This window comes from Callithrix jacchus, chromosome 7 (genome assembly GCF_049354715.1).
Source record: "Callithrix jacchus isolate 240 chromosome 7, calJac240_pri, whole genome shotgun sequence".
NCBI classification, from domain to species: Eukaryota; Metazoa; Chordata; class Mammalia; order Primates; family Cebidae; genus Callithrix; species Callithrix jacchus.
In genome coordinates this window covers 93725108-93948556 of record NC_133508.1, presented here as the reverse complement: position 1 = coordinate 93948556, position 223449 = coordinate 93725108, and the positions used below count along the sequence as shown (strand labels likewise).

Genomic DNA, 223449 nt, shown 5'->3' with positions numbered 1-223449 from the left:
GTAGGTAAATATATAGATGATGGATAGATACACAGTCAATAATTGAATGCCTACTACGTGGCAGGCATTTCCTATGTCTTATTTAATTTTCATAGCAGGGATATTAGATGGAAATTATTAATTCCGTTTTGCAGATGAAGAAACGGAGGCCCAGAGAAAGTAAGTAAGTTGCCCAAGGTTGTAAAGCTATCTCAATATCCTTGAGAATATTTAAATTCTCTCATTAGCAGGACTGTCCAGTAGTAATTACTGATCTCAAAATTAGGGGAAATTTTAATGAATTACTTGTATGCTTAAGAAAATGTGTTTCTGATTTAAATGCGCAGATTTTTTTAAAGTCGCCAAATTGTTATCATCTTCTTTTTCTCAGAGATTTTAGTAAACTTGACAGAGTAAATGTGGATTCTGGGTCCTGGGAAGCCCTGGAGTCTGTGATTTCTGTGTCTCTCTTTCTCCTACCTCTTTTCATTTTGACTCTTGGGTCCTTTTGGCCTCAGTTCTAGCCTACTTGGAAAACCACACTTTCTCCTTGCTCCACAATAGTCCAGCATGACTGGCATTGCATAACGCTTTCACAAGATTTGGAGGATAATGGGGGGTGTTCTATCTGAACACCCCAGGGCCAGCTCAGGATGGCATATCTGGAAGCCATCTCTTTCTACGAACTTCCCATCCTTTCCCATCCATAGTCAAAGTTCCTGACACAGATCCACAGAGTCCCCTGGGAAATGTAGCTCAGGTTCCCCACTCCTCCCACAGCTTTTCTCATGAGGAGATGACCTCCCTACAACAGTGTTCTCCACTGGGAGTGATTTTGTGCTCAGGGAATATTTGGCAATGTTCAGAGATATTTATGTTCACAACTTAAGAGTTTTTGCATAATCAAAAAAGAGGGAAACCTTCCCAAATCATTTTATGAGACCAACATCATCCTGATACCAAAACCCGGCAGAGACCCAACAAGAAAAGAAAACTTCAGGCCAATATCCATGATGAACATAGATGCAAAAATCTTAAATAAAATATTAGCAAGCCGATTGCAACAGCAAATCAAAAAACTTATCCATCATGATCAAGTAGGATTTATCCCGGGGATGCAAGGCTGGTTCAACATACGCAAGTCTATAAATGTAATTCACCACATAAACAGAACCAAAAACAAAAACCACATGATTATCTCAATTGACGCAGAGAAGGCATCCGACAAAATTCAGCAGCCTTTATGCTAAAAACCTTCAATAAACTCGGTATCGATGGAATGTATCTCAAAGTAATAAAAGCTATTTATGACAAACCAACAGCCAATATCATACTAAATGGGCAAAAACTGGAAGCATTCCCTTTGAAATCCAGCACTAGACAAGGATGCCCTCTCTCACCACTCCTATTCAATATAGTACTGAAAGTTCTAACCACAGAAATCAGGCAAGAAAAAGAAATAAAGGGTATTCAAATAGGAAAGGTGGAAGCCAAATTGTCTCTATTTGCAGACGACATGATAGTATAACTAGAAGACCCCATCGCCTCAGCCCGAAAACTCCTGAAACTGATAAGCAACTTCAGCAAAGTCTCAGGATATAAAATCAATGTGCAAAAATCACAAGCATTCCTCTACACCAATAATAGACTTAAGGAAAGCCAAATCAAGAATGAACTGCCATTCACAATTGCTACAAAAAGAATAAAATACCTAGGAATACAACTCACAAGGAACGTAAGGGAACTCTTCAAGGAAAACTACAAAACACTGCTCAACGAAATCAGAGAGGACACAAACAGATGGAGAAACATTCCATGTTCATGGTTAGGAAGAATTAATATCATGAAAATGGCTATACTGCCCAAAGTAATTTACAGATTCAACGCTATCCCCATCAAGCTACCATTGACTTTCTTCACAGAACTGGAAAAAACCACCATGAACTTCATATGGAACCAAAAGAGAGCCCACATAGCCAAGTCAATTCTAAGCAAAAAGAACACAGCAGGGGGCATCACACTACTGGATTTTAAACTATACTACAAGGCTACAGTAATCAAAACAGCGTGGTACTGGTACCAAAACAGAGATATAGACCAATGGAACAAAACAGAGGCATCGGAGGCAACACAACATATCTACAACCATACAATCTTTGATATACCTGACAAAAACAAGCAATGGGGAAAGGATTCCCTGTTTAATAAATGGTGTTGGGAAAACTGGCTAGCCATGTGCAGAAAGCAGAAACTGGACCCCTTCCTGACACCTTACACTTAAATTAACTCCAGATGGATTAAAGAGTTAAACATAAGACCTGGCACCATAAAAACCCTAGAAGAAAATCTAGGCAAAACCATTCAGGACATAGGAGTAGGCAAGGAATTCATGACCAAAACACCAAAAGCATTGGCAACAAAAGCCAAAATAGACAAATGGGACCTAATCAAACTCCACAGCTTCTGCACGGCAAAAGAAACAGTCACTAGAGTGAATCGGCAACCAACAGAATGGGAAAAAATTTTTGCAGTTTACACATCTGACAAAGGGCTGATATCCAGAATTTACAAAGAACTCAAACAGATTTACATGAAAAAAACAAACAAGCCCATTCAAAAATGGGCAAAGGATATGAACAGACACTTTACAAAAGAAGACATACATGAGGCCAACAATCATAAGAAAAAATGCTCATCATCACTGGTCATCAGAGAGATGCAAATCAAAACCACATTGAGATACCCTCTCATGCCAGTTAGAATGGCAATCATTAAAAAATCTGGAGACAACAGATGCTGGAGAGGATGTGGAGAAAAAGGAACACTTTTACACTGTTGGTGGGAGTGTAAATTAGTTCAACCATTGTGGAAGAAAGTGTGGCGATTCCTCAAGGCCTTAGAAATAGAAATTCCATATGACCCAGCAATGCCATTACTGGGTATATATCCAAAGGACCATAAATTGTTCTACTATAAGGACACATGCACACGAATGTTCATTGCAGCACTGTTTACAATAGCAAAGACCTGGAACCAACCCAAATGCCCATCGATGATAGACTGGATTGGGAAAATGTGGCACATATATATCATGGAATATTATGCAGCAATCAGAAATGATGAGTTCGTGTCATTTGTAGGGACATGGATGAATCTGGAGAACATCATTCTCAGCAAACTGACACAAGAACAGAAAATGAAACACCGCATATTCTCACTCATAGGTGGGTGATGAAAAATGAGAACACATGGATGCAGGGAGGGGAGTACTAAACACTGGGGTCTATTGGGGGGAAAAGGGGAGGGCCAGTGGGGAGGGGGAGCTGGGGAGGGATAGCCTAGGGAAAAATGACAAATGTGGGTGAAGGGGAGAAAGGAAGCAAAACACACTGCCATGTGTGTACCTATGCAACTGTCTTGCACGTTCTGCACATGTACCCCCAAACCTAAAATACAATAAAAAGTTAAAAAAAAAGAATTATCTATTTCAAAAGCAAAAAAAAAAAGAGTTTTTGCTACTGGCATCTAGTGGGCAAAGGCCAGGGATGCTGCCACACATCCTGCAATGCCCAGGGCAGCTCCCACAACAAGAAACTGTCTGGCCTAAAATATCATTAATACCTAGGCTGGGAAACACTGCCCCATAGAAAAGCTGGTCTGCCTTGCCCTGATCCCTGAAATATAAGCTATTGGGTCTTCCTTCCTAAAGCAGCTCCTTCTTGAAATGTCTCTCATACCTTTTCTCCTTATCCCAGCCCTCAATGGCTTTGGGACTCCTCCTTAACCTTTATCACCTCTCCCACCCCAACCCCACACGGACCCTTACATTCCACCATATTCTGCTGCCATATTTTCCCACCAAGCTTCTCTCCTTCATCCTCACTGTCTTTGATCCATGTCAGGGCCTCATCTCTCTGAAGCTCTCATAAGCCACTCCTAGTGGGCCTCCGCCTCTCCTCACTTCAACCCTCCCTCTATAGCACTGCTGGATTCATCATCACAAAAACAGTCTCTGACAACATCACTGACATGCTCAGAAGGCTGCAGTGCCCCCCCCCCATTTTCTATAAAAGTAAAAGTCCAAATTCCTTCATAAATGGGTCTCAGCCCATTTTTGCAGCATTATCAACCACAGCTCTGCAATGGTCCCCGACAGCGTGGTCTAGGTTCCCCCCACCTTCCTCATGCTTTGTTGCTGCTGTGGCTCCACTTATTCTGCGCCTTCCACCTCAACTACCTTTGTCCATCATCTCCTCACTTTCTACCAAGCATCCTCTCAAATGTCAGATCCATCATCAATCTTTCACTGGTGGTTCCATTTAAAAGGTATCTCCTTGGAAGCTAAACCTCATAAATGTGCCAGCAGCACTTCTAATTTTTGCTTCATTCTTCTAGGCGAGCAGGACGTAACTGGAGAATGAACATTTCTTTAGTGTAAGTTCTGTGTCCAATTCTTCTTTATGCTCATCCGAATCACTTAACAATAAATCTTTAACAGGAAACAGTTGTTGATTGAGTGGATAAGCAAATAAGCAATAAAAAATAGATTACATCTGGGCACAGTGGCTCACGCCTGTAATCCCAGCACTTTGGGAGGTCGAAACGGGCAGATTTTGAGGTCAGGAGATGGGGACCATCCTAGCCATCATGGTGAAACCCTGTCTCTACGAAAAATACAAAAATTAGCCAGGTGTGGTGGCACGTGCCTGTAATCCCAGTTACTTGGGAGGCTGAGGCAGGAGACTCGCTTGAACCCAGGAGGCAGAGGTTACAATGAGCCAAGATCAAGCCACTGCACTCCAGCCTGGTGACAGAGCAACACTCTGTTGCAAAAAGGAAAAAAAATAGATTACTATTTCAGAATACTTTCAGGTATATTTTCTCATTTAAGTCTCAAAATAATCTTGTGAGATAAAAATCAATATCCTATCCTGGGCAACATGGTGAAACCCCATCACCATAAAAAATTCAAAAATTAGCCAGGCATGGTTGTGTGCACTTGTAATCCTCTCTACCTGGGAGGCTGAGGTGGGAGGATCAACAGAGCTCAGGAGGCAGGGGTTGTAGTGAGCTAAGATCACACCACTGCACTCCTGCCTGAGTGACAGAGCCAGACGTATCTCAAAATATACATTTATATATATATAGTTATCCTGAAGAGAATCTTGAGAGTCAGAGAGATAGTGATTAAAGGGGAAAATGAAACTAAGATGTTTGGAATCCCAGGCCCAGTGCCTGCCACCTTATGTGTCTATTCAATCTTCACAGCAATTGTGCAAGGCCGGTAATAGTGATGCAGTTTTGAGAATGAGGATATTCTTGGATCTTGGAGATCCAAGATGGCTGATTACTAACAGTTCTGGATTGTAGCTCACAGTGAAAGTGCAGAGAACGAGAGGATGCCACACTTTCAGACAAACTTTCATCACTCATGGACCAGAAGATTCCCAGTGGAGGGGACCCACAGGTCGCCAGCGCCACTCTTGTGGCCGGCGCAGGAGTTTTGCCAGCACCTTGTCGCGGCAGCTCTTCGTGCAGTGTAAACAGGAAGAGATTCCCGGGCAGAAGAGCACCATCAGTCTTATCGCTGCTGTTTTGGCCGGCGCAGTGGGTTACTCGGATTCCAGCGCTAGGAATCAATAAACTGGGAGTCCACTCAGAAACCCAACGAGAAAGGCGGTACTTGTAAAGACGACAGATGGATAAATTTATAACAAAGGGAAGAAACCAGCCTAAAAAGGCAGAGAATACCCAAAATCAGAGCCCCTCTCCCTCTACAGGGGATTGCAGTTCCTCATCAGCAACGGAACAAGTCCTGATGGAAAAGGACTCTGTGCCATTAACAGAAGTAGGCTTCAAAGGTGGATGATAAGAAACTTCTGGGAGTTAAAATAACTTGTTCTAACCCAATGTAAAGAAACTAATAACTTTGGAAAAAGGTTTGACAAACTGCTAACAAGAATAGACAATATAGAGAGGAATATAAATGAACTAACAGAGTTGAAAAACACAACACAAAAACGTAGCAAAATATGCACAAATTTGAATAGCCGAATTGATCAAGCAGAAGAAAGGATATCAGAAGTCGAAGACCTACTTAATGAAATAAAACGAGAAGACAATAGAGAAAAAAGGATAAAAAGGAATGAGCAAACTCTCCAAGAAATGTGGGACTATGTGAAAAGACCAAATTTACGTTTGATAGGTGTACCTGAATGCAACAGAGAGAATGAATCCAAGCTGGAAAATACTCTTCAGGATATTATTCAGGAAAACTTTCCGAATCTAGCAAAGCAGGACAATATTCAACCCCAGGTAATACAGAGAACACCACAAAGATATTCCTCAAGAAGAGTAACCCCAAGGCACATAATCGTTAGATTCACCAGGGTTGAACGAAGGAGAAAATACTAAGGGCAGCCAGAGAGAAAGGTCAGGTTACCCACAAAGGGAAGCCTATTAGACTCATAGCAGATCTCTCAGCAGAAACCCTACAAGCCAGAAGAGAGTGGGGGCCGATATTCAACATCCTTAAAGAACAGAACTTTCAGCCCAGAATTTCATATCCTGCCAAACTAAGCTTCACAATTGAAGGAAAAATAAAATCTTTTATGAACAAGCAAGCACTCAGAGATTTTATTACCACCAGGCCTGCTTTACAAGAACTTCTGAAAGAAGCATTATACATAGAAAGGAACAACCAGTATTAGCCTTTCTAAAAATATACCAAAAAGTAAAGAGCATCATTATAAAGAAGAATTTACATCAACGAATGGATAAAACAGCCAGTTAACATTAAATGGCAGTAACCCTAAATTTAAATTGACTAAATCCCCCAATCAAAAGATACAGCCAAAACCTAATGGTATGCTACATCCAGACCCATTTCACATCCTAAGATACACAAAGACTTAAAACAAAGGGATGGAGAAAGATTTACCAACCAAATGGAGAGCATAAATAAACAAATAAATAAATAAATAAAAAGCAGGAGTTGCAATTCTTGCATCTGATAAAATAGATTTCAAAGTAACAAAGATATAGTGGTAAAAAGGATCAATGCAACAATAAGAGCTAATGATCCTAACACCCAGATATATAAGACTCATAAAGAGATTTAGACTCAACGAGACAGAGAATTAGTAAGGATATTCAGGACTTGAACTCAGATCTGGAACAAGTAAACTCAATAAATATTTATAGAGCTCTCCATTTTAAATACACAAAATATATATTCTCCACCTTAAATACACAAAATATTGATCAGCCATTATTAATACCCATTTTTAGAAACAAAACTACATTCCTGTTCTCTCTCCCTCTTTTTCCTCTTCTTTCTTCCTCTCCTTCACTCCTTTTTTTTTTCTTTCTGCCAAAAAAAAAAAAAGAGAGAGAGAGAGAGAATGAGGATATTGAAGTTCAGAGTGGTTAAGCAATTTGCCTGCAGTCACACAGCAGGTGAATCTTGGAGTCATGGATTTGTAATCTGTCCAACTGCAAAACTTCAGATCTTTCTGGTCTGGTGCAACTGCTAAGTGGCACATCAGGACCAAGGCCTGGGTCTTCTAGCTCCAAGTCTAATTATCTATTATGCCAGAGCAGAGAATGAATATAACTTCTAGGGAACAAAGAAAGCCAAATCATCACGGGATGAAATCAAAGGAAGAAAGCTAATAAGAAACAGGAGTGTTCAGTGGCTTTATGAGTGTGTGTGAGTATGTGTGTGCATGTGTGCATGCAGGCACTGGGTTGGGGGACGGGCATTTATCTTCTTTCAGCCCAAATGTTCTAAGATGAATGGGAAATGCCACAAAATTGTTAGGTTTGCATATGTGGATTCCACCTTAATTGTAGCATTTTGTTATCGAAGATAGATAGTTATAAAATACCATGCAGAACAGACAGTGAGATGGCAATTCATTCTGAAAACACATTGCCTGTCTTAGGGAAACACTTTTCACTATCTAAGTCAGCCTGTGAGTTATGACCTCAGAATGGAATATGTCCTGTATTGGCTCAGACTGCTCCCACAGGGTGACATTCAGATCTGTGCTCTCTGCAAAGCTTTCAGAAGCTCTGCACCACATGCACTCTGTGCTGGCCCTGCGTTTGCCCAATCCAAACAGGAGAGCTAAATTCTGCAAACCTAGTGCAAATGGAGGCAGTGTGGTGGAGTGGAAAAAACACAGCTTTAGATCAGAAAGTGCCACTAACCAGTTATTGTCTCCTAGCCTTGGTTTCGCCATCTGCAAAATGGATAAAATAATACCTAACAGGATAAAATTAAGCACTAAATGAGGATATTTCATCCAAAGATATTTAAGTATCTAAAATGAAGATATTTAAACACTACATGAAGAAATCCATTCACAACTGGGCATTTTGAGCAGCTGTTGCTGCTTTGTTCATACAATGCTCCCCCTTCTCACAATCTATTTTTCTTCCATTCATATGCATGAAAGCTTTCATTTAAGTACCAAGAAAGGATAAAGTGGAAGAAAGGAGGGATCTGGCAAAGAGACCATTGGAAGGAGGATGTGAGAAATCTGTGTCCTGGTTCCTTGGACTGATGAGCCCCTGTGGTGGGGTGATGTAACCAGCAGAAGCTGATAGAATGACTCCAGCTGTAGATCCCAGGTGGCAACATGGTAAAAGGTCCCCTTCTACCCAAGTTCCAGTACCATTATGGTAACTCAAGTGTTGAAAACGTTGAGACCAACTCAAAGTAGCAACTTCAAAGTGAATGTGGCCAATCTCACCATGGTCATAGAAGACATAAAGTTTCTCTGCAGCTGACTGATTGGTAGTCAACATGGATGGCTGGACATGCAGTTTTGCGGGTTTGTTTAATGTATCTCTCTGGGGGCTGCATATGTATGTGTATATGTGTGGGTGGGTGTGTGGGTATACTGGGTGATGATATTCTGCTCCCTCACTGGAGAAGCCTGCAAAATATTCAGTACAGTACCTAGTAAAAAGTCTGAATTAGCAAATGAGCATCTCTTGTCCACTGCCTTCTCCATCCTCCCTTCTTCACCCTTTGTAAGATTACGTGTCTATTACATCTGTTTTTCCTCCTGATTGCCTCCTCAGTCCCTGGTAGCAGCCAACAGACATTACCAGTGGTTTTCGACTAGAAATGAAGTGGGGCTGGTTTAAGTAATTGGTCTCAACCAAAGGCTTAACAACGAATGGGCTAATGCATGCCTGCTGCTCCCCACTTCATACTGAAGCTTTGTATTTGCATTTAAGGGAGCTGGATGAGAGGGAGTCAGTGTCTGGCTCATTAGAGCAAAAATTAAAGACCTTTTCCCAAATAGGTATTCAGCATTGTAAGCAGCTCTGGACAAATCTGGGTGGTCCTTTGAAAAATCTGTGTTGGAATTTGACTGCAATAAAAACAGTTAATTTTGAACCTGAGCAAATTCTCCAGGCCTCGTCCACCCATCAATTGTCTGCTTCTCTGTGATGCCTTCACTTATAGCTTGGTGCGGCATAGCACTCTCTTCCCATGATGCCGGGCCATACCACTCACTTTAAAAGACCACTGACTTGATGGTTCATCCTTCATCCTGCTTGTGATTTCTGTGAACTTCCAGAAGGCAGGACTATGCCTGGCCCAGAGTCTTTGAGAACCAGATACGTGAGAGTCAGTGAGTGAAACTAGCTCTCCATAGCCAGGCCAGCTTCATCTGCCCCTGCTGCAAGCAATAAGGGAGAATTCTGCAGGCAGAAACATTAAGCACAATCCTAAAGCCCACTAGAAGACGGTTAGCTTTGTGTGGTCACCATGAGCAGGCAATTCTAAACAATGTCCCCGGTCACATCACCTTTTCCCACTGTTTCCAGCCTTCTATTCCTTCCCAGCATCACATAGAGATGCCTGTTACTTTCTGTTCTCCTGCTAGCCCATTAGCTTTTTCAGAGTAAAGACCGTGATTTAAATCATCTCTGTATCTCCACTGCTGACAGATAGTAGGTGCATGTTTTACACAGTTATAAGAAGATTTCAGCTTTTAAGTGCAAACATAATTGGATTGAAACCTCAACACAGCCGCAAACCAGTCTTGCAACTTTGGACAAGTTGTTTTACCATTTTGCCTTCATCACTCCCCCATCTGGTGGGTTTCATGATTATTGGGTTTATAAATATTTATAAGTGTGTATATACATACAGATATATATCATATATGCACACCCAGTACCTAATTGATGTTTAGTGAGTTGACCTGAATGAGCAAGCATTTCCAGGCAAAATCATAATAAATGTTATTTTTCTTTATAAACTTCTCACCTCCCACCTGATATGGTTTAGCTCCATGTCCCCACCCAATTCTCATCTTGAATTGTACTCCCATAATTCCCACATGTTGTGGGAGGGATGTGGTGGAAGATAATTTGAATTATAGAGGCAGTCTCCCCCATACTGTTCTCGTGATAATGAATAAGTCTCACAAGATCTGATGGTTTTATCAGGGGTTTCCACTTTTGCATCTTCCTCATTTTTCTCTTGCCGCCACCATGTAAGAAGTGCCTTTCACCTCCCACCATGATTCTGAGGCCTCCCAAGCCATGTGGAACTGTAAGTTCAGTTAAACCTCTTTTTCTTCCCAGTCTCAGGTATGTCTTTATCAGCAGTGTGGAAACAGACTAATGCAGTAGAGTGGGGCGTTGCTGAAAATATACCTGAAAATGTGGAAATGACTTTGGAACTGGGTAACAGGCAGAGGTTGGAACCGTTTGGAGGGCCCAGAAAGAAATAGGAAAATGTGGGAATGTTTGGAACTTCCTAGAGACTTGTTGAATGGCTTTCACTAAAAGCCTGATAGCAATGTGGACAATAAGGTCCAACCAAGGGGGTCTCGGACAGAAGTGAGAAACTCATTGAGAACTGGAGTAAAGGTGACCCTTGTTATGTTTTAGCAAAGAGACTGGAAGTATTTGGCCCCTACCCTAGGGGTTATGGAACTTTAAACTTGAGAGAGATGATTTAGGGTATCTAGCAGAAGAAATTTCTAAGCAGCAAAGCATTGAAGAGGTGACTTAGGTGATGTTAAAGGCATTCCGTTTTATAAGGGAAGCAGAGCATAAAAGTTTAGAAAATTTGCAGCCTGATGATGTGATAGAAAAGAAAAACCCATTTTTCTAGAGAGAAATTCAAGACAGCTGCAGACATTTGCAAAAGTAAGGAGGACTTGAATGTTGATCCCTAAAACAGTGAGGAAAATGTCTCCAGGGTGTGTCAGAGGTCTTCATGGCAGCCCCTCCCACCATAGGCCCAAAAACCTAGGAGAAAATGGTTTTCTGGGCTGGGCCCAGGGTCTTCATGCTGTGTGTAGCCTATGGACTTGGTCTCCTGCATCCCAGCCTCTCCAGCCATAGCTGAAAGGGTCCAATGTCCAGCTCAGGCCATGGCTTCAGAGGGTGAAAGCCCCAAGCCTTGGCAGCTTCCACATGGTGTTGAGCCTGAGAGTGGCATGGAAGTCAAGAATTGGGGTTTGAGAACCTCCACCTAGATTTTAGAACATGTCTGGAAACACCTGGAAGCCCAGGCAGAAGTTTGCTGCAGGGGCAGGATGCTGGTGGAGAACCTCTGCTAGGGCAGTGCAGAAGAGAAATGTGGGGTTGGAACTCCCACGGAGTCCCTACTGGGGCACTGCCTAGTAGAGCTGTGAGAAGAGGGCAACCATCCTCTAGACCCTAGAATGGTAGATCAACCAACAGCTTGCACCATTTGCCTGGAAAAGCTATAGACACTCAATGCCAGCCTGTGAAAGCAGCCAGGAGGGAGGCTAAGCCACGGGGGCAGAGCTGCCCAAGACCATGGGAACCCATTTCTTGCATTAGTGTGACCTGGATATGAGACCTGGGGTCAAAGGAGGTCGTTTTGGAGCTTTAAGATTTGACTGCCCTGCTGGATTTTGGACCTGCATGGGCCCTGTAACCACTTTGTTTTGGCAATTTCTCCCATTTGGAATGGCCATATTTGCACAATACCTGTACCCCCATTGTATCTAGGAAGTAACTAGCTTACTTTTGATTTTACAGGCTCACAGGTGGAAAGGGACTTGCCTTGTCTCAGATGAGACTTTGGGTTAATCCTGAAATGAATTAAGACTTTGGGGGACTGTTGGGATTTTGAAATGTGAAAACATGAGATTTAGAGGGGCCAGGGTGGAATGATATGGCTCCATGTCCCCATCCAAATTTCATCTTGAATTGTACTTTTTTATAATTCCCACATGTTGTGAGAAGGACATGGTGGGAGATCATTGGAATGATGAGGGTGGTTCCCCCATACTGTTATTGTAGTAATGAATAAGTGTCACGAGATCTGATGGTTTATCAAGGGTTTCTGCTCTTGCATCTTCTTCATTTTCTCTTGCTGCCACCATGTAAGAAGTGCCTTTTTCCTCCCGCCATGATTTCAAAGTCTCCCCAGCGATGTGGAACTATAAGTCCAATTAAACCTCTTTTTCTTCCCAGTCTTGGGTATGTTTAACAGCAGCGTGAAATGGGCTAACACATCATCCTTTCTGTAATGATTCACTGTTCCAGAAATACCAACCTATGGCTACTGTGTTTGGGCTTGCTCTCAGCTGGTGCCCAAGATGCCCTCTGAAGAATCAGTAATGGGATGAGGGTCACTGAGAAACTGACATAGTAGACCAATATGTTTGCACCATTTTTCTATGTATTTTAGGCATCTTTATATTGTCAGCCCATGAGTATTTACAGTTTAAACGAGATCCTTAAAGGAACTATAGTCTTTAAGTGTCAGACCCAATAGTGACCCAGTCAGAACCTGAGCTGTGGGAGAGCTGACAAGTTTTTCACTATTATGTTATAGTCAGTGATATGATGCACATGGCAATCAGTTATTGCATTCATTCCATTGAGGCTTAGGGTTAGGCACTGTGATGGGTATTGAACACTCAGAGATGAAAAGAACACAGCCCCTGCCCAACACCATGCCGTGCCTAGGGGTGAGTGTGTCATGGAGAGCTGCAAAGGGCCAAGTTGGGAGCAATCACCAATGGCTGCTGATGTGAGGCTTAGGCTTGGAAGGAAGCAGGAAGAAGGGGATAGGAGCTTGGTTGATGCAGAAGTTGCTTTAAACAGAGAGAAGAAGAAAGAGCAAGCATCCCAGACACTGGGAACAAAATCAGCAAATCCAGGAAGGTACCAAAGAGCATGGCCATCTTGGGGCTCAACCAGCTATCTGGGGGGCTAGAACCAAGCATACCATGGGAAAGATTGGCAGAACAACAGGCAAAGCTCCATCCATGAACTTCAGGTTTTGTGAGGTTTTTTTGTTTTTGTTTTTGTGGGGTTTTTTTGTTAAGACTCAGATACGTATTTCATCACTAAGAAAACAGAGGCACAACTGAATGAATTGAAGCTCTGGAGCATCCTGATCAGACTTGTACTTTGCACTCTGGGGTCATCTTGGAGGATGCACTGAGGGGTGGGGATCGGGGACTTAGGATTGGAGGCAGAGAAACCAGCTTAGAGACTAACTCGTAGGACCTGGAACACCATGCACCTGCCATAAACCCCCTTGGGGATTCCCCAGAGGGAACTCAGAACCTCCAGAGTCAGGCACCTGGATTCTTATGCCAACCTATCAAGAACACATTGCGTGAACTTGGAACAGTCATTTGACTTCTCTGGACTTCAGTGTCCACACCCGAGGGCTAGCTCATCTCCACTGCCTCCTCCAGTGAGCAAGCTTAGGCTTATATAATCCTTATGTCAGAAATCCTTCTTAGAACTGCAGGACCAGAAAACAAATTTACACACACACACACACACACACACACACACACAGGCACACACACACATGCACACACACACACACACCATTCAAGTCTGTTTTCATACTTTTATTCAAGATTCGTCTTCCCATGAGACACTCTGGGCTGCCAGGCTGTAATTAGACTTTCTCCCAGGCTGTGTGGAGTGAGAGACAGAGCCGGATTAGCCCACTGTAAACAAATTTGGTCAGTTCTCTCCTCACCAGCCTCGTTCTGGTTGAGTGGATTTCAGCAGCTCCTGAGTGAATGTTAATGCCCCCCATGTACACAGTTGCAAGAAAAATAATAACTGTGCATTTTGGCCTCTATTTCTTGAGAATGCTCTGGGTCTCACTTTTCAAAGGTCTTTGTAATGTAGCACTAGGCAGTGGGGGATGGCATAGCAGGGAAGCCATGCAAAGAGACTAGAAAGACCTTAAGGCAGGAGGTAGGGCACCTGGGTTTCAAGGCAAGCTCAGCCACTAATTGCCTTTGTAACCTTGCAAAAGTCTTTAGCTCTCTGAGCCTTGGGTATCTCGGCTATAAAATGAGGCTAAGCACACCTGCCTCGTGGGCCTGCTGGAAAGAGTAATTGAAATAATGTACATGAGAGTCTTTGGTAACACTCTGTTGACAAGTGGCCCCGCATCAAGGGTCACAGGCTCAGCCATCCACTGCATAGGAGCAGGGAGTCAGGGCAGGTATAGTGCATCAGGAGAGCGTGGTGCAAAATTCTTGTCAGCATCAGCATTGTAGCAAACAGGAGAGGTCCAGACCAGATGCCCATGAACTGCCCTCTGTTGAAAATTGCCCTGAAATTGAATGTAGTTATTCAATCCATAAAAGAAGAGAAAGAAGAACTAACATTTATTGAGCATGTGTGCTTTTCCTGCCTTCCCTACAGTAGCTTTAGGTGGAAATTCTTATGCCCAATCCAAAAAAAGAGGAAACTGAGGCCAAAAGGAGGCAGGAAGGATAGAGGATTTTAGGCCAAGTTAACTTGACCTCCAAGTCTGCCTAGTCCCCTGTCTTTGACATTACAAGCAGATTAATGCCAGATTTAGATGAGAGACAGATGCATAATAGGTTATGAAGAAAACAAATGATGTATTTGTTGGGGGGCACTACTCATCTTTTCAGAGTGGCCTCAGGGAGGAGGGATTCCTGTCATAAATTATATGCATCATGAAGGCCGGGACTGTTTACTCACGGCGGCACCCCAGCAGCAAGCACACTGCCGGGCACAGAGCAGGCATGCAATCAATACGTATCGAATGAATGAATAGATGAGCCCTGTGAGTCTCATAATCATCCCCTTAGCTTTTTCTGGCTGATCACAAATAGTGAGAAAGGAAAAGAAAGTCATTCACGTAAATTGTCCAAGGAGTTTGCACACATTTGTTGTACCAATTGTTTCTATCTCTACCGTGGTATAACCTGGTAGTTATACTAGTTATACCACTAAAATCTCAGTGGCTGGAAACAACATTGGCTTGTTATTTCTCAGGATTCTGGAAGGTTGTTCAGCTGAGCGCTAAACTGGGGCTGGGACATGAAAGACAGCCTCTCATCGGGCAGGGTTTCTTGCCACGTGGCCTGTCATGATTCAGTAGTCTAGCTGAAGCTTATTTACAACACAGTAGATGACTCCCAAAAGAGAATTATTCTGCTTCTATCACACTTATCAGTGTCCCACTGGTGAAAGCAACTTGCGGCCAACCCCAGGATCAGTGTGGGAGGGGGCCATCCAAGGGTGTGACTATCAGGAAGTGTGGTTCCTTGAGGCCAATTGGCCACTTCAGTCTTCATGAGCAATACACAATAATGAATTCATATTTATGAAGCTCTTAAGAAAGTGCCTGCACTTAACTGGTAATACCTAAGTATTAGAAATAGCTAATTATTATTAATATCCAAGTATAGTCTATTGTTATTAAAGTTACTAACTTCCTTACTGCCACTGCTTTTATTTTATTGAATATGAAATAAGGACCCCCCCACCCACCCGCAGGCTTGGGAAGCTCTGGTGTAGCCCCCTTCTGAGCATATCACTCTGTGTTCCTGAAACTTCAGTTGTTTTTCAGTAGATGAGTTGGCATTACAAGCAGATTAATGCCAGACATAAAGTTGGATCCTTCCTTCTTCTCTTCCCTCCTCATTTCCTTTTCCTCAGCTACCCTAACCTGGGCATGTGTTTTGCTTGTTCTCAGAAGTGACACTGGAACCTAAAGGAGGATTGCTTGTTTCCACAAAACTCGATTCATTCTACAAGCCCATCATGGTCATCTCTTTCCCTTTTCCAGAGATCCATTTGAAGACGAACATGGGACTCAGTCCTGGTGGATGAGATACAGAGGAAATCTGTTGGGTAAGTGGTTGGGGAAGCTACCACTCTGGTGGAAGCAGAGATGTACAGGGAGAATCCTCATTTCCCTTCATGTTTTTGAACATAGTCATGTGAGGTCATGAAACTTGGAGGTGCCCTTTTACGTCTCTGTTATCATCACAAAAATAACATGCCTCAGGTATCCCTCTATCCCAGAGGAAAAGAGACACACGGAACAGAAGGGCCCAGCAAACCTGCATACCTTCAGCCTGAATTAGCATTGCTCGATCAAATCCAGACTCAATCAGCTGACCCACCACCTGCAATAGCCTGAAAACAGGCTGCTCAGCTGGCCACAGATCTGAGAAAGAGAGTGGTCTAAACCCCTACGTGCTGGAATAAGTGTTTGACAGCCTTACTGTATCAATAGCTCAGCCACGTGGCAAAATATTCCCCAGTCTGCTGACCACTGAGCTGTAGAATGTGACGTCTCAGCCCAGGACCACCTTGACATGGAGGGGAACATTGTAAGAACGTTCTTAAAAGAGGTCTCTTGGAGTTTGGGAACTTATAAAAACATAGAAACTGGTGCCTACTTCTCTTCTGGTTTCTGAAGGCAGGACACTTGATGGAGTAGCCCACACAAGGAGGGTTAAGAAGGGACCATGGAGTGCTATGGTTAGGACGAGGAGGTTAAAATACTAGAGCGAGTTTAGCCACATTGCTGAAAGTGACCAAAAAGCTGTAGACTTACCAATAAGATACGGGAAAGTGGATTTAGACAGAGCTTAGCTGAAGGCAGTGACTGGAAAATAAATAAAACCATATCTGATTTGTGGCCCCAGTTTGAACTGTTCAGTAAGCCTGTTCCACTTACTATTTCTCTTTGCCTAAAAAATTCAGTGCCATCTTCAAAGTGGAGATTTTATTGTGCACTCTTTCCTGTGAACCATCAATACAATTGTGGGCACTGGTCTTAATATGGCTCCTTTTCTGTTTATATTTTTTATCTTCTTGTTTTGTGCAAATAAATTGTTTATACAGGCTCTTGCAGAAGAAATCTTTCACAGGGAATTTGTATACATAATTCAGACCTTCTCATCTCCAAGCTTGTAGAAACTTCCAAAGATTGTTAGTTGAGTGTGATCAACACTGTTGTTGCTAAAATTAAAATTATTAATGGCAGCAGCTACCATTTCCTGAGCACTTTCTACATGTCTAACTCTGTGGCAATGCTCTGAATATAATTTATCCAATCGTTATGCCAGCCCATGAGGTGAACACTATCATCCCATGCTATCCCAATAATAATAAAGTAGCATCTGCCTGGCACTGCCTCTGCATCAGGCAATGAAGCAAGCTCTGTACCTGCATTGCCTCGGTGCTTTCTACAACAACTGCATGAGCTGGGATGATTATTTTCCTACTTATCAGGGTGAGAAAGCTGAGGATCCTGTGGGTGAAAGGACATTCCCAAAACCACATAGTCAAGAAGAGACAGTAGCTGGATTTGAACCCTCGTCTGCCTACTTTTCTTTTTTTTTTTTTTTGAGATGGAGTCTCACTCTGTTGCCCAGGCTGGAGTGCAGTGGCATGATCTCAGCTCACTGTAAGCTCTGCCTCCCGGGTTCAAGCAATTCTCCTGTCTCAGGCTCTTGAGTAGTTGGGACCACAGGCGCACGCCACCACACCTGGCTAATTTTTTGTATTTTGGTGGAGACGGGATTTCACTGTGTTGCCCAGGCTGGTCTCGAACTCCTGAGCTCAGGCAATCTGCCCACCTTGCCTTCCAAAGTGCTGGATTACAGGCAAAAGCCACCATGCCCGGCCTGGTCTGCCTAATTCTAAGCCCATATTACTTATATTTCATCTTTGACTCTTAGAAACAGAAACTGCATGGCCACCCACCCCTGATGCTCTTTTGGCTACAATGTAGATTCACCTAATTATCCTCTCTAGAAATTTTCTCTGCTCCAAAAGCTGGATTGCTACATGTTATTGTAATCCCATGTGGGTGAAATCTGGTGGCTTCAGAGCAAAGGTAAGCACAAAGGGAAAGGGAAACTCTCATGACTTTTGGTTAATGTGCAGCTAGCAGTTCCCTTTCCCAGCTTTTGCCTCAGAGACCAAGCTGTCGCTAGCCCTGGGGCAGAGGGTACCCCTCACTGCTGATGCTGGGGCCTGGATTGGGAAGCAGCCAACAGACATTAACAAAAGAAACAAACACACATTATTCTTTCACAAAACTTGTACAGTTTACAAATCTCTTTCATTTACTTCGAGTCTGGCATTCATGCTGTGAAATAAATATCATTATGCCAAATGTATTCTCATATTGATGACCTAGTATATGCCAGGCATTTTGTCAGGCAATTTCTAATATGGTAAATTATTTAAATCCCATGAAGACCTGTGAAGCACAGATTGTTATTCCCATTTTAAGGAAAAGGGAAGTAACATTCTGAGTAATGTAAAGACATACTCGCTGCCACCCACAAAATCAGTGGCAGAGTCTACATTGGAAGCCAGAACATCTAGTCGTAAAGCCTGTGCTCAGTCCACGCAGGAGGCTGCTACAAGACACCCGCCTGCCCATCAGACTGACTTAGCAGCTCAGCTTCTACTAAACACCACTGCTCTGATGGTTTAAGTGTGTCTGTCCCACCATTGTAAGTGGAAGCAGAGGATTTGTCTCTTTAGTGCACAGGAGTTCTGATCAGAAGAGCTTTATCTGAGGAACTGCACCCCAGGAGCCTCACTGGCATCTCAACCTGACTAAATGTCAAGATTCTGGACCTGGAGCCTGAACCTAACACCATAATGGAATGAGGCTTTGGGGGTATTGGGATGCAGTGGACATAGTTGGCATGTAGAATAAACGTAACTAATTTGAAGCCAGAAGGCACACAGTGGCATGGCAGTTTTAAAACAGGATCCTGGCCAGGCACGGTGGCTCATGCCTGTAATCCCAGCACTTTGTGAGGCTGAGGTGGGCAGATCACAAGGTCAGAAGATCGAGACCCTCCTGGCCAACATGGTGAGACCCCATCTCTACTAAAAACACAAAATTAGCTGGGCATGGTGGTGTGTACCTGTAATCCCACCTACTCGGGAGACTGAGGCAGGAGAATTGCTTGAACCAGAGAGTCGGAGGTTGCAGTGAGCCAAGAATGTGCCACTGTACTCAAGCCTGGCAATAGAATGGCTCCATCTCAAAAAAAACAAAAACAAAAACAAAACAAAACAAAACAAAAGATCCTAAAACTAATTGATATTCCTCCCCTTAATGTCCCCTACCCTTGAATTTAGGCTCTGGAACTTCTTGGCCAATTGTGGCGGAAGTAGTACTGTGCTAGTTTCCAGGTCCACACTTTAATAAATGGACAGCTTCTATTTATGTCTTTCATGACACTTCCTCTTCTAATCCAGCAACCATACTGTGAGGAAGCGCAAGCTGCTCTGTGAACAGACCAGTGTGGAAAGTGATATGTACAGGAGGCAGAGAAATACTAGGTAGAAGAAGGTGGGTCCCTGGAGAGGGTTCCCCCCTCAAGCCTGGACCCATGACCCTAAATGAGAACTTCACATCCTGGTTTTCCTGCCTGAATATTGCCTTTTTCAAAATCATGCTCATCCCCCATCCCCCTACCCTGTACCCATAAAACTCCCAAGCTCCACCCGTGAAAGAGCAGAGTAGAGAGAAGAGAAGCAGCAGCCAGATGTAGAAGAAAAGTAGCTTGACTTTAGAGGGATAGGCTGACTGGAGGACTTCACAAAAGAGGTCAGTCAGGCACAGCTGAACTCCAGGAAAAGATTATATTCCCACTCCATCCCCCTTCCAGCTTTCTTTCCCACTGAGAGCCACTTCCACCACTCAATAAAACCCTCTGCATTCCCCACCCTTCAATTCGTTCACAGACCTGATTCTTCCTGGACACCAGACAAGAACTGAGGTACCAAGAGGGCAGGACATAAAAGGCTATCACCTTGACTCTCCACTGAGATGGTAAATGCTTAGCCATTCATGAACAGCAAATGTTAAAAGAGTACTGATTGTAACATACACCCTCTGGGGCTCCAGGGGTCCAGACACCCCTTTCTGGGTAGCAGAGCTAAAAGAACATTGTAATTCACTTGAACCCTGCTGTGGGACTGCACAGAGCCTGATCCCACCAGAGAGGAGCAACTGACCTGTTCCAGCTTCGTTTGCTTGGGCTCCTGCACCCACTCACCTGTGAGCTCCCCCTCCCATGAGGGGTTCAGAGCTGCAGGCTGAGTAAATGAGCCATTCCTTCACAAGTCACACAAAGGGGTCAAGGAAAATATCCCATCTCAAAAGGAACTGACAATAAGTTTGCTAGCCATGCAAATGAGCCATCTTGAAAGAGGGTTCCCAGATGAGTCACCCAGCCAATGTTGCATAGAGAAGGAACAAGGTGTCCCCACTGAGACTTAACCTAATTGGAGCTTCATGAGCAAAATTAGAAATTGTTTTATTTTAAGTCTCTAGGTTTTGAAATGGTTCGTTACACCACAATAGATAACCACAAGAGAGGAAAATCTAACATTTGTGGAGCCTATACCATACAGCAAGGCCATTATATTGACAACCACTCTGAGTTCCATTAGTAATCCATATAAACAGATGAAGAAACTGAGGCTCCGACAGGATAAGTGAATTTCTTGAAATTTCATACCCAGTAAGTGGATCAGCATGAATCTGAATTCTGCCTGGCTGAGGACTCCAATCTCCAGCTTTATCCACTAAACCACAGGGCAGTGATACAGACTCTACTTCTCCCCAACTTCCAGCTACCTGCTAGCCTGTTTTTAGGGAGATCACGTAGGGCCTCTAAGTACAAAGCAAGCATACTGGCTCATTTTGTTCTTAGAGTGCATGATATGTATTTGGAAATAAACACGGTCAGGTGTGAATTCCAGCCACAACTCCAGGGAGTGTCTCCCTGGGGTAGGGTAGTACTGAGTCAGCTGAGCACCTTTATGGCTGTGTCTCCTTGGGCTCATTTCTTAATTTCTCTCAGCCTCAGTTTCCTCCTATGTAAGATGAGGACTTCATAGAGCTTTTGTAAGAATCTAATGAGAAAATGCTATGTAAATGACTTAACATAGCACCTACCCATAGTAAATATTCAGCAATTGAGTGTCCCTTTTATTGAGGATTTAGACTTAGAAAAGTTTTCTTGGTTCATCCCCCCATCCTCAAAAAGGAGAGCCTCGCAAGGTCCCAAGGGAGCAGATACATCCCATTCCTGAGCATCATTTATTTTTACTTTTCCCAAAAGATTTTGCTCTTTTTTGCCACCGCTCCTCCAGTCCCTCCAGACAAGGACAAGAATGAATCTCAAACACAGCTGGTAAGCTTTGCTCACAAATTCCTCCTTCACGACTGACTGAACCCTGACACTGGAAAGAAACATTCCGTTGAATCATGTAAATCCCCACTCATCTCAAAATTGGGTGCTGGAGTGCCTCAGGGAAGTGATTTTACAACCTCGCTGAATTCAGCCAAGGTAGACTCCAGTTGCTTTTGCAAGATAATTCAGCCTGCACCTGGCAACAAGACTGAGCAGGGCTCTTTCCTTTCTGACAGCAGAAATGGCCCCTTTGGCTGAAGGGAAACAGTTCTTCCCTGAGGAGGCAGGAAAAAAAGAAATCCTAAGCCACTGGCCTTCTACAGCCCTCCCCAGCTGGTGTAGGTAGATAGAGTTCAGTGACTTAGAGCTCACACCCTTACTGGAACTAAGGATCTCAGATAGTGGTGGAGGGGACTGTTGTGAGAGACGGCAACTCCAATACGAAGTCAAGGTTGCCTGCGCTTTCCCGCACCACCTCCAGGATTTCAGGCACAGGGTTATGTTATAATGGACTGAGCCATTCTTGTGTCTCCATGCAGGAAAATGCTTTCTAACAGGCCTCTGGGGAGACCTGTTATCTTTTCTTGTACCATTGCCTTTTTAAAAAATTTAATTCCAAATCTGGGTTTTGCAATAGATTATTCAACCCACAGCCAAGTGAGCTGTGTGAAGTACCTAGCCCTAGTCTCTGCTTAAAACCACCACCCTGTCTACCCAAAATGCTATGGATGCCTCGTCATAAGTGACACAATTTCTCATTTTGATTTGAAAGGTTCCTTTATATTCAAGTCATTGGGAACGCAAGTCCTAGTACAAATATTAGAAAACAGGTCAGCAGCTCCACCAGGAATCATCATCATAAAAATTACTATCAGCTTTTGAAAGCTTAGTCTCCAAGTGCTTCATAACCACTCTATCATGTATTTCTCACTTCAGCTCCTCAAAGTAGATATTACTGTCTGCATTTTATATATGCAGACACAGGTTCAGGAATCAAGTAATCTGTCCAAGGTCACAGAGCTGATATGTGGCAGGGTTAGAATTGCAGCTCTGCCAGCACTCACCAGTGCTAAGACCCCTGGGGAAAGTTCTCCTCTGATGGCTGTCCACGCTGCAGAAGGACACACTCTCCAGACTGGCTATGTGACATTGCTTGCCTTTCCCAGCCACGCTCAGCTGGAGGCCTTCAGAGACATCATCCGCAGCTCATCTTTTTCATGTCCTGGGTCAGTTCATTGCAAGCTAGAGAACTTCTCTGTCCTGACTAGCAAGAACAGTCAGCATTTGTCTTGTAGCCCCCAGCTCACACTGGTGTCCCCAGGAACCAATGACATCACCACAATCAAATATCTACTGTTTTTGCCCTGGCCATATTTCCTTTGGTGTTTGCATTCTGCTTTCAGGGCTGGAGTAGATCAGTAGAAATTTTTTTTACAGAGGACTGAGTCATGATAGAGACTCCTGGGGCAGTTCAGGAGACCAGAATCAGCAGATGTTCACAAATCATCCATAGTTTCTTCGTGAAGAGTGAAAAATGACTGACGGGGTTTTCCTCGTCAACGGGCAGAGTCCAGATGAGGCAGTCTATATGGGTTGATCTTTTCCCTCCAAAGGAAACTGCCCTGCCCACACCACAACCCTGAGCTGCCACGTTTAGCATGTGACCCTAACCACCCTGGCAGCCCCTGAAATGCACTAGGGTGGACACCTGACCAAGCACCAGTTATGATGTGACCAAATACAGAAAGTTCTGTCCTAAGAGAATACGGCCAATCACAGTTTCACTCTGGAAAACCTAACTGAAAGATATAAGGAGAATCAGCAGCAGAAAGTGAGGCTGGTTGAAGGCCCAGAGAGAGGCTATGAGTTAGAACAGAGATCCTGAAGAAACTGATGTTATGTGCAAACAGAAGTATAACAGTGTGGAAACCTGAGTTACCAGGACTCTGAGAAAGATCACAGACATTTGAGGGAGCAAATTGTTGGCAGAAAGGAAGCAGAGTGAAGCCAACCGTGAGAAAAAGCTCAGCGGTGCTAATGGCAGACCATGAGGTTTCAGAACCAGCAGGCCCCGCTGCTGAGATTTCTGCAGGTGCCCTGGATAAGGTGCCTTGACCGGGAGGGCTGGCCACACTGTGGTTCCTGTTCTCAGATTTCTGGGACATGCCCTTCTCTTTCACTGCCAAGGGCATCTTTACGGCAACACCTTCACCTAGTCCTCCCCTTTCTGGTGCTGTTCCATATAAGACTCTTTTCGTTACAACTAAGAGAACACTGCTGACAGCTGTATTCGTGCGGGGTACTTGGTTTATTGGCATTGGGTAGACTCTGCACTCAATAGAGGCTGTACTTTTTCTGTGGACAACTAGAAAACAAGGGGCTACATTTGTGGCCTGCCAATAAGCAACTGGGGAGGTTATGGTGCAGTTTTCTTAGTTTTGACTTTGGTTCCAATTTATGCTTTGTCCCCATGTTTTAAAATTTTACTTTAACTTTTGTGATTTTACATTTTATCACAAAAGTTAAAGTAAGTTCTTAGCACCTTTCTAAAATAAGATAATATGTAAACAAATATTTACAAAGAGGCAATATATATAAATCAGGGCCCTTGTGGAAAACAGAATTCACCCCAGGTGGTTGAAAAGCGGAGATTTTAATGACAAGACGTCTCAGGGAGGTGTAAATAGGGTCGAGGGAATTGACAAAAAAGAGTTGAGCACCCAGCACCCAGCACTGAGCAAGAGCAGGAAGCCATTACCACACAGAGGGTAGCAGGAACAGGGCAGGGAAAGAGTAACACCAGAGGCCTGTGGGGATGGGGCCCTGAGCAGGGTGGTGGGAGCTGCCATTGCTGGAAGGGTACCAGGGCTCGCAGAGTTTCATGTCCAAGTAGGAAGAGGGGCAGGGAAGAAATACTTTGACTTTCTTCTTATCTCACTTAGGGAACTCCTGCTGGAGCTTCCTAACCTGAACAGGCAGCAAAGAAGTCCAGGTGGTGCCGTCCCCCAGGGCACAGACAAAGGCTGAGAAAGGTGGAGGACAGGGGTGGAGGGGTGTTAAGAATAAACAGCAGAGATGAGTATGAGGTCTTAGCCTAATGCTCACAACCAGGGATCAGGCCTGGAGGATGAATGGGTGAGTAGAAGTGAGTGGTTCAAGACCAGTTCTGTGTATGGGGAGCAGGTGCTGGGCTCACTGTACTGCCTTACGGCAAACCTTGTGGTACCTGGGCTTCTTCTCTAGGGGCATCAGCTCTCTCTTGTTTCTGGAGCACTGAGCTGGCCCCCAGAGTCCTGGCGATCTGCAGAATCCCTGCAACTCACCTTCGTTCAAGCTCTATACCTTGCACCTCCAAGTTCCCCAGATACTAGCTGTCTTAGTCCATCTGGGTGGGCTATGATAACCCCAGAATATCATAGACTTGGTAGCTTAAACAACAAGCATTTTATTTCTCCCAATGCTAGAGATGGGAAGTCCAAGATCAAGGGACCAGCAGATTCGGTGACTAGTGAAAACCCACTTCCTTATTCACAGACACTGGCTTCTCATTGTAACCTCACTTGGTAGAAAGCAGTGAGGGAGTTCCCCGGGGCCCCTTTTATATGAGCACTAATCCCATTTGTAAGGGTTTCATTCTCATAACCTAAGTACCACCCAAAGGCCACGCCTCCTAATCCCCTCATATTGGGGGTTAGGATTCAACTTACGAATTTTGGGGGCACACAAACATTCAGTCATTTGCACCAGCAGAGGCTCTCAGGTTTATCAGCTCCTATTGTTCTGCTTGTCACACAGTCAGGAAAAGGTCTCCAAGTAGTTACAGCAGCTGATGGGAGCCTTGGTTTACATGCTCACATTCCCACTGCCTGCGGCTTTGTTCCCTGTGCTTGAGAAAAAGCCCTTCTCAGCTCAGTGAAGGGCCCCAGTTCTCTAGAGAACACACACCTCTGCCAACATGCTTTCTCTTTAGGGCTAGGGATTCAGTAAGCCTGCCTCCACACCCGAGTGGGTCCACCCTGACCCAGTCCTCATCCCTGCCATGGCCTCAAAGCAAAACTCATTAATCTGGGCCCACAGGCTCAGATATGTGACAACGTAGAATCCAACAACTCAGTTCAAATGTATTTGTTGCCGTCTTTAGGGAAACAAGAGACCTTATCAAAGTAGAAAGCTAATACTTATTGAGCTGGGTACTCATGTAGACTCTCTCATTCCAGCTTCATGTTCATTCTGGAAGATAGGCATTGTATCATAGAAACCAAAGACAGAAGAGGTTATTTGCCCCAAGTCTCAGTTTTACTGACTCACAGAGGTGAAATATGGGCTCTGTTTTTCTGGAGTCAAGGAATCATGCTTGTCCTATCACACGACACTGCTGCTTGGCAAGAGAGTGATGCTCACACAATTGCTTGGGAAGAACAGGAGGGCTCTTTGAAACAACAATTTTGCTTAATAAAAGAGGATCTCTCCCGGATGGAAGCAGTGGTTCACGCCTGTAATCTCAGCACTTTGGGAGGTTGAGGCAAGAGGATACATTTGCTTGAGCCCAGGAGTTTGGGGCCAGCCTGGGCAACATGGAGAAACACACACACGTACACACATACACTTTCTCTCTCTCTCTCTCTCTCTCTCTCTCTCTCTCTCTGTCTGTGTGTGTGTGTATATCTGTGTATAGTGTGTGTATATATATATATATATTACATTATATACATATATGACAATATCTTCTGTGCTTCAATATTATATTATATGCCTATAGGGTTAGAAATAGTGAAATTATACTTCCTAAAACAATTTGCTATTGCTCACTATTCAGTTGTTTGGACAGGAGTGCTCTGATTCACTTCCCTTGTGCTGTGGAAAGAATGAGAGTTACACACAGTGTCACTGCACACACACACCTTCCAGTCGCCTTCCCCAGCCCATCAAATTCCACTGCCTTCAGGGCAAATATCTCACGCCCACTAGGGCCAGAATTCGCATCCTCTGATTCGGGTTTGAAAGACAGAGATTTATACAGGATAACAATTTTTTTTTTTTTTTTTTTTTGGTGTGGTTGTCTCCCCATTTCCCATTGTCTGAATCATAGCCACGGAGTAAATTGAATCTTTTTCTAACACAGAATATATTACTCTTGAAATAGTAGGAAATGTTGATAATTGCCTTTTATTGGACTAACAAATAATTTATAAGTTGGTCCGGTTTTTTTTTTAAAAAAGTACCATAGTCTTTTATTTCTTTGGTTCTTCCTCGAGGCTAGAAGCAGCCCCTAAAAATAGCTATCTGTGCAGGGATGGGCCTAGCGCTCCCCCTGGTGGCCATGGTGCAGGATTGCGGCTTCCGTAAATGGACCTGAAGCTGCAGCCCCTGCATTTGAATTAATTCTTTCTCCCCTAAGTACACAGAGAAATTTGATTTGTTCTTCCCAGTTATGCCTGCATTACAGAGCACTTCTGCTTATAAAGTCCATCTGCTTTGAGGGTAAGTAAATGATCAGTTCCTCATATACATTATTATGTGGTGAACATTTTTCTAAAGTAACAACAGCCTCTGAGGTTCTATCAAATGTCAGGGAGGCTGGGGGTTTCTTCTTCCCTTAAGAAGATACTGAGGGAGGAAATATCAGCTGGCCTTTACATAAGCAGGGTAACCACGTATGGAGGGGATTAACCAAATACAACTGTGTATGGGGGGTGGAGGCGGAGGAGAAAAAGAAAGAGGAGCGAGAGAAACAGACAGGAGTCCATGGACTGAGACACTCAGCTTAGAATCCTAGCCCACTTACAAGCTTCACCGGGCAGGATCCTGGGATGGCCCTCCACAGGGGTAACAGAGAGATGCTCGCCCTCTTCCTCTGGACACGTAGGAAGACTGTATTTCCCAGCCTCCCTTGCAGTTGGCCATGCAACTGGGTTCTGGACAGTAGGACGTGGGCAAAAGTGATGCCATGCTTCCAGGACTTACCTCTGTAGCTTCCCTGGAGATTTTTCACATATTCTGTCTCCAAATCCACGCCAACAGACACAAAATATTCCAAAACATCATGATCACATAAGGGAGGTGAACTAAATCTATGAGTCATCACCTAAAGGACACCCACCCAGGAACGCCACCTAGTTCTCATCAGATTGTGATGTGAGCAGGAAATATATATATGGTAAAGTGCTGAGACAGAAAGACTGTTATAGCAGCCAGGGTCAATTACCCTCACTATTAAAGCAAGTCACTTAACCCCCCAGGGCCACCATTTCCTCATCTAAAGATAGGATACATACATAATCAACAAAACAATGTATGTGAAAACATTTGGTCACTATAAGGGCTGAAGAAATGCTGGTTTTAGTTACTGTGTCTCACATAAGCAGTATTTTCATGCTAGAAGAGTAGTTTTGTGGTTATCACCCAGTTTTGTAAGAAAAAAAAGACCCATCTCCAATGGGCGAACTGCAAGGGGATTTATTGGTTTCCAGAGCTGGAAACTTCAAGCCTAGATTAAGCCTTAGACCTGGTTTAATCCATCCAGCAACTCAAGCACCGCTCTACTCTGCTTGGTAAAGCTTCATTCTTAACCTGACTCCGCTGATGGTCAAAGATGGCAGTCAGCAACTCCTGCTACTATATGTTCCTAATGAGCTTTAACAGCAAGAGAAAAGCCCATCCCAGTATTTCAAGAAAAAAAAATCCTCTGATTGGACTGGTTTAGATCACATGCTCACAACTGAACCCAACCCTTTGTTGAGATGGAGAACACGTGCTGATGAACTGCCAGTCAGGTCCAACACCTGGAGCTGATGGAATCTGGTTGGCAGAGGCAGGGCAGGGGTGGTGGAGGGGGAGGAACCAGCTTTTCCTTAACTCACAGAGGGATTTAAGTGGGAGTGGGGAAAGTATGAGAGCACACATTTTTTAAAAAATAATGTTTTAAAGCTGAGGGAAAGGGGAGCAGGGATAAGTGGATGCTAGCGAGGCTACCAAAATGTGTGCTACAATTGGTATACTTTTCCCCTTCAAGTAAGAAAGAAGCTGTAGGGGTAGATGGTGAATATTATTTTGATAGCTCAAAATGTTCATTTAACCTTTCAGAAATCTGTAAGCTAACTGGACATTGTCAGTTTCAACTTGCTAACCTCTGACAAAGAGTCCCTAAAATATTCTTAGATATTGACTTCTTGAAATATGCTCAGGTATTGACTTTCTGTCTCTCTTGACAGTGCAGTGTCTTAAAAAAAAAAAAGTCTCATAAGAATAATTCACTTCCTTGCTCTTCTGTTTCCCCCCACCTTTATATCTTTGTACTTTCCTTTGATTTTGTGCAAGTGTTTTAGAAAGTGTAAGGTGCTATACAAATGAGAGGTTTTATTCTTCTCCTCTGCTCTTCATGACTAAGGTAAATTATATGATACTTAATCATAAAATAATGAGACTGATTTTTAAACAGACTACTTAGATATTCGAATGAGTGCTGCTCTTTTGAGCAGTCACCTAGAGAGGTGAACTTCACATTCCGATGAATATTTGAGCCATAGCTCAATTCGTATTAATTATACCTCAATTTTAACAAAAATCATAGTTGCTTTATCAACCGCATTATGAATCTGATTTAATTCCTAATCCCCTGTAAGGTTTCAAAAGAAAAAAAGAAGAAAACAAACCACAACTGAATCTATGTTTGCAAATCCAAAGCAAAGATTTGTCTTTTTAAATAACATATCTTATGATCTGAAGGCAATCATCCATGGAGACTTACAAAAATATTTTGGATCCAGGCATTAGAATAAATGTTGAAGAGCAAATAGCAGAGTGCATAAATTTTCCATTTGCTTAACAGAAGAAGAAGAAGCAGAAGAGTGGAGAGGAGAAGGGGACACAGGGAGGTGGCAGGGTGTCACACTCTTCCTCTGTATCCAAGATGATCTGGACCATCCTCTTTCAGCCACCCTGCAGCAGAATTCTCCCAGCCTACAGGCTAAATCTGATGTCCTCAGCACACAATTCAAAGCCAGTACAGCTGCTACACATCCTCGTCTTTCCCCCTGGGATGGCTTTCCTGACACACCCTGCACTTCTGCCAGAGCTCTCTCTGCTCCCTGAGGATGCCAGACCCATTCCAGAAGCTGTGCCCTGAGCATGCCGTTGCCTTCTGAAACGGCTTCTCTCTGCTTTCATGTCAAACTCTCATGCCTCATCAAGACCCAACTCATACTATCTCCTCCAAAAAGCTTTCTGAACCCTTTCCTTCCACAAAAAAAGGACTTCGTTGCTCTTTCTGTTTTGATCCAGGGGCTTTAAAAAAGTCAATTATGGTCCTTACTGTTTTCTTTTGTAGTATTTGTATCCCTCGTGCCTGCCATGAGAGGGGTTGCCCACAGATGCATTCTTCAGCCCTGCCCTGTTCTCCTCCATATGGCAGAACTTCTGACCCCTACAGGCTGCAGGTCTCAGGCTCCTGCATCAGCTGGCTTCTGCCTGGGCTTGGCCAATGGAAGGCACTCACAGGAGACTACTGAAGGATGAGAGGAAGGGAGAAGCCAGGTACTTCTCTCTAGAGGCCTCAGAAGGTAGAGGTGGCCATTACTCTGCCTTACCGATTCTTACGCTTCCTCTGAGCAATTCGAGCTCCTAGACCCTGATGACACCACCTCCAATTTGTCCCTGTAGCTTCATGGCTTCCAGCTGTTGCTAATCTCTGGGTATCCTCACAGCTCTTCTGGTGTAACAAATTGTCCATATTACATTTCCTGCTTCCAACGTGTAGACAGTTTCTGTTTTCCTAATTGGACCCTGGCAGATATATTAGCTCATCTCCCTGTCCAGCAGTTCCTGAAAATGGTTGGTTTAATCACATAACCAGTGAATGGGTGAATGGACAAACATGTTTACTTATCATAAATCATGTTTATATTTATACTTTCCAAGACACTTACATGGCTCTTTCCTTCTGTGGCCCCAGACAGCTTTTCTCCTGGTTGGGAAAGCTTATCCACTTTTCCTAACTGGGTTCCCCAATCCCAATCCTCTTGTTCAAGTTAACCCCTACTCAAGTCCTGCCTGGCATCTGCGGATCACTGACAGATGGTGAGATACTGGGTATGGAGTGAGATCATCACGATCAGAAGAGTTAGAGAATCCAGAAAAACTGAGAGTGTTGGCAGAGGCCCTTAGGACCATGGCAGAGGAGCCATTATCCTTCTGCTCTTCAGCTCTGATATGTGACTTTAGCCAGAGTGAGGCCAATTTACAGTTATTCCTCGAGCCCAGTGCAATTTGCAGATGACAAGAAAATGCACATTCATGGCCAAAGTGGAAGATTTGGATAACAGGCTGACTGTGGAAATGCTTCCCTGCACGTGAGGCCAGCACACGGCCGCATGATCTCCTCAATGCTGCCCAGAGCATTGTTATATTTCCATATTGGTCTGGAGGCCAAATGAATAGAAATAGGCATTTAAAGGGGATCTGGGAATGGCCAGAGGTTAATGTGCCCTCTACAGTGGAGGATGGTTCTACCTTTTTCTGACTCACACATCTCTCAAATCGCTTTGGTCCTTCTAAAGGCTTGGCTGTAAATGAGGCTGACCTGCTATTGAGAAGAAGCTTAGACCTAAAATGAGAAAAGGAAAATAATCCCACAGAATGAAATCTCACCAGAAACGTAACACGCTTACTAAGAGAACATTTATTGTAGGCTTAGCATTGAGCTGAGTAGAGAATGAGTGAGAACCAATTTCTGCCCTTGAAGGCCTCACTGCCTACTTGGCAGAAACAGGCACGGGGCAGAGGGACAAGGGCAGGGCAGTGAGCCGAGCTGGAGTCCAGAGGCTCCGCGTATGGCTCACACACAGCAGGTATGAATACATGTTCTGGATGGGGCTGACCAAAGGCAAATCCCAGCCCTCCCACTGACCAGCCTTGTGCCCTGACCTGTGTGGCCCTCATTTTCCTGCGTCTCGGATTTCTCATCTTTGAAATGGGGGGTGAGTGCTACTCACAGTTGTTGTGAAAACAAAATGAGTTTATCCATGAGAAGTTCTTCACATGTAGTCTGATCCAAGCCCACACAAGAACACTGGTGTTTGGGGCTTGTCAGGGGTGAGGAACTCGGGTAGGGATAGCACTGGGAGAAATACCTAATGTAGATGACGGGGTGATGAATGCAGCAAACCACCATGACACGTGTGTAACTATGTAACAGACCTGCACGTTCTGCACATATACCCCAGAACTTAAAGTATAATTTTTTAAAAAAAGAACACTGGTATTGTCACGACGGACAGGCTCTGACAATAGTAGTGCAGTTCCTCCAACAGCTTTGTGGGCTCTGGATTGGAGCTGGAAAGAAAGACCATGGTGAATGCCACTCGTGATGGGTCCAGCTGACAGTCGGACCTGGGGGCCCTTAGGAAGTTGCCTTTGAAGATTCTCAGAAATACCTGGGAAGGTGGGGAGTTTATGAAGGACTCACAGAAGCTACCATATGGTTAGAAACAAAGCCAGTTTTGTAGTTACAAGACCAGCCATCGGATGAATGAAGAAGGAGCTGTGAAAATACAGAATGGAGTCAGTCACCTGTCTGCTGTCATCAGAAAAGGCTCAATGCAGGAGCATCACTGGCACTGGCTCTGGAAGGGGAAGGAACATGGCACAGGTGGGTAACAGGTATGCATGGGACAATGTTCCTGGTAGAGGAAATGGGATAGGCCAACATCCCAAGGCCAGATGCAGCATGGAGAGCCCAGGAATGAAGAAATTCAGTCTAACGGGTGTAGGGAGCCCAGCGATGGGAGCCAGGACTGGAAAAGCTCCAACGGGCTTATTCTAAGGATCCTTGTATGTCCTGGGAAGGGGTTTGGACTTGCCCCTGTAGGCATTAAAGACTCAGAGGATGTTTTCCATGGTGGAGTGTCATGGTCAGATTTGTCTTGTAAAGGTCAGTTAGGTAACACTAAGAAGATTCATTTGGTGTGAGGTGGGGGATTGGAGGCAGGGGTACCCCTCCCAGAACTAAACCTACAACCCCCATAGAGGGGAATGAGAGAACCAAATTGACTGAAGAGATGTCTCTGAGGTCTAGTCACCCCCAGAGGTGAAGCTAGACTCTAATTCCCTTGATGCAAAGATTGTGCCGACTTCGTGCCAGTGACCATCCGGCACCCACTGTGGGAATGTGTGCCGAGCAGGCATGCTTGCTGACTGTTGTTGAGTAAGGCATAGTCCACTGCACATGAGAACTGAAGCATCAGTGGGAGCCAGGAAAGTCCAAGCTTTCTGCTCGGGAAAGGGGATGAGCTTGATGCTTCTCAGAGCAGGTTCGGGGGTCAGATCATTGGTTACATTATGTCCTTGTTTCGTTTGAGTTATCTATGAAACACCCAAGGGAGAAATGCAGCAGGTAATTGGTTACATGGGTCATGGTGAGTCCTCAACCCATAGAACAGAGCCTAGCCCAACACACTGAGTAGGTGTTGAATAAATATGTGTTGGATGAATGAATAAGTGCATTCAGGAATGACCGGACTTCATGACTGCCTTTGACAAAGTGGGGCCCCTTGTTATTTTATTCCCTACTTTTTTTCATAGCACTTGAGAGTATGAGCACTCATATGATTCAGCTGTTTGTTTACTGCCTTACACTCTAACTGGACTACAGGTTCTGTAGGGTGAGAAGAGTGTGAGTTATGTTCCCAACTGTGTGTCTTCATCTAACCTAGCCCATAGTGGAAATTAGGTAAGCATTTCCTAAATGAATGAAGAGTCATGGATGTGGGCATGGGCAGGATGCAGGTGGGAGCCAAGAGAAAGGAAGGGAGCAGGTGAGAAGGGTGACTACATCAAGCAGGGAGCTTCCAGGTTCTTTTGCAACACTCTTCTCTAGACCTCCCAGCTCCCTCCTCCTCCTCCACATGCCACATTCCCCAAATCCTTCCCTGATCAAATCCTTTCTCTGAGCTGCTGTTCTCTCATCTGTAAAATGGGGACCCATTATGTGCCCTGCCTTCTTTATTAGCTGGCTGTGAGCATCAAATGAGGTCATTCATTTCTACAAATGTTTATATAGGTGATTAACTGCCACAGAGATAGATGCCTTTGAATGAGTACACTGACCTCCATGCTCAGTTCTGCCTGGCTGATGTGCATGCAGATTGTTCCCCTATAGCTTGAGTAGCATCTTCTGCTCTAGGAGAGAGTGGTAAACAGGATCTCATTGACACAGGCCACCTCCCTTCCCAGGAGCCCTTCATTTTGATGACAAAGGACTCTTACCTTGCAATCTGAACAAGGGCCAAATGGCCTGTCTCATCCAGCATCCTCATTCAGAACTAGCCAACTGAGATGTGTCACATGGGGCCAAGGTGGTAGGGCCTGCCACATCTCACCTCCCTACAAGCTGTTGCACCAGCTCTTGGCAGTGTGACCACGGGGCCGCTGGCATCTCTGCAATATAGCTACATGAGGAGGAAAAATAGACATTGAAGCAGAAAAGGAGGTACTATCCTTAGGGCTGCTTTCAGGATGATAAAGGGTCAGAAACAGCAACTCCTGAGAGCAGGGTCCCTGCCTTTGCCAACACTGGGAAGTGCACACACATGCCTTAAGTCCATGCATGGGAGTGTGCAAGAGTGTGGGAGAGAAGCTATGCCTCCCAGCTCCGCATAAGGAGAAACAGGTTAAACTCTTAGGCTTTGATAGAGCCTTCCAACATGTGTGAAATGCCTACCTAAATTATCAGCTGTAAGTCACACACCAATTGCTGTGGTTTGAATGCTTGTGCCTCCTCCAGAATTCATTGTGAAACTTAAGAGAGTCATGCCTTACAAAGGAGCCAGAGAGAACTAGGCCCTTTTTAGCATTTTTAGTCCCTGCCTTCCACCAGGTAGGGACACAGTGTTTGTGTTCTCTGGAGGATGCAGTGTTCAAGGCGCCATCTTGGAAGCAGAGTCCAAGCCTTCACCAGATGTGGAGCCCTCACTAGACACAAAAACTGCAGCCATCTTGATCCCGCCTCCTCAACTGTGAGCAATAAATTTATGCTGTTTGCAAATTACCCAGTTAAGGTATTTGGTTGTAGCAGCACAAACAGACCAAGATACCGATTGACCTGTGGATTTTGCGCAGAGACCTACCACTCCTACATCCCAGTACTCTGCGCCTCTGGATATTGCATTCATGTGGTATTACTATGCCTTGAAGTCCAGACCCAAGAACAAACCCAAAGAGAGATGAGACTTCCCAGCTTGCGTCTTCTGTATAAAGACTCGCATTTCTGGGTGATGGAACATGAGAGTGGTTGACGTTGGAAAAGATTTCTCATTTCCAAGCAAGCCCCATCTTCTTCCCACAGAGGAATGGTGTTCCTTTGATCTCAACAAGACAAGCATATCAGAAAACATCTTAATAATTCATCTGAGTGATGCATACATAATGTAACTGGCGTTAGTGGGGGAAGACAGTTTCTCTACAAGAACCAAAAGGGTGGCTACATCCTACTCCAAGCACAGCACCTGGCTCAAAGCAGGTGCTGAGATTCTTATGAAAAGGCTATTAAAAGAAAAGCAACTTGTCTTGCTCATGTATGCTTAGCATCCTTCACAAAAGCTCTTACTAAGTTATTACATACTTATTAAGATGTTTACTTAGATGAGCACAAAATTGAGATGCAAGCTTCCTTCAAGGCAAAAGGGAAACCAGCTGGATTAAATATTTTTCACAAACTGGTAAAATGGAAGCAAGACCTTTCTCGAACCCACACACACCTCCAAGATAATTCTAGGCATTTTATCCTTAAATATTTTATCTTTAAATAGTTGTATATGTTATACTAATTGTCCCATGTTTCTGTCCTGATTATCTATCCCTTCCTAGCTTCCCACCTGCCCTGTCTTCTACATGGCTATTATCTTCATTTTAAATCATTCTTTTTACCTGTTTTCCTCATGGTCCACTTCCTCAACTCCTTTTGGAGCCAGCTTGGAATGGAGGACAGAGCAATGGAATTAGGGCAGGGCAGAGTTCAGATGGAGAAACAGACCTGGACTCTCTGCATGGCCAGGACATCTGCCTAAACTTTCTGAGCCTTATTTTCTTTATTCATCAACCAGAGATAGCATCTCTTATCTCACAATATTGTCATGAGAAATAGAAGAAAATATATGCAACTGTGTAGCCTGCTACACAACAGACTCTCAATAAATTTAACTTCTTTCATCTTTCCCTCTCTCCCTTTTGAAAGCAGTCGGGATATAAATTATACATAAATAAATTACATGTTGTGCTGGAAATCCTCAGAAATGATTAATCTAACCAATAGGAATTTTAATATTAATAATAGGCTACTCTAGCAGCACCAGCCTAACTCTGGCAATCAATTGTACAATCTGGCTTTGTCATCATATAACGTACACTGCTCAAAGTTTACCCTAGAAAGAGGTGAGTGCATATCATTTCCCATTTTCAGATCTCTTTTAAATGCTCCTTTTTTTTTTTTACATCAGGGTATTCTGTTTCACATCATTGCTTATGGTACAAAGTGTAAGTAATGTTTGCTAAGAAATGAAAGCCTGAGATATGATAGGAAATACTGCAAAGCTCCAAGCAGAATCTGAGATTGAAAGTAAGGTTTGGAAACATTAAGAATGTGCTAGAAATACTGATTTCTGCTGCTCAGTACCCCGAAGAATGGACGGGCACTTTTTGGAGAGTATGGCACGTCATGCCTGCAACGCAGAAGAGCAAACTGGAGCTAGGGGCTTGAAAGACTAGAAATATCTAGAAGATGTTGAGCCAAACTTCAGCCTAAGTATCTGCTAAGCTTTCTCACAGACTACTTTCAAAATTGAGTTTGGAAAAAACTGCTTCAACGAACCCTTCAAGCTCTCAGATTTTGTGAGTTTATGATTCCGCATTTCTTAAAGATTTAAATAGAAGCAAACAGAGTGCCTGTGAGCACGGGCGCTGAAGCCAGTCTTCCTGGATTGAAGTCTCTGATCTTTGTTTTTCCTGAATAGGTGACTTAACTTGTATGTGCCTCAGTTTCCTCAGCTGGAAAATCAAGATCATAATAAGGACTAAATGAAGTGATTCTTGCAAGGTCTAAAGCCAAGAAGATTCACCCTGGCTTACAGCTAGCAGGAGGTCGCCAAAGCACCTTGCATGTAGTAGGATTTCATACATTTTTTACTGAATATGAAATACTTATTCATAAGGTATAGTCATATCTATTGCAACTTAGGTCAACCCTCAAATTTCCCATCCAAAATTCTCCCCGCAATGTCTGCACTTTGTACCTCTCCCGCCTGCACCCTCCGACGTGGGCATGTATGCGTTCTCCTTACAGCAACTTAACCAAGGATCTGCCATTCATGGAATGGGGGCCCATGAGAAAACAGGGATGATTACAGGGAAATAAAACAATGCTGCCTCACTGTACATCCAAGTGCTACATGTGCACTTTGATAATGACACAGCCACCAACAATTGAGGAGGAGAGGGGAAAGAAAGAGAGGAACTGGCATTACCCGTGTTTACTCATTGCTAAGCACCCTATCAGGAGATTTTCCCGCGGCCGTGAGTCCTTTAGCCAACGCTGCAAGGCTCTTACTTACTTTTGAAGATGAGGAGCATACAACTGAGAGTGGACTTTCCCAGGACCAACAGCTAGTGGGGAAACTGAGTTTAGCACCTAGAGGATCATAAGACAGCAAGGGGTCCTCTGCCATTCCAAGAGTCATAGCTCATAAGCCTACTGGCAAAACAGTGCCCACGTCTAACGGCTACCAATGATTAGTGCCTAGGAACTGGCACTGTAACTGGCCCTGAACCAAAGCAAAATGCACAGACCTCCCAGCCCTTCCGGGAATGGGGAGTCCTGCTGCCTGACTCCACCCCCTCTGCCAGTGTAGGCTGGCTTGAAGCCACTAGGGGGAGCTCTTGCACTAGGAGCAAAGGGAATTTGACAGCCCAATCATCAGCTGGGACTGTGGGGAGGGCTCCAAGTTCTCCGGAGAGCTTTCTCCACTGTTTTATTTACAAACATATACACCTGGGAGCTTGAACCAGAGTGCTGAGGAAATGTTACAGATGACCTTTGGCCGGAGTCCCCTTTAGCTTCAGGAAGGGGCCCCTTAACCGGGTGGGAGCAGTCTGCACAGCAGTGTTGGCCAAACTGAGAGTCATGAAGTCAAGAGAGTGCCACCATTTATTTAGTTCAATGGTGTATCATGGCTCAGAGCAGAATGGAAAATATCTGCACAATTACACATAGTGAGTACTGGTTTGAGAAGTTTTTATTTTAGCCTATGTGTATGTGTGTTGAGGAAGGATGTAAAAGTCACATCCTTTTACTGCCTTTCATTCCTTTAGGTCTGTGACCTAAAAAAGGCTTTTATAAAATCCAAGCTACCAGTCCCCGGGCCAGAAGCACTGATGTAGTGTCTTGTTTGAGCCTTGAATCCTGTATTTTTGATGATCAGCCAGGTTTAGGAATCACCTGTTAGAGGAGATGGGCCTCAGGTGGGGTCTCCTCACCTGCCCTCCACCTCTTCTACCTGGTCGGGACAGGAGAAGATTTTTAAAGACTTGACAAAGCAAGAAAGTCACACCGGTTACACATAAAGCAGGGCACAGGTCACCCACTCAGCCCATCCCCAACCCCAGGAAAGCTGCAAACCCCAAAACTGGGAACTGAGGCTTGGGTTTCCATCTCCAGCTCTGTCACAAAAACAAACAAAACTAACCCCAGCAAAATAAAATACTTTAGCATCAGCCAGATCTGGGTTCCAATCCTAGTTCTTCTACTTTCTACCTGTGACCATGGGCAGGTGTTACCATCTCACTGAGCCTCCGTTTCCTCACTTTATTTTTTTTTTTGAGATGGAGTCTCACTCTGTCACCCAGGCTGGAATGCAGTGGCATGATCATCTTGACTCACTGTAACCTCCGCCTCCCGGGTTCAAGCAATTCTTCTGCCTCAGCCTCACAGGTAGCTGGGATTTCAGGCACATGCCACCACACCTGGCTAATATTTTATATATTTGGTAGGGATGGGGTTTCACCATGTTGGCCAGGCTGATCTCAAACTCCTGACCTCAAGTAATCCACCTGCTTCAGCCTCCCAAAGTGCTGGGTTTGCAAGTGTAAGCCACCACGCCCAGCCATTCTTCACCTTTTAAAATGGATAAATATCAGGCCAAAAACAGGTGCTCCTTTATATTAGCTCCCTTTCTGGCCTCCACTAAATGCCCCTGTGGGCTTAGGCAGGCGCTCCCATTGGGCTTTGGTTTCCCTGAACATGAGAAAGGGTTTGTGAAATTAAGCAGCCGTCTGCAGGGGCGGAGCTGGCTAAGGCTGTTACTAACAGAGATTACACTGTCCAGTCCGCTCAGTCTGTACTAACAGAAGCCTGCCATCCCTATTCCTGCAGCTCCCTCCTCCCAGGCACAAAGGGAAATGTGCTGAAGAGTGCGTGACTGTCAGACCAGCCTGAGGGGAAAAGCCGCTTGCTGTGAAGAGGTGGGCTTGGCAGGACTACAGACTGAGGACTCTCCCCAGCCCCCTGCAGGCTGGCCTAAGACAAGCTGGGAGGATGGAGGCTGGCCCTGGCCCAGCCCCAGGCAAGGGAGGAGCTTCCGCCTAGATGGTGCAGGTGGGGAGCCTGGGCTCAGGTGTGTCCTGTAGGAAATGATTGCTACTTGGCTGGCAGAGGCACAGGAAAGCAGACTGTTGTCCTGGGGACCCAGCTCTGGGAGGCTGGGCTCCTCTCTCCAACTCTGCCTTGGAGGAAAGCAATGGAAGAGGTAAGGCTGTCTTGGTTTTGTTGCTGGCTTTCTATGTGTCTTTTCTTGCAGGTCAAGTTTCTCCCATTTGAGAGCCCTGGGAAAAACTGCCTGTGCGTCCTGCCTCCTGGGCAGGAATAAACATGTCAGGTGTCAGTGCAGTCCTGCTCACACTGACTTTGCTCAGCGCTGGTGGGAGGGAAGAGGGGTGTGCCATGTCCTGTGTCACCTGGAGTGTGAGGAGACAGGAGGTACTGAGGAATGACAGCATGTGGCCTAGCTCTACCCGGCCAGCGGGACTCCTGACCTATTCCCAGATCTACTGTGGAAGCGCTTGCTGGCTTCTGTTTACTTGCCCTTGTGGACTATATCTGGCCTCTCCAGTGATTAGCAAGCCTTCTGGTCAGAAAGCAATGCTTGGTGCTGGGAAGCTGGCTGTGCAGTGCCTTTTTGTGGCTTGTGGCTCTAGACTGGACTCTGCTCCTTACTAACTGTGTAGTCTGGGGCAAGTGTGTTGGTTATCCTGAGGCCCCGGTCCCTCACTCATGAAAGGGAATTACTAGTGCAGTAACAAGTTTGTGAGACTATCAGAGGTGCTTGTATAAATAGAGATGACCTATGGGGAAATCCCCTGCCCCATGCCAGCATTCCCTGCCCCTCGGATGGCGGAGTGCTGTTGGCATAGTTGGAGACGTCGTGCCTGACTGACCACATCTTCCTTTTTCCTTGTCCAGTTCTCCACTGTCCTCTATTCTCGTCTTCAGTAAGTCAGTTTCTTTTGATGTGCTTATATGTGTGTTGCTTCTATAATTCCATATTAATCCATTTGGAGTCAAGCCATTTTCTCCCGTGAATCATGTGGCTTCTCACCCACGTTTGATTTTAAATAGTACAGAGGATCTGTTTCAGCTTTTGCTGGTCAGGAAAAGCTCTCCTTTGTCTCAGGGCACAGGGCATCTTTCTCTCTGTAGCAGATCAGTCCAAATAGCTGAGTTTTGGAAAGGGGTGAGCAGCGGCATGTTGGTACGACTTCATTTCCCTCCTCTGAGTTCTCCCCATCACACCCGCCTCTACTTAACAACTTTTGAGAAACTCCTCTTTGGCGGAAAAGTGCAGGCTAAATAGATGTAGCGTCCTTGTAAAAAAAAGGAAACTGACTAACATTTTTGCCATCTCTGATGGGCCAGGATCTGCACTGGCATCCATTATTTCAGGTTATATGATGACAAGACAGTGAGGTCTATGCCATTGCCCCATTTATTACAGATGAGGTAACCGACAATGTTATCACTTGCTCAGTATCACACAGCTGGCAGCAGAGCTGGGACATGAGCTTATGTGTGTCAGTAACAACTGTTGAGTGCCAAGTATAAGCCAAGCATCGCTAGCAAGGATTACAATAGGACAGCAGGAAAAGCATTAGGCAGATTAGATAAAAATGTACAAAACAGCCTGTTTGTTAGCTAATCACATTTTTATGGGATAAGCTAATACGACTATATAACGTTCACTGCTCAGAGAGAAAAAAATCAAAAGAGAAATGAGTGGTTTCTCATCTTGAAGGAAGAATTTTGTTTTGTCTTATTTTTAATTAACAAAATAATCATTTATCCAATATATATTTATTGAGCACATGTTTGTGTGGTCAGGTCCTGCGTTAGGTGCTGCAGATGCAGCAGTGAAGCAGTCGAAAATACCTGCCTTCCTAAAACTCATTCTAGTGAGAGAAGACAAGCAAATAAACATACGGATCAAATGGCAGGAAGTGCAATGTACATACACAAAGCAGGGAAGGGTCTAAGGATAATCAGGTAGGAAGAGGGGCTGCTACTTTCAATGAGATCATTTCATGAAAGGTGTCAATGGAAGGCAGCGTTTGAGCAGAAGCTTGAAAAAGTTACGGAAATTAGTGGGCTGTAGGGATACCTTAGGGAAGAACGTTCTACAGAGAAGTAATAGCAGATGTAAAGGCCCTGAGGCAGAAGCTCACTGATGTGTTCAAGGAATGGCTGGCACTGGAGAAAGTGAAGGAGAGAGTGGGGTCAGATGATACAGGGCCCTGGAGGCCATTATTGACACTTGAGCATTTCCTCTGAGCAAGATGGAGAGCCACCTGGGCATCGTGGAGAGGGCAGTGACGCAATCCAATTTACGTTTTGTCTAACTATTGTTTTGAAAATAGATACTAGGGACAGAAAAAGCAGACGCTGGCTGACCAGGTAGGACACCATTGCAGTAATTCAAGCAAGAGAGGATGGTGGCCAGAACTGTCTTAGCAATGAACTGGCTAGAAATGGTCCAACTCTGGAAATAGATTAAAGGTAGAATCAGCAGGATTTACTGATGGATTCGTCAAAAAAAAAAACAAAAAACAAAACAAAAGAAAATTGTTGATGACTCCAAATTGTAAACTTAGAACATCTGGAGGAGTGGAATCAAGGTTTACTGAGATGACTTAACACAGAGCAGGTTTGAAAGGAGATTAGGAGATGGTTTTAGATGCAGTATGTTTAGGGGGCTGTGTAGGCAGGTTTAGAGTTCAAGGAAGTGGCCCAGGCAGGAAATATCATCTTGATAACATATCTACATTATTTAGAATAGCATTGGGTGTGTAGTTGAGGTTTAGTGTATGTTACATGGGGGATTTTAAAACTTGGCCTCACATTCTCTGACATCTTCCCAAAAAGACGTGGTGCCCATGTTTCCATCCCTTGGTCAAAACCATGACTACTTTGACCAATACAGTGTGGCACATGTGACACTCTACTTTCAGAGACTGTGTCATAAGAGATCATGCTCCATCTGCCTCATGTATGGGAACATTTACTGTTGCAGCACTGAGCCCCACGTGAGTGGTCTCTACCCCGATACTTTCTTACCGTGGCAGCACTGAGCCCCACGTGAGTGGTCTCTACCCCGATACTTTCTTACCGTGGCAGCACTGAGCCCCACGTGAGTGGTCTCTACCCCGATACTTTCTTACCGTGGCAGCACTGAGCCCCACGTGAGTGGTCTCTACCCCGATACTTTCTTACCGTGGCAGCACTGAGCCCCACGTGAGTGGTCTCTACCCCGATACTTTCTTACCGTGGCAGCACTGAGCCCCACGTGAGTGGTCTCTACCCCGATACTTTCTTACCGTGGCAGCACTGAGCCCCACGTGAGTGGTCTCTACCCCGATACTTTCTTACCGTGGCAGCACTGAGCCCCACGTGAGTGGTCTCTACCCCGATACTTTCTTACCGTGGCAGCACTGAGCCCCACGTGAGTGGTCTCTACCCCGATACTTTCTTACCGTGGCAGCACTGAGCCCCACGTGAGTGGTCTCTACCCCGATACTTTCTTACCGTGGCAGCACTGAGCCCCACGTGAGTGGTCTCTACCCCGATACTTTCTTGCCGTGGCAGCACTGAGCCCCACGTGAGTGGTCTCTACCCCGATACTTTCTTGCCGTGGCAGCACTGAGCCCCACGTGAGTGGTCTCTACCCCGATACTTTCTTGCCGTGGCAGCACTGAGCCCCACGTGAGTGGTCTCTACCCCGATACTTTCTTGCCGTGGCAGCACTGAGCCCCACGTGAGTGGTCTCTACCCCGATACTTTCTTGCCGTGGCAGCACTGAGCCCCACGTGAGTGGTCTCTACCCCGATACTTTCTTGCCGTGGCAGCACTGAGCCCCACGTGAGTGGTCTCTACCCCGATACTTTCTTGCCGTGGCAGCACTGAGCCCCACGTGAGTGGTCTCTACCCCGATACTTTCTTGCCGTGGCAGCACTGAGCCCCACGTGAGTGGTCTCTACCCCGATACTTTCTTGCCGTGGCAGCACTGAGCCCCACGTGAGTGGTCTCTACCCCGATACTTTCTTGCCGTGGCAGCACTGAGCCCCACGTGAGTGGTCTCTACCCCGATACTTTCTTACCGTGGCAGCACTGAGCCCCACGTGAGTGGTCTCTACCCCGATACTTTCTTACCGTGGCAGCACTGAGCCCCACGTGAGTGGTCTCTACCCCGATACTTTCTTACCGTGGCAGCACTGAGCCCCACGTGAGTGGTCTCTACCCCGATACTTTCTTACCGTGGCAGCACTGAGCCCCACGTGAGTGGTCTCTACCCCGATACTTTCTTACCGTGGCAGCACTGAGCCCCACGTGAGTGGTCTCTACCCCGATACTTTCTTACCGTGGCAGCACTGAGCCCCACGTGAGTGGTCTCTACCCCGATACTTTCTTACCGTGGCAGCACTGAGCCCCACGTGTGTGGTCTCTACCCCGATAATTTCTTGCCGTGGCAGCACTGAGCCCCACGTGAGTGGTCTCTACCCCGATACTTTCTTGCCGTGGCAGCACTGAGCCCCACGTGAGTGGTCTCTACCCCGATACTTTCTTACCATGGCAGCACTGAGCCCCACGTGAGTGGTCTGTACCCCGATACTTTCTTACCGTGGCAGCACTGAGCCCCACGTGAGTGGTCTGTACCCCGATACTTTCTTACCGTGGCAGCACTGAGCCCCACGTGAGTGGTCTCTACCCCGATACTTTCTTACCGTGGCAGCACTGAGCCCCACGTGAGTGGTCTGTACCCTGATACTTTCTTACTGTTGCAGCACTGAGCCCCACGTGAGTGGTCTCTACCCCGATACTTTCTTACTGTGGCAGCACTGAGCCCCATGTGACTGGTCTCTACCCCAATACTTCCTTGCTGCAGACACGTCTCGCACACACTCTGGCTGACAGTTCCAGCTTAACCTAGCCTTCTAGCTATTCCTGCAAGATCCAGACCACACCAGCCACTGGTGAGAAGCAGCCAAATGACTTTTAGCAATGCCCTGTGCAACAGAAGAGCTCAGCTGAGCCTTGTCTAAATTCCTATCCCATAAAATTGTTTTTGTTTTAGGCCACTCAGTTTTGGGGTGGTTTGTTTTCATTAGAAGATATCAGGACAATTAGATATATCCTTCATTCTGCGTAGTTACCTAAAAAGTCTTTCTCTCCCCATAGACATAAGGCTCAAGGGAACCCTATAAAATTTTCCTTTATTCTATAGTTTAGACACCCAAACAGGTTAATGAGTTTTTCTTTTTCTAAATTAGAGGTATAGTCCAGTGCATGCCCTTAGTCAAGTAGATTTTCACTTAGTTACACAGTCCTTACAAGAGACAATTGTAGCATTTTTGAGCTAGGAGAGCTGGCCAGTCAGGGAGCTTACAAAATGATGCTTGAATTTTTGATGAATGAGTGTTGGAGTTACAGTTGAAGTGTACTTAAGTTTACTTTTGCCTCTTATAAGTGCTTTGCACAAGCCATGGAATTATAAAATATAGGAGGTGAGAAAGTTCTCAAATGCCAACCCGACTACAAACTCCCATTTTACAGGGAAATTTGAGTCCCAGAGGCAGAGAGTGCCAACACACTTCATAACGACTTATCCCGTGTGCCTCATTTACAGTGGCTGCTCCATGAATGTTCTTGTTCAATTTAAGGGTAAACTCTAAGTCAGATCTCCTCAGTAGACCCTACACTCAGGCCTATCTTGGAATTTCTGAGAAGGGCCCTATCTTAGATCCCATCTAGTTGTTCAGCTTTGCAGGTAAGAGTGTCAAGGAAACAGGCAATTCTCATATTTCATGAAAAGTATATTGATGGAGAAAGGCACAATCTTTGATGGAAGCACTGGGAATTGATGCTTGACCAGAGATGGGGTTCATCCTGGGTTCCTTAGAGAAGCTGGTGTCTTAGCTAAATGTCAGAGGAAGAGGAAGTGGCCTTTCATCAGGGAACACTCAAGGGACGGAAGGGGAGAAGGCAGAGGGGGCAGCAGAGGTGGAACAGCAGAGGTGGGTAATATGGCAGAGTGATAACCAGGGATACTCGGCAGCAAGGTGCTACTAGAGCAGAAAGTTTAAAACAGAGTATCCAGAGTGGAATCCCAAGAAGTAAATAGGAGCTGGATATTGAACAGCCTTCAAAGCCATATATACTTTATCCTGTAAGCCAAAAGAGCCTCTGAGGGGCTTCACCTGTAAAATGGGAGGTCCAACTAAATAGGACTGAGGTCTTGTCATGCTCTGACATTCTGGGATGGCAGTATGTTCCCAAGATCATGCATGGCTTATATTTGACAGAACCCAGGTCTAAATGTCTGTGAAACCCCACTTAGGCTTCAAGAGCAATTTTAGAGGGTTTTTCATGAATAGTTCAATTTTTGAGGAATAAGTCACAAGACAGGGTAACATCTACACAAGGGGACCTGCTGAGAGGATCTGTACCATAAGGATGTTCTGCTGTTAATGAGCTTTTTCTTGGGAGAGTAGACTGAGTCTGGGTTAAGCTCAGATCATTTAGGGTGAGGATTTTGGTGAGTTCTAGGAGAATTTCTGAGAAGGAGAAAAAAGAAAATCACACAATTAGTCACAAGTCCAAAAGACTGGGCGTATCCTGTCCATCTTTCCTGAGACGCCGCACTGCAGAGTCCTCTTGAATTGTGATGTTTAGTCCTTGACAGTGACACATGAAGTGACCTGTACTACTGGAGGGTTGATGTCCTTGCCCGCCAGTCTTATGCAGCAGTGCTGACCTTAGCATTTAGCCTGTCATTACTTTCCCATTGAGTCAAATCTTCCCTTCTCTGAACTGCACACCCACATTTCCCCTGGGTAGAAATGGTCCTAAAAGGGAAATCTGATCATGTCAGTCTGCTGCCAGATTCCCTCCAGTTGTTCCCCACTGTCCATGGAGTAGAATCCAAGCTCTGTGCCTGCCCTGTGTCCTCCGACTCTAGCCTCCTTACCGACACCACATCCCTCATGCCCCAGTTTCATAGCCTGCTGCATCGGCATGCTCATTCTCCTCTCCAGAATGCTGGACATCACCTCATTTGTGACTCAGCTCTGACATCACCTTTGTGAGAAGCCTCCCCTACCCCCTGGCCACAATTGGTCTTTCCTGGTCTTGCAAGACCCCAGGCCCTTTGATCAGACCCAGGTCTACACTATGAGATCCCAGGGAGCAAGGATTTTGTCTTGCTAACAGAGGCAGCAAAGCCTGGTGCTTAAAAGCACAGACTCTGAGCCAGTGTGACTGGTTTAAATAACTGGCTCTACTGTCTACTAGCTGTTCAGTGTTGAGCAAGTTACTTAATTTCTCTGTGTCCCAATTATCTCATTTATAAAGGAAAAATGGTACCTACATCTTTACATTCAACCAAGGTTTGAATAAATTAATTCATTTAAAGAACTTAGAACAGCTCAATGAACGCAAAGGCAGTTAATTCTATAAACAAAACTTATAGTAATAACAGGAGGACTCTTATGGGTCAGATTGTGTACCCCATCCCTCCCAAACTCATGTTGAAGTCCTAACCCCAGCGCCTCAGAATGTGACCTTGTTTGAAGACAGAGTCTTTATAGAGGTGATCAAGTGATGGGTTTTGGCTGGGTCCCCACCCAAATATCATCTTGAATTGTAGTTCCCATAATTCCCATGTGTCCTGGGAGGGACCCGACAGGAGGTAATTGAATCATGGGGGTGGATTTTTCCTGGTGCTGTTCTCATGATAGTGAATAAGTCTCATGAGATCTGATGGTTTTATAAAAGGCAGTTCCCCTGCACACACTCTCTTGCTGCTGCCATGTAAAACATGCTTTGCTCCTCCTCCTTTGCCTTCTACCATGATCATGAGGCCTGCCCAGCCATGTGGAACTGATAGTCCATCAAACCTCCTTTTCTGTATAAATTACCCAGTCTCAAGTATGTCTTTATTAGCACTGTAAGAACAGACAAATACATCAAGTTATAGTGCGGTCATGAGTAAGCTCTCATCCAGTATGACTGGTGTCCTTATAAAATGGGGGAATTTGAAGCTGGAGAGATGCACAGCGGTGAGACAATGTGAAAATACAGGGAAGACACCATGTGAACATGAACACAGCCATCTACAAGCCGAGGACAGAGGTCTGGATCAGATCCTTTCCCCACAACCCTCAGGAAAGAATCGACACTGCTGGAATCTTGATCTTGGACTTTTGCCTCGAGAACTGTAAGGCAATACATTTCTCTTGTTTAAGCCACATAGTCTGTGGGACTTGCCGTGACAGCCCTAGCAACTAATACATGAACTGTATCAGCAAATAAAGTAAGGGAATTTATGTAAATAACTGTGTGCACTACTCTTCCCCCATTGGCCTGGGAGGTGTTTTATATCATGTTGCTATTTTGACCTTTCCCAAAATGACAGCTGTGCTTAGCTCTTCAGAGAAGAAATCTGAGAAGTATTTATTACCTCTCGGCATGGAAAATGGACAGAAATGATCCTGCAACCATGGCCAGTATTTTTCCCTGATCACTGACTTCTGGGTTTTAGCTTTTCGCATCTCTAAAACCCAAAATAGCAAACCCCTGGGTAAAGTTTTAAAGATTAATCAAAATAATAGAACATTTTGTTAGGACATATTAAATACAGAGACGTTACAAATAATGTGCTTCGGAAATAATAAGTAATTTTGTATCATAATACTGGAAAGAAGTGGAGGTTTTACTTATTACCCTTCACTATGAAGAGTATTATTACTGCTAATCATCCTCCCCATTTTACAGAGAGAGTAGAATCAGTATTCAAATTCAAATGTGCCTACTTCCAGAGTCCCCATTCCTAACCACCAGTTTGGTTCTTTTTTACCATGCTGATGGTGAATGGCATATAGGACAGAAGTTTTTTTAAAAAAAAAAAAATCTTTAAACGAGAAACCTGAATTTGAGTCTACTTGGAATGACCTTGAGCAAATCACTTATCTTCTGAGTTTCAGATGTCCTGTCTCTAAGTGTGTCTAATAATAAGGATTTGATAATTTTGCTTTTAAAAAATATATATAGAATAATGTATTTGAAAGTACTATGAAAAGAATAAAATCCTAGACCAATATTCATAGTTGTTGATATAATCAAAGTTCTCCAATTGAAAATTTGTAGCAGAGCTGAAATTTGAATACAAACCACTTCCCGAGCCCTCTGTCATCCACTTTTGATGAACTAGCCAATGGCTTACCTCAAAGACAAGAGTGTGATCTTAGTCAAGAAAAAGAAAAAGAAAAAGAAAAAAACTGGTTCGGAAAGGTTTTTAACAACTGGAAAGTCGATACAGAAAAACCAAGCAGCATTATCACTTAAATTTTTAAAAGATCAGCAGGGAAGAGCCACCTTCCACACCCTTTAAAAAAATCATCCAGAAGTACATGTTGCTGCTGGGTTCTTTTTGGTGTTGTCGGTTTTAACAACAGTGCTTTTTTGTTTGTTTGTTTGTTTGTTTGTTTGGTCCATTACAAGAATCTTTTCTCCAAGTTGTGGTATGGAAGAAAGAGCACTGGATTAGGAGTCTCAAGACCTCTGTGTGACTTTGGTCCTTGCACGCATGCCTGTGTGCTGCCCTTAGGCAAATTATTTTGCCTTGATGGGTCTCAGTTTCTGTCTAAAAAACGAACAAACAGACCATTGGAAACTTTAGGCTAGGAAAGAAGTTTAAAAAGAGGAACTTGGAATGGGAGGCATGAGAGGGTGGTGCTGGTGCAAGGCTCTTCTGTCTTGTTCTGGTGGCTGTCTTGAGCCATGGTCCACCTGGAGGGAGGGCTGGCATCATCTCAACAAAGGCCTGGAGGTAATCTCTGGAATTTCACAGCTGGGTTGCCATGTGTGGTTTGTTTCAAGATTAGCCCCTGGAATTTCTAAGCAAGCACATAATTAGATAAGCTGGCAGCTAGTGCAAGGGAGTGTCAGGTGAGAAGGGAAGGAAAGAAAGGGGAAAAAAAAGTTTTAAAATGCATTTTGAGGCTAAACTACTTGATTACAATATCATGATTCTAGAGTTTCTGAAAGAGAGGAACTCTTATAGAATGTGTGCTTTAAACCTTCAGCTTCTGGGTTTGAGTCCCAATGCTACCGCTTTTTGGCTGTGTCAATTTTGGCAAGTTATTTGAGCTCTCAGATTCTCCATGGGAGTGGCTACCTGCCTGATGACATGGTTCCTCCCCTAGAGCTGCTGTGAGTTAATACATAGAGAACACTTAGAATGATGCCCAGTACATACATGTGCTCAGTGAGTGTTAGCTGTTGCTGCTGTTGATGATGATGATATCTATCGAAAGAGTTCACCATCTACTGAGAAACAGAACAGTAAATAGATACTTATAATAAAACATGGTAAATACAGTGACAGAGAAACATATAGAATATTAAGGATTGTGGAAAGATCCAAATAGGACTCCCTTCCAAAAAATGGAAAAAATAAAGCATCACCTGACATTAAAATCTTATTATTTCTTCTTGTAAATCAATCCAAAGAAAAATCTCTGTTAATGTTCCATTAAGCTGTGCGTTCCAGGCAGCAGTGCCTGGTACATTTTGCCCTTTAATTATTCTGGCTGTTTACATCAAACTGGCATCTCTCAACTAAGTAACACAGTCTGACCCGGTGCCCATGTGACCAACTGAAGGCCATCTCCATTTAGTTTCCTCGGGCCTTTTTTTAAAAGAGTCTTGCTAAAGTCCTCTTTGATATTTTTCAGATTTGCTGAGAGAAAAAGGTAGCCTCTGGGAGGGAGTGGAAACTGGGTGTGTGAATTGAGTCTAAGTCTAAACAGAGCAGAACTAAATGTTTGTAGAGTGGGTCCCATGTCCCTTGTTCTGAACTGGCATTGTTAGCCAGCCTGGGTGGAAAACAGAGGGGAGTGGGGGAGAGGGTAACTTCATAGGGCAACTTTACAGAATGACTAGAGCCAAAGGGTTCAGACTGGAGAGAAAACTCTAAGAAAACTTCATGGAATGAGTTTATGTCTGTGAGTGCAGAAGGAGGAGGCAAAATTGGAGCATTTCTATTACTGGAAACTAAAATACCACCTAACAGAACTGATACAACTTTTCCATCTGAGACCATCAGGTTAATGATTCTGAACATATTTACTGAACATATACTTTGCCACAGTCATTTCATCACTAAAAATCACCATGATCATCATGATTATCATTGTCTTCCTATTTCTCCTTCTTTCCTTCTTCCCCCTCTTCTTTCTGTTCCTTCGCCCCTTCCCCCTCCTCCTTTCTCTCCTCTCTCTTTACCCACATCACAACTATCTTCATGGAAATATCATTATTGTGGGTTTGCTTTGTGTCAGGCAACGGGCCAAGGTTAATGTCTATGGCAGTCCTGGGATGTGAAAAGCTGTATCCCCATTTCACTCACCAGGAAGTGGGAAAACAGAACTGAAATCGCTTTGTAAAGGTGACAGAGGCGGAATTCATAGAGGTAGGATTTCAACTTAAAAATCCAAAGCCCACGTTCTTAACCCTGTTGCTGCACTTGAAGTTGCTCCTAGTCTAGGGAGGAAGGGGGAAAAATGTAAAAACCAATAAGAGTGTCATAAACACTGCGGTAGAGGAGGGACGGGAGCTCTAGGAGCACAGGAGAGTGGCCACCTCTCACTGTACCCGGATGGAAGGTTTCCTCGGGGACTTGCAGCCGAGTCGAGTCACGTAAAACAAATATTTTCCAGAAATAAACATGGGGAAGAGCATTCTGGGAAGAGAGGGAAATGTGTGCAAAAGCATGGAGGCATTCATTCCTTCAGCAGATATTCGCAGTGTCTTCTCTGCTCTGGTCACTATGTTAGGAAACCCAAGGGGGAGTAAAAGAAAGAAGAGAGAATCTAGTGAAGTAGATGAGCTAGAAGAGGTAAGACTGGAGGTAGAGGGGAAAAAAGGATTCAGAGGGAGAGAGAAGAGGAAAATAACTGTTAATAATATACTCGTATTATGTTTTACCATTTACAGTACATTTCCACATGTCTAGAACGCTATGTTGGACATAGTCCGCACTGAACTAGTAATTGAATGAATGATCTCTGTAGATCTTTAAAGCTACCCATTTGCCTAGAAGTGCTGTGAGAGCAGAGAACATTTTTTCATCACTATCACCACTGAAGTCTGCAGTCTGCAGTGGGGCCACCAAGTGCACAACTCCAGTAGGTGCTGTTCATATGGTAGCCAATGTGAATGGCGAGGTAGAACTATTACATGCTAGATCTATATCTATATACATGTATGTGTGTGGTGTGTGTGTGTAACAACATAATAGATGTACAACTTGGTAGCTTGGGTTCACATCTAATATAGAGGTTAAACATTTACTGATTAAATAAGCTAATGATGAAAGGCAGGCAGGAAATCTAGACAGAGATTACCATCGTTCAGCTTCTTCTCCATGCAAGGATCCTTAGTGAAATCTCTGCTGTAAACCATCATATCCATTTCACAGATGGAGATGAAATAGAATGTGACTGCCTTAGAATACAGATCTACTCAGGGCTCTCCTAGTTAATGCTTTTCTATTATAGCACACAGTTTCTCTTTAAAGCCATCAGTGCATGGTTTCCTCCAAAGGGCCAAGGATGCTTCTTTCCTAAGAAACCAGCTGGGCTGCAGAATGTGTTGCTGGCCCCTCAGAGCTGGCAACCTCCCAAGGTGAAGGAAATTGGGAGCTGGTGCCAGGAGTCTTTGTCAGGTATTGGTGTGTAACTAATTGCTGCTGTAGACCTCTCTCACAAGAGGGTCTGGCTTTGCAAGTTCTTGGAGTAAAGAAGATCCTGAGGTTTACTGAGTGGATTAGCAGAATACATATTTAGAAAGCAGAAAGACTGTTAGGCATCAATTTGGGCTGAAAAAATTTTGTCCCAAATAAAAGGTCTTTCAAACACCCTTCAGTTGCATTTCTTGACTGCTTGCAGCCAAGAGTGGAGGTTGTGCCAGAAGGAGCTAGGGGATCGAGGTCAGAAGGTCTAGTCCTGCTATGTACTAGCTCTTTAGTCTTAGGCAAGTAACTTGACTTGACCCCTCCAGCTTTAATTTCTTCATCTGTAAAATGGAGTTCATTTTTTTCTCTAATGCTGTATAGTGGCAGAGTAAACAAAATAATGTATAAAAAGGGCCTAACCCAGTGTGATATAGTAAAACAGTCTTGACCGTCGGAATCCTCATTGTTAAATTCAAACTCACCTCTTAAAAACAATGCAAATTTTGACAACACCAGTAATAATAATGATGACAATAATAATCATAAGTAGCTAACATTTCTAGAAAATATGCTAGGTACCAGGCACTGGTATATTTAACATGGGTTGTCTGAATTAATTGGCAATACAGTAAATACTATTATTGTTGCCATATTATTGAAGAGAATGAAAGTTAGACTCAGAATCATCTAGCTGAAAGTGAAGGGGCAGTGATCCAAACACAGAGTATCTGATTCCAAAGTCCAGAGTATGGTTTTCAATCCCTAAGCTAAACGTGCTTTCTCTGTAAGCCTCAGTCTTTTTATCTATAAAATGGGAAGACCAACACTTACCTTGCTGAGTTGTTAGAAGGATCTGAGGTTCTGTCTCAGAATTGGAGATTCACTGCATCCATTGCAGTGGTGCATGCTCGGTAATTAGTGGAGTGTGGTAATGGGTGACATGGAAGTAGCGGAGGTGATAGTGAGGAGCGTGATGATAACGATTAGTACTCCATATCTTAAAAAGGACTTCCATTGCTATTATTGGGGAAATAGGGTCCTGAATAGACAGAAAACTAGACAGGAGCTGCTTTATCTTCTTTGAAAAGCAAAAACATCTAACACCTGTAAAGCCTGCCCTAATGCATTTAGAAAGATGTCTTTGATTTCTTTTACCGCTTCTTCATGCAGCTGGGACTCTAATATAGAAAACAAATCTAAGAAATTAAAATGGCCACATCGGCTGAGGAGTTTACATCATAGCTGTGGAGTAAAAGCAATAAAGTGGCTCAAAGAGGTTATTCAACCCTTCTTTTTTCAGTGTTCATTAAATTACACTTTAAATAAAACTGTCATAAACCTAGAAGACACTGAGCGACTGTTCTGTCTGCAGCAGGAGAGGGCAGCAGGGAGAGCAGGAAACCCTTTCAAATAAGGACGCTCTGTGGTCGCTTTTCCAACTCCCTTGCAGGCAGTTTCTAGTGAAGCTTCCTGTTCTTGCCCCAAGTTGCAGCGCCGAGTGAGTGTGCGGCATGTAATCAGGATGGGCTGTAATTGGGTTGTTGGAGGATTTGGTGTGTTTGCAGAGATCATAAATTCTGACTTCAGGCCCTGATCCCCAGACTGCCAACTAAGTTAAACTTGAGCCTTTTGTTGAAAGCTACATTTTGAACCTGAGGGTGTATGTGGCCCAATTTTTCCTCTGAAACCCTTACTCCGCTACAAAATGCAGTTACATGTTGCTGAAGTTTTAGTATCTTGAAGCTATATCAAGCCCATAGCACTTTTTTTTTGGAGGATTTCCTAAAAGGCATCGTAAACCCCATTTGATTGCAATGAATAGTTATCTCCCTTTGTTTTTCACTTTGGGGGTTCTCTGTGGGCCTCTGCCTTGAGCCAGGGGATCTGAACCTTGCAAAGTATCATTTTGATATTCATGATCTCCCAGTGTATTCTGTGAAGGAATTTTGGAACATAAACATGTAAATTTGTGTTGTTAAGTTTGTTTCTAGTGGCCTGTGAGACCGTTCAAGCCCCCGACCCCAGCCCCATTTCTCCTTCTCATCTCACATTTCAGCCACACTCCCCACTCCAGAGACCCACACGTGCCAGACTCTCTCAGGTTCAGGTCTTCGAAATGCCATCTCCTCTACCGTTCCTTTCAATGACAAAAACCACAATTACTTTTGCACCAACTTGTTGTAACTTCATTCCCCCTTTTGACAACCCAGTTCCTATGTGTTCTTTATGTCTGTCTCACTGTCTCCGGGAAGGTCCCTCTGTCCCCAGCCTGGTTAGGTGTTTCCTGTCCTGCCTCTGGTGCTGCCCCATCACAGCAGGGACCTCGGGTGCTGGCATTGTCTATGTGCCCACCCTTTCCATGAGACTTTGAACCCCAGGACGGCAAGGCCTGTGTCTGCCTCATGCATTTATGTTACCTGTAGTAGGCATACAACAAATGATTGTTGGATGAGCCCGAAGAAGATGAGGGAAAACACTGTCACTAAAGAAGAGGCATGTTGACTAGCATAGAGCTGATTTTAAAACATCACAAGTGTATTAGTCCATTTTCATGCTGCTGATAAAGACATACCCGAGACTGAGTAATTGATACAGGAAAAGGTGTTTAATGGCCTTCAAACACCTTTAAAGGTGTTAAAGGATTTTTTGTTTTTTGTTTTTTGTTTTCCCAAAATATGTGAGATTTGCTTTTTATTGTAGAGCACACGTATCAGGGCAAAATGCTGCACACACAACTACGGATCATATTTTGGGAAAAAAGCTGTAAAAAAAAATAAAGCTGCAACTGTGTTAATTATGCAGTCCCGACCTTAGAAATCCATGCTGGCAAAGGAGTTCTGGCCCCTGAGAGGGACTTCTTGATGGTGGCTGCTCCAGATTTCTGCAGCCTATGAGGTCTCAGGCCCAGACCTCTGTACACAAAGCCCCCAAAGTGGTGGCAGCCTGGCTGCTGGGATGGCCTCTGCTCCTGGCAAGCCTGGGTCCTGGCCTGGCTGACAAGAAGACATGCCTAATCAATCTAGATCCACAAAACCTTGCTGCATTCCGGTATCTGAGTGGGTAGAAACTACCAAATACTTTACCATTTTCTGATTATCGTTTTTTGAAAGCCTCAGCACCAACTCCCACGCCCTGAGTCGGAGGAGGCAGCAGCCCAGTCTGCAGGCCTGAGCTCTGGCACTGAATGCATTCTGCTGGCAGACAGAGTGGGCAGGCTCCTTCCTGGAAGGATGACATGAGGAGGAGGCCCAAGCTGGTCAATGGAGAAGGAAAGGGACAGGAAAAAGCCAGGAGACCAAAGGGGGAAATAAAAGTCAGAACAGAAGAAAACATAAACCCTACCACACACCACAGCAATTTTCCATACCCCAAATGCTAGACCTGGAAGGATACCAGTCCCTCTAGCTAGAAACAAGTCCTAAAATGGACCCAATGTGGCAAGTCTAACTGTTCCAAATAATCACATGCATATGCTCAAAAGGAGCAACCAGCAAAGAAGTGTGCTCTTGACGAGAGAGGTCAGGATCACTGCATTAGCTCCTCGGCAGCCCAAGGAGCTGTGGACAGAACAGGCTAGGGGGTGTGGGTGGAGGAAGCCTGGGCAGCTTAACAATAGCTTTGGGATGTCAGGGGCTACAATTCCACGTGGGTGGGGAGGCCTCACAATCATGGTGGAAGGCGAGGAGAGGCAAGTCATGACTTACATGGATGGCAGCAAGCAAAGAGAGAGAACTCATGCAGGGGAGCTCCTCTTTATAAAACCACCAAATCTCATGAGACTTACTATCATGAGAACAGCACAGAAAAGACCTGACCCCATGATTCAAATTCATCCCACTGGGCCCCTCCCACAACATGTGGGAATTCAAGGTGAGATTTTTGTGGGGACACAGCCAAACCATATCAACAGGCTTTCATGTCAGGGTTGGGTTCATCTCTTGGCTCAGCACTCATTTGCCATGTGCTCTGGCAAGCTTCAGAAAGCATTGATCCTGACTTTTGTCCTCATCTTCAGGGGGCACAGCTCAGAAGCCAATTGTAAGGATTATGGTAATTGAGACAACATACACATGCTACTATGCGCAGTGCCTGGAAATGCATTAACATAAGAAGCCAACACACCTTTCATTTTCTTTTATCTAGAATTACTCGATTTTTCCTCAGTTACTCCACCCACAAATATACAACAAATGCTTTCTAATCTGCTCAGTTTAATTCAAAATAACACGTATTGTCCATCTACTCTCTGTGTGCCTAGGCACAGTAATAGAAGCACAGGTAAAAAGAACACAATAATACAATCTGATCCACATGTTCGAGGAGGGTGTGGTAAAGAGGACACATATGCAGATCACTTTAATCAATAAAACTAGATGAGTGGAAAGACAGAGGGAAGCAGAAGGTACTAAAATGGAGCAAGCACACACGCTTGGCCCGACCTAAGAACTGGAAAAGACTGCTGGGAGGAATTGGTCACTCAGCTAAATCTCAAAAGATGAATTCATTTAGCCAGGCAAATAAAGGTGGGAAGGGCATTTCGGGGGGTGGGGGGCACACTGGAGGGGTGAGTTAGAGGCAGGAAGTGGTGGGAAATGAAGCTGAAGACATAGACAGGAAAAGATCAGAGAGAACCTTATGCATTTGGCTAAGGAATGTATAATTTATCAACAAGGTAACACGGAGCCATTGAAAGGTCTTAAACAGAGGAGTGGCATGATTGAACTTGTGCTTTATTTTTTGAGACAGAGTCTTACTCTGTCACCCATGTTGGAGTATAGGGCCACCATCTTGGCTTACTGCAACCTCTGCCTGCTGGATTCGAGCCATTCTTTCACCTCAGCTTCCCAAGTAGCTGGGATTACATGCATGCACCACCACGCCCAGCTAAATTTTTTTGTATTTTTGGTAGAGATGGAGTTTCACCATGTTGACCAGGCTGGTCTTGAACTCCTGACCTCTGATGATTTGCCCACCTCAGCTTCCCAAAGTGCTGGGATTACAGGCTTGAGCCATTACACCTGGCCTGAACCTGCACTTTAGATGCATCATTGGCATAAAATTAATTTGTAGTTCTCAAAGAAAGCCTTTTAAAAGATCATCCTCTCTGGAGGTTATTATTCCCAAAATATATTCATTCATGTCATTCGCTGTTAGTTTGGTAAGTATTTATTGAGTATTACTAGGAGTAAATTTTCATGTTTGAACCTGTGGGCCCTACAAAGGCGAGTACGTGTTCCTACCTGACCTCAAGGAGTTCATGGAATATAGGACAGATGAAGCATTTACTTGAATAATTGTAGTAGGATATGAAAAATGGTAAGGGGCATAAGACCAAGAGATTTGCAGATGAAATGCTATAAGACATATTTTCAAATGTGTTCTTTGGACCAGATGCTGAGCTGGCCACACAGTAAGCACTCAAGGTGATTCATAAAATATGCACTCCCCGGAGCTTCTGTTTCAGTGGGGCAGGCTCAGGAGTCCCCAGGATATTCCCATTCACAGCCAGGATTAAGAACCATTGCCAGAAGAGGTCTGTGGAGAGAGAGGTTTAGTTTTAAAGGGGCCACTGATGGCGGAAGCATGTAAGCCGTGCCCAGAAGGATGAGTAAAATTTGGACAGAAGATGTGCAATGGCATTCTGGCCATGCCACCATGGGTTGTAATGGGGTGCAGGAAAGCAAGACCCACACTAGAGGGAGCCCAGGAGTTCTACGTGACTGCAACATAAAGGCATGTAGTGGTGGTTTGGGACCAGATCAAGGAGGTGAAGGAATTAGCATCTTAACTGACAGATACCTGTGAAACACTACTGTTTTTTTAAAAATGGAGAGACATTTTAGAATGGAATTGTATTTTAGAGCCATCAGATCCCTGCAACATTTTTGTGTGAGGCCGGGTTGCCAGTTACAAAATGATTGCAAAAACCTAAGTAGAAGAAGACAACCAGCTGAACCAAGGAATAACTATCAGTACCGCTACCATTGATTATGCCTGGAGCTGAATAATCATCTTGCTTTTTGTTATTCTTTCTTGAAAAATCCTGAGGAAGTGGGTAGGGAAAGGTTCATGATCTCATTACTCACAATTCCAAAATCCAATGAGCTCTGAAACCCACTAATTTTTCATAACTTTTTTGGTTTCAAAAGCTTGCCTGAACCAACATGAGACAACATACGGTCTTTATTTATCTTGCATTAGATGAACATTAATATGTTTTACTGCAGGAATGGTAACATGTTTGATCACAGGATGCTGTCTCAGACTATACTAGGGTTTACGGATACAGAATTTGTAATATGTTACCTTTCTATAATTGGATGCATTTGAATTCCAAAGTAAATCTGGTCAGAAGATTTTTGTATAAGGATTTTAGATCTAAATTAGCACTGTAACTAAATCTGAGAGAATACAAGCAATATTGCAAAGAAAGAGGAAGACATGAAGACTGAGCTCTTGTGCAGAGAAAGAAATGGATGGAAAAGGTTTTTTAGAGAGGCCACCAACACACACATTTTCATGTTGATCCTAGGAAGATGATTGTTTGTGTTGATGTCAGTGTTCTATTGGAATTCTTGGAAGAAAGTTCTAATGGCTCTGTAATTGGTGATGGATGGACAGAAAGGCCCTCATGACAACGAATATAGGCAGATGCAGACAAGAAAGTGGCAAAGTGATATAATCTTGCATCCACCAAAGGATTCCCTGCACCAAAATATTTCCTCCTCTTATTGCCCTGAAAAGGCAACTGATTCTTCATTACTTCATTGAATGAAGGCTTTGAGGGCTTCTGGGAAGGATAATGGCTTTCTTCCTCCTGCTCCACTCATTTGATACTCTAGCTGCTCCAATCTGAAAATACAATGGACCTGCACACCTCCATGCTTTTGCCTATGCTGTTCCTTTAGCCTAAAATGTCTCATAGCCCTTTTCTCTACAATGGAAACTCACTCATCCTTCAATCTTACTTCCTTTGGGAAGTATTTCCTGAATGGGCCAAACCAAACTAATTCTTCACTATATTTTCATTGATACCATACACAGTACTTATACTTAGGCAACTGCTTGCACAACTACCTTCACTAAATGGGGATGAAGTGTTATGAACTGCTCCAGCCCAGCTATCAGCTGAAGATGCAATGATGGAAAGACATAGTCCTTGCATTTAAAAAGATGAGGTTTAGTGGTAGAGGCAGGCCAGTAAATAGTTATGATAAGACAGAGTATAATAAGCACCAAGACAGCAGAGGGAGGCACTTGCCCCAGATGGGAAAGAAGCCAGAAGGATTGGGAAATCAGTGCCTTTCATGAAACCTGAATGAAGTTGCCCACTGTGTCATTCTCCTGCTCACAACTTTTAGAGGCTCCCCATTGCCTATGGAATAAAATCCTAACTCCTTAACTTGGACTTCAAGTTTCTGCATGCTCCTGCTCTGTTAGACAATTCCAGCCCCTACAAATGGCAAAGTAGATAGGAGCTACCCTGGGTTTCATTCTGCTTCGGGTATAGATAAAGGGTAGGAAGAGTGATTAACCAAGGATAGAGTTCTAGGCATATTTCATGCCTTATCCACGTTCGAGTAACTATGGCGTGGGAGAGAGGCAAGAGTTAAAATGTATTCCAGAGAGTGATTCTCAAGATGGTCTATGGAATCCAATCTGGATACAGAGGGAAATGAAGATGGGAGGGGATAGTAGAGAAGCAGTGTTAAGGTCCATGAGGCTAAAGCATTGCTGGAGTTGGGGCACCAGAAAAGGCAAGTGGGTAAGATGGGATGGGTGTCCGGGAGTAGGGTACTTGAAATTGATATGCTGATATGTTGCAGATGGTTCATTTATTACTCATAGCAGGATCTAAGGTGTATCTATAGAAATTAGTGGCTCCAGTAGGGTGAAAGATGAGCATCAGATATGAGGCCAACGTGTTGGAAGGGTTATCTGCATGGATTTGGAATTTGCTTATTGCAATGAGAGTAGTAATAAAGAGGAGTGAGCCAGGTGCTAACATCTTTAATAAATAAAAGGGAGTGACCAGGAATATTGTGGAAGACATCAATGGGGAGCAGGAGGTTTGGTTTCACATGACCTTTGCAGGCGTTGGTGTTATTGAGGAAGAAAAAATCATTTGAAAGCAGCAGTGACAAGCTAAGAAAACACTTTACTCCACTTTCTGACCCAGGAGGAGAGGAGTGTGGAAGGGGAAAGCCACGTTTGGGAGAGAAGCCATGTCTTCTGGAGAGAGGTGACTCTGAGCAAAAAGGTAGAGGAAAAGTTCATAGAAGAGACTGAGGACATGAGGAAGTTTTCATACTGAAGGTTAGGGAGGTTGGGGAAGGGTGAAAAATGGGATGCAATTGGTGATACTGCAGAGGTCTGTGGGGAATAAGGCCCAGTGTTTCAGACCAGCGTGGCTTTCTCATGGTGACCAAGGTAAAGGGGAATGTAAGGCTCACTGGCCTGATGTTTTAGGGGAAGACAAGTCATTGCTAACTATTGCCTACCGCTTGGGCTGGGGGCTTAGGCAGCATAGTGGTAATGCACAGGTTATTGAGGTGAGGAAAGCATATGATGTATGAGGACCATCAAGACTCTGGGCTGCCTTTGCAGTCTGTAGTGGGCAGCGTCATGGCTGAGGGAGAGCAGATGGCATATATGGTTGCAACTAGAGGAGGAGCAGCCTCACCAAGAGCGCTGGCCAGGAGCTGGGCACTTAGGAACTTTGTAACACTTAACTGAAACCTTACGCCCCATGTGGTGAGTAGTATTGGCCCCATTTTACAGATGCAGAGAGATTTAGTAGTAGCTTGTTCAAGGTCACATATTTAATGGAGCTGGGATTCTTGCTCATACCCAACCTAGAGATTAAAAGTACTTATTTGACTTGACAGATAATGGGGGTGCAATGATTGGTTCTTTTGTCTTTACATAAGACACTTTTAACCTTTCTAACCTTAAGCTTTAACTTCAACTAACAACTACGGTGTGAGTTCAGAGGGCAGATGGGAAGATTTTAAGCACTTCTGTGTGCTGTTGTTCCTACCCCTTCACAGGAATTAATCATTGGTACCAAGAATCCAGATGGTTTCACCATTATTATAGCTTTTATAGTAGTGAAGGTTGAATTGAAGCCCTTTTATTCATGAAGGGTGGCTCCGATGCTCTACTTAGTCAACTTCGACTGCTTTCCATCTTAGATTTGACAGCTACTACTGCCTCTCTTCCTGGGCTTGTAATTCTTGGCTTTTGCTGCCTTCTCTTTGCCTTGGATTTTGAGTTTGCATATTCCTTAAGGCTCTTGGATTTGCTTACCACAGAGGAAGGTTCAGGCTTGAGATTAACCACTGCCATTGACGTTGCCATTGTTTCTCCCTGTGGAAGGCAGCAGTTAGCAATGTGCAGACATTCAGAAATGAGTTAACCTTTATTTTGCAGTTTAAAAATGTGCATAAAATAGTATCTTCTCCTTTTGGAACTTATTTTATGTATATTTTTATGACCACATTCACTTACCAAGTCACTACTAACTTACTGAGCACCTGCAGTCCTTGTCCAAGGCAGCTTACATCTACAATGAATGCCATTGAAGATGTAAGGCTGAGAGCTGTGACATAGAGAAGGTTACCTAGCAGCCTGCTGCAGCAGGGTAAACTCAGGAAAGGATGGAACAGCGTCTGTGCCATGCTTTATAAAGCAGAGATCAAGATGCGATTTGACACAATTATTATCACTTGCAAATTTGCTTTGAAAGGGTATAACACTGAGTTTTGTTATTTGGTTCTGCATTTTCCCATCATCTTTTAAATTACGTTAAATGAAAACTACCTTGAAAAATCCAAGATACATCGTCACAATGGCCATGTTATCTATAAAAATGTTAAAAGCTGTGCCAATTATATTAACTAAATGTTTTGTTCACATCAGTGTAAATAACAAAACATCTGAAAAAGTGTCTTAAAAGCCAATGCAAATTGGATTCTTAGGATTTTGTTTTGTTTCAATGGTGTGATTAGAGCTACACTTTTTTACATAATCTCTAAAGTAAATGTGACATTACAAAATTGATTACGATATTTTCATGAATTAAAAGAATTTTAAATTAGAGTTCAATTTATAAGAAAGGGATATTAGCAGAATAAATAAAAACAGTCCTGGAGTTATACAGACTTGGATTCAAATTCCTGTATCGTTCCCTAACTACGTAACCTGGGGAAAGTTATTTAACCTCTGCTACCCTACCTATAAAAAAGGGTCAGTAACAATGCCTAATTGGTGCAGTTATTGTGTAAATTAATTAAAATATCATATATAAGGGTTGTTAAAAAAGATGATGAGAATGGAAAAAAATATAGTTATCAATTTTATAAAACTAGCAAAGTGGAAAATAATCTTCCCAAGAAGAGATTACAGCATTTATGCTCACATGATCAGGTATTAGTTCGTGTCTAGAAAATTATAGCCAAAAAAGTTTCTAGACCCACCAAGCAAATTCTTGGGTTGGAGGAGTTCAGAATAGAGCTTATGGGCCCCAAAGCCAGGTTGTATGAATTTGATTCCTAGCTTTGATCTTTCCTTGCTGTATGACCTTGGACAGGTCACGTAGGCCCTGGATGCCTCACTGTTCTTGTCTGTAGCCTGAGAATATATGGGTTTAAATGAGTTAATGTATTTGAAGTGCTTAGAACAGTGTCTGGTTTATGGTAATATCATGTGTCTGCCCATTTTTGTTATTATATTATTATTTCTTAGATTTCTGTAACATAAACATTGAATAAAAGGTATCTGTTTGATGGAGTCTTTTTCCCTAGTAACTAAATACATTCATCTAAATATAACTGCCACACATAAAGAGCTGAGATTCAGACTTCCAACTATTTTACCCTGGTCTCTCCATTCGTCTGAAATAGTAATGTCTTTGTTTTTCTTGAATGCTACCTCCTTGGTTAATTTCCATATCAAAGAGATATATCCTTTCTGTTTAGAGGACACCATTGTCTTTTATCTTAGGTTGTTCCCACAATATCTCTGGGATTGTTTTGGCCTGTACTTTCCAGATGAGGTATTTGAGGCTTGCCCAGTACAGATCAGAAGTACCAAGCTATTTTCCAGGGCTATTTTTAGGGCTGTCTTTTGACATGATAGCAATGAGATCATTTGTTTCCTTAGGCATTGTAAACTACATTCACAAAGATGACGCAGGAAAAAATTTAAGTTTCTGCTGAGTTACGGTTTATGTATTACGTGAACCAGCTAACTTTTCTAAATATCTATTCATTGATTAACTCATTCACCAAAGATTTTGTGGGTCACTTCTGTCACTGCTGGGGATACCAAGATAAATAGGATACTGGCCCCATCTTAAAGATGTTCTGAAAGACTTGTGAATCAAGGATTCATTCCTTCACCACATTTTTATTGAGGCACTGGCACTATAGCAGTGGACAAATACTGAACTACAAACAAAGTCCCTACCTTCAAGAACCTACATTCTGACGGAGGGAGACAGACCCTCTGCTGGGTTTTGATAGTGCTATGAAGAAAAACAAACCAGGCTGTATTGGCCAGTGTTGTTGTTGTTGTTGCAGATAACCAAATCTGTTATTGTAAATATGAATGGAAAAGGATTTACAAAAAGCAAATCCTTTTAGGAATTTTAGGAATTCCCAGAACTGGGAAGAAGCTTAGATGCTACAGCTAAGGGAATGGGGCCGTTCCTGTGTGAACCCACTGATGCTGCTACCCATCGCACAGCACGGGAATCTCTGCCAACAGCTGTTCTCCAAAGCATATGCTCTCCCCTGAGTGACCATACCCTCAGGGGCTCATTTCTCAAGCCATGGACACCTCTGTCGGGCAGAATTCCAGCTGAAAGAGTGCCAGAGAGTGGTAGTTCCAAGCTTTCCAGGCTCTGTGCTAGGGGAAGGCTCACTAGAAAGGGTTGGATGAGTCAGTCTATACCTAAGATAAGGTAGGTAGAGAGTGAAGGGGAGATGCTGCTTTACACAGAGTGGTCATGAAAGAGGAATCAGTTAGAAATTGTCTTTAGCTGCTCACCAGGAAACTCATCAGTAGTGCCTCACCAACTCTGAAGACCAAGCCCAATGGCATTGAGACTTGGCCTCTCCTTGCTTCTCCAGGCTCACATAACTGCACACTGGGGCTTCAGTTATATGGAACTGCTGCTGCTTCCCGTATATGTCATGCTGTTTCCAAGGCTGTGCCTTCTGTGTTCATGCTCTGGACTGACTTCCTCTGTTCTTTGCTTGGCTGACTGTTTAAGCTGGGAAATCCCCTCTAGCAAACCTGCTTGGCAACCAGGTTTGCATCATAAGCCCCTTTTCTATGTTTCCTCCACAGAGTTTGTGCTGTATATTTAATAAGTCCCTGTATTATGTTAAAACAACCAATTTGTGTCTGTCTCCTTCATTTCTGAGTTCTGAAAGGTCGGATTGCCTCATTCATCTTCATAGCCCTATTATCTAGCACATAGTAGGCAATCAATAAATATTTTGAGATGACACAAGTTAAAGTTTGAACAAGCAGGAATTTGCTAGTTCAAGAAATTAGAGAGAAAGATGAGCATTGGAGGCAGCACATTCAAAATTACAGCTACATGAAAGGGCAAAACAGGTTTGGAAGAGTGTCAGCAATTTGGTGAGGCGATGTGGAAGAAAACGTGCTGGGGGAAGCACCAGTGTGATGTTGGAGCATTAAGAGGGTTGGGATTAGGGTGAGTCTTGTATGCTAATCAAGAGTTTGAGCTTATTTGAAAGCTTTGGGGATGCCAAATTGAAGGTTTTAAATCATGTAAGGGACTTGTATGATCAGATGAAGAAGTTTGTCTAACAGCTGAGTAAATGGTGGATTAGAGGGCTAAGAGTGGAAGCAGAGACCATGAATAACTCATTCCAAGCAGTAAGTGAGGAAGAATAAAAGGGGTTCATGGGCTGCTTAAGAGTACAGATCAATGGGATCCGGGGACTAACTAGGGGTGGCAGCTGAAAGATGAAACATGGTTTTAACCAGAAGGACCCCATAGCCACCTTCCAAACCATCTTCATGCAGTTTTCCTCATGTCCTCAAACCTGAACTTCCACCTATGGCTGATGAATAATCAAAAACAAAATGCATCACATCTATTTCCCTTTGGTTGTAAGGAAAATAAAATCTAAATATTAGAGCCAGAAGGGGTTTCGGAGATCAGCCAGATCAGCCTCTAATTTGATGTAAGACTGAGCTAGAGAGAAGAAATTACTTTTCTACTGTAGCTCGGAAAATCAGTGGTAGGCACTGAGTCACTATTGCATAATCCATTTATTTCTCCACATAGCACTTTGCCTCTAGTATTTTCTTGTGTAATTGCTTATTTCCTGCCTCTCCTTGACATTACAACAGAGCCCTTGGCCGTGTAAAACAATGTTTGGTCTGGATGTAGATACTTCATGAACATGTGTTGAAAGAGTAAAGAGCCAGGTATAATCAGGTTTGCTCCCCCCAAACCAGTGATCTTTGCACAGGATCTTGGTTTGGAGGTTATCAAATCCATAATTCTATCTCATAGGGCTTTGCTTACTTAATCCTACAGAGACTAAAATCTGCTAAGCAATAACATTATACAGTAGCAGTCCATGTGGCTTCAGATAGTGAAGAACTGAAAATAATCATTGTATTACTTTAAAAATATTAACCACTGACAAACTCATACCCATTAGGATGGCTATTGTAAAAACAAGTGTTGGTGAAGACGTGGAGAAACTGGAATACCTGTACACTGTTGGTGAGAATGTGAAATAGTGCAGTTGCTATGGAAAACGGAAGGGAGATTCCTCAAAAATTAAAAATAGAATTAACATATAATCCAGCAATTCCACTTCTGGGAACACACTCAAAATAATTGAACATAGGGTCCCAGTGAAATATCTGTAAACTTCTGCTTATAGAAGCATCATTCATAATCACTAAGAGATGGAAGCAACCCAACTACCCATTGATGTATGAATGAATACACAGGATGTGTTGTATATACACTATGATATATTATTTACCTTAAAAAGGAAGGAAATAAGACAGTTATAAGAAGACAAATACTTTATGATTCCTCTTATGCAGTACCTAGAATAGTCAAATTCAGAGACAGAGTGTAGAATGAGAGGGCAGAATACGGAATTGTTTAATGGATGAGGAGTTTATTTTTGCAAGATGAAAAGAGTTCAGGAGATTGGCTGCACAGCAACGTGAATCTACATAACACCGCCAAATTGTACACTTAGAAACAGTTAAGATGGCATGTTTTATGTGTATTTTACGACAATTTAAAAAATATTTATCATGGAGGTGTGTATATCAGTTATTTCATTTGATTTTTACAATAACCTTGAACTGCTGTCAGAAATATGTTTTCTTTTATAGCGAGGAAAACAAGGCCTAAGGAAGTGAAGTGAATTGCCCAAGGCACATAAATGGAAATGGCTAACAGAGTCTCACACTCAGTTCTCCTGATTTCATGCCCAGTGCTGGCTTCTGCTGCATCAGGGGAGAGAAAGTGTAGTTGAATTAACTTGTCTGCTGGGTGTGTGTGGGTGTGGGTATGGGTGTGGGTGTGGGTGTGTGTGTGAGAGAGAGAGAGAACGAAGAGATGAAAAAGGAGAGAGAGTGCATGTACTTATGCTCCCAGACACTTGCTTCATGCTTCTTGTTCAATTTCCCTCCCTTCCAAAATCTTCAGAAGGCAGGTGTGAGTCAACTGTAAATATAGTGAGAAAAGGTTGCCCAACATTTCCTAAGCCAGTGAAATCAAAAGTCACTGCCATGGAGATAGTCTGTGTACATGAAATTAAAAACCTTTAAGATAATCAGGAGAGGAACATGGCTCTTATTTTTGCAATGGCTCCACTAGACCTTATCCTACCTCTTGTGAAAGAAAAAGATGACAAAACACACTTATAAAATCTATAATGCAGGTCTGGCGCGGTGGCTCACGCCTGTAATCCTAGCACGTTGGGGGGCCAAGGCAGGTAGATCACAAGGTCAAGAGATCAAGATCATCCTGGCTAACATGGTGAAACCCTGTCTCTACTAAAAATACAAAAATTAGCTGGACGTTTGGCATGCACCTGTAGTCCCAGCTACTCGGGAGGCTGAGGCGGAAGAATCGCTTGAACCCGGGAAGTGGAGGTTGCAGTGAGCCGAGACTGTGCCACTGTGCTCCAGCCTGGCAACAGGGCAAGACTCCGTCTCAAAAAAAAAAAAATCTAATGCAGTCTAGGTGGGAGGAAGAAAGAGTAGCAGGAAGAACATGGAGCAGGAGTTAAGCCTATACTTACCTGTCCCGACTGCCAGTCAGCTCACTGTATAAACCCATCATACTCCTTCCTCTGTCCCAAAGACTGGGCTCCCATTACTACCACAATTTTCATATAGCAAATTGGAGTTGAATTTAGAGGGAGGAGCATGATCAATTCCCAAGGAGAGTTAAAAATGCAAGAGGGTTATCTGGTCTCTGATAAAGAACTTTTTATTTAGCATGGACCTACTATGTGTCAGGCACTGTAATGGACATTTCACATATAATGACTCTAATCCTTCTACTGTTTGATGACTTATTTTTATGAGGCACTTGGAGGGAAGATCAACATGTTTTCCTAGAGGAGAAAGAGTGAAGTCTTAATATGAACATAGGTCTGTCTAGTCCCAAAGTTTGTTCTTTTCTCCACTCCATAATGTTAAGTTCAACAGCCGAGATAGAAAAAGCTATGGAAGTACCAAGGAGACAGGAAAGAAGTTAGATATGTCTGCAATCCATGGGTGCAAGCTTTTTATTTAGGCTTTCATTTTAGGTTCAGAAAGTACATGCACATGCTTGTACATGGGTAAATCGTGTGTCACTGAGGTTTGGTGTATGAATGATTCCATCACCTAGGTAGTGAGCATAGGACCTGATAGGTAATTTTTCCACCTTTACCCCCACCTTGTTCCTTCACCCTCTCAGAGTCTCCTCTGGAAACAATGCCTTTTGTTTCCATCTTTATGTCCATGTGTACTCAATGGTTATTTCATACTTGTGAGAACATTCAGTATTTGGTTTTCTGTTTGTGTCCTTTGCCCAATTTTTAATGGAATTATTATTATTTTGCATATTGAATTAAGTTCCCTAGGTGAAATATTGATGGAGAAGTAGGCAGTGAATTGCAAGAAAGGTGTTGACAAGCTGATGGGGATGCGTTTGGTGAAGGAAGAACACAAAGCAAACTCCAGGTGGTAGAGAGTAGGAGGGTCTAAGAAATTAGAAATAGGGCTGTTTGGTTTAAGGGTAGTCATATTTAGCTGTGGTTGGAGATCATAATTCTGCCAACTTTTGAGCTTGTTGGGACAACATTGTGAAGAACCTTGAATTCTGTATGAAGCAGTTTGGAATTTATTTTCATAGGCAGTAGAGAGCCCTCAAAAGTTGTATCAAAGTTTGCTGTTTTTAGTACTATCTATAGGTGTTCTTTATATGCTATGAGAAAATTAAACATCCCTGGAGTGTTTAACACAGAAACAGTGTTTTCATTCTGTCTCTTATAGACAACAGCATTGCTGGCTAACATTGCCCATTAGGTAAGCAGTTGCATTATATCAACAGCTAGAGCACTTTAACACAGTGATTCAGTGAGAACTCAGGTACGGTAAGATCAGCTAATCACACTGGAATAATAAGATACTTGTTTTTTGTTTGTTTGCTTTTCATTTTTGTTTTTTGTTTTGCTTTAGGAAGGGGTAATAAACTTCAAGGAACTTCGAGCCAAATTTCAAAATCTTGATGTTCCACCTCTTCCAGGACCTATTAAATTCCCAGCAGGTGTTTCTCCAAAGGGTGACATTGGAGGCACACAGTCATCTCCAATTTTGACCAATGGAAAGCCCCTCTCATCCAGCCACAAGCAGCTTCCACCATACTGTCCCAGTAGTGAGTCCCAGCCTCTTCAACCTCAGAAGATAAAGTTGGCTCAGAAGAGTGAAATTTCAAAATGTTCTAACTTCCTAGGACCTCTAGGAAAGTCCACGGTATGTTCTGCAGTAAGTTCACAGAAAGCTTCTCTGCTGTTCGATGTGACTCAATCAAATGCTGAGATAACCACTACGGAAAAAGTAATGGTGGCCAATAGCTTCAGAAACAAACTCTGGAACTGGGAGAAGGTTTCAGCTCAGAAAAGTGAAATGTCATCAGCCCTTCTCCTTGCCAACTGTGGAAATAAGTCCTTCCATCTGGAAGGACAAAAATGCATGAGGCTTACTCCAGAGGAACCCAGGAAAAAGCTGGAAACAAAAGGAGCCCAGACTCTTCCTTATCAGAAGAACTTGGTGACCTCCCAAAAATTACTTACCATCTCTGAAGATCCCTGTTTTCTAATTTCTCAACATATCAGGAAGAGCTGGGAAAACCCACATCCTGAGAGGAGCCCAGCAAGCAGCACCTGCCAGCCTATCTATGAGTGTGAGCTTGCCAGCCAGGCTCCAGGTAACAAAAGTGATCCCCATGGGAAGGGGGCTAGGGAGGGGTTAGAAATAACAGGGTTTTTCTACTTTAAAACCTGTTATTCAGAATGGTTATGTATGTGACCTGGGCAGCATTGCTCCAAACTCTCAGCGTGATATTCTATATTCTAGCCCTACCTGCTAAATTGAAATCTTGGGTCTGGGTAAAGTGCTTAATCTTCTGGAATTACATTGTGAGATAGTTTTTGGAAAAACCTGGATTTGAATCCTACCTCTGCTTCTTACAAGCTGCACGAATTCAGGCAATCTATGTAATGTAACTTCTTAGAGCCTGAGTGTTCTCTTATAACTCAAATCTGTCACCAGTCGTATATCTTGGTAAACAACACGATTATCCTCATGATTTCTCAGGCCAAAACTTAGGAGCCATGCTCCATTTCCCTTCTCCTCCCTCATTCTTCACATTGAATCTATCAGCAAGCTCTTGGTTTTGCCACCAAGCTCTTGGATCACCTCAGTACTATGTAAGTTATAAAAAGGATAAGGACTGGCTGGGCACGGTGGCTCATGTCTGTATTCCCAACATTTTGGGAGGTCAAGGTAGGAAGATCACTTGAGGTCAGGAATTCAAGACCAGCCTGGCCTATATGGCGAAACCCCATCTCTATTAAAAATACAAAATTAGCGGGGCATGGTGGCCTGTGCCTGTAATCCTAGCTACTTGGGAGGCTGAGACAGGAGAATTGCTTGAACCTGGGTGGCAGAGGTTGTAGTGAGCTGAAATCACACCATTTCACTCCAACCTGGGCAACAGAGCAAGACCCTCTCTCAAAAAAAAAAAAAAGAGAAAAGAAAAAAAAAGATAAGGACTATCTGTTTTGCTACCATATTCCTATTACCTAGAATAAGAAGACCAGATTGAGTGAGTCCTCAAAAAAAATTTGCTGAACAATTGATTGAGTAGATGGAAGGATGGGATGTATGGATCGCCTCCTTACAACTTAGTATGGTTTCTTTTTGTACTTAGAATAGAATCCAAACTACTTGCCTCGTGGTCTTCATGGCCCTGCATGCTGGTCCCTGTTATGTGTCTTACTTATCTCCTACCTGTCTTCCCCTAGCTCTTTGCCCATAGTCAACACACTAGATTTCTTGCTGTTCCTTAAACAGACTTTGTAAAGGGCCTTTGCACTTGCCATCCCCTCTTCCTCAAAAACTTATTACTTTAAGCTTTCATAGCTGCATTGAGATCTAAGTTCAAATAAAACTTCCCAAGTTCAGCTTTCTCTATCCTCTCCATATAAAGTGTGCTGCCTCATCAGCAAGAGTTCACACTTGTCATAGTACCTTGTTTCCTTCATAGGACTAATAGATCTCTGTAATGATCTTGTTTGTTTATTTACTTGTTTATCATCAGTCTCTTGTTATTAGAATAGAAATTTATGAAGGTAGGACTGTATCTGTTCTTGTTCTCAACTCTATCCCCACCTCCTAGAACAATGCTTGGAATATAGTAAATAAATAGTTATTGATGAAGGGATGAAGAAGAAGAAAAGGCAGATGGGAAGAAAGATGTATGGGAAGAAGGGTGGATGGGAGAAAGGAAAGAAGGATGGATTATCTACCACCCTTCAGATGGAGGATAATTATCTACCATCCTTCTGAAATGGAGCTATTGAGAGAGTTAAATGAGATAATGAATGTTAACTGCTTAGCACAGTGCCTAGTAATAACTAGAAGCCCAATTAGTAAGTGATAATTAATATTCACTATGTCTTCTTCCTAATTCGATAACAAGTTTTTGACAACGTGACTTGGAATTAAAGCCTAAGAAGGGCCTGGGTTTCTGAAGCTGTAACCCCCTGTGGATGTAGCAATAAGGAAGCTTTCCCTCCCTTCCTGTTTATGGAGGAGAGCACAGGAAGTCTCCCAGGGGTATATGCAAAATGCTAGGCCACTTCTTAAATTTTAGCATGAATGGCACATGTCGTCAACGACATGCGCCAATTTAGAAATCAAAAATCAAGGCAGTTGAATTACATAAGATTTTGTGCTATTTTCAGTGTAAAGGGCAAATATGATTGTCATATATAATATTAGACTTTCTGTTGGAGTTGGATTTAAGAGTGCAGAGAATAAATATATATAAAATTGGAACTTTCCTGGAAAATTCCAGGACAGGTGCCCAGACATCACAAAATCAGCCTTGAAGCCAGTCCTAGGCTGTGAGCCCTGGAAATCCCAGATCAGTTCTTATTCCTCTTTGTAGAGCTGGTATTACGTGCATGTCATAAACGCTCGAAGAATCCTTTCAGTTAATAGTCACGGTTTCTCTCCTGTGAGGTAGGCCATGTGCTTGGTGCTGGGGGATCCGAACAACATCATCTCCACCCACAGGAACCCAAGTTTAATGGGAACAGAGACCAGTGCCTCCAATGCGCCATGGTATTGATGTACTGGTATTAACGATGTGCTACAGGGATACAAGCCAATGTTGATTTTGGCCTTGATTCCTGTGAGAAATCAAGAAAACCTTTCTAGAGAGGGGGTGTCATTGAAGCAGAGACTTAAGATAATGAATTGAAATTTGCCAAGAATGGGAATAGTGTTGTTCCAGAACTAAGAAAACATGGACAAAATTTTGGATATATGAGAGTTTTTTAAGGCTATCTAAATTAAATCTGGTGGAGAAGCCAGTGATGCATATGAAAAATATTTGTGTTTTAAGTGGGGGGAAGCAAGGCATATAATATGCCAAGCAAAGAATTTAGAAACGCAGATGGGGGCTGTGCGATATAGAAATGGCAGAGACGGAGTGACCAACGTCATGCTGCGGAAATCCTTAAAACAGCAGCATGGCAACTGATCAGGTTTAGGTATTGATCAGGGCACCCTGGCTGTTGGTGGAGAATAGATTGGAGGCGACTGAGATGGAGGCAAGGAAACCAGTTTTACCCAACAAGATATGAAATGGAAATAATCAGAACTTATATTTTTTTACTGTCTGTGTTCAGGAAAACAGCCAGATGTCAGGCACCACCACCTTCCCAAAATGAAGCCACTGCCCTCCATCGATTCTGTGGGTCCTCCTCCCCAAAAGCCTTCAAGGCCCCCCACTGTGAACCTCCAGGCCTTTCAGAGGCAGCCAGCTGCTGTTCCCAAGACTCAAAGGGAAGGTAAGGAACTGCACAGGGCCCTCCATGTGGCCAATCAAGAGTCACTTCTGTCTCCACATCTTCTCCCAGGTGACAATGACACTGCTGCTTTTCCATGAGGCTGGACATCCATCACTGCTTACTCTCATGCAGACACTATGGCAGCTTGCCCATGAAATGAAATCTCTGTGGGAATTGGCCCCTTGCTGCTCCTGGACCAGCCCACTTCCCCTGAGAGCAAAGCATTTGATCACCGGGAATCTGTCCAAGAGGAAGAAAATAAAGTTGCTGAGCAGGAAGGCATTAAACCTTTGTGTTTCCTGCAAACCTGTGTTGTCAACACAATTGGTGCAGGAGAAGTGGGGCGGGAGTGAAAAGGGAGAAAGTCAGTGTGAACTTGACCTGACATCCTTGGGGGGGGGGGGGGGGCGGGCCTTAGGCCTCTGTAATTAATTGAAAGCCTACAACCTCAAACCCTCCGATCCCTTCCAGAAACTGAAACATCCTTGGAAGTTATTTTTCTGTGCTATTTTGTGTCGTCTTCTACTATTTAAAGGAACACCTCTCATCCCTCATCACTCCCACCACAATCTGATCTTGTTGACATTTTCAATGCCTTAGCGTATGTTTGTTCTAATGAAACATGGTGAACATACACTTTGGGACAAAACGTGCTGCTGAGCTCTCATTTGCTTTACTGCGGCCATCAGCACCAGCAGACGGTAGGTACACTGAGAGAGCTAACGCAGTCTTTGTTCATTTTAACCGCTTCGGGCAACTTTACGGTTAAATTACTCCAACTTCATGACTCTCAAACTTGAGTGTATATCAAAATCAGCTAGAGGTCCTATTAAAACACAGATTGCTGGGCCCCATTCTCAGAGTTTCTGGTTCAGTTGGTCTGAGTTGGAGCCTGATAATTTGCCTTTTAACAAGTTCCCATGGGGTGCTAATGCTGCTGGTCCAGGGACCACATTTTTGAGAAGAAAATTTTATATGGGGAGATAGGCTCTTATTAGTGTATTTTACTGATATGGCCACATCCAAATCAAAGAAGGATAAGTGTGATTTCTATACACATTAACTAATTCAGGCCTCCAGTAATCTCTCTGAATGAGAGAAAATTAATCAGACGACATAGAACAAAGTGCTAAGATTTTTGTGATAAAATGGACTTTGTAGATCCCAGCTCCTGTACTCACTAGCTATTTAAGTTTGGGTGTGTTAGTCACTGAGACTCATTTTCCTTATCTATAAAATGGGAATAATTTTCTTTATCTGTAAAATGGGGATACCACTGATTTCCTAGGATTATTGTGTGGATAATGAGACATGATGCCTGGAAAGAGCTTAAATGGTGCTTGGCATACCAGGAAGTGCTCTGTAAATGTTCAGTGTTATTTCAAGGAAACATTGAGCAGTTATCTCTGTACCAGGTCCTGTGATGGAAATGAGAGATTAAGAGATAAACCCCACAGGGGTTCTGGTCTTTAAGGAGGTCAAAGTCTAATGCAAGAGATTGTACCCATAAGTAAGAAATTATACCGTAAAATGTAGGTGAGTGCTGCAATGGAGGGACAGGCATCCCCTAGTGCTGGGGTGGAGGGAAGGGATGTTTGGGGCACAGACAAGCTTCCACTCTTCACATTATCTATGGGGTCATCGCACAAGCAGCATTCACCTTAACCAGGCTGCTGCACACTCCTGTTTTTTACTCTGCCTCTTTCTCTTGCAGTGACTGTGGAAGAGGGCTCCCTATGTTCAGAGAGGTGAGTACATGTTCTTTAGTTGTGTAGGAACATATCCCATCACAGAGGTTACTTAGCCTGCCCCACAGAAGGCAATTAGCACAAGCCAAGAATCTTTATTTCTCAGAAGGGTTTTTCAGAAAGTGAATTTATAAGCAATAAACTGCAACGTTTGTTGTAAACGAAAGATTAAATAAATTGCATTTAACTATGTGCTGACGTTAAGTTGCAAAGATAGTCCTCAGAGGTACTTTTTTTTATTATACAGTTGGGTTTAGTAAATTGAAATATCAGCCTTCATAGTCATAAATCGAATTAGAGGCTAAAGAATGCTCTGGGCAGCTAGTGTGATGTTAGGAATCAGTAATGGGATAAAGAATGTTCTATTTTCGGTGCACTTCTTCCAAGAATTTTGCCATAGAAGTATCAGTTCATTAACTCACTTAACCAAATAATATCTATTGAGACCTTTGATGTGTCAGGCACTCAGCTGGCCATTTTATACAGATTTCTCATTCTGTTGCCTCAAGAGGGGTGCACAGTTGCTGCTGCCACTCACATTTTATAGCTCTAGACACTTGGGCTCAGAAAGTTTGCCACTTGCTGAGCCATGATTCCAACCTAGATGTGCCATAACTTCATTGATTATATACCTCACCTCCCTCACAAAGACGTTCCTGTTCTCAAAAAGGTTAGTCTTAGAAGGAAAGCCAAACTTAGCAACAAATAATCATATGACTTACTCCTTTATCAAATGTTTATGAAGGAAAAGTGTGGTAAGTTTTCTAATAAGGAAAGGATAAGATTTAGAGATTGCACAAGGGAGGAAGTTGTTACATTTCCTTGGGTCAGGGAAGTCTTTATAGAAGTATCAGTTCTCCATTGCTAAAGTAATGCTACATGCTAACAATAAAACTTTCATTGCATACCCTACAGCTGAGTCTGTGGGGTACAGCTGATCTAGGCTGGGGTCGGCTGGGGGTGCTCATATGTCGACTGCAGGCTATCTAGACAAGTTTGCTGACATTGGCTGAGGTGGCTCACACATTGCGGGAAGCTTACAGTTGGCTGATCTCCGATTGCATTGACTGGGATGGCTGGGCACCTTGACTTGGCACCATCTGTCTCTCCTCATCTAGCAAGCTAGTGCAGGGACACTGTTCTTACAGTTGCTGCTAAAAGCAAGACAAGCCGAATCACAAAGCATTTTGCAAGCCCTTGCTGTGTCACAGTTGCTAACATCTTATTGTTCTGAGCAAGTAATGTGGCCAAGCCCAGAACCAGAGTGGGAGGGTGCTGAAAGTTTTCTGGCATAGGGCAGGGATGCAGGAAGGAGTGAAGAATGGGGTATTAATCCACTCAACCTATCCCTGAAGAGGAAACATCTGAAATGAGTATTGAAGATGCACATTTGCAGCAGAGCATGGAAAGGGACACTGTAGGTAGAGGCAACACATCTAATTTGTGTGTATAGAAACGGAATAGAAATGGGATTGTAGAGGTAAACAGGAACCACATCTTAGAGGATCTTGTACAACAGGAAATTGATAAGACAGTCTTGTTCAACAAGGAACTGATGGCGTGGTGTTAGACACAATTTACGTGCTCTGGGAAGTCCTGGGTTAGTCGTCCCTTTGAAAGAAATAAATGACATCACAAGAAAGGTCAGTGGAGAAGTGTTCTCTGTGCATTTATGTAAAAGACAGAAAATAATCTAAATAGCTCAGGCAATGGTTTGAACCATTTACTCAATGAACATAGTCCCAGTATGATAGTTTAAAGGGAAAATCTACTCTGCTGTGCTCTCAGTCACTCTTGGTTCTTTCATATTGTGAGCATCTCAGTAGGATTAGGAGTGTAAGGTGACTGTTGTGTTTAACTAGATACTTGTTTTCCCTACTGATTGGTTCTAATCTAAGCCAACCCCTTCTCTGGCATTTAAATCAAAGAAACAGTAATCTCTTTCAACATGGAGGACAAACTTGCTGTGATGACCCATTGGTCAGTCTCCACATGGTACCTACCATCTTCCTAAGGGATTTACAGGGTCCATTTTGACTTTTCTGTACTTTCACACTGATTTCGGAACCTAACCTCCCTCTGAAATGAGGTTTCACCAAACAGTGATTATGATGTGGGTCATAGTGCTGAAACAGTGAAAGACAAAAGAGATAAAGAAGGCCCAGAAAACTTAGGGAAACTTCATGGAAGATGAATGAACTGGAACTGTATCCTCCGTAATAGGTAGGATTAGGCAGGTTTACTTATGTGTTCCCTTTTGTGAGACTATAAAGTGGTGAGGCAGGGTATTGTTCCCTGATAGAACCACTGGTTCTGACATGTAGTTGATTTGCAATATAGTTGATGGGTGGATGGTTGAATGGGCAGATGGACAAACAGACAGACCAATGGATTTTTATTCTATAACAAATACATAGAACATGTTTGAAAGCAAGGATGTTGAGAAGGATAGACAAAAGGAGACTCTAAAGAGAAGGAAATAAATAGATAAAAATATTCTAATATATACAAATAAGAGATGAGGTTGGATCCTACAATGCATTAAGTGCCATGGTAAAAAGTTTGGAGCTTATCTTGCCAATGGTGAGTTAGTCTGAACAAGTAAATGCCATAATGTGCAGTAGCTTTAGCTATAACTTCCATGGAAACTGGCACTTATTTGGGAAAAATATCTTCCATGTTCATGGTATTAGTCTTCCATTCAGATATTAGATTAGAAATAGTATATGTAGGCTCTCATTACTAGGATATGTGCTGATTTTCTGATGCAGCCAAGCCACATAGCACAAAGCTAATGAAAGCCTGGGTTTTTTTTTTTTCCTTTCTTTTTTTTTTTAATTGCATTTTAGGTTTTGGGGTACATGTGCAGAACATGCAACACAGCTGCATAGGTACACACATGGCAGTGTGTTTTGCTGCCTTCCTCCCCTTCACCCACATTTGGCATTTATCCCCAGGCTATCCCTCCCCAGCTCCCCCCCACCACTGTCCCTCCCCTATTCCCCCAATATACCCAGTGTTTAGTACTCCCTTCCCTGTGTCCATGTGTTCTCATTTTTCATCACTCACCTATGAGTGAGAATATGCGGTATTTCATTTTCTGTTCTTGTGTCAGTTTGCTGAGAATGACGTTCTCCAGATTCATCCATGTCCCTAAAAACGACACGAACTCGTCATTTTTGATTGCTGCATAATATTCCATGGTGTATATGTGCCACATTTTCCTGATCCAGTCTATCATCAGTGGGCATTTGGGTTGGTTCCAGGTCTTTGCTATTGTAAACAATGCTGCAATGAACATTCGTATGCATGTGTCCTTATAGTAGAACGATTTATGGTCCTTTGGATATATACCCAGTAATGGGATTGCTGGGTCAACTGGGATTTCTATTTCTAAGGCCTTGAGGAATCGCCACACTGTCCTCCACAATGGTTGAACTAATTTACACTCCCACCAACAGTGTAAAAGTGTTCCTATTTCTCCGCATCCTCTCCAGCATCTGTTGTCTCCAGATTTTTTAATGATCACCATTCTAAATGGTATGAGCTAGTATCTCAATGTAGTTTTGATTTGCATCTCTCTAATGACCAGTGATCATGAGCATTTTTTCATATGATTGTTGGCCTCATGTATGTCTTCTTTCATAAAGTATCTGTTCATATCCTTTGCCTGTTTTTGAATGGGCTTGTTTGTTTTTTTCCTGTAAATCTGTTTGAGTTCTTTGTAAATTCTGGATATCAGCCCTTTGTCAGATGGGTAAACTGCAAAATTTTTTTCCCATTCTGTTGGTTGCCGATTCACTCTAGTGACTGTTTCTTTTGCCGTGCAGAAGCTGTGGAGTTTGATTAGGTCCCATTTGTCTATTTTGGCTTTTGTTGCCAATGCTTTTGGTGTTCTGGTCATGAGGTCCTTGCCTACTCCTATGTCCTGAATGGTTTTGCTTAGATTTTCTTCTAGGGTTTTTATGGTGCCAGGTCTTATGTTTAAGTCTTTAATCCATCTGGAGTTAATTTAAGTGTAAGGTGTCAGGAAGCGGTCCAGTTTCTGCTTTCTACACATGGCTAGCCAGTTTTCCCAACACCATTTATTAAACAGGGAATCCTTTCCCCATTGCTTGTTTTTTTCAGGTTTATCAAAGATTGTATGGTTGTAGATGTGTTGTGTTGCCTCCACTGCCTCTGTTTTGTTCCATTGGTCTGTATCTCTGTTTTGGTACCAGTACCATGCTGTTTTGATTACTGTAGCCTTGTAGTATAGTTTGAAATCCGGTAGTGTGATGCCCCCTGCTGTGTTCTTTTTGCTTAGAATTGACTTGGCTATGTGGGCTCTCTTTTGCTTCCATATGAAGTTCATGGTGGTTTTTTCCAGTTCTGTGAAGAAAGTCAATGGTAGCTTGATGGGGATAGCATTGATTCTGTAAATTACTTTGGGCAGTATAGCCATTTTCACGATATTAATTCTTCCGAACCATGAACATGGAATGTTTCTCCATCTGTTTGTGTCCTCTCTAATTTCATTGAGCAGTGGTTTGTAGTTTTCCTTGAAGAGGTCCCTTACATTCCTTGTGAGTTGTATTCCTAGGTGTTTTATTCTTTTTGTAGCAATTGTGAATGGCAGTTCATTCTTGATTTGGCTCTCTTTAAGTCTGTTATTGTTGTATAGGAATGCTTGTGATTTTTGCACATTGATTTTATATCCTGAGACTTTGCTGACGTTGCTTATCAGTTTCAGGAGTTTTTGGGCTGAGGTGATGGGGTCTTCTAGGTATACTATCATGTCATCTGCAAATAGAGACAATTTGACTTCCTCCTTTCCTATTTGAATACCCTTTATTTCTTTTTCTTGCCTGATTGCTCTGGCTAGAACTTCCAGTACTATATTGAATAGGAGTGGTGAAAGAGGGCATCCTTGTCTAGTGCCAGATTTCAAAGGGAATGCTTCCAGTTTTTGCCCATTCAGTATGATACTGGCTGTTGGTTTGTCGTAAATAGCTTTTATTACTTTGAGATACATTCCATCGATACCGAGTTTATTGAGGGTTTTTAGCATAAAGGGCTGTTGAATTTTGTCAAAGGCCTTCTCTGTGTCAATTGAGATAATCATGTGGTTTTTGTTTTTGGTTCTGTTTATGTGGTGAATTATGTTTATAGACTTACCCAGCCTTGCATCCCCGGGATGAATCCTACTTGATCATGATGGATAAGTTTTTTGATGTGCTATTGCAATCAGCTTGCCAGTATTTTATTGAAGATTTTTGCATCTATGTTCATCATGGATATTGGCCTGAAGTTTTCTTTTCTTGTTGGGTCTCTACCGGGTTTTGGTAACAGGATGATGTTGGTCTCATAAAATGATTTGGGAAGGATTCCCTCTTTTTGGATTATTTGGAATAGTTTCAGAAGGAATGGTACCAGCTCCTCTTTGTGTGTCTGGTAGAATTCGGTGTGAACCCATCTGGACCTGGGCTTTTTTTGTGTGGTAGGCTCTTAATTGCTGCCTCGACTTCTGACCTTGTTATTGGTCTATTCATAGTTTCAGCTTCCTCCTGCTTTAGGCTTGGGAGGACACAGGAGTCCAGGAATTTATCCATTTCTTCCAGGTTTACTAGTTTATGTGCATGGAGTTGTTTGTAATATTCTCTGATGATGGTTTGAATTTCTGTGGAATCTGTGGTGATTTTCCCTTTATCATTTGTTATTGCATCTATTTGGTTGTTCTCTCTTTTCTTTTTAATCAATCTGGCTAGTGGTCTGTCTATTTTGTTGATCTTTTCAAAAAACCAGCTCTTGGATTTATTGATTTTTTTGAAGTGTTTTTCGTGTCTCTATCTCCTTCAGTTCTGCTCTGATCTTAGTTATTTCTTGTCTTCTGCTAAGTTTTGATCTTTTTGATCTTGCTCCTCTAGCTCTTTCAATTTTGATGATAGGGTGTCCATTTTGGATCTCTCCACTCTTCTCATATGGGCACTTATTGCTATATATTTTCCTCTAGAGACTGCTTTAAATGTGTCCCAGAGATTCTGGTATGTTGTGTCTTCGTTCTCATTGGTTTCGAAGAACTTCTTTATTTCTGCCTTCATTTCATTGTTTATTCAGTCAACATTCAATAGCCAGTTGTTCAGTTAACATGAAGCTGTGCAGTTCTGGGTTAGTTTCTGAATTCTGAGTTCTAACTTGATTGCACTATGGTCTGAGAGACTGTTTGTTATGATTTCAGTTGTTTTGCATTTGCTGAGGAGTGCTTTACTTCCAATTATGTGGTCAATTTTAGAGTATGTGTGATGTGGTGCTGAGAAGAATGTATATTCTGTGGACTTGGGGTGGAGAGTTCTGTAAATATCTATCAGGCTTGCTTGTTCCGGGTCTGAGTTGAAGCCCTGGATATCCTTGTTAATTTTCTGTCTGGTTGATCTGTCTAATATTGACAGTGAAGTGTTAAAGTCTCCCACTATTATTCTGTGGGAGTCTAAGTCTCTTTGTAAGTCGTTAAGAACTTGCCTTATGTATCTGGGTGCTCCTATATTGGGTCCATATATATTTAGGATCATTAGCTCTTCTTCTTGTATTGATCCTTTTACAATTCTGTAATGACCTTCTTTGTCTCTTTTTATCTTTGTTGCTTTAAAGTCTATTTTATCAGAGATGAGAATTGCAACTCCTGCTTTTTTTTTTTTTCTTGCTCTCCATTTGCTTGGTAAATCTTCCTCCATCCCTTTATTTTGAGCCTTTGTGTATCCTTGCATGTGAGATGGGTTTCCTGGATACAGCACACTGATGGGTTTTGGTTTTTTATCTAATTTGCCAGTCTGTGTCTTTTGCTTGGTGCATTTAACCCATTTACATTTAGGGTTAATATTGTTATGTGTGAATTTGATACTGCCATTTTGATGCTAGCTGGCTGTTTTGCCCATTAGTTGATGTAGATTCTTCATTTTGTTAATGCTCTTTAGCATTTAGTGTGTTTTTGGAGTGGCTGGTCTGGTTATTCCTTTCTATGTGTAGTGCCTCTTTCAGGAGCTCTTGTAAAGCAGGCCTGGTGGTGACAAAATCTCTGAGTACTTGCTTGTTCACAAAGGATTTTATTTTTCCTTCACTTCTGAAGCTCAGTTTGGCTGGATATGTAATTCTGGGTTGAAAGTTCTTTTCTTTAAGGATGTTGAATATTGGCCCCCACTCTCTTCTGGCTTGTAGAGTTTCTGCTGAGAGATCTGCTGTGAGTCTGATGGGCTTTTCTTTGTGGGTGACCTGACCTTTCTCTCTGGCTGCCCTTAGTATTTTCTCCTTTATTTCAACCCTGGTGAATCTGACGATCATGTGCCTTGGGGTTGCTCTTCTTGCAGAGTATCTTTGTGGTGTTCTCTGTATTTCCTAGATTTGAGTGTTGGCCTGCCTTGCTAGGTTGGGAAAATTTTCCTGGATAATATCCTGAAGAATATTTTCCAGCTTGGATTCATTCTCTTCATCCCCTTCTGGTGATGTAGGTTAGGTCTCTTCACATAGTCCCACATTTCTTGGAGACTTTGTTCATTCCTTTTTGCGTTTTTATCACTAATCTTGGTTTCTCGTTTTATTTCATTGAATTGATCTTCGACTTCTGATATTCTTTCTTCTGCTTGGTCAATTCAGCTGTTGAAACTTGTCCATGCTTCGCGAAGTTCTCATGTTGTGTTTTTCAGCTCCTTCAATTCATTCCTATTCCTCTCTAAGTTATCCATCCTTGTTATCATTTCCTCGAATCTTTTTTCAAGGTTCTTAGTTTCTTTGCATTGATTTAGAACATGTTATTTTAGCTCACAGAAATTTCTCATTATCCACCTTCTGAAGTCTGATTTTGTCATTTTGTCACACTCATTCTCCGTCCAGCTTTGTACCCTTGCTGGTGAGGAGTTTTGGTCCTTTGTAGGAGGCGAGGTGTTTTGGTTTCTGGTGTTTTCCTCCTTTTTGCACTAGTTTCTTCCCATCTTTGTGGATTTATCCACCTGTCGTCTCAGTAGTTGCTGACTTTTCGATTGGGTCTCTGAGTGGACGCCCAGATTGTTGATGATGAGGTATTTCTGTTACTTGGTTTTCCTTGTACCAGTCTAGCCCCTCTGCTGTACGACTGCTGAGGTCCACTCCAGTCCCTGTTTGTCTGGGGTACACCTGTAGCAGCCTCTGTGCATTCACTGAGAGCTGCAATCCTGAGTTGTTCTTACCGCACCATCTTCAAAGCCTGGGTTTTGATCCAAGCCCTAGAACTTAACACCTATGTAAACTTGGGAACATCCCTTAACTTCTGCAAAGCTTAAAACAAGAAAAAACTTCTGCAAAATTCTTAAAACATGTAAGTACTACATTTTTCCCTAAATTAAAACTCTCATTATTTTCAATCATAATGTATAAAACAGGAGTCTTTGTGTTCTAGCTGTGTTTCTTTGGATACGTAGTTTCATCATCTTAAAGATCTATGTCCTAGGATCTACTCAGTTTCTATTTTTCTGAAATGATGATGATGTTGTTACCTAACTCATACCACTGTGGTGAGGGTAAATAAAATAATAACCTTAAAGTGTTTAGGGCTATGCCTAGCATCTAGAGAGTGTTCAATAAACCTTGCTTAGCTATTATATAACCTACCAGCAAGGCAAGAATCTTTGCTCAGAACTTTAGTCTCTTCAAAAATTCATTGACAAGGAGCTCAACACCTGGAAAGTCTTATATTTTTCTTTGTCAGAGCCAATTCTATTCATTCAACATGTATTTATTGAGCATCCACTATGGGCCAAACACCTACATACATTGAAAATATAGCAGTGTACAAAATAAAATATCTTAACATGCACACACACATGCACATGTGCACACATTTATTTATTTATTTATTTATTTATTTATTTTTATTTCAAAGTCCTTCAAGTTGGTCTGGGAAAAAAAATTGGCCTCCATACCCAAACTCTCAATCATCTGTCTAAGATCTACTTTTTGGTACAACAGACATCACCTTTACCCCTTCTTTATGTGGCAATTCTTAAAACATCTAAGGATGACATTCTTCTCTAAATAAAAACTCTCATTATTTTCAACCATAATATCTAAAACAGGAGTCTTTGTGTTCTACCTGCATTTCTATGTATACATATTTTAATAATCTTAACCCAGCACACCTACAATGGCCATCTTTCATTTCCGGACCTCTTTATATCGTATATAAAATATGAGAGGTGGCATTGCGTAAAGGAACAAGTACAGATTCTGAAGTCATATTGGCATAGATTTAAACCCCTCTTCCACACCTAAGACAAGTCATTTAACAGCTCAGATCTTTGATATAAGCATCTGTAAAGTGGGCACAGTAATATTTGCTTTGTTGTCATCAAGGCCAAGTGAGATAAATTGTATCAATCATGGAACACACAAAAGAAACTCAATGAGTCGCAGTTTCTGCAAACCTTGGCCTCTCCATCCCTTGTTACCTCTGAAATATTAATGTCTCATTAGTTCCCAACAGCAAGATGGCTCTTTGGAGATTATTCTTTGTCATCACTCTTTTATGCAAACCAAGCTGGCTGGCATCCCTCTTGAATAAGCAGCCCCTATTTGTGTGAGCAAAGCAGGTTAGTCCCAGGGCAGCAATCAGCGCTGGTCTCTGTCAGTACTTAGCAGAGTAGGCTAATATTTTATTCATTAGCTATAAATATGGCTCTTCTCCCATTAAAAAGTGTCAGATAGTCCTGACTCAGGGAATCTGACTCAGACACATAAAGGAGGCACTGTTGATTTTGGGAGTAGGAAGATGACAGAGCTTCTCAAGGGAGGGTCTGTGGGTGAATTCTCAAGAGTTTACCATTTTCTCTCTTGAAGTTTTTAATTTTGTATTTTCACTTTGAAGATAGTCTTTAAATGCTCATAAGCTTTTAAAATAAGTTTAAGCTGATAAGCTTATTTTGAATCTTCCCAGTGACTTCTTTTATGCCCAGTACTTGGAAACATATTTGTATGTGTGTTTTCGCACTTTCTACCCCACGCAGAGTGGGAAACACAATGTCTTCTAGGGCTGGGCAGATCATGTGCCTGTCTCTAGGACCTGTGTCAGTAGGGAGTGGCTGATCCTGTGGAAGTGAGGAATAGATGCCTCACTGAAGGCCTTCCTCTAAGATAATGATAATTACAGCAATGTTGTGAACAAACAAAATGCATCTGCAGTCCTTATTTGCATAGTTATAAGTACTATACACAAAAATTTTAAGAGTATTAGGATAATAACTGGGGATTGAGAGTGAAATAAAGCTTAGGATGGTCAAGAAAGGCCTCTCTGATTGATTAATGGGTACAATTATACAGTTAAATAGAAGAAATAAGAACTACTGTTCGATAGATCAGTAGGGTGACAATAATTAAGTCGTCTGTTGTACATTTCAAAATAGCTAGAAGAGAATAATTCTAATGTTCTCAGCATAAAGAAAATTGTGATCGATATTCCAATCACCCTGATTTGAACTTTACACATCATATGAATGTATTAAAATATCATATTACCTGGAAAATATGTACATCTGCTATGGCTCGATCAAGAAAGACCTCCCAAGGTAGTAGCATTGGGTTTAGAACTGATTAAGGACTCAGTCCAGTTAAAGGAAGATCTAGGAGATGAACATCCTGGGAGAGAAATAACTGGCACAAAGGCTAAAGCTTTTAAAGGGAGAACCACCCTTAGCACATTTAAAGAAGAAGAAAGGGGTTGGAATCTTGGCTAAAGCACAGTGAGCTCAGGAAATGGAGGTGGAATATCTTGTGAGCCATGGAAAGAATTTGGATTTTGCTCTAAACACGTTGGGAAGCCATTGGAGAGTTTTAAGCCAGGAAGTGACAAGAGCTGACACTTATTTTGTAAAGATCATTCTGGATGCTGTATTAATAATAAATTTCAAGGGAAAATAGGTGGAAACAGAAAGACATCCCACAAAGCCATTACAGCAACCACAGTAAAACTAGCAACCCACACCCAGTGTTTATTCTAAGTACCTTACGCATGATTTCATTTACGACCATTTTAAGAAGCAGCTAGTACTATCCCATTTTATGGATGAGGACTCTGAGTCACAGAGAAGTTAAGTAACTTGAATGGACAGCGTGGTCAAAATGAAATAAAATAAGTTAATGGATTCAAGATCTGTTTCGGAGGAAACCAGCAATTGCTTGATCAGCTGTGGGGAGTGAGATGCGAGGGAAAGAGGAATCTAGGGACAACATAGAGGTTATTTGATAATCCCATGACTGTTGCTATTAACACACGTGACGTGCTTCACATACAATCAGTGTGAGACAAGAAGGAGCCTTCCTGAAAGGTCCTTGAACCTTTTTTTCCACTTAATAACAGCAACAACAAAAAGCATGTCATTGTGACTTTATACATGTACGGCAGAATCACTTACGGCTAGTTTTAAAATTGTTTGCAACTACAGTGCTCTTTCCTGAATGGCTGCACTTCAGGTAATTAAGACTGGTACAGACCTGACCTGATTGACTAACAACAAAACAGCCTCCTTGTAGTGATATTCGAGAGGTGAAAGCAGGCCAGGAAATCCCAGTGTTCTGGGATAAATTGAATCGCTACAGGAAAGAATGAAGAGAAGAAATTTTCTGAAGCCTGTGCCCTGTGGAGTTTTAGACCCAGAACATTCAAGTAGTTTCAGCTTAAGCCACTTCAATAATTTCTTATCCCTTTTTAATTGGACCTGAGAGGACACCACAGGGCCACCGATTGGCCTGCCTTTCACATGGAGCAGTGAATTTACTGAGTTTTTCTCTTCTTTCTTGTTTCAAATATTCCTCCTTAAAAAAAAACTCACCTATAGCTTCTTAATTAAGGACTTTCCACAGATAAAGACTTGTACCTTATGTCTACTCTCTTATTTGAAAACTCCCAGCCACAATCACCCATGAAGTACAGTAAGTGATTCGTGCAGTCTCTGACCACAGAGAGTCAGGTGAATTCATCCAGGATAATGCAAATGGATCAGCGGCACCAGGGCTTGACCTGGTCAGCCCGGTTCCAGAGAACAGTCTCTCAACTACCACTCCAGGCTGCCTTACTGAGGATTCAAAGAATACTTTACCTATAACTAAAGAGGGCAAGACTTGATAGACTCATGGCCTGCTCTACACATTGAGCCTGGGTATGCTTTGGGCAGGACTTCTTGAATGCCTGCCTTAGGATTTCATTTTCTGTGTGGAGGAGGGAGCTGTGTGAGGGAGGCTGGCCCAGAGTGGAGCTAAAGTATGAAAGGTTTTGGAACCAAGTCTTGCTTTTTCTCTTCAGTGGAATTCAGATGATAATCCAGGAAAGTCATGATTGAGGAAGAACCCAGAAAATCACAATTTGCAGACTTGGGGCCTAATTTTGTACCTAGGTATATTCAGTAAGGTTGAACAGAGACTACTGTTTGAGTGTGGCCACGTTCTGGGCATTGCTTAGCCCTTTTATATGTGTTGGACTCATTCTAGACCCATGACTGTCTTAGGAGGGCTATACTAATATTCCCATATGATAGGTGAGAAACCATGGCTTGCTCTGTTTCAGACTTTACTCAGGATGTGAACTCAGGACCAAATTAAAGATTTTCAGCTCTGTTATCCTATCTCAGCTAGAATTTTTCCACCATGAATGTGTTTTTTGAAGATATCTATTAGACTGCAAGTTCCATGAGAGAAGGGTCGTCTATATTTTTCACCTCTATTTTTACAGGACCTAGTACACAGTGGGCATGCAAGGAATAATTATCGAATGACCAAGTGATGGGCCAGTGGAATAATAGATAAACAAAATGTCGGGGAGAAGGATGGATGGACAGAATGATATCACCTTCCATTAGTTTTATACTAATAAAGAAAACATTTCAAGATTCTGTTCTCTTTATATTTTGCATTGGTTTGCATGTCCAATATTATATCCTTCTAATATTAAAGCTAAATAGGACAATCTGAGCACTTCCTTTGCCCTTGAGTATTAGGTAAGGGCTACTGCCATGTGAGTGCAGGCACTCAGGTGAGATCCTCTTTCCTCTGCTCCTTCTTAGTCTAGCATTCAGCTCCAACTGATATCCTACCAAGAAGCTTGTTCTGGGTACATTAGCCCACATGAGAGGCACTTTCTTCTTTCTTCTCCGTTGAACTCATTAGTTTTTGAATTAAATATTTCTTTAATTAAGCTAATTATTGAGCTCTTAGCATGCATCTTATATTTGGAATAAAATTTTAAAATGACACACTTTTCCCAGGGCCAAGAATATCCTTCCTTATACTTCCTTATACCTAGATATATTCTTTTATTTTTTATTTTTATTTTTTTTGAGACAGAGTTTCGCTGTTGTTACCCAGACTAGAGTGCAATGGCACGATCTCAGCTCACTGCAACCTCTGCCTTCTGGGTTCAAGCAATTCTCCTGCCTCAGCCTCCCAAGTAGCTGGGACTATAGGCGCGTACCACCATGCCCAGCTAATTTTTGTATTTTTAGTAGAGACAGGGTTTCACCTCGTTGACCAGGATGGTCTTGATCTTTTGACCTCGTGATCCACCCGCCTCAGCCTCCCAAAGTACTGGGATTATAGGCGTGAGCCACCACTCCCAGCCACCTACATATATTCTTATAGGTTGTGGTCACTATTTATTCTCTAAACTCCTTTCCTAAGCCCTCTCACCGTTGTTTGCTATCTTCCACCCATGGACTGGCCTTTGGCTGCTCCTCAAACACAACAAGCTTCTCCGATCAACCAGAAGTACTTAAATTTTCCTGTGTGTGTCATCTTATCCCAGTTCATCACCTGATGGCTACTTCTTATCATGCAAAAGGATCTAAAAAAAAAAAACCAGTTGCTAACTGGGAGCCCATAATGTGCCAGACACTGGATGAAGCAATGGTTACTGAGCAGCAAGTGATATTCAAGATTCCAGAGCAAGAGAGAGAAAATTAAACTAGTTTCAAAAAGTAATAAAATAATTTCAAGACTATGAGAATGATTGACAAGGGTATACGACAAGTACAGTGGTATACAGAAATGGGGGGGAGGAGGCCTGTTTGTGAAGGCTGGCTGAAGAAAGGCCTTGCTAAAGGGGACAGAGGTGAGACCTGGTGGTTAAGAAACAGTGGGTCACACAGAAACCATTCTATATAGCAGGAGCAGCCTTTGCCGAGTCTTCGAGGTAGGAGAGAGCACCGCATCCTTGCAAAACAGACAGGAGGCTGGCGTGTTTGGAGTGTGAGGAGTGAGGAAGAGAATAGTAGAGCAGTACCTTGGAGACGTGCAGAGAGATGAGATCATAAAGGTAGGGAACTTAACGGGTATTTTTTAAAAAGTATTAAAAACCATAGGATGTCTCTGGAAAGTCTTATGCAGGATTGTGACAAGATCCAAATTATATTTTGAGAAGTTCACCCAGGCTGCTGAGTAGAGAATAGACTACAGAAGGGCCATGAAGAATGACAATCAGGATTTTAGGAGAAAAAAATGTGAGTTTGCATAGGGGATGTTGGTGATAAGGTTGCTAATAATTAAGCAGATGAATCACATAAACAAAAGTGAAGGGTCAGGAAACAGCCTGATGTGTTCAAGAACTATGAGTGATTTGACATGATTAGCGTGTGTAGTGGTGAGATGTATATATATGGGGAAGGGGGCGTACCGCACTTAATAGTTGTTCAGTAAATGTTGGCTGAAGAGTAGAATGGACTTAGATGGCACTCAGTTTAAGACTCAATCATGTACAGTCTATTTTTGTGATTTTCTGTTTCCCCGAGTCTATCTCATTTTCCTGTCTAAATTACAAATTCTTCAAAAGCAGAGAGATGGTCTAATAGTTCTTTTTTACCAACTGCATAATTAAAGTGTGTTTAAATTGAATGAATTAAAAATTAGAAGATCCAAGGAGCATGTTACATGAAGTTAAGGGGATTGATTTGGGGGAGCAGACAAACTTGGCTTCATATTTTGAGCTCCACACACTAGCTGTGTGATCCTGGGAAAGATATTTGATGTCTCTGGGCCTTCTATTTTCTTATATGGGAAATGGTGAAATCAAATCCTTCCCCCAGGGATGTTGTAAGGATTCAGATAAATATCTCTAGTTCAGCAAAGCAGAATGCCAATGTTGTAAGTTCTTAATAAATGGCAGAGATTTGTGATTTGTTTGTAATGGCAGAGTTTGTCTGTATCAAGGTCGAATGCTACAGGCAGCAGAAGAGACCAGGCAGCCGGGAGACCAGCCCGCCACTAGTTCAGAGTGTGACCTCACTTCCCTCTCTGTAAAACAAGTGGGGTTAGATATTATAGTGCACCTCATAGAAGACACTCTGAAATTTGAAACAAAGATATTTTAAAATTTGACTTTAGTGAGTAACATGAGGGCTTATGTTCATTTTGTTTCATGCTGCTGAAGTTGCCACTGGTTTATTAAGAATCTACTTTATCAGATCTTGTTCCTGGATGAAGGGGAAAAAAGAGAATCTGCTTTAGTTGCTGTGTGAGTTTCTAAAAACACTTAGAAGACAAAGTGCTTTTGGAATGTCATTCCCAAATTCATCCTGATCCTCTAGTTCCACCTTAACCTCCAATTACATAATAAATGGTAATATTTTTCATTTTATAGGTGATAATGTCAGGAACAGACAAGAGAAAGGACTTCCCCATAACATTTTCCCCATATAAATAACTAATATGCAGAAGAATTGATCTGTGAACTGTTGGGTCAACCTAACAAGGTTTTGAAAAATATCATCTAAAGCCCACTCACAAGCTCCTTGACCTTCACCATCACCTGGTGCTTTATTATTTTCATTTCTCAGCTTTCCCTTGTTTCTAGAGTGACTTGCAGAGCTGAGGAGAGAACCAATGGACTAGGAATCGGAAGGTCTAGTTTCCAGACCCACCTCTGCTGCTTAACAGCAGTGCTATTTTGGGCAAGTTACTGAGTATCTCCAAGCCTCAGTTTCCTCATCTGTAAAATGCCTCATACTGCCACTGAGAGCATTATATGAGATAATGTATATAACATTAACATGAATATAGTTTGTTGAAAGAGTGGATAATAGCATGTAATTTAATGGGAAATTTGAGAGCATCTCTACTTTCGTATAATTAGCCGACATACTTTTCTCCCATTATATCTCTAGCTAATAGTCTAGACAGTCCTTGGAGTCCTCCTCACTGTATACTCTGACCTCTTTCTTGCTTCCATTACAGTGTGATCTATTCGTGCCATGTTTGACTTCAGCTGGTATAGCCCCTGTGTAAGATGGTATACAGCATAATGGTTAAGACTTCAGATTCTGGATTCAAATGTCTGGCTTCTTCAAGTATCTGGCCAGAGGAGATGGTGTATTTTGTAGTTATGCAGCACTTTAATAGCATTTACTTGGTGATCATGGTTTCGTGGTCCTTTGTAGAAACTGCTGGGAGATACACACACACACACAAATAAAAAAAGATATACCTAGTGCCTAGGGCTGAGAGAAGTTCTGTTTGTTGTACAGTGATCATGGTTTTGTGGTCCTTTGTAGAAATTACTTGGAGATACACACACACACACACACACACACACACACACACATAAAAAGGGATATACCTAGTGCCTAGGGCTGAGAGAAGTTCTATTTGTTGTACGTTGTTATAAGTCATAGTAGAATTGGTAAGTGATTAGTCAGGGTTCTCTAGAGGGACAGGACTAATAGGGTAGACGTATATATAAAAGAGAGTTTATTAAGGAGTATTGACTCACGTGATCACAAGGTGAAGTCCCACAATAGGCCATCTGCAAGCTGAGGTGCAAGGATACCAGTATGAATTCCAAAACCTCAAAAGTAGGGAAGCTGACAGTGCAGCTTTCAATCTGTGGCTGAACCACTGGTCTTAGTCCAAGAGTCCAAAAGCTGAAGAACTTGGAGTTTGATGTTCGAGGACAGGAAGCATCTAGCACGGGAGAAAGATAGAAGACTCGGGCAATCTAGTCCTTCCATGTTTTCCTGCCTGCTTTTGTTCTAGTTGCACTGGTAGCTGATTACATTGTATCCACCCAGATTGAGGGTGGGTCTGCCTCTCCCAGTCCACTGACTCAAATATTAATCTCCTTTGGCAACACCCTCACAGACACACCTAGAATGAATACTTTGCTTCCTTCAATCCAATCAAGTTGACACTCAGTATTAACCATCACAGTAAGGTTATGGTACATATGGTAGGGTTGTGTGTAAACACATATATACACAAATAAAATATATATTACATATAAAGATGTATGTATATGCACACATATGTGTGTGTTCTATAAAAATGGTAGAAGCAGGAGCAGTAGTGGTGGAGGTGGTGGTAGAAGTTGAAGCACAAATGGAAGCAGTCGTGATGGAAGCAGAAGTAGCAAGTGCTTTATGCCAAGCGCTACACTAGTGATGGCATAAATCATATCATTTCATTCTCATATAAAGAGGATTAAAAGGTGAACAGACTTAGGTCAAACCACCCACCCAGGTAGAGCTGAGATTCACTGCCACGTCTGTCTCTCTGAAGCCTATGTCCCTCTGAACCATTCTGCTCTACTGATTCATTGATTGTTCATCTCTAACCATTATCTAATATGTATACAATACAAGTTTTAGTAGCTTATGAAAAAAATCCCTTGAAATCCATCATATATTTTGCGAACCTGGCACAAATGCGTTTTGAGATCCATTGTAATTAGCATGGATGTCCCTTTTAAAAGTCTAATCACCAATCATTTCATTCAAGGGAAGGATTTCTTAGGGTGAAGGGATATGAGTAGAGTATTCTTACTTTAAGTGTTTATTGGAAATAGAAATTTGTTCAGTTTGGGATTTGGATAATTGAGAAATCAGATGGTATCACCAGGAACCCGTAGAATGTTACACAGAGCAGATGCTAAGCCACTCCTGTTCACCTGTCTCCAAAATGCATGGCTTATTGAAATAATAAGTGGAAGAAACTACATTTTCAACCTAACAAAATAAATATAGAGGTATAGCTAACAGGTTTTGCTGTTCAAGTCCCAATCTATTTAATGCAAGCTCTTTAGATCTTCTAGAACTTTCTTGCAATGAAACTTTTTGAGTCATCATCATACAGTGTGGCACAGAGAAGACAAGGAAGGAAATTCGCCTGTCAGTTGTTTCCCACATGGTGATTCAGTTATTCTCACACTAAACCTTCACAGTGACCCTACAAGGAAATGAAGGCTCTGAGAACCTAGGTGACTGCTCAAGACCACACATTCAATGAGAGGTGCACATAATGAATCTGTGTACAGTGTCTAACACATGGTAAACCCTCAAGAAATAGTAGCTATTCGTGTGATTAACAATCTAACCGTTTGACCAAGTAAACAGATGTTTGAATGAGATTAATAAGCCACTTCTCTGGAGCATACAGCTTAATACAGAGGTTAACTAATTATTCTCCAAAGGACAATGAGGGGTTCTGCAGAGGCCTCTTAGGACTATGGACCAGAGGTAGACTGGCAAGTGGAAACAACCATGAGACGTCACTTGTCCATGCTTTAGCTAGAGAGATCCCATTTGTTTAAACATTTATTTTGAAGATAGGATTCCCAGAGTCCAAACTTAGAACATTAGAAAACTTCTGGTTTTGTAAATAATCTTTAACATTTGTATTGAAGGAGCTGTTTTTGCTTCTTGAACACCAATAATATTGAAGATATCACTAAGAGACGTTAATTTTATAATTTAGTATATAAATAACTAGAGGTTTTCTGTAAGGAAGTAAGAAAAGATAGAAACTTGATGCTATGCCACTAATTTTCCAAGATATAAAGCTCAAAACTTATCATTTTATAATACAATATTTCTGTCCTCTGATACTAATATTACTAGCACCCTTTTGTGGAATGCCTATGTGCAGAGGGCAAATATTTCATTCAATATTCATAATACACCTTTAAAGTAGATTTTATTGCAACTGTTTTATGGAGCAGGAAATGGAGGCTTAAGGTATTTACCAAGTACTTTATAACTAGAATGTAGAAGAGAGCTAGGATTCAAATTCAGATCCGTCTGACCCCACGCTCCAGGTCTGCCTTGTATTCTGTGCTGCCTCCCAGTATACAGTCTATAGTCCTGTAGACATTTTTCATAAATGTGGAAATAAAGAAGTTGAAGCATAGATAGATTTAAATCACAGAGTTATATCTTTCCTCCAATCCAAGTTCTTTATATTGATCCACATTGTATAAAATCAAGGTGGATCTCAGATCTAGTTTTGATGGACCAGGGATAAAAGTAAAAGACATTCTCAATAGTAAAAAAGGAGGTTAAAATACATCTGCAACCTTCTTTTTTCCTCTTAACAATAATCCCAGCACTGGTTCTCTGTAAAGAAATTGATCCTGAAGGTGCCTTTTTGTAAACATTTGCTAAAATTTTTGTTGTAATTATCTGAAGTGAGATATTTATTTAGTTTTGACCGAAGTAGTGTGAGAAATTGATTAGACAACTTCTTTCAGTTTTTCCCCAAATTGTTTCTTATTAATAAAATTAATTTACCATAGACCAAATGAGATTGTTAGGCCATTGAAGCATGAGATATATGGCATAGACTATAATTTAAGAAAGTTTCTCTTGATTACTTGATGAAGAGGGACGGGAACAAAAATATTAAAGAAGTTACTGTTGCATTGGAGTTCATAATTTTTTTCAGCAAAATGACTATTACATCTTTAAATTATTACAGAGAAATAAAAGAAAAATAGAAAATAAGCAAAATAGCCAAACAAAGAAGAGAAAACAATTGGGTAGAATGTGCTTATGATTATAATAAATGAAGGGAAAAGAGAGAACTATAATTTTTTCACCAGCTATGATAACTGCAAGAATACACATATCAATGAAAAATCAGGAAGACTATCAAATGCTAATAACTCATTTGTATTAAGATGTGGATGTTTTGTGTAATTTTTTTCTCCTCGATACTATCCACATTTGTTGTGATGTAGTTGTTATTTTCCATTGGCTACAGATGCAGCTGAAGTCATCTTCAACTCTAACCTAACCTTCAACCCAACCCTAACCCTAACTCTAGCCCCCTTCAACTGCATCTATAGCAAATGGAAACTACCTCATTCTAAATGTGGATAGTGCAGAGGAGAAAATTATGAATTCACTCCATAATTCCATTTCCCTTTCTCTCTTTGCAGAGGCAACTCCAATCATGAATTTACGAGTGTATCCATTTAGTATATTCTTAGACTTGAGCTACAAACTTGGATGTCTGTTAAGGATATAGTATCTTAAATTTTTGTATAAATGACACCTAATGTTGTCCTTCTGCAACTTTTTTTTTACAAAGCTGTGTTTTCATATTCTATCTATGTTGATGTATATGTCATTTGTTCATAATTGCTGTATTGTATTTCATCATATGAACACATCCCAATTTGTTTATGCATTTTTCTCACTGAGGAACATGCAGATTGTTGTAAATTTTTACCAATTCAAATAATGCTGCAGGAATCATTCTCCTATGTTTGTAGGTAAATATAAGCAAGTTTCTCAAAGCTATGTACTTAGAAGTAGAATTGCTAAACAATACTAAATAAATAACTTCAGTACTGCTAGATATTGAAAAATTATTCTCCAAAATGGTTGTGACAATTCATATCTCAACGCAGTATAAAGATTTCCTGTTTCTCCATTTTCTTGCCAAATAAGGCATTATTTTCAAATTGGGATTCTAGCTGATCTAGAATGTGAACTAAATTTTCATTATCTTGATTTCCATTTCTCTGTTCACTATGAGGTTGGTAGTTTACCTTTATAAGCTCTTCAATTGGACTCTTCTGTGATGACTGGCATATACTTTTGTACAATTTTCTATGAGTTTGTCTTTTCCTTATTGCCAAAGTTCCTGATAGACTCTAAATACTCTTAGTCTGTTACACTTTACCATTAAGTATAATATCTGTTAGAGGGTAATTTAGTAAAGAAAGTTTATCTCCCTGGAATGCTTTTTTTTGCATACTAAAATAACCTTTTCACTTTTATTGAAACAATATGATTACTTACAATGATATATTTTCTGATGGTAAGCCATACTTTAAGTCTTGGAATAAATTTTAGTTATTGTTAAGTTATTTTTAGTACTGATTAATTCATTTTTCAGTATTTAGTAAATTGAGGCTATAATCTCAAGTGAGATTGGGCTATATTTTCTCTTATTCCTTGATCATTTAGTGATCTTCCTATCAAAATTGTATTATCTTCTTAAAATGAGTAGCGTAGCTTTTCGTCTTTTTCTATCCTCTAAAATAGTTCATTAAAACTGTCTATAAAGCTATTTGGTAGAGAAAAAGAAGAGAGGCCAGTTAGGGTGGAGGTGGGTAAAGGGAAGAATGGAGGTGTGTACTACTGATAAAAGTTCTTTAATGATTTATTGGGCTATTAGTTTTTATGTTTCTTAGTACGGTAATTTTCTTTTTCTTTTTTTTTTTTTTTTTTGAGACGGAGTTTTGCTCTTGTTACCCAGGCTGGAGTGCCATGGCACAATCTCGGCTCACTGCAACCTCTGCCTCCTGGGTTCAGGCAATTGTCCTGCCTCAGCCTCCTGAGTAGCTGGGTTTACAGGCATGCGCCACCATGCCCAGCTAATTTTTTGTATCTTTAGTAGAAACAGGGTTTCACCATTTTGACCAGGATGGTCTCGATCTCTTGACCTCGTGATCCACCCGCCTCGGCCTCCCAAAGTGCTGGGATTACAGGCTTGAGCCACCACGCCCGGCTGGTCATTTTCTATTTCCTATGAATTTGCCAATTTTCTCTAAATTTTTAAAGTTACTGGTAGAGAGCAGATAATAACATTTTCTTAAATTTTGAAAAGCCTAAAACTATCTCTAGTTTTGTCTCCTTTCTTATCTCTAATTTGTTTACATGTGTGTGCACTCCTGTGTACCCTTTCTCATTTCTTCGTCAGTCACACTGAAGTTGGTCTAATATAAATATACCTACTTCAGTGTTCTTTGGTACTGTTGGTTTTTATCTCTTTTTCATCCATTTATCTTGGATCTTTGGCTTGTCTGCTGCTTTTAAAAAATATATCAGTGCAGATCTCTTTATTTTATTGGATTAGCTTAATCTATCTGCATTTGATGCAATCCTTGGCCTATTTGGAGTTTCCCCAATTAAGATTTACTATGCAATTTCTGTGACTGTATTTTTTTCTTCCTTCATTTAAAAAATATTTAAGACTTCTCACTGCATATTTCCCTTCTACCAGTTTAGAAGTTAAATATTCTATTTCTATTCTTTTTAGTAGTTACAATTAAATTTTGACATCTATGGTTTACAAAGCCTTGTGTTAATCAAAATCTCTGTCCTGCTCCTAAATAATGCAAAGACTTGAGAATAATTTTCATAGCCCTCTTCCACTATCTTCCAGATTATTATTATAGAAAATTATAGGTTAGCTCTTATAATTTGAATATTGGTTCCTTTTCATCATTCTCTTTCTCCTTTTCTTTTAGAATCCTTAATATATGTATGTTGGACTCTCTCATTCTATGCTCCCTATCTCTTCTTTTTAAATATTTTCTGTCTCTTTATTTCCCTATGCTACATTCTGGGCAATGTTCTCATATCTAAATAATTCACCAGTTCTAGGCCTGTGGTTCATGACTGTAATCTTAGTACTTTTGCGAAGCCGAAGCAGGTGGATCACTTGAGCTCGAGACCAGGCTTGGCAACATGGCGAGACTTCCTTTCTACAAAAAAATTAGCCAGCTGTGGTGGCATGCTCCTATAGTCCCAGCTACTTAGGAGGCTGAGGTGTGCAGATTGCTTGAGCCTGGGAGGTTGAGGCTGCAATGAACTGAGATTGTGCCACTGCACTCCAGCCTGGGTGACAGAGTGAGACCCTGTATCAAAAAATATGTTGTAATAATAATAAATAATAATAATAGTTCATCAATTCCTTCTGCTGCTGTAACTAGTCTACTGTTCAACCTCCACATTAAATTTTTTATCTTAAGAACTATATTTTATGATTTCTATAACTCCTTTCTCCTTTCTTCAAATCTATAGGGTATTCTTTATCCTCAGTCTCTTGTTTTCACCTAATGTTTTTTATTCTTCACTTTATTTCTTTGAATACTTACTACACACATATTTTAAATTAACTTTCATGTTATTCTGTTATTTAGGTCCCCCATTAGTTATACCTTCTGACTCTTATTGCAGATCATTTCCTTGTATGGTTTTAGTTTTCACTGTCCACTTGTTTTGAGTGAGAATTTGTTTTCTTTGGAAACTACAGGTGCCATGGATTATGGAAGCATCTTTACAGAATAATTTCAGGTTTGTCTTTACAAAAGGGATTTGGATTTCAAGCATCAATTCTGGCTTTGTGTCCCTGAAACAGACAGATTGCATATTAAACCCCACCTATGTATTTGGTGCTGGGTTTTCAAGTTTCTGATTTCTCTCTGGTGACTCTTTCAGTTCCTATACCCATAGTTAGACAGCTAACTTCCAAGCTCGTTCCCCAGGAGAGTGGATGGATATGTTTTAGTACCCATTTTACAGATGGAACAGCATATTGTAACTCTGGACTTTATGCTGATAGCTCCATTTCAGTTTCCCATTCAGCTGAGGCTATGGTTCTCACTCAGACATTCCATCCCCAGCTGCCCTGTCATTAAGATTTCTCTTTATCTGGTCTCAATTTCCCTTTGTGTCCCTTGACTGCAGTCCTCACTTGCATCTTTAATTGGGAGTTTCCTGTGTGTGTCTGGCACCTGAGGATTTTGCCTTATTGATTTCTATGTGGATTGTATCATCTTTATATAAGTATTTGCATTGCTATATTTCATCTAGAATTCCTATGCATTTAGAGTAGGGGTGTGTGCCTCCCAAATATGCTTAGGTCACCAATTGGCCAGACATATTATTTCTCTAATGAGGAAAAAATACAAAAAGGTTTTAAAATGTGTTTTTAAAAAATGTTACATTTTAAGTAACCTTTTTTTCTCCAGGCTTTTCAGTGCAGAATTTGAAGAACCACATAATTATGAGGCAACAATTTCATATCTGAGATACTCTGGCAACTCCATTAACCTGTGCACTGCAAAAGAAATTGCTGATGGTAAGTCTGCTAAGCCAATTAATATTGTAACCCTGTGTGAAATGAAAATGTGTCAAAAATGGTATTTTCCCTTTAGCTAACTGTAAGTTTAAAAATGCACAGCCATCCTGCACTACCATCTTATTTCTTTTTCTTTTTTCTTTGTCTGGTCTCTTAAAAATAAATATAAATCCAGCTGGGCATCAGTGCTATCTCATGCCTCCTGTTGCTGCCTTCCCAGCCTCTTCTTTTCTCCCCTTTACCAATTGACTCAGCTGCTTTGCCTTTATAGATATATGGGAGGAAAAAACAAGATATGACGATTCATTTTTCTTCCTTTTCTTCCTATAGAAACCTCATCTCTCTTCTCCTGGTGTCTTTCTTGAAGTCCCCTGGTTACTTGGTGTATGGAGAGTGAGATAACAGACCATGAGAAATAGGAGCCTGTGTTCAGTCTGAATAAGAGCAGGCGATTTATTTAATGGATCTGACCACTGGCTCAGAGCTAAGTCTTCCTGCCTCTGACATTGTTGACAATCCTCAGGACTTTTTTTGTGAGTAAAGAGACCCTCTCCAGTAAAAAAGATGAGGGAACAGAGATTTGTAGCATTTCTTTTTCTTTTCTTTTTTTTTTTTTGAGACAGAGTTTCACTCTTGTTACCCAGGCTGGAGTGCAACGGCACGATCTTGGCTCACAGCAACCTCTGCCTCCTGGGTTCAGGCAATTGTCCTGCCTCAGCCTCCTGAGTAGCTGGGATTGCAGGCATGCACCACCATGCCCAGCTAATTTTTTGTATTTTTAGTAGAGACAGGGTTTCACCATGTTGACCAGGATGGTCTCGATCTCTTGACCTCGTGATCCACCCGCCTCGGCCTCCCAAAGTGCTGCGATTACAGGCTTGAGCCACTGTGCCCAGCTGATTTGTAGCATTTCTACAAGTTGCAATGTCCTTGTTCTACCTATAGTAGCAGCCAGTTCTCTATAAAAGGCATGCATTTTAGTGCTGGAATAAACACTAGTATTTAATGAGCTTGTACTATAGGATACTGTAGTTCTGTGTTAGGTTCCCTGTGTACAGCCCTGCTGATAGGGTGGTTTGATCACCCCTAATGTTTGGGACAGGAAACTGAAGATCAGAAAGATTGAATTGCATGAGGCCATAAAAATAACATGGAATAGAGTTATAATGTGAAACAGGCTCAGGCTACCTGTAAATTCCTTGCTCTTTCTACAAGTTTATGCTACGTCTTATTCAAGAAAGTTTGGCTTCCCTGGATGGAGGGTTAAAAAGAGATCATCTGGTGCAACTTCTTCATTGTATAAACAAGAACCCCAAGTTCTGGGAAAGAAAGTCATTTTCCTGGGGATACATACTTAGGAAGTTCATGAGGTAAGGATCAGGACCTATTGAAATTTCCCTCTTCTCCCTCAGTGAATAAGGGGTTGGAGAACTATTAGAAAAACTGCCTCTCTTTTAGATTGGGCAATCTAAATTCCCCCAAACAGTTTTTAAAATACTAGCCATAGGAAGAGCAATTCTTGACCCTGCCCAGCACCCCCAAAAGGCAATGCTGCCCTATACTCAGAGTATATGGGCCCCTGCTTTAGAACAGGGCTTCTTAAATTCTAGTGTTCACACAAGTCACCCAGCGATCTTGTTAAAATATAGATTCTAGTTCAGCAGCTCCGATGTGGGGTCTGAAATTCTGCATTTCTAACAAGTTTTGGTGATACCAATGCTGCTGGTCTATAGATCACACTTTGAAAAGAAAGGCTGTGGGCACCATTTGGGCCAAATTCCAACTATATGTCCTTCTACAAGGCTAAGAATTCACAGAGCCAAAGGGATGCTCCAATCAGAGCCAGCTTCTTCTCTCTTTGTACCACGTGATACCCTTAGAATCCACCCGCTGCCAGTAGCGCATTTCAGGTGAAGTGGACCTCTGTTCCTGGGAAGATGGAACAGATGTACTTTTTATCTATTGATCTGGCTAAGTACAACTAAAAGCCCCAGACATTATATATGTAAAACAAACATAAGACTAACGGACTCTGAAAGGTAGAGAGGCAAGAATGTGTGCTCTTACCATTCCTATTCAACATAGTGCAAGACGTTCTAGCTAGTACAATAAATCAAGCAAAAGAAACAAAATGAATACAGATAGAAAAGGAATAAATAAAACTATCTTATTCACAGTGGCGTGATTATCTAGATAGAAATTCCCAAGGAATTTACCAAAAAAGCACACAAAAACCTTCCTAGAATAAATGATTTCAGAAAGATTGTAGAATACAAAATAAACATACAAAAGATTAATTGTATTTCTGTATATTAGGAATGAACACACAAATACTGACATTGAAAAATATATCATTTATAATTGCTTAAAAACAGATAAGTATTTATATTTAAATTCTACAAAATATGATAAGGCCTAAAAGCTTTAAGCTATAAAATTCTGATTAAATCGAAGAACATCTAAATAAGTGGAGAGACATACCATGTTTATGGACTGGAAGACTCAGTACAGTAAAATTGACAGCAAAAATGTCAATTCTCTCAAAATGTTATACAGGTTTAATAAAATTCCTATAAAAATCCCAGTAAGACTTTTTGCAGATACAGACAAGATTTTCCTAAAATGCATATAGAAAGGCAAAGGATTTAGAATAGTTAAGAACAGTTTTGAAAAATAAAAAGGAGGTATTAGTCTACCAGTTTTAAGAATTATCAGTATAGTAATCAAGACTACATGGTATTGGCAAAGAGAGACACATAGAACAGTGGAACAGAATTGAGAATTCAGAAATAGACCTGTACAGATATGCTCAACTGTTATTGTTATTTTTTTAACAAAGATGCAAAAGCAGTTCAATAGAGGAAAGACAGCCTTTTAAAGAATGGTGTTGAAGCAATTGCCATAGGCAAATGAAAATAAACAAACCTTGACCCAAGTCTCACACCTTATACAAAAGTTAATTAAAATGGATCTTTCCTCTTTATTTTTTGTACACCAAAGGTGAGACATCTAAATGATACCTTTCAAAGGGGTAGGGAGAGAGAGAAGGAAGGAGGGAGAAAGAGGTCAAGGAGGTTGGCTTTTGCTGTTGCCATTGAATGACTCTGTCCCTTGAACAATGACAAGAAAACAGGGAAGACCATCCCTTAGCTCAGCCCTAGTGCCTTTAGTGAGGTTTCATTTATATAGAACTTGGCATTGGGTATACATGATTCAGGCTGTTCTAAAAGCTCTGCAGAATTGTCCTCAGAGGTATATAGACAAGTGTTTTGCAGACTGTACTTCTACTTCTACTAAAATTTTTGAAGAGTCTTGGAGACTCTTGGAGATACCTTCAAACAGAGTTCTGTTATGCTTCTGCATAATATTCCATTTACTAAAGCCATGGATGGAAGAAAGTTTGAAAGCATTTCTTACCTGAGTGATCTTGGGCAACTTACTTCACTTACCACACTGGCTGTTTCCTTGTCAGTAAAATTGGAATAATAGTAGTGATCATCATGAGAATTAAATGAAATGATGCATTTAAATGCTTGACATAGTACCTGCTATCTGTAAGTATAAAAAATGTTAGTTTCTTTTAAATTATTATTTTTATTAGTAATAATCATTTCACCTCCAGGTGTAAAGAGGAGATGGGACTTTTCCAAGGTTACACAGACAGGATGAGGAGAAGGCACAAAAGGCTGTGAAAACATGACCGTGTTATGACACTAGCAGGTGGAGGTTGCTGAGGACCATCTTCAGATTTTGTCCTTTCTCTGCCCCATGATAAATCCAGTCAATGGAGAGAGGGTTATATAACTGCACAGAAAGCAGCAAGGACTCTCATGCTCTTGTCAGAATTCCTAGTCCATTCCTGACCTTTTGGGAGGTGGCCCTTTATCCTCTATATTCCTACCTTGAAATATATGTTGGAATTCCTACCTAAGTTTTGATGGGTTAGCTTACCATGAAAGAAACTCCACTTTGTTAAAAAGCAGTAACGGCTGGGCACGGTGGCTCAAGCCTGTTATCCCAGCACTTTGGGAGGCCAAGGCGGGTGGATCACAAGGTCAAGAGATCGAGACCATCCTGGTCAACATGGTGAAAACTCATCTCTACTGAAAATACGAAAAAAAAAAAAAAATTAGCTGGGCATGGTGGCACATGCCTGTAATCCCAGCTACTCAGGAGGCTGAGGCAGGAGAATTGCTTGAACCAAGGAGGTGAAGGTTGCGGTGAGCCGAGATCACACCATTACACTCCAGCCTGGGTAACAAGAGCAAAACTCCGTCTCAAATAAAAAAAGTAACAACATTGTGAATATATTATTAATTGAATACTTATTATCTTTGTTTACTAACCATGGCAAGTAAGGCTTCTCCAAGCCTTGATTTCATCATTTCTAAGATAGAATAAGTAATATCCATCCCAGGAGGTTAGGAGAAGCAAATGAGATTATGATTTGTTAGTTCTTTGAGAAGCATAGACAAGTAAATAAATTGGAGTAGAAAGAAGGAGATTACCATTTTTTTAATGGGGAAGCAAATTCATATCAGAAATCAATACTGGGCAAACTGCATCACAAACAGGTATTTTAAAAGTATTAATAAGTGTACAATTACCCAATTTAAGGTATTATGTGTACAATTACCCAAGTTGAAAAACATATTGTGAATTATCCATGTAGAATTTTAGATCTGTGCCAACAGTTATATGTTGATAGTCCCTAAAGAAAACCTAGCACTTCATTTATTTTATCAGCATATTATATGTTTAGAATAATAAAAGCTTGGAAATGCAACATGTCATTTGGTCAGTTTTCTAAAGCTTCAGAACTTTAGCAGCAAGAAAGAAAAACAGAGAGAGGAGTCCTACTTTTATGCAATATGTTCATTAACAGTAGAGGAAAAACTTTTATAAATAACTTTTAAGCAAAGAAAAACCAAACAAGCAGTTTTATCCAAAAAAATTGCCATTTTCTAGACAATGTCCAGTGTTCTGCTAAGTATATTAAATTTCTTACATAATTTCCTTGAATCTCCCCAATAACTCTGTAAGGCAGGTAGCAATTGGTTCATTTTTATAGACGAGCAAGCTGAGGCTCAAAGAAATGAAGTAATTTGTCTGAAATACCCTATGTAGGAAGTAGCAGGACTGTGTCTGAACTCAAATTCTTGTCACTACTTGTATTTGTTAATATAGTCATGTGCTACTCAATGTTTTGGCCAACAGTGAATTGCATATCCAGCAGTCGTTCCGTAAGATGATAATACCGTATTTTTACTGTACCTTTTCTATGTCTCGATACACAACTATTTATAATTGTGTTACAATTGCCTATAGTATTCACTACAGTAACATGCTATACAGGTTTGTTGCCTAGAAACAATAGGCCATACCCTACAGCCTAGGTAGGTAGTAGGGTATACCATCTAGGTTTGTGTAAATATGTTCTATGATATTCACGTGATGATGAAATCACCTAATGATGCATTTCTCAGAACATATCCCCATTGTTAAGTGATGTATCACTAATTAAGATTGGCATGATGTCATTAAATAAAATCCCCAGAAGTATTAAAAAAACTGAAAGGTGGGTCAGCCTTAGCTGGTGGGCTCGTCTTTGCAAGCTGTATTAAAGGAAATAAAAATGCCTGTGGAACAGAGCATTTCGGGGCATGATAGAGAATTCATTTTGTTGAAGTGGGATTTAAGCTTTTTCCTTTCTCTTTCCTTTCACGTTTGCCTTCTGAGCTGCCACTAAATTTTAGTGCTTTCTTTTAAGCATGGAGTATGTATCTGTTTGCCAAAACAGGAAACTGAAATGGTTTCACACGCTTCATCGACTGTAAATTCCATTCTGGAAATCCCCACAGAAATTAAAACTATGATCACTGACCGCATAATTTCGAAACTTTGTAGATAGAGCCTTACATAGACTGATGTTCTAAAAGGTGAGAAAACTGAACTCTGCAATCTTTTATAACTGCTTTAATCCTGGGTACTATAAGTAACGGGTGGATAAACTGCCTTGAAATAATTTTTTATGTTTATTTTAGCAACTTACGAAGTTGGAATTGAAGAACTCCAAAAGGTATTGTTTCTCCTTATCAACATTATAACTAAAAGTAAAATAAGCCTGCCAGGTTGATTCTAAAGTAGTATGTTTTATGAGAGAAGAAACATCTTTGTTTTCATGTTTCCTCCTATTTCCGAGGCTTTTTCGGACTCCAGCTTCTAAGACTCTGAATTCTGAGCCCTGTTAGTGTCAGAGACAAAAATGTGTGATAGGATGGGAGGAAATGGTCCCAATTTATCCATAGCCCTTTTCTGTGGTGGCTAGTGACAACTAGTTTTTATTAACTGTGACTTTCAGAGAGAAGAGTTCTTTGGCACAATCCAGGTTTGTATATCCTGGCTTTCAGACTCCTTAAGGCATGCTTTCTGGGCTCCTGCTGGATGTGGTGCCAGGTGCCACCTGGAGGCAGCATAGCAACCTCATTAGGGCCCAGGTAGAATCATTGCTGGCCTCAATCTCAACTCCTGGCTAAGTGATCTTGAATGTCCATTTCCTCACCTGCAAAGTGGGGATAATAAAGCACTCACATCTGAGGTCCTTGTGAGAATGAAAATAAGATAAATGAAGGTAAACAGCTTGTTAGTAAGTGCTTGGAACAGAGCATTTCACCTCTCTGAGACTCAGATGTGTCCTCTGTAAAATGGTATATTCTTGGCCAGGCATCGTGGCTCATGCCAATAAGCCCAGCACTTTGGGAGGCCAAGGCAGACAGATCACTTGAGCCTAGGAGTTCAAGACCAGCCTGGGCAACATGGTAAAACACTCTACAAAAAAAATTGCAAAAATTAGCCAGGCATGGTGGTGCACACCTATAGTTTCAGCTGTTTGGGAGGCTGAGGCAGGAGAACCATTTGAGCCCAGAAGGTGGAGGTTGCAGTGAGCTGAGATCATACCACTTCACTTTAGCCTGGGCAGCAGACAGACTGAGACCCTGTATAGAAAAGAAAAGAAAAGGTATATTTTCCATGAGAACAGGAAGCATATGTCTTGGGGTTACTGCATCTGCAGGAGTAGATGCTCAATAAATAAAGTGACCAATCCTTGTTTCACTGAATATCTGGAAGAAGTAAGGCAAACACAGTATGAAAGTACCGGGCTCATAGAAGGCCTTTACCTAGTGTTTTAATGGGATGAGTTAAGGTTCTATTCTTTTCTCAATGGATACATTTAGTCTAAATCCTTCATCACTCTGTTTTAGTTTTCTTATGCTTGCTGGTAAGAATTCATTTGTGGATATACTTAGTCACTAGAAAAATATGAATGATTATTATTTCTATTAATGGGATGAGAAATAGCCTATTAAAATGCTTCAGGTACCTGGAACATCAACAATTAATAAACTGTTCTGCGCAAGTGAACTCTCCAAGTAACTGAATTTTATCCCATTTTATCCCAATTTTATGTTTTAAGTAAATCATAAGATTATTTTTAATTTTTAAATCTCTTAACTCTCAGATACGTTTTATGTTCATCTTTGTATTTTAAGCTCAGAATCTGATGTCTTCCTTTGTTAATAACTTGGAGTATTCTTGAATAAAAGGGACTGAGTGGACATAGTTGATACTCTTTTTATGAGATGCTCTTGAGCCTTTACAGAAGAACTAGTTCCCTTCCCACCACACCATCACAAGTTAGTTTTCTATATTCTTCTCTCCTTTTTTTCCTACTGTCAGTATCTTTGTGTCTAGCAATGAGTTTTTCATGTGTTCAAGCACATACCAAGTCCTTCTGACGTGACAGCTCTTGTTCATAGAGAGTAGCGCTTAATCCTTGTAGTTACCCTGTAAGCTGATATCACTGCTCCCGTGTTACAGATGACAACATTAAGGCTCAGAGAGGTTTAGTAACCTGTAAATCCTGTAATAAAGATATAAAACAAGGTCTGTTTGACTTGCCATTTGACCAGTGCTGCATCTAATTTGCTAGAATTATGTGTAAAATGAGAACCAAGAGTCCCTGAATAAATGGTCTGCAGGACTGCCCTCAAAGGAGAGTATAATGAACAACAGCCTGGATTTTGTGTCGGCACTTTAAATGCTTAGATATTTTCTGTTCTCTTCAGGATTCTTAGACAAATTTCAAATAACGAATGGTACCAGATATATGATCACCGAATAAATGAGGGGCTACATTGTGATCATTCCACATAATTTTAATGGAGCCAAATATAGATCATGCAAGATTTGAGCGGTGATCACAGAGCACATGATTAATGAGTAAGGGAGAAATTCCAGCATTACTTGTGCACTTTTGATTACCAATTTGCCCACTGAAATATTGCTTAAATACACAAATTCATATTTTCTCATAGGATTTAGAAGTTCTTTCCACTACAGATGCATTCCTGGAAAGGTGTGCATACAGCAATTACTTTTTCTGAGTCACAACATACATTCCTTTGGGCATGGCTTATAACTTCAGAAATGCTTGTTTTCATTTCTGATTGATCTTCAGCCCCACTGCAACAGTTTCTGGAACTTTCTGTGGTCCGTGTCTGCCTTTGCTCTATACTGAGGCTTCAGCCCCTCACCTTTTGATGTAGTCTCTAATGGTCTGTAACCAAATAACAGAGCCTAATTTAGGTCAATTTATGAAAATAACGATTTTCCTCTTTACTTTCAGCCTTGGAAGAGTTTCCCCTATCAAGAACCTAGGTGAGTTTTACCTTCAAAAAGAAAAGCATCTGTCCAACCACTGACTTTCTGATGACCAAACTAGTTTTCTTCTATGGGCCAGTATGTTTCCAAACTGAACTAGCCTGGTTCCGTTTTCCTGGCACGTTGCAAGGTACCTAGTACCGAGGAAGTGATCCATGCTCCTGCCTTGTTTCCACCTCCGATCTCGTTCTAGCTCATGCTGCACTCAGCAAACATTTACTAAGTATCCAACGTGTGCCAGATACTCCCATCTCCACTCAGTCTCTAGTAGTGATGGAGACCTCACTACTGCTTTCAGGAACTCCCAAATTAGTAGGAGAGTCACATAATCAAACAGGCAAATAACAATAACATGAATTCCCAAGAACTGACAATTCCCAAAATGCACCCTACTGTTTAAAGTCTCTTTGTCTTTGCTCTTTTAAGTCATTCATTCACCCCAATTTAACATCTGGCAAGCTTTTACTAATCCATCAACCTCCCCTCATGTAAGAACCCTTCCTTCATTCCACTCCCTCAGAAGTAACCAGTCCCTCACCTGTGTCACCACTGTAAGGTACACATATGTTTGCATAAATGGCATTGTATATAGTTTGCTAACATGCCAATTCACCCCTTCTTGTCTGGGAGCTCCTTGTATGTAGGGCCAATGTTTTATTGTTCTTGGTGATTCTGGTACCTCTCACACTTCCTGGGTTTAGAGCACTGTCCTGGCACATAGTAGTGTTCTTACCTGCCTCTTCAGAGTCCATTTCTAGCCCTCCTCCCTGGAGTTATTCTAATACGTTAGAAAAAGCATGGTTGGTAAGCTCTGGAGAAGCAAATATCAACATTTCCTGGTTGAGTCTAAAAACTCCATGAGTAAGTGCTGAATCATGGAGAAAATCTGCTTTAGCTGGGTGGGTTATTTTACTCTCTCTCCCTGAGTTCCTGCTTGTCCCTAAATTTATGACTCTCATAAATATCTTGTAGCACTCGCACAGTGCTGGGCACATGGTAGGTACAGGTCAAATGATTAATTATTTAGTTCAACACTTTTTGAGCTTTTACTCTTCAGACACTGCTAGATTCTGAGGTTTAAAAATGAATAGGACATATTTTCTACCCTTGATCCAAGATGCGAGGGGAAGCTGGAGTAGTTGGGGGTGAGGGGTTACTTGGAGGGTAAAATGACCAAATAAATAGGAAATCACAATAAAATATGATCACTGCTATGGAAGTTTCACAACACAGAAGTGAGGCACGAAAACCAGCTATTCCCACCATGGATTACACAGCATTGATTTTTAGTAGTTGACAAGGCAATGTGGAGAAACTGGAGATAGTCATAGACAGATGTATTATAAGACAACATAGAAGAACTGTTGGAAGAGTAGAGAAGGTATGACTGCTTGAGAGAATCAGGGAAGCATTCTCAGAGGTAAGATGATTTAGACATATCATGAAGGGCATTGCATTTGCCAGCAATATAAGATGTGGAAGGCACATCTAAAAATAATAACAAAAAGAAAGAGTTGCTCAAATAGAGCGGTGGGTTTGAGGAATTATGAGAGTCTAGACTCAAGCAAAAGTGGAGTTAAAAATCAGCAGGAGATGAATTTGGAAAGAAAGGCAGGGGCCAGATCGCAATGAAACCTAAGTTTTATCCGACAAGCAGTGGGGAGTTAGATTTTAAGCAGTAATTGACACTCTGCAGTAACTGGAACAGACAGAAACTCAGGGAAGCTATGTATATAACGAATCTGATCCTAGTCCCTTCATCTAAGAAAAATGATTCATATTTGTTTAAATCTATTTTTTCCATGCATTTTCTTTAGGATTGAGCAGTACACTATGATTTAAACACTCTAAGCTTCATTTTTCCCCCCCCGGTATCTCTTCACATTTCAGTGCTAAACATGAAGATAAAAAAATGAAGGAAAAAGAGCCGTGTGAATTGGAACCTAAAAACACAGAAAAGGAACCACATTCAAACCATGCTTTCAAGGTACTTTGATCAGGAGCATATGAGAGGGCAGGAGAGATACATGACTAAGGATATTAGCATGAAAAATCATAAGCTCTGCTCTTTTTCAATGCTGGCTATGTGGCATAAGCCAGATACGGGGTTAAACTACTAACGAAGGGTCATTTCCTTCTTTTATGGAGCGACTTTGGGTTTCAGAAATTGTTCAATGTTACTTAGCATATGTTAGGCGAATGAGGGGACTGCCTTCATTACGGGACTACGCTGAAGGATGATGGTCACTCTATTTGTACAAAATATTGACTTCATTACTTTCTTGTCACTTTCCCCCATTTATACGTTTAATTCTTGGTAATATGACTTAAAAGAATGCCTGTCCTCTTATTTTTCTGACAGTTTGCCCAAGATCCCACCCAAAAACTCAGGATAATTCTCTCCTTGTATCTATTAATTACATTGTCTTTTCCCAAGTACTTTTAAATGTATTATCATAGTCAATCCTCATGTCTACTCTGTGGTAGTCAGAAGGACAATACCCTTCTCACATTTTCACTGGACAATTATAAAATACTTAGATTGACAAAAATACTCTAATTTTTTCTCTCTTCAGGATCTCTTCCTGTCAGTCTATTCAGAGCATTTTGAAATGTGAGTCTGATCAGGGTTTTCCCCTGCCTGACTCCTAAAGGCCAAACTCTTTGCCTTGCATACAAGACTCTTCATAACTCAGCCCCATTCTCATTTATTTTCTCAACCTCATCTCCAGGCTGTCTTCCCTTATCTTTTCCTTCAACTCTTCCCTTATAAGGACATGAACATTTCCCCAAATCCCCTGTGCCGTTTCTTGTACTGGTGTATCTGCCAGATATTCCTTCATCCGCTCTATCAATCTCCTACTGATATTTGGAAAATACAGTTTAATAAAATCTGCTTTTCAAGGTCTTCTCTAACCCATCTCCCAGCCAAGAGAATCAACCTCTTCATCCTCTGTGTCCATGACAGTGAGCAATACTGCTGTAAATATCACTTACCACATTATACCCTAATTAATCATTTGCATGCATTATCTCCAAGACCAATGTATTAACAAACTCTGTCTCTACTTCTAGAGCTTAGCATGTTGTCTTGCCTTCAGTAAGTGCTTGAAAAATGCTAGAGAAAGGGAGTGAAGAAAGAAGTGACAGGGAACAGAAAAATGTTGAGTGGGAAGACAAAATGCAGGCAAAAAGAAGGAAATGAAAAGGAATACATAGCATCCCTTAGAACAAGGTTCTGGGGTCAAGTCCTGCCTAAGTAGATTGCTAACAGTGGAACCAGTGACCAGTTATTTAAACTTTCTAAACTCTTTATCAAGAGGACTAATGATACTTTTCTCATAGGCTATTCTGATGATTAAGTTATATGGAATATAAAAACCCTGCCCTATAGTCGGTACACCCTATATCCTGACTGTTTCCCGTAAGCTGCCTCTGTGCTGGGCATTCATTGGACATTCAGAGGTAATGAAGAATATAGTATGCACCTTCAGGAAACTTAGAGTCTAGTAAGATATTATGTTAATGTTAAAGAAATGATAAATAATAGTTATCCCTGAGGAATGAATGAAAAGCTGTACGAGTAAGCAAAGAACTGATTAGGTAAGTCAGAGCCCTACCACGCTTTTCCTTTTGCATATGTTTAGGCAGATGCCTATGAAGGGACACCTGAAAAACTCCAGATGACCAACATCCACGTGGGTAGAAGAAACATGTTGGCTGAAAAGCAGGAGGCCATGATTGATGTCATCCAGACAAATCCCTGCCCTGAGGGCCCGAAGTTGGCCAGGAACTCCCAAGGCCACTGTAAGTTACTTTTCTTCCTGATCCCCTCCATCATTACCAGTTTTTTTTAAAGCTGAACATGACCAAAATTTTAAGTTATTTTACCAATATTTATTGAATATCTATTATGTGCCAAGCAACTTGCCCTAGTGAGGGAGCTATGCAGTAGTGGAAAAAACACTGAATTTAAAAGCAAAAGTCTTGAGTTCAAATCTAACTGGTTAGTAAGCTGTGTGGTAAGTGACTTCATATACCTGCAGCTCAGTTTCTTCATTTATAAAAAGGGATCATCATAAGATGGACCTCACAGGGCTTTTATGGGGACCAAACCTGTCCATATGTCATATGACAGGTACTCAGCAAATGTTTATTCTTTTCTTTTTATATCTACTAGCTCCCATTGTCTAGGCTCACATCATTGACATGTACTGGTGATATACTATGGTATCATTTGTTGACTTTATTCAGGTTTCATTTTACCTTCATGTTAGTCAGGACCCTTGATTGCAAGCAACAGTGATCAAACTGTACTATGTTAAACACAGAAAAGGAGGTTCACCAAGCAGAAAGTCTAGTCATGGTTGGATCCAGGGACACAGACGATATCCCAGTGACTTGGTATCACTTTGTCCACTCATGGTTTTGCTACCCTTTCAGTTGATAATTCCACAGCAACAGAATGACCACAGTAATAGGATCTGGAATAAAGCATTTCTATACTTACCCTGTAATCTTGGGAAATGCACTTACTTTCGTGTGCAAGTAGTGATACTACTACTAAATTCCTAGGGCTGTTTGCTAATTCATATAAAGTTTCTGGTTCATATGTTAAATAAATATTAGTGCTTTTCATTTATTTTATATTTTGAAAAATTATGCTGTACTTTATAATTCAAGATTTATATATTATTCCCCCATGGCACACTGTGAGCACCTTGAAATCACAGACCATTTGGTATGTTTTTCTGTATCTCTGTAACTTGGCACAGTATTTGCACACAGGAGAAACCCATCTTAATTTTGTAGAATGAAAGGATGAATCAAACTTTAGTGTCTAAAAATATGGTGGACTAGACAATATGAATGACTCTCTTGACTAAAACAAAGTGAAGAATTTTGTTTTGTTTTGTTTTAATGGATTTGAGGTTTCAGTGGGACGGGAGAATCACAAGGAATCAGGTGTTCAGAGGAATGTATTGAGTAGAGGTGAGGAACTAGGATGTTGAAAAGTAAAAAAAGGAGAGAAGGAGAGGAAGAAAGAGGAATAAAAAGAGGGAGAGAGAACAGGAATATTGCTTCATTCTAAAAATGGGTATTAATAATGGCCAATAATATTTTGTGTATTTAAAATGGAGAACTCTATAAATATTTATTGAGTTCACTTGCTCCGGATCTGAGTTGAAGTCCTGGATATCCTTATTAATTTTCTGTCTTGTTGAGTCTAAATCTTATTATGGGTCTTATGTATCTGGGTATTAAGATCTCTTATTGTTGCATTGATCCTTTTACCACTGTATCTTTGTTGCTTTGAAATCTATTTTATCAAATGTGAGAATTGCAACTCCTGCTTTTTGTTTATTTATTTATTTTTGCTCTCCATTTGGTTGGTAAATTTTTCTCCAACCCTTTGAGTCTTTGTGTATCTTTGAATATACCGTTAGGTTTTGGCTATATCTTTTGATTGGGGGATTTAGTGGATTTAAATTTAGGGTTACTGCCATTTGATGTTAACTGGCTATTTTATCCATTCGTTGATGTAAATTCTTCTTTATGTTGATGCTCTTTACTTTTTGGTATATTTTTAGAAAGGCTCATACTGGTTGTTCCTTTCTATGTATAATGCTTCTTTCAGAAGTTCTTGTAAAGCAGGCCTGGTGGTAATAAAATCTCTGAGTACTTGCTTGTTCATAAAAGATTTTATTTTTCCTTCAATTGTGAAGCTTAGTTTGGCAGGATATGAGATTCTAGGCTGAAAGTTCTGTTCTTTAAGTATGTTGAATATTGGCCAACACTCTCTTCTGGCTTGTAGGGTTTCTGCTGAGAGATCTGCTGTAAGTCTAATAGGCTTCCCTTTGTGGGTAACCTGACCTTTCTCTCTGGCTGCCCTTAGTATTTTCTCCTTCATTTTGATCCTGGTGAATCTAACGATTATGTGCCTTGGGGTTGCTCTTCTTGAGGAATATCTTTGTGGTGTTCTCTGTATTACCTGGGGTTGAATATTGACCTGCTTTGCTAGATTGGGAAAATTTTCCTGGATAATATCCTGAAAAGTATTTTCCAGCTTGGATTCATTCGCTCCATCACATTCAGGTACACCAATCAAATGTAGATTGGGTCTTTTCACATAGTCCCATATTTCTTGGAGACTTTGCTCATTCCTTTTCATCCTTTTTTCTCTATTCTTGTCTTGTCATTTTATTTCATTAAGTTGGTCTTTGACCTCTGATATCCTTTCTTCTGCTTGATCCATTCTGCTATTTAAACTTGTGCATATTTCACTAAGTTCTCATGTTGTATTTTTCAACTCCTTTAGTTTATTTATATTCCTCTCTATATTGTCTATTCTTTTCAGCACTTCATCAAACCTTTTTTCAAAGTTCTTAGTTTCTTTACATTGGGTTAGAACAAGTTCTTTTAATTCCCAGAAGTTTCTTATCATCCACCTCTGAAGCCTACTTCAGATAATGGAACACAGTCCTTTTCCATCAGGGCTTGTTCCGTTGCTGATGAGGAACTGCAATCCCCTGTAGAGGGAGAGGGGTTCTGATTTTGGGTATGCTCGGCCTTCTTAGGCTGGTTTTTCCCCTTAATTATAAATTTATCCATCTGTCATCTTTACAATTACCGCCTTTCTAATTAGGTTTCTGAGTCAAAGTCCAATTTATTGACTCCCAGTGCTGGGATTCAAGCAACCCACTGCGCCGGCCAAAATAGGAGCGATAAGACTGATGGTGCTCTTCTGCCTGGGAATCTCTGGTCTGGCTTCCTTCTTGAGTCTGCAACAATCAGCTCTGCCTTCCCGGAGCTCCAAACACCCTTCAGTAAGGGAACCAGTCCTGTTTACTCTGCATGAAGAGCTGCCGCACCAAGGCGCCGGCAAAACCACTGGGCCGGCCACAAGAGTCGCGCTGGCAACCTGTGGGGCTCCTCCACTAGAAATCTGCTGGTCCGTGAGCGATGAAAATTCGTCTGAAAGTGTGGCGTCCTCTCGTTCTCTGAGCATTCACTGGGAGCTACAATCCTGAGCTGTAGTGATCAGCCAACTTGGATCTCTCAAGAGATCCAACCAAATGGAGAGCAAAAATAAATAAATAAACAAAAAGCAGGAGTTGCAATTCTCACATTTGATAAAATAGATTTCAAAGCAACAAAGATACAGTGGTAAAAGGATCAATGCAACAATAAGAGATCTTAATACCCAGATACTTAAGACCCATAATAAGATTTAGACTCAACAAGACAGAAAATTAATAAGGATATCCAGGACTTCAACTCAGATCCGGAGCAAGTGAACTCAATAAATATTTATAGAGTTCTCCATTTTAAATACACAAAATATTGATTGGCCATTATTAATACCCATTTTTAGAATGAAGCAATATTCCTGTTCTCTTTCCCTCTGTTTCTTTCTCTTTCTTCCTCTCCTTCTCTCCTTTTTTTACTTTTCAACATCCTAGTTCCTCACCTCTACTCAATACATTCCTCTGAACACCTGATTCCTTGTGATTCTCCCGTCCCACTGAAACCTCCAATCCATTAAAAAAAAAAACAATAAGCTCACTACACATTAAAGTGCCTGTGAATTATTAGATTCCATTACACCCAGGACCACTCCAATGTCTTCCAAAAGGAGGATTAAAAAAAAAAAAAAGAATTTCTTTTTAAACATTCATAAAAGTATCACAGAACTGACTTATAAAGAAAACATCCACAGGCCTGCAGTAGCCAGGAAACCTGGGAGGTGCATGCCAAAGCTAACTTTTGCCTTGATGGTTTTCACTGAAATCCAAATCCCTAGTTACTTTTATCCTAGATTTCAAATAATTCACTCAAAATATTCATTAAAATATTAACAAATGATAATTAAAAATAACCAAACACAAGGAAACAACCCACAATGAGGGAAAACCAGCCAAACAGATAGCATAACCAACCTACAAGATATTGCAGATATTAGAATTATCAGTACAACACATAAAATGTTTAATATTTTTTTAAAAAAGAGGATAACATGAATAGAAAATAACTGTATTTTTAAAATATTTGAAAAAGAAAACATAATTGATAATCTGATAAAATGCAGTCATTGCATTTTATATCACATTACTTACAGCTGAAGAGAAAATTAGTGAACTGAAAGATAAATTTAAAGAAATTATTTAAAATTCATTCTATGGGGGAAAATGATTTCAAAAAAGTGTAAGAAAAGATAAAAGTCATGGAATAAAGTGAGAAGTCTTAAAACAGCAATAAAATCAGAATGTCATAAAAGGATACTAGAAAAATCCAGGAAGAAGAAATAATAGATAAAACAGATACTACCTGAGAATTTTCCAAAATTGTTGAGATAAATTAGCAAATCCAGGAACCCTGAAGTTCTCAAGAAGGATAAAGAAAAGAAATCTACACCTAGCCATGCAAAATGAAGAACATTAAAGAATAAGAGAATATCTTAAAAGACCTTAAAAACAAGGGGAAAAAATCAATCACCTACAAAAAGAAAAAAATCACAACTGAGTTCTGCCTGCTAAGTTCTCATGAGTGTATAACGAGAATAATTTTGCTTAAAGAGATTAAATACCTACCTGAAATTTTATTTCTCATTAAAATATCTTTCAAAAATGAAAGAAAAGTAAGATATTATCAGACAAATAAAAACTGGGATATTTTATTGACCAGATAAAATGCACTGAAGGAAATTCTAAAGCATGTGCTTCAGGCAGAAGGAAAATAATCACAGGTAGAAAGTTTTGGATGCAAGGGAAAAAAAGCCAAAGCATTAACTGAACAAAATAATGTCAAATTGAAGAAGGACTAAAATATTATAAAATATTCAGCATTCTTAGTACTTATATTGAGGAGGTAATTAAAGTGTCCTAAGGTTGGTAATTTTTGGGGAGAAGAGTAACAGTATTAATTTTCTTTAGCCTTGAAAGAGTTAGAAGAGCTAGGATATATTCATTAAAATATACCGTTAAAAGAGTGAGAAGGCAACATAACACATCTACAACCATCTGATCTTTGACAAACCTGAAAAAAAACAAGCAACGGGGAAAGGACTCCCTATTTAATAAATGGTGCTGGGAAAACTAGCTAGCCATATGCAGAAAACAGAAACTAGACCCCTTCCTTACACCTTATACAAAATTAACTCAAGATGAATTAAAGACTTAAATGTAAAACCTTAAACCATGAAAACCCTAGAAGAAAACCTATGCAATACCATTCAGGACATAGGCGTGGGCAAAGACTTCATGACTAAAACACCAAAAGCAATGGCAACAAAGACCAAAATTGACAAATGGGATCTAATTAAAATAAAGAGCTTCTGTACAGCAAAATAAACTATCATGAGAGTGAACAGGCAACCTTCAGAATGGGAGGAAGTTTTTATAATGTATTCATCTGACAAAGGTCTAATATTCAGAATCTGCAAGGAACTGAAACAAATTTACAAGAAAAAGCCAACCCATTAAAAAGTGGATGAAGCATATGAACAGACACTTCTCAAAAGAAGACATTTATGTGGCAAAAAAAAATATGAAAAAAGCTCATCATCACTGGTCATTACAGAAATGCAAATCAAAACCACGATGAGATACCATCTCATGCCAGTTAGAATGGCAATTTTTAAAAAGTCAGGAAACAGATGCTGGTGAGGCTGTGGAGAGATAGGAATGCTTTTACACTGTTGGTCAGAGTGTAAATTAGTTCAACCATTATGGAAAACAGTGTGGTGATTCCTCAAGGATCTAGAACCAGAAATACCATTGGACTCAGCAATCCCATTATCGGTATATACCCAAAAGATTATAAATCAGTCTACTGTAAAGACACATGCACATGAATGTTTATTGCAGCACTATTTACAATAAACTTAGCAAAGACTTGGAACCAACCCATCAATGATAGACTGCATAAAGAAAATGTGGCACATATACACCATGGAATACTATGCAGCCACAAAAAAGGGTGAGTTCATGTCCTTTGCAGGGACAGAGATGAAGCTGGAAGCCATCATTCTCAGCAAACTAACACAAGAACAGAAAACCAAACCCCACACTTTCTCACTCATAAGTGGGTGTCGAACAATGAGAAACACATGGACACAGGGAAGTGAACATCACATACTGGGGCCTGTTGGGGGTAGGAGGCAAGGGGACAGACAGCATTAGGACAAATGCATAGTACATGCAGTGCTTAAAACCTAGATGAGTTGATAGGTGCAGCAAACTACTATGGCACAACAAACCTGCTCATTCTGCACATGTGTCTCAGAACGTAAAGTAAATTTTTTAAACATTTCTTTAAAAGAGTGAGAAGGCAAGTCACTGGGTAGGAGAAGATATTTGCTTTATGTACATATTTGATAAAGAACTCATATTTTGAATATACATCTACAAATGCTTGGTATTCAGAAAATATAAAGTAGAAGTCAATTTAAAAAGAAAAAAAAAGAAATATAGTGAAATTAGAAAAATATTGAACAGGCCCTTCCCCAAAGAGACTATCCTAAAGGCAAATACACTATTAAAGTTCAACTTCTGCTCACCAAATTGGCTACATTTAAAAAATACTAAAAATAATAAGTGTTAGTGAAGATAATGAAGCAACTAAAATTCTCATTCCCTGTGGAGATTGTAAGCTGGGACATTCATTTTGTAAACTGGCAGTACTAAAGTTGAACATATGCATATCCTATCACCTGTCAATTCCATACTTATGTATATATCTCAATATAAGTGTATACTTTAACGCACCAAAACACACATACACAATCTTCGTAGCCAAACTTTTTATAATAGCCCCAAACTGGAATCTGTCCAAATGCCCATCAAAAGTAGAATGGATAAATAAATGGTAACTTATTCACACAATAGAATAAAGTCGTCAGAATGAGCCAATTAAAATGATTTGCAACAATATGGATAAATCTCACAAACATAATATTGAATGAAAATAGGTGACACCATGGAGTACATACTAAATTATTCCATTATAACATTCAAAAATAAGTACTGCTGGGATTAGAAGTCAGGATAGTGGTCACTCTTGTGGGTAACTATTAAACGATAACAAGTGAAAGAAACAAATAGAAAAGAAAACAGAATGGCAGAAAGAGAAGAAACTTTAGTCAGATGAAGGTAAGAAAAAAATATGTACTAAGATAGATATAAATTTTAAAATATCCGTAAACACTAAAAGGTAATAGACTACATTCACTGGTTAGAAAACACATGCATTCAGATCATTTGAAATTCAAAAATATTAAGTGCTTTTTAATGTGCCCAGCACTGTTCTAGGAAATGGGGGTGTAGAGCAGTAAACAGACAAAAATTCCTATTTTCATGGAGGTTACTTTCTGATCAGAGGAGACAGACAATAGATAATAAAAGATCTATGTGGAATGGTATAAATAGTAAATATTATGAAAAAATAAAGCAAGGAAAGAGAATTGAGGAAGCAAGTGGAGACAATAGAAGCTGCCACTTTTAAGTTCTCACAGATGACTTCAAAGACCTTAAATAGTTGAGGAAGAGCCGTATGTGTATTTGGGATAAGAATGACCTTGGAAGAGAAAAACAAAAAAGTGCAAATCCCTGAGGCAGAAGTCTGTCAGATATGTGTGAGGAGGAGGAAGGAGGGCAGTGTGACTAGAAGAGAGTGACTTAGAAAGAGTATAATAGGAGATGGGGTCACAGAAATAACAAGGGGCTTCTGTAGAACATTGCGAGAACCTTAGCATTGACCATAAATGAGATTTTTTAAACCACTGAAAGCTTTCAAAAGTACAGGAAAGGCATGATCTGATTTGTATTTTAAAAAATCATGTGGCTTCTGTCTTGAAAATAAATGTAAGATAAATCAGAGAGACAGTTAGGAGGTTATTGCAATAATTTTGGTGAGAAATGGTGGTAGCTTGGAGGAGGATACTGTGGTAGAGTTGTTGAGATGTGTTTGAAATTGGAATATAATTTGAAACTATAGTGGACAGATGGCTTTGGATTGGAAGTGAGAAATGAGAGAGAAATGAATCAAGGTTGTCTCCAAGGTTTTGGGCCTGAGCAACAGAAAGGATGGAATTGCCCCTTTTATGAAATTGAATAAACTTCAGGAAGAGCAAACTTGCAGAGGGAAATTATGAGTTTGGTTTGGAATGTAATATGTTTAGACAACCAAAAGGAAATGGTGTGAAGGCCGATAAAGTATCTGGAATTCATGAGAGACATCTAAATTGGAGATGTAAATTTGAGAGTTGCCAGTGTTTTTAAAATGAAGCCATAAACTTTTGCATTTGCTTCAGCCAAAAGGAAGGATCGAGGAAGGGAAAAAAAAAAATGCTGCAGACTAGGAATTAAGCAACTGTTTGTTCAGCATCTTTGTTTTGTGTTGGAGAAATTTACTGATAACTCCTTGAGAAAAAGCAGGACCTTATGCCTCCGAGAGCTGATGTTCATTGAGATGGTTTGGGGTCTATGTGCTAACTGACTTCTTGTCAGAGAATAAACTCTTATTGCTTAGTTCATTTAATAAATAGATATAAGTTAATTTGCTTGTTATTTATTTCTCAAGTATATTACTTTCTATGTCTGATTAATAGTTCATGTCTGAATATGGCTATGAATTACCCATACCCTAAATATTAACCTATGCCAACAGATAAAGAGGTGATAGTTTTATGGTTATGACAAGTTTACAGCTCTGTGAAGTAAACCAGCATCTGCATTTAGCTACTTACTATACCTGGAGTTAGCCAGAAGATAGTATGCCAGGTTAACAAATTAATCCCTATACCTTTGTTAAACTGGCATACAATCTTCTGGCTAAATCCAGAATGCATGAATGAATAATGTATATTGATATGTGCTCAATCAACTTGTCTGAGAAATTTGGCTTTAAGAAATGCCTTAAGACTGGATGAGATCATCTAGATGTAGAGAGATAACCCCCAGGGATGTCTCCTGGTGAACTTCAGAGTCTGAGGTCAGTGACTAAAGGAAGAACCATAAAAAAAGGAAGTCACTATTTTCTAGGTAACCAGCACCCTTCATAAATATGTATTTAATCCTTGCCCAAACTACATGATTCAGTGTTAGCATCATTATCCTCTACTTCAGATAATCATAACTGAGGCTCTGCAAAGTTAAGTGCTTGCCCAAGGATCATACATACCAATATTATAATTCAATTTTAGCATATTTAATCTGCCTTTTCTTATGCTTGCCTCCGTTGCCAGTGATATGTGCGAATGACTTTATGATGGAAGCTGATGAGATGTTCTTCAGGAGGGTTTCTGATTTCCTTTCAGGTGGGTATCTGGAGGTTTTGGAGTCAACTAAAGAAACTTTAGACCTAGAGGTCTCTAAGCCAAGTTCCATCTCGGAGGAGATATATGATGATGTTGAGTACCCCAGGAAAGAGGCGTAAGTACATTCCAGTCTTTCAGCAAGGTGAATGTGATGAGACTTTAAAGTACCTTTAAAGGTACAAAAACGGTCTTTGTTATTTTCTCCCATAGACGGATGTTGAACTTCTCTAGCTCATTTGCCTCAAATAGTGGTAAGTATGGAAGACATTTCTAAAGCTCCCGGTAGGAATTGCAGAATGCTTCTATGGCTGATTAGTGATAAGATGTCTTTTACTTATTCATATTTTAATAATACCAATTGGAAAGTGTGATGGGAAGCTAAGAGAAGCAATACCGAGGTACGTGCTAATAAATGCATTTAGAATCAGAAATGTGAAGATGCTGGTAAGAGATTCTTATGGAAAAGTGAACTAACTTCCTTCCTGAACTTTTCACAATGTAAGTCTGATTATGGGAATTTTTTTATTTTTTATTTTTTGAGATGGAGTTTTGCTCTTGTTACCCAGGCTGGAGTGCAATGGCGCGATCTCGGCTCACCTCAACCTCTGCCTCCTGGGTTCAGGCAATTCTCCTGCCTCAGCCTCCCGAGTAGCTGGGATTACAGGCGCACGCCACCATGCCCAGCTAATTTTTAAAATATTTTTAGTACAGACGGGGTTTCACCATGTTGACCAAGATGGTCTCAATCTCTTGACCTCGTGATCCACCCGCCTTGGCCTCCCAAAGTGCTGGCATTACAGGCTTGAGCCACCGCGCCCGGCCGGGAATGTTTTTACTTAAAACACTTTCTTGGCTTTCCAATATTTTTAGGATTGGCTTCTAACATGATCTAGAGTCTTTGTCTAACCTACCCCTACAGACCTCTGGAGCCTGATCTCACACTGTCCTCAGTTTTCATCTTTGAGACCCAGTTTATGCTGACCTCCTTTTAGCTTCTATAATTTGCCAAGCTCTCACAGCAGGGTATTTTCATATGCTCCTCCCCTCCCTTTCTGAAACGCTGTTTCCTCCCCTGGGTCCCTTGGCATCACTGACTCTTAATCTTCTAATCTCAGCTCAATCATTATTCCCCAAGGGAATATTCTCTTTGGCACAATCTAATAGTACCATGGATTTCTTTTTCATAGTACTTGTCACAGCTGTAATTTTATACTTATGTGACTTTTTGATTAATGTCTCCCCTCTTATATTATTACCTTCTTTGGGCATATTATTTTCTCCAGTCCCTACCATAAGGCAAGGTACATGTTAGATATTTAAAAAAATTTGTTGAATGAATGAATTAATGAATGAAAAGGTAATGGGGAGGTGTTGGTCAAAGGACACAAAATTTCAGTTAGGAAAAGTACCTGCAGGAGACTTATAGTACAACACAGTGATTATAGTTAATAACATTATTATATACTTGAAAATTGCTGAGAGTAGATTTTAAAATTCTCACCACAAAAGTATGTGGGGTAATGAATATGTTAACTAGCTTAACTTAGTCATTCCACTATGTATGCAATTATCAAAACATGCTATACATCATAAGTATATAATAATTATTTGTAAATTTAAAAATAGATTTAGAAAAAGCAATGGAAGAGAGAGAATCAAATGTTACTCTGATTTATCTTCTTAGAATCCCAGAAGTTTTGAGGGGAAAACAACCTTAAACTTCATTAAACCCAATACCCTCACTTTAAAAAGAAAATTGAGACACAGAGAAGTGACTCCTCTAAGCTCGTTGTGTGTTAAAGTTGAGTTTTGAACCTGAAAATCCTGACACTTAATTCAGTGTTTTTTCCTTTAGTCTCTGTTTTATGATTCAATCAAAGTATATCTGTGTAGCTTATGCACTGGGGTAGGCCAAAGCCATGCTGTGAAGGGAGAGATTGTTCAAGACGTCCCTTGTTTCGCATGGTTTACCCAGCGTTCAGCGCCACGCCTGATGCTTAGTAAATTCTGATTGTTATGTATTAAATGTAGGAAAGAGGGAGGGAGGAAGGAAGGAATCTATTGAAGAACTAACTTTCTTTGACTAAATCATTTCGAACTTGGAATCAGGTGGAAATGAGTCTTAATTTTTATTTATATATACTTTTATAGAGGTTTAAGTATTTTTACTATATGCTTTTAAAAACAGTGGGTTTCAGTAAAACCTACTTAACAAAAGAAAGATCAAAGTACCTGGCATCTAGTAAGTAATCGTCTTTGTTAAATATGAATCTGAGCTATTGCTATTATGATGAATATAAGTAGGGCTTTCTTGTAATTTCAGAAGAAAATAGAGAAGAAATGTATGAAGACGTCTACAAAACAAAGAACAACTACCCAAAGATAGAGTGAGTTTCTCTCTTTCTTGGCTTTGTAGGATAATGATACTTCCTGTTAGTCTAGTAAAGCCAGTTGTAAGTAAGGAACCCCTCCACCCCATTGCCACCCCCGACTCCCATCATCATCTTTTAGGAAAGATTCATACTGAGAGTAATGATAACCAATTGTAATACTCCATTGTGATCAATAGAATACTTGTAATTGTGTTCAATATATACTATACCTATTAAATCACATTGTTCTCTCTCTTGAGAAATACCCATTTCCCAGAGTAAAGGATTCTGATATTGGGTTAGGAAATAAATAACAAAAGAGAGGTAAATATTAATAAAACTTGCTTGAATTCTATAGTAGCTTTTCCAGGAACAAATCAATGGTTATGACTTCCCTCTCTCTTTGTAAGTGAGTAAGACTAACTGTGGGATTTGGGCTTAATATAACATGTAGTGATTCAGTGTTATCAAGAATAAAATTTGTTCAAATGGGTATTACTTGACAAGTTTAGTTATTAAGGATATGTTGTGAAAAAGAAAAGAGCAATGGTCAAAAGCTAGGAGTTTAAGGGTTCAAGTGGATAAAGGAGACTGAACTGGGCATGCGGGTTGGCATGATGTGGGTATATCATTCCCTCACCCTAGCCCCTAAAAGCCCTAAAAGGGTATTTGACAGAATTGTAATCATCAGCTGAGTAATCAATGTATCACCATTGCTGTATTATTCAGTAAATTAAAAGTAAGAATTTCAAGAGCCAGGATTTTCTGTAATGTATTTCTAGTACAGTTTGTAAACTACATTTCCCTGAGTTATATTTTCCTCTAAAGGGAAGACTGCTTCATAAAATCTGCAAAATAGAGACTACAAGACTACTTGGGGTAGTTTGCCTTGGAATATAATTACTCCCTTCATAGTTGACTGGTGTGTGCTATTTCATATCACATCTAAACAAAGAAGAAAAGCATAGAATTCAATAAGGCATTTTCTTGCTCTTTCTTGAGTGGGATGGACGTGTTTGGGACATGAAACCAAAGCCTCTAGTTCTTTATTTTATAGACTCAGGGGTACCTGTGCAGATTTGACACATCGATATATTGCCTAATGCTGAGGTTTGGGCTTCTAGCGTACCCATCACCCAAATAGTGAACATTGTACCCAATAGATAACCTTCCAACCTTCATTCTTCGTTCCACCCTCCCCCTTTTTGGAGTCCCCAGTGTCTGTTATTTCCATCTTTATGTCCATGCATACCAGTTGTTTAGCTTCCACTTATAAGTGAGAACATGCAGCATTTGATTTTATAATACAACAGCCTTCTATCTCTAGTACTCTCTTAAATGCCATGTTATTTATATCCTCTGATTCCTCTTAGTTTAGATGGAAAAGAAGCACTGAAAAGACTGCAGCAATTCTTCAAGAAAGAAAAGGATAGATTTAAAATAAAGAAAACCAAGTCAAAAGAAAACTTAAGGTAAGAAGTCCCTTTAAATCTCTTTCCGTGGGGGGATTAACCTGTAGAAACACAGGCCGATGTTCTCCTTCCAATCTCAGAAACAGTGAAGGGGATATCAGAAACTAAAACCAAGGGCCTGGCTATCACCTGCCCCTTTCTTGTGAATTTTTTATTGAATTACACCCACAGAAACTAATTAATGAGAAAATGGCATGCCTGTTTGAAAATGAGAAGGAGAAACGCTTGAAAATGAGGGTAGAGGGAAAATCTTAAGCAAAGTCCAGAAAGGAAACTTTTCTCACCATCCTTACCATCCGATTCCTGTTGTTACCACTAAGCATTATGTTGCTTATCATGTCCTTTTATGCTTTTTGGGCCCTACAAGTCCCAGTAGTTTTTATTTGTCTACTGTTCCATATTTAATTTATCTCCCTTGAGAGCAGCAATATGTGGAAGGGGGAGATGAACTGCTCAGCTGAACAGTTAGTGTATTGCAAAGTCTTAGACCCTCTGAGATAACCTAGGCTAACTGCTAGTTTTGGGAGAGGTTCCAAATTCACTAGCACTAGAAAGAGATGTGAGGGGACCTGGATTCTAGATTCTAGTACCAGTTCTGCCATTTATTCCATGTGCAACCATGGGCATATCACTTCCGTTTTACACCCAAAGCGTTCCAGTTTTTTCCTGAATATAATGGAAGGGGGACTCTGGAGACACTTTGCAGGCAATAGATAAGATACAGATGTAGATATTCAGGTGCTCCTTAATTTATGATGGGGATATGTCCCAAGAAACTCATTTCAATTCCAAAATATGTTGAGTTAAAAGTGCATTTAATACATCTACCAAACATCATAGCTTAGTCTAACCCATGTTAAGCATGCTCAGAATACTTACATCAGCCTACAGTTGGGCAAAATCATCCAACACAAAGCTGCCTCTAATAAAGTGTTGACTGTCTCTGTAATTTATTGAATACTGTGCTGAAAGTGGAAACAGAATGGTCTTAAGAGTACTCTGAGTAGGTTTCTACTGAATGCATATCGCTTTCACACCACTGTAAAGTAGAAATACCACAAGTAGACCATTTTAAGGCAGGGAACATCAGTGTAGATATAGAGATATAGAGATGTATTTTGTGAGGGCAGAAGATGGTAAAATAATTTGCCCAAGGTCATTACCTATAGTGAGATGGAATTATGTTATTCCACCTTGAAGTTCTTTTTAAATATAAAGTTCAGAGTTTTGTGATTTTTTTTTTTTTTTTTTTTTTTTTGGAGACCAAGTTTCACTCTTGTTGCCCAGCCTGAAGTAAAATGGCATGATCTCGGCTCACTGTGACCTCTGCCTCCCAGGTTCAAGCAATTCTCCTGCCTCAGCCTTCCAAGTAGCTGGGACTACAGGCATGCACCACCACACCTGGCTAATCTTTGTATTTTTTTAGTGGAGACACAGCTTCTCCATGTTGGTCAGGCTGGTCTTGAACTCCTGACCTCAGGTGATCTGCCCACTCGGCCTCCCAAAGTGCTGGGATTACAGGTGTGAGCCACTGCACCCGGCCGAATTTTGTGATTTTAAGTCCAGTTGTCAATTGGATCTAGATCTACCAAGAAATCCAACAGAACATGAGGTTTATAAATTGTAGTCCTGACTATGGAAGAAGAGGGAGTTTCCTCCTGTGGTCAACAAGACCCTATGCACAAAGGCAGACCCTGGCCTTAGCAGATTAGATGTTTTCTGAGAGAAAATTATTGGCATGATAACCTGCAGTCCCATAATATTTGATCCAGATGAGAATGCTAATGTTTTTAAGATGCAAATCTGATTACTTTTTCTCAAAACTATTCGTTGGCTCCATAAAACATTTAGAACAAATATCCAGTTCCTTACCCTGGCAAGTAAATACTTCATGGCTGTCCCCATTCTACTTCTCTAGTTCTGTCTCTCACTAAAATTAACTCACTACTACCCCATCTACATAGCCTATAGAGCTTAGACTCTGCCATGGTGTCTCATTCCTCCATGCTTTGAACATGACATTCCCTTGGTCTTGAATGTACCTGTCCTCCTCCAGCCTTCTTTTATTCTCAAAATTCTAGTTTTCCCTCAAAATTTGACCAAATATTATCCCTCCTTGAACACCTCCCCTGAACTTCTCTTCCCAAACCTGGATTACCTATGCTTCCTTTGTGTTTTGTGTTCCCATAACATCCTGTGCACATCTTGTGACATCTGTTAATATCAGAGAAACCATTTTCCTTGGAGTCAGAGAATCCCAGGTCACGAAGGGAAATCCAGAGTCATCAATATGTTATTTGAGCTAGGTCAGCTCATCTTTCTGAACATGGCTTTTTTCCCTTAACTCTTTTTTGTCTTTTGTCAATCAACAGTGCATTTTCCATTTTGCTGCCTGATTTAGGTAAGTGCCATTTGCTTATTGCTGACAAAAAGTACTCAGCTTTTGTATATTAAGAGGCAGGGAAAAGAAATGGTAGCCTTTCCTGCATTTCCACATTTGATGAAAAATCAAATCAAGGAAGACGTTTCACACAGCAGTATTTTTCTTTTACTTTGGGGAAAAAATATTTTACTATATTCCATGCCCTGGGACAGATGTGTTCCTCTTAAAATCCTAGAAAAATAAATATTATAATCCCTTTTCAGAGAAGCTATAGGACCTACACCCATATTTAAGTGATCCAGAATTTGTATTCCAGTCTCTCTAACTATGAAACTCATGCATTTTGCATTCTATCATACTGCCTTTTGAAGGACTTGACATCCTTCATCCTAATTAAGACATTAAACGTTGAATATGATCACATTGCCACCAGCAAACTAACTGAATCTAGAATGGGTCATTGGAATATTGTTTGCTTTTCCATGAAAACAATAGAGCATAAATTACCACAGTTCTTGATACATAGTAGGCTGTCAATACACATTCAGTATATTGAATTTGTCAGTAAAAGAGAGTCATGTGTTTTGTTGTTTGTTAATTTTTGTTTAGGGGCTCTAGTTTGTGGCTACCTGGATGTCACTTGAACTTGACAATTCAAATATATATTTCATAAATATGAGTTCGCTAAACTAAAAAACAAATGATGATTATATACATCTGATAAAATCCCACGTCTCAACATATTCTTGGTCTGTGTTTAAAAGAAAAAAGCTGACCTAGGATAGACATGCATTTTATACCCACCCACATTTAAAGGTATTTAATAAAATAAGGAAGTGAATAATTATACCAGAAGGGATCGAACTTGTTCAGTGGTAAATCACCTGAAAATCATGTAATACTATGTAGAGTGCCAAGGAATGTGAATATCCTAAACTGAAAATGTCTAATTATTATTATGCGCTAAGTCAGATTCAACATTATACAAGATTATTGTAAATGAGCAATTACCAATGATTTGAAATTAAAACCATGGAAGAAAAATCAACATTACTATTTTGTTAAGCTGTCCCCCTCCCCCCACCAGAGTTAAGAAAAGACCTCTCACCTTTCTAGAAGTATAGCATATTTGTCCAATTCCAGAAAGATGGGAACCTAGGCCAGGCACGGTGGCTCACACCTTTAATCCCAGCACTTTGGGAGGCCGAGACGGGTGGATCACCTGAGGTCAGGAGTTCAAGACCAGCCTGGCCAACATGGTAAAACCCTGTCTCTACTAAAAATGCAAAAATTAGGCAGCTATGGCAGCATGTTCCTGTAATCCCAGCTACTTGGGAGGCTGAGGCAGGAGAATCGCTTGAACCCAAGAGGCAGAGGTTGCAGTGAGCCGATGAGATTCCATCATTGCATTCCAGCCTGGGGGACAAGAGTGAGACTTTGTCAGAAAGAGAGAGAAAAGAAAGAAAGAGAAAGAAAAGAAAGATGGGAACCTAGTCTAAAAAATGAGTCTTTGAGCAACTCATATTTTTCTGGAACTCTATGTGAAATCAAATTAATATAAATATATGTTTTGAGATACTGAGACATTACACTATTTTTTTTAATTTTTCAGTTGAATTTCTTCCCACATAGAGAATATTTTTATTCTTTATTCTTTGAGCCTATCTATATTCTGTAATCAGATTTTGCTAAAACAGACCTGAAGATGCACCCAGATAATTAGGTAATTGAGTATAATTTGGAAAGTCAGTGATTACATAAACCATGCTGAATAATAGACTATTTTGATCCTGTCTTGACCCTAGAATGTAGGTCTCAGGAAGTTATTATCTATGATGATGCGGACCTGAGTGAAAAAGAGTCAAAGTAAGTCAATTTACTTTATTGGTCATCCCTGCTGATATTTGACCCATTTCCTGATGCTTTCTTAATTATGATCACAGAACCATCTTTCCAGATCATTGGAGATAAGTCAGCTTGAGATAGTCTTCTCACTAAGAGGGGAAAACATTGAAAACATAGATGATCCAACAGTGGTAGGTGATTCAAAAGCATTGGAGCTTTTGAGTCTGTTTCTGTTTTTTATCTTTGAATTTGGACTTGAAACTCTGTTCAACACATTTATTTAATTATCTCCAGTGTACACAACAACATGGAGGATAGCAAGCACTATTTGACAGAACCTCTATATTCAAGGACTAACACCTATAATTTATCAAAAAAGATGGCCAGATGCATTGGCTCATGCCTGTAATCCCAGCACCTGGAGAGGCTGAGGCAGGTGGATTGCCTGAGTCTAGGAGTTCAAGACCAGGCTGGGCAACATGGCAAAATCCCATCTCTACTAAAAACACAAAAAACTAGCCAGGCATGGTGGTGCATGCCTATAGTCCCAGCTATTCAGGAGGCTGAGGTGGGAGGATAGCTTGAGCCTTCCAGGTGAAGGTTTTAGTGAGCTGAGATCACACCACTAGACTCCAGCCTGGGTAATGGAACCTGGGCAATGGAACCTGCACAGTGGAGCCAGGCACTGTTTTTTTGTTTTGTTTTTTGTTTTTTCTAAAAAAAAAAAAAGAAACCATCCTTAAGCCCCCTCTCCAGTCACTTGTTATTTATACCTTTCCTCTTAACCAACTGATTAAAAATAAAAGTCTCCTCTGCTCATGTATGGTTCATCTTTCCTTGCTTACTGCAATTAGGTTTCCTATTATACCATTTAACTTATTTTTGGTAAGGTCACTAATAACTCCTTTGTTAAGTCTAATGAATACTTTTAAGTCCTTATATTATTTGTCTTCTCTATATCTGTGAACTATGCCATCCTCCAAAGGAAAAAATGTACTTCTGTAGGTTTCCATGTTTTTGTTATTTCTTTGTTATTCTGTGTTATTTTTAAATCGACATATAATAATTGTACATATTTTTCAGGTACATAGTGATGTTTTCATACATAAAATGTATAGTGATCAGATCAGGGTAATCATCAAACATTTAGCATTTCTTTGTGTTGAGAATATTCAATATCCTCCTTCTAGCTACTTGAGGCCACATAATATATTATTGTTAACTGTAGTTATCTTAGGGTAGTTGGATTAGTCCATTTATACACTGCTATAAAGAAATACCTAAGACTAATAATTAATAAAGGAAAGAGGTTTAATTGATTCACTGTTCTGCATGTCTGGGAGGCCTCAGGAAACTTACAATCATGGTAGAAAGGGAAGAGGCGTGTCTTACATGGCAGCGGATGAGAGAGAAAAAAGAGTGATGGGGAGAGGAACCCTTTTTGAAGCCATAAGCTCTTATGAGAACTCATTCATGATTATGAGAATACCTCAGGGAAAACTGCCCCCATGATCCAGTCACCTCTCTCCATAGATATGTGGGGATTACAATTTAAGGTGAGATTTAGGTGGGGACACAAAGCCTAACCATATCAGGGGTATAGAACACTAGAACATATTCCTCATATTTCACTGTATATTATATCCTTAACAAATCTCTCCCTATTCCCTACTTTCCCTGCCTTTAGCATCCTCTATTCTACTCTTTATTTTTAGGAGCACAAACTTTTTTAGCTTCCATATATGAGTGAGAACATACCATGCTTACTTTCTATTCCTAGCTTATTTCACTTAACATAATGTCCTCTAGTTCTACCCGTGTTGCTGCAAATGACATTATTTCATTCTTTTTTATGGCTGAATAGTGCTCTGCCATGTGTAGGTCACATTTTCTCTACCATTCATTTGATGTGGGATACCTAAGTTGATTCCATATGTTGGCTATTGCATATAGTGCTGCAATAAACATGGGAGCATAGATGTCTCTTTGATATAATGGTCTCATTTCCTTTGGATTAATACCCAGCAATGGAACTGCTGATCGCAGGGTAGATTGTAGTTTCTTAGGAACCTCCACACTGTTATCCATAGGTGCAGTACTACTTTATATTCCCGCTAAGAATGAAGAAGAGTTTCCTATTCTCCACATCCTTGCTAGCATGTTATTTTTTGTCTTTTTGATGACTGCCATCCTAATAGGGACGAAATGATACCTCATTGTGGTTTTGATTTGCATTTCCCTGGTGATTAGTGATGTTGAACATTTTTAAATACGTTTTTGGTCATTTTAATGTCATCTTTTGAGAAATGTCTGTTCATTTGCCCATTTTTTTCTGTTAAGCTGTTTGAGTTCCTTGTAAACTCTGGGCATCAATAACCTGTCAGATCAATAGTTTGTAAATATTTTCTTCCATTCTGTAAGTTGTTTTTTCACTCTGTTGTTTCTTTTACTGTGCAGAAGCTTCTTAGATTGCTATAATCCCATTTGTTCATTTTTGCTTTTGTTACCTGTGCTATTGAAGTCTTAGTCAAAAAATCTTTTCCTAGACCAAATGTCCTGAAGTGTTTCCCCTACATTTTCTTCTAATAGTTATAGGTTTGGGTCTCACATTTAAAGTCTTTGATCTATTTTTGTTTGATTTTTGTATAGGGTAAGAGATGGGGGGAAATCTAGTTTTATCCTTCTCTATATAGATATCCGGTTTTCCCAGCACCATTTATTGAAAAGACTGTTCTTCCCGCACTGAGTCTTCTTGGTGTCTTGGTCATAAAGCAGGTGGCTGTAGATACATGGATTAATTTCTGGGTTCTCTGTCCTATTCCATTGGTTTATGTGTCTGTTTTATGCCAATGCCATGCTGTTTTGGTTACTAGAGTTTTATAGAATATTTTGAAGTCTGGTACTGTACTATATACAGATTTGTTCTTTTGCTCAAAAATGCTTCAGCTATTTGGGGTCTTTTGTGATTCCAACAAATTTTAAGATTGTGTTTTCTATTTCTGTGAAGAGTGGCATTGGTATTTTGATGGAGATTGCATTGAATCTGTTGACTGTGTTGGGTAGAATGGTCATTTTAACGATATTAATTCTTCCAATCTATGAACATGAGATGTCCTTCCATTTGTTTATGTCATCCACAGTTGATTTCATCAGTTTTTTGTAATTTTCTTTGTAGAGGTCTTTCACCTCCTTGGCTAAATTATTCCTATTTTTTTGTAGCTATTATAAACTAGATTTCCTTCTTGATCTCTTTTTCAGCTAGTTCATTGTTCATGTATAGAAATGCTACTAATTTTTATATGTTGATTTTGGATCCTACAATTTTACTGAATTTATCAGTTCTAATAGTTTCTTAGTAAAGTTGTTAGGTTTTTCTAGATATAAGATCATGTTGTCTGCAAACAGGGACAATTTTACATCCTCCTTTCCCACTTGGATGCCCTTTATTTCTTTTTCTTACCTAATTGATCTAGCTGGAACTTCCAGTACTTTGTTGAATATGAATGGTGAGAGTGAGCATCCATGTCTTATTTCAGTTTTTAGAGGAAAAGCTTCTAGCTTTTCCCGGATAGGTAAAATGTTAGCTGTGGGTTTGTTATATATGGCCTTTATTATGTTGAGGAACTTTCCTTCCATAACTAATTTATTGAGAGCTTTTATTATAAAGGGATGTTAAATTTTGACAAATGCTTTTTCCGCATCTGTTGAAATTATCATATGGTTTTTGTTCTGCATTCTGTTGCAGTGATGTTTCACATGTATTGATTTGCCTGTATTAAATGACCCAACTTTGTTGAATGCAGGCATGTTCCTGGTGGTCTGATTGATAGGCATCAATGTGACCATGGAGGGGGTGATGGCTAGAGACTTTCAGGCTTCACAAGATGAAGCCAGTGATTCATGAGCTAAGCTGAAACCTTCCCAGCCTGATACTTCCCTTTCTATCACAGCAACCCTCATGATAGATTAGAATTGTTCCCAGTTGGCCAGGTGCAGTGGGTCATGCCTGTAAACCTAGCTCTTTGGAGACCAGCCTGGACAACATAGTGGAGCTCCATCTCCATTTTTATAATTTAAAAAATTATTTTAAATTGTTTCAGATGAGAACATTGAAGCTAAGAGTTACTAACTTGTCCACGCTATTAAGTACAGAGGTAAGTCTGAGATCTAGGTGGCTTGGCCCCAAACCAGTGCTCTTTCCCGCCACCTACCCTCTCTCTGGGGATATGCTCACCAAGTGAGCCCAGGGATCAGTGTGTGAGCTTACAGAGGGAGAACAGCCTGGTTGTATGTAGGAAGGATGCCCTGGGGGTGAGGTGTTTTTTTTTTTTTTTTTTGTAACAGGGTCTCTCTCTCTGTCACTAAGGGTGGAGTGCAGCAATGGCATGATCATGATTCACTGCAGCCTCAACCTCCTGGACTCGGGGATCTATCCCACTAATACATTTTTGCATTTCTGGGATATATCATACTACATCACAGTGTGTTATCTTTTTGACGTGTTGTCGTACTGAGTATGCTAATATTTTGTTGAGAATTTTTGTGTCTATGTTCATCAGGGATATTGACTTGTAATTTTCTTTTCATTTTTGTATTCTTGTCTGCTTTTGGTATCGGGGTTATGCTGGCCTCATAGAATTAGGAAGAGTTCATTCTGCTTTAATGTTTTGGAATAGTTTGAGAAGACTTGGTATTAATTCTTTTTTAAAGGAAAACTGCTCTGATCATTATTTATTTTCTTCTATTAACTTTGGATTTGGTTTGTTCTTTTTTGAAGGTTCAGTAGAATTCATCAGGGAAGCCATCTAGTCCTAGACTTTTCTTTTTTGGGAGATTATTTATTACTGATTCGATCTCATTACTTGTTATTGGTCTTTTCAAGTTTTTAAATTTTTTCTTGGTTCAATCTTAGTAAGTTGTATATTTCCATGAATTTAGCTATTTCCTCTAGGTTTTTTCATTTGTTAGCATATAGTTATTCACAGTAGTCTCTAATTGATATCTTTTTTCACTTTGAACTTTATTTACTTGAACTCGCCCTCCCATCTAGTTTCCTCTATGCCCTCCCCCTCCCTTACTCCCTCCCTTCTTGTCTCTCCCTCCCCTCCTCCCTCCCATCCCCTCTCCTCCTCACCCTGTCTCTCTCTTTCTAGTACAGGTATTAGTTTGTCAATTTTGTTTCTTTCCAAAACACCAAGTTTTTGTTTCATTGGTCTTTTGCATTTTATCTAAATTTTATGATTGCTCTGATATTCATTAGTTCTTTTCTTCTACTAACCTTGGATTTGGTTTGTTCTTCCTTTTCTAAGTCTTTGGGACAAATCTTTAGATAGGTTTTTTGAAATTTTTGTAGTTTTTGATGTAGGCATTTATTGCTATAAACTTGCCTGTTAATATTGTTTTTGCTGTGTCCTATAAGTTTGGCATGTTGTGTTTCTATTTTCATTTGTCTCAAAGAATTTTTAAGTATCACCTTTAATTTCTTCCTTCACCCATTGGTTGTTCAGGAGCTTCTTGTTTAATTTCATATATTTGTATAGTTTGAAATGTCTCCTTTGTTATTGATGTTTAGTTTTAATCCACTGGGGTCAGATAAAATACTTGATATGATTTTTAAAAACTTGTTGATACTTGTTTTGTGCCCTAATATATGGACAGTTCTGGAGAATATTTCATTAATAATGAAAAGAATGTGTACTACACAGAACATGAGTGACATGTTCTGTAGATGTCTATTAAGTTCTGTAGATGTCTGTTAAGTCCATTTGGTCTATGGTGCAGTTTAAATAGGATGTTTCTTTGTTGGTTTTCTTTCTAGATAATCTGTCCTGTGCTTAGAGTGGGGTGCTGAAGTCTCCCAACTATTAATGTATTGAGGTGTATCTCTCCCTTTTGACCTAATAATATTTGCCTTATATATCTGGGTGCTCCAGTGTTGGGTGCACTAAAGATGGAGCCCCAAATTTGGCAGTGTGCTAGGTTTTGGGTATAAAGCAGTGAACAAAAGAGATATAATTCCTCTTCCTGTGGGACTACAGAGACTAACAAACAAATAAAAAATAACTCTATAATTACACATTGGAATTTGGTTGCTTTGAAACAGGATACTTTTGAAAGAATGAATATAGTGTGTGTGCTAGTAGGCGTTTTAAAGTTTTGATAGCTGGGGAAAGCCTCTTCAAGGAGGTGATACTTTAAGAACAAAATAATAGTTCTACCTGTAACACACTTTGCCATATTTTTTTGAGTGGCTATTTTATCCCTCGTTTTTTAAAACTGAATTCAGATTTTACTTTTTTCTAAGAAGCCCTCTTTGACTTTATCAGTTTAAGTTAGGTATGCCCTTTTTTTTATCAAGACATTTTTCTCAGAATGGTAATGGTCTGTTTTCTTGACTTTCTTATCTGCTAGACTAGGAACTCTTTGAGGCCCGGACTGTGGCTTCCATATTTGTATCATGTGCCTGATACCAAAACATAATTTGATAAGTTAGTTAACAAAGACCTGCTCTAAAAATGTGTAAGGTAATCTGGAAGCTCAGAATAGGTGGACATTACTGTTATTTAGGCGATAAAAAATCTTTGTGCCAACCTGAAACAGGAAAGACAGGTAACATTTTGACAGGTGGAGACTGAGAGCAAAAGAAGATGAGAGAAAAGGGAGAAGCAAGAGGAGGAGTGGACAACTGTAAATGGAAAACACATGTGTTTGGGAAGTTTTGTTGGACCATAGGCATATATGATCAGGAAGGTGGTGTTACAAGCAGGAAATGTAATTTGGCATAGGATGGAAGAGAACCCTGAAATATGAAATTAAAGTAAAGGATTAATTTGTTTTCTCTTTCGTCTGAGAGGGGGTCTTGCTATGTTGCCCAGGTTGAAATGCAGTGGCTGTTCACAGGTGTGATCCCAGCACACTGCACTTTGACCTCCTGGCTTCAAGCAATCCTCTCATCAGCCTCCCAAGTAGCTGGAGCTACAAGTGCACACCACGGCATCTGGATGAATTTTTTCTTAAAAAAATCACTTGTAAAAATCAAAAGAAAACAAAAAGTTGTAAATAATGATGCAATAAAAGTTGTAAAGCATGGTAAAACAAATTGCCCTGAACCCACCATTCAATGTAAGAACTAGAACATCACCAGGGAAAGAGGCCAAGGTATAAGCAATACAATATCTTGGCCTCTTTCCCTTGTACACATCATGTATCCCTCCTCTCAACGTAACTGTTCTCATAAATTTGGTGTTTTCATTTCCTTGTTTTTAAAACAAGGATAGTTTTAACAAACATATGATACAAATATTGTTTCATTTGGGATTTGAACATTAGGAAAATGAGATACTATATAGAGTTCTATACTTTTTTAATTCAAATAGAACCTTTCATTTTTCTTGCATTTTATTCAAATAGAATATTTCATTTTTCCTTTCATTCATCTTAATGTTCTATAATATTCCATTGTATGTATATACCACAATTCATTTATCCATTGAATTGTTGGTAAGTATTGTGGTAGTTCCTAAGTTTTTGGGCCCTTGCAAATAATACTGCCACAAATATTCTTATCCATGGTTCCTGTGAATGTGTGTAAAAATTTTTCTAGAAGATATACTTAAAAAGGGAAAAATGCAAATTATAGAGAATGAAAATTCATAAGAAAATGCCAACTTGTTTTCCAAAATGGTCATACTACTATGACTATCCATTTCTTTCTCTCTTCTCATCCATTTCCTCCCTTGTAAAACTGAGTGATCAATTTAAAGGATTGTTGCAATATTTACTTTGAAAGCCAAATGAATTAACAAATGTAAGATCTTAGCATAAGACCTGACACATAGATGCTAAAAAGTACTAGTTACGTCTCTAATAAAGACCTTCTCCCTTCGCTACATCCTGTTTGCCCAGAATCACTGTTATATGCTAGTTGGCTTAGCCTTGTTTCACAATAGCATTCAGTTGTACTATTCACATTTTAAAGGCCAAAAAAAAAAAAAAAAAAAAAACTGAGGTTCATAAAGGAGATGAAATATGGTTATAAGCAGGCTGATCTCTTGCATCGGATTTCAAATTTGGATTACCACACATCAGGGGTCAGCAAACTATGGCCTGAAGACCAAATATGGCCTGCCACTTGTTTCTGCGTATAAAGTTGCAACAGCAGAGTTGAAGAGTTGCCATAGAGATGATATGGCCTGCAAAGCCTAAAATATTTACTCTATGGCCTTTCCAAGGATTATCAAAATATATTTCTAGATGGCTTAATTTTTTGTAAAACATAATTGCCCATGAAGTGTTGATAGTTCCATGAATATATAATTCAGTCTTAATTTACTTGCTCAAAATATATTTCTCCTCAGAGATGAAGATAAACTGAAAACATGGAAGCCCAAGTTTCTGATACCAAAGGAAAAAAAAGAGAAAAATGGTGCCGAAGAATCAGAAAGGTGGGAACACAGAGGCACTTATATTATAGCTTAACTGCTGCAATGTATACCTATTACTAGCTATTTGGCCTTAGATAAGTAATTAAACAATTCTCAGATTTTTCATCTACAAAATGAGAATAACACCACCTACATCAAATTGCAATTGAGAGGATTAAAAGGGACAAAGGATATCAAAATATTAAGTGTCATACACATATATCTTCATCATCCTTCTCCCTACTTTTGGTGAATAGAAAGTGAGAAAAGATTTCAAGTTAGCTATTTTCAAACAATGAAAATTTCCCAGTCTTCTTTTTGGTTATAAGATCTTTCCCCCTATAAGACATAATGTAAATAAAACACCAATTAGAACTTAAATGTAACTTTGAGAAAAAAAGAAACTAGGCATTATCATACAGTAAGACTGATTTCCGTAAAAGGCAATTCTAGCGATGACTAAAATTAGTGTTCGAATTTTAAAAGAAAATGTCTTACTGAGTCAATTTCTAACCTGCATTTATGTGATTAAAGTTCCCAAGTGGTTGTGAGAGGATGTTTTTACTGAGGCAGGCGGTTACTTACTGCACTCTGATCCCATCTTCTCAATTGCTAGGACATGGGGCAGGATATGAGGTACTACTTTCTTTGACAAATGACTTGGGGAAACCTTTGTCTAAATATTCACTGAGATGTGAACATTGTGTAGTCTGTCCGCTCTGGAAAACCTGTTAGAAAAATCCTACCAGGGTGCAGGAAAGGAAACCAGACATTAGTGTCTGAGACTCAGAGAATGGCATTGGGTGGCCCTTCTCATAAGTTTATTTTCTTTAGGTTTAGACTTGATGTAATTTTTTTCCAGGTTGGCAAGATGTATTAACAGACTAGAAAAGCAACTTTCTATCTTAAACTTCCTACTTTTATCTTAAACTTCATAGTTCATCTTAAACTTTGTCTTAAACTTCATACTTGCATAGCATAACAAAACAGAATTCCAAGAGTGGAACTATTAGTAATATTTTTTATCTTCCCCCTAAAAAGCTTTTTAGTATATTGTTAACTACAAATAAGTCGTCTTAGGAAACAATTTTCCAGTGCCTTTTTATTATTATTTTTTACAACACAGTGATATAAGTGTATACTTTTATTCTGAACCAAGTAAATTTATAAACAATACAGGAAGGTTAGTTATTTCTGTAGATTGATGTATCAATTTCTATGTGCTCTTTGATCATTTTAAAGTGATTTCAACCATAATGTATTCTACCAATAAGAAATGCTTTCTATATTAGTTCAACCCTTTTATTAATCTTTTATCAATCGAAGATGATGGCAAGTTTAAACAGAAGTTGGCCAAGAGTATCTGTGTTAGTCTGTTCATGTTGCTATAAAGGAATACCTGAGGCTGGGTAATTTATAAAGAGGAGGCTTATTTAGCTAATGATTCTGCAGACTGTATACAAAGCATGGCATTGACATCTGCTTCTGTCAAAGGCCTCAGGCTGCTTCCACTCATGGCAAATGTGCAGGGATCACATGGCTCGAAAGGAAGCAAGAGGGACAAGAGAGGTGCCAGGGTCATTTTAACAAATGAGATGCCAGGCTCAAGGAAACTATGAGAGTTGAGGACAGTAGCAAGCCATGCATGAGGAAGACAACTCCATGACTGAAATATCTCCCATTAGGCCCCTACTCCAACACTGGGGGCTAGATGTCAATATGAGGTTTGGAGGAGTTAAATACCCAAACCATAGCAGTATCCCAGGTGTAACAGCATGAAAAGGATAGCTCACTTCCTAAGAAGACCCCAGTAGACATTATATGTGCAGGGAAAAGGGCAGCGGATAAAGCTAGGAAGGTAGATCAGGCCAGATAATAAATTGCTAATGAATTTAGACTTTATCCTATTGGCAGTAGAGACAAATTAAAAGGTTTTAAGCAATAGAGTGCATAATGACTCTGCAGGCAGGTATGCCAATGGATTTGAGGAAGGAGAGGTAAGATGAAGATGGTATCTCAGGCAGTAAGCAGTGATAATCTGAAATATGGCAGTGGCTATAATCTTGGAAATAAATGTAGGAGACACTTTGGAATAAAACTGACAGGACTTGGTTGACATTTTTACTTCTGTTAATATATTAAACCGCTAAAAAGAAGAACCAAATCACATGTGAAGAGCAAGAGGGAGGAGTAAGAGAATAATCAGATACTTCTCTAGGGTTATTTACTTTTATGTGCTGAAATTCTTGCACATGCTTTGTGGCATCTTTATTTTTTTAATGGTATTCATCATCCAAATCATTCAGCAAACTGGAGAGCGCTTTGATTGAGCCACGTAGACTTGTGATCCGCAATTAGGTTTAACAACTTAGAAAACCACACAAAGTAAGCTGCTTACTCATTCTTACTGGTTTCCATTAAATAATCTGAAGGTGAATGGGAATATTTATAAGTGTTAAATGTTCCCTTTAAAAAAAAAAAAAGTTCTGTCTCCGTCTCATTCAGGCAAGTTTCTTGTTTACCTACATTTGTTTAACCAATGTGATTTTATTCCAAGTTATCTTGCCATCAAAAATATTTTTTAATTAAGGAGAAAAGCAATTGGTATTATGCTGATTGGTTTGACAATTTACTCTAATGGAAATATGTGTGTTTGTATTATGAACATACATACATGTGTGTACATATACATAAATACAGATGCATGATTTTGTATATGTATTATTTTATATAAAATTATACACATAAATTATACCTGAAATTTATCCTGAAATGAAGTGACTTTGTAGACTCGGAAGCTTAGAGTTTTATTATTGTACATTTTACCTATCTGCACATTTCTTGCTAGTTTCTCTCCTAGAAATTTCTTCAAAACCAAGAAGCAAAACTTAGAAAAGAACAGAATGAAAAGAGAAGAAAAACTCTTTAGAGAAAGATTTAAGGTATGTTCTCTTCTGAAGGTAAAAATTAGCAATATTAATAGCTAGGAGCTTTCATTTAAAAAAAAGATTCTGGAAGTATGCTGTGCCTTTGGCTCTCTGAGATGCAGACATAATCTTTGATACAAAAAGCCAGGATTTCATTTCTGTTTTTTCCTAATGCATATCTATATTGTCATGTCTACACATGCTATTCCTTCTTCCTGAAAAAACTCCTAAGTTCTTCTTGAAGGCTCTGTTCAAATGTCACCCACTCCTCCCTACCTCTTCCAGGTTAAGTTACTCCTTCAGCACATTTTATATAGCTATTTTACAAATCTTTTTTATAACACTGATTAGTTGTATTAAAGTGTTTGTGTGTGTGTGTGTGTGTGTGTGTGTGAATCTTGAACTAATTAATCTCTTGGGTCTGTTTTGAAGAAGAAACCCTGTCTCATTCAAATTTTTCCCCAGGGCCTGACATAAAACTGTACGAATAATGTTTGGTAAATGAATGCCTAAATAAACAAGCGAATGAAAAACAAAATGAACAAATGAATGATGCAGCATCTGAAGCTTTCTGCCTTCTTATTCTGTTAGTAAGAGACATGGAACATTCTTTCATTATTCTAAAAGCTCAAACTTCCCTGATTTCATATATTGTCAAAGTGAGGATTATTAATTATGAAGCATTTGAGCACCTTCCATGTGCTAGACACTGGATTGAGAGAGATAAAGTGTGCATCCTGCTCATAAAATTTGTCTAAATCACTGCCTAAAATTTTTCAAACATTCCCCCTTGCAAAATGGTTGAAGTTTAGGGTTCTTACCATGGCCTAGAAAGCTCTTTATGTGCTGACCTTTGCCCATCTTCCTGGTTTTATCTTTTGCCACTCTTTGCCTTGCACTTTCTGCTTCAGCAACAAACTGCTCATAGTTCTGTCCCTTGAATGAACCTCCTCTATGTTTCTCTTGCTATTTCATCCCTCTAAGTGCTCCCTTGGTCTATTCCAACTATCTGGTACACCTTTGCACTTTTCTCCATCTGACTAGCTCTTGTTCATTTATCAAGCCCCAGTCAAGGCCTCTTCTCATCTTCTCTTCTCCAGGAAGACTTGCCCAAATCTCCTCCTCCTTTTTTTTTTTTTTGAGATGGAGTCTTGCTCTGTCACCAAGCTGGAGTGCAGTGGCACCACCTCAGCTCACTGCAACCCTGTCTCCCATGTTTTCTGCTACCTCAGCCACTCGAGCAGCTAGGACTACAGGCATGTGCCACCACACCCAGCTAATTTTTGTATTTTTAGTAAAGACGGGGTTTCACCATGTTGGCCAGGATGTTCTCGATCTCTTGACCTCATGATCCACCCGGCTCAGCCTCCCAAAGTGCTGAGATTATAGGCATGACCAAACCTTCTAATTAAAGAAACTACTCTTCTTCTGTTTACCTATAGCTTATCACACATTAACATAATTGGAATTACATGTTCATCATATTAAAGTATGAGCTCCTAGAGGACAAAGGTTATTTATTCATCTTCATATTCTTGTGCAGAGCAGTATAAGACTACTTAGCATTTTGTAAACATGCATAAAATATTTTTTGAAATGAACTAATAGAAATGTACCCAAATCTCTCATAATCACTGAAATCAGTGAATGAGAGATTTGGGTACATTCCTATTTTAGTTCATTAAAATAGAACAATTCCTATTTGAACCAAAGTTGATTGGGTTTGAATAGGAATTATTTGTAGAAACCCCATCTCTACTAAAAATACAAAGATAGGAAGGGTGACCACCACTACCGAGGCAGTCCTCCACTACTGAGGCAGTTCACACAGCAGCTGGGCAGAGCCTGCTCAGCAACACCTCTGCTGACAGACTGTGACTAGACTACTCCATGTGGGGCAGGGCATCTATGAAAAAAGGCAACAGCATGACAGGAATTTATAAATAAAGCCGACCTTCCTAGGATAGAGCACCTGGGAAAAGAGGCGGTTATGAGTTCTGCTGCAGCAGACTTAAACGTACCTGCCCAGCATCTCTGAATGGAAAAATGGAGTTCACAGCTCAGCACTTGAGCTTCTATAAGAGACAGACTGTCTCCTCAAGCAGCTCCCCGACCCCCATATACCCAAAGAGACACCTCATAAATGAGAGCTCAGGCCGACATCTGGCAGGTACCCTTCTGGGACAAAGATAACAGAAGAAGAAACTGGCAGCAACCTTTACTGTTCAGCAGTCCCCGCAAGGGATCCCCAGGCAAGCAGGGTCTGGAGTGGACCTCCAGCAGTCCTGCAGCAGAGGGGACTGACTGTTAGAAGGAAAACTAAGAAGCAGAAAGAAATAACTTCATCATCAACAAAAAGGACGTCCACTCAGAGACCCCATCCGAAAGTCACCAACTACAAACACCACAGGTAGATAAAGTCACTAAGATGGGAAGAAAGCAGTGCAAAAAGGATGAAAACACCAAAAATCAGAACGCCTCTCCTCCTCCAAAGGATCACAACTCCTCACCAGCTAGGGATCAAAGATGGATGAAGAATGAATCTGATGAATTGTCAGAAACAGGCTTCAGAAGGTGAGTAATAACAAACTTCTCAGAGCTAAAAGAACTTGTGATAACCCAATGCAAAGAAACTAAGAACCTAGAAAAAAAGGTTAGATGAGATGCTAACTAGAATAAACAGCTTAGAGAAGAATATAAACAACTTGATGGAGCTGAAACACACAGCACAAGAACTTTGCAAAGCATACACAAGTTTCAATAGCCAAATTGACCAAGTAGAAGACAGAATATCATAGATTGAAAATCAACTCAATGAAATGAAATGCAAAGGCAAGAATAGAGAAAGAAGAGTGAAAAGAAATGAACAAAGCCTCCAAGAAATATGTGATTATGTGAAAAGACCTAATCTACGTTTGATAGATGTACCTGAATGTGACAGAGAGAATGAATCCAAGCTGGAAAACACTCTTCAGGATATTATTCAGGAGAACTTCCCCAACCTAGCAAGCCAGGCCCCCATTCAAGTCTAGGATATATAGAGAATACCACAAAGATATTCCTCAAGAGGAGCAACCTCAAGGCACATAATCGTCAGAATCACCAGGGTTGAAATGAAGGAAAAAAATGCTAAGGGTAGCCAGAGAAAGCTTGGGTTACCCAAAAAGGGAAACCCATCAGACTCACAGCAGATCTCTCTGCAGAAACCGTACAAGCCAGAAGAGAGTAGGGGCCAATATTCAACATTCTTAAAGAAAAGAACTTTCAACCTAGAATTTCATATTCTGCCAAACTAAGCTTCTTAAGCGAAGGAGAAAGAAAATCCTTTATGGACAAGCAATGGCTGGGAGATTTCACCACCACCAGTCCTGCCTCACAAGAGCTCCTGAAAAAAAGCACGAAACAAGGAAAGGAACAATGAGTACCAACCACTGCAAAAACGTACCAAATGGTAAAGACCATCAACACAATGAAAAAAATGCATCAACCAACGGGCACAACATCCAGCTAGCCTCAAAATGGCAGGATCAGATTCACACAAAACAATATTAACCTTAAATGTAAATGGGCTAAATGCCCCAATCAAAAGACATGGACTGGCAAATTGGATAAAATGTCAAGACCCATCAGTGTGCTGTATTCAGGAAACCCATCTCACATACAAGGACACACATAAGCTCAAAATAAAGGATGGAGGAAAATTTATCAAGCAAATGGAGAGCAAAAAGAAAGGAGTTGCAATCCTAGTCTCTGATAAAATGGACTTTAAACCAACAAAGATCAAAAGAGACAAAGAAGGACATTACATAATGGTAAAAGGATCAATGCAACGAGAAGAGCTAATGATCCTAAATATATATGCACCCAAATCAGGAGCACCCAGGAAGTTCTTAATGACCTACAAAGAGACTTTATAATCCCACATAATAATATTGGAAGACTTTAACATTCCACTGTCAATATTAGACAAATCAATGAGAAAGAAAATTAACAAGGATATCCAGGACTTGAACTCAGATCTGGGCCAAGCAGACCTAATAGACATGTACAGAAATCTCCACCCCAAATCCACAGAATATATATTCTTCTCGGCACCACATTGCCCCTACTCTAAAATTGACCACATAATTGGAAGTAAATCACTCCTCAGCAAATGCAAAAGAACAGAAATCATAACAGTCTCTCAGATCACAGGGCAATCAAATTAGAACTCAGAATTAAGAAACTAACTCAGAACTGCACAGCTTCATGGAAACTGAACAACTGGTTCCTGAATGTTGCCTGGATAAACAATGAAATGAACAAAGAAATTAAGATGTTCTTTGAAACCAATGAGAACAAAGACACAATGTACCAGAATCTCTGGAACACATTTAAGGTAGTGTCTACAGGGAAATTTACGGCAATAAATGCCCACATGAGAAGCAAGGAGAGATCTAAAATCGACACCCTATCGTCAAAATTGAAAGCGCTAGAGGAGCAATATCAGAAAAACTCAAAAGCTAGCAGAAGACAAGAAATAAGACCAAAGCAGAACTGAAGGAGACAGAGACACAAAAAACCCCTTCAAAGAATCAATAAATCCAGGAGCTGGTGTTTTGAAAACATCAACAAAATAGACCACTAGCCAGATTAATAAAAAAGAAAAGGGAGAAGAATCAAAGAGATGCAGTAAAAAAACAATAAAGGGGACATCACCACTGATTCCACAGAAATACAGACTACAATCAGAGATTACTACAAACAACTCTATGCACATAAACCAGTAAGCCTGGAAGAAATGGATAAATTCCTGGACACTTGCATCCTCCCAAGACTAACCAGGAAGATGTTGAAACCCTGAATAGACCAATACCAAGGGCTGACGCTGAGGCAGCAATTAATAGCCTACCAACCAAAAAAAGTCCAGGTCCAGACAGGTTCACAGCTGAATTCTACCAGATGTACAAAGAGGAGCTGGTACCATTCCTTCTGAAACTATTCCAAACAATACAAAAAGAGGGAATCCTTCCGAAATCATCTTATGACACCAACATCATCCTGATTCCAGAAAACTTCAGGCCAATATCCATGATGAACATAGATGCAAAAATCTTCAATAAAATACTGGTAAGCCAATTGTAACAGCACATCAAAAACCTTATCCCTCACAATCAAGTAGGCTTCATTCCAGGGATGCAAGTCTGGTTCAACATACTCAAGTCTATAAATGTAATCCACCACATAAATAGAACGAAAGACAAAAACCACGATTATCTCAATTGATGCAGAGAAGACCTTCGACAAAATTCAACAGCACTTTATGCTAAAAACTCAATAAACTAGGTATCAAAGGAACATGCCTCAAAACAATAAAAGCTATTTACGAGAAACCTACAGCCAATATCATACTGAATGGGCAAAACCTGGAAGCATTCCCTTTGAAATCTGGCACTAGACAAGGATACCCTCTGTTACCACTATTATTTAATATAGTATTGGAAGTTCTAGTCAGAGCAATTAGGCAAGAAAAAAAAATAAAAGGTATTCAATTAGGAAAAGAGGAAGTCAATTGTCTCTATTTGCAGATGACATGGTTGTATATTTAGAAGACCCTATTGTCTCAGCCCAAAATCTCCTTAAACTGATAAGCAATTTCAGCAGTCTCAGGATACAAAATCAATGTGCAGAAATCAAAAGCATTCCCATACACCAATAACAGACTAACAGAGAGCCAAATCATGAGCAAACTCCCATTCACAATTGCTACAAAGAGAATAAAAGACCTAGGAATACAACTAAAAACGGATGTAAAGGACCTCTTCAAGGAGAACTACAAACCACTGCTCAACGAAATAAGGACACAAACAGACGGAGAAACAGTCCATGCTCATGGTTAGGAAGAATCAATATTGTGAAAATGGCCATACTGCCCAAAGTAATTCATAGATTCAACACTATCCCCATCAAGCTACCAATGACCTTCTTCACAGAACTGGAAAAAAACACCTTAAACTTCATATGGAACCAAAAGAGAGCCCACATAGCCAAGACAATCCTAAGCAAAAAGAACAAAGCTGGAGGCATCACACTACCTGATTTCAAACTATACTACAAGGCTACAGTAATCAAAACAGCATGGTATTGGTACCAAAATAGAGATATAGACCAATGGAACAGAAGAGAGGCCCTGGAAGCAACACCACACATTTACAACCATCTGATCTTTGACAAACCTGACAAAAACAAGCAATGGGGAAAGGATTCCCTGTTTAATAAATGGTGTTGGAAAAACTGCCTAGCAGTGTGCAGAAAGCAGAAACTGGACCCCTTCCTGACACCTAACACTAAAATTAACTCCAGATGGATTAGAGACTTAAACATAAGACCTAACACCATAAAAACCCTAGAGAAAACCTGGTCAAAACCATTCAGGACATAGGCATAGGCAAGGACTTCGTGGATAAAACATCAAAAGCATTGGCAACAGAAGCCAAAATAGACAAATTGGATCTAATTAAACTCCAGAGCTTCTGTACAGCAAAAGAAACAATCATTTGAGTGAACTGACAACCAACAGAATGGGAAAAAATTTTTGCAATCTACCCATCTGACAAAGGGCTAATATCCGGAATCTACAAAGAACTAAAACAGATTTACAAGAAAAAAACAAACCCATCCAAAAGTGGGTGAAGGATATGAACAGACACTTTTCGAAAGATGACTTATATGAGGCTAAGAAACATATGAAAAAAGGCTCACCATCACTCATTATTAGAGAAACGCAAATCAAAACCACATTGAGATACCACCTCATGCCAGTTAGAATGGCCATCTTTAAAAAATCTGGAGACAACAGATGCTGGAGAGGATGTAGAGAAATAGGAACACTTTTACACTGTTGGTGGGAGGGTAAACTAGTTCAGCCATTGTGGAAGACAGTGTGGAGATTCCTCAAGGACCTAGAAATAGAAATTCCATTCCACCCAGCAATCCCACTACTGGGTATATACCCAAAGGATTATAAAGCATTCTATTATAAAGACACATGCACATGTATGTTCATAGCAGCACTGTTTACAATAGCAAAGACCTGGAACCAACCCAAATGCCCATCGACGTTAGACTGGACAAGGAAAATGTGGCATATAACACCATGGAATACTATGCAGCTATAAAAAAAAATGATGAGTTTGTGTCCTTTGTTGGGACATGAATGAATCTGGAAACCATAGTTCTCAGCAAACTGACACAAGAACAGAAAATCAAACACTGCATGTTCTCACTCATAGGTGGGTGTTGAACAATGAGAACATATGGACACAGGGAGGGGAACATCACACACTGGGGTCTGTTGGGGGGGCAAGGGAGGGACAGTCGGTGGGGGGGAGGTCAGGGAGGAATAACATGGAGAGAAATGCCCAACGTAGGTTACAGGGGGATGGAGGCAGCAAACCACATTGCCATGTGTGTACCTATGCACGCTGCATGATCTGCACATGTACCCCAGAACCTAAAGTACAATTTTTTAAAAAAGAAAGAGGAGTATTTCAAGGAAATAGCATGTATTCAAGGATTGTCATGTAGCTTGATGTGGCTTCAATAAAAGAGACAAAGATAGAGAGATGGGGAATGACAGTATGCAAAGGACCCTGAATCTCAAGCTAAGTAGTGTGGATATCATCCTGAAAGCAATAAGGAGTTTTTAGAGCTTTATAAATAGCAGGGAGACCTAATCAGATCTGTATTTTAAGAAATCATTATGAATTCACAGTGAGCAATGGCCTGGAAAGGATAAGAAAGCTAGTAAGGAAGCGATTACTTTGTTAGATGAAAGAAAAATCTATCTTGTAGATCTGATCTCATTTGCTATAGGTTGATCTTGCACTTTATCATCCAAACACAGGATACTTCTAAGAGTGGAAGGAGGCACTCTTAATCATAAAGTTATAAATAGATATATTAGTTACAAAAAGACAATGTCCTGGCCAAACGGAGACATTTGGTCACACGGACTTGAAGAAGTTGGTATCTGTAATCTAAGCTGCATATTCTGGAATTATTTATTTGTGGTCAACAGATTTCAGTGCATTAGAAGGTTATGTACCGCAGATGTATAGGCCAGCTAGTTTTTCAGGAAAAGATTCCCATGGTCAGGAATTGAATTTCTTGGGAGTTTTTATCAAAATGCCTGCCTGCCTATGAATACAAAAGGAGAATGTGACTTGTCCCCAGTTGGATACAGCCAATTCCCACTACTTTAAAATAACATGTAGTAGAGCTGTATATGAGCTCACACAGAGAAAAAGCGTGGAAAGAATGTTCTCTAGAAATGATAGGTATGTAAGAATATTATAAACTCTAAGGCACTACATTGAGGTTTTTTTTTTTTTTAACTTCTTTTCTGAGTTTGTAGGTAAATTTTTAAATGGAACAGTTAGCTACCATCCATGGTACTTAATTCATACCTATGTTACAACCTCATCCACCAGGGCTCATTCTAGTACAATAAAATAATGGTTATACACACTGGGGCCTGTCCAGGGGTAAGGTGGGCAGAGGAAAATATCAGAAAGGATGGCAAATGCATGTTGGGCTGAATACCTAGGTGATGGGTTGATAGGTACAGTAAACCACTATGGCACACGTTTACCCTTGTAACAAACCTGCACATCCTGCACATGTGCCCCAGAACTAAAAATAATTTTAACAGAAGATTTGAGAGAAAAAATAATGGTTGTGAAAACACTTTGAAAATATAATCATACCAAACAAATGTGAGGTTGCAGCATTATACTATTATTTTCTTAAATGACTTTCCTTTAACTGCACACCTTCCTATTTTCTATTCCCATGTGTGTTATTTAACTAGTCAGTAGTGTCTTGAGTTTATTTTGAGGTTACTATATTATATCCTCCATTAATTTTGTTATAAAAAAATATGCACGAATGGTCTGATTAGTAATTTCTCATTCCAGTACAAAAAAGAGGTAAGTGTCACCAACACAGCAGTGGCCTGTTCAAGTAATTCAAGAAACGGAATATTCGATTTGCCAATATCCCCTGGAGAAGAACTGGAAGTCATTGATACCACTGAGCAAAATCTAGTGATATGTCGTAATTCTAAAGGCAAATGTAAGTTTATTTGCTTATCTTTCCTAATGTTTCAATCACTGTTTTTTAAAAAACCTTAAAGCATTTTCTCTATAGCTTTCAAATTAACAGTGATTTTTGTGTCTACAGATGGATATGTGCTCATTGAACACCTAGATTTCAAGTAAGTGGTTTGATTTTATGCTTTACCTCATGAGTTTTTAATACCCTGTTGTATACATTTGTCTGAAGAGACTACCGAATCTGTTGAAATTCAAGAAGTTAAAAAAATTAGACATACAGTACGCTATTCTATAAGGATTACACTGGAAGAGATTTTATTATTGTGTCTCCTGAGTATGCTATCTAACTTCTCCACACAGCTTTATAAACATTTTAAAGGAACACAAACATATTAAGCTAGATCAGAAATTCCCTAGAAATCTCTCACTCACTGTTTCATTGTCCTATATTTTAAAATGTGTGCATATTTTTTTTCTCAGGAATCGAAGTTGGTCACCTTAGAAAGATCAAGATCAAATGCTATGGTCTGCACAAGGGAGAACTAGTCCTAAGATCTTAGTCCCGCCTTACATCAGTTTCAGTTTACATGTCTACATTTTGAGATGGTGGAATCTGTGGAAACTTTTGTTCAGAACTCAAAAGAGAAAAATAAAAACAAATCCTCAACATTTAGATGTTGGTTTTACTCCTAAAAGGTTATCTTTCACTGTCTATTTCAGTATCTACTTCACTGCCAGTTCAAGAGAATGTGAAACAGTATGTGTTAGCATTTGAGCACTTATTTAATGAGCCATATCCAAAGTTAGAAATCATGCCTTATGGCACCTAGTCAGTTGTGCAGATGGTTAGTTTGCTTCTAATATTAGTACACAAGTGTTTGTAATTTCTAGATGTTGTTCATTCAAATTTGGAATAATTTAATTCTGAACAGTAAATAGCGTAACCAAGTGCTTTTAAATATTCAAGTTTAAGGTATAATCTTAAAGTAATTATGGCTCAGTCTTTAGAAAAAATCAAGGTATACATGTCCTTTTACTTTATCACAAAAATTAACTTACATAAATACTGTTTCACATTGGGTTTTTTTGGGAATAGTCTGCTGAAGAATAATTTATTCCTAAACTTACCCATCATTTTAAGAAGGGCCCAAATGTACTTAACAAAATAATATATATGCTGTATTACTTTAAAACATCATTTTGTCCAAAATAAGAACAATTGGCATTATTTTGTCTATGCCCAAATACCTGTTCAAATAATAGCATTCTTATATACTTTCATTTATATGAAATTAAATAAAAATTTAAAAGCTGAACTGTATGTAATGTTTATTTTTTTTAAAAGAGGTAAACTGTATGTCAGTAAGAAATAAATTCTACATATGCATTTAACCATTTCAAATGTTTAAGTGGCTTTTTCGGCACTGAAAAACTGAAGAATTTCACTCAGTTCTTAAAGCAGAATGATTCTGGCCTTCACAAGCATGATGGCGTGTGTTTCCATGGCCTTGTTCTTTATGTTGAGGCCATTTTTTTTTAAGCTTCTAGGTTCCTTTTTCTTTTTTTTTCATGTTCCAAATGACATTTGCCAATAAAGGCCAGGCTTATTCTAAATGACAAGAATCAAAGGTATTCAAAAAGTTCAGAGTTTAGAGAAGGAAACACATAGAGATTATTACAAATAACATAACTAAGATATGAAAGGAACAGCTAAAGGATTAAAACATTTTACAGAGAAGGTAAACTGAAGCTTGGTCTTTAAATATGTTTATTTATTTGACAAGGCACAGAGATGGAAGGCCCATGCTCTGTCTGGTGATTATGAAAAAATTCAGAGTAAATGGAGTGTAAGATGTCTGGTGGAAAATGGCAAGAGCTGTTTGGAATGAGGTAAGGTGGGTCTAGAATGTGACAGACTTCACTTGTACTTTTCCTCTAGAGAGTAAGGAGCCATTTAAGGGTCATGCAGTAGGAAAATGGCAGATATTTGGAGGATGGGAAGAAAATGCCAGATATTTGTGAGGTGCGAAGCAATCAGCCATATGGACAACAGAGGAGAGATTGTTTTTGCAATATTTTAGGCAAAATGGCATTACACGTTAAGACAGCAGCAACAGAAATATATGGTAGAGAAGCCCCATTAGAGGTATTACATAGGTAAAACAGAATGTCTTAGTGACTAATTAGATGTAGTGGTTAGAGAAGAGAATTAGGGAATGGCTTTGAGACTCTTTTCTGGGAGATGAAATTAGGCCTGGTACCAAATTTTGGAAATATATTTATGCTTGGACCAAGGACCAAACTCGATGTTTGGACCCCTGAACTAAATTTACTACCCAGTAAGAGGCCATTGCATCCCTCTCCTGCTCTCCAGGACAAAAACTGTTAGAGTAGGCATTGTAAAAGACAAGGCAGGGAGAGTATAGGACTATGTTGAGCAGCTATCTTCCATGCAATAATCCTGTCCAACAGAGAATCATATACCACATATCACTCTTGCCACTTTACCAAGCCATGAAGCATTTTAAATCTGGGGGTAACAATGGGACTAAATTTGAACTCAGACAGGTTTGTCCCCTGCACTTTCCACCTCATTACATGGCCCCTTGTTCTAATTCGACTCAGCTCTTTGCATCTCAATTTCCTCATTATTAAGATAAAGCTAGGCTGGGCACAGTCACTCATGCCTGTAATCCCAGCATTTTGGGAGGCTGAGGTGGGCAGCTCACTTGAGTTCAGGAGTTTGAGACCAGCTTGGCCAATATGGTGAAACCGTGTCTATTAAAAATATAAAAATAAGCCAGGAGTGCTGATGCATGCCTGTAATTCCAGCTACTCAGGAGGCTGAGACAGGAGAATCGCTTGAACCTGGGAAGTGGAGGTTGCAGTAAGCTGAGATCATGCTACTGCACTCCAGACTATGGGACAGAGTGAGACTCCACCTAAAAATAAATAAATAATAATAAAAATATAAAACGGGGCTAATAACTCTCATCTTGTCTACTTCATAGGGTAGTCGTTATGCTTTAATGTAATAATATAAAAGTAGTCTAAAATCCTTAATACACACTACTGTATAAGTGGTGTCATTTGTGTTCCTGGCTTATACTGAAGTTGAAAGATGCTGAAAACAAAAATACATTTTTAAACTTCAAATCATAAGTCTTAAAAGAATGACTGGTATGTAATTTTTTTGTGTGTAGACAGAAAAATGTTCAGTGTTAAAAGCCTATTAAATAGTATATACTATTTTTAAGTATAAACTATTTGGTGTAATATAAACTAGTACCTAATTATTATTTGATATGGTATAGGTTTTTAGAAAAAAATGGTTTTCTATCCTTTCTATTCATACTTAGTGCAGTTATGTTTCTATTTCACTAATATCAGCCACATTTCCTCCATTCTTTGAATCAAAGCATCAAAACTATACTTCTCAAATTATTAATCTGCAAGAATGTAAACACCATAACTAAGACTTCAGTGATATTCTAAGCAGATGTCATCTGTCTCCTAGAAACCCTAGCTGAGTGTAAAGCTTCAATGGAAAGACTAAGTTTATATTTTATTTTCAATTTTGTATAAAAATATAGTAAACATAATGGGATCATCAGAAAAAAGACAGCATAATAAAACACTTTACTGTAATAGAGGCTAACTCATAAACTCATTTGTATATTGGCCAGGCCCTCTAGTTACCTTAAGATGTCCCAAGACCTCCCTTCCCACTTCTGAGTTCCTCTGTGATATACTCACTCTTCTTCCAAAATGGCATAGCAACCTTCTTGACCAGGTCCTCTCCTGCAAATTTTCAAAACTTTTAAAAGGTATAGTCTAGGGGGGAAGAAATGGAAGAGGAAAAATATAAATATACAATAACAAAACTAAGAAGTGGCTACCTCTTATTATGGGTGACATTTTTCTCATATTCTTCCCATTTCCTTCACTTTTCAAATTTCTTATAGGAAGCATCTATTACCTATGCAATTTAGAAAATAGAAAATATTTTCACCAATAAAAACAAATCCATTCTTTTCCTTAAAGTTTAGAAAAAGCGAATTGAAATCTTTACTTGTGTATCCTGATTTTAATACGCTTGCATTTTTCTTTTTCATGAGGAGTAGAATATGTTTTTCAAAAAGCACATAATCCAGGTAGGCCCAGTTTAATCACATGAGCCCTTAAAATTTCAAAAGGAAGGCGGTAAAAAGTCAGCATGTCAGAAACATGTAGTTGAAGAGAAGGAAGGAGAGATCCAAAGCATAAGCCCCTTGTTGCTGATTTTGAAGACGAAGGGAGCCATGGGCCAAGGAATAATGATGGCCTCTAGCAGCTTTAAATGACTACTAACCAACAACCAAGAAGGTAACAAGGACCTCAATCCTACCGCAGCATGGAATAAAATTCTGCCAACAATGCACTTGGAAACAGATTCTCCTCCAGAGCACAGCCCTATCGATACTTTGGTTTTCAGCCCGTGTGACTTGAGGCAGAAAAACCAGCTAAGCCCGCTGGATTTCTAACTTATAGAACAATAAGATAATTTGTATTTTGTTAAGTTTGTAGTAATTTCTTACAGCAACAACAGAAAACCCATGCAATAGCTCCAGTTAAAACTATAATGTACAACTAAGATGACAAAAATGGACAAAGATGGTGTGACATATAATGAGTCATATGCAATCTTTTCCACTAACAACTTTCTTGTAACTATTAGTTGGAGTGCAGAATATCAGCGTAATGATGGAGCAGAAACAAAAACAGCTTTCAAATTAACCAGAAACTTTAATTTGATTTTGTGAAAAAAGCTAATAAGCACTCAGGCTGCTTTTCTATGTTACCTATGAGTTTCATACAGTGCAAACATTAATTAGGGAGAATCTGTAACTATGAAGTGCTGTGTAATTCAGGAAGACATCTTTTCCATATGGTTACTAGAAAACAAATCCTTCCCACATCATATAACACTCACAAAAAGTATGTAACAAACAAAACTGAAACTTGAATCTGAGTTATGTGAACACACTAGCACTGAATGTCTATTTTTTCCCTGAAACCAATTATAAAAAGTGGTCCCAATTTCAACAATTAAAAATTTTTTTCAATAAATATGTAATTAAGTACTCCAATGAGTCAATTGATTTTTTTTCAAAGGTAGGCTAAGAATGAATTAATGCAGGATGTTTTTGAAAAAAGGGAGATATTATATCCTATATTATGATTGTCATGACACAACCTAATGGCTGCTAAATAAATAAAACTTTCAGTTTTATTTGTTGCACTCAAAATCCACTGTATATTTAAGCGTATATGACAAAGAATACAACCATTCTTCCTAAAACAATAAAGATACTATCCTTAGAGTTCACAGCTCTATAACAACTTTACATTAAATGTTCAAAACATTGTACAACCACAGATAATTGTGAACAATCTTGCGAGCTGTATTTTGGTACATTAAGGCAACTTCAGCCAACACTTGAAGAGATTCTGAATAACTGTTACAACAAAGGACAAGTTTGATATTTGAATATTTGAGGTTTCAAGAAATATTAAGTGTAACTTATAAACACCACAATTTGTGAAACTGTGATCTTACCTAAAAATCAAGATACTCATCCTATCAATATCAAAGATACTTTTAAAAAAAAAAAAGGAATTTACATTGAATGTGGGGATATAAACCCTGTATTTAAACAAGGGCTTTCAGTTTCTCACACACATCTGTGAGGTAGGTTATTATCTATATTTTTAAATGGAAAAATTAATGAGGTTATGTGATTTGCTGCTGCTTCAGCAGCCAAAGGAAGAAACAGATTCGTTGGATTTTGTTCTTGGCTCTGAGTTGTTTCCTTGACAAACTTTTTAAAGGGTTAAAATGTAAAAACTGCTATTCATTGCATTAATTTTTAAAGCATGAGAAGGCAGCCAAATGTTCAAGGTGACTTATAAAGTCAAACAACATAAAAAAAGTAGAAAAATATATTTAGCGAACAACTTCTGATAGCGGTAGTGTGAAGTTTGGCCAAGGGAACTCAATCAGACAGATGCAAACAAGATCATTTGTAGGAGGCAGATCTAAGGAGAACTGAGAGGGATTAAAAAAAATAAAATATAGTTTGAACAAGAATTTATTACTCTTCCTATAATTTGAGGGAGAAGGCACAATTTAGTGTTTGGTTTTGTTTTTGTTAGAACAATGAATCTATTTCTTTTCCACTTTAGGAAAATGTTATCTGTCTAGAAAAATGGTCATTTTTGGTAGCAAAATTTATTTAAAAAAATGTGTAACTGAAAAATGCAGGTTTAAATTAGAAAAAAATAACAATGCAATTCTCCTTGGCTAGAATATTTTTGTTCCTCCTTGAAAAATTTTAAATCAACACTAAGTAGCAACCACCCCCACCCGCCTGCCTCAAAAAAGGTTACACTGTATGCACTGTAAGAACCTTGTCAAAATTCTATGCATTATTCAAAGAAGTTTTCATGCCTGATATTCTCCAAATTCAAAACTCTCTTATTTTTCCGGAGAGTGCGCCACTCTAGGATTTAATTACACTTTAAATGTAATTGCAATTTACCTACCCTGTTTGTCCAAACAATCATGAGCTATTTCCATAAAATCTAAACTACTTTAGATATAAACCATTTTTACCAAAAGTCACACACACAGTCACAACTGGAAACTGGCATTGCTATGCAACACTGGCAGTAAACATTAACATTAGCTCGCAAAATTAATACAGACCTACAGTCTGATAACTCTTCTCGACCCAGCCTGATTCTTATCAGGCTATGGCTGAAGAAGTTTAATTAAAACTCAATCCAGTCTAGACTGTGAGACCTGTTCTTCATGCTATTACTGTTCAGTGACATCAAATGCATCACAATTATATGTGGAAAGGCTAATAAGGATGCCAGCAACTTGCTTAAATGAAGTTTTTATAATTTTTAAAGCTCAAACATAAGTACATTTCAAAATTTTATAAGGTTTGGGAGAAACTCTATCAAGCTAATAATAATTAGGTGTTTGTAAATTAGAACTATATACTCTATGAAAATATATTATCTACTATAAATACAAAATGAAAAATTATCAATCTGCATATGAAATTTAGATAAGCCAAATTCAGATAATAGTCAAAAACTATAACAATTTAGGTCAGGGACTAGGACTAGTTTTGTTTGTTTGTTTTCAGACAAAGTCTTGTGCTGTCGCCCGCACTGGCATGCAGTGGCGCCATCTTGGTTATTGCAACCTCTGCCTCCCAGGTTCAAGAGATTCCTGTGCCTCAGCCTCCCAAGTAGCTGGGATTATAAATGGCCTGCCACCACACCGGCTAATTTCTGTATTTTTAGTAGAAATGTTTCACCATGTTGGCCAGGCTGCTCTCAAACTCCTGACTCAGGTGATCCACCTGAGGATCCCAAAGTGCTGGGATTATAGGCATGAGCCACTGCACCTGGCCTAGTTTTCCTTTCTTAAAAATGATTGTGCTATGAGAATCACATAAAATTATAAGAAGAATCATGTCTTAAAGTTTCTTCAGTATTTTAAGCACCCTTAATAACTTAGAAATATTTACAAAAACTAATATGCTAACGAATACTTCAGATAATTACATCTCATTAGTATAGCTGACTGGTTCAAATAATTAAACTAAGAACTATTTATTTAAGAATACTTTATGCCACTCTAAGACTTGAAAGCAATATATCTGTGTTTATTTTTTATTACTCAACCACTCTGATGTTTTATTAATTCAGACTGTTCTTCCCCAGAGGAAAGGTGGTTTCCTATAAAGAGCAATTGATCACTGCTGAATGCCTGCATGGCGTTAAAGTTCTGTGAACAGCTTTCTGGTCCTGCTTCCTCATCTGGAAATGGCAAAAATGCTTTTTCTGGTTACCTCACAAAGTTATTATAATAGTAAGTAAACAATATGGAGGGTCTCTAGATCGAAAAATCACTATAAAAAATATATGGAACACTTTCATCACTCCAAATTTGTAATGCTTTGCTTCATGCCAAATGGACATGATGTTTCACCATGTTTGGTTTTCTGGATGATTTTTGCCATTTGCATTCCTCTGGCAGCTGTATTTAGAAAAATATTCAAGTATATACCTTTGATATGCCTTACCAAATCAAAACAAACATTCACACTAGTATAAAAACTCTAAATATATAAAAAGTGAACACTAACACAATCATATGAAAAAGCAGAAAATAATTTTAAAGCTCAAAAGTACCTTAGAAGTGTTAAAATCTACCTCTCCCATTTTAGGAGTTATAAAAATGAGGCCAAACCTTGGATGTGTCTTACCAACAGATTGCACATGTCCCTCATCCAGAGTTTTTAATAGAGTCTTTGAGAACTACTATTAAAATAAATTACATTCCCTATTTAAAATGCCACAGGGTGACACAGGAGAACCAAGTAAATAAATGCCAGATTGAAAAAATTTGGTTCTTTAAAAACAAATAAACAAAAACAGACAAAACTGTGAACATGTCTAGCAATTAGATGCTGAGATTTTACAACTATTAATAGGACGTAAATTATTAACCAGTGAACAGACAAAGTGGTATCTGTGGCAGGCATGTTCCAGGTGTTTACATTTTAATAAATGGAAGGTGAAGTGCCTACATTAACTCAGTACACTGCACATTATTAGATGCTACAGATAAATCCAAATAGATCAAAAATGTGTAATAGTTGTTTATGATTATTTTCTAAACTATGTCTCATTTAACAGTAAAAATCAATTTGTATTCCCTGAGTACAAACTGGCTAGGGAATAAGAAAACGCAAACCCAGAATTATAAAACTGTCCTGAAAAACACATTTGCAGAAAATGGAGAATTGTTTGTGCTACATATAGCCAATACCCTGACATAGAAATACAATTATTTCTGATTAATTTAGGCTCCTGGATTCTCTTTACAGATACCTAGTATCAAGGAATGTAAACACTAGAGATTACAAAAGTGTCTCTTAAAAGGTTTGTTAATCAAAACAAAAACCCAACTTGCAAATGGTTTGCCTACTTCCCTCTCTGCATATTCAGTCTGAGAAGGTATCTACCTATTCCTACATTGAAACATAACAGGAATTAGATCTTCATAAGGTATCATAAAGTATTTAGAAAATGTTCACTGACTACATATTTTAAAAGAATCAGTGACTTTTTAAAAGTAAGAATAAGTGACTTCTTTTAAAAGTAAGAATCAGAATTTATCATCCATAGAGCCATAAGCATGAGTCACTAGTCTCTTAGACTTCTTTAACAAGTAATCTGGTTTCAGGCTTTTCAGTCACCCAACCACAAGAATAATGTTGCATTCAAAAAATAACACACACTGATTAAGAAAACCAAGATGTTATGCAACAAGTTGCAGACATAAAAATTCTATTTAGTCCAGCATTCACTCATGATGAACATGTCTGCAAGTTAAAACAAAATGACTCTAATTTTCAATCAGATTCTTCCCAAACTGATAAAAGGAAGTGCTAACTTAATTATTAACTACCCTAATTATGGCATTCTGGGACAATACTTTCCTAAAAATGCATTGGATATTAAGTTTTTTAAAATAAAAAATTTGACAAAGCAAACTTCAACAAAGTTATATCATTTTCTTTTTTTCACAGAAAGACCTGTCAAAGTCTTTAATGCTTACATCCATTGTCACCTTCGATGGGAAAAATGCATGCAACACTTTTCAAACTTAGTCCATGCAGTCATTTTTTCTGTGGAGCATTTGGGAAATGCAGTTCTAGAAGCACATGGAGTACATTTCCATGATATAACTAAGGCCTTATCTGTAACCTAATAATAGAAGCTCTCCTCCACAGTCTTAACTGGAGGAAATTATTCGTAGCCCACATCTGCTTACCACATCCATAGTTTACAAGACTGAAATGTGAAAATTTGCGGTTAACAACTGATTCTTTCCCTATATCTGCCCACAAGCAACAAAAAGCCTGCTGTAACAATGCTCTACCTCTTATTGTGCTGGACTATGTCTCCTGAAATACTCTCTAAAAACCAACCACCTAGATTCATGAAATAGCTGTTTTAAAAAGATGAACATAAAAGAACCCAAGCTGTGATCATTAGTTCTCCTAAAATTCAGTAAATATCAAACTACAGCTGTTTATAAATACTGGCAAGCTTTAGAAAACAGTAAATAAATTAACTCTCAAAAAACATGACAATCATCCATATAAGGTAATTTTGATATGAACAAATTTTTAATATCTTATCTATTAGACTAATGGAGCTAAAACACCACTAGATTCCTTCAGCCTTCAAAATTTTTGTGTATTTTGTCATTAGGGTTAAGCTGATTAGTTCGTTTTTTCTAAGTTAATTCCATTCACAACCTGGCAAATATTATGAGGTAGCCCTGTTTTTCCCAAAAGAGGTATGTACCCATTTGGGGAACCCAAAACTATCCCATATCTATAATGCACATCAGACTAACTTCAGGACTGCTTTTCCCTATGCAAATAATCACTTAATTACCCTTTGGTGCCACAAGATGGCAATCTTTCAATAATTAAACCTTAAACTATCTCAAACTGCAACCCGCCCTCTTTCCCAAATTGGTGAACGATTCTCTTACTTTGATATTAAAAAGTTGAACTAATAAGTTATTTAACATCAGTTTTTAAAAGATCTGCAAAGTCATATGATGTGACACAATGCAAATTCCTGATTCAAAGAATGTTTAAAGACAGACACGCCTATCTTCCACTAACAATGAAGACACTTGGTCTAATATTGTCATCTGCCTCTTGGTAAAACATACGTTATTTTTGGCAAAGAGAAATCTTTCAAGGTAATGTCATTTTTCTGTTTTCAAGAGCTTAATGTTTTTAGGGTAATTCAGGTAAGTAAGATGGTTAAAATAACAAATGAATAAATACAAATTAGTTAAATCACACATAATTTAAAAATACTTTAAAACAAAACATCATCAATAAACTATTATCTACCCTACTATATATAGTTTGTGTTTTTTAAATCTTAAAAAAATATGCACAAAGCAAAAAAAAAACTGTTTGGTTTTTGCTTAAAAGCACTGGTGTGTGTATAAACACACACACACACACACACACACACACATATATATATTTTTTTTACTTATTTAAGAGATAATTATTTTTCTTGATGTTCAAAGCTTCCCTACCCCATCAGGTTCAACAGTGAAGGTCATAGCCTATCAAGCTTTGGAAGTGTACAAAAGCCCTTAGGTCCAGAACAGTGTTTTCAAACTTGAAACTAGAAAAAATTCAAAAGCTGTGTATCATTCAACCACTGAGGATCACACAATAAACAGACAGTAGTGACTAGGATAGGTGGAGTGAAGGGAGTGACTTCCGATGAAGAATTAGCATTGTGAGATGCACCAGGATGCTAACACCTGACACAAAATATAAAGATCAAAGAGAAAAATTTTCATTTAAAGGACTGTTGATACTTGAACTATTTTGTCACTGTTGGTGAAATACAAAAATAAATAAAGCCATAAAGAATTTGAGAAAGGTAGGTTTTGAAGGCATTTTTTAAATGACATAAGTTTATGTAAAAGACAAAAATTGCTGCAATTCCAGATGTTCCAATACTAATTTGAAACTTGAAGGCTCTTAAGATAAGCATATTATTCAGGGAAATCGCAAGCTAAAACCCTGAGTTAGTTACAGCTGTTTTTAAGGAATCTTAAAATTGTGTTTACCTGTTACATGACCCCAGTCTTCCTGTTGAATATACTAGGCAGTATTTGTAAAAATACTGTCAGAAGTTGGCTTCTGAAATCTTGAGGGCAGGTTTTTAAGATTTCAACATTTAAATAATATCTTACTAGTGGTTCTTTTACTTTTTAATCATTTTTTGTTAAAAAAATTTGGGGGCATAAACAGCAGAAAGCCTACTGAAATTTAGGAAGTAAACTGGATTTACCTACACTAAACAATAAAGCAAGGAGGTGCTGCCAAACCACCCTTACACTGAGATTGTTAGCCAGTGTGGTGTGTTAATCATCTGTAATCATAATTGTAAATTAAAAATCCTCATCAATATTAACCTGTTAAAGATACTGCCTATGAGAATTTATCATAGGCACAATAAGGTTACAGATTTCTACAAGTAAATAAGATGTCAGATATTTTGTTTTCAGTAATTTCAACAGCATTGTGTGTCCCCTGGAAATAATTCATGTCTCTCAATTCGTATTGCAGCAGATGTTATCCAAAAGTAAGACAAAAATTTAAATAATATATCTGATTTTCATAGAGCAATAACAAAAAGAAACTAGAGACAGATCATCAGCGGGCTAAAGTAGTGATCAGACTGGCACACATTTCAAAAAAATCCATGGTGTGACTGCCCAGACGAGGTGAAACTGAAGACAATGTGCTTCCAGTCAAAGAGCCAGTGAGAGAGCCAGAAAGGGAGTGGCTCTCTGCAGCTGTGGAATCAAAACTTGATCTTGGTCTGTGTAAGCCAGCAGCAGAACAGGAACGCTGAGGTGTTGAGGAACCAGACCTCTGCTCCACTACTTCATCTGAAATAGGCCAAAGAAGAGCAATCTATATTAAAAGCATATATGCCCGAACCCTTCCTATGAAACTATGATATTCAGAATATTAAGTAAACACACTTTACTTTTTAATCATTTTTTGTTAAAAAAATTTGGGGGCATAAACAGCAGAAAGCCTACTGAAATTTAGGAAGTAAACTGGATTTAATACTTAATACTGAATGTCATGTTTCACTGTTTTAGGAGCACAGTCCTCTTCCTTCAAACAATCTTAACAAACATCACTACCAATCACAACACTTACACACAGTCAAAATGTGATCCCTAAGTCCTTCTCAAATTGGAGTATTTGTCATTGATATTAGAATCAAACTGATATCTCTGCATGTGAAGAAAGCATATTCTTGATAACTTATTTTCTTCTAGCATATCAACAAAAAAAAACATTAAGGTAAAAATAAAAGTTACCATGATACATTGCCTTGGGAAGACAGGGTGCAAAATAAGAGAAATCTTGTTAAAACTGCAGATTCTACGATTCCCAGGACCAGTCTCCAGAAACTCTGATGTGATAGGTCTGGAGTGGTTCCCAAGAATTTGCAATTTAATAACAACAACATGTAATTTCAATGGAAGAGGTCTGGGATCCATATAAACACTACCATACATAGTTGATGGTAGCTCAAGAGTAAAATTTAAATGCTTTGTTTAAAACAACATCCCTAACTCTAAACTCAGTTCCACTCTTGTTCAGTCTATCACCTGACCCTTGGTTTATTCTGGTTTTATCCCACTTGGGTCTCTGAAATGAATAATCACATTTGGTTTACTCAGGTTTAATCCTTGGCACACACTAAGTTCTTGGATGTGACAATTCTCCCTGATGCCTTTGGCTCCTTGATTGCCATGGGTACCTAAATCCAACCTAAATCCCAATAGAGACCTATTCGGTCACCCTGGCCACCCAGGATGAGGAAAGGTGATGAAGGGGAAAGTTTAGACATTACAATACTAACTAATGAAATATGAATGGAGAAATGTGGCAAAGCCCTGACAAGTCAGTTAATTAAAAAGGTAAAGCCTGCCTCCCTGTTGTTCCTTACTTGTGCTCCATGGCCAACACTTCAAATGATTCTTTTATGCCATGAAGATACTTCTTGTGGAAAGATTCCAAGTAAGGTGTATTCAACAAGTCTTTCATCCTTTTCACTTCACTTACATTTTGGTTAAGTCTAGATTACTTAAAAACCAGTGCAGGACCTACCCACCGGATGTCTTCGAGATGATTTTAACATCTGGTCAACTAGTGCCAAATTTTATCTTCTCAGAGCTCATGCATGCATAGCTTCCTTACCATCAATGCTTTTAAAGTCCAAAAGATAGCTCCTGTTATCAACCAGGTAAAGTTGTAAGCTCATTTTCACATAATTGCCAGTCACTGGATTTTTTCTTCTTACACGTAGATGGTATGCATTAACTACCTAAAGTGAAAAATCAATTAAAAATAATAAACTACAAAATATCTCCCTTTTCATTGCAAAAAATGGCAAAACAAGTAATTAATAGGTGTGAGGTACGAAAGGAATGTCTGAATAATTTTTTATATTACTGGTAATTTAGCATTTATTTAATCCCCACTAGTAGTACCATATGGCAATTAAGATTTGAAGGAAAAACTACTTGAATAAATTTGGGATACTGAAGAAAAAGAGAAAGATAAAGGAAACAAAGAGAACCCACAGATTACATAAAGTCTAGCCTTCACTCTACATACATATCAACTCTAAAATATTAATTATAATTTGGTTGCCCAGTCTCTGCTTAAACATGTTCATGGATGATTATGGAGTAGAAGGAACAAAGAGAACCAAGCACAGTGGTTCATGACTGTAATCCTAGCACTTTGGGAGGCCAAGGTGGGTAGACTGCCTGAGCCCAGGAGCTTGAGACCAGCCTAGGCAACTTGGTGAAATTCCGTCTCTACAAAAACATACCAAAAAAAATCAGCCAAATGTGGTGGCGGGCGCCTATAGTCCCAGCTACTAGGGAGGCTGAGGTGGGAGGATCGCTTTACCCTGGGTTGCAGTGAGTCAAGATGGCGCCACTGCACTCCAGCCTGGGTGAAAGAGTGAGACTCTGTCTCAAAAAAAAATGCATCGAATATTCTGGATTTTCAATACATCTGTGATACTAGTTTCAAAAATGTTTCAGTACAGAATTTCAAAAATGTTAACATCTCTTTTTAAACTAACTAAACAAGACTGCTTTAAAACAAAGAGGTCTGTTTTTTATATAATTTTAAGAAAATATTCATGTACAAATAATAAAACGAAAATGACTCATTTATTTGAACATGTCAAATCTATATTTACACGGTAAGTTGGAACATTTTTCTTCTTCCTTTAAAAATTCATAATCCTCAGAAAAAGAACAAGAGGGAAAGGCATATCTGAAATGGAAAAATGCCCTCTCCACACACATATTCAAATAGAACTAAAATGAAATTGAGCACTTATTTTTAAGAAGAGTAAACTTTGGGCTGAGAGTAAGGAAAATGTACTAGAAGCATTAAAAGCACGAGCCAAATAAGAGAGAATATCACAATTTAGAGAAAAGTGTTTATTGACTGAATAAATATGTGTGATGGTATAATTTGTATTGATTACTAGCTATCACAGCCACCTGCCTCTGTCCCCTAAAAAAGAAAAAACCTCCCTAAAAAAAGAAGTAAAAACATACTATCTTTGAAGACACTCATGATTTTCCAACGCTTTGATGCATGCTGAAACCAGTAATCTGTTTTCTCAGATGATTTCTAGTTGATTACTTTTTTCTTGACCAAGAACACTACACTATAATTCAAAATGTTGGTTTCCAGCATCAACTGGTTTTCATCCTTAGAGGTTATTTTTTTGTTTGTTTTTAATGTGCATGGTATATTACTAGAAAAAACTGCACTTAATACTCAACTCAGCAGCTCAGAGCAGCTTATCATATAGAAAAATGGCTTCTACAAATGATCCTAATACATTGTAATTTCCTACCTTCCATTCAAAATCCAGTTGCTTCATAGCTCGGTAAACTTCAGCCATAATGTCATATGGTTTGCTCTGACTTCGGATTCCAAGATGCCACTTGGCTTTTTTCACAGCTAAAGATTTGGGCTTAGTTGTATTCAGTGCATCCAATGGACATCTTGCTTTGGGGCTGTCTGCTATAAGAGGTGGCATCCTTTCTGGATGAGGTTTCAGGCCTGGAGGAATATGCATGGCACTATCATCCATAAAAGAACCAGATGGAGGACTAGAAGCGAGGTAGAACTCACTGGCTTGATTCATTATTCTCCGATTGTCAATGATAAGATGATAAGCCACTGCAAGCTGGTCTTGAGGGTCACCACTATATAAACTGTTCATTACTTCTGATTCTGTACACTCAAATTTTTCACACACTTCTTTCACAGCCTCATCATCAATGACATTAGCATCATAGGAAGGGTCTTCAGGAAATAAGTAACTGGGCAAATCTTGTTTAAACCATTCATGCTCTCTAGGAAAAACACAATACACTATTGTAAGACATGCTTTGGCAAGTCCAAATAATTTAGACATAGGGCAATACAACATAATACAACCAAAAGATCTGGTCTCTATACCTAGCTCTGCCACTTACTAGCTATGTAACCCTGAGCAAGTTAATTACCCACTACCATTGAATAACTATGGTTATAAAGACTTGGGCATTCAGATGACATTCTCTCAAAAATGAAAAAAGCAAGGCCATCTCTTTAAGGAAAACAACCAGCAATATTTGTTGCCAATGATAAAATTCAAGCTTTCAATAAAAACTTTAAAATTTTGTATTATTTGTATGTGTTTAACAGCTTCCCAATACTTAAAGACTTTCTGATAAAGTTGGTGTTAATAAATGTTTTCCTTTTCCAACCACTTATCTGAGATCATACCTTCTTTACACACTTCAACTACACGAAATAATGCAACAGATTGAATGAAGAAGGTATGAGAACCTAGCTGTCTTTGATATAAAATAATGTCTCTTCTCACAATTATTTTTTGTTTTGGAAGATATAGTTATTTTTCATGAAAGATGTATTATTTAACATATAGTGGTTTATATTTTTAAATAAATTAAATGTTTTCTTAATTTCTCAGTTTTAATTGTAATATAGTAAATATTTATAGATATAACCTACATTAAAATAAATCCCCCTTGAGGTCCTCAATAATTTTTCAGAGTTACGGAATTCTAAAATCAAAAAGTTTGAGAACTGCTTTCTTAAGCCATATTTTCTCACGCTTCTGGGGCTTTGCACTTGATGTTACTATTGTTATCCTAGAATGTCAAACCCTTTTCATCTAATACAAACTACTCCTTCAAGATTATTCCTACCTGGTAGAACTGGGCTTCCCATAAGATAAATGCAGATGAAGATATATTTTGACTGAATGTCCTCTATTCACTGATTAATTTATTCATAAATATTTACTGAGGAAATACCATGGACAAAAAGAAATACTGTTCCTCACAAAGATTATATTTTAGCTGAATAGAGATTAAACAAATATACATGAAAATATAGTTACAAATATGCAAATCCTGAGAAAAATATTGGAGAAGAAATTGCATAGAGTAAAATGAGAGTGTTTAATTTAGAATGAGAAGTGGGTGATCAGGGAAGCCACTCTGAGTAATATTTAAGCAGACACTAGAATGATCAGAAGTCAGCTATGCCAATAGTTGGGGAACAGATATTCCCAGCAAAAGAAACATTATGTGCAAAAACCATGAGACAAACAAGAGTTGTGCTGTGCTCTAGGAACTGGAATGAGCTCAACATCATGAAAGCAGAATGAGTTGAGATGAGTGCCAAATGAAATCAGATACTTCTAAGAATTGGAGGCTATAAAAAGGAAATCTCACAATTTGAACCGGTGGTTGATAAAAATCATTGAAGGATTTTAAAGAGATGGGATAATATAACCTAATTATCCTTCTGTAAAGATCATTTTGTTTGTGGTATAAAAACTGAATTGAAAAGATAAAAATGTTGATGATGATGATGACGCTAGTTGCAATAGTCCAAGTGAGAAATGATGGTGTGTCAACCCCTGAGGATATGTACAAAGATAAAACTTCTACAGCTACTAGATTTTTCTATCACAACACATTCTTATAGTTGTTTTTTCTTGATCTTGCCCACTAAACTGAGAGCTTCTTGAAATAGTGACCACACCTTATTTAGCTCTATCCCACTATGTAGTACAGAGTAAATGCTCAATAAATGCTGAATAAATATATGAATAGACAAAGTATGAACACAAAAATTCATTCATGTGTTTATTTGCTATACAATAATATTAAGCACCTATTAATGTTTAGCAATAAAAATAACTGAGATAGATCTTTTCTATTTTTTTTTTGTTTTTTTGAGACAGAGTCTCACTCTGTTGCCCAGGCTGGAGTGCAGTGGTGTGATCTCGGCTCACTGCAACCTCTGCCCCCTGGGTTCAAGTGATTCTCCTGCCTCAGCCTCCTGAGTACACGGGATTACAAGTGTGCACCACCACACCCAGCTACAAAAGAAGTAACAAAAGACAAAAAAATTATGTTACTTGTCTAATTTTTTTTTGAGAATTTTTTTTATTGCCTAATATTTTTTAAATGACAAGTAGAGAAGTTAAACACTTTCACCAAAATAAACTCAAAAAATCTATTATTTCATAAAACAAAATACCAGTAAAAACAGTCTAAGTCAACTTTTTCAGAACCCTGGAAATTAATCAAAGGCTTGCAACAATCTGAAGACTGTCTATTCAAGAAAAATGGCTGAATTTCAGTAAGAAAGGTGAGATTTGTGGCTTTTTAAGTTGTCCTATGTCCATTTCCCTTTGTCCAGTTCCATGGCAGCCTTGAAATGCAACAGCCTCATAATCACAGAGCTGAGAAAACCAGGAGCTTAACAACCACTGGGGCATTGGGGTGGGGAAAACAGAAGAACAGAATAGTATATAGCTGCCCAAAACTCCGACCATAAGAGAACTGTCATTATCTTACTTACCTACCAGTTCTCTGGAAATCTCCCACTCACAAGCCTGGTTTTTAGGTGACCTGACTCAGAGCTTACTCTCACAAACAGCCTTCTCCCCAGGGCACTTGCTTAAAAAAAAAAAAAAAAAAAAATCAATGGCAACTGTCTAACATCCTAACATGCCTGAAGCAGCAGTGAAAGCTGGGTAAATGAAAAGGTGACCAAGACACTTAAAAGGAAAAATTAGGAAATACAAGTTCCAGAGGGGTCTTCGGAAAGCTCCGATGTATTTCTGGGACTCAGAAAGGCCAGAAACAAATGCAGGGTTGTTTGTTTGCCTGAGAAAAAACTGAAAGGGCCCTAATTTGTCTTCACTGGTGGATTTTGAGGCTCTGCACAAGCAGGAAATGAAGGCTAAGGCAGAGTTACAAACTGCCTGTTGGAGCACTGAGGATATACCCCAACATGCACACAGAGCCCATCAAAGGATGGGAGACTTACTAGATCAGCGTATTTATTTCTTTACTAGATCAAGGAAATTTTTGTCTAATCAATAGCTGATCATTCAGCTAACCAAAGAGAGATTTCAGTAGCCACATAAACAAAAGAATACAGATTTTGCAGAATCAGATTAGGAAATCACCAAAAAAACAGGAGCAGCAGCAACAACATATGACAATTATAAACTCTAGGTATATTCTCAAGAGAAATAAAGGCGTAACCATACAAATTTTGTGTGTAAATGTTCAGGGCAACAGTAGTCATAAAAGCCACAAATTGGAAAAAAACTCAATCTTCATCAACTAATGAAAAAAATGTAGTATATTTATACAGTGGAATATTTTTCAAGCAAAAAAAAAATGAAGTACTAACACATGCTACATTAGGCAAGTACTTTAAAAATATTATGCTAAATGACAGAAGCCAGATACAAAAGGCTACATACAGTATGCTTCCATTTATAGAAAATGTCCAGAACAAGCATAAAGACAGAAAGTAGGTTAGTGGTTGCTAGTGAGAAAGGGGAAATGGGGAGTGACTATTACTGTGTATAATTTCTTTCAGGGATGACAAAAAAGTTCTAGAATTAGATGGCTGTAATGATTGTGAAACTTTGTGAATATACTAAAAGCCAGTGAATTATATACTCTAAAGGGATAAATTTATAATATGTGAATTATATTTTTTAAATCAACTTTAAAAAACAATATGGAAACATCTAAATTTTGATTTCTAATTCATTACTGTAGTCAAATAACCATAATTTCTTGTAACAACTGCCACTTTTAAAAGCTTTTTATTTTCAGGAGTCAGTTTCTGAACTAACTCTACAAAGTGATCAGTGACTAGGATGTTTATGGAAGTTCATCTGAGACAAAAGCAGTTCATTTCACATGGGCTATGATACAGGCATCAGAAATTATGTATTTCTATCACTACTACCGTAAATGTGAAAATTGATATATGACTTAAGGTTAGATTATAAAGACTATCAAATTTTAGAAACCCCATGATATGCCCAAATTTCTTTAAGTACAGCTAAAATGGTTAATAGCTAATATTATGTTCTAGACATTGTTCTAAAAGTTTTAACTATACTAAGTTGAATATTTGCACTTTCTGATATTCATTTTTAGACCTACTTAAATAGCAATTTCACATGGTTCAATCTATGACTACCTTCCCCAAAATTCTGATGTATGTGGGAAGTAACTAAAGTGCACATAGCTAATAAACAGAAGCACTGGGATTTGTGCTCAGTTGAACTTCAGATCTTTCACTTTAACTATCGTAACATTAATACTATTACTAAGTTAAGGTACCCGGGGAACACAAAGATGTGTTTTCTGTGAAGACAGTATCTATCTTGTTTACCACTATATTCCCAGCATCTAGCACAAGACCTTGCACAGAGCAGATGTGAAATATTTATTGAATGACTTAAAGCAAAAATGGTTAAATAAGCAAATAAATATGGAGATATATTTTTCAACCTCCAATGGCTATCTTATAAGAAAATAATAGATGTACAAAAATAATATTAAGACAGTGAGTTTGTAGTAGCATAAGATATAAACAAAATATGACAGATTGAAAGGATAGATGTCATAGAATTGACATAACAATTTGAAATAGTGGAAATAGCATAGGTTTTGAATTCAGGTTAAGTTCCAAGTTGAGCCCCAGTTATGCTCCTAATTAGCTGTTTAATTTTCAACAAACACAGATTTACTCAACATTTAATATGTACTATACTTTGTGCATTTTGCTATGAATCAATAATTGGCCCCTAATTTAAAGTAATTTATAATTTAATAGGGGCAAACAGATACATAAATCATGACATAACCCTTCTGAGCTTCAGGTTTATGGTTTGTAAAATGGTTTATAGCTACCTATGAAAAGTCAATGCAATAACACAGTCAAGCCACATAGCAAAAGTCATGGTACTTTGTCATTTTTCAATAATTAGTAATTATTTTCCCTATTGACCTGTTTTATCAAATCAAAAATTCCCAAAAATTGGCCAGATGTGGTGGCTCACATCTGTAATCCTAGCACTTTGGGAGGCTGAGATGGGAAAACTGCTTGAGGCCGGGAGTTCAAGACCTGGTAAACATAGCAAGACCCAAGATTTTAAAAAATATATATTTTTTTAAAATGGAAAGAATCCCAAAACATTAAAAAACTGAATATAGATAAGTAGAAAAAGATGAAAACTATAGATTCAAGTTATCATATTAAAGTATAGAGATGAATGATACCTTCATGCCATCTACCTATGTACAAATTAACACTTACCAGTAAACACATCACATTTTTCTTAAGTCTATAAATATACAAACATCTGTTTTAAAGTAACAAATCAGTGTTATTACCACCTGACTTTTAAAATAATTTTTTGTTTGTTTTTTTGAAACAGAGTCTCTCTCTGTCACCCAGGCTGGAGTGCAGTGGCACGATCTCGGCTCACTGCAACCTCCATCTCCAAGGTTCAAGCAATTCTACTGCCTCAGTCTCCTGAGTAGCTGAGATTACAGGCATGTGCCACCATACCCGGCTAACTTTTGTAGTTTTGGTAGAGATGGGGTTTCACTGTGTTAGCCAGGATAGGCTCAATCTCTTGACCCCATGATTTGCCCATTTCAGCCTCCCAAAGTGCTGGGATTACAGGTGTGAGCCACCAAGCTGGCAAAGAAAAAATTTTTTTAATAGAGATGGGCTCTTACTATGTTGACCAGGCTGGTCTTGAACTCCTGGGCTCAAGTGATCCTCCCATCACAGCCTCGCAAAGTGTTAGGATTATAGGGGTGAGCCACTGCACCCAGCCTAGTACTATTCTAAATGTATATGTTGATACAAGCAGCTGCAAATACATCAGCATGTCTACTTTTCTTTAAAAAAAATTGATTAAGAGAACTATATATGCTAAAGAACTATAAACACAAAGGACTTTTTTTCCTTCTAAGTTCATTTTTATAATTAAATCTGATGGCTAATTTACACTTTTACATTTTCATGCATGAGGTTTGGAGTGCTAAAGAAAGGCTGGGAAAAGAAAATGATACGTAAATCCAAAAGGAATCATCAGTCCTTGCTTGCAAGAAATCAGCAGCAGTCACATAAACAGCTACCTCAGCCATCATTTAAATATTCCAAAGGTTGGCTGGGCGCTGTGGTTCACGCCCATAATCTCAGCACTTTGGGAGCATAAGGCAGGCAGATCACAAGGTCAGGAGTTTGATCATAGCCTGGCCAACACAGTGAAACCCTGTGTCTACTAAAAATACAAAAAATTAGCTGGGTGTGGTGGTGGTGCCTATAACCCCAGCTACTCGGGAGGTTGAGGCAGAAGAACTGCTTGAACCCAGGAGGTGGAGGCTGCAGTGAGCCAAGATTATGCCACTGCACTCCAGCCCAGGCAACAGTGTAAGACTCCATCTCAAAAATAAAAGAGAAAGAAAGAAAAAAGAAAAGAAAAGAAAAGAAAAGAAAGAAAGAAAGGGGGGGAAAGGGGGGGAGGGAAGGAAATAAATTCCAAAGGTCAGAGGTCTCAAAAGAATCTTTTCTGGGACTGGGTGCCGTGACTCACACCTGTAATTCCAGCACTTTGGCAGGGCAAGATGGGTGATCGCTTGAGCCCAGGAGTTCAAGACCAGTGTGGGAAACATGGCAAAACCCCATTTCTACTAAAAATACAAAAAATAACTAGCTGGGTGTAGTGGCTTTCACCTATAGTCTCAGACACTCAGGAGGCTAAAATGGGAGGATCATCTCAGCCTGGAAGGTTGAGGCTACAGTGAGCTGTGATCACACCACTGCACTCCAGGCTGGGTGACAGAGTGAGACCCTGCCTCAAAAAAAAAGAAGTCTTTGCTGGCTAATGAAGAGAAGAGGAAGAGTTCTGGAAAGATGTCAAAAGAATGTGCTTGTAAACAAACATGGGTGAAATCTTAGGTAAGAACAAAAAACCTCTAAGAAACATGCCTTGATAAGTAATAAGCAGAATGCAATGAATCATCTTGCTACTATACAAAGATATGTTATATACAAAGGTTATATTCATAGGTGCATTAGCAATGGCACTTTCCAAAGTTTCTCACGTGACACAAGAGCCTTCACAGTAAGCCCACTAGCAGCCATTGAATTCAAAAACTTAGCAAAACTTTTTATGCTTTATGTTTTTAACCATATGTAAAATACATAAATCTCACTCTACTTTTCCATTTGAAATTTTTTTCAGACACTTTCTAAACATAACCATATTTCCAGGCCTTTTAGCATTATATAGGCAAAGATGAATAAGACACACTCTTTACCCTAATAGTCATAATTTAAGAGAGAAAAAAAGACACACTGAGAAACAACCAGATACAGGATGAGAATTAAATAAGAAAAGCATGAACAAAATGTTGATAAAATAGAAATGAAAGCACCTGTGGAACGTTAATGAATGAATGGAAGTCTATCAGGTCAAAAAAGAAAACAGAAAAGGTATCAAGGCAAAGAGAATAATATAAACAAAGACATAAAGACATAAAATCTATGCTAGGTTTAAGAAACAAGGACAAGTTCAGTGTGGCTGAAGCACTGGTACTTCACCTTCTCTTCATTGGCCAGGGGTGAGGTGGCGAGGGCAGGAAATGAGACTTTAGGAGAATCATTCAATTAACATCATTATTATTCCTATGAGAAAATATACGTAACAGAAACAAAAAGAATAATCACCTTATGTCTTTGATAGTTGCTCGTTTCAGTGGGTCGACCTGAAGCATATGCATCAGGAGAGTGGCGACAGAACGATTGAGATATTCTGGGATATAAAAGACACCACCTCGGATCTTCTTAAATAACGTAGGTACATGCTCATCATCAAATGGGAGGGTGCCACAAAGAAGAGCATACAAGATCACACCACAGCTCCAGATATCAACTTCAGGACCTGCATACAATCTAAAAAAAGATGGCAACACAAACCTAAAATGCAAGCATCACTATTTCTCTCTATATGTATCCTACTTCTATATCTAGGTAGTCTACCTTCAGTACATATTCATTTCCAAGGTCTTTATTGAAGTCCATGGCCACTCCCCAATATTCAGTGGTTGCTCCTCAAAGAGAATAATTAGGCTAGCCAATTACTATTCAAGTCTGGCAAGTGAATAGGGTATTTTTATTTGTCATAAATTCATTTAACTGAAACATACTAATTAAAAAATATAACACTTTCTGTGGTTGATTTTTGAGGGAAACAAAAGTAGATGACCATAAACTTGAAAAAATACTATAGTGTATAGGTTAAATCTTTTTCTTAAAGAACTAGTATAAGAAAATATACATATAATAGAATTTTTAGCCCTGGCACAACTTTAAAGAATATTTAAGGCCAGTCACTGTAGCTCACACCTGTAATGCTAGCACTTTGGGAGGCTGAGGTGGGTGGATTGCTTGAGGCTAGGAGTTTGAGGCCAGCCTAGGCAACATGGTGAAACTCTGTTTTTACTTAAAATATAAAATGTAGCCAGGGATGGTGGTGAACACCTGTAGTTCCAGCTACTCAGGAGGCTGAAGTGGGAGGATCACCTGAACCCAGGAGGCAGTACGGTGAGATAAGATTGTGCCACTGCACTCTAGCCTGGGTGAAAAAGATGCTCTGTCTCCAAAAAAAAAAAATTTTTTTTAAACATTAAAGTACTTAATTAGTACTGTATAGACAGCATTTATCCTGTATCACATTATCCTGTGCATTTACCACTTTCACTCTCATCACTTCCTAGCTCATATGGCTAAAATTAGCTTTGATCCAGATAACCTATGCTTATAGTGTTATTTCTTTTTTTCCTCTTACCTTTCTACAGCATTACAATTCCCATGACAGCATATTATCAAACTCAAACCTGAGTCTGAGGTAACAAAGTAAATCTCTACTATTCCAATAAAAAGGATATAATGTTTACATAAAAATGGCAATTGTTTACATCATTTGCTGTATTGTTCAAACTCTTTGCAATGGACTGAATGCTTACAGCCTCTCAAAATTCAAGTGTTGAAATCCTAACCCCCAAGGAGATAGTATTAGGAGGTGGGAACTTCAGGGATGTGATTAGGTCACTAGCGCAGAGTTCTCATGAATGGGACTAGTGCCCTTATAAGAGCAACCCCAGAGAGATCCCCCCTCCCTTTCACCATGTGAAGTCACAGTGAGCATACAGTAGTCTATCAGGAAGCAGACCCTCACCCAGATACCAAATCTGCTGGCACCTTGATCTTGGACTTCACAGTCTTCAGAACTGTGACAAATAAATTTCTGTTGTTCATAAGCCATCAACGTTATTGCATTTTTCTTATAGCAGCCCAAATGGACTAAGCTAATACTGGATCTGCTATTTGCAATAATATTTTTACCATATTTTCTCTCATAGGATTCTGTTAACTTTTAAAATCACACATTGATCACTGTAGAAAGACTTGAGTTTACCATTGCAATATGTATAAACATTTTTATAATGTACCAATGAATAAGTTATATGAGTCATTACATAATCTCTACTTGTGTAGTTTAATTTCATGAAACAGCATTGTCCCCTAAAGTCTCATTCTTCCAAAGACAAAATATAAAACAATGTTCTATATACTTTGAAAAATATGCAAGTTAAAGAACTGTTATATATATAACAGTTTAATAAATAAATAATGACACTAGCTTATATTTTGCAAATTCTTACTTTCTTATCTGTTCTTTTCTAAAATAAAAGAGATGTTAAATCAGGATCTATTTCAGTTATTTTTCTAATGGGGAAAACTTCATAGGTATATTTATAATGACATCTAAATGAAATGTTTAAAATGTTTTAATATAACCATTATCCCTTCAACAATTGAAAAATAAATGAACAATTCAGTTCTACCATGTTAAAATCTTACCTTCCGAAGAGAATATATTATAATTAAATGTTATCAGAATGAATGCAAGATTACAAAAAGTTTACACTTCACTAACTATTACCTGCCTGAGATGACTTCAGGTGCTGCATAATTTGGAGATCCACAACTAGTTCTTAGAAATTCACCATCTGACATCATATTAGATAATCCTAAAAATAAAAGTAATGTTTATCTGGTGCGAGATTTTTTAAAAAGTAAATAAAGTCATATAAACACAAGCAAAATTTCAAGTCCTTAATCCTCCGCACATCATTTATTAGTTATTTTATTTTTTAAAAAAAGGCAGTGGAGGCCAGGCATGGTGGCTCACTCCTGTAATCCCAGCACTTTGGAAGGCCGAGGTGGGTGGATCCCAAGGTTGAGAGATGGAGACCATCCTGGTCAACATGGTGAAACCCCATCTCTACTAAAAATGCAAAGAATTAGCTGGACATGGTGGCGCGTGCCTGTAATCCCAGCTACTCAGGAGGCTGAGGCAGGAGAATTGACTGAACCCAGGAGGTGGAGGTTGCGGTGAGCCGAGATCGAGCCATTGCACATCCAGCCTGGGTGACGAGAGCAAAACTCCATTTCAAAAAAAAAAAGGCAGTGGAAAGCATTTGACTGAAAGAGATTGTCTCAGAGTGCTTATACTATAACAAAAAAGCTAAAGAACATCACATGTATGAGTGAAACTAAATTTCCTTTCTAAATAAACATGTTGATTCCCTTCACGAATGAGGTTATTCTGAAGCACATTAACTTTCCCAAACATAAAAACATCAAAATATTATTTATCTATTTCCATAGTTGAAAGAATAAAACATAAACTACTACTTTTTTGTTCTATGCTTTCAAAAGCCTCCTAATTCTATAATTAGAAACTCAGATGGGCTCCCAACTCATAAAGAGATCATGTTCCAAAAGTTTTAAATTTAGAAATATTTAATTCAACATAGAAAATATAATCTATTGAACCAAAAATCTGGTTGAGTGGTAAGACTACATGAATTTCATGATTTAGAGAAGGAAGAGAAATAGAGAAAGCAGTTTCCTAGTTTTTAGATTAAAGACAAGGTAAAGACCACAATAGGCAACACCAACCAGCACCTATCTTTTTAATCTCTCACTTCCTAATCTTTTTCTCAAATACCCTATTAAGGCATCCTTTCCAGGTATGTTTATCCCAAAAAGCGTTTGGAGTATACAAATCACATTTTACGTACCTTTTGCCCCTGACAAAAACTATGCTCTAATTAAGTTATGTTGCCCTAAGGACTTCTTTGTGGATCAATTCAGAAGGCTTTTTTCCAAAACTACATGGAAACTTTCAGGTACCTCTGTTTATATGCATTCATCAGGGAAAGTGCCCATACTTTCATGAGATTTTCCAAAGAAGTTTGGGACTCCTCCCTTCTCTTCAAAAACAAAACAAACAAAACAGATATGCATCATTTTCTTAGGAGAAAATGCAGATTGAATGAATTTATCTTGATGACAGCCTTCTAACTTCTCCAGAGGTATCCACATTTTTAAAGGGTATTTAAATGAACAGAAAAAGCTACAAAGGAGATTTCAACTAATCCCTTTACATGGTACAGGATGCACAAGTTTGAAATGGAAAGTTCTTAGTTCTACAAGTTATTACTGACATGCTTTAAAAGGTAGCTAGTGCATTCCTAAACAACCTTGGAGTTACATACCAAAATCAGCTATCTTGGCATTCATATGTGCATCCAACAGGACATTTTCTGGTTTCAGGTCTCGGTGAACAACCATATGCCTATGACAGTAATCCACAGCAGACAGAATCTGCTGAAAGAGCCGCCTGGCTTCCATCTCTTCAACCTATCAAGCAAAAAGAAACTGCATTAAGAATATCTGGGGCTGGGCGAGGTGGCTCATGCCTGTAATCCAAACATTCTGGAAGGCTGAGGCAGGTGAATCACCTGAGGTCAGGAATTTGAGACCAGTCTGACCAATGTGGTGAAACCCTATCACTACCAAAAATATAAAATTCAGCAGGGCATGGTGGCATATGCCTATAGTCCCAGCTACGGGGGAAGCTGAGACAGAACTGCTTGTACCCAAGAGGTGGAGGTTGCCGTGAGCCTAGATCACGCCACTGCACTCCAGCCTGGGCAACAGAGTCAAGCAGTCTCAAATACATACATACATACATACATACATACATACATACATACATACGTAAGTAAGTAATATTTGGGACATATATTTAACAAGAGTTTTAATTTCATAATTAGGCTAAATAAAATCAAACAAGCTAGAATTATGTTGGAATTCTCAACAAATCAGACAAAACATCCAACCAAAAGCTTGTCAAAGCTCAACATGTCAATAGACGAGTTTTTCTTTGTTGCCAAGCAGTAATATTTAAGTTTCAATTAATATCATTAAATGCACAATGTTTTGGGGAACTGACAAAACAAACTAAAACAGAACATACGTGAAAGAGCTAAGAAAAGGAAATAACTGATCCTCAACATGATTTTATGGAACAGATTTTGAAATGCATCAGCATCATTTTGGCAATTAAGTGGAACATGTTTTCTAAAAATCAGTATTTCAAAAGGTATACAAGAAATTTTGTCTAACACTGTATATGTTCAGTTGAGCATTATTATAGAAACAACTTCAACCTTGACGATATCTTTGCAGTGTGCTATTTCCCAATACTTTCCTCCTCATTAGTTTAGAGGTTTAGTGTACCAGATACTATGTTACTCACCCGTCCATGCTTACAGATGTAGTCAAATAATTCACCTCCAGACACATATTCCATTACCATAAAAAAATCTGTTGGAGTGCTGATCACCTGGTATCTTTTGGGTTAATAAAAAAAAATTAACAAAATATCTTACTTTGACCAAAATCAACTGAGCATTTCTACTCTTGCTACAATTTTATATTTCAATGTTTTATAATACTTTAAGATGACTTATGTTATCAAAATAATCACAGAGCTATAAACATGAAGCATTACAAAATTATTCTACTTCTTGAGGCTCATGGCCATTCCTTCAGATCCTCCCTTTCATGTTTACTAATTCTTGAAATCTTTCTCTCTCTACAACTAAGTTAAGCATTAATTTTTCCATTTAAACAAAATTTGTTTACAGGCAAAGAAGATGAGGTATCACATATTTAAAGATAAGTAGAAAATATACTTGGGCCAGACATGGTGGCTCATCCCTTTAATCCCAGCACTTTGGAAGGCCGAGGTGGGAGGATCACTTGAGCTCAGGGTAACGTTTGGGGAATTGACAGTAAAACAAACTAAAACAGAACATACATGAAAGTGCTAAGAAAAGAAAATAACCGATCTTCAACATGATTTTCTGGAACAGATTTTGAAAAGCATAGGCATCATGTTGGCAATTAAGTGGAACATATCCTCTAAAGTCAGTATTTTACCAGCCTGGGCAACATAGCAAGACCGCATTTCTGTAAAACATATATATATCATATATATTTTTTCCTGGACACGTAAAATGATACTATAGAGATACATTCAGCAAAATCCAGAAAGTGAAAAATGACCATTTCTTCAACAAATAAAATGCAAGAAAAAAAGGGAAAGAATAAACTATATGTTAAAAGTAACTCAAGAGACAACTTGACCAATTATACTATACAGACTTATTTTTATTCTTATTCAAACCAAGTTTAAAAACCATTTATGAAATAATAAGGAAAGTCTACATGCTGATTAGGTGGTGGATAATGTTGTTAATTATTTTAATTAAGATGTGATAATGATACTATGTTTATGTTATTTAGAATTTAAAAAGTATTTTCTAGAGTAGATACTGAAATGTTTACAGATTAAAAAGATAATGTTGAGATTTACTTCAAAATAATGTGGTGTAGGGGAAATGGGGGGAAGGAAATAAAACAATGAACTGACTATTGTTGAAGCAAATAAAACATACATGGGGTCTCACTGCTTTACTTTTGTAAATGGTAATTTCTATCATGAAAGATTAACTCTGTGTGTGTGTGTGTGTGTGTGTGTGTGTGTGTGTCTGTGTTTCTAGGTACCCAAAGCTGGGCACACTAAAAAATAATTTTTAAATGTAGCTTTATTTGGTAAAATAAAATATTTTCTCAAAAACTACAGCTTATACCCCTACACACAATTTTACCAAATTAAGTTTTGAAGACTTTAAAATTAAATATAATATTAATTTTTATTTAATTTTGAGATAGAGTTTCGCCCTGCCACCCAGGCTGGAGTGTAGTGGCAAGTTCTCGGCTCACAGCAACCTCCACCTCCTGGGTTCAAGCGATTTTCCTGTCTCAACCCTCCAAGTAGCTGATAATACAGGCATGGACAACCATGCCCGGCTAATTTTTATATTTTTAGTAGAGATGGGGTTTTGCCATGTTGGCCAGGCTGGTCCCAAACTACTGACCTCAAGTGATCGACCTGCTTTGGCCCCCCAAAGTTCTGGGATTACAGTCATGAGCCACTGTACCCGGCCTATAATATTAATGTTTTAACTTAAGGTTGCATTATATATTTATATAAATGAACAATTATTCTACTTTTTAAAATAAGTTGTCTATAAAGGTTTATCTATCATCTGGTTGATTATGAGCAGTATCTAATTTATAATTAGTTACTACTTAGGGCCACTAACTATATAGCTGCATCATTTTTGCATGGCTTAAAGGGCCCTAGCAGAAGGCACAGATAGGAGCTGATGCTATCCTTCAAGTAGTGTGTCATGACATAGGATGTGTCAGACCCAGGAGAGCCTTTTGGTAATTTGTCCAGCCATATGGGGCACCTTTTATTTATGTACACAGATGTTAGTTTGTGCTAGTTCATGGGCCTGGTTACTACTTCCCAATAAAGAGGAGGAGAAAGTTGGTAATATAACTATATATTTTAAGAGAGCACATATCATGTATAAATTAAATGCATGAAAAAGCAAAGTATTAGAGCTATAATATTGAAAATAATTATAAATTTTCAGAATGAAAATATATATTCTTTTTTCTTTGAGATGGAGTTTTGCCCTGTCATCTAGGCTGGAGTGCAATGGTGCGATTTCAGCTCACTGCAACCTCTACCTCCCAGGTTCAAGTAATTCTCTTCCCTCAGCCTCCTGAGTAGCTGAGATTAAAGGCATGCACCACCACACTGGCTAATTTTTTGTATCTTTAGTAGAGACGGGTTTCACCACGTTGACCAGGATGGTCTCGAGCTCCTCACCTTGTGATCCACCTGCCTCAGCCTCCCAAGTGCTGAGATTACAGGCTTGAGCCACTGCACCCATCCAGAAGAAATATTTTTAATAACTATCATTAGTCTTTGGAAAGAAACATGGCAAGGTATCCTAATTTATATAAAATAAATGAATATAACTAAAGAATAATTTAGACTATTTCAAATGAACTTTAGAAAGGTAATTATACCGAGAACTCCAGAAGAAATAGTGTGTGTGCGCGCGCGTGTGTGTGTATACACACACATAAGCTTTCATAGTTTTATAAAAGCTATCTTTACAGGCATCAAAGTGATCATGTAAACTGAATAGTGTAGGGCAGGTGCATCTGCTATCGCACCTCACCGTAGGCTGGTTTGATTTAGTAACAATTCTCAATCATTTCTGTGCTCTGTACATCCTAGATGGGGCACAAGAGAAAAGAAGTGATAACATTCTAATAAATAAATTTGGCTGTCATTTCTGAGTATATCACAGGTCTTCAATGAATATTCTTGGAAGGAATTATTTGAAACCTCTAAATCCTTAGCAGCCACTGTCTCACACTAAAGGCCAGTCTAGAGCAATGAAAACCAAAATATTACTAAGCACTTACTGTCTGCCAGACACTGAGTTATGATATGGTGATACAACATTTACTGAGTACCTACTTGTATTGTACTTGGTGAGATCAAAAGCAGGTGCCTTTACTTGTGGAGCTTACAGTTTAGCCAGCCAGACAGACATTAAATAAAGAGTCTCTTCAAATACAAATATGATCTCCAGTAGCCTCCCAATTTAGAATTTTCAGAGGTTTCCCATCGCTCTTAGGTCCTGAATAAATCAGGCCCTTGCCATCTCTGTTATTTGCTCTTACCTTTGAGTCACAACACTGATTCATACTACTGTTTTCAATGTTAGTCATGCTGTACCTCCTCCTGCTTCAGCTCCTTTGTATAAGCTGTTTTCACTGACCTGAATCCTATACTATGACCCAAGCCCTAATTAGATCTCAGCTTAAAAGTCACTTCCTAAGTCCAGGTGAGGTGCCTTTTTGCACTCACAGATCCGTTTTCCTGAGCTTCAAAACACGCACTTCAGTTTGTAATTGTATGTCTTTATTATTACGATAATTTGATTAATGAATATGTACTTAGCAAAGTACCTATAACAAAGTAGGTATTGAAGTAAATGTATAAATTAGCACTTTTAAATAACGTGAGTGCTTGGAGCCAAAACCAGAGTAATCTGAAACTGAAAAGTCATACCAAAATTATAGCAACCCTTCAACCAATAAAATTTCCCTTTGTCTCTATCCCTAACCAGAATGGGGTGGGGACAAAGGGAAACAAATTTCAGAACAAAGAAGTCTGAAGAAGACAGTTTCACATTAAGGATTTTGTAGAAAAGGCAAATTCCAGGATTACGTTCTAAGACTGGCCTGAGTAAGTCAAATCTCTTGTGCTTTCTAACATACAAGTATATTGAAGTATTATAAGAAATTCAATCATGTATCACTCATACGTGTCAGTATTATTTTCTTAGTACAGCAGAGAAGTAAACTAATGTGCTTTTAAAATTTTTCAGAAACAGCATTTATAATTGGTAAAAAAAAAAAATTAATTATCCAGAAAAGTCCTAAGCATTTTCCAGTTGACCAAGTTATATGCATTTTTAGGCAATATCTACATAAAAAAGTATATATAAAAAAAAATCTTTCTAAAGTTAGCCAAAAATCAACATTTATGAGTACACCTGTGTGGTGGTCAAATCTATTAAGATTTTACAATATTATTTATGTATCTGCATACACATAAGACGTTTCTTTAGTTAGAACTCAGTTACATAGAAATGTAGCAATCATCCTTGGTCATGACACTTGTCTTCAGTAGTCCATGAATAACCTTTTATTTAATTACTATTTTTAATAAGGTAAAACAGACAAACCCATCACTCAGACAAAAGGCCAAGACCTTGACAACAGCTCCATCTAATTCATACAGGGATCTGCATTCCCCATCCCATCAGTACATGTCAAAAAGAAAATCTGCTTCTCACCCAATATAGTTGTCATCCTGAATGCTCTGTTTATCCTTTCCTTCCTAACTCTTTTATACCTTTTATATATGTACATACGTGTGTGTATCCCCTCTCTCTACATATGTGTATTTCATATATAAGAATAACTCACATATATGTTACACTGGTCTTTGCTTTAAAAACCAGGTATCATGCTCTATGTAATATTCTAGTAGTTATTTTACTGAGATTCATCCATATTGTGTTTGCTATAGTTATTTGATTTGACCATTAAGAAATACAATATCCTATTGTATTTATTCATCTACTCTACCACTAAAGAATAGGTTGTTTCTACAATTTTGCTATTATTTGCTGCTGTGAACATTGGTATGGTTTATATGTTTGTCCCCTCCAAATCTCATGTTGAAATGTGATTCCCAATGTTGGACATGGGGACTGGTGGGAGGTGATTGGATCATGGGTGCAGATCCATCCCTCATGAATGGTTTATCACTACTGGCTCAGTAATAAGTGAGTTCTTGCTCAGTTCATGAGAGAGCTGGTTGTTTAAAGGAGCCTGGCTCCTCCTCCTTCCTCTGTTGTTCTGCCTCTCACCATGGGACAACTTGGCTCCCAGTTGCCTCCTGCCATGATTGTAAGCATCCTGAGACCCTTACTAGAAGCAAAAGCCAGCACCATGTTTCCTGTACAGCTTGCAGAATTGTGGGCCAATTAAACATCTTTTCTTTATAAATTACCCAGCCTTCAGTATTCTTTTATAGTAATGTAAAAATGGACTAAGACAAACATTCTTCTACATGGCTAGATTTTCTCCTTGACATATACAGATGAGTCTAACTGCTAATTCACAGTTATTGTGTATGTTCCAATTGAAAAGATGCCAACTGTTATCCAAAGAAAGCTTGGCAATGCTAAAATGTTTAGAAAAGTGTTGAATTTATATATTCTTCAACACTTGCAAAACATCATATACATTTCTTCTTATAAAATACTGTGTCTTTTGCCCCTGTTTATTGAGTTGACAATGCCTTTCTTATTTATGTATGGTCATATAGAATAACTCAAATTTTCTATAACAATCTAGAGTCTAAGTTAATTAATGTCTTGGTTACTAACTTTGTAAAATTATGTTTTACACCATCATTTCACAATGAATTTGGCTTTCACTTCCTCTGTAAAGAAATCCATACATATCTCTAAAGGATAACTTTAAGAAATGTGTGTATGCTTGTGCATGCACAATATCCAATATTGTTATCATGCATAAATTTTAAGAATCATGAATGTCATCAAATATCCAATCAGAAGATTTCTTGATACAAACACAATTAATATATTGTAATTGGTTGATTTGTCTCTTATGTCTCTTCTAATGCATAGGTTGCTCCTCCATCTATTTTTTTTTTTTTTTTTGGTTGTTGAAGAAACCAGTTAGCTTGTGTTAAAGAGGATCAGCATCAGTTTTGTTTGTTTCCTTTATAGCAGCAGAATGTACAACTTCTAACCCACTGTTAAGTCTAGAGATTTAAGACTGATCAGATTTCAGTTTCATTTTTGCAATTTTTGTTTTCATTTGAAAGACTAGGTAGTGTAGTATACCTCCAGCCAAAATATATAATGTATCCTTTTTCTTATACATTAGAAGCCATTGTTGGTCAGAGGCTAGATGCATTAATTCACATTAATTTAATGAAATGTTAAATGCTGGCAAATTTGCATAGTCTAGTAATGAATGAACTCTGGTCTAAAAGAAATTCTTACCCAAAACTTCCTCCCTCAAAAATCTCATTGTCTTTGAAGTGCAGGCCATCAGATAATACCTCTTAATACCTTTTTACATTGTAGTCATCAATCAATCTTCTTACTAACTCCTTCTCATTCTGAATTAATGTCGTTTTCCCTATTGCTACTACTGTCACTGTTTTAGGTAGGTGATATCCTTATATATGATCTGTGATGTAAACAGGCATGTTAACATCATGGTGCTCTAGAGCTCAGTCCTTGGACTTCTTGTTTATCTATACTCATATCTTTGGTAATCTCATCCAGTCTTAAGACTTTAAATACCTTAACATATGGCCTTTAAGTTATTTGAACGCCTCATTTCTAATTATCTTTTCCCACACCACACACTGCCAACCACTCCATGGTCATATACTTTCAAAGACTCCTCTGACTGTGCACTGGATTCTCTCCCACACTTACCAAAGGACTTGGCTTCTATAATTAGCCCCTCTTCCTTTTGTATCAATTCCTTCCTCTTGACTGAATCACTCCTTTTGGCATACCAGCATTCTATAATATCTCCCATTTTAAAAAGCAAACCTTGTTTAGACTCCACATTCCCTTCTGGTTACTGCCTATAGTTACTATCTCCCCTTTTTTATATCATATTCTCTCTTAAACCCTTTATATCAGGTTTTTGCCCTCATCATTACAATAAAATGGTTTGTTTCAAAGACAACGGCAACCTCCACATTGCCGAATCGAACACTTAATTCTCAGTTCTTGTTTTACTCAATATTCACCAGTAAAAGAGATGGTCGGTTATTTTTCTTAAAACAATTCCTTCTCCTGGCTTCAAGATACCTGATTCTCCTAATTTTGCTCCCACCTCACTGACCATTTTCATTCCCTTTACTGGTTCCTCCTCATTTTTCAGACATGTCAGCATCATAGTATTTTAGTTCTCAGTCCTTGAACTTCTTGTTTATCTATATTCATAACCTTGGTGATTTCATCCAGTCTCAGGCCTTTAAATATCTTAGAGTCTATCTGCTGATGGATTTCAAATTTCTCTCTCTAGCTTATACCTCTCCCCTGAACTCCAGATTCACATATTCAACAGCCTACTTACATCTCTATTTGGATGCCTAATTAAGCATTTCAACTTCATAAAACCAAAATTAAATTGTTGAAACCACCCCCCTAACATCCCACCTCAAACCTGTTCCTCCTACAATCTTCTCCACTTCAGTCACTGGCAACTCCATCCTGGTTTTTTTGTTTTTTTTTTTTTTGCCGAGGCCAGATGCCTTGGAGTCATCCTTAGCTTCTTTCCTCTCATAACCCACATTTTATCTTTTAGCAAATGCTGTTGACTCTACCTTGAAAGTACATGCAAAACATGCTTACTTCTCAACACTTCCACACTATGCTCTATTTCAAACCAACATTATCTACACAGATTACAGCAATTGACTCCTAATTGGTTTCCCTGCTTCAACTCTTGCTCAGCTACAGTCTAAACATATGTCAGATCACATCACACCTCTCATCAAAGCCTTCCAATGGCTTCCCATCTTACTCAAGAGTAAAAGCCAAAGTCCTTACAGTGGCCTATAATGCCCTACACAACTTGGCTTTATGTCTCTGACCTCATCTCTTCTTCTAAGCCTCCTAGATCATTCTGCTCCCTTGATCTCTGACCTGCAGGAATTTCCACTTTCCTTTTGTATTTGCTGCTCCCTCCATGTGTAATTTTTCCCCTACAGATATCTGCATGGCATATCCCCTCATCTCTTCACTGTCTAATAGATGACATATCATATAATACAAGATTTATTGTCTATTTCTCCACAGCCCCTCCGCCACACACTAATACAACCTCCCTTATAGCAAGGATTTTGTTGTTGCCTTTTTGTCTGCTACCGTATCCCTAGTGCCTAAATGGTGTCATTTGTTAAATGAATGGATCAACAACCAACTTGTCTTTCTGGCTTGATTTTTCCACTTTCCTATATATACTCTGTGAACCAGCCAAACCAGACTGTTTGTTCCCAATATATCACATTCCTTACACTTTCATTCTTTTGTTCTTGCTTGGGCTCCTAGAGCCATCAGGACCTTGTTCAAACTCTATATGGAACTACAAGTAATTACTGAATACCTACCATTGTGCTAGATGCTGGAGAGATAAAGACAATATGATATCTCCATTTACATGTCTAATGGGAGCTTAACATGGCCAAAACAGTATCCTTCATGTTCACTCCTCTCTAATGTTTCTTCTCCATTCTTCCCATCTCAGAAAATGACACCACTACCTAGTTGCTCAAGCCGAAACTCAAAATCCCAGTTGCTTATGCCAAAATAAATAAATTCATTCCTTTCTTTCTCCTCCCTTATCTAACCCATCAGTAATTCATTAGTTCTCCCTCCAAAATACATATCAAATTCATCAATTTCTCTCCATCTAAACCAGGGCTGTTGAATAGAATGTCCTACAATGATAGAAATGTTTTTTATCTGCTCTGTCCAACACAGTGGCCACTAAACATATGCAACTATTAATTGCTTCAAATGTGACTAGTGTGACCACAGAACAAAATTTTTCATTTGAATTAATTTAAATTTACACAGCCACATGTGGCCAGTGGCTATCATATTACACAACACAAATCTAGACTACCACTTTGGTTAAAGCCACCATAATCTCCCAGGTAGACTGCAGCAATAGCTTCCCAACTGGTCTGTCTGCTTCTACTTCTGCCAGCATACTCATTCCATACTATACTCATATCATGTCACTTCTCCAACTCTCTAAAAGTTCCCACTTAGAACACAATTAAATCTCTTAGCAAGGTTTTCCAAATCCCTTTGTTATCTGGTCCCCATCAACTCTTAGAATTCCTGACCTACTTCTCTTCTCCTCACTCCACTCCTGAGATTACATAATCTTCCTTGGCCTAGAACACTTGAAGTTTGTTTCACCTCTTGGATGTTGCTCTTCCCCTGGCTTTGAAAACACTCTGTCCCCAGATTTTCAAATATCCAGGTCTTTATCATACTTTAGGTCTTAGGTCAAACCTATCTTCTCAGTGAGGCTTCCTCATACCTAATCTAAATTAGCCCTTCTTCCTTCCTAGTCACACTCTGTGATAAGACCTTGTTTCATTCTCTTCATGGCACTCCTCTTTGCCTAAAGTGATCTTGTTAATTTGTTTACTTACTGTCCAGAACATAAAAAACACAAGAAAGAGACTTTGTCTTTCACAATTATATCCCCTCTGCCTAGAACAGCACCCATCCCATAGCAGGTGCTGAATAAAAGAAAACAAAACCATAATTCCTGGTCCTAAGTATTTCCGTTTTGTGGGAAATACCAATAAGAAAATGTGCTATTACAACACACTTTAAGGGCTCTGGAAAAGGTGAACATTGAGTGCTTTGGGAGCAAAGAGGAGTTAGAGCCTAATCCAGTCTTACTGGGTAAAGCAGGTTTTCATGGCTACAGTTTATCCTCAGACAATGTGGGGGTTAGAGTGTCAACCCCTGTTCAGTCAAAAATCCATGTTTAACTTTTGACTCATCCCCAGCTTAACTACTAATAACCTACTGTTGAGCAGAAGCCTTACAGATAACATAAATAATTAACATATATTGCATGTTAAATGATTAGATACCGTATTCTTATAATAAGCTAGAGACAAGAAAATGTTATTAGGAGAATCACAAGAAAGAGAAAATATGCTGAATACTCATTAAGTGGAAATGGATCATCATAAAGGCCTTTATCCTTGTCATCTTCATATTGAGTAGACCGAGTAGGAAGAGAAAGAAGAGGGGATGGTTTTGCAGTCTCAGGGCAGCAGAGGCGGAATAAAATCCACACATAAGTAGACCCACGTGGTCCAAACCCATACTGTTCAAGGGTCAAATGTAATTGCACTTAAAAGACAAGTTGGAATTGGCAGCCTAGGGAGAGGGAGATGTGCATAAAGTATTCCAAGCAGAGGAAACAGTGAAATACAACAAATAAATGATGGTAACCTGACAGAGCAAAGAAAAATGGAGAAATTCAGAGGAAACTTAGGAAAAAGAAGTGTAGACCTTAATAATTTATTGTATGTAAGAACTAAGGGAAAAGAAGAAATTAAATATTATGCCCAAGTTTTGGGCTTGGGAAACTGCATGAATGGTATTTTCATTTACTTCCCTTCCATTCCCCTGCACCCCCAAAATAGAGGAGGCGTAAGTGTGGAAGAGAAAGAAAAATTTAGCTTCAGATGACTCAGTGACTTTAGAATGTGAGTATCCAGAAGGCTAGGCGTGGTGGCTGAGGCATGTAATCCCAGCATTTTGAGAGTCCAAGGTGAGTGAATCACCTGAGGTCAGGAGTTCAAGACCAGCCTGACCAACATGGAGAAACCCCGTCTCTACTAAAAACACAAAATTAGCCGGGTGTAGTGGCACATGCCTGTAATCCCAGCTACTTGGGAGGCTGAGGCAGGAGAATCACATGAACCAAGGAGACAGAGTTTGCAGTGAGCCGTATCACGCCATTGCACTCCAGCCTGGGCAACAAGAGCAAAACTCTGTCTCAAAAAAAAAAAAGAAGAATGTGAACATCCGATAAACATTTGATAAATGTGCTCAAAAATCAGGAGAAATAAAAGGGCTACAAATCATAAAGATCTGGAAATCTTTAGCATAGAGATGGCAAATGACACCATGGTAGTAGATGAAATCATCAAAAGAGGGTTCACTAAGAAAATTTACTTGGTGTACTTAAATGCATCAATACTTAACAGCCAAGAAGATAAAGAGGGGCCTATAAAAGAAAGTTTTCAGAAGGAAGAAGAATGAAAAAAGGGAAACAGAAGCCTGAGGTGTCATGGAAACCTAGAGACTACAACATTTCAAGGTGGTGGTTAATGATGTTAAAAGCTGGCCATAGGTTAAATAAGACAGACTGAAAAGAATTAGGCAGGCAAAATCTTCTCCACCAAACCAGCAAGCATTCATCTTTTCGATCAAGTAAAATCAAGTTGCATTAAGAACTATGGAGGAATGAAAAACAGGGACAAAAATCACTTCAACAAAGTCTACTTCATGGGAAAGTTTGGATTTTTCTTTAAATCCTATTTCTCCTCTTAATTTTCTACCACTGGGTTTTAGGCTATTCATATGTAATTTTTTTTCCCAATTTGGGTTAATAAAGAAACCATGCAATAAATATTCTTCATTCTTGGTATTCAATGCTCAAACTTTCTTACTAATTCTAGAGGCTCACTTTTGCAATAAGAGAACTATTCCAGGCCGGGCGCGGTGGCTCAAGCCCATAATCCCAGCACTTTGGGAGGCCGAGGCGGGTGGATCACGAGGTCAACAGATCAAGACCATCCTGGTCAACATGGTGAAACCCCGTCTCTACTAAAAATATACAAAAAATTAGCTGGGCATGGTGGCGTGTGCCTGTAATCCCAGCTACTCAGGAGGCTGAGGCAGGGGAATTGCCTGAACCCAGGAGGCGGAGGTTGCGGTGAGCCGAGATCGCGCCATTGCACTCCAGCCTGGGTAACAGGAGCAAAACTCCGTCTCAAAAAAAAAAAAGAAAACTATTCCTGACAATTAGGCCAAGACTACATAAAAGAAAACCACTGAAAGGATAAGGTTGTTCTCTCTGTTTAAATGACTAACACTTTTAGAGACTATGTCAATAAATTTGTTGGGTAGTAAGAATACATGATTTTTTTGATGTTGTTTTTTGTTTTAAGATCAGATCTACAATTAAAGAGGCAATGTGGCTGAATAAATTAATCTCAAGTCTAGAAGCCAAAAGTTTTAAACTGTAAATTCACCTCTGCCAATTAATTTGAGCAACTCTGACAATCTTCTATAATTCCTTCAGAAAACAGCAGTTAAATAATTGCAATATATATATATCAGAATAATTGCTCCATATCAGAATGAGATAACTATCAAACAAAAATGAAATGATTGAAAGTAAATATAGAAATGGAGGCAAGAAAACACTGATAAATACGACATCAAAAATAAGTCTTCGTGCCTGGGTGCAGTGGCTTGTGCCTGTAATGTCAGCATTTTGGGAAGCTGAGGCAGGCCGATCTCTTTGAGACCAGCCTGGCGAAATGGCAGAAAGCCTGTCTCTACGAAAAATACAAAAATTAGCAGGGTGCGGTGTGGTGGCACATGCCTGTAGTCTCAGCTACTTGGGAGGCTGAGGCACAAGAATCATTTGAACCTGGAAGGCAGAGGCTGCAGTGAGCCAAGACTGCACCACTGCACTCGAGCCTGGGAAACAGAGCTAGACTCTGTTTGGGAAAAAAAAAAAAGGAAAAGCAGCCTTAGAATCCTCATGACAATTGCACCTGCCTATTGATAACATCTGATTTGTGTTTTTAGGAACTGTACAGATACTAGGACTCATAGCCAAATGGGTAAAATTTCCTCAGAGTCTTTTAGGGTTGGCATTGTAAAAGAGATGAGGTCAGGTATAAGGCAAATACAGAAAGATCTTTCCCTTCTCCACTTCCATTCTAGCCTATGACACTTTCAGTCTGGCCGTTTCACCTTTCTCTTCTCATAGGAAGTGGACACTTAGTGAGGAAGAGCAAAGAGATTTAGCTTAGATGCTACCCAGTAACTACAAGAAAGTCATTAATAATATGGAGCTGAAGTCAGAAATGAACTGTTTCAGTTAAGTGAAAACCATGTAAAATAATGTAAGAGGACTGGAATTAGTTTGTAAGTTGCTAATTCCTGCTGTCAGCCAATGCTCATTAAATACTAGGCATTACACCAATGCCAACACATTTAATCCTCAAATGAGGTGTCCCATTTCAAAGTTAAAGAAACAAAGGACAGGTGAGGTGAGTCACCAAGCTCATGGGTAGAATTTTAATTCTTATAGTAATCTTTAAAAACCTCTATATACATACTCTGGACCATCTAATACATGGATCCTAGATGATAACCTTATAAGCAAGTACTGCCATGCAATTTCAGGGACCTCAGTTTTTGTTTATGTTTACAACTGAGTGAATGTCAAGTGAAGACCATATGATATTGAAGCTTACTCTAAGAATGAAGGTTTCACAGCAGTGATGTGAGAACTGAATCATCACCGGTCATCCAATGGAACGCCAATTCCATAAAAGCCTGCTCTGAACAATCAGTGGCATACTCATGCTGCCAGTAAGATGCACTGCATGGATCCCTTCATTAAAAACACCAATTAGCCATAGTTCACTAATAATAAGTACAGCAGTAAAGACTAAATGAATGTTCCAAGTCTCAGCAATAATTGGACCAGCCACTTATTTAAGGATTTTAAGAATGATGCTGTATTATTTTCCCATTGCTGCCATACTTCAAACTTAGTGGCTTAGAGCAACACAAATGTATTACCTTACAGTTCTTTATCTTAAAAGCTTGACATGTCTCAGTGCTAAAATCAAGGTGTCAGCAGAGCTATGTTGCCTTCTGAAGGCTCTGGGGCAGAATTTCTTTGCATTTCTCAGCTTGTAGAGACTGCCTGCATTCATTGACTCATGCTCCCCTTTCTCCATCTTCAAAGGCCAGCTGAGTCCTTCTCACATTTTATCATTCAGATGTTTCCACATTCAGGACTTTTTCTCTGACTCTTTTCTTCTACCCTTGTCCTTTACTTTTAAGAACTACTGTGTTAATATTGGACCCACCTACATGATCGAGGATAATCTCCCTAGTTTAAGATCAGCTGGTTAGCAATGTTACCCTTTGCCATGCAACCTAATACATTCACAATTTCCAGGAATTAGGAAATAGACATGGGGGTGCTGGTATTATTCTGCTTACCACACTTACACGTTCCTCTCGTCATCAAGTAAACAACATAACTCCATAGGGTTATCAAGTTGTTCCCATTAATGCTGACATTCAAAGACTGCTGACTGACAAAGGTCAGCCTAAATATAATGTCTGATTAATGAACTATCAAAGAACATCTCAGAGATATTAATTCCTCTTTTTTAATAGTATATTTATATGAACACGCTTTCTCTGTACCAATCTTATTTGAATCACAATATAAATTTAGTATTTGACCTCCTCCTACTGTTTCTACTATTAAACTCACTAACAATGATTTGGTTGTTACAAAACACTACTATTTGTCACATTATCTTATTGATACTGCTTTGAATTCCATTGTGTTTTTTTTGTATTAAGTTGGGAATTTCTTTTGCTTTCACAATTGTATTCAAACTATACACACATAAAGTTTAAACATAGGGCTTTGTTTCTAAACACTTAAGTAATGGTATATTAAAAATAAGTCAAAATCAGGGATCCATAAATTTATTTTTTCTTTAAAAGGAATTTATATAACTCTCGATTTTAAGAAAAACTGGAGTGCTGGAGCATTAACAGCACAGCATTTGGAATTGGGTTTGACTTCAACCACCAGCTCTGTGACTTACTAGTGGTGTGGCCTTGGATAAGTTACTATTACTTGTTAGGTAATGCAGTTTCCTCATCTATAAAGTAAGGCTACCTTAGACACTGATCATGAAGATGATATTAAGTTATATATGTAAAATCCTCCATACATTCAGCAGAAACTTGACCAAAAATAAAATGCTTGGTACAGTTCCTGGCCACTATCAGGTACTCAATAAGTAAAGCAATACTTATTTTATAAAATTGTATCCAAGCTTAAAGATAAATAAGACAATTTTCAGTGTCTAGCATGTTACATTTTCTCAGGAAATATTAAACTACAACTTCAAATGACTGAAAGAAACACATTATTGCATACTTTATATTTTCTAGAGTCTAGTCAATTTAAAATAATTATTTATCTTTCAATTAATTATCTTATTTATCTCCAATTTACTTAACTTTTAAGTTTGTAATATATCCCAAGGAGAAAAAAAAACACATTTGCCTTTCTAAAAGCTTTATGATTATAGTACTACTTTCAGTTCTACAAGATACTATGTGAAATAATCTTTGACATATACTTTCTATCTTTCCAAAGAGAAAATACCATGATATGTTAGTGAAAACTGACTAGAAAAAAAATAATAAAAAAGAATATAGAAATATCAAAGCCCTGAATGGCATTTAAAATTGGGTAAGAATCAACTTCTAAGGCTTCATTCATCACTTGAAAAGAGTACCAATTTAGAAACAATGCCTGTTCATTCTAACCAAGAGAATGCAAAAAACGACTGATAAAGGTTAAGTGAATTAATACTTGCTGAATATATGAAAAAAATTATAACAGATTAACAATAAACAATTATAAAATCCTTAAAAATGTTTTAAGACAGGTGTCTCTTTGATATTATAAAATACAAAAATACTTACAGTTTGATAATATGAGGATGACGAAAGAGTTTCAGATTTTGAATTTCTCGTTTTATTTTTCCAACAACATCTAAACTGCGAATCTTCTGTCTATTTAAGATTTTAACTGCCACTTTATGGCCTGTTAATTGATGTTCTCCAACTAAAGGAAAGAAAACGGAAAAAAATGCGCTGTCATATCAACAATAATCATTTATTCATGTTTCCTTCCATTCTGCCCTAAACGTCTTTACTCATGTATACCATCTTTATGTCACTGTACGAAACTAAAGTTCTTTGTACTTCTATTTCTTCTATTAGAGTATGTACTCTTTGAGGACAGAAACTGTATCTTAGCCATCTCTGTATCTTTTGCACCTAACAAAGATGTTCGTATTTATGGAATATTTGTGAAAATGATTACTGAATTCTATATTCTTACTAAAATATAATCAACTTTGGAACATCATTTGGACAGAAGAGAACTCACTGTTTCAATAATCTTGTTTCTCTTCTTCTGCTTAATGCCAGTCATTGTATTATAGAAGAATAAATAGTGTGATAAATCAAAAATTCACAATAATTACCATTTCAACAGAAAATTCACATTAGCCCTTTTTTGTGCCTTTTTCATAAAGTCCTCTTATTTCCCTCTGTATGATGAAATCTCTATCTCTTTCAAACTGTTATGGTATGTTTATAAAACTTGTGCCATTTACCATTTTTAATCTATTTGCGTTTGTGACAAATCACATGACCTAAGCTATTGGCTCATACTCTCCTTGGACAAGATGACCAGGGCTCATCTGAATCTCCCTGGAAGTATAGGTGCAAAGTGCTTTATACACAGAGATGCTAAATGAATATATGCTATGTTAAATAGAGTCCTTCTACTTTCTCATATAACACATTCATGGCATCCACACTAACAGTGATATCTTTCAAAACTGTTCAGATGAAAACTCCCTCAGTCAGGAACAAATTTGTCAGCTACCTCTCCTATTTTCCTCAATTCTATTCTAAACTTTCACCATTCTGTTCAAAACACCTCTCTAACCCTCCTTTCAGTGACAAACACCCTTTTTATTTCTTAAGAGAACCTGAAGTCATTAGGAGTGACTTTTTCTATCTTTTTATGTATTTATTTATTTTGAGATAAGGTATTGTTTTGTCATCCAGGCTGGAATGCAGTGGGTGTGAACATAGCTCACTGCAGCCTCAGCCTCCTGGGCTCAAGTGATCCTTCTGTCTCAGACTCCCCAGTAGCTGGGACTACAAGAATGCATCAGCCTCCCCTGCTAATTTTTCTTTAAATTTTTGTAGAGGTGGGGCCTCACTATGTTGCTCAGGCTGATCTTGAATTCCTGGGCTCAAGTGATCCTCCCGCCTTGGCCTCCCAGAGTGCTGGGATTACAGGGGAGTCTAATTTCCTCTATCTTAAAGACTTACTTCTATCCATACCCCTCCTCCTATTCAAGGCCAGTCTCATCAACTTTCACCTTTAACCCGTCTTTTCTACACTCTCCTCATATTCAACTTTTTTTCTTTTCTAATAGCTCTTTCTCTTAAGACTGCCCAAGTCATATATCCTCTAAAACTCTTCCATTGATCCTGTATCCTCCTCTAGTTTCCAACTAGTCTCATCAAAACTTCTCAAAAGAGTAGTTACAGTAGTTACATTTGTTGCCTTCTTTTCCTCCCTTATCACCAACCCTAAATTCACAGCTATCTGGTTTCTACCTCCACTCTAAGCACACCAGAGTCACAAAATACCATTATCAAGCCAAGGATACTTTTCAGTTCTCAGATTACTATAATCTCTGTTTCATCAGACACTGTACCTCTTTTTGGTGGTATTTCTCTCTCTATTTCTCCTACTAACTCTCAGATGGTCTCTTTTGTGACCTCTGCCTGCTCTTTGAAGGTTAGTGCCCCCAGGTTTCAAACCTGGCCCAAGGTAGACCCTTACGTTATGTCATTCATCTCCTGTAGTTTTAATTATCACCCATATGCCAGTGACCTTTGTCTCTCCTTTAAATTCATATTTCAAGATTAGTATCCCACAGATACCTCAAATTCAACACACTCAAAACTAAATTCAAGGGACAGACATGGCAGTTCATGCCTGTAATCCCAGAACTTTGGGAGGCCACGGTGGGCCATTCCCTTGAGCCCAGGAGTTCCATACCAGCCTGGGCAACATGGCAAAACCCCATCTCTACTAAAAATAAAAAATTATCTGGGTGTGGTGGCACATGCCTATAGTCCCAGCTACTTGAGAGGGTGAGGCAGGAGGATCCCTTGAATCTGGGAGGCAGAGGTTGCAGTGACCCTAGATGACGCCATTGCAATACAGCATGGGTGACAGAGTGAGACGCTGTTCCTAAAAAAGATAAACCAAAAACAAAACAAAAAAACTACATTCAGCATTCTCCTCCTTCTTCCTCACCAAACCTGTGTCTTCTATTTCATTTTATAGCACATAGCATATGCTACAAATGAAAGAGTCAGCTGACATAATCTCCTAAGTATTTCTTCGAGTCATATTTCAACTCATTATGACAAAACATTAATGACAAAGGTGATCATTAATGACACTTATTGTTTATTACGTACTAAGCTTTATTCTAAGTGGTAGCTGCCCTGCTCCCTCAACCCTACCACAACTCTATGAAGTATTATTATCATCCAGTGTACAGATGAGAAACCTGAGGCACAGAGAAATTAAATAAATCATCCGAGGTCACACAGCAAGTGTGGGCACAACATCTGACCTGGGCTGTCTGCTTTCACAGCCAGCATAACCACCACACAGTAATAACCCCAGTCAGAGTACTCCAAACATGTAATGCGATGATTTAGAAAGAACTGAGTTTCTGTCACTGGAGATTATTTTTATTTTAATAACTTTTGCAAACTGTAAATTATCTCAAAAAATTTAATGAATCTTGAAAGTTACTTTCTCAGCATATAAAACAAACAAAATGAGACATATCAAGTTTAAGCAATGTAACTTACTACCACTCCAAAATATTTTTCCAGGACTCCAGAAAAACCTTATCGATTTCTAGGAACTTTCTATTAATTAAAATAAGCTAAACGGTTTCTTTATGCCTGAGTAGTTTATTACTTATCTTTGGGAATTTTATAATACCCAAACACCTTGTCAGCGTGGTCTAACAAATACATCTCTCTCCTCAAATCCCCAACAGCCTCGATGAAATAATGAGAACTGAAATCCCCACTATATGGAAGATTAAATTCCTCCTTTCCCACTTGACAATTAAGTTACTGTCTACTGAGAACATATGTGATCTTTCCTGATCAAAGAAGTAAGACCAAGGACTCTAACAGCCAAGCAGATCGGTGTTTTGTTTTTTAATGACATATGGTTAATCTGGAGAACATGCAAACAAAACAGCAAGTGAATTCACTTAGAAAATAATGATAAAGTACTGCTTTGCCTATGATAGGTGAGGAAATAACTGACTCATTCAGCTTTATATATGAAAAAAAATTTTCTTTATGAAGCAGTGAAGAAAAAAATGACATTTTCCCTTGAAACAGTTAAGCATACTGATAAGCTAATCAGGTATCTGAGGTTGAAAAAGCCAAATGCATTAAGAATCCCCTCTTTTTGCTGAATTATACTAGCCTTTTTTGCCTATTAACACCATAATTGGTACTTAACCAAAATTAAATCCAAACTTAACCACATTCCACCTGAAAACTGAATGAATAGTCCTGAAAATCTTGGGATAAATATAGATATAAGGACAAGAATTTCTTCTATACACATTTTAAAAGAAAAGGCTTGGATGCCTCAATGTTTTATTCCCATTCATTTACTCAATCTAAAAACATTTGCTGACCATGTGCTAGAAATGTTGACCACAGACACATGAAAAGAGATTTTTTTAACACACCTCCAAGTCTTAGGTGGGGGAAAAAAGCAGCAATAAATGAACTGAAGTAAATCTTGTACAGTGTTACATCTGCCTGAAGATTGTCAGATACACCACATTCATAAAGAATTGATAAAAAATAAAATTCTAAAAACACTAAGAATAAATAATCTGGCCATTATTTATCATCCATATAAGTAAATATCCAGATCAATACCTACTTTGACAGAAGAAATTAGAAACATTCACCCATTGAACAACTATTTCATGAATGCCTACTCAGGTAAGTAGCCGTACTAATTACATTATACTGCTAGTTGTCTCCCAACATCTTCTGCACCTTTCTTTCTCCCTGACATGAAACTCCCAAATTACAACTGGGTACACAGCTACCCAGCATACAGCCTGCATCTTAGTCTCTCTTGCAACTGTTAATAGATGTGGCCACATGCATATGTTCCAGCCAATGACATACAAAGCAGGAATGTCCCTGGCAACTTCTTCCTCATCCCTTCCTTCATCCTGAAGCCTGGAATATCAAAACCACCATTTGTACCTTGAGACCAGACTTCAGAAGGGGAAAGCAACAGGAAAGAGAAACCATGTTTTTGTCACCATCAGGTATGACAACAGTCTACATCACCTGCTCAGACTTTTATAAGACAGCAAAATACTTCTGTTTAAGCCACTCTTATTTTGAAGATTTTTGTCACTCAAAGCTGAATCTAAATAATACAACATTTAGAATATTTTAAAATTCAAATGGTTTGGAATATACTTCAAATTTCCAATTTTGCTGAGTAACCATATTTGAGTTGATGGAAATAAATTGTAATTTATAGTCTACACAGTTTTTAGATTAAAAAGTTAAAGAGCTCTACAAAATTATCACCCATTAGTGGTTCATTTTGTGTTTCCCAAATTTTAGCCAAAATACTCTCTAAAGCTATGGAATTTTAAGGGGGAAAAATCCAAGTTCACCCAAACTATACCTTTTATATTTTACATTTGATAAGGTATAGAGTTGTCACACAGAAGGAATTAAACTGATTTATATTGTTCTAGAAGGCAGAACTGGGAATAGTCAATAGATTCTCCTTCAACTAACAGACTTGTCTGATCCATGAAGCCTCCTCTAAACTTCCTTTTCACCACTCTGGTCTACACTGAAATTTTCATTTTTTAAAGGTAACTACTGTATGCTGAATATACTTTTTTTTCCTACCAGATGTATAACACTAATATTTGCTTGATTCTCAGTTCAACTCTCGATACTAGATGGGAGGGGGTCAGAGGTTAGGTCCCTTATGTCAGGGACACAGATGCTGGCAATAATAAGACAGGAAATGGAGCTGATTAAAAATCTGCAGAGAGGTTAAGAATTTGCCCATGGTCACTCACCTAGTAGGTGAATGGCCATGGCAGACCCCAGAGGCCAGAGCTAGGATTTAAACCCAAGCAGCGTGTCCCCAAAATTAGCACTTTTTTTTTTTTTTTTTTTTTTTTGAGACACTTTCCTCTGTTCCCCAGCCTGGAGTGTAGTGGCACCATCTCAGCTCACTAGAACCTCTGCCAACCAAGTTCAAGCAATTCTCCTGCCTCAGCCTCCTAAGTAGCTGGAATTATAGGCATGCACCACCAGGCCTGGCTAATTTTTGTATTTTTAATAGAGATGGGGTTTCGTTGTGTTGGCCAGCCTGGTCTGGAACTCCTGACCTCAGATGATCCGCCTGCCTTGGCCTCCCAAAGTGCTAGCATTACAGGCATGTGAGCCACCGTGCCCTGCCAAAATCAGCACTCTTAATGCACCATTCAGTATTCAAACAGAGGAAGCTCAGCCATTTATCAGGATTATCATAAGATAAATTCCTGCATTAAGTATCAGGTTGGAGTTTATCAAGGCTAATTCCCCTCCTAACTCTAAGACTTTTCTAATGATATCCCTGAGGATCATTCCACAGTGAAGGGTAGCTACTCCTGCCTCTTGATGACTTTGGTTGCCACTTTCTGGATGCTTTTCAGTTTTGACACATTTTTCTTTATATGCAAGACACAGAACTTCACACAGCTGTTTATATAGGTATAAATACACAACTGTTTTACACAAAGATCATAAGTTTTCAAATTTCCAATATCGTTCCCATATGAAGTCCAGCATTTTTTACCACAGGCAAGACCCTATAGTTTTATAAGCCATAGTTCAGAACACTTCTGTATCTGTACATCATCCCATAGTAATTCATACCAAATACATTCTCATTCTATTTTAATATACAGTTTAGGATATTATCTAATGAAACAATCAAAAGGAACAATTAAAAAATAATTATTTTAGGCCTAAATTATAATCTATTTTTCCATTAGGATCAAAGCAAGAGTTGCTAAAATCTAAAAGCTATGGAAATACTGCATAATAATTTGAACTATGCCAAATAAAGCTTTAGTCCACAAAAAGAATCTAAGTACTTAATTTCACATGCTCCACTGAACGAGGAGCTAACTGTGGTATTTCTTACACCTCTAAAGAGTCCCTGACTGGTGTACAGCATTGGTTTGAAAGGTACTTTTTTGGTGCTTAAAAAGTTCTTCTCCTCTTTGGAATTGTGGCAATCATAGTGCTCCCAGGAAATTATCAGCCTATATAATAAGTAGAATCAAGTCTATCATCATATTTTATCTATATAAATAAAATCAAGTCTACCATTGTATTACCACAGCTAAAAAAGTTTCTTAGAACTTTTGGGACATATTTGGGGTGGTCTGACTTAAAACCTAGACTAAAAAAATGTGCACTAAATCCTTCAGGATGGTCTCCAAGTGAAGGCACAAGAGAGACTACCAAGAAATGGACATCATCCTTCAGGGTGTCTACAGGAGTCAATTTATAACCCAGGTTTGTAGCAGAGGCTATTTAATGACAATTATTCTTTCTCACAAATCTGTGAGGGATACCTAACAGGTGTGTATCTGTATGTGTATATACATGTTTAATATTTTACATTGTTTCATTTTAAACCTTTAATGACCCTATGAGGAAATTTTATAGATGTGGAAACCAAGGCTTAGAAAATTCAAACTGACTAGGAATGAACAAAATCAGAATTTAAATCCAGATCTGATTCTAAAGCCTTTGTTCTTAATGATTATACTATATTTCAATCTATGGTTACCCAACAAAAGATTTAACTCATAATGTCTAAAATAATATTTTCACATTAAAAGTATTATAGAATGTATTAATACACACCATATGCAATAATTTGGGTTTGGGAGAAGTGACATTCAGAATTCCAAGTTTAGATGCTAGAGACATAGCCTTCCAGTTAGAGTGGTATTTTTGCCCACCAGTTACAATGTTCCCCTCATGATCCTAAACAGTCTGAGGACCAGACCTTTAAATTGACCCTAAGTATAACAAGTGGAGGGAAAAAAATGTTGGGAGCAAGAATGAATGAAATGAGGAACAAGCTTGGATAAGTTTTGGCTCTGAAGGAAGGCATGTGTATCAGTCCTCAGCCAGCTCCACTCTCTCCTTTCTGTAGACCCCAGGATTAGAAATACTTCTTTCCACTAATTGCTTTTGACCAAAATGTCCATATATTATGAAATACTTTAGTAGTAAGAAAGATTAGTCTTCTGTACACCCTCTAATTACAGGTAAAGCAAGCTGACTAAAATGAAAAGCAAGGGGAAGATCCAAGAATTCTGTATGATGATGTTAGACAGAAGCTCTGGGGGTCAAGACAAATTATGGTACCATACAGAACGGAGGCTCCACTGATGTTGGGAAGTTGGAACCCATTCTACACTTACAGCATGTTACGCACCTAATTGGAAAATTGGGATAAGAAGATAATCAGAATGAACTTCATATCGTGTTATAAACACATAGTATTTACATTTATATATATATATAGAGAGAGAGAGAAATATAGATATAGATACAGATATAGATATCTGCCTGTCTTTCCTGTATCATCGTTCACCATTTCCTCACCCCAACTGTTGTATTTCAGTCATTTAGAACTATTTGGAACTTCCCATAAGGACTCTGTCTCTCTCATTTCCAGAACCAACACACACCCAGTTTATGATAAGCATTCAGCAAATTTCAGTGGAATTGTATTAGTGGAATAAATGAATGCCATTAAATATATGAACCATTTAAATTCCCATTCACCAAATCTCCAATGCATCACATGTCTATGTGTCATTTGTCTTTCAAAATTGAGCTGAAGTACCATCTTTCAGTAAGCATTCCCTAACTAGCACCCCAATCCCTAACTCAACAGTCTGAATTAAGTGATGCTCTAATGTATTCCCACAGCTCCTCTCCCTGGTGGCACTTAACATCAAGTGCTGTAATTACCTACTCTGTTGTTGTTGTTACTGATCTCCTTTACAGTGGTCAGCTACTTCAGAACAGGGTCTGTGTCTCATTTATCATTGATCCTTGGCATCTGGCACAATATCTGACATATAACATATAGTAACTACTTACTGTATGGAAAAAATGCATGACTAATGCTAACATGGGGTACATGAATATATGATATAGGCCTAATAATCTACTGGTATTGTTGCTTTAGAATATGAGGCATATGTAAGTTGGGTGTGCTAATCACTCTCATATCTGAGCAAACCAACAAATACCTATTAAAGGAAAGTCATTATCTATATATTCCAAGTCCCAAAGAATGCTATGTAGTACTGCATTCCAGAAGCTCCTAAATATGGAAAAGAATCGATAGAAAAAATATTAACCATCAGCACCAGAATTACAATTTACTCAAGGTCCACACATTACAAAAGAAGGTATATGTCTCACAGGAAAACAGATTTTGAACAAAAAAGGGAAATCTAGATGATCAATAAACTAGAAAAGGTGCTCAATATCATGAGTCATCAGAGAAAAGTAAATTAAGACCACAATGAAGTACAATACCATAATATACCCACCAGAACAGCACAATAAAAAAGACAGACAGTGCCATGTATCCGTTAAGATATAGAGCAACTGGAACTTTTATATGTTGCTGGAGGAACGTAAATTAGTGCAAACACTTGGGAAAACAATATATTGATGCAAAGTACATAATAACTACTAAAACTATATACTCTATGACTCAGTGATTCCACTCCCAAGTACCATAACCTACAGAAATGCATAAATTAAAAGTGCTTAAGTCCTTTGAGGTATTTATAAGCAGTTTTCGATGCTGCTAATCTACGGACTTAAACTTTATGTAGCAAAGATCTAAGAAATGGAAAGAAAAGTACTTACACACTGTACTTTAGAAAGTAACTTGCTAGGCCAGGTGCAGTGGTTCACGTCTGTAATCCCATCACTTAGGGAGGCCAAGGTGGGCCAATCACTAGAGGTCAAGAGCTTGAGACCAGCCTGACAAACATGGCAAACCCCATCTCTACTAAAAATACAAAAACTAGTTGGGTGTGGTGGTGGGCGCCTGTAATTCCAGCTACTTTGGAGGCTGAGGCAGGAGAATCATTTGAACCTGGCAGGCAGAGGTTGCAGTGAGCCGAGATTGTGCCACTGTACTCCAGCCTGGGCGACAGAGCAAGACTCCATCTCAAAAAAAAAAAGAAAAGAAAAGAAAAGAACTAACTACTAACTAGAGTGGGTATTAGGCAGGAAAGACCAGAGAATTCTGGGGCCTAAAAGATAAAGTAATTGAGGAAAGGTGGTTATGATATCAATAAAAAATAGGTAATTCTGAAAGGCAGACTTCTTGTAGAAGAGAAAATCCAGACTCACCAGAGGTTAAGAAACTTACCCAAAATTCATATAAGCAATCAGTTTTAGAGCTGTGATTAAAACCTACATCTTGCTATCTCCAAAGCAATCCTCAAAGGGAAAAATGGTTGCTCTCTTTGCATTTTCTAGGAGTCCTGAACAGTCCTATTGCTACTGTTAAAACCAGACAGTAAACTGTAAACACAAACATGCATGAAAAAGGATAAAAATATTTTTTAAGTTAAAAATAACTTATTAAATATAAATAAGTAAATAATAGACCAGAAACAACATTTGAACTAAAAAAAAAAAAAAGAAAAAATTCAAAAAATTTATGGAAATGCATATTATGAAAAAACTATGCATGGATATCAAAAAACTTTTGTGCCAAAATAAACTATTACATGTTTGAACAGGATTTAGTTTGAGACACTGAGAATAAGACATTAGTTTCAAGAGTCCCTATTAAAGCAACATGAATTCTGCTAATGTTAAAACAGAAACAAACATCAAATTCATAGTGAAGCTTTAATGGAAGTATGGTGAAATCCCTGAGGTCTTATGAAAAGTTTATGGGAACAATGACTCAAAGAAATCAGCAGTTTACAAATGGGTAATTCGTTTTAAGAAGGGACAAGAAGAGTTTATTTGTTTTGTTTTGTTTTGAGGCAGCGTCTCACTCTTGCCCACGCTGGAAGGCAGTGATGCAATCACCGCTCCCTGCAAACCCAACCTTCTGCATCAAGTGATTCTCCTACCTCAGCCTCCAGAGAAGCCATAACTATAGGCGTGCAGCACTATGTCCAGCTAATTTTTTATTTTTTGTAGAGACAGTGTCTTGCTATGTTGCCAAGGCTGGTCTCAAACTCCTGGGCTCAAGCAATCTGCCTGCCTCTGCCTCTTAAAGTGCTGGAATTACAGGGGTGAGCCACCACTTCTGGCTGACAAGATGATTTTGAAGATGAAGCCCACAGCAGCAGACCACCCACATTGGTTTGTAAGAAAAAAAAAAAAAAAACTAATCTTGTTCATGCCTTAATTGAAAAGGACTGACAATTACTGGCAGAAATGACAGCCACAGCCCACATCAGAGACATCTCAATCGATTCAGTTTGACACAACTCTGGCTAAAAAATTAAAGTTGAGCAAACTTTCCACTCAATGGGTATCAAAACGGTTGAACTCAGATCAGCTACAAACAAGAGCAGAGCTCTCAATGGAAACTTTTAATAGGTAACATCAATATCCTGAAGAATTTCTTTGAAGAGCTATAACAGGAGACGAAACAGTTTTTCCAATATGACCCTGAAGACAAGGCACAGGCTAAACAACGGCTACCAAGAGGTGGAAGTGGTCCAGTTAAAGCACAGTGTACTGGTGAAGAAGAAAGGTAGGCTGGGCGCAGTGGCTCACACCTGTAATCCCAACACTTTGGGAGTCGGAGGCGAGAGGACTGCTTGAGCCCAGGGGGTTGAGACCAGCCTGGCAACATAGCAAGACCCCATCTCTTAAAAAAAATTGTTTCAAATTAGCCAAGTTTGGTGGCACAGGCCTATAGTCTCAGCTACTCAGGAGGCTGAGACAGGAGGATCACTTGAGTTCCAGGCTGCAGTGAGCTATGATTGCTCCACTGCACTCCAGCCTTAGTGAAACAAAGACCTTGTCTCTTAAAAAACAACAAACAAACAAAAAGCAAAGCAAAGTTTATGGCAACAGTTTTTTGGGATCCTCAGGCATTTTGTTTATTGACTCTCTGGAGGGGCAAGGAACAACAACATCTGATTGTGAGAGTGTTTGGGGAAAATTAGCCAAAGATTTAGCAGAAAAACTCCCAGGAAAGCTTCACCAAAGAGTTCTTCTCCACCATGACAATGCTCCTGCTCATTCCTCTCATCAAACAAGAACAATCTTCATGAATTTTCAAGGAAAATCATTAGGCATCCACCTTACAGTTCTGATTTGGCTTCTTCTGACTTTGTTTCCTAATCTAAAAAGAAAAAAACCTTTAAAAGAAACTCATTTTCTTTTAGTTAGTAATGTAAAAGAGACTACATTGACATGGTTAAATTCTCAGGACCCTCAGTTTGGGCATGGTGGTTCATGCCTGTAATCAATCCTAGCACTTTGGGAAGCCGAGGTAAGAAGATCAGATGAGCTCAGGAGTTTGAGACCAGCGTGGTGAGGCCTTATAGGTATTTAATTTTTTTAAAAAATCACCTCTATTTAATTTTAAAAATGAAATTAAAATTTAAAATATTTTTATTTTTATTATCTTTATCTTTTAATTCCATTTATCCACAAATTTTTTGAAGTGCTGTCAGATCTTTTTTTCAAAGGTAAATAGTCCCAAACATAACCTGATGATTTTTTTCTTAATCAAAAGTTAAACTCCAGCAAAAAAGGGATTCTTCCTAAGTTCAAGTTCTCATAAATCTTTCATCTTAAGAAGACACTTTCTAAATTATTTTGAACAACAAATGTCTGTATGTAAGACACACTTGCCTAACAAATGTATCAATCTTTACTACATGATTGAAAACTTCTGATGGAATCAGTAACAACAAAAACGATAACATATCAAGGATATGGCAATATAATTATCCCTGAAGAATGATTTCACACTTACAAATGTAATTTGTAAGTATCATTCTAAATAAGTCTCTTAAAGATACTTTAAAAATTAGTATACTAAGTGGTTACAGAATAGTGAAGCTTATAACTCAAAAAGACAAATGAAAAAAAATCTATAGCTGTAATGTTATATTAGCAGCTACCTGTTAAAGTACTGTATATGTATTCAAAAACATTGGATCTCAAATAAAAATAAATATGGTATTCTAAAAAGCCATGGTAGATAACTGAAAAAATACTCCTAGTAATGACAAGACTCTTAAATGTGAGAGTAGACAAGACATTATTTCTAAAATAATATTTACATATATGATTTCAAATTCATGTATTTCTAAAATAATAAAAAAAGAAAAAAAGACAGGTACAGGAATATGTAAAACAGCATTAATCATAATAACCAAGATGTAAAAACCACCCAGATGCCCACGAATAACAGAATGGATAAATAATAGAATGGTCTTAATGCAATACTATATAGCAACGAGAATGAATTACAACTACATGCAATGACATAGACAGATCTCACAAACATAAAATAGATCTCACAAGCCAGATACAGAATTCTGTCTCTTTAAGTTCAAAAACAGGTGAAACTATCCATGGATAGTAGTTCCCATTGGTGGTGTGGAAGATGGAAATAGTAGCTGATTTGGGACACCAGGGGACTGCTGGGATACTGGTCGTTTTCTTTTCTTTTTCTTTTTTTTTGAGACGGAGTTTCACTCTTGTTTCCCAGGCTGGAGTGCAATGGCGCGATCTCGGCTCACCGCAACCTCCGCCTCCTGGGTTCAGGCAATTCTCCTGCCTCAGCCTCCTGAGTAGCTGGGATTACAGGCACGTGCCACCATGCCCAGCTAATTTTTTGTGTTTTTAGTAGAGACGGGGTTTCACCATGTTGACCAGGATGGTCTCGATATGTTGACCTCGTGATCCACCCGCCTCGGCCTCCCAAAGTGCTGGGATTACAGGCTTGAGCCACCGCGCCTGGCCGATACTGGTCATTTTCTATGTCTTTATCTAAGTGGTGGTTATTCAGTATGTGAAAATTTGTTGAGGATTTACATAAAAGATGCCAGTACATTTCTGTATATGGAGTACAATAAAAAAGTTAAGAACCTTTGGAGGACACTATATACCTAAGCTGTGACGAGCCAAGAGATTAAACATGTATCAGCCAGTTGAGCCTCATAGGGTGGTCAGTAACGTTTACTCATTCGCATCAAGAGCCGTAACTCTGGTGGTCAGTAGCGTTATGTAATTCACATATGTTCTGACCCCTACCATCCCCAGACTCCTGCCAGAACAACACAAGGCTCTTTTCTTCTTTGTCCATGGTGAAACAAAACAATCTCATTGTTCTTCTCCAAATTTCCTTTCCCTGAAAATCCTTTAAAGTTCTCTAGGCTGGAGAAGCAGCTTCTCCACTCTTGGAATCTCCACCCAGTTCAGCCCACCTGCCTCCACCATGTCCATCACGGTGACCCAGAAATCCTACAACGTGTCCACCTCTGGCCCACAGGCCTTCAGCAGCTGCTCCTACATGAGTGGGCCCGGTGCCTGCATCAGCTCCTCAAGCTTCTCCTGAGTGGGCAGCAGCAGCTTCCGGGGTGGCCTGGGTGCAGGCTATGGTGGGGCCAGCGGCATGGGAGGCATCACCACCATCACGGTCAACCAGAGCCTGCTCAGCCCCCTTAACCTGGAGGTGGACCCCAACATCCAGGCCATGTATACCCAGAAGAAGGAGCAGAAAAAAACCCTCAACAAGAAGTTTGCCTCCTTCATCGACAAGGTACAGTTACTGAAGCAGCAGAACAAGATGCTGGAGACCAAGTGGAGCCTCCTGCAGCAGCAGAAGATGGCTCGAAGCAACATGGACAACATGTTCAAGAGCTACATCAACAATCTTCAGTGGCAGCTGGAGACTCTGGGTCAGAAGAAGCTGAAGCTGGAGGTGGAACTTGGCAACATGCAGGGGCTGGAGAAAAAGTATGAGGATGAGATCAATAAGCATACAGAGATGAAGAATGAATTTGTCCTCATCAAGAAGGATGTGGATGAAGCTTACATGAACAAGGTGGAGCTGGAGTCTCGCCTGGAAGGGCTGACTGACGAGATCAACTTCCTCAGGCAGCTGCATGAAGAGGAGACCTGGGAGCTGCAGTCCCAGATCTCAGACATGTCTGTGGTGCTGTCCATGGACAACAGTGCTTCCTGAACATGGACAGCATCATTGCTGTACGAGGACATTGCCAACCATAGCCAGATTGAGGCGAACATGTACCAGATCAAGTATGAGGAGCTGCAGACACTGGCTGGGAAGCACAGGGATGACTTGCAGCATACAAAGACTAAGATCTCTGAGATGAACCAGAACAGTAGCAGGCTCCAGGCTGAGATTGAGGGCCTCAAGGGCCAGAGGGCTTCCCTGGAGGCCACTATCACAGAGGCCGAGCAGCGTGGGGAGCTGGCCCTTAAGGATGCTGACGCCAAGCTATCTGAGCTGGAGGCCACCCTGCAGCAGGCCAAGCAGGACACGGCGCGGCAGCTGTATGAGTACCTGGAGCTGATGAATGTCAAGCTGGCCCTGGACATTGAGATCGCCACCTACAGGAAGCTGCTGGAGGGCAAGGAAAGCTGGCTGGAGTCTGGGATGCAGAACATGAGTATCCTTACGAAGACCACCAGGAACTATGCAGGTGGGCTGAGCTTGGTCTATGGAGGCCTCACAAGCCCCAGCCTCAGCTACGGCCTGGGCTCCAGCTTTGGCTCTGGCATAGGCACCAGCTCCCTCAGCCGCACCAGCTCCATCAAGGTCGTGGTTGTGAATAAGACTGAGACCCACGATGGGAGGCTGGTGTCCGAGTTCTCTGACATCCTGCCCAAGTGAACAGCTGCAGCAGCCCCTCCCAGCCTGCCCTTCCTTTGGCTGCCCTGCAGCCTCAGAGGGAGGCCCCTGTGCAGGGAAGCACCGGGAACAGGAGACCCACCTGATGCTCAGCCCTAGCCCTCAGCTCAACCGCCAGGGAATTTACTCCCTGGAAACCTCCCATGCCCATGCCTCCAGCTGCAAAACAATTCAATCAGGTTTTTTTTTTTTTTTTTTTTTTTTGGTCCAAAATAAAACCACAGCTAGTTCTGGAAAAAAAAAAAAAAAAAAAAAAAAAAGTTCTCTAGGCTAGGCATGGTGACTCATGCCTGTAATCCCAGCACTTTGGGAGGCCAAGGAGGCAGGTGGATCACAAGGTCAGGAGTTCAAGACTAGCCTGGCTAAGATGGTGAAACCCTGTCTCTACTAAATATACAAAAATTAGCCAGACGTGGTGGGGGGTACCTATAATCCCAGCTACTTGGGAGGCTGAGGCAGAGAATTGCTTGAACCTGTGAGGTGGAGGTTGCAGTGAACTTAGATTGCGCCAGTGCACTCCAGCCTGGGCAACAGAGCAAGACTCCATCTCAACAAAAATAAAATAAAATAAAGTTCTCTAAAGGATGGTTCTGACAAGGAAGCAAGAGACTTCCTTTCCTTTTGGTCTGTGACTTATCAAATAAGTACCATATTTTTAAAATAGCACTTTACATACACATTTAATTCCCCAAACTCCTGCAAGGTAAATATTATTATGCCCTATTTACAAGTGAGCAAACTGGAAATTAGAAATCAGTCAGTGACAGGATGGTGTGTCTGCCTCTAACACCCAAGCTCAAAATTCACACAATTTTACCCTTCAATAATCAAGTTTCCTTGATTACAATGTATCAAGGGTGCTCACTTGCATGCTTAAGAGGATAAACATTATCTCTAGCATTAGCTTTGAGAAAGGAGGTCACAGTGAAGGGTTAGAGTCTAGTAGTGACAGGCTAAGGAGGGAGGAACAATGCATGAGAATAATCAAGTACGGAGAATTGCTGTGTTCAGTTAGAGAGTAAGACTGGGGTAGGGCTGTGGCCTTTGTATGGATCAGATATACTAAGGTTATTCATCAAGAGGAGCTGTAAAGACAAGAAAATAACCCATGGACTAAAAGTCTTAAGAGTCTCTAAATCTCCTAATATGTAAAATGAACTTAAATTTTATTAAGAGAATGAACTTGTGTATCCTTGAAGACTTTTTTTTTCTCCTAATTGTTCTTACCCCATTAGTCTAGACATTCATTTGCTCATTCATTCATTCAACAAATATGTTCTGAGTGTCTGATCTGTACTAGGCATTGCCTTGAATTGTGAAAAAAAATGGAACTTGCATTCTGGTGGAGAACATAAATAACAAGTGTATAACATTATAGTTGCTCTTGGTGTGTCAGAAGGCAAAAAAATAAGAAAATTTTCTAAGAGAAGAAACATAATGATGTAAAGATGATACATGAAGAAAGCAGAGTGACAAGGTGACAGGAAAATGGGCTATTTTAAATAGATCAGGAAAGACCTATGGAGATGATATTTTTAGTAAAGACTTGCTCTACACCTAACTTCTTTAATTACATGATATGCTATATTCTGCTTTATTTATTTATTTAGAGACAGGGTCTCTCTGTGTCATGCAGGCTGGAATACAGTGGCATGCTCACAGCTCACTGCAGCCTCAACCTCCGAGGCTTAAGCGACCCTCCCCCAAGTTCACCAACTTGCTGGGACTACAGGCAGAGGCTGTAGTAAGCCAAGATCATGCCATTGCATTCAAGCCTGGGGGAAAGAGCAAGACTGTTTCTCAATAAAATAATAACAATAATAATAAAATTAAGAGGAGACAGGAGGATCACTTGAGCCCCGGAGTTTGAGATTACAGTGAGCTACGATCGCACCACTGTACTCCAGCCTGGGAGACAGAGTAAGACCCTGCCTCAAAAAAAAAAAAAAAAAAAGAAAAGAAAAAGAGGGAAAAAAAAGTTTACCAGTATAAATTCTTTAACACTGTTGGAGAATGTGTTAGCATTCAGTAGACTCTGCCAGCAACACTTATCCCAAAGCTACATAAACCATGCCCTCTCTCATGTTTTCCCTACTCTAGTCTGTATGTATCTATTTTCTTTCTCTTATTCCACATGCTTCATCTCCTTCTTATTCATCCTCCTTTATTTTCCTGTCTTCAAACAACTCCCCTTTCATTCTCATTAACTGCCTCTGAATGTTTTTTTGTTGACTACATAATTTTATATTCCATAAAATTTCTTTTTAAAGCAGAGTTGTGGAATGAGTTAGAATTCTCTCCAAAACAAAATGAGAAATGTGACCTGTGTTTTTTTCTCTAGAGCCTCAAGTTTCATTTTAATGGCTACCCCAGATATTACAACATGCATCCTTAAGCTATCTCAGTCTAATAAAAATTTGTTTTTACATTTCTCAAACAAAGCAAGGACTTTAGAATACTGTAACTCTATGTTTTCTCATACCTTTTCCTTCTTACATTTCATTCCTACATCTTTTCAATCTCACAAGATATTATTTTGTATAGTTAGTACCTATTCAGTTACCCACATACTTAGACTTTCCAACACTCTTCATTTCTTTTTGCATTTCTTGCTTCCACCTGGCATCACTTTCTTTCTTCCTGAAGAATTCCCTTTGGTGTTCCCTTTACTATGTCTTCTGTTGACAAACTGTCTCAATTTATGTTTGCATAAAAATGCATTTTGCCTTTATTTTTAAAGAAGATTTTTGCTGAGCATAAAATTGTAGGCTGGCAATTTGTTTATTTTACCTCTTTGAAGGTATCATTCCATTTTTTTCTTGTTTTTATTGTTTTAGTTGAGAAGTCAACTTATTATTGTTCCTGTGAAGATAATATACTTCTTTTTTCCCCTCTGGCTGCTTTTAAGATATTCTCAACTTTTCCCCCCCACTTCTACAAGGATAGATAGAGTTTACACCAGCATAAGTGAGACCCAAGGAAAGGGAATTCGTTTTGAGCAATTTCACAATGATATCTCTAGGAATGGTTTTCTTATATTTATTCTGCTTGGGACTTCTGAATCTGTGGCTTGAGGCATTTAATCAGTTTTAGAATACTTTCTGCCATTATCTCTTCAAATGCTGCCTCTACCCCATTCCATTTGTCCTCTTCTTCTGGAATTGTGTGTTACCCACTCTGTATGACCATCAGTGGTCTTGGATTCAAGACGACATTCATACTCCAGGACACAAAAGGTGGTAATGTTACATCAGTTTTACTTAGCTTTTTATAAGAATTTAGGACAGAAACACAGAATGTCAGAATGGCATAATCAAAAACATCTTCATTGGGAATCCTTAAAACATTCAGTTGCTACTTCCACGCCTCCCCATCACACAGGGGTACATGAAGTTGTAAAGCCCATATGAGTGGATACAGTACACTCCAGCACACACAAGCCTCAAACTGGAAATACATCCTATAATAAGCCCATTCTTGGAGCTTCTAAGCCTCCCACCACACCAGGAGGTGCTTGAATTTGAAGAGACACCTTAAAGGGAAATTGAAGGTCTGTTTCCCTGTACGTTTTATGCTGGTAGAAATGGTAAATCCAGTTCAGATGCCGTTAACCAATCACAGGTCATTTTTACAATAAATATTGTTGTTTGGCAATAGAACTGATTAATCACATTTACCTCGGTATATGTACAGAGAAACTCTATTAAAAGAGGGTAAACCTGAGGTTATCATTTTATAGAAAAAAAATGGAGGCTAGCAATTAACTTTTTCTATATGGGTTCCAATAATACCCATGTTAGACTTTTCATTGTGCTCCCATATATGCTTTCTACTTTTCTTTTTATCCTTTTGTCTCTCCATCCTTCAGTCTAGATATTTTCTTCTGACCTATTGTCCAATTCACTAATCCTCTCTTCAATGGAACCTAATCTGGTATTAAAACATCTAAAGAGCTCTAATTCAATTATTACATTTTTCAGTCCTAGAATTTCCTTTACTTTTTATAGACTCCAGTCCTCTGCTAAAATTCTCCACTTTAAACAAAAGTATCAGTAACTTAAAATCCCATGCCTGATATATTTACTATCTGTATCCCCTACAAACCTGTTTCTATCTTTGCCCTGTCTCTTGGAATGATGAACATTATGTGGGAAAATCTGTAGAGGCTCTGACAGTTCTATTTTTCCCCAGAGAAGAAAGGTAAGAGGTAGATCAATCTGGGAATTAAGCTTATTCTAAGCAGGATATCAGTCTTCAGAGGGTTGCAACCAAAAACCCAATTGTTTATCAGACTCTCCTCAAAACTGAACTCGAACTGTTGTCTCCCAAGACTTAAACTCTGCTTTGTTCTTCTGCCTTTTAGCCACTTCACATAGTCTGGATATTTGTCCTATCCAAATCTCATGTTGAAATTTGATCTCCAGTGTTCGAGATGAGGCCTAATGGGAGATGTTTGGGTCATAGGAGCAGATCTTTCATGAATAGATGAACACTGATAAAAATATTTTGCTTAAAATCTAATGTGGCTAAACACAGCAAATACTTATATATATGGATTGCATTATTCTATTAATTAAGGCTGGAAAAACTGAAATCAACTATGGAATACCATGTAGTCCCAATTTATACTCAAACACATTTTTTAAAAAGAACTGGGCATGGTGGTTCATGTCTGTAATCCCAGCACTCTGGGAGGCAAAGATGGGTAGATCACTTGAGCCCAGGAGTTTGAGAACACCCTGAACAACATAGTGACACCCTGTCTCTACAAAAGGAAAAAAAAAAGTGTGTGTATCTGCAGTTAGAAACAGTAAAATAAATTTTTTAAAAAGAAAATGAAAATAACTTATACTGATCATATGATCATATTGCCCAAGAAAAAAAAAGTATGGGCCAGGCACAGTGGCTCACACATGTAATCCCAACAGTATGGGAGGCTGAGGCAGGTGGATCACAAGGTCAGTAGAAAGAGACCAACCTGGCCAACATGGTGAAATCCCATCTCTACTAAGAAAAAAACAAGAATTAGCTGGGCAGGGTGGTGCATACCTGTAGTCCCAGATACTCAGGAGGCTGAGGCAGGAGAATCACTTGAACCCAGGAGTCAGAGTTGCAATGAGCCGAGATCATGCCACTGCACTCCAGCCTGGTGACAGAGTGAGACTCTGTCTTAAAAAAAAATATATGGTATATTTAAAATTTTTAATTATATTATGACAGCCAGTTTTAACTTACCTTATAATTCATTTATAATTTAGAAACTGAGATGTTGAATAAGAACATACTGTTCATCATGTTTTTAATAGTATGTAAAAATATAATTTGAAGAAAAATGCCTCTGAAAAAACAAAGGATATTAATAATATACTAACATTTCAAGTAAGAGACATAGCAAAATTTTATAAATTATCTTAATTCATATAAAGGGCTATTTAAAAAGACCTAAGGGCAGATTAAAAAGAGAATTATGAATACTTTAAAAACAAAGGTATCACCCAAAGAAATACATAAAATTTATCAGAGGCAAACACTGTCAAACATAAGACACCACTTAAGCAAGATTACTGTTCCCTTGCAGGGGTGAAGAAGGCTTCTATTATTAGCAGAGATAACTGCCTGAAATTCCTTCCTTAATAACACCATACTAAAAATAAAAAGGTTCATCATATTTCAAAATAAACACATTGCTTTTCATATGCATTTTAATCACTTCAGTAACAGATAAAAATACAAGCCTGATTTAAGGTTTACATTTCTCTTATATTTGTAGCTGATAAATACACTAGGTAGATTTGCTCTCATTTTTATAACATATTCAATGTTTTAAGGGCCTATGCCAGCCACTTACTCATTATCTCTTTAAGGATTTGAGATTAGATCTTCCTGCTAGGTCAAATTAAATTATTTGCTTGGCTTCGAAAATTATTAATACTTCCTCTACAAAATATTTTCCCTATCATTAAGGAAACCATGGGAATCTCAGAAGAATAAATGGGGTAGTATTATTACTACAAAGCAGTACCAAATGCTTTCAAGAAAATTAACATGGACAATAAGATAAGTGGACATTTTGAAATGTTTTTACAAAAAGAAGCAAGATAAAGCAGGGTTGTGTCAGTATGACAAAGGGAGAAAGTTCATGGAACTGAGGTGATTACCTCAATATATGATGAAACTATAAAAACCTTTCTAGGCTGGCCTCAGTGGCTCACATCTATAATCCCAGCACTTTGGGAGACCGAGGTGGATGGACCACTTGCGGTCAGGAGTTTGAGACCAGCCTGGCCAACATAATGAAACCCCATCTTGACTAAAAATACAAAAAATTAGCAGGGTGTGGTGGAGAGTGCCTGTAATCCCAGCTATTCCAGAGGCTGCGGCAAGAGAATCGCTTCAAGCTGGGAGGCAGAGGTTGCAGAGTGAGCTGAGATCGTGCCATTGCACTCTAGCCTGGACGAAAGAGAGAAACTCCATCTAAAAAAAAAAAAACTTTCTAATTTACATGGTATGTTAAGAAAAAGTTTGGTAGAAAGGCATTTTTAGCTCAGAGTGTAGTCTCTCTATTGAAAATATACATATAGCCTTAATTTGGTTCTACTGCAAGTAGACTATGACTTTAAAATCACCCATTCATACTTAATGCCATCTGCTGCCCACACTTTACCCCTTCCCAGTGTATGCCTCTTTCCTCCAAGAGTTGCTATGATGGATACCATGGGATCTGGAAGATAAATATACACACACACATAATGTGTTTGTGTATGTATGCCTTCCAAGTGCTGTCCAGGAGAGGGTGAAAAGTGAGCAGTTCTACAGAATTAGAGGTTTCTGAACATAATCATTTGCAGAAAAAAGACCTGAGTAAAACAAGACCGGAGGTAGTGAATTCTCCCCTCTCTCTTATCAATAAATTTCTAGTCTCCAAACCAGATCCCAGATTATTCTCATAGTTCAGCTAATTGTAGGTTTAAGTACATAACGGTGTCTACATACACAAAAGTATGTAAGTACTTCTGAGTGCTTTTTCATCTATGTACATTTTCTCATGTACTTCTCACAACACTAGAAGAGAACATGTGGTATTATTCTCTGTTTTATAGATTGCTTGGTGACACAGCTGGTTTATTACAGAACAAAGGTTCCACATCAGGTCTTCTAAGTTTAATATACTACAGAGTACATATATATGCTACATCATGTTGCCTTTGTGGACCTACTCTGAAACTAGCTATCATTTATAGCATTGTTTCATTTGAAAGTCAATCAACTGATTACACCAAATGAACAAAATCCATTCAGATATTAAGGACACAATTACCTATGTCAAAATCACGTAAAAAATTATATATATATATTTCAGCAAAAGAAGCCTAAATAACACATAATTCATTTGCCTAATTGTTTGAGAGAATAAGTCAACCGATTTTAATTCAATCACTAATCTAGTATTTGAGAAAAAACATATTTCATTATTTAGAACCTATATTTAACACTCATTTAAAATTAGCATAATTTCAGAAGTAAAATCAATTTAACCAATAACCTGTTATGTACATTCATTTTTATTTCACTATCACTTCCATTTCATTCTTATTGATCTTCCATATTTGTGAAAAAACAAATTATATGACTTAGTTATAAAGGATATTGTTTTAAATATAAACAGTAAGTATCCTAAACATTAATTAAGTATCCTAAAGCACAGATAAAGTAGTCATTAAGAACTTTCTTCAACATAGGAAATCACAAAATAGGGGCAGATTACTACAGCTCTATCTCAATGTTGGTGTGAGAACTGAAGGCATTTCAGTGGAAAGTAAGTACTTCCTAACACAGGGTGCAGATTTTACCTACAATTGCCATGTATCTCATCATCTCCACAATAGTCTCATCTATCTGTATAGCATTTTATCTTTTCCAAAGCCATTTTATGTACCTCAATTCATTTGATCTTCATAACTATTCCAGAAGGTAAGCAAGCCAAGTGTTATCATTGGCATATTACAAAGGAGGAAACAAAGGCTCAGAGTTTCATGGTTTTTCCCAAAGATCAACTAGTAGAAGAAATGGACTTAAATTCCACAGTTAATACCTTCTTATACCAATGTTTTTCTAGAACATCAAATCATTTGTACAAGTTCTCTTTAGTTCGGTTACTAAAGGTTACTGTCAATCTTTAGTCAAGACTATATTTATATGAGTAAACACAATGAAATCATTAATATTTCTAAGAAACATGGATTAAAACTGGCAGAATTCAGCAGACTTATAATAAGAAATGAAATAGATCAATACATCCAAGTAAATGTTGGAAAAATAAAAATATAAATTTTAATCATCTATACGATAGATGATTCTATTATAGGCATTTCAAAAAACATTATCTCTAAATATGGACTAAAAGACATTTAAATCTTACTTTCTCAATTCTGATAAGTATGAGCAGACATAGAAAATTATATCCTCGTAGGTTTGAAACTCAGAACATACTAGGCATTTTCACTTTAAATTCCATAGAGTAGAGACTTTGCAGTCTGAGAACTCTGAATTTGATTGCTAGTTCTACCACTTAATAGCACTGGAACCCTGGACAAGTGACTTAAAGTATCTGATTCTCAATTTCTTCATTTGTTAAATGGAGATAATACCAACCTTGGAGGATTACTCTGGGAGTAATGGAGATAATACCAACTTCTTGGAGGATTACTCTGGGAGTAATAGAGATAATAACAAATTTGGAGGATTACTCAAGTGCATATATAGTATAGTGATTAGAATATAGTAACAACTTAATCAAATTGTAGCTTTTATCACTGAAGTGTTACAAATATGTTTCCTTTTCCTCTGTTCTACAATACATCTACATTTCAGCTTCAGGAATTCAAATATTCATTAACCAGGATGCATAATTAAATACATCCATTTTTTGGAATTAAATCTTTTAAAAATCAATTTAATAAGAGCACTGTAAAGGACCTCACAGATTGGGTGCCTGTAATCCAAGCACTTTGGAGGCCAAGGCGGGCGGATCACCTGAGGTCGGGAGTTTAAGACCAGCCTGACCAATATGGTGAAACCCCGTCTTTAAAAAAAAAAAAAAAAAAAAGGAGGGGAAGAAAACAAGGCCTAGGGAGTTTAAATTGTTCAGGGATTCCACATTAGCATGCAAGTCAAAAACAAATCCTAGCAACGGACCAAAATACCATAGGCATAACTTCTAGTTCCATCAGTTGAAGGGATAGTTATACGAAATTTGATTTATCATTTAGGACTTGATGTTTACATTTCAAAATAAAGTAACACTTTTTGTGTTTTTGTTTCTTTTTTAAGTTTTGGTTTATCCTTCCTGTCATCTCAAAAATACCTGGGGAATTAGTAAAATATTTACTTAAATTCTTGAAAGCAGTCTGTAGGCCACTCAGGTAACTATTTAAAAAATAGAAAGGGTAATTTCTTGGTGAGACTTTTCTGACAAGAAAGAACCTAAGTATCCCTTGGTGTATAATTCCAATGAAGAATAATCATTTCATAAACCACATATGGATAAATGTATTTCTGGAGTAAAAAGTTGAAAAAAATTTTTTAAATCATAAACCACATATATACCACTCCTCACCTTGAAAATGCAGGCTTCTTTTTAAATAAACGATTGGCATTGTAATTTTTTTAAAACCAGTCTTTATATAACACAAACAACAGAACCATTCTTCTAGACTTTCTATCACCTTTAGAGAAGTTAGGTAAGAACTGAGCAAGTCTAACTATGAGAACTGTCTAACAGGATTTCTACCCTATCCAGAGTGAGAACTTAACCAATATAGAGAAAAATTTTCAATATATAAAAAGCATCACTTTTAAGCTGTCAGCCCATCGAATCTATTTCCAAAACCATTCCCTCAGTAATCTAATAATATAATAGACTAATGAAGGAGAAAATTTAAATATTTTAAATAAGGCTTTACTTATTAACAAATAGAAAGATTTCCATATACCTAAAAAAAAAAACTAAAACTAAAACTACTGCTATTAAAATTATGCCATTTTCAATTATTTCTTATTATACCTAACTTTGGTCCATAAAATGATATATCAACAAATGAAGTTAAAATTGACCTTCCTTATCCCTTTCCCTCCTTTCTTCTTTCCTTCCTTCCTTTTTTCCTTCATTCATTCATTCATTCCTTCCTTCCTTCTCTCCCCCCCTCCCTCTCTCTCCCTCTTTCTTTCTCTTTCTCTTTCTTTCCTAGTCTCACTGTGTCACCCAGGCTGTAGTGCAGTGGCACGATATCGGCCGACTGCAACTTTCCTCTTTTCTTTTCTCCTTCCTTCTCTCCTTCCTTCCTTCTTTTCCTTCCTTCCTCCCTCCCACCCCCCCCCTTTTTCTTTCTTTCTTTCCTGGAATCTCACTCTGTCACTCAGGCTGGAGTGCAGTGGCACAATATCGGCCCACTGCAACTTCAGTGTCCCAGGTCCAAGCGACTCTCCTGCCTCAACTTGCGAAGTAGCTGAGACTACAGGTGCACACCATCACACCTGGCTAATTTTTCTATTTTCAGTAGAGAGGGATTTCACTACGTTGCCCAGGTTGGTCTCAAACTCCTGACCTAAAGTGATCCACCCACCTCGGCCTCTCAAAGTGCTGGGATTACAGGTGTGAGCCACCATGCCTGGCCTAAAATTTCTAAATCTATAATTAGCATAACAGTCAAAAGTGGTCATGGTGAGACACACTCATAATTACGAGACAACTGTTCAACATCATTAGTCCTTAGGAATAGGCAAAGTTAATGTCTCAATGAGATATTATTTCACACCCACTGGAATGGCTATAATAAATCAGACAGACAATAACAAATGCTGGCAAAGATACACAGAAAAGGGAATTATCATACAACATTGATAGGACTGTTATAAAATGATGTGACCAGTTTGGAAAAGCGTGGAAGCTTCCCAAAGAGTAAAACATAAAACTATGATATGACCCAGCAATTCTACTTCTAGGTATGTACCCAAGGTGTATGAAAATGTATGTCCGCACAAAGACTTACATGTGAATATTCATAGTTCCATTATTTGTAATAACCCAAAACTTGGAACCATTACCATCAACTGGTTTTGTATAGACAAAATGTGGCATATTCACACAATGGAATATTATTCAACTATAAAAAGGAATGAACCTAATGGCACATGCTATGCCATACATGAACCTCAAAAGCATTGTTAAAGAAGCTAGACAAAGGCCGGGTGCGGTGGCTCATGCCTGTAATCCCAGCACTTTGGGAGGCCCAGGTGGGTGGATCACAAGGTCAGGAGATCGAGACCATCCTGGCCAATACGGTGAAACCCAGTCTCTACTAAAAATACAAAAGTTAGCTGAGTATGGTGGTATGAGCCTGTAGTCCCAGCTACTAGGGAGGCTGAGGCAGGAGAATTCCTTTAACCAGGGAGTTGGAGGTTGCAGTGAGCCAAGATCGCGCCACTGCACTCCACTCTAAGGACAGAGGGAGACTCTGTCTCAAAACAAATAAATAAAAATAAAAAGCTAGACACAAAAGATATATTGAATGATCACGTTTATGAAGAAGTACCTAGAAAAAGCAAACTTATACAGGTAGAAAAGAGATTCGTGTTTTCTAAACACAAAACACAAAAGGGATTGAGAGCAGGAAAGAGATTAACTGTAATGGGTATAAGGAATCTTACTGTGGTGTTCTCAAATGTCCTAAAACTGATCTATAATGATAGTTGCAATATTTTGTAAAATTCATAAAAATCATTGAATTGTACACTTAGAATGGATGAATTTCATATGTAAAATATACCTAAATAAAGCTGCTTTCTGGGTGGTTTTTTTTTTTTTTTTTTGACACAGAGTCTTGCTCTGTCACCCAGCCTGGAGTACAGTGGCACAATCTTGGCTCAGTGCAACTTCTGCCTACCAGGTTCAAGCGATCCTCCTGCCTTGGCCTCATCAGTAGCTGGGATTACAGGCACCTGCCACTGCATCCAGCTAATTTTTGTATTTTTAGCAGAGAGGATTTCACCATGTGCTGGTCTCAAACTCCTGACCTCAAGTGATCCACCTGCCTCGGCCTCCCAAAGTGCTGAAATTAAGAGGCATGAGCCACTGTGCCTGGGCAATAAAGTTGTTTTCTAAAAAAAAAAAAAAAAAAAAAAAACATGGCTTTTTGTTTCACCTGTCCCTTGAAGAATTAAATGAGTAACTGTAGACTGTAGCAGTTTCTGTAATTTTTATTAAACAATTGTACTGATCCTAATCTTGGACAGGAAGCCACAGTATCACTTTTGAGAGGATCTGGCACAGTGTTACGAAAACTCCTTCAACTGGTTGTTCACTGGACAGAGGTTCTCCAGGAAAAGGATTTCTCATAAAGTTCCTTCTGTTCATTGATATCTTAAGAAGCTGGTGCTTGGAGACAGCTCAAAAGTATACACAAGAGATTTGTCTGACAATGGGCTGACTGATCTGGTGGGTATTCTACTCTACCTTCATATTACAAAATAAGAACTTAAAAAGACCAGCAAAAAGTTTTAACACAATTTTAAAGGACATAGGGTTAAGTGATATAACTTTGAGAGTGTACCTGTCCAAATGTCAAAGGCATTGTTTGCTTGAGCAACTGCATAATGTTGTAACACAATAGTCCTTAGTAATGATACTAAATGACAAATAACATTACAGGCATTAATCCAATCCCTGGATTGTCCTGTATTCATCCTAAACACCTTCTAAGTGTCCACTCGACTTATAAGGTCTTTCAAAAATAACCCAGGACTTCATAACACTCACAGGATGGCAAATAATTTTGCAAACTTTTTACTTCTTTGCAAAAATACCACCTTGTCTGACCACCTTATTGAAAACTGCCAACCTCACAACACTCCCTACCTTCCCTTCCCTGATTCTTTTTTCTCAATAAAACTAAACACACCTTTTACATGTATTCTGATTACTGTCTTCCCCTACTAGAATGTAAGTTCCACGAAAAGATCTGCTTTTTTCTTTGCTGTATCCTCATTGCCTAGAACAGTGCCTACCAAGTTGCAGGTGCTCTTGAACAAATGAATGGGCATTAAATATGAGCAAGAAAACAGGAGCTGATCTTTACCACAGGAATGAACAATGAGTCTCTTCTACTTACTCAACAGCCTTGACTTGGTATTAAAACATGAATTTTACAAGGAAACAGAGACCTCAGAATACAACTTCCAGACTGCCTACCCAGCATTTCTTCAGCAAAGAGAGAGTAAAAAAAAAAAGCCAATGTTTCACTTATAATTCTGGATTTGCAACAGAGTATTTTTAATATACTGTCTCTATTCTGGAGAGAGGACAGGTTAACTAAATCCCATGTGACTAATTAACGGGAAAAAAAAAACAAATGAAAGTTCAACACTTAACTATCCTTTTTACTAATTACTTAACTCTCGTAAAGTATAACATTTCAAAGACAGCCTGTTTTTCTACACCCAAAACGAGATCCTATCTTCATGAAGACAGACCTTAGCAGAATGACCTCCTCAGCCTCCAATCCGCCAAACACCAAGGAACCTTATCCCAGAAGTCTTCCCCATAGCCATTTTACAAACACAACTACCTTCAGACCTCTTTCTAATTAACCTGTGATTCAATCCAGCTGCATTCCAGCGTTTAACACCACCCCGGAAAAACTCACAACCACTGGCCCTGGAGCATCCCCTAAGCAGTCACCCCCGCCAACCGAGAGCCCTGGAACAAGAAGGAAACTGGGGATGGCAGGGACCTCCCAGCAAGACCAGAATTGGAGGACATCTTAGACTTCACCCTGGCACTGCCCATTTCTGTGTGACCTTGGGCATGTTACTACACCTCTAGGGGTCCTAGTTTTCCCACCATTAGGGTGAGGACAACATGCTGACCAAGTCACTATAAAGATACAATGACATCCCATACAAAGCACTTAACAGGGCACCAGGTACGAAGCGGCGCCTCAGTCCTCAGCAGCACGGGTGATCCCCGGCCCTCCACCTACGGTCTCCGAGCTGGGAGGCGCCTCGCGGACCCAGCTCTGAGAGGACAAGTGGACACCGAGGTCCAGAGAAGACAGAAGTGCCTCGCTCCGACCTCCAGAAAGGCAGATGGGCGCGGGACCTGGAACCCAGGACGCCCGTCCTCAGCCCACACCCCCGCCCTCTTCTCCGGATTCTGCCGGGCCCGGACGCCCGTCCCGGGCGAGGCGGTGCGCGCCGCCCTCCCGGGGCCCCAGCTCCGCGCGGTTGGGGCCGCTCCACCTGCCGCCGAGCCCCGCGCCCGCCCGCGGCCCGGGGCTCCCGCCGCTCCACCCGGCCTCCCGCGAGCCTCGCAACACCGCGCGGCGGGCCAGAGCGCGTACTCAACTCTTCACTTTGCCGAAGGTGCCGACGCCTAGCGTGTCGCCCAGCACGTAGTGTCCGATCTTCACCCGCCCGTCGTGCTTCTGCTTCTCAGCCATCTTCGGCGCGCGCGGCCTCACTCCGCCGCCTGCCGCTCCGCGCCGCCGCCGCCGCCTACCCACAGTGCAGCGGGCCCTGCGGGGGGGGTGGGAGGACGGGCCCGCGCGCCCAGAGCCGCGAGGGGCGCGGGGCGGGCGCGAGGTCCCGGGAGGGGGCGCTGGGCTAGCCAGGCCCAGGTGGGAAGCGCCCGGCGAGTGGCCGGCGGGGCGGGGCCGAGAGGGAGCGCGGTGCGCCTGCGGCGGAGCCGGAGACTGCGACAGCGGGGGTCGGCTACGTGGGGCGCTGGGCTGGAGTGCGGGAGGGGCCGCGCCAGGTGCGCGGGGTCCGAGTGAGGGGAAGAAGCGGCAGGTGCTGCGAGGGGGTGGGCCGGGGCCGGGAGGGAGGCCGGGAGCCCTTTTTGAGGAAAACCGAAGGGAGTGAAAATGGGGGGGTGGGCGGGTAACACTGGGGCCCGATCCCAGGGAATGGAAAGACGTGGAAGTCGAACTGGAAGAAGAGAGACG

General features: G+C 39.4%; 2 protein-coding genes and 1 long non-coding RNA gene across 8 annotated transcripts; 1 reads left to right on the top strand and 2 right to left on the bottom strand.

Moving 5' to 3' along the window:
• The first annotated feature begins 38852 nt into the window (after nucleotides 1–38852).
• On the top strand, nucleotides 38853–150193 carry FYB2 (FYN binding protein 2). Of its 5 annotated transcripts, none has more exons than XM_009001355.5 (20): nucleotides 38853–39265; nucleotides 68546–69293; nucleotides 72286–72447; nucleotides 74162–74195; nucleotides 98215–98324; nucleotides 104369–104403; nucleotides 107011–107042; nucleotides 108936–109032; nucleotides 110693–110852; nucleotides 120361–120475; nucleotides 120571–120611; nucleotides 122684–122747; nucleotides 124106–124204; nucleotides 126577–126605; nucleotides 128393–128453; nucleotides 136790–136876; nucleotides 139704–139797; nucleotides 148740–148896; nucleotides 149005–149038; nucleotides 149358–150193. In XM_009001355.5, exons 1-20 carry the CDS (start codon nucleotides 39257–39259, stop codon nucleotides 149377–149379), a joined length of 2190 nt encoding a protein of 729 aa, XP_008999603.2. In that variant the 5' UTR covers nucleotides 38853–39256; the 3' UTR covers nucleotides 149380–150193. The 5 variants fall into 5 exon arrangements, 3 of the variants coding, with proteins under 3 accessions (XP_008999603.2, XP_035107513.1, XP_078188088.1); XM_078331962.1 differs by lacking the exon at nucleotides 38853–39265 and adding an exon at nucleotides 39878–40007; XR_013520110.1 differs by lacking the exon at nucleotides 139704–139797 and having other exon boundaries at nucleotides 149358–149537.
• On the bottom strand, nucleotides 44885–46100 carry LOC144577158 (uncharacterized). The gene is made up of 3 exons (XR_013520494.1): nucleotides 46031–46100; nucleotides 45510–45617; nucleotides 44885–44979 (listed from the first exon to the last, which is right to left on the bottom strand). It is a non-coding gene; the product is annotated as an uncharacterized LOC144577158 (long non-coding RNA).
• A 3449-nt stretch (nucleotides 150194–153642) lies between the features above and the next one.
• Nucleotides 153643–223006, bottom strand: PRKAA2 (protein kinase AMP-activated catalytic subunit alpha 2). Of its 2 annotated transcripts, XM_035251621.3 has the most exons (10): nucleotides 222852–223006; nucleotides 217103–217158; nucleotides 193276–193417; nucleotides 177651–177744; nucleotides 176605–176749; nucleotides 174984–175071; nucleotides 172706–172930; nucleotides 164472–164976; nucleotides 162782–162908; nucleotides 153643–161451 (listed from the first exon to the last, which is right to left on the bottom strand). In XM_035251621.3, exons 4-10 carry the CDS (start codon nucleotides 177708–177710, stop codon nucleotides 161213–161215), a joined length of 1389 nt encoding a protein of 462 aa, XP_035107512.1. In that variant the 5' UTR covers nucleotides 177711–177744; nucleotides 193276–193417; nucleotides 217103–217158; nucleotides 222852–223006; the 3' UTR covers nucleotides 153643–161212. The 2 variants fall into 2 exon arrangements, with proteins under 2 accessions (XP_035107512.1, XP_035107511.1); XM_035251620.3 differs by lacking the exon at nucleotides 217103–217158.
• Between the last annotated feature and the right edge of the window lie 443 nt (nucleotides 223007–223449).

Coding starts and splice junctions, on each gene's coding strand:
- PRKAA2 (XM_035251620.3), bottom strand. CDS start 222,945: ATGGCTGAGAAGCAGAAGCACGACGGGCGGGTGAAGATCGGACACTAC. Junction 193,418..222,851: donor CACCTTCGGCAAAGTGAAGA/GTTGAGTACGCG, acceptor TCTTTCCTTTAG/TTGGAGAACATCAATTAACA. Junction 176,750..177,650: donor ACATCTGTAAGCATGGACGG/GTGAGTAACATA, acceptor TTTGCTTGATAG/GTTGAAGAGATGGAAGCCAG.
- FYB2 (XM_009001355.5), top strand. Junction 72,448..74,161: donor TCCCAAGACTCAAAGGGAAG/GTAAGGAACTGC, acceptor TTTCTCTTGCAG/TGACTGTGGAAGAGGGCTCC. Junction 120,476..120,570: donor GAGTACCCCAGGAAAGAGGC/GTAAGTACATTC, acceptor TTTCTCCCATAG/ACGGATGTTGAACTTCTCTA.